The sequence below is a fragment of the Siniperca chuatsi genome, linkage group LG11, assembly GCF_020085105.1.
Source record: "Siniperca chuatsi isolate FFG_IHB_CAS linkage group LG11, ASM2008510v1, whole genome shotgun sequence".
NCBI lineage: Eukaryota > Metazoa > Chordata > Actinopteri > Centrarchiformes > Sinipercidae > Siniperca > Siniperca chuatsi.
Genome location: NC_058052.1, coordinates 7820748 through 8056723, shown reverse-complemented (window position 1 = coordinate 8056723; position 235976 = coordinate 7820748). Strand labels below are relative to the sequence as shown.

Genomic DNA, 235976 nt, shown 5'->3' with positions numbered 1-235976 from the left:
GACGCTCTCAAACATCAGTCACTGCAGGCTTTATTGACATTCATTTCTTCAGGGTAGTACAGCAGCTTCCCAGAGGGGCTTCTAAATCAACCTTAAGACCTAAGACTAGTGCTTTAACCCCTTGACTACCTCTCTCCAACTCCTCCCCTTCTCAAAGCTTGTCCTTTAGACATTTACTAATAAACAACAGGTCAGCACCTGCGACGGCAGGTGATTTATTTGACCCTGAACAGCCATGATGAGCGCACAGTGGGGAGGGTGGCGGGGTGGAGGTTAAGGAGGGGAAGATTCTCAGCAGAAAACCAGCTCCTCGGCCCTGGAGGCCTGGAAGTCGACGCCCCCACTGTAAAGCACTTACTGCTCACTTCGTTCTGCTTCTCATCTGACTGTTTTCTTTATTTCCCCAGTAAAAGACGGCAGAAACGTTCCCGTTTATCACCATGAGCTCATAAAAAGCCTGGAGGATAAAATAATCACTTGTACGGCGGGTGAGGGGGTGTTGAGGTATGTCCCCAGTGTGTGACATCACTGAGCCTGACCACATTGTCTGACCGGCTCCCAAGTATCTACACCCAGTCTCCTACCTGCCAAGCCAGTCACACAGGGCCACCATGTCGTGGACCAATGATAAAGGTTAAAGCATGTTTCCCCTGCATCTGTCCAATGGATTGAGCTGATCAGACAAGGTACAGTGCAGGATGTTGTCCAAGGACCTAACTAGAGCAGAATTATTGAGTAACAGGAAATTAAAAAATTCCTGCAATGCCGATCCACCACTCAAAGCAATTCTTTCGCAATCTGGCCTGCCCCCTCTCTGAACTCCAGCCATTGGGGGTTCATTTTTTTGTTGTCAAGCAAAGTCATAGTACCTTAGCTTTTTTCACAGTTATTGTTTTATGCATCATAACATCAGTACAATGTGTACTGGATTCCCATTACTACTTACAGAATCCCAGAGGAGCAACATTGAACCTGAGCAATAACACAGTTCCCAAAAGTTAATGAAAATGCAGGGAAGCTTAATGATTGCATTTACTGTGATTCTAGGTTGTCTGGTTCATCCATTTGGGGTATTTACTTAGTTCCTCTTGCCAAATGCAGATAGCGCTCCAGCTGTTAATTCCCTGCATAATACAAGGGATAAAGGCCTAAATGTTCCACTGTTCCAAATCTCCCCTGAATAATTAAACAGAAATTTTATTCAACATTTATGCCTCTTTGAGACTGATCCTTTTCCAGGAATTACAGGAAAAGGAACCAATATCTTACAAATCAGACCTTCATCTTACCATGTGGGCAGTTTCCTTTTGAGTCAGGAAAGTATCAATGTTACCAAAACCACATTGTTTCGTATAACAGCAATCACAGCAAACATGCAATAAAACATGAAATAAAATGCCTTGACTGTAACAGACATGTTCAATCAGTCATATATTTTAAGTATTCTTTTTACATCAACAAAATCAGACAGATTGAAAATTATTACACCAAGAAATGACCTCTGAATTAGGCTGTGTGCTTTTATGTGGGTGTTATTATGAATTATGTGAACACATTACATAACCACCTATAACTTAGAGCAGTCAGTGTCTGTAAAACTGTAAGCAGGTGTGAATGAAAACAGAAGTATCAAACTGTGACCGCAGGCTCACCCAAACCTTTGAGACTCAGTAACACTGACCTTAAACCCGCATGTAAAATATTAACGAACAGAGGAAAAATTACAGGTGCATTACTTTGGATTTCAACAGCATGTGGGAACAGTTAATGCAGCACCACTAATGTGGCCTAGCTGGCTACTCTCATTATCAGGATGGCTGAGGCAGGAGGGCTGGGGCGCAGGGTGATGGAGAACATCCAGGCCTATTTGTTCAAGACTTCAGCACACCTAAACGCTACATTAGGATTTGGTAAATTCACTTCCTGCTCTGAGGGAGCCACTCCTCCAAAGGGCAGTGCAGCTGGGATCACGCACATGCTCCATCAGTCCTCTGTTACCTCATTTTAACCCTAAACAGAGCAGGGTCAAAAAGTGTTAGCAAGTGATTCATTTGTTTTAACCATCTTGGAGCACCAGATGGGTGGGGTTTAGTCAACTGGCAAAATCCAGACAGTGTCACAAAGTGTTTAATTCACAGTTCTTTCCTGTAATAGTCAAAACATTTTGGTATTGTTAATGTTCCATCTCTCTGACCTCAAGACAAATGTCATCATAAAGGTCAGAAGATGAAACATTGACACTAGAATAGTCTACAATTATGCGTGTGCAGCAATAAATTTTTAATTTTAGAGGCAGCATTAACTTCTAGCACCACAACTAAGAAAGTCTTGGGAGTGTGCATGTTGTTTCCTCCCCTTCATTAATTGTATTGTTCTCTGTGGTGGACAATTTTGGAAACCTTTTACAGAATCCACTCTTGATGAAGTTTTTCACTTCTTTAAAACAGTATGTACAATTTCACACCATTTGCCTTGTGACAAGAAAATAAAGTATGGAAATAATTTGGAATCTACAAAAGACACTGATTTGGAGCTTAGTCATCGGTATGTCCACGTTGACGTATACACCTGCAATAACTGATTTTTTGCAGCAGATACAGAGCAACATTAGCATTTATGTGCAGTTGTGTTTTGGCACCTGATTGAATGTAAGTCCAATATTTACTCTTCTCATAGTTCTGTTTTAGTCTCTAACTAAATGCTCCACTATGTTGGCCAGCTAGTCGCTAACTGAGCTAGCGAGCTGAGATGAACTGCAGAGACAAGTAATAATTATCTGTGGGTTGACTATAAGCGACACCTGTCACATTACATGTAGTCATTTGACCCATTGTTAATGTAAAAATATTTATTAGGGCAGCTTTAAGCAACTGTGACTAGATGCAGCTCCTAAACATTTCCTTATCTGTCTTTTACAATTGTTCTTGTCTAACTGGTCATATCAGTCACGTTTAGGTAAGCAGAAAGTTAAATTAGCCTACTAGCAAGTCAAACTGTCCAGCAATCTGGGAGCACTCTGCCTGTATGACACCAAAAAGCATTTAGTATAGTGGTGTATACTTAATGCCTCATACACAGTATAGCTGTGTTTGGCTCTGTCATGTACATTACATCAACCTCAACCTAATTCTGTTCCATCCAAACAATCATTTGGATTAATTGTCAAAGAAAATCTCCCGTACAGAAACACGACAGTGAACTCCTGCCTGCCGTGTGTGTGTGTGTGTGTGTGTGTGTGTGTGTGTGTGTGTGTGTGTGTGTGTGTATTACAGCAGTAACACACGGTTATTTTTCTCTCTGTCACAAATGTGAGGACTTGAGTGGAGTGTGAGTTGTGTTTCAAAGGTGGTAAACCTGCTGAGGCTCTTTAATTTCCCCCCTCTTCACCGGCATGAGGGATGGTTCAAAGGGTGACTCTCTGACAGGGCATGTGATCGCTCCTCCGTCCTTTATCTGCCTCCCCACATTAGCACGTAAATGAGGCTGCACTCTGGGTTTTGGGAGCTGAAGCGTGCTCAGTGTAAACAGGAGTTGTACTGTTATCATTATTGGACAGATTTCTGACATCCTAACACCTCCGTTTCATTAACATTCAAAAGGGCTGGGATTTTGACACTGCCTCTGTTTATACAGATTTTTGAATACTTTGCAGTGGGGATTGTATACAAAATACTGTATACATAGTATCTCCACCATTGAGTGGAGTTACACTTCCATATTGGCAACCCAAGCATTGTGGTGGAAAAACAGATGATTGTCCCCTCTAATGCTGAATGTTTAAAATGTTTCTTTGCTGTATCATGACTTAAAAGGCTACAGTCAGACTCTAAAGGTGAATTTGAGGAAATTATCTCTAGAAAACTGAGCTTTTAGTGTAAGTTGGATCCAACATTGTATGTCTAATTAGCTACGGTGCGATATTTCAATGCGGCTTGCATACAGTATCGGTGTTGATGTGTATACTGGAGTGTGTTCTCAGGCCTGCAGTGGGGTGACTGCAGGGTCCTGAAACTCCATTGTGATTTGAGCAGAGCTTATCGCATGGGAGAGAACTGGCAGCCTCTTAAAAGGTATTATATGTGCTCTCGTTCTCCTTCCCTCTGTCTGACAGGAGCCCTTGGGATGAAAGGGAAAAGCAGTGGAAAAAGAGACATCAGTTCCCGACATGGGGAAGTCTTTGTTTCTATTCTCTCCATCCCAAGTCTCTCCAGGAATCCTAATTTCCACCATTCACCTACCTATCGGCAGATAAAAGCTGGTTGAAGGGGGGGATTTCCTCAATTGAGACAGCTTGTAACCAGTCTGCATAAGGAGGGAGTCACACAAAGCTCTGGAGTGAGAGGAGGCTGGAGCACAGATTTGAAATCGCTTTGAATTTGAACACACTGGTGAGCGAGTTGTTCTAAAGGACATTTTCGCTGAGGCTGATCTGAAACCTGGTTGGGAAACTCTGAGCTAAGAGTTTGGATAAGAACAGTGACATACGACATCTCCGCGAATCCCAAATATTTCCAAGAAATGAAGATGTTGACACTGCTTGTGAGAGACTGAGCGCGCCATAGCCTTGTTTCTCATTATGTTGGTTTCTTGAAACCACTCTTCTTAAGGCTGTTTTCTTTTTTAGGGGGAGGGTGCTTAGATGGTGATGTCCAAGTTCAGGGAATGCCAGGCTTGGCAGCTGACATCCTTAATACGGCTGCTTGGCATTAGAATGAGGGAGGGGAAAGTCCATGCCAGTCTCTGGGGAGTGGGAGGTGTTAACTTCTAATGGCTTTCTCTGCCATAGCCCTGACATCTGCAGAGCTCCCAGCAAAAAAGAGTGAGGCCTTTTTGAAAAATTAATGGAGCTGAATGCATCTCACAGCAAGGAGAGGGCTGGATTAATCAGCACATTAAGGGCTAGCTCCGGATTGGAAATAATTATTGGAGCTGACAAGGTGCAGAGGTGCCAGTGCCAGCTCCTTTCAGGAATGCATTTTAAAAAGCAGTTTAAAAAGCCTTCAGATGTTGGCATTATCTTGCGTGACCAAATTAGGAGCAAATGAGAAAAGTTTATCTGGCATTTTGGAGTATTGAAAGAGCTTAGGCTTTATAAATTATACAGTGTGTGTTTGTGTGTGCATCAGCGTGTGTGTGTGTGTGTGTGTGTGTGTGTGTGTGTGTGTGTGTGTGTGTGTGTGCGTGCGTGTTAGCAAAAAGGGTGCAGATGTGGTTTCTGCTAATGGGGGGAAGGGATGCAGGGAATGAGAATTATGGGTAAATCCTTTTTCACAAAAAAAAAAAAACACCATAGGTTTCAGATTAAAAGTGGGTGGTTTGTTTTTTTTCTAGAGGGACTGCACAAAACTTTAAGGGGGATTAATTTAAATGGGTGCTTGAAACTATCATACTGTTTGTGCAAATGAAAAGTGGATGTCTTAACACCCTGAAAGAGCCAGACGGTAAACTGATTACTGTTGACCACCCATGAAAAGCATGAAGAAGAGGGGGGGGAGAAATGATTTAATAAGCGCCATGTTTTTCTGCCTTTCAGAAATAATCCTCTATAATTTTTCCGTGGAAGTGATTGGGCATGCGTTACATTCATCATTAATATTCTCTACATTTCAGACATAATTTGCCAGATAATAGCTGCTTCCATCTGAACAGAATCAAGGTGATGCAAGCCAAGTCAAAGATAAGACCTATTTCTGTCAAAATGTTAACTATTGCAATTTTTTTCATTTTACATTTGTGCAAAATAAAGTCCCACAAATTACTTATAACTTATAATAACCTGCCATTTGTATATAAGAAATGGGGAGAAAATCTTACATACAAAATAATACATTTGTGCAGGATTTTCTCAGATTGGAAGGGATAGTTTTTTATTGGAAGACTGAACTATAAATATTGTGTAGTGAGCTAACACAAAACATTATTTTTTTTTGTCTGGAAATACTTCCTATAAAAGCCCCAGTGAAGTGGATGGCATTTAGCCATTCACACATTTTATACATTTTCATTTTTTAAACAATGTTACGAATGGTTTGTGATCTGAGCCTTTCTTTGGGCTATTCTGCATAAAATGAATATGGCATTAGCCCTGAAAGCAAACAGAATATGGCCAAATGGATTAACAGCAATAATGTTTATCATGGTGGAATGAAGACAACACCTTTGAAGAGAGGCGGTCCACAACATCAAAAGAAACTCCGTGAGGAATGCCAAATGTTTGGCTGACTGTTTGATCTTTAAAGCCCCTCGATCAGATATGTAACATTGGATAGAGATCTCCATTATTATTCTCTTTTAACTACAACGGCTCTCCAGGTAATGACAACACATGCAATAACAAAGTGGAGGGGCTGAGTGGCAGCAATCATCTTTACAATCTCTGTTCCACTACAATAAAAAAGTCACAAACTTCAGGCAGCAGTAGAAACTTTAACACTGTGAATGAGCGATTACTTCAGCCAACATCGATGTGATTCTGTTGTCTCGAATGTCGTCGCCGTCCTCGGCCATGTAATTACACAAAGCATGACTAAAGTCAAACCCCAGAAAATAGGTGGATTTGCAGATGTAATCAGGTTTGTGATATACCCAATTCAAGGGATACAAATTTGATTTTAACTGTTTCTAAGGGTGATGTATGGAAAAAGATATTACTGAAAAGGCACGTAAATTGAAAAAATAAATAGGAAAGAGATCATCTTAATTACCTTGAAATTAGACTCATATTCCATGGTGTAGATATCAGACATTGACATAGGTTAGAGATTTCAGTTATTTATCCACAAGTTGAGTTGGTGATTGCCATAGATTGCATATTACAGTTTGCATTTTCATATGGCGTATCAGTGAAATTGTGTTTGTTTCAAGATGTAGTGGATTATCCATCCAAAGGTGTGAAAAAATATACAACTGAATTGCTTAATATTGAAAACTAAATCACTTCCAACATAAATGTGTGTGTGTGTGTGTGTGTGTGTGTGTGTGTGTGTGTGTGTGTGTGTGTGTGAGTGAGTGTGTGTGCTTGTCTCCTGCCTCGTAGCCTGTGGGTGTAATGCTTAAGCTTTTACATTCGTGAAATCCAACAGGATATTTACCACCTGTAAATGCTTACATTTACGTGAAACTCTAATTTCCCAAATCCATGTGTGTATGATTGTATTTCTGAGACCTCACCTCGGCTCCATTGCCTCAGGGGCCGAGACTGGGGCAGGGCTGCTGTACTGTAACACTGAAACTACTGAAACTAAACCTCGGACTCACTACTTGTCTGTTTATTACGGTATTAAGGTTAAGAATCACAGTGGAAATGTCGAACTGCTTTTGTAAAGAAAGATCCTCCATGTACAGATAGTATATGTATAGGTGTTTCATCATGTCCAGAATAAGTCTAAAGTCAAATCAAATTCATCTCAGGCTTTAAATGGAGCTCTGATGCTTCCAGAAATGACTTATGCCTTAAGGAAATGACAAACTTCACAAAAAGTGGGCGTTTTTGGGAAGACATGTAGAGCTTGTCATTACTGCCTGTCCCACCTACTATTTCCCCCCTCTGTCTACAGAGCAACCCATCTCTTCCCCACGGCCACAGCCTCAGGCACGGCATTCTGGGTAGTGTTTGAACACACTTCTGTCTCTTCTGTTCAAAAGCTGTTTAGATCCCAGGAATATTTATGGATACCTTTTGATATCTTTGCATATTACACACATGCACGAGCACACACTCTTTGCTTTTTCTGCGTCATCCGCACTTAAAACAGAAGTCGATGGATTCATTTTTTGTAATGGATTAAAGAGCTATGAGAGCGCTGTGTCTCAAAGAGAAAAGGCTGTTCTTGGAAAAGCTTAATGTTTTTGCTGTGATGATCATTGTCATGTCGTTCCGTGAACAGAACAAATCAATCCCAGTCTCTATGTTCACACATCACCTGCTGAGTGGTTAGTCACCATCCACCACTAGGTAAAACCCCAGACTAAATAAATTATGTGTAACAGAAAAAATAACAAAATTGCAGACATTGTACAGTATCTATAAATATATTAAGTGTAGAAAATAGTTAAACCATTTTACTGATATTCAACTGCTTTTGCGCCATCTACATCTCAGTTTTCTCAGCTTTAATAATCCCTTTCTGACTCTGTCTCTCCTCACCCACATCTCCTCCTTTGTGATCAAAACATGCAGTAAATCTAATGTTTTGTTCATTCAATGCACATTTTTATGTAAGAATATATATATATACACACCAAAAAGGTTTATATGCATGCAAACTGTAAGAACAAATCAGTGTGATCCTCACAATAGCCTGCAATTAAACTTTTGTAAAGCTACCAAAAGAGATTTCATGAAGGTCAAGGGTCCTAGACTGGCACCATGGGTGCTGTGAGGGTGCTGATGGTACAGTATGGTGGTGGAGCAGAGCTGTGATAAAGGGCAGCTGCCTGCGATTTAATGAGGGAGCAGGGGATGTGGCCCCCCACCGCAACTCATCGCCACTTAATGGCACCACTAATCCCTGCAGAGACGGTGCTGTACACACAATTGGTCTGCCCTCCATGTGGCGAAATATCCCAGCAACACTGTCTCACACCCAGCATCACCAGTTAGCTGTTCACAATCACTATGAAATGGTGCCTCTTTCAAAAACATTGACAGAAGAAAGGATGAGCTGACTCTTACAGGTGATTCAGTCTTTTGAATGTTGTTTCTTGCTAAGACCACCACTTCATCCTGTTTATAACTGAAGACATGGCTTGCAGGTGTAAAGGACTAGAGGGTGTAAAGATGTGCCCATTATTTTTCACTGCAAGACTCTTGTATATGACTGCTGTTGGCCTCATGCTGTTAAACTGCAGGGCAATGAGCGCTCATACTTCCACGGTTATAGTGTTACAGGTTAAGACAGCTCCATCACTAACCTTTGGTCATGTTCAGATGCTCTTGACATTCTTTAAATCAATCTTTACTGGCCCTGAGCGTGACATGTGATGTATGAGCTGCTGGTTCACTTGTTTTTCACAACGCTATGCCACTATAAAGTGGATAGTCCCTGACCTGTTAGCTTTGCCAGGAATTCTGTCCTACATTTTCTCTTGCATCTATTCAACAAGAGCCTCAAGCCGTCGCTAACACCAGTGGTATGCATATACAGGCCTCCTTTAGTTCACTCATCAAGCACAATGATTTCGCTTTGTTTATATCTGCCACGAGCAATTCTCCATGTCTATAACAGAGTCTCATTAGAATAGCTGAGAGAAAGAACTAGAATTTCTGGTATTGCTCACCACACATACACACACACACACACACACATCACCCTCAAACTCTTAGTCCTCGCAGTTACAAAGCACAGACGAACATATGGACATTGATTTGCAATTGAAGTGAAATTCAAAAGCATGAAAATCCAAACCACACTCCACAAAAATATTCCACATATGAGTTTGGCGGTCTCGAGCAGAGGGAGCACTCGCAGCGTCACAGATCCTGGAAGGTAATGCGTTTAGCAGGAATGTCAAAGCAACCATGCTTCACTTGTAAAACATCTCAATATGTTAACATGAGTGCACGATTAGCATGACTCATTTAAAATATACTCATGTAGAACACAATCAATTTCATTCCCAACTGGGAGCTTGCCTTGTTTTCTGGAAGAGATACTTATTCCCCTTGTCTGGATAATAATTTACAGATTTGCTGTCTCGCAGAATACACTCATTCTTTGACTTAAGTTGATACTTAAGTCTCAGTGGGACTCTGCGGCAGTGGAAACAAAATCTTTATGATTCTTTGCTCCTCCATATGTTTTTGTTTATGAGCAGCTACCTCTGCCTGGGAATTCACCCCGTCATGTTGGGACACAGAGGGCATTTTCTTCATAGTTTAGAGGATATGCCCATACATGTAGTGCTGCCCACCTGCCCAAAACACACACACAAACACAAGCTCTCTGCCTATATAGATAGCACACACACTCGCATACACTATCCCTCCCTCAGCCTCGGATCCAGATGTGCTGTGCTCCCGGCGCAGTCTGAGCTGCCAGCTGAGGGGAGAGCATTACCCTGGCAAAGAGCAAAAAGGCCAGATGAAACAGACGGGGGGGGGGCGATTAATGCTCTTCTCCCATATTTACTGGGAACCTGCACTTGCCACATATACAACGTGACTGACCCATAATGCATTTACAAACTGGCTTGTTACTGACTTTAATAAAGACCAATGGCTGGATGCCATTCTAACACACCAAAATGTATCTTGCACATGCCCTAAGAAATGAGCGTTAACTTTGACAGAGTTATTGATTTAAACAACATGTTCATCCTCATTTTAAAGCTGATGAAATTCTGCGTTAAATCCTCGCAGCAGTAAATTATTGTTTATGATTCTTGTTTATGATGTCGTGGTTTGTGGAGACGGAGCTGACTGCTCTGGATCTCAGTGTTTTATGGTGCAAGAAAGAGGAGAGCTTTAATCATTCTGGCTTTATAAGTTAAACGAAAGCTCCTGATGGCACAGATGAATCTTATAGTGCATGAAAGGAAGACGCAGGGCCAAAGAGGGCAAACCTCAAGGGGTGGTGCTTCATATTTCTCTCCAAGAGGATTATGGGGGATTTCAGACACAGACACCTCTCGAAACCAAAAAGAGGCCATGGTGAATCAAATATGGAGTGGTGGAGAAAAAATTATATTTACTTAGTTTTTGTCTGGTATGTTACATTTGTGTTGTTGTGATAGTGTAATTTCCTCACAAAAAGGGCTAGAGTGTACAGAACTCATTATGACTTAATTCACAGCTGTTTCACAGACCGACATATGTCCTTACAATGATTTTTTCTCACCCAGAAAATATGCAATTTATTTGCATTTGGAAAAGATTTACGGGTGAAAAGACAAATCAATGTAATCTTTATCCCGTGGCGGTGAGTGCCTATGATGAGCCACCAGTGAAAACAGAAATGGAGTGAAGCTCTCGCTGCTATTGCCCCCATCATCCTTGACAAATGGAGCAGCATAGAAAGGCCTCTTTGAGTGAGTTGTAACTTTCGGCAGCCCCTCGCAGGTGTGAGTGATCTTTCATCCTCTCATCCCTCCTCCTCCTCCGCCTCGGCGTCCTATCTCTGGCCTCCATCAAAAGTGAACGTGCTGCCCCGGGTTCAGATTAACTCCACTCTGACAGACCAAAGGCCTCCCCTCCTCCTGCCCCTTTCCACCTCGACTCACACATCTCCTACAACAGGGGAAATTAGGGCTAGTTTAGCAGATCTTACAGCACCACTAAACACCGCCCTAGATCGCTCACTGATTGCCTGGCTCAATCTATTGTGTCCCCCCCACCACCTCCACTCCCCTTCGCTTATCTTTGCCTTGGGCCAAAAGCAGCTTCTCTACTCTGAACCCACCTCCCCTAACTTACACACACACAATCCTCCCTCCAGCATGGCCAGAGAAAATATATAACTAACTTATTGTGAACAGTCACTCAGCAGGGTCAATAGATAATATCAGTTCAGACTGTTGCCACAATGTTTGCTTTGTGGTTTTACAGAAAAACACACTCAAAGTTCATTTGTCTTTTAATTGTGGATGGTTTGCTGTGTTTAAGACGAACTGTATGAGCTCCTTTATAGGTTATTATCCAGGGTTCATCCCAGACTGGCTTTAGTGATAACAGATTTACCTGGACTGAGATCGCGCTGTAATAGGTGGTTACCTAACTCAGTGGTAGACAGTGGAAAATTAGTTATGGAGAATAGACAGAGCTATGGTTATTGCTTGAGGAAAACTGCTCCATTTTAAAATGAAATCTCACAAGACGTGTATCATTTAAAGACTTTTCTAAGTATTACTCTTGCAGCAATTATGGATGATCAACCTTTGTAGCAAAATACTTAAACGCTTGTGGTTGGATGAGACCTATCATTTGTCTCTCTTGTCAGTTTCCTGTTTTCCTGAGCAACTCCCCTGACCTGGCTGGCAGGCCCTCCTGCCCCGAAGAGCACTTTCCCTTTCCTCATTCTGCATTGGGCCGACAGGGAAGAAGGGGAGGAAGGAGGGGTGGAGGTGGTGGTGGTGGTTGGGGGGTGGTTGCTCAGGTCAGTGAGCTGCTTACCGGGTCTATCCAAACATAGGGGCTTGTTTTGCTAAAGCTGTGGAAAGAAGAAGTACCCTCTTAAATCAATGCTTTACTCAGAGCTGTGCACATGCAAGGTTGTTATGCGTGAAACCACAGGAGGCTGAGCTGGCACACAACCAGCAGCGTGCTCCTCTCCTTCGTACTCCCCTCACCATGAAGACGAAGAAAAAAGAAAATTCGCCTCTGTACACGGCCCAAACTTTTTCAACATCACAAGCTCTATTGCTGCATTTTTTTAAGCATAGCTGAAGTCTGAACAACAATTTCCCTACAATTGCTACGGTGCACTCAAATGCAACAGCATTTTCATTTAGGCCTTATGCAGCGTGTGTGCTCTTCCTATGACAAAAGAGAATTGCACTCTAAAATGCATCCAGCTGTGTGTACTTATCTTTTTCTCTTGACATATTTTCACCAAAAAGTCCAGCCCTGATCTAATCATGACGCTGCAGAGAGACCAGACTGAGCAGTGCACATGTATGTTTGTTGTGCACAGACTGGAGCGATTTGAGTTTTCACTCCGCTGTTCAGGTATCATATGATCTAAAGAGGAATGTAGAAATCAGCCAGATTTATTGTTCCCGTTTGACTGAGCATTTGCAAAGGCAAAGAGAGAAATATTTCTTCTAGCTTGAGGAGGCATTTAAGGCATCTTTGAAGTAGCTGTAAGACTTTTCAAGGCACTAAACTGCCTTGTTACAGAGAAGACCAGATGCATTGCACACTACAGAGGTGAATTGTCATTTAGATTGGATTTTTATGAGCGCCCAAAGGCACTTCTCTCAAACAGACTCAAAGTTCTTTGCTTTCATCGAGGTGGGGCGTCTTGAAGTCGTCCTGCCTGACACTGGAAAGAAAGAAATTCACATAATCTTATGTCTCTTCTGCAATTATAACACCTGTGCGAGGTATGTTTCCATACTGAAGTATCACAAGTGATAAATGAAGCGCAGTAAACTTCCCAGGTTATATGGGGCTTCTGACAAACACGGCCACTGGTAAAAGGCTCTTGTTGTGACTGTAAACAAAGGCACTAATTCACCATAATGGTTCTATGGGTCCAATGCTCTGGGAGATGCAATGGCCAGTCTCAGTAGCTTAATTATCTTTCTAATTTGTATTAGCACTGGCTATCCTCTCAGGGATAATTATGTATCTAGTGTGTGAGCGAGCTTAATGAGGTTAACTTAAGTCTTTACATGGAATAAGGGTTCGGTCACCTTATAGAGAGAAAAAAAAGCCCCACCGCTGCTGATTGCTGTGTTTTTCTCCTGTATAGATGTTGACCATAAAGTCTTGTAAATCCCACTGGAGAGCAGAGGTACAGTGAACGTATTCTCAGTGGTAACACAAAGCAGAGGAGACAGGAAGTTAGTTTGTGGTTCTGGCTGGTCAGTTTAATCGGCTCAGAGTAGCGCTCTACAATAGCTAAACCTTGTCCATGCTGACCTGTTATAGATAAAAATCAAAGAATGTTCCTATCAGATCAATATAACATTGCTATCATTCACCACATTTGCGCCTCCCCCCCATGACATTTTCAAGAAATCTCAGCACTTCTACCAGCCGTAAGTCACTGTGCACTGAAGTGAATCATGTTTAGCAGGTATTGATGAGGCTGATAAGAGCTCTAGCTAGCTTCTTGATATCATCTGAATTCTGAGTCCTGTGATCATGTGCCATTTCCCTTACAGTTCATACATGATATACTGCGCAAAACCAGCACAAAAGACTACATATTTTCTCTTATGACTGCTTGTAATCCACAGCGAAAGAACCCTCATTTATTTGCTGCACCCCTCCCATTTTTGCTTGCTCAGTACCTAGCTGTTTTTACTTGAGGTCAGGAAGGGAAACCATCTTATCTGTGACTGGGGGGATTTATTAGTGCGAAAAAGATAATTGCTATTCATAGGCCACTGGGGGCTGATTTACAACCACTAATATTTAGGATTCCTAGAGCCGTTTTTCAGCTTTTTTATCTCCAGCCCTGCCTGCAGCGCGGAGGGGAGAGAGGTCAGGTTGGACGATGAGGGATGGGCTGGGCAGAGCCTCCACTCAGAGCAATTTGGCTGAAGACTAATGTGTGAGGAAGTAGCCGACATGAAAAGGACTCGTCCACGTAGGTCTGCCTGGAGCTGACAAACACCTGTTCTATTTAACCTGTAATGAGTCTGCATCTCAGGTCTGTCTTGTCCATTTTTGTTTGCGGGAGATAGCCTAAGAAAACATGAAATTGCAATAAAAGGGAAACATTGTGGAGAACAATATTACTTTAAAATCTCTTCACTTAAATATATAGAAAAATATCTGAAATGACCACATCAAAAGCTATAAACTGAACATTACTAAAAGCCCTCCTTGTTCTCTATTTGCCCTCTGGCCCTTTTCTTACAAAAACCGGTTTGTGAATTTGCAGCAAAAACATGACTTGTCCTTGCAAAGGTCGTACCTTGGTTATGTTCATTGTATTACCTGAAACACAGGTAACATTTCTTTCTTTTTTTTTTTTTTTTTTTTTGTAGTTTGGGAAGGGTTTGTTGCAGGCGAAACAGGAAATGAAGAGTTTTGGGCCTGTCTGTCCACGCTGATCCTCCAGCTGACCGGGAGGCAGCAGAGGCTTCAGCGAGAGCGCTCAGATGTGAGGTCATGGGTTCAAAGCCCAGGTGTTGTGCCTTGCAGCAGGACACTTCCCAGTCTAAACAGTGTAAATGATTTTAGAGAATGTAGAGGTTAACCCGAGATCCACCTCTGAAGAGACTCTTTCTACTCTAATCTGTCAAAGACATCAGTTTGTAAACACACTAATCTGCTCCTATCTGTTGTGTGTGTGGTGATTCAGTGTCGTCACTTCAGGGGTAATAATGTGCTCTATATTAGTGTCTGAACGCACCAGCTGTAAGTTTTCGTGTGCCAGATCACTGCAAATCCAAATTGCCAAGTCAATCTCACCACTGTTCCTCCATGTTTTGGTGAACAAATTTGATTCTAGATAACTTTAGATAGGAGTTAAACAATTATCAAATTTAATTTTTGTTGTCCAAATGAAAAGAGCATATCAGTGGATGTAAGATGTGATATTACAGCAGAAGAAGAAAAAAACCTGTGCTGCCGGAGAATCCCAAGAACATGCGGCTACTTCCTTTTTGATTCCTATTTCATTGATTTAATTTCTCATCCTTAAGAGATGTCACTTTGTCTGAAAATGTATTCATCCTGCATATGCGACTCTTAATAACGCTAATCTTTTTGCCGGAGCAGAAATCTCATGGAGGGATAATCTGAGATAAATATAGTTAATTGAGGCCAGGTGAACTTTCTTTATCAGCAGCACAGTCAACCAATCTGAAGTAAATGTGATAATTAGAACGGAGATGTCTTCACCGAGAACAGAGCGTGGTCCTTTCCTGCAGCCATTTTCCTCAAATTATATCTGATTTCACAACACATCAGAAATCTATAGCAAATTAGCGGGGTAACAAGTGCAGTAGTGTTTCCCATAGACATATGTAAACATCATAATCTGGAAGCAATACGCAAGAAAGACATCTTCAACAGTTTTCCCTCTACTAGCATTTGTTTCTCATCTTAAATGACATTGCAAATCTTTAACATGAATTTTACAATATAGTAAGTGCACCAAACAAGATGTACCTTCTGTCTGAAAGAAAACAGATCTGAATCAAGTGAGAAACGAGACCTCCTCCTTCCCTTTCGTTTCCTGGTGAGGTATGAAAGGGTGCTCTCTTTGGCCATACATGCTGCCTGTGCTCCGCCTGACCACCATTAACACCCCTGAGAAACCATGTCCTAATTACTCATTCAGCCTGACAGAATCTCCTTAATTACAAACTTCATTAGCCTGCAGGACTTTGTTTTTCACCAGAAAAGGAGGGAGCAGGGGACGGCTCGGGCCAAGGTGCAGTGGGAGCGAGGGGTAGGGGCTTTAGCACCTTATTCCTCCATGCATTTCTTTTTTTTCCCTTCCTTTTTCTTTTTCAAGGGAGATGTTAAGACCTCAGTCAGAGATCTAATTAGATTCATGGTGAGAATCAGACACCTTTTAACTAGCCTCTGGAGTCCCCCTAAAAGGACAGCGAGATCCAGGGTAAGAGAGGCACAGAGAATTAAATGGACCTACTACTGCCTTTCATGTGTGAAGTGGTCTGATTTGCCATGTCCTCACCTCCAAATACAAAATAACCTGCAGCACTTACACACCCTGCTACCATTATACCTTGCTTATAAACACATAGGACTGCCTGTGGGGGGAGGGGAGGACAAAAGCTGCAACAAGACCATGTGCAGTGGCTTTGGCTCTTGCAGTAATTGGACTTGAAAAGACATATATTACCATTACCTCGTTTTTATATTCTACGCTCAGCGTTGCACCTGTTTCTTCTTACTGCTGTTTTATAGTTCAGAATCATTCATCTGAGAAAGCGATGCACACTAGCGCAAGATCGTCACACATCGCACGGCATCAGTCGCCTGCCAGTCATTTCTGTGGCTCACATGCATTTAGAGTTCATATGTTCACACTACATGCAATTATATGGTAGACAGCACTTTAAGCCAGTGAACATTACCACCAGTTAGAGTCAGGTGAAGCACAGAGCGCTTCTCAGTTGCTGCTAATGCATAATGGAGTGCTGCACAACCGTCGATGTTGGAGAGTTCCCAAGCATCGCTGGTCGAACTTCAAAGTCTCTCGTTGTATGAGGAGTGCGGCTGCTGCTGCTGCTGCTGGAGGAGTAATTATTTCACCTTAAGCTTACATAAACCCTCTGCAAGAAGTTATGCTTGTTATTAATTAGAAGGCGGCTCTCGGAAACTCCACTTGAGATCGCTAGACAATGTTAGCATCCCTCTCCTTCAATGGCTAAGCTGCAGCGTGGAGGAAGAACATTATGAGTGAATGAGAGTGAATGATTAGCAAGTATAATTTGGGTTAGTTTCTCTGTGGAGGTGTTGAGGTGTTCAGTGGCCCATAATAGATGTCACAACCTGAATTACTACTACCAATCATTTACACCGCCTGTCAAGCAATGCTCCAAACCCCACGTTTATGCTTAGAACAAATAACAGAATGCCTCTTCTTCTCTTTCTACATTGCTTAAACATGTCAGTGCTTAAATGTCAGACATATCAGCACTTTGTATTTTTCCCCTCTAACACATTTTGAACACATGGCTGCACTTTTTTTAAAGACAGGGAATTCAAGAACATCTGCTGCCAAATGAAAGAAGTAACAAACATAAAACTCTTACTTTTTCCAACCTCATGTTCTGTACATTACTTCTGTGTGTTTTATCCCTCGTCTCTGCTGGAGTTGCAGCCTTCAGTCCTCAGGCTCATGAGACAAAACCACTTCTTTAATTAGGTGTTTGTGCTGAACATACAATCAAAATGTTTGTAGCCACAACCCAGGACATCCAATTTCTTCTTTCATCCAAAACCCGCCGACAATTTTGTCGAACAGCATTTTTTCTCCAGGAAGAGCAGAGAATGCAGAGAAACCCACTGCCTAGCCACAAATAATATGCACACATACAAGAGACGCATACGCAGCCCCCACGGAAAATATTGTTTGTGAATATTAGTCATGTTAAAACCAACTTCAAGCGTCTGTTGTGTGTGTGTGTGTGTGTGTGTGTGTAGTATTATGACAGCACTGACCAGAGAATTGGCACGGCTTCGCATCGATGCCACAGATAAGTTCAGTGTTCTATGAAAAGCTAATAAGAGTTGGCGTAAGAGTTGGGTCAGCATTCATGCAGCTGTGGAGAGGATGAAACTTCATGACTTACCATAAGTGTCAAGAAATCCCGGCTTGTGTGTTATTAATGTTGTCTGTGGTAAATTACGCCTCGCAGAGAACTTTCTCTCAAGTTTATACTTTATCAAAACTGTTTAAAGCACTGGTCAATATTTTTAATTTGTACAAGTTATTTTTTTTAAATGTCTAGAAATAAAGGCTCATATGTATGCAGTTTGCATTCTAAACATTTTTCTGTTTCAATCTTTTTAAATTTTTTTCAGTATTAACATAGTGAATTATAAAATCCCATAATTTCTGTCAATACATAGATCAACACCAATAACATGTATTGAGATTTTTTTTACATTATCCCCAATCTTTTAGCTCCGTCATTGTTTGTTGTTATTGTTTCGCAAATTGAATTGATTTTTTGTTTAAGGAAAGTTAAAATGGTGAAATAGCACCACTTAATGGTTCATGTTGTTAGCAAGTGTTTTGTAACTGCGCAACAGTTTTAAGGTAATTTTATCTTATCATTGTTTGGGTTTTTGTATTGTTTGTGTATGGCACTCTTTTTTATGTTGAGTTTTGTGTATTTTAAAGGCCCATCTACGATACAATTATCTGTCAGTATAAATAAACATATATATAGTGTAACCGTATATGCATATATATATATACATATATACATATATATATATACACATACATACATACATACATACATATATATATATATATATATATATGCAGGCGGTGCATTGCAAAAGTTTAGTGCTGCTTTAAATTTGTTCAGTGTTAATATGGGACGTGCAAGCTGATGTCATGGTAAATTATACGAAAACATATATGTACTAAATCATTTTTAAAACAACATCTGATTAAAGATCAGTTTGCACTGCATAATTTAAACCAATACAAGTAAGTTTTCTGCAAAATCATGTGTATAACTTATCACAAGCACTCCAAGAACAAAATGATAAGAATATGTAAGGCTATAAGATAAATACTATTTGTTGGTGTGGGGTTTATTTTAGTTTCACTTAGTCAACGCCAATCTTTTTTTAGGCACTTAATGAAAAATCCAAAGATCTAAAATTACATTTTAAATATGTGTCACAGGCTCAGTTGACTCATCTTGAAAAAGAAAGGAAAAGCGATGCACCATCCACTATCCAAGCCACTGTCCAAAAAGTCCCCCACTAGTATTTTGGGCTGCCTCACTAAGCACTCAACTGCTGTCAGCCAACAGAAACTTGATAGTTCATGTTCTTTGGGGGCAGATCTTTCTCCCGTCCAGCTACCAAGAGGGGGAGACACAGACGAAGCTCAGACGGGTGCAAAACAGGGACAGAAGAACAGGTGCCCACAATTTCACCTGTCTGTTCAATAACCCACACACTAGCAGCTATTACATTTCCACTCTAATTGTAGCCACATTTACAGCACTTTCACAGAGATGAAACAGCAGAAGAGACGTGGACTAAGACTCCAGTTTTAGATGTGAACTAATTTCATTGGATGTGATCATATACTGACATGGAATGACACAAAACATGGACGGAGGAATTAGTAGCCTTCATGTGGGTTTAACAGAGCCAGACACAAGAGCAATGTAGCTTCAACAAGCTGTACTCCTACAACCCATTTAGCCTGCAGCAGGTAAAAACAAGAGCTTCCAAAATCTGTGGTATTATTTTCAAGTACCTGCTGGTTGCACCATGGCACCGGCCAGCAAGCAGACGGACCCATATCAGTGCTGATGATGTGGGAGGGGACTAGCAGGTCAAGAGACACAGAATAGTTCAGCAGGCACATGTGATATATTTAGTGAGGCCATTGTTTGTTTTATTTAGGGAGCGAATTGAGGATTTTCCAAACTGCAGGGCCCCTGAGGTATTTTATCAGGTGTACAGTCCGCCATATGTTACACATTAGTGCACTGAGGGGAATGCTGGTTGCAGATACAACCTATAAAATGTTTGGAGTGTGGAACTTCAGAGGACAGGGGGTCGACAATTGCTCTCTTCAGAGCTGGTGGATGTGTGGGAAACACTTATATGCAAATGAAACTGCATCGTATTACAGCCCAAATTCCCCCTATCATTAAAGAAAATAAACCTGAGAAATCTATTGGGTAGCAGTAGGTCATACGAATGCTAATGCATTGACAATTCATGTTTACTGTTGCAGCCAATCAAAATAATAAGAGGAAAGAAACAGCTAATAAAGGCCTTAAACTTTCTGCGACTTCCCAAACTGAGCTGTGCCTGTGTTACTGCTCGCAGCAGGCCGAGTTCAGGCAGATGCTGGAGGTGTCTGCAGATTGCGCAGGGCATTATGGGACCGTGGCCAAGAAGAAGCCTGACAGAAGGAGAAAGAGGCATCTGTGCAGGTGGAAAAAGTTTAGTGTTTCTGAATCGCAGCTCTCGATGAATATTTCATCGTGAAATGGCCATTTGACAGTTGTAGCTCTGCGACATCTCTTGGTCATATGTCGTCTGGGTGGTGACCTCAGTGAACATGGGCAACGGAGCACCAAAACCCACTGAGTGAAACTCTGCATGGGTCTGTCAGAGAAGCTTGTAATGTGGCTCTTGGCTCTGTTCATCTATTAACAATCACATGTCGGTGCCAGGCTCTTAGTGTGTGTGTGTGTATCTACAAGCTGTATCCCTGCTCTGAATTCATTAATAGTGATGGAGAAGGAAAAAAGGACATTTAGCAGGTTAATCAAGGCAGGGGCAACGAAATATATTGTATTGAAATGTAACTTTGCATATAACTGCCATCATTTGTCACTTTTTCATTAGAAACATGGTCTGAGTTTATTTTAGACAATATATTAACTGGAATCTATTGCCTAACCCAATTAAGTTAAGAGTTTAGGCTTTAACGTGAACGATGTATGCCATTGAACGCAGCAGGCCGACGTATGCTGCATTTAAGACCGCTGTGTGAGTCTCTCTGTGTGTAATGGTACATTTGAACGCCCCATCTCTTTCAAAATCTAAATTAGAAATGAATTTAAATCTGTAACAATAAAAAAAAAAAGAACATGTAATTAAAAGGATTTTCGCGTCTGCGCAGTTGTGTTCAGTGAACTAGTTAGTCAGTCCGAGCCAATAAGTGCTGACGGTACCCGATGGCTAATTGGAAATTGCTGCGTTTGGAAAACATAATCATCAGGGCACATCATGGCTGCAGACGCCCCTCCCTCGTTATTAATAATAAAAAAGAAACTGAATCCGAGGCTCCGATGTTTAATTTATTATTATGTAAGCTATTTGAAGGGTGATTGTATGGTAATTGCTCATTAGTCTTGTATATTTATCGTTGCACCTTATGTCGAGGCCAAGGGAATTGTGTAGGGTTCATTCTCTCGTTTCAAGGATCAATTTCAGAGGCAATTTGTGAAACAGGACAGATCAAGTTAGTCCTGACGTGGGTTTGTGGCAGGGCCGGCCTACAGGTGCCGCCTCAGAAGCATTTCGTTTACCCTGACGAGATGCTCTTTGAAATTAAAGGAGATCATTTAAAAAAATTAAAAAAATAACGGCCCGTCCAGAGCTCCCTCCACAGACAACATGTTGACAAACTATCCAGAGCCATCCTTTCAAAAGCCACTTCTCCCAACTGAAGAGATTCCAGCTCGATCAATTATTGACTTTCAGCACTAATACGAAGCCTGTCTCCCGCCTGTTCCCTCCCTCCGCCACTATTCACATTAGTGGTGTCAGCGGACGTAATTATACCTACTAATTGCAGATTAGAGGTTTTGGGTCAGTGGGGTCACTTGATAGGGCCGACTACTCTTTTCAATGACGGATAATCATTTCACGTTGCAGACTAAATGTTTAATACAGCGGGGCTTAGGTCCAGAATGTCCAGTCTGGCTCGGCCGTGAACATTTAAGGAATAATCAAACTGTTCGGGAGCTGTGATGATTCATGGAGAGTTTGGCCCCTGGACGGAGCGGAGCAGCTTAAGTTTAGATAAGCGGGTCACCAAAGGGCCCCACAGCTGGCCCTTAACACGCAGCACGAGCGTCTGCAAGAGGGATGTGATATGCGAGGGCCCACTTGACATCATAATACACACACACACTGTTTGAATTCTGCCCGAACCAATTATATTCGTGTGACCTTAGACTCACATTGCGCTTGATCGTCATTTAATAAATGCCAAGATCTGAAAATAAAGGCGCCTTGAATTTTCTAACACGCAAAAAAATGTATCTAAATATTGGCCAAGCTCTATGGTTTGCAACTTACATGCGCAATCAAATTTCCACCCCAATCATTTTGGATCATTTTGACCGAGACTGCAGACTGCTTTAGAGAAAAGCGCATATTTATTTCTAAAATGCCTAACGACAACTTTAATTATTATTTTTTTCTTATTAATTTTTTTTTTTGACGGGTGCCTTGAATATAAGGAGTCATTTGCAATTTCATTCAGCATCTTAGAATATAAAGACAGTCGACCAGGAGCTCTTCGTTTGGTAAATGTGGGTTTTAAATTGTGGAGCTTAACCTGCTTAATTCTCATGTCCGCAAAGATGAATGATTTCATTTCTTTCCATAAACAGAGCTACCGCTTAAATTAAAAAATAAAGAGAAAGAGAGAGAGAGAGAGAGAGAGATATTTCCAGGTTAAAATCAAACGCGTTTAAATTAGTCAGATTGTGCCAGGCTCTAATGAGAAGCCTGTCCTGTCTCCTGTGTGTCCATACAGGCGCACAGAGGGTGGGGGACTGCGCCAAATTTGTTTGCGGCGGATCAAGGCTCACCGCCTCCACTGCACTTTCTTTATCTTAATTCCAACTTGAAAAGATATAATTATCTAGTTTGAACAGGACTGCTATCAAATCCTTCTTTAGAGGCAGGGTAGGGAAAGGCTCGAGTGGATTGTGAAGCTCTGAGCCGCTCGGTGTTGCCCGAGATAGGAGTAATGAAGTTGTGGAGTCCGGAGATACAAAGGGCATTAACCTCATTAGCATGAAACCTTTTCTTCTAACTATTGTGGGACCCTTTCAGTCCTCTAATCCCCCCTATTTCAAAGCTGGGTTTGTAATAAAGCTTTTAGGGGTTTTTTTCAAAGCTAATGGTATTCTCTAAAGATTTTTATTGCTGTTATAATCTATGGGCCGATTAAGAATTCCCTATATGCCCCCCCCAACCCAACCCAACCCAAACCACAAAAACAGCTCTTTTTAGTTTATGAAACAATTAAACAAACACATGCACCTCGCACCAGAAAACACTGAAGTTGGGCTTGTTATGTATTCACGAGAAGAAGAAGAAAAAAAAAATCATAATCCAGTCTTCTTCTTTTTTTTTTTCTTTTTCTTTTCTTTTTTTTAAACAAACTGACTGTTCATTGTTTTGCTGTTGGTTTGTTTGTGTGTAAACAGGGAATCATTTCCTGCTGTAAATAGCATCTTTTTAGTTTAGCCTGCAGGCTCCTCAAGAAGTCCTGTAATGTTCCCGTTCAGTCCAAAGCAGCAGCTTGCAGCACGATGGAGCCCACAGGACAAGATTTTAAACAAAGATCCCATTTTGCGGCACATTGCAACCTTCCCTTATCGCGTCGTGAGGGGTAGTCAGATTGTACTAAATTATGTCCAACCAAGCCCCCTTGGATCCGTGGATTAAGAGATTAAAGTGGACCACTGGGCAATGCATCCCCTTTCCCCCTCATATTACTCGCATGATAATTGCCTAAACTGATTTGCACTTTCACAAAAGCTTGTAGGGACTCTTTGTAGCCGGAGCGGAGCAGACGCTGCAGCCCCTCAAAAATAAAACTAATGCCGTCTATGTCAGACTGAGAAACAAATGCAGGGCTGAGGACAACAAATGACAGGCTGCAGCGTTTCTCTCTGAAACTCCAGTGCCCCAACGCCACATCAGCAAACCTCACTGAACACTCCGTCCGAACGACTCTGATTGATGGCACAAAGCAACAATAAAGCTTCATTTAATCAGAGGCCTCCATTCGGCTGCTCTGTATAATCAAAAGCTTATACTTTTACTGCGCGCAACATATTGATAAAACTTTATTGACAAAATATTGACAATTACATACTTCTTGGAAGTATACTTTGTGTTAAAATTGTAGCAAACTTAACACAAACACAAAAATTATTTACATTCTGTAAAAGAGGGTTTAACAGAAACATTAACTTTTAGCATTTCTGTACATGGAATACGCTCAGTGCTTGAAGTTTGTGTTTTTTTTTTTCCTCTCAATTCTTGCATTTAGTCCTTCGTGGCAACTTTCACTGGAGGGTTAAGTCCTGACAGAAGGCTGCGTGGGGCCACAGCGACACATTGGTAAAGCTTTAGGTTAGAGGAATGTCCTGATACCTTTCCTTTACGGACTTCATCTGTGGTCTGATTCACTTTTTAGAAAGGTTTTTTTTTTTTTAAATCGAAATGAAATGTTTTGTTCTCTTTTCTTTAAAAAAAAAACACTATAACGCAGCACCGCTACTTCATATGTTTTCACAATCACTTTTACACGAGAATCATTAATTAAAGACTGCACACTTTGTAAAAAGGAAGAAGCACGACATCTCTCAGTTTGAAAAGTTAAAAACAAAATTGAAATTTTTTTTTTCTTGGTTTGAGAAAACTTGTCAAATTAAAACAACTACCAGGGGAGAAAAAAAAAAACTATACCATGCAATTCAAGTTTTACAAAAGCAGTTTGGTGTTTTGGTATCTTGAGTGGAAACGGTTGGGGTTTTTTTCTTTTGTTTTGTTTTTTAAAAAAAAACAAACAAAAAAAACCTTCTGAAGTGCAAACGTCCAATATGAATTGGAGAAAAAAAAATAGGTGGCGGTAGATGGGAGATTGTAGTGGTGGTGGTTGGTGCGTGGAAGGGTTCAGGTAGGTGGACTGAGACACTGTCAGTCACAGTTTCCTGGGTCATTTGGATTGACAGACCCACATGGTGACAGCAGTGCCACCAGTCGGGTTTCTCTCCCCCTCAGCTGCCGATCTCCGGAGATCTGAAATGTGACATTGGCTTTTAACCCTCTCACTGTCTCTACACGGCATCCTTTATCCATGTCCTCCTTCACTCAGACGCTTATATAGTCTTTTTTTTTTTTTTTTAATCGTCCGAAGTGACATCAATTTCCTCCGGGCTCGACTGTTTAGTCGCCAGTCTCCACCGGTTTATGTGATGCGATCCTTTCTTCTTCTGCTGAGACTCGGAGCCCTCCTCCTCTAACTTCTGCCGCTTGAACTTCGTCCTCCGGTTCTGAAACCACACTTTTACCTGGAGGGGGAAAACAAGAGAAAGACAACAGCAAACCTGGATCAGTGTCTGGTCCGCGATTGGTCAGTGCGTAAAAGCTGCCGTAAAAGGGACACACTGTTTGGATAGCAGGGCTCAATACAAGCAGGCAGCGGGGCAGTGGAAATAAAAAAGTAAACTGTGACCTGCAGTTGGTGATCATAGAGCAAACAACCGCCACAATAAACAAAGATCAATTATATTCCCAGGAAAGCATGAATCAATGTCCTTGATCAATGACACAATCATATAATTACAATTGTTACTCCAATATAGGCTATAATATTAATTTAACTCAGCCTATAAGTCAACTCTGTTTTCAAAATAAAACGATGCAAGTTGTCCATTACATCCCACAATATGCCCCTAAAATTAAAAATGGAAATAAAGTAAATGCAAAGAGCTGGAATAAACAGAAAGTGTGTTTTATTCAGAGGCTCCCAAACAGTTGATGTCTGGAAGAACTTTTGACGCTTCATCTAAAGTAGGTCAGAGCATTTTTTTCCCCTCCTAACTATGAATATTTCCAAGCCAACATGTGAATGTAAAAAGAAATAAAGGAATCACATACATGTCGCATATTTCACATATATTTCCATACTGCTCGACATCGACTCAGCTCTGTTAAACGGTGCCGTGGGGGAATTAACAACAATCTAAATCGATAAATTGGCTGTTCCTGCTGTTCTGCAGGACCTTTTAGCGCTTAAATGGCAACCGAGGTGCATTTAATAAGCCTTCAGTGGGCTAATTGAAGTAGGTGATGGTTCATTTCTCCCTTCAGTTCCTCCAAAAGGCCCCGCCGTTCAAAGGAGACACAGCGGACAAAAGACAGCGGCTGATGGGCTCAAACAGCATCTTAAATATGGCAGGGGGAATTCACTGAGCCCGCCTCGCTCTTTGTATCGCCTATCCCATAAAATGGTTAACTGGTTAATTTGCCCTCCATTTTGAAAGGCAACATTCTCCCCCCAAAACAAAGTAATTCAACCCTTCCTAAAATGAGGTTAGGCCTATACAATGACAGTGGATTTGATCCAACAGAAAGCCTCTGTCTTCGACTGACAGCATGCATTTATGGACGCTGGTGTGTAGAAACAATTTGGTAGCTGATTCATTAGAATGATTGTTTTGCTAACTATATGTCTCTTCTTTATTGTCTCGCGTTAACATACATTCATTTTTTTAGCGGCCTGATTTTAAAACGCTCCTAGATGCACGTGCCAGGAAAAAAACAAAGCTATCCCATATAGTCCACTACATCAGCCAGCACGTGAGAAATATCTCTTTAGAATAACAATAAAAAGAACTGTAAAGTGCAGGTAGGTCTGCCCTAATAGCCGGAACATAACACACACGCACACACACAAAGCAGCAGTAGCCTGTATACACTTCAAAATAAAATGAAATGTCCAGGTGAAAGAAAGACGGGATGTGAATTTTAATGTCGAGGAAAATATTGCGTTTCTTACCTGAGTTTCTGTGAGGCTAAGGCTGTGGGCGAGCTGCTTTCTTTCTGCTCCCACCACGTAATGGTTTTTCTCAAATGCGTGTTCGAGCCGCAGGAGTTGCGAAGGTGAAAAAGCTGTCCGGATTCTTTTGGGCTTTCTGGCCAGCGCGTTGTGCAAAAGGAAGCTCTCTGGACTCGTTTCATTACCTGGAAACGAGCAGAAAACGAGGGTCCGTCATCACCTTTTATTTTATTTTATTTTATTTTCTAAGACATGAACATTTCTATAACAAACAGCCTTCGCACTGCTATGAAACAATAGTCTACTGAGGGTAGACTGGACATTCAGCATGATAATAATGTCTGAGGAGAAGTCAATGAAAGAAGATCACTTATCGAAAATTTCATTTAAATGATTGCTTATTGTCGACTTTCTTTATCTAACATTTATGAGACAACCGCATGAAGGAAAGAAGGGAACAACACGAAGCAGAGATATAATCCCGGGCATAATTAAATTAGCTCAAAAACAGCCTTTGTAAACAAAATCACAGGTAAAATGGAAGCAGCATGACGACGTTTGAATAAACAGCTGCCAAACACCACTTTAGAAATTAATTTCAAAATAAATTCCTATAAAATATGATAATTTGGCTTTAATTTGTCAGAAAAAAACCAAATAATCACAAGTATAAATACCATAAAATGAGCAACCAAGAGCAAAAATAATAAACGATTTTTTTTAGAGTCTAAACATCCCGCAGGCCAAGTCATCTTAAAATTACAGTGATCCGAAATTTCACTAATGTCAGCCTTAGAAAATTAGCAATAGGCTAGTTAATAACCATCTAAATTGTTTTATTTTTTTTCTTTTAAAAACAAAAATGTATCTTTACATAAATGTATCGTCACATTTAAAATGTGAACGAAGTCTTAGCATAAACTGCAGAGCAGCGAGATGCATTAGTTTCGTTTTTACGCATGGACACAGATCACTATGCTATAGCCTATATAACCTGCAGCACCAACAGCGTACAAACATGTCAAAATTTCAAGTGCTCTTTTTCCCTGAACAGACGCTCCAAGCAGCAGACACCTACAGACGCCAAGGCGACAATTTTTTATTTTATTTTTTTCTCAAGATTTTTTTTGTCTTTCTTCTAAATGAAGAAATTCATTACTGGGTCATTTTTTTTGGAGCGAAATAATCCTTTAATTAAGTGGCTGTTTTGGCCTGAGAATTGGAGGTGATAGGCTTTAAACCTGCTACAGCTTCACAGATTTCTAATTCCATCTACATCCTGCTCTTTGTGGGATAGTGATGGAGAGAGAAAACCCACCAACCACTCTGCAGCCGCTCGGCACGTTTCGTGCGTAAAAAATGAGCCAAACCAAGCACTTTGATAACTTACCTTGAAATCTGTGACCCAAGTACCTATATCTGTGTAATAACCAGGGGTAGAACGTTGAGGGGTCCCTTTGCTGGCTGGCAAAAAGAGGGTGCGGACTGTGTGAGGATGAAAGCGGGTGAGCGGCCAGAGCGTGCGGCGGTGCCACAGGATGCACCGGGACGGCGGAGTTTTGCTGATGAGAGACCGCCTCGGCAAACACCAAGTCCGGGTTAGAGTAGACGCCCCTGCCGCCGGAGTGAAAGCCGTTGAGAAAGGGGTTCATCTGGCCGGAGTTTGCATAGCTGAGAGCCGCTGGCCTGATGGGCTCCTCGGAGCGGGACGCCGGTACAGGATTATCCTTCGCCACTAAAGATTCTATAGTAAAACACCTCTTGGGTGTAGGCTGAAACATGGTCTGATAGTCCAGATTCCCCAGTTTAAGTTAAAGTTGTCGTAGGCGCTCTCGCTTAAAAAATACTCCACACCCAAGAAAGGGGGAAAGTTTCTGCGCAGTAAATAAGTTGGGAAAAGGCGGCAGTGTCGAGAAAGCCAAAATAAAAAGTGCTCGGCTACTCCCAGACTAATCCATGGACGTGATCGTTTTCCTCGCCGGGTTCGTGCGGGCAGATTTGTTAGTTCATGAGCCTAATTAGCGCTGCAGTCCCATAAACAGCTTCCTCTGAAGGCTGTAATGGCATGGTGATTGGTCGCTGCCGCTGCTGCTCGCCTTAAGGTGGAGATGGGGAAGACGCTTAAAAAGTGCGTCAATGGGAAGCAGGGGCGCGGAGAGGCGGACTCGAACGCGCAACACGGAACGGATTCGTCCAGAGAGGAGCCCCCCACCCCCACCCCCACCCGCGCGCGCGCACACGCACACACGCTTATATCTCCAGGACATTTAACACACTCATCTGAACCAGTAGAAAAGCTCAAGGTGGCCTGCTTATTTGCATGTAAGGTCTACGGCAGGTTCAAACTGATTTTTTTAGGGTGGGTGTGTGTGTAAGTAGCCTCCTAGCGAGTGATTCTTTTTAATTATGCACAACAATGTTGCGCAAACATCAAATCAGCTCCATTAAAGTCCTATTTTCGATCATATTTAGCATGAGCCTAATTGGCTATCACCCGGCCTTCATTTATTTCTCAATTTTGTTCTTGTTTTTGCTTTTCTAACTGGGCTTATGTAGAGAAATTGTTCTTGCTTCGTCCCTGCTCGTTTCCATTTTTCTTCCGATTCTATGAGGATAAGTTTCCAGTTGTTCTGCTGGATGGGATGTCTGGGAGACACAAACAAGCTTTAGAGCTTTTTGTCAGCTATGCGGGACACTGCGTGAAGACTGACAGGAGTGTTCAAAAAAAAAAAAAAAAAATTCAATAACGCCTTCCCGCTGATGAGTAGCGGCGTGTCGGTGTTACTCAGCGCAAAGGCTCAGGTGTTACCTGTGACTGCAGGCTGTGGCCCCCTGCGTGAGTGCGCTGCAGCCAGGGCCGCGCACCGAGGGCCTTCAGGAAGACGTGATCCACACGAATAGCACGCGGAGTCACAGTCATGAGCCTGTCAGAAATGAACAGATGCAGCCCTGGAACTGAGCAATGCTGTATAGCGTTTTAAAAATAATTTTAATACATTTTTATTTCTATTTTTTTGTTTGTTTGCATGTTTTGTTTTGTTTTGATGGAAATGTTGGTGAGATCAGATGTTAGAAAATTGAACTTGCCTTTTAAGATAGAAAGAAAGGCTTGAATGGTAAAAAATATGTGTTGAATTCTTCTTCTTCTTATTATTATTGTTGTTGTTGTTGATGTCACCGCTAACTGCTGGTCTAGGCTGTATACTTATCACTCCCACACGAAGCGTATGGTCTGCCTGAGGTTTTATTTGTGCGGGTAGGTTAAGGGTCTCTGTGGAATAAAATACAAACTACAGAGCTGTCAGAACACCAACAGCTGCTCTGCCCATAACACGCCTGATTTGACATCTTAAAAATGTCTGAATCCAGATTACATTGTTATTATCAACACTTCAACACTTCTGGGGATGTTGTCGGACGGTGGAAGGAATACTTTGAGGATCTCCTCAATCCCGCTGTCACGTCTTCCGAAGAGGAAGCGGAGGCTGGGGACCCGGAGGCGGACTCATCCATCACCCTGGCCGAAGTCACTGAGGTTGTTGGCAAGCTCCTTGGTGGCAAGGCTTCGGGGGTGGATGAGATCCGTCCTGAGTATCTTAAGTCTCTGGATGTTGTGGGACTGTCTTGGCTGACACGTCTCTGCAACATCGCGTGGCGGTCTGGGACAGTGCCTCTGGACTGGCAGACCGGGGTGGTGGTCCCTCTGTATAAGAAGGGGACCGGAGGGTGTGTTCCAATCACAGAGGATCACACTTCTCAGCCTCCCGGTAAGGTCTATTCCAGGGTACTGGAGAGGAGAATTCGTCCGATAGTCGAACCTCGGATTCAGGAGGAGCAGAGTGGTTTTCGTCCCGGTCGTGGAACACTGGACCAGCTCTATACTCTCCATCGGGTGCTCGAGGGTTCATGGGAGTTTGCCCAACCAGTCCACATGTGCTTTGTGGATCTGGAGAAGGCATTCGACCGTGTGCCCCGGGCGCTTTGTGGGGAGTGCTCTGGGAGTATGGGGTCCGGGGCCCTTTGCTAAGGGCTGTCCGGTCCCTGTATAACCGGAGCAGGAGCTGTGTTCGCATTGCCGGCAGTAAGTCAGACCTGTTCCCGGTACATGTTGGACTCCGCCAGGGCTGCCCTTTGTCACCGGTTCTGTTCATAATTTATATGGACAGAATTTCTAGGCGCAGTCAGGGGCCGGAGGGTGTCCGGTTTGGGAACCACAGGATCTCATCTCTGCTGTTTGCAGATGATGTCGTTCTGATGGCTTCTTCAGGCCGGGACCTGCAGCATGCACTGGGACGGTTTGCAGCCGAGTGTGAAGCAGCTGGGATGAGAATCAGCTCTTCCAAATCTGAGGCCATGGTTCTTGACCGGAAAAAGATGGTTTGCTCTCTTCGCGTGGGTGGGGAGTCCTTGCCCCAAGTGGAGGAGTTTAAGTATCTTGGGGTCTTGTTCACGAGTGAGGGACGGATGGAGCGTGAGATTGACAGGCGGATCGGTGCAGCGTCTGCAGTGATGCGGGCGCTGTATCGGACCGTTGTGGTAAAGAAGGAGCTGAGTCGAAAGACAAAGCTCTCGATTTATCGGTCAATCCACGCTCCTGCCCTCACCTATGGTCATGAGCTTTGGGTAGTGACCGAAAGGACAAGATCGCGGATACAAGCGGCCGAAATGGGCTTCCTCCGCCGAGTGGCTGGGCGCTCCCTTAGAGATAGGGTGAGGAGCTCAGTCACACGGGGAGCTCGAGTAGAGCCGCTGCTCCTCCACGTCGAGAGGAGCCAGCTGAGGTGGCTAGGGCATCTGATCCGGATGCCTCCTGGACGCCTCCCTCGGGAGGTGTTCTGGGCATGTCCCACCGGGAGGCGGCCCCGGGGAAGACCCAGGACACGCTGGAGGGACTATGTCTCTCGGCTGGCCTGGGAACGCCTCGGGATCCCCCCGGAGGAGCTGGAGGAAGTGTCTGGGGCGAAGGAAGTCTGGGAGTCCCTGCTTAGACTGCTGCCCCCGCGACCCGGCCCCGGATAAGCGGAAGAAGATGGATGGATGGATGGATGGATTATCAACACTGTGTGGAATCATTGGGAGTTGGATGTTTTAGATTTTTTTATTTGAAGTCGCTTAGTCAGTTCATTAAGGTATAGCCTTTTACTTTGTAATATTACCTAAAACATATCTGTCAACGTCTTAACCATGAAACACATTATTATTATTATCATTATTGCCATCATTATTGTTATTATCATTATCATTATTATTATCATTATTATATTAGTAGGCCTACATCGTAGCTATAAATCGGGTCACCACAGCCAAATTCAAAGCCATTTGTTGTTACGGAACGAGCATATTTTTTTAAGGAAAAGTTCAACATGGTTGAGTTTTTGCATTTTTTTGTTAACAACTGTAACAGCATGTTAGTGGTTTTCTAACTGACTGCATGCTGACCGCCGCCTGCATGTTTATGTTTTCCTGAGTTTTAGACCGAGTTAACTGCAGATCATGGCCATGAACCAACACACCTCTTCTGCTTTCACACGGGGGAAGCGTGTCCATCCCCTCCACGGTGCTTTACCGACCTCTAGTGGTTACATAACGGTAGTGTGGTAAAATGGTACCGAAACGGGGGTCTGAAAGCAGACACAAAATGAAGAATAGTTTAGTTTCAACGGCGTTGCACTATGTGGAAGTTAGGGCAGTTAGAGCTGATACTCTAACTGCTGGGATCAAACATAGCTCTCTAAGCACCTTCGGTGTACACAGGCTACCAATACAGTTTCCCATCAAGGTGTGTTTCCACAGCTTAGTTTGTCAGAGTAACATGGACTAATATGGTTCCTGGAAGATTTCAGCAGAATCAACTATTCTGATATCTTAAGTCAAATCGTGGCCCTTAAAACAGAGAAGTGACTGATTATAATGTCTCAACACAGGTTTCATGTATCAGTTTTTTCTTCTCATATAATGTCTACTTTCTACTTAAGTTTGTACTTAATTTCTCTCATCTCAGCTGTATTACAGTGTATTATTTTTTGATTTGCACATCTCTTATTTCTTACTAGAAATAATTGTCTCGTTGCAGACTATTCTATTAGTACTTCTATTCCTGTGTGCATTGACGTGATAGTGAGCAGCTGTAACGAAAGAGTTTCTCCTCTGGGATCAATAAAGTATTTATTTTGATTCTAGAGGCAACATTCATAATTCTCTCACACATACAAAAAAAAAAAAAGATTTGAGGAAAGCCAGAAAAATTGTACAATTTTGTTTAGCTGAAAAATCATGCTCCGACCCCCAGCTTGGGAGCCACTGTCTTTAGTGAGTTAGTTTTGTACACCAGACTTAAACTGATAAGTGTGCTGCAATCTTTAATGGTGACATAGCATTTGAGACGAAATTAACAAGTTTGTGAGCAAACATTTTTATTAATAAAGGCTTTATCTGTACACATGCAACCTGGTTTGATACCGTAGATTGCAGCAAGATAGAACCACACACTGGATATCAAGCAAGACCAATTGAATACTCTAAGCATGCACATCAAAATGTAAATTCCACTAGTTCTTTAACTGGTTAAGAAGCATCTGCAACGTTAGATGAAGAGCAGAGATCACTGAAGCACATGACAAAGTCCTAGTCATTGCCAATAAAGGAGTTGTGGATCTGTGCCATAATATAACATCTATGCAAAGGTTAATTATTTCAAAGAGGCAGTTGGTGATACACTGAGTTTGATTTGATAGTTGGAGCAGGTACATTGGTTTTAGGTTTAGTCAGTTTCACTTCATGTAAGGTAATAACACTCCTAACCACTAGGGGCAGTCATGTTTACATTGGTGGTTTGCATGAGGCCTAAGTGCACACACAGTCATTGGTTGATGGTATTTTGGGTGGTGAGGAACCTCTGGTTCAAAACCGCTGGAAATCAAAATAAAGATGAAAGAGAAAAAATCCCCAGGAAAACTACGGTCTACAAATATTTAATTCAAAAGATTTAACGCACATGAGTATCAGAAGCTTGCAGCCGTTAATTCACAACTGTGGCTAACTGGCTGATAGGATACTGAATATTATTTCTTTGAAAACCAATTCATCATTAATTGAGCCAATTGGATGCAGAGGTTGTTGCTCAGCGGCGGACAGTGGTCCAGCCATCATCATCTGTCTCGTTCTTGGTGCGACGAGGGTTTTCTTTGTCAGTACGCCAAGCCTTTTCTCCATCTGCATCACGCTCCCTGTCCCTCTCTCTGGGACGGTCCCTGTCTGGCTCCTCCTGCTTATCATCGCCTCCACGACGCCATGTACCCCCTGAGGAAACAACGATGCTCATTATGTTCAAGCAGGAACATGTTGATTTTACAAGTAGAACTCTAGTTCAGAAGTTTATATATTTTGCCGACACCTGCTGTTGCAGTAATTAAGCAGGTAATCAGCGACCTCTGCTGGCAGAACACAGCACCATTATGTAGTGTACCCAACTGTTTTGTCAGAAGATGGTGGTTAATAGAATTCACACCCACTTCGAAGTAATTTTGTTCTATTTTCACTTTATCACACATTTTAATGTAAAACTGTAATATATCCCACGATTAACCACCGATACGCATGTAATTTTTATGTCATTGCTAAATCATACTCTGCTTACTATCATCAAGTTCTCTGGGAGGTCCCCTGTGTTCACGATCATCTCGGCGGTCTCTATCACGGCGGTCAACGCGGCGATCATCGCGGTCAGCGTCGTCTTTGCGAGACTCTCTCCAGCTGCTTGCTTCCTCTGTGCCTGCTCTCCTCCAGCCACTCTCCTCTCTGAATACAGTGACACAGATGAACATAACTGACAACTCAAAAAAGGTAACTGATATCCTTTGCATTTATTACAACAAAAATAAATCTACACTCTTGGCATAGGTCTATCAGGCCCACCTCTGTGGACGACGGTCTCTGAAGCTGTCGCGGGATCTTTCCTCTCTTTCAGCATCATCTCCGTCATCTTGGGCGTCACCACGGGGAGGACCCCAGCTCTCCTCTCGGGCTTTCTCCCTCTCACGCCAACCACCTGCAACAGAAGCATTTGCTCATCATCCTGCTAGAAATTGCATTCAAACACAGAGCTGCGGAGCAGTCTGAATAAACCACTCTTCATGTAGATTATAAGACAGCTTCTTTCACTTATTAGCAGCTAAATGGCTACAGGCTTACCAGGTCTGCCCAGGGGCTTCCAGGGTTTGGCGTCATCACCACCACGACGTGGCCCATCATCCATGCCTCTCCTTCCACCTCTGTCATCATCTCCTCCTCTTCTGGGGCCCCAGTCCTCATCAGCCCCACGCCTGGGACCTCTGGATTCATCCATGCCTCTGCGGGGACCTCTGTCCTCGTCAAAGCCACGCCTGGGTCCGCGGTCATCATCAAAGCCACGCCTCGGGCCACGGTCATCATCTCCACCCCTCCTTGGGCCGCGGTCATCATCAAAGCCTCTACGCGGACCACGGTCATCGTCCATCCCTCTGCGTGGAGGACGGTCATCATCACCGCCACGACGTGGGCCTCGATCATCATCAAAGCCCCGACGGGGTCCCCTGTCATCTCCGCCCCTGCGAAGACCTTCTCCTCGCCTGAAGGGGACCTCTCTCTCCTCTCTGTCATCATCACGGCCCTCCTGTCTCCAGTCCCTAGAGGGAGCACAGGTAATGTTAGAGCAGCCCCTCGTGGTTTAATGGGGTTAACAGTAAAAAAGTAGGATTAAGTTGAGTTACCAACATACCTGTCAGGCACAGAACGACGCCACTCTGAATCACCTCCATCAGTGCGCCTCCTCCATCCTCCCTCCTCCTTCTCCTTCTCCTTCTCGCCCCAATCCTGTATAAGCAAAACATATTGATCAAGACACATTGTGCCATTACATCAGGTTCCCTCAAAGGTCTGTAGAATTTGTCCCTACACGACACTGCAATGTAATATCAATTATGACCATAAATACGCTAAATGTTTTGGCCTGTAGTCCATTACTCTGCAATCGGTCTTTGAACTTCTGTGACAATATATTTGGGCTCCCTCCCATCACACCTTCATATTATATGTTATTAAATGTATCACAATATTTTATGACAAACTATTGTGATAAATTGTCTTGCATTATGTTACTGATAGATAGGCACCTTTAACTTAGTATAATAATATTTATACACAGGTGTGTCCTTAACTCTAAACATTTGAACTCTGTTCTGCTATTTCTTAACAGCCAACCACCATTTACATTTTTTTTCCAATTCTAGGCACCGCAACATCACAATTATCCTGGGTATTAATATAATATTGTATGAATTACCTTTAATTCCCACCCATTCATATTTGCATGACACTTGAACTGACTGTGAGACCCAATAAGTGTAGGCTCTGACCATAAGTTTAAAAAAATAAAAATAAAAAGCTAATTTGTACCTTGGCTTTCTCCTCCGGGGGGCCCCTTCTCTCCTCCTCACGACGACGTTCTCGCTCCTCGATCTCCTGCTGACGAGCACGCTGCTTCCGTTCCTGCTCCTCGAGCTTGCGCAGACGCTCCTGGTACTCCCTTTCCTCCTCCTCTCGCTGCTCTTGTTCCAGGCGTTCACGCTCCTCACGCTCTGAAACAAAAGCAGGAAATTAACATGAGGCGTGTTCAAACTACAGTAACTGACAGAATAAGAGCTACCATATTGTATTCTGAGAAAAACAAATCAGGTTGTGGCACACTTGGAGCAGCTGCCACGATTAGAAAAGTACCAAGGATTAAAGTGGAAAAAAATTTCCAGACTGAAACTTTGTCACATCCAATTTCACATGCCGTGCAAAAGTCACCCAGCCAAATGAAAATGTAGTGCCTCAACAACTCAGTTCCTCCCTGTAGTACTAATGTTCCTCAAAACAACCACTTTAACCCCTATAGCCAACATTTCCTCCATTTTCTTCCTGGTGATAACTGTCAGTTTTCTGTGGCATATCAAAAGGTCTGTGTGTCCCAATGCGCATGTGCAAATAGAAATGAATTACCTTTCTTGAGCTGCTCCTCGTGGATACGCTGTGCCTCTTCCTCTTTCTGACGGTAGTAGGCATTACGCCTGTCCTCTTTGCGCTGCTTCTTCCTTTCTTCCAGACGCTTCTTCCTCTCCTCCACTAAGCGCTCCTCGAAAGTTTTCAGTTTTTCCTTCAAAGACAGAATAGAGAAATTGAAACCACTGCTTCAGTCATACAGTTGTCTCATTATATTCTGCCACTCTGTCCCAGAAACAGTAAGAGCTGTGTGTGATCATTACCGCAGTACCAAAAGGGGGGCGCGCTTAAAGGCAGAATATGTAGGATTTTCCTGAAAAACAATGTATAGATTCATACAAAAATAATCCTTCTCAAATCATCACTTATGACCCAATAGAAGTGTGTGTCGGTGTCTGTATCTGCAGAGACGCTGCCCTCTGCCTGATTTTTCTTAGTTTCTTCTTAGTTTGCTGTGTTCGGGACATTTCAGGGCGTCACTTTGGTCAGTGGTGTGTAGCTCCCAGCCAATAACAGCACGCAGGCTGTGAGGTCAGGACTATAAAAACGTAGAGACCTCGCTGTCTCTGTTCTTTCTGTTTGACCGAGGGGCTGAGCTACACTCACGCAGTGCAGTCCTACAGTACAATGCACTTCACTGCAGAATTTTGACGTGTAAATATGGTAAAGTTAAGGCAACTAAAACCGCTAGGTTAAGGTTAGAGAAAGAATGTGGTTATGGTAAATAGTTAATATACTGTAAATGCTAATTGCCAGTCTGACATGATGTCATCTTACCTCATAAATGAAGCTACGGGCAGCGGTTATTTTGGACAAGAAGTTTTCTTTGTCCTCCATCATCCTGGACATGCGCTTCTTGTGCTCCAAAGCCTTCTCCCGTTCAACTTTCATGTTACTGATCTACAACAACAAAAAACAAGCAGATTCTTACATTCTAGATACATACATCAAGGAAATACACCCAGGTGAGAATGTAATTTTTTTTAAATTTTTATTTTATTATTATTATTTGTTTTATACATACCCTCTCCTCCTCCTGGAGCTCCCATAGTTCCATATCCTTGATACGCTGCTCCTCATAAGCTTTTTTGATAAGAGGAATCTCCTCGAGACGTTTTGCCCTCTCAAAGTAGTCAATCTGGAAACAAAGAAAAATGAGTGCCCAATTCACATCTATATATTCACATCTCATCTTTATGTGACTAATATTTTCACTGATGTATCACTCCGTTACCTTCTTCTCCTGGTTCTTCAGACGCTCCTGAAGTTCCTTCTTCTCCTTCTCCAACTGCTCCACCTGTTTGGCCATGATGAAGTCAGGATCCAGCTCCTCAAGGTCCTGTAAAACAGATTTGTTAATCGAACCTTTTACCTTTATACAATGGCCCATTTCTAAGTTCAAGTTCAACCTAATGAATGAAGTTGGTTATTATGGCTACCTCAATATCAATATCCTTGAATGCCTTGGCTCCAAGTTCAGTCTTCTTGATCTGCTCCAGTCGTTCACGGACTGTCTTCTTCTTGATCTGCTCATGCTCCTGCATGATGCGCTCCTTCTCCCTCTCTTTGGCCTCCTGGCGCAGACGCTCCTCCTCAGCCTTGCGAACCTTCTGCATCTCAGCTTCCCGCTGCTCCAGCTCCTCCTTCTCACGCTGAATGTTCAGGCTCTCCAGTCGCTCCTTGCGCTCTTCAATGGTCTGTCTACGAGCCAGGATACGCTGGTGATCTTTGCGGGCATTTTTCAGATAGGCAGCGATGGCCTGCTGGTTCTGCTCCTCACGCTCTTGCTGAGAAGGGACAAAAACATCAAAATGCAGTTTAGAGTTGAAGAATAAAGCAGAGTGTATCCTGCCAAAAGAGATTAATCATGGCTTAGACCTTAATATTGCATGAAGATGCCCGTACAGTATGTGTCTGCTAGTATTGTGTATGTAAAAGGCTAATGTTAGTCACTGATCAGGTGGCTCCGGTCACTGTGTGTCTATATATGAGAGCTCAGTAAGAGGGTGAACTCACCAGGATGGAGGCAGGCTTGATGATGTAGATGGCCTTGGCCAAAGAAGCAGACATGGCAGTCAGCTGGTTCCTTATCTGCTCTGAGGGCATGTTCTGCAGGAACGGACCAACAGGGGCGTCCTCTTTAGTCGAATAGTTCAGGTCAGAGCCAAAGCTCAGAGTTCGAGAGGAGTGGTCTATACGGACCTACAGGAGAAAAGGAAATGTTAGATAAGTTTTGTAAAACAGTACGATAAACAAACACTCTAAAGTCCTAACACGTGTCCTCATGACTGTAATAACATTTGTGATGGTTTATCAATAGTTTTAGCATCCAAAATGCACAATCTCTCCTGATCTTGACCTTACCTGCAGATCACAGTGCCGGGCAGCATCCACAATGGAGCGCTCTAGCTGGAAGGCGTCCACAAATGGAACCAGGGAGGCCAGACGGGTGAACTCAATGCTTTGATAGATCTGTGCAACCTAATATAATGGACACAGAATGAGAGAGAGATTTCTACCACTACAGTATAGATCTGATTTAGGAGAGCATTCCAGGGGAATGAAAAAGATCGTGGACAATTACCTGTTGAAGAAGCCTCAGGATGGTATTACTCTGCAGGTGAGGGACATACTGCTGCAGATCAGCCTCCTTCTCAGCCTGGTCTCTCACCCAGCTCAACACCTAGTGGGAGAGTAATTTTGTTACCATACTCTGGGATAAGAAATGACTAGCTATGATACATTTAATTAATTAAATTAATATAAACTGCAACTAAAAAGCTACACAGATGGATGGTATATTTTCCTTATTATCAAATTGGTTGCCGCCAGATTATTTACCTTGGTCACTCTTCCACTCAGCTTCAGAGGATGAAAGTCTACTTCAAGCCAGTTGTAAAGTTCTTTTACTTCAGGTACAACATACTGCAGCAAGTTAAATCTCACCTAGAATGCAAACATTAAAACATAAATTTGTCAAAACATCTTCAAGCAAATATTTATTACAGTTTTACAAGATCAGGTTAAAAGCTAGTTCTAACTAATTTTCCTTAAAAAGAACATGAGACTTCTCACAAAAGCAAACAATCAAAAGTTTTTTTTGTACTTAAAAAAAGTATTCAGGGGCACTGTTGAAACCTAAAACACTTAATAAAGCTCCTTTCTTATGCACATAATGTACCATGTCATTGATGAGACTCTGCCGGGTTGGTGGAGACTGCAGGCCCAGGAGGGTGGCCAGCCTGCGGTGTTTTTCCACAATGATGCCATCCATGTCCAGCAGCCGAGCAATGTCAGTGCGCTCGGGGGTGATGGGAATAGACAGTGTGGCCAGGAGGACTCTGGTGGACATCCTGAAGATCAGAAGTAAGCGTTATTAACCATTTGGTCTCTAACAGAGTAAAACGTGTGCACTTATTTACAGATAATGAATAAGATACCTCTGCATCTCATCTTGGGTCAGATTCTTACGCATCTCCCTTGAGAGGTGATAAAGTCTGTGGAGAGTGCAGGCGTGGAAGAGAGCATTTCCAGATTTCCAGAACACAGTAGACACCTTGTTGTAGTAGTTGGCCATAAGCTGGGGTTTGGGAGGCTTCTTGGAAAGAGCAAACAGGCCATGGATGTCCTCAACAGCTTTGAATGCTTCCTGGAAAAACAGAACAACACTACATCTGTAACAATATCGTCTTCATTTGTGTCACATATTTAATTACACTAAAGGACACTGGGAGGACATTAAAGAGCTACACAGGTGTTTAGTTCTTCTATAAGTCATACACTATATATTGTTCATTACTGTTGACTACTTTGTAAAGCATTTCTGAACATGTTTTATACATTTAAGTTTTTTGTAAGTACACTGAAACATGCATGCATGCTGATATGGTCCTTTGAGAGATGCAGTGTTAGGTGGACAGACCTGCCAGAGCTCCATGCTTATGGCGCTGTCCAGCTGCACCAGACGTGTCTCCAGGTGCATAGACTGGCTTTCAGGGTTGTTCAGGTTGATGGCAGTGCTCTGGTTGTGGTGGCGCTGGATCTGACCCAGATGCATACGCAGGTTGTCACACAGCTTGCGAAATTCTGCTTTACGAGTGTACTGAAGGCAGAACTTGAATGCTGCAGAAAAGATGACCAGATATTATTTACAGCATTTAGTATGTAACATTCAAAATGTCATTTAAGGCTGAATTTGTGTTTATGCGTATTTTTATTCTGTATGACATTACTTTAATGATGCTATACAATGGTATAAGCTGATCAAAATTAGGTAAAGACAAAAGTAGGGCTGTAACTAACAATTATTTTCATCATTGATTAATCTGCAGATCATTTTCACAATTAATCTAAAGTCTATAAAATGTCAAAAAATTGTGAAAAATGCTCATCACAATTTCCCAGAGCCCAAAGTGACGTCTTCAAATAGCTTCTTTTGTCCAACCAACAGTCCAAAGCCCAAAGACTCATCATTTACTATCATAAATGACAAAGAAAAGCAGCAAATTCTTACATTTAAGAAGCTGCAACCAGCAAATGTTTGACATTTTTGCTTGAAAAATGACTGAAACGATTCATCTATTATCAAAATAGTTAATAGCAATTAATTTTCTTTCGCCCGGCTAATCGATTAATCGACTAATCGTTGCAGCTCTAGATAAAAGTGTGTGTCACTACCTTGCTGGGCAATGTCATGGTACAGGCGCTCCACCTTGGAGTTGTTTCGCAGCAGGTCCAGGCACTGGCGGTAGGACTCCCACAGGAACTTCACCCAGGGAGTGAGCAGCAAGCGATCAGTACGATCCTGAGTGTCCTCTCCACTCACAGCGCTCAGGAGCACACTAAAATCACAACAAGCTCAATGTCAATAATCCATCTTAAATTTATCAAGCACATGCTAATTACCTTATTACCATCAGCATCAGTATACTATATAAACACAATCATCTAACTACATTAAGACATCAATTTCAATTCTGCATCAAGTTAAAGGAAACAACATATATGGAGACACTCTTTATGGATAAAAATGTTTTGCAGACATAATTTCTGCATCCAACATTTGAGCAACCTCACTTTTCAGGAGTCTGGATGTTGTCCAGATCCTCAATGTCCAGGACCATCTGCTGGGACTCCTCCTTGGCTGTCTCAGTCTTCTCCTCCGCCAGCTTCAGGTAAGCTCTAACAACATCCTCCAGAGATTTGATATTCACCTGAAAGCAGAGACAAACATTACACTTTGACTCCAAAAAGACTCTGGTGTAAACAACTACCTGATCTGTGCAAACATCACAGATTCCTCCTCACACACCTGCTGGCAGATGTTCTTGTACTGGTAGAGACCCTCCTTGGCCAGGTGGCTCTTGCGGAGATCCACGCAGAGCTCCAGGTACTTGAGCATGATGGGCTCGTGGATCTTCTGCCATGTTCGATGTTTCTTGCTCTTGATGACATCGTACAAAACATCCAAGGCTGGCTGCTTCTTGCCAACCTCGAGAAACTCTGTGTAAACACATCGAAAAATAGATTAATGTAAGCTCCTTCACAGGTCAATAGCAAAAGCATACAGACACCACAAAACCTTAGCATCTCGCACCAACCCCACAATACATTAAAATACCATGGTTAGTTAAAACTGCCTGACATTGTCAGGCCCATGATGCTTGGTGAACGTGACATTAGCATTAACGTTTCCTTAAAGCTGACGTTACAAGAGAAAACACAATTTGACAATAGCTGACAGGCATTGTCAATAACGTTACAAAGCTGTCACGAGTGTTAACGATTATCTAATAGGCGCCTAAGCTACATTTCTAAAACATCACTGATTTTGTATGAGTCAGTACCACAAAAATGGCCTAGCCGAATAGCTCAATACTAAGGGAGTTGTGAGAAAGCGATATGGCTCCCCCGCCATTCCAGCTAGTATTAGCAGTTAGCCCGGTTAACAACGCCGCAGCATTAGCAAAGAGGTAGCCGAAGGCTAAAGTCCGCTAACGTTAGCTAGTTAGCACGAATGTCTGACATCTGTGAATCATGAAGCTGTTATTTCTACTCACCGTTCGCTCGTTTGAGAGCATTCTCTGGCCTTTGAAAATACGCCGGCATGTTGGTGGCGTTCTAGTGAAACTCAAAATTGGCTGACTTGAGTAAATTTTGACAAATTTCACCAGTCCATCAACGCCACGCACTCACCCGCTACAACGGTGCTGGCTGAGAAAGGAAGAACCTCGTGAGCGGCCTAGCTAGGGTTGCCAGGTGCGTCATGCGTTAACCCACTATCACAGTGTGTAAGCCATCAGTAGACGGTGAAGTGAAAAACTGACAGCAAAGAAATTCAGTTCTGTCTCAACCATAAAATTACTTAAAAAAACATTGCAAAGGTTAATGTATCCGTATTTATGGTTTCAATGTAGTTATTTTTTATTTATGATAAAAGCTTGATATGAATATTTGTAAATTTGTTTGCTCATCACTTTTTTGTGGGTGATTCTGTATGTGTTTGTGCAAACATCTAAATTATCATTAATAAGCCTATATTACTTTGAAATATTTGATACAGATACAATGATTTTGGCACATCTTTTACGATACATAGTTGCACACTTTTATACCCAACAACAGCCACTAACAGCATCTGTATGAGTTAATATGTTGGAGAATCCTGAATTTGTTCTCTTGATCTATGTGCTTCCTGTATTTGACCTATTATTATTAATTGTGCTGCCACATACTATCTGTAACTCACTGATGTCACTGGGTGTCAATTAAAAAGTATCATATAAATAAAGTGTGTGGAATCTAAGATATTGAGAACTGTTCTGAATATCCCAATCCTATAGGATTTATTTTGAATAAATATTTGAATATATATTCCTACTGCAGCATTATAGAATGGATAACAGTGTCAAAAACCTACAAACGGGGGGTTTTCAACAAACATGGCAGCTTTGGGTGTATAAAGTTCCCGTATGTGCTCCCCTGATGGTGTGTTCAAGTAACCCTCGTAAAATGTCAATTACATCAAACTATGTATGCTTCATACTTAACTGCAATGTCAAAACAAAGCCCTACGGCTCCTAAAACAACATCCATCAAAACAAAGATTTGATTTATGTCGTTAAAATGGTTTCCTTGTTTTCAGTAGTCTTGACATCAAAGTTTGCCTAAAACATGCTTGCCTAAAAGAGTAAGCAATAATGTTTTATGCGCTAATTTGTAGGTCAGTCTTAACGCTAAAGTTCTGTTGTAGGTTGAAACAATTTTGTTCATGCTGGAGATGAAGAGAGGCTAACTAAATCATCCCCAAACCTTTCTGTGACAGCAAATCCACATTTGCACTCCAGTACTATGTACTGAATACTGCAATAACTCATCTACTGCACTGTTAACTATTTCCATAAATTGTACTACTTTATATTTATTGCGCTGCTGTTCTGCCCAGTCCAATTCATTATTGTACATATCCATCAGTATACTTCTGTTTATAGTAATGCCATCTGTATATAATGTCCATAGTACCACTAACGTAAAATATATGTAAAATATTTTCATAATACTGCTCTATCCTGCATTTATGCACATACTTTATATCCTGCACTTGCTTATTACACTTCTGGTTAGACCTAAACTGCATTTCGTTGCCTTGTACTTGTACATGTGTAATGACAATAAAGTTGAATCTAATCTAATCTAATCTAATCTAATCTCTCCACATATATCATACAAAATACTGTAGTTTACAATACAAAATATCATAGAAAACTATCAAAGGAAACCTGTGATGCAGGTTCTATTTTCAGGCTATTCTGCTGTCAAACATATTAAAATCACTTTGCTAATTTCAGTGAAGGGTTAATGTAGCTTAAATATGTGGAGAGGCATAAAGGAAAATGAACAAAAACATAATAAAATCAATATCAGTTTGGACTCAGTATCAGCAGATACTTGATATTAAAGGATCAGGTTAAAAAACATCATCAGGACATCCCTATGTTTGACTGAGCCTTACAACAGTCCAATGAGAAATGCATATTACTAAAAATATAGTTAGTTAAGGTATTTGTTCAAAATATAGCTATTTTACTATTTTACTGTAATCAGCGAACATGTATCAGCTGATTTTCAACGACTGCAAATTTGAGTGGTCCAATCAGAAGTGTAGGCAGCATTTCACAAGTTTTTAACGTCGTGTTTGTATATTTGTATAATTTCAGTAATCCTGAACACACCATTAGCGCTGAAGTAGCGTCAACTGTGATTGGTTGTCAGCTGCGCGTGTCTCCTCCCGCACAATCCTCCTGTCCCGGAAGAAGGAAGAGATTTCGCAAAGAGAGGAAAGTCTGTTGACAGCAGAATTCACACCCAGGCCACTGTCAAGTTTGAACACATTTACTGTCTTATTAAATCCGTCCAGCGTCGCATTCTGGTATTTGGACGTAGCAGGCGCTCTCAAGGTACTTCACGGTGCTACATTAGTGTCCACAGAGGAAGATGGTTGGTGGTTTCTCTCCAGTTAACTTGTGGTTCTGAACTATTTCAGGTATGGGATATGGCTGCGCCTGAAACGCAGTTTATGTTAAGCGTCGGATTGATCGGTAAGTTTTAGGTCACAGGTCGTTTCTTGTTTCTTGGGTGGTGTTCAAGCGAAGTCGGCCCCTCGGACTCACTGTACGTGCAGGGCAATCACATGATACCAGTGTGACCCAAAAGTGTCTCCTCAGCAGGGCTCAATGTCCCTCACTGGTTCATTGCTCCTGCATGTTAGGCAGTATACATTAATGAGCTGGTCATGGATGGGTTCCTAAATGCATCCAATAACACATGTGGTGGAGATTTGGTCCCAGGAAGCCCTATCTTAGGTTTTTAATGTCTGTCCATCATCTAATATGTTAAGATTCATATTTGATGTTCAATTGTGGTTTTATTTTTCATCGATCCAGAGAAAGATGTGAATGGAGACACGCTGTGGGTGTGGTGCTACCCCTCTGTGGGCTCAGACCTGAGGCAAGTCCTGCTCAACAAGTGCTGCCTGACCCAGGACGGCCGGGGTTTCAACACCTTTGTGTTTGGTCAGTTCTGTCGTACCTGGTACTACATCACCACAGTGGAGGTACAGGAACCCACAGCGCTAAACAAGGTACAGTGTCCAGAGACCCTGCTGTCACTAAAATCAATGAGAGTGCAGCGTTTCTATATTTTTATCTAATATTGGCATTGCGTTTTATTTTTGTCTCTACTTTCCCCCCCCCCCTTCAAGGTCACTCATTTTTCAATAGTTGTTACAGCAAAAGACTTCAACCCTGAGAAGTATGCTGCACTTAGTAGAATACTCTGCAGGTACAGCGTGCACAGTGCGTGTAGTTTGTACGCTTTTCTTTAAAGTGAGTGTGTCTTCATTTGAGTGGTATGTCTTTGTTTATTATCCAGGATGTACATCAAACATGGCAGTCCAGTGAAAATGATGGAGGCTTATGTCACCGTCCTCACCAAAGGAATTTGCCAGAGCGATGAGAACGGCTCATTTCTAATTAAGGACTATGATGTCCGGAAAGCGTACTTGGCTGGTTCGGTCAAAGGTGAGACACCACCGCCGCTAAGAGGGACATTAATTAGTATTTTGACAACGTTTGTAGCATTCCACTTTCATCTTGACACAGTATGTTCGTCATTATATTCACATGTTGTGCTATTGTGTGCCAGCGAGATATGTGTTTCTATGCTTGGGGTGCTATAGGAGTTAGTAGTAGTAGTAGGGTTGTAGAATAGGTGTTTTTATCACTTGTTTACAAGTGATATTGTCCATCTAATGTTACAGTAAAAGACAGCAGAAAAAAACACACCTGAAATTGATATTGGTACAGAAAAATTCACTTGAAAGCCACTCTAGATTCCGTCAGAGATGAAAGCGGGTCATCCAGTATACTTCCATGTTTGCGTTCTATCTCAGATGTGGTCTCTCAGTTTGGTATGGAGACTGTCATCCTGTATACCGCTCTCATGCTGAAGAAGAGGATCGTTGTCCATCACCCTCGGATTGAAGCGTTGTTGGAGTTTACAAGGTGCATTTAAGACTTCAGTTGAGAATATTTGCCTTGAAACTTTAATTATCACTTTGAGTGGAGAATCTTGTCATCTGTGGGTAACTCTGTACCTCCTTAGAGTTCTGCCGACTCTGACATGGCACAGAAAAGACTGGACCATCCTGCACCCGTATGTGCACCTGACTGATGTTGAACTAGAGGATCTCAAGAAATGCCCTGGTAAGGCTGCCTACAGATTTATTTACTCTAACAGTAAACCTTTATTCAGAGTCTCCTCCTCCATGGTTGGTGATCAGCCACCATCTGCACTGTGATCTCATGGTGGGGAAATGAATTATTTATGCACCAATGTGTTCGTTTTCTCCGCAGGATATATAGCAGGATTTGTAGATCCGGAAGTGAGCAACAGATCGGACTTGTTTGATGTGTATGTGAACCTCCCAGACAGTGTCATCACAGTATCCCAGAGTGCCAAAGGTACAGTATATTTAAATGAGAGAGCAGTACGTGTCTAAGAGCGCTTTGATTCCTGAGAGAGTAGGACAGCATTTCCCTCAGACTGAAGTTCAGTATCCCACCACAGAGGCCATGGCTATGGGGAAGTTACACAAGGACATTGGCCACCTTATTGTCCAGTCTGCTGAAGATGCTGAGAGGTCAGATAGTCAGGTCATTAAGGTGAGAATTCCCAAACGTGTCTGTATTCAATCCACAGTTGTAAGAAATGTAGTCTTGAATCTAACATGGCAACCGCACGTTAATTCACAGGATATTTCAGTCAAGACAAAAGAGATCCTTGCCAACTTGGTGGCCCTGGCTGACGAGTGCGAAGACTCTAAAATCACGTTGGAAGGTTTAAAGCAGCATCATTTCCCTCCGGCGACAGAGAACTTCCTCTTTCATTTGGCAGCTGCCGAGCAGCTCTTACGGATATAAACCTGTTTTCAGACACTGTACTGCAGGAAGACATTGTAGTTTTGTGTATGTTGGGATAATTACTGTTTTCTGAAAGGCTTGTGCACACTCTCACGGTTATCATCAGAGTGAGCACAAGGCACTTTCTCACAGTAACCTTCATGTGAGGTAGGACGTTTTTATCTTGCACTGTTGTGCTAATATGTGACATGACTCAATACCAATACCAGGATGTTTTACATCATAGAATTAAAGGATAAGTTTGGCAATATGTTTTTTTTTTTTTGTCAACAAATCCCACGAAAACACCAAAACCAACAATGAATTGATCCTGCTAGGTATTGTCTATGTATCCAGAGCCATATATTATTCCATTGTGAAAAAAATATTAAAAACACATCAGTGAGCTACACTGTTCCTTCATTACCATGAACATGGGCACTGTAGTTCACTTTGACTCAAATGTGTATTAATCCGCAGCTACAAATAGTCCCCACTGAATGCACTATTTACTCCCGTTTGAGTTACGTCTGTTAAAACGACAGAGCCTAGCTGTTTTAGGAAGTTACGTTGCCTTTTTTTTTTTTTTTTTAAATGAAACTATATATTTGTGACTGTTTATTTTTAAAGATTTACGTCTTCAGCAGGAACCAATGGGCTTGGAGCGGAGTGCCACAGACAGAGTAGGAAAGTCAGAAAGTATTTAAAGATGGACTAACGCACTGCTGATTTTGGTCTTTTCATGGGATTTGGTGTCAATAAGCTAGCTAATAATGTTAGCCTTATCCTTTAACATAAGCAGTTATGGACAACGAGGAGCTACAGTATTTGTCTGCAGTGTGAAATGGAGACAAATAAGCTGGTTCATATGAAAATGCCAATCCACAGTGCAAAGCTGCACTTACAAATGTTTAATGAGTTAGTTGGTAGAAACTGGAACAGACACATTGCACAACATGTTGGTTTATTTACATTTTTTTAAACAATGTCACATTTTGTATTTTACTAATGACTTTAGTGTTGCACACAACTGAAATACAAGCAGATTGTGTTGTATTATGAGGCTGTTTTATAAAAAGTAACTAACTGATTAAATGATTGGTGCTTCCATGTCCACATTGATTTATATTGCATCATGTGTGTCTTACTGTTCAGATTATATTTTTTTTAACTGATGTATAGTTAGCGCTGTTGTTTTACAGTTGAGTACATTTTCAACCACATTGCCACAAGGATGGTTTTGTGCCTCAACATATCAGATAAAACAGAGTGCAATACATAGAAATGCTCATGTAACTTTGAAAACTAAATGTATTTTCATGAATTGATGTAATATTTCCTATCTATAAATACACCTAATATTCCAAATAAATACATTTACTATCAAAAAGTAGCCTCTTGCTTGTTTTAATGTATTAAACTGTGTTTTACAACAAAATAGTTCACATGAAATCTGGGAGAAAAAGCTGCATTTCATCTTTGAGTGTGTTACATGCATGGTACGTTTTCAGCTGCATGATGTTAAAGAAGACATTTTTATTATGATGCTATCCAGTAATCTACTAAAACATCTCCTCAGAGTCCTCTATGGTAGTATAACTGTCCGTCGTCCGCCACAGCCTGCAGCTCCTCCTCGACGTTCTCCTTCCTTATCTGTAAAACGAGGTCAATGTCGGTCAGCGTTCATCACATGGAAAACATTACAGCACAGGAGGATCGTGAATCTTACCGTTCCCAGTTGTGGAAAGAGACTGAATGAGACGGGGATCATCAAGCCCAGAACAAACGCAACACTTATGTGCCGGAGAGGGGCGACCAGCAGAGAGTTCCTCTGGAAAAGTCTTTTTCTGTCAAGGAAAATCTATTTTGTAAAGCCTAACAAGTGCGATTTTGTCCAAGTAAATAGAACAAAACGTTTAAGTGGCTGACCTCTGTAAGAGCAAAACCAGGAGATTAGGAACAGCAGCGGTTGTACCAAACAGTACCGCTCTTGACAACGCAGTTTCCCTCACAGCCTGAACAAAAAGAAACAAGCATTTAACACTGCAAGTTTTCAATGAGAAGACTTATTTTTGTCCATTTGCTCCCCACCCCCACCTTTTCTCCAGCTGCTTTAGAGAGGCCGACAGGATTTCCACTGGAGTCAAACACTTGGATCCCAGTTTCTGACTCCTCACTTCTGATGGTAAACACATTGAAGAAGGCCAGAGCAGCTGGAGAGAGTTACACATGTTAGTTTAAAAAGTCCTACCTGTTATTACTGGACCCACGCCAGCTGACTTACTATTATACACATATATACACACACATATATATATATACACACATATATATACACACACACATATATATACACACACACATACATATACACACACACACACACATATACATATATATATATATATATATATACACACACATATATATATATATATAAAAAAGGAAAATTAGCAAATAATGTACCATTTTGTACCTATGTCTCCACTATCTGCCATGCAAAATAAAGTTTTCTGATTTCTGATACATTATTTATGCTACAGAAATAAAGAATTTACCTGACAGTGGGATTGGTAATATCGACCTAAAGAAAGTCTGGATTGGTGCGCTTCTTACACCAAGTCGGTTAATGAAAATTTGAGGAAGGGCCTGAATCATAAGACACAGGAAATTGAAAAAAATGTTTTAAGAAACAGCTTTTTTTTAAAAGTTTACTTAGATTACAGTCAACATAGATTATCTCGTTGTACACACCCCTGCACATGTTGCATAGGAAACTGTTCCAGCGATCAACAGAAGCTGCTTCAAAGACATCTTCTTACCCTGGTGGTGAGAGAAAAAGGCAGATAAAGTGATGACAGTAATTCATAACTCAATATCTGAATATACTATATATATATATATATATATATATATATATATATATATATATATATATATATATATAATTACCTGCTCTGATGAAGAATTTCTGTTTGCATAGTTGAACCCAGCACTGTAACTATGCAGCAAAAACTGAAAGAATACATTTTTTATCATTAATGCACACTGTGTTACAGCCACCTGTAATGCATTTTTTTAAATATAAATGATGAATATGCTTCAGTACCTGCCAAAACAGAGCAGGTTTGACACTGCTATGTGGCAAAAAGCTGGCAACCACCTGAAAAATGAAACAGTTGTTTTTCTAAAGTTCATTTCATAGCCACTATCAAGAACAAAGTGTCATTATATTATTATTATTATTTATTGGACAACACACGTACCAGAGGTGCTGATATCGGCAACAGTGCTAGACAGAAATGACAGAAGTGGGGACATCGGCATCTCTTTTACAAATTAATTGTTTTAGTGATACAATAGTAATAGTAATAATATACATTTTCTAATAATGATGGAAACTATTAAAAACGTGTAAAAGCCTGGTTTTGACTGTACCTGGAGGGCGGAAAACTAATGGAAGAGCAGCACCAGAATCAGCGTGGACAGACGACTGTAAACACAGAGCAGTCATCAAGACTTCTCACCAAAAGCAGCACATTATTAAACTCCTTCAAATCACAACATCTGGACACATTCAAAGATATAAACGCATTGGCAGAAATGAACTCTTAATTTAGCAAAGGTTCTGTTTGTACAAATGATTTGCAGTTTTGTGTTTCTTGCAAGACTCACAAGTGAGAGGGTCAGTGCTTGCCCATCCTAGAGGAGGAAACAGAACAAACACACAACACAAATAAATGTGCTGCACGTTCATAAATTTGACTGGCAGACCACTGTGCAGTTAAGATTCCTCAACATAATCTGACCGTTTCATTTAGTTTCTCTCCACTTCCAAGAAGAGAGTGGGCCTTCTGTATTTCAGCCTGAGGAGAGCAGTATCACTAGTTAAACATCACATATTTTCTACTCATCTCACAGTATGAGATCACTGTAGCGGCTGCTGCTTACATCAGAGGAAAGCAGGGAAGTTGGATCAAGGAGATTAACCCAGATCCGTAGTCGACTGAGGAAGGACTGAAAAAAGGAAAGGTACAGTTCAACACTTTAATAAAAATATCAGAGGAACCAAGATGTAACACAGTTTCACTGATGCTCTGCATGCTAAAACACTGTGCACAGTTACCTGCCCCTGGCTTTTCCAAAACAACAGATTAGGATCCATTAGAACAACGGATATATTTACTTCTCATAAATTAAAAAACGCACTATAAAACTTCTACAGTACACATTTTACCAGTGTGCATGTATCGTGCTTTGAGGTCAAGTTCTATTTAGAAACTACTTCCGCCTTCAACCACGTGCTCAGTTGTGGGCGGGTTTATGCTACATTCTGGGACATCGGAAATATTGGAGGTTATAATTACATCATTAACCTTGTGTTCAGTATATTGAGCAGAGGGCACAAGGGTAGTTTTCACAAAACGCTTGGACGTATAAATAACGCAAAAGTTCACACACAATAGTTTTTTGTTGCCTTTTTTAAGCAATTAACCACACATCTAAAAACGGACTTGAATGATTTTTGATAAATAATTCTTAGCATATTATTTTTCCATTGCTCGGAAAGCAGTGAATAAACTGCTATTTCCTAGGGCAGTAACGAACCTAAAGTAACACCTGTGGCGCTCACGAGGAGCACCTGGAGGCAGCACGATAGCTTCTTTTTTTTTGTTTTTAGGGCATCATTTGTACTAGTACCAGTCTTCCACCGCTGTTTTTGGTGCTCATGATTGAAAAATCTAATGAACAGCATACCATATATGTGAATATTTTATTTATTTATTCAGAGGACAAGTTTGCGTCGAGCACGTACGTAAACGACGTTTTAATCTGCTCAAACCGCCCTCCTCTGACATAATCCAAAATGGCAGCCACCATTGGAAGACTACTCAGGAGCTCTGTAAGTGCAACTTCGTACACCACAACATCTAGTTTGCTATCGACACTCTTTCGCCTTAGTCTGGTATTTATTAATCAGTAATTAACTAGTGTCGATAGCTGATATTGATGAATAATTCACCTCTGCACTAAGGCGCTGTCATGTCGTGTGTGTGTCGCACATTTGAAGCGGAGGACCAGCCGACACTGGTGACAGCCCTCTGGTCCGCGACCGCTGTTTTACACCACTATGCATCTCAAGAAATATTCAAATAATAGGCTATTCTTTCAAGTTATTTAGCAGAATAAGTAAGGGTTTCCTTCTAACAAAACAACAACAAAAAGTAGCTTTGTTTGGTAGGATACTCAGTAATATAGACCATATTAACGCATTGGGCTACTAACATGCCTGTTATATTCTATCAATGACCTTTAGCCTGTTTGTGATAGTCAAAAGTGATTAATCACCAATTCGTGATTTTATCGGCACTGTGTCACAGTAATGTTAAATTGTTACCATTCCATACAATGAGCTTTTTCACACACTGGACTTTGCGACATGTCATAGCAGGGGAAGCACAGGTGTGATTAAAGAATTAACGGTGTATCTGATCTGTTGAAGTGTTGCAGTGAGCCATGCCAGTTAGCAAAGACAGATACGCGTAATGTGTTTTTATGTTTTTGTCTTGATACTTCTGTGTTTTGTGTGACATGTTGGAAAACGAAAAAAAAAGCAAAACGAAAAAAAAAAACAAGTCTTATTTCTGTTTTTCCGTCTCTTATTTTGTTTTGTACTGGTTCTCTGCTGTGCGCATGCGCAATGTGCAACGCGCACTTACCTCGCGGAGCACGCAGATTCAAAGAAAAAGTTTGTAAAGCATTTTTGGAATTAAACATTAGGGTCAATTTTAAGGAATTTGATGATAGACGGACTGTAACCTGTTACGAACAGAGGAGTGACCAAGTACACATAAATAGCGTTTCCTAAAAAAAATAAATAATGTTTTTAAGCATGGGAGTTTAGACAGTTATGCTGTGATGCATTATGAATAGTGTACAGTAAGTGGAGACGTTAACGCGCTTGTTCCCCTAACTGACGCTGAGTCACACCGTACAGCGGCATCTAGTGGCCACGGTCGTCAAAGAAGCTTCATGAGTAATTGAATACCTGCATCATCATCCAGACATCACACACACACACAAAGGTAACATACAAGTAAAAGCTCTTCTCCCCCTCAAAAAATGTGATAATGTGTGATGAGCAACTTATTTAACATTGACGCTGAGGTTATCTCATTATCACTAAAATGCTTGGCTTTTTGTGGCGATACCCTGGGATATTTCTGGTCTAATAATGCCTATATAATTATTATGCAGGCTACAGGCCGTCTGTCAACACTGGTGAAGCGGATAGTAACGGTTAATATCTGCTATAAACACTAAATCTCAGAAAATATTAAAATATCTGATATTAACACTTAACACTTTAAGAGACAGAAATATTCACTTCTGAAAAAATCTCAAAAGCAGAATTTAGACTTGTTTTTTGGTTTGGGTTGTCTATTGAATTTGATGACCCACTTCAATATGAAAACACAGCTATGAGAGCCTTTTCTGCTATAACATGTCAAATGTGCACTGTGAAAAAGGTCTTTATGGTATGTGTGCAGCTTCCCTTAGTAGGCATATCTTTTTGTCATAAGGGAGACTGCAGGTTTTTTTAGGTGGAAGTGAACACAGCAGCAGCATAAAAGTATACAGTTATCAATACAGTTATCAATGTGGTAGGCCTTTTTCACAGACATTTTGACATGTTACAATAGGAAAATCACATGTGTAAATAATACAATTAATGATGGCTGAATTCTATTTAGCTTTCCTGGTTTCAGGGTCCTGGTATTGTGCATGCTTAGTGGGAACAGAGCCATGTTAATGTTTACACCGGTGTTTTTCCTACTAAGTCAAAAATGTCTCCTGTGAAAAAGGTCCATTCAAAACACAAAGTTAGCTAAATAATAAACTTAAAATGAAAATGTTTAAATGAAAGGAAATGTCAACACTTCATGAGCCTTAACCCGATTCATCACACTAACTAACCTAACTAACTAACCTGTCTAGACAAACTATTCAGATGAAAACACTCAACAGAAACTTCCACATCAGACCTGCAAGAAAGCATACTGTACAGGCTCAGGCACAGCTCACTTATTTTTAGTGTGCTTGTGTTTAGTCCTGTTAGTGACGGCAGTTAGTGTTGTCACAGCAGCTATTTTGCCCTTGGCAGCGTGAAAAGCACCTGCTGTGATATCACGGTTTGGGGTGAGGTCACAAGTGCTCCATGGCTGACTTTTAAACCCACACAGAGCAGTGCAGCATCAGTTCTATTCCTAATGTGATTATTTTTGGAATTACCCATTGATATCTCAACTAAGCATTTTCTTTAACAAGTGTAAAATAAAAAGATACTACTTTTCTTGCCTGAAGGGGGTGCACGGCGCCATGACAGAACTGCAGATGTAAAACTGCTTTGTTTGCGGCTCTGCACTAGGATCATAGTGACATCTTCCCCCAAGTAACTCCACAACTACATGTGCACATGAATTAATCGTATACATGACAAAAATTACTCCAAATTATAAGAAAAGTAGCTTTAAAAACTGAAAGGTCATGCATCTGCATTATTGAAATGTCGTGGATATCCTGTTGTATTTGAAATATGTTATGTTTCGAGTATATTCTTTAGGACAGTAGGAATGTATCTTTTTAAAAGTAGAAGGGAATTATTCATATTTCTGTATACAAATATTCAATATGTAAAATAGGATTTCTCAGTCTTAAAGCTGCAGCTCTTGAATGTCACTAATTTGTCGGCACAGGATATGGTCTTGTTCAGTCTGAACCTGAGAACCTGGTGGCATCAAATCTGATGATATCCTGTCTTTTACCTCATCCACCGCTTCTTTTGCAGCTCATAACACAATCTCACATCCATTAATGTTTCTTAACAAGCCCTGTCCAGCTCTTGAGCATCTCGCACATTAAGACCTTTGCTCACTAGACTGTGGGCAGCAGCAAAAGAAAGCCACGAAAAATAACAGGACATCTTATTTTGCCTTCATGGAGGACAAATGCAACAGTTTCAAACACAACAGATTAAAAATCATTTTATTTATATCTCTAAGCTTTATAACACAAACATAGCTAGTTTGAACTTTAAACATAAGTGCTGTCCAGCTGCTAACCAAAATAGGTTAGTATTTTTTCTGTGTATTTGTGGATTATTCATGTTGAATTGATGTCTATTTTTCTTTCTTTTTTTTTTTTTTTTAGGCAAGGGTTGCAGTAGGAGGGTTGAAAGTCACAGCAGCCTGTCAACATGGAGCATCTGGGGCTGCAAGAATCCTCACCGGTCCAGCACTTCAGAGAGCCTGTTTCTGTACCGGTATGTACAAAACCAAAGTCCCAGAATATACAGCCGATGGGCGTTTTTCTGTTTTTTTTTCTGACATTTTATAGACCAAGTGATTCATTAATTAATTGAGAAAATAATCGGCAGATCTGGATGGTTTTCTCAAAACTGTTTTAGTGTAAATGTTTCCTCAGCAGCATGTCCGGATAACCAGAAAATCAAGGTGAAATAGACTATTCATTGTTCCGTGGTGTGGTTATAAAAGCACATCCTCAGATTATAGCTGGGCAATAATATCATGACATGAAAAATGTGTTTTTTGTTTTTAATTGAAATGGATTACAATAAGGCAGCTGTATGCCCTATCATGTATAAAATGTCCAAACTGATGTTTAGGGCAATGAACTGATCAGAAAAAAGCTATTCACATGTACAAAATGTTCAGTAACTCATTTTGTAGTTGATGATATGATCATCATCATACAATTCCACTGAAAGTATCTTGCTTTTAATTACTGTACACTGGGTCAAGTTGTTAAAAAAAAAAAAAAGAATTTCAAATCGATTGCATGTCCCATTTGCCCGTTTCAGTATCACTGTAAATAGCTTCCATCAGTAAAGATTTCATTAAAATAAAACATGAGTTTACACTTGCACAAACAGGCATGGCATGTCATCTTCACTTTAGATGTAAAGTCAGATTGTATAGAGATGTCTGGAGTTTTCCGTATGATGTCCCTGTACTTCACACTGTAAGAGTTACCTTGGTTTAACAAAGCACATAGTATGAATGAATACATTCAGAATCAGAAATACTTTATCGATCCCCGAGGGGAAACGCTTTTGTTACAGCTGCTCACTGTCACGTCAGCGCACACAGGAATAGAAGTACAAAGCAAATCAAAATATAATACACTATAATACAGGTAAGATAAATTAAGTACAAAGTGGATATAAGTATAAAAGCTAAAATAAGTGTAAGTACAAAAGTGGATTTAGAGGTTGTTAAGTATGCACGGTATAATAATACAATGTAATAATATAAGTAATAGTGCAATAATGAGTACTGTCAAGTTAAGTTAAGTGTAGCTTATTAAGATGATAAAATTGTGTTTGACTCTTCTATATCAGGCACTTCCAGATGGGCCCCTGCTGTCACTCAGCCTGCTCCTGCTTTTAAGGCCACAGCTGTCCACAATGGGGAGTTCAAGGAGATGAGCCTCGCTGATTTCAAGGGCAAATACCTGGTCCTCTTCTTCTACCCACTGGATTTGTGAGTATTTGTGACATGCATGCAGAGATGAAGTGAATAACATGATGGCTTTCCCTACCTTTTGATTTTAATGTACTTTGAGGAATCTAAGATCTGACGACCGGTACAAATTTGATGGAGCTCAAGTCACACAGGCCCCACTCCTCTACCCCTCCCGTCGCTTTGCGTTTTGTGACTACTGAAAGAAAATAATTCAGACTCATCTCATCAGTCCTCTGCAGTTGTACTGTGGTAATTTTGTGATTGGGCCAGTAAACATTTTACTCACAGTGCCTTTTATTTCTCTCTGTGTTTGTCATATTGCAGCACCTTCGTGTGTCCAACGGAGATCATCTCATTCAGCGACAAGGCCAGTGAGTTCCACGACGTTAACTGTGAGGTGGTGGGTGTGTCTGTGGACTCTCACTTCACCCACCTGGCATGGATCAACACTCCACGCAAGGTACTCTCCCTCATTTAATCATTAACAGACACACATGGTGCAAGGTTCAACTTTTTTCATTCATCCTTTGATGTGTGCCATAAAGGTAAATGACTGACGTGCAAGTACTGTGTGTTGGTTGTGTTCACAACACTTTGTAATGCCGGAATAACCTGAAATGCATTATTATTAGCTGTATTAGCAGCAGTTATTGTGCCAGTGTTAATCAGGTATTATTTTATGGTGTTTTGTCAGACTGGAGGCTTGGGCAACATCCACATCCCCCTGCTGTCCGACCTCAACAAGCAGATCTCTAGAGACTATGGTGTGCTGCTGGAGGGTCCTGGCATTGCACTGAGGTAGGTTCATTAGGTGCTCTCTAGGAAGTATCTATTCACAGCTTCCATTACAGGACATGCAATGTCACTATTTGACCATTTAAAATATTAAAATGTAATTTCCAACACAATTTACAGGTATATCATTGTCTACATACTACGCACTCATTTGCACAGTGATGCAATGTTATTATAACTTGCTGGTAAAATATAGTGAAGAAACACAGAAAAGACAACCCAGTAGAAATGTGGGCAGGTGTGGTAAGAACCCTCAAGGACTCGTCACTTAACTGCTGTTATTGTTACTACCACCATTACTGCTGCTTTGATTTGGCATGTGGCTAACATCACTTCTTGCCACTACTTTTAATAGAGACCGTTAGACATTCTTGGTATTTGTCTTATATGGTGTCATAATGTTGATGCAGGACTGTTTGATTTCTTTTAAAGGACCATCTCCCAGGCTTTATTGAATTGTACTTTGCCAACTGCATCTGTGCGTCCAATGCAGATGTTCTCTAAGTAAAAGAGAAAGATGTTGCCAATATGTTACAAATGACTGTTACAGACAGCATTTGGTGAACTTACATTATCAGTGTAATAGTCATATACTCACACCCACAGCGTCAATACTCAAACTATAGAAGATCAAGCTGTACATCTGTCTACTATAATAGTAGGAGAGAGTGGACTTCGGAAGGATTTGGCCCAATCGAGAACACAATTGTGTTTTACTTTAATTTAGTCGTGTTGAATGTTTTGTAGAGAATCTCATAGCTGTTGTTTAGATGCTTGATCATTTATGTTATATTATTGTCCTTCAGGGGCCTGTTCATCATTGATCCAAACGGTGTGGTGAAGCACATGAGTGTGAACGACCTGCCGGTGGGCCGTTGTGTAGAAGAGACCCTTCGTTTGGTGAAGGCGTTCCAGTTTGTGGAGACCCACGGTGAGGTGTGTCCGGCCAGCTGGACCCCTGAGTCCCCAACGGTGAGTTCCATCAACCCGATACCGTGTGTACATGCTGCCCAAAAAGACTTTCCCAAACGCTATATCCTTTTCAATTAATTCAGTACTGAAAGTGAAGGGTTCCTGTTCATTTCTCTTGTAGTCTCAATATGTTGTCCCCTGTCCAATTATTTTAATTTTTTTTTTTTTTGTCAAATTTAGTTTGTCATGTTAATTATCTACTAGTGTGTGTTGTGCTTTAAAATGTGCATTAGGTACATCAGTCCTCTGTAAGACAACCCCAGTGTAGTTTTTAAAAGTTAATTTTGTGTAACGGTTTGCTTTTCAGATCAAACCAACCCCTGAAGGATCCAAGGAGTACTTTGAAAAAGTCAACTGAAGACGAAGTTCACAACTCTTACACCTAAAGCAGTGAATGGTATAAATCTAAAAATAAATGTACACTCTTAGTTTACAGTTTATAAGTTGTATTACTCAGACACAGCAGAATACACTAATAAATATATTCTCTATAAATGACAGCTCTGTTTGGATTCATGTGCCAGATTGCGGTGTAGTGGTCTATATTTTAAACAGAGGTTCAGGCTAACTGACCTGAAACTTCAGTTTTATTTATAGCTCTTATTTTCCCAACCGATTAACTGAATTTAACTCACCTTCCCCTCGACACAGAACAAACACTGAACTGTACTACTGTATGGTCCTGTGACTGTAACACACATCTACAGAACATTATGTATGAGCTTATCTAATAATTCAGTTCAAAAACATTTACCCTCAAAGTCAAAACCACACTTAATAACCCCTGTACATAAACATGTTTATTTTCTCTTTTTACAGCAAGTTAATATGCAGGTTCAGAATGTCTAATCAGACATTGGTACACAACATGAGGTGCCAAAATCAACTTCAGTGGGGAGAACTGGAAATTAGAAAAGGGGGGGAAAAAAAGGCATTGCCACTTCTCATACAAGTAGGGTACATACTGTATTTACACAAAATGGGAAATGTGTGTGTGGTTATGAAAACATCTAGTTTTAAGTGTACATAAACTTCACTTTGTACAGTATGTTTGCGGAAACAAAGCAATCACCTCATTCCTTCTGACATTCACAAATGATGTTTCAGGTTAGGCGACAGAAAGAACATGAGGGAAATGGCTTACCAGAAGATGTAGAGCCTTTTTAAAGCTTTAAATAATATGAAACCAAAATAAGAAGAGTGTCCATAAGCAGGCCTACTGGGCATCAAACTGTACCTTTTACATTTTGAGTCAGAGGAAAGAAAAAAACTGACAGCGCCGACTGAAGTGGAATTTGATGAGCAGATGGTTTGGTGAAAACTTCATGCAATTTCAGGCAAGATGTAACAGCGCCACCAACCCCATCCCAAGCACCAAACAGACAAAAAAAAAAACCAAAACAAAACCTTTTTTTGTTGTTGTTTTTAACTGATTCATTTAAAAAAAAAAAACATCCTGTAGTAAATCTGTACAACGAAAATACATTTGGGATCTACATCTAAAGGTACATTATTAAGGTTATATACACTTCCCCCCATCCATATATTATCTTTACAAGTAGACTTCATTCAAACCCAAACATTAAGAAAACCCCGACTAAACGAGGAAATGGGATCACATCAAACATCCATTTAAAAATCGGTTCTTACTGTACCTCAACCATTGATCAGTCCCTCTGTTCTCGTCTGTACAGTAAACTACAGCAGGACTAAAATCTCTCAACTGGATGGATTGCTACTGTAACAGGTAATTAATCGTCAAAATGGGGGAATGATTCTCGAGTGAGCCTTTTAGATCATCTTTTTGCAGTGGAAGTAAATCTGAACAAACTACTGTACTGTGTAATAACGATATTTCGAGTGACTTCAAGAATACAAAATAGAAATCAAGTCAGAACACGGGCACACACCCAACTCTCTATTATTCTGACACAATAGAACAAATGCTTTCAATATACTTAGGCCTCTTCACTGAAGAGAGCTACACTATTCCATCAATAAACATTTATGTTCTCTGGTCTCAGGTGGGACTGGGTTGGAAAAGAGAAGCCATGTCAGCCTTAAACACTTGCCCCAACGTTTGTTTGAAAGCAACTGATAAAAACAGAACCTTGTGTTTGATATCTCTTCCGCAGATTTGCTCTTGTACACTTTGAGTTGCGGCGTTGAAATTCATTCAGAAAATGGAAAAACTACATTGTACAAAGTGAGATTCTCACAATCTCTTTGCAAGAAAGAAAAGTAATAAAGAATGACTTGTGCCCGCCGTCTTACAGGATACACGTAGGCAAATCCATTAATATCCCTGTGTTGCTGCTTCGCTTCTTAGTCAATTTTCACATTTGTGTAAATCTTCCTCACAAAGGCACTTGTTCCCATGTATCCAACGGCACCTGCAAAACAAATGTGTTCTATGAGTTTCTTTCAGGTGCCCTGGCAACTGCAAGTATCACGCTCTACTCTCACTTTGCGGGTAAATCCATCACAGGAAAAGACGATTACTGGTGAAGGTATCCAATAAAAGTCAGAGCAAGGAAAAGCACTTCCTACGTCTACAAAATAACCAGTCAGACATCCAACAAACCCAGAAGGCACCATGTAGCAGCTAGTGCAGATTAGAGAGCTCCACAAAAGGTGCTTTAAGGTACGTGGGTGGCAGCCTTGGCTTATTACTCTTCAAGCTGAAGAATGAGTTTGGCTTGCAGTGGGGGAGGAAAAGTCTATTTAACTGCAATTGAAGCTGAAGAACTGATGTGCAGTCTGCCCTAAAAAGACCAGAAGAGATACCAGAAAAAGACAAGAACTACTTGGATGTTCAGATCCGTTCCCAAGTGGCACGTATGAGTGAACTCGTAGCATTCATTTGTATTTAGAATTTGTGGCAGGAGTCATGTACAGTCATCTCTGCCTTTCTATATTCTATAATTATTTTGGCATGGCAAAGACCCTGGGGTCCAGGGGAATATCCTACGCTTCACCCAGCAGTGCACCACCACCTGCTGTGTAATATTCTGTCGCGTCCCCTTTGACCACCTCCCATCTAAATCATGGACCGCTTTGTTTTAGCAAGATGTTTTTTTTAGCATCTAACTTCATGTCAAACCATTCCCTCTTTATCTCTGTCACAGTACGATGCTGCTCTGATGGCACCTGCGTTCATATTTTCTAATTGTTTTGGGTCCCCCGTGACCACTAACACTGCTGCATTTGTAATGTTTCCATATGTGTTCCCCTGGACCCCAGGGTCTTTGCCATGCCAAAATATTTCAATAAAATCTACCAAAAAAATAAGTAAACTGGTAAAACATGATGATGATAAAATGGTCCCAAGAGGAGGACTTCAAGCTCTGCAGTGTGAAGTTCTTCTTTTACTCTTTGGCAACATGTTTGTGAATGAAGCGTTGTTTATGCTTATGATCAAATCTCAATGAACGCACGCACCCCTATTCATGAACATGCAGCATTCATCGGGTTGAAACAAGCCACAAGTTTGTGCAGTTAAGAGGGTTTGGAGAGTCTGACTTGGAACACTTGTACAAGCAAACCTCACAAAAAAAAAAAAAAAGGATAAGAATACTCAAACGCCTTTGCATTGGGCCCAATCTTTAGGAAACCAAAGTATTCAAGAGCTCTGCCTCTTAGTCACACTGACTGACTGAATGTGAAAGATAGTTTGGCATTTTGTCACTAAAAAATCTAACTGACTGATGAAGTTGTGGCAGCATACTTACTCCAAGTCTGTGGTACTTTAACAGACGTTGCAAATAATGAGTTTTTGACTAAATCTGGAGTTTATAAAAGCCAAGCTCAGTGAATGTTATTTGCCAGAGTAATGAGTTTCTTTAGGTCGGGACAGATGGAGGACTCACCACACATGATTCCTAGGGCAGTGCTGAACACAGCCATGTAGCCAAAGTAGAAGGATGTCTGGAACAGCCCGTACATCCTGAAATACAACAGGATGAAACAACATAAGAAATGGATTTGACTACTGTTGTAGTTTTTATGTGGGTTAAATTAAGTCTAAAACTTACTTAGTTTTGAAGAAGTAGTAGTAAAAGGAGTACATGTAAACATAAACAGCAGTGGATGCGGCGGAGAGGAAGCTTGTCCATTGCCTGGAAAAGAGAATACAAGCAGAAAATAAAACAAAGAGAACAGTTAAGAGACTTAATCAGCAGCGTAGGCCACTTTTAGTTACTTTTTGACTCATTACTGACATTTGAATCATTAATAATTCTCTCAGCTCTTGATTAGGGACTGAGGCAGGTGAACATGAGGTTTACAGCAAACATGTTATAAAAAAAATGAAAATGTTCTGAAAGAGATTATTTTCTATGACATTGCTTTTATTGTTCGGAAAAAGTCAGTGTCAGACTGTGGCAAAACATGTCTACACTCACCATCTGTAGTCCTCAGCGTTGAGCAGGAAGTACGTACACACGATGGTGACACACACGGTCACGATGCACAGGATAACCAGGACCAGCATCATGAAGCCGTACACATAGTAGATTTTGTAGGCCCAAAAAGATGTGAAGATGAAGTACCTGAAGAGCGAGGACAGAAAACATGTCACCTGCTGCAAAGATCCTCTCACGGCATACAAACCCCTCAGTATTACAGCATAGACTTACATTTCAATGAAAATGGACCCGAATGGAAGGATTCCTCCGAGGCAGACGATGACAGCCGGCTCCATGAACCTGAGAGATCACAAGATTTAACATGTGAATACGACTATACATGGTGAGGTGTTCCCGTCAGATTCCCCCCCTCCAGGGCAAGGACACGTGACTTTGTGACTTTTATGACTGTGTTGTGAGAAGGGAAAAAAAGGAAAAGGTGGACCCAGGTTGGAAATTCAAGCAAAGTCTGACAGTGGCCTAAAGTCACATCTACCACATCCTGTTGGCAGCCGGCCACAGTGCCTGGCAGAAGGTTGTAAATGTTAATACACTAAAAGTTTATTGCGTTGCCATTTTTCATTACCCAAAGCAAAACCATTTTCTACTTCTGACCTGAAGTGTAACACTTGAACACAGGTCCTAAAACACTTAGAATTCATTTCATGCATTAAGAACAACTTCCTCACTGCCCACTGATCAGTCATTACACTTCCCTCCACAACCATAAATACACAGCATGCCATAATGTTTGAATGTACACCAGATGCTGCACAGTAGTACTGAGATGATTACTTAATCAATGCATGTGAAGTATTTTGATACATAAGATGTATCTAATTAATTTGAAAATCTTTGGGTTTCTGGGTTGTTGGTAAAACAAAATAAGTAATTTTAAGATGTTATATTTGGCTCTTGTTACTTGTGACAGGTATGTGTCATTTTTTGACATTTTATAAACAAAATTAATGAACCTTTTGTCAATTATTAGAATCAAAAGGATTACTTGATAATAGTAATTGTTTGCCCCAGTACTGTTCAAAATATGTGTTATGATCAATAGTATGTTTTAATTGTCATTTTCTTTACAGTGAGCATGTACGCATGTATGTAAATCGGCCCTGCCTGTGTCGGGCCACACCTACCATTTCTTCTCGGGGATCGGTCGCGGCACAGCGTTCACTCGGCAGGGAAAGTTTGGCTGGCCAGACAGATTCCTCCCCAAAATTGTTCCCACGAGGTTTAACGGCAGAATGACAAAGAAGCAGATACAGCAGACAGCGACCTGCAGGAGACAAAAATTATTAACATTCAATTGGGGGGCGGGGTCTGTGTTTCCAGCCAACGTCCAGGGTGTTTTCAGATTTATCTCAATTGTCCTTTGACTGTGTCCCAGGAATGTTCCGCTCAATGACTTTTAATAAACTGTTGAAATGATTTTAAGAGGTGCTGGTTCTCTTGATTCCCAGATTTTCATAATTAATGCTCATAGGAGGTACAAATGCCATGGACAATTAATGTTAATTAAATTAGAGGGATAACAAATGCATACAGGCTCATGGTTATGATCAGATGACCTTCAGGTCTGGCCAAAAAAAAAAAAAAAAAAAAACAACAAACAAAAAAAACAAAAACAAAAAAACTAACGCCCAGATTTTTTCCACATCTGTTGAAATAACAAGTTTGGCTGTGACATGGCTTTTTCCTGGTCTGATTTCAAGACGGTTATTTGACACTTATGATTGATCTCATGTTGTGCTGATAGACACAGAACAATACTTGAGTGTTGCGTTGAGCCAACAAACAGCTGTTTGTAATTAAGAAACTGAAGAGTTTCTGTGGAAAGCAGTCATGGGTTGTTGTTGTTTTTTTAATTAGTATTTTGGAAACTTTGGCACTAAATGCAGAAATAAACTCAGAGTTCAGGGAGCCAGCGTCATGTGGAATGTGTTTTATATTATGTGATCGGTTTTCAGTGTTCCTCAGATGAGCCAAAGGATCACTTCCTTGCCTGAACTATAGAAATGTATCTTCAAGGACACAGTATGAAATGCAGTTTAAATACTTGTCTATCAGCTCCATGACCGATTACTCCATATCATTATCACAGAGCAGCACAGCCACACAGATAAACTGAAGCTGTTGACTCAGAGGATGTTCTTCATAACTGTGGTTTTTAGGGAGGTGTTGCTGTGTCAAACCCACCATGGTGCCAAATGGGATGGCTCTGGAGGCGTGGTAGTAGATAGCAATGAAGTTGATGAAGAAGGCAGTCCCGCACACCATGGCTGGGATCAAAAAGGCTCCAATGAACATTTGCTTAATCCATCTTCTGCCTGTATTAGTCAGACAAATCAAACAGCATAATGTGAGAAATTTATAATAGCTTTCGAAAGGAAATATCAAGCCAATAGCCCAGGAAAGAGATTGAATGTGATGCATGGACATTTTTTTTTTTTTTAATTACCTCCTTGTTTTGCATACAAGCTTCCCCCAAAGTAGCCATTGACAGGGGAGGTGGCAGCATACACAAAAATGGCTGTGCTCAGCATGGATCCTCTCCTGCAGAGAAAAATGATGAGTGGAGCACTGAAGTCCACTTCTCCCTCAAGCTACATCAACACTCCTATGGTTTTATTTTAAATCACGTGTTTTGCTTTGTTTACACCTAGCGTCCACACTACTGTGGCGTTTTACAGCCCCGAAAATGGATCGATTGGAAATGCAGCTGGCCCTGTTTTTGTTTAAAAACTCCAGGGTTGCGTTCTAGTCTGGACGTACAAAAAAACTGAGGCATTTGGAAACGATGACGCAGACACCCACGTTCTGCTTCTTGAATGGGTCTTGTCAGTCACTACGTGTCCTTCCCTGATTCGTCGCGCCCCTATCACGTGTCCCTTTTCCGGAAGAAAACAAACAAAGACATCAGCCTCGACTACCAGCTGCTGATTCAACATGGATAACGAATTACAGGTGTTGCTGACCTTGTTGTATATGTGTTCCAAGCAAAGAAATCTCTGGTCTTACTTTTTGCCATTGCCGTTCTTCGTTTTCAGTATCTAATACAACTGAGCTTCCACCGGCAGAGTAGACAATCTACTTCCTGTTTACACCGTCCCGTGCATGCCCAGTGTATGTGAATATATGCATTTTCAAGCGTGTTAGTATAGATGGAGATTATTTCTGAAACGGGGCTGAAACGCTCGTCTGGATGGAGATCGTTTTTGTTTTAAAACGCTGTTTTGAAACGGTATCTGACTATAACCAGGCAATTAGCTGCCAATTACTCACTCTGTGTACAGATCCTCAACCATAGCGACGATTATGACGATGAAGGAGACGGAGAAGATCTGGCAGCCAGAGCCGATGAGCGAGGAGAAGATCAGTGGATGGCTTGACGGCCTAAACACATCGCCATGTACCTGCTTCCACCCGTATTCATCTCCCAGGTCTCTGTCCTGATGGCACACAGTGACAAAATGCAAAATGAGAAGGAATTTCAAAAGAATTCTTGCACACCATAAAGTCTTAGTGACAGGTGCGTAGGATCAAAAACTCGACTCGGAAAGAAAAAGAATCCTGCACACTGTCCATCACTTGATGGAAAGACAACAGTGATTCTTTGTTTTCTTTCAAAAATAAAAAAAAAAATAAGTAGGAAAAATGACTAATTGAAAGACAAACCTACTATTTGCTAAAACTCAAAGAAAACAATGATGACAAAACCTAAAAATGGAATCTCACTTACAATTCTACGTTCAGCAAATAACAATGTGCTCATGAGCAAACTGCTAAGTCAATAAAAACTTACCATGTCGTCCATTTCCTCCTCTTTGCTATATCTGGCGTAATCCTTTCTTAGTGTTCTCATCAGAATCATGGACACCAGACCCACCAAGAAAATGACCATCATGAAGGAGTTGAAGATGGAGAACCAGTGAATCTAAAAAAAGAATTAGTAAAAACAACAACTGTTTTAAGAAGCAACTGTTATAAAGATTATTACATCAAAACTGAATATATCAAATATTAAAAAAACCTCAATAAAACAAAATTAACAATGTAGTGGGGAAACGTTTTCAGTAACAAATTGCTGAATGCATTATACTCAGGATATTTCAAGGTATTTAAGTCACACAAACACTCATTTGTAAAATCCCTGCTCTCAGTGGCCTCAGCTTCACTGTACAAGTCAGGGCAGGAAACAACTTTTTCGCCCACTGGCTGTAGTAGATCAAAATTGAGACTCTTAAATCAGCCAAACTTCCTTTTAGAAAGAGCTCAGCTGGATTCCTGCCACAACTGCAGGTGGAGTTCAAGAGTCAGCCAAAAGTCGCCAGGTTGGTCAGTAACACTACCTACCATGGTACGAGGCTCAACTCGTACCTTCTAAAAGGTAATACACAAGTTTTAACAAGCCACTGGCATTCTTGGCTTGCATGATGAAGCACAGATCTCTGAAAACCAAACATATAATATTTAACTTACCCTGTGCTGAAAGAAGGATGGATCAAGGTACTTGTCGAATCTGTCTTCAAACTTCACATCTGACTTCTTCCACTTCACCTGTGATAATAAAGGTTTATTTACATTGTTATATTAACTGTAAATGAACATGTTTACATGACCCGAGCCCCATGAGATTACAAGACACATACTACAGACATAAAATAAGTAGTAGTAGTATATAAAAAGGACCACTAAGCAGGTCATTCAGTACTCACAGAATATGACATTGCGATTCTTGTGTTTGGCACGAGCCTGACTTTGCCTTCACTGGTCAGATTTACATCAACAATTCTGTTGCCATTGAAGCCGATCTCCAGTTTCTTGTACGTCCACAAGTAATGATCTTCTCCGTTTTCATCGGCCTCACCAACAATACCTTAAAAATTTTTTGACATGCACTGAATTAAAGATATGGTGCATACAGAAGTGGTCAAATGGACAGGCGTAAACACTGAGGCTATATAACATTAATTATCAAGGAGTGTAAGTGTCAAATAAAGGTCACTTGCTACACTGCTCATTAACTGTGTAACAGCATAATCTGTATTCATCCGTTACATTCAGTCTTTAGGCTTCAGCAGTTATCAAAGTTTGTCCCTGCTGGCCACCATAATAAAACTCTGATCAGTTTGATGCAAAACAATCACTCTTAATCACCTCCCAACTGGCTGCCTATTATTCTAGGTCAAAAAAACCCAACAACATATTTATCTTCCTGTTTCTCCACTGCATGGGTACATAACAAATTTAATGTTAATATAGAAATGTTATGTTATTCCCTTGTGGCAACATGTACTGTAGCAGATGTGAGGCCACTAAAAAAAGTTTCACTAATGAGAAAGTTTTCCATAATGCTCTAAATATGCATTTGCCTTTTGAGTGAGTATCACACTGTTTCTGATTGTAGCATTGGCAACAGGTATGGTTATATACTACTATGAAAAATGCACATTATTCTGGATAACAAATTAACTTTGGCAGGCAATGTTTTTTTCTAGTTTACCAACCTTAGGCAAGTGATCTAATTTAAGACAGTAGTGTGTTGCAAGTGTGTTGTGGTCAGAAAGTGATTAACTACAGATCTGCTGTTACTGAGCACCAGGCTTTCAGTGAATAACCCCAACCAAATGTCTCAGATCAGGGGATAAGTGCACTGGTTCCGTTACCACCCTGACATACCGGACATGATGTCAAAGTCAATATCTATTTATTGAGATTAAGGCATAATTATGTAACATACAGCATTGTCTGAATAAATACCAGTGCCCCACCCACTACCTACAACATCAACATACACAGTTATGTTTGAGCAACTGTAGGTGTGGCACCATTGTACAAACTGTGACCACGTAGGCGAGTGATAGCTGATTGCTTGTTAGAATGACAGCCTTAAGAAGAGTCTGTAGTGACAGTGATTAATTCTCATTAATATGCCTATTATCAGAGTAAAACAATGGAGCGCTTCATGGTCAAGGCTGGCGTCAAAAGCTCTTTTCCACATGTGAATGTACCAATATTGTAAGTTGTAGGGGTGTAATTTAATATATCAGTACATTTTCAATAGAGCAGAAACAAGGAGTGTTTTACAATGTGCATCACAATCACATTTTAAAGTAATTCTAACATTTCAGTTGACTGAAAGATAGCAGAGAAGAAAGCAGCTAATCAACCAGTGCTGCACTGCTCAACAGATTCTGAACAAAAATCATGGTGAATCGTTTGATTCACTGCACGTACTGACTTGAGTGACTTTTAGAAAGCCAACTGATACAAGGCTGTGTGTATTGTTACGCCCCGATTAGGTTGGCCTAGGATGAATGGACAGATCCAGCCTTGAATAAGAACTGGTTTAACTTCCCCAATATCAAGATAACCACACTGACACACAAGATGCCGGTGTCACTGCCAACCTTTGTAAGAGGCTAATGAGCTAATAAGCAAATAAGTAACTAATAACTGAGACAGAATGGAAGACACAGATAGACAGAGCCAGAAAATACTACAGTAATACTCCAAATCACAGGACAACTTACAACGCAGACATGTATGATTATCTGGCAATTTCGTAGGAGGTCTGTCAAGCCAAGAAGCAAGTTTAAAAAAAAAAAAAAAAGGAAATGATGTATCACTTACCCCAGATGGGGAGGTCGTCTATGTACATTTGGTACCAGTAGTGATTCTTTATTGCGTAGACAAAGGCATCCCTCTTGGCTTTGTCCAGGTCAATTTCACAGTATGTTGTCTGCATGACTTCATCTACAGGGATCATAAATACCACATTATTTTGTTAGATAGGAAAATGACGTGTGGAAAAGAATAGACCCAAATATTCAGAGACGAGTGACAAACTATTATTTCAATGCTCTCATCAGTTCATGTGTGCTCAACAGGTGAAAATTGGTGTGATAGTAGGATACCTTTGAACTTTATGTCTAGGCCGCTGAATTCAAGCTCCACTCCCTGCAGAGCCTCTCCGAGTGTTTCATGGTAATGACTGATGGTCTTCTTGGAACCCGCGCAGAAGGGCAAGGAGAAATACTTGTATGTCTCCTGTCGGTTGTGGTAAGGCCCCACTGTGTTCATCCATAAAACTACCTCCTCCTTATCTGTGTACTGCAAAGGAAAAACAATAACTCCTATTGTGAAGTCCAAAAATGCTACACCAGTTCTGGTTTCATATTGTAGGTATTTGATATTCTACATGAAAATGTCCGTGTGACTTCTACATAACTTTCAAAACATGTTCACCCTCACATTAGTAACAACACAGCTACAGGTACATTCGATTTAGACCCTGGTGTTTAAAAAATGACTTGTGATCATCAAATTTCCACTTAAACTGACGTGAAATGAGCTCTACTGCATTCAAATTCATGCAAACATATGAAAATGTATCACACTTATTGATGCGTCAGTGTAACATTAAACTTGGTGTACATTATCTACGTTTCTTAAAAAGAACTTAACTTCATTGCTATATCCGTTTCTACTAACTTAACAGCTTTTAACACATAAGACAGATGGAATATGTGAAGAAGACAATGTAATACACCATCAACTTGTTAAACAGTTGTAACTACGGTGTCTGGGTCTGACAAAACCGAAGAAGACAGAAGAAATACCGAGAGGCCCTGACGTTTAACCGGTGTTTCGGCATAATATAACGTTAACGTTGGCTGACAAAACAAACATCACGGTCATCACTTCGGGTAAATCGTGTTTGTGAGGATTGCCTTGAGCTTTACGCGTTCATTATGCAAGTAGTTTTGATTTTGCTGAAGAACTGATAGCTAGCCTAACTTGAGAGCAGTTTCCGCCGGTGCTCAAGGAAAGCTTGGTGAAAACCAGTGAGGAAGACGTGCTAACATGCTAGCAGGCAAACGTTAGCCATAAGCACTTAGGCCGATAAGTGGTGACAAGTTAACTAGCTAATTGAATGCCTATCTGTTTGATAGCTCACCAAGTATCGATAAATAACCCAACAGACCAAGCCATGCTCTCCGTCGTGTCTGTAATTCCGTTTTCTTGTATGCAGCTAGCCGTCGCAGCTACAGTTAGCAGGTTACACAGAGCACAAACGTCCATTATTTTCAAGGCTCCCTCTTTTCAATCGGCCTCTCAAAACGTTGTCTTACCGTGTGTTCATGTTCATCTGCGTCGATAGGTAATAAAGAGCCCACTATAGCGAGAAAAGCCGCCGCTGCCACCTTCCACCTGGAAGACCCCATTATTTTCGGAGAAAGTATGCAGAAAGATTGGGGATGTTAGCTTTGTAGGGCTATCCCACCTTCTTCCTGGTTGTATGACAGAGGCAATTTTTAGGGATGCTCTCTTACGCATATGGCGTAAGCGCTTCACGAGCGCTCATCGTACGCACCTCGGATTGGCTGACTCGAGTCACGTGGCTCACAGCCTCCAGTCACTGTGGAAAGTGATGGATCAAACGGTGAATATAGAAACTCTGTCGGCGCATCGTCCGCAACCTTCAGCCACGTCATCCGACTGCCAAGACTGGAGCTTCGCCTCACCTTTAACAGAGATGGTGTATGAAACATGATCCCCGCGCACAACAAACACGTCTATTCATCACTGTCTGATGAGGCCTCCTATAGGGCCTAAAGTTGTCTGTAGTATCTCACTTTTCCTGCATTGACATGTGCAATTGAAAGCATTCACAACAACCTCAACCTTATCTGTTGGAATTGCATTTTCATGCTTCTCTGAGGATAATGCGGATAACTTAGATTTATAAATCCAATTAATAGATGGATTATTGAGAACATAAAATATGTCTCTCTCCCATGGCCAGAAACCTATGACAGCTCCAGTTTGTAAGTCATTAATAAAGTTGGTTATACTTCTCTTATCAGAACCATAACTGCCAAGTATAATAAAAAGGGGCCATGCATTTTTTTTTTAGAAAATGCTCCATCTATAGCAGTAGTTCAAAGGTACTCCAATTTTATTTCTCTTTCAAGATACCACTCTGCAAATGTGGGACAATAGTGGTCAAACTTTGTCTTCAAAAGGAGACAGATCAAGCTTCCTTGACTATTTACACATGCTTGAGCTTTAAAAATGTCATTTCACATCTACAAAAATTGTGATATATAACTGAATTCGAAATTCTAATGAGATTTGAATTTATCAAAGAAAAAAATCAATTTGAGTGTACAGCATATCTGTACAAAAAGGAAGCTGGAAGGCCTTGTTGAAAGGTACATCCTGTTAGTCCGTTCATTGTTATTCATTTGTAGTGAGACAGTGCATAGTATGCGACACTATAATATTCTACTGCAATTTACAAGGGGGACTTGGTTCAATAAAAAATGTGAATTAAGAAAAACAGTATATTCAACATATAGTTGCTAATTAAGATGAAGTATGCATTAAAGTGTTCCTGACCAAGTGAGCAGATGATTTTTTTTATTCAAAAGAAAACAGCTTTGTGGATATTTTACAAAAATCAAATACGTTTTGAACACATTTTGAAGCACAAGGAAGTTACTCTTTAGTCACTATAGGTTCCCTTATAAATCTTTCTTGTACATTTTTTGGCTCATAGAAGAACCCTAGTGGTTGAACAGATTCTTCAAGGCAACTTTAAATGGTGCTACATGTACCTGAATTAATCTTTGCCAATTCACTGTGAATTTATGAGGTAAAGTGGTGTTACAGGAATTCTGCAAGGTGGGTATCTCCTACAGTTTTTCCAAATGAGACCAATACGTTATGTGTTTTCTTTTAACAAAAAGTGCAAGACAGACAGACAGAGCATTGAAGTGCTGGTTAACTCAGACACTAAACTGCAATGACATTTGACCTGTGATTCTTCAAACTTGCAGTATGCATTGCACCATATATTCTGTTTAAACTGAAAAAACTCAGAAATTTTTCTGTGTTTTTTTCTAAAACCACACTTGGGATAACGAGATCAGAGAACAGAAATTTCCCAGCTGTTCTCTGTGTATTATTCTGAAATGTCACTGACACCTAGACATCTTAAGCCTTGGATTACCAAACTCATTATTCAGTATTATAGATGAGCATTATCACCACACAATAATGCCCAGTAGAGGGCACCTACTGTAACAATGGGTCATCCAAACTGCATTTCCAATTGGAATTGTTATTTCTAGTTCTGATAAAGCAGAATAAATTACCCACAGACAGAAAAAACAAATCAGCACATAACACTTGAATCTTATCTCGAATAAGTTTAATATGTATTTGCCTGAACAGTTTTTGCATTCATTCTTAACACAATGAATGTTCAACATAAACATTTTGGATTCATAAGAATCAGAAAGTAAATCACATATGTATGCAACCGTTAAGACAAAATATTTGAATATAGTGTGTGATCAAATGAAATCAGTGCTCTGCGTCTGAAGTCCGGGAAGGTCTTTCCGCTTCAGTCGTCTTTCCAACATTACAACGACAGCACAAACTTCCTGCAGAGGAGACATGATGAGATATACATGTTGTAGAAAAGAAAAAACAGATTATTGAACAGACACAGATTTGCCAAGCCAGAATATAATAACCTTTAAGCATTATCAGTGCAATGTTTTCTCACTTTATGATGTCAGGCAGACGGGGGTCTCTATATAAGCCGTTGTGCAGATACCCCAGAGAACCATCAAATGACTCTAGTTTGACTCGCTCTGCATTCTGGGCACGCGCTGCTACCTCATACATCTGGGAGAGGAAAGCAAAGAAAGTTCAGTGTACCTAAAACAAAAGGTTATCCTGGAGAAGACACTTAATCTGTTACAGCTGTGAGGAAAATATTGTAGCTTTCTGTGCCAGTAATACCTGCTGAGCAATGTGAATGGGCACTAAGTGATCGTCTTCTGCATGAAGGAAAAGGATTGGGCTTTTCATTTTCTTCAAACTGCAGAAGAACAAAAACATATGAGTATATATTACATATTAAGTCATTACGTTTTACTGGTAATAACAATATTAATAGCTGATCAATGTTTGATATTATGCATCATTTCATATTTGACTGTTGTGTATAAGCAGCATGTTAGCATTTCAGAAAAACTTACTTTTCTTCAGTGGGAAAGACTATCTTGTTTTCTGCCCATGGATCCGGGAAAAAGTACCCAGAGCCCGGAAATTTCCAGTAATACTGAAAACAGAAAGAAAATAAAACATTGAAAGGTTATGCGTAATGCAGTAGCAGCCATATGAAATGAACAAACCAAGCATCAAAAGCGGTAAGTTAGATGAGTTTACCCAAGTAAAAGGATGATCTGTTATCTGCTGTCGAGCACTATTGAATGCGCCCTCCAGGATCACACCATCAAAAACTACACCTGAAGAGAAGAGGAAATGGTCGTCATATAGATGTTGGAATTATTTCCTCTCAGTTCTATTTGCCAAGATTCACTGGTAGCCAAACCTACCTTGCTCAGTCAGTTTTACAGCGGTGTTAGTGGCCACTCTGCACAGAGATATGAAGAGCAACAGCTTCAGTTTCTCCAGTTTGTGTATAGTTGGAGCTAACAGTTTCCTCCTATTCATTTATTCTAGCTGTGGGGTAATTCCAATCATTTCTGTCATGAATGTACCATGTATTTTACTGATGAGTCAGATTTGTTTGGTATAACTGTTGATTAAATTATTTACTATGGAAGCATAAAAAATAAGAAGTAGCTAATTACAACTTTTCAAATACCTTTAAGTGATTTTTTTTTTAAAGTACGCCACTTACAGTTACAGTTTCTACTATTTCTCCTGCTAGCATTTCTAAAAATATTTTTTTTTCCTGCTTTGCCTTGAATTTGTATCTTATTGCTAGACATGACTGTGTTGAATATGGTGAGATTTGTCTGCAGTTTGTATCAAGAGCAACACACTGTATTTTTGATTTTCTGTGTATATCTGCAACTGTCATCTTTCCAAACTGAACGTGACCTGCCTCAGTTTAACACTAAGGACCCTCTCCTTAACATGCTCCAATCACGAACTGCAGTGTCCAATTGTGTAACTAATCACTATTTTAGAGAACTCTTTTTCGCTGTAGTTCTGTGTTGAATTCAAAGTTTTTGGCCCTGCGCTGATTTCCTGTGGATACATGTTGTGTTGCTGTGTGTGGAGCTCTTCTCTTCATCTGTTCGGCCATCACTGCTCGTGCTAACTGCTATCGATTGCTGCTCTATTATATCAATTAGACATGAATAGCAAAAGTGTCATTAAGGTGTAAAAGTTGCAGGCAACTACTTCAAAGTTTAAAGTCTAATATCTTGAAAAAGAGGAGAATGCAATGCACATCCAACAACAGTTGATCTGAGTGATTTTTACTTGCACAAGAGTGTCTCTAAAATGCTGTTAATTGGGAGTCTTTCCTTACTGACCCAGTGCCCAGAGAGTGCCCCCAGATGACGACCAGGCTGTTTCCACTGCGTGCTTTGACCCAGTTGTACAAGTAGAGGGCATCAGTGGTCAGACCGGCTTCAGTCGGCTCCCCGGTGGAATCTCCGAACCCTGCCAGAGTTTCTCACATCAACTACTGCTCACTGACACATCACTGAGCTGCTCTTAACTGCCGCCAGGTGGCAGCCACTCAGAGGAAAATCTGCACTAGACGCTGACCTAAAGTTGAACTGTTGTCTTTTGACTGCCTTACAACAAACAACTCATCAAGCACAACTGATATTAAATCAATGTGAGAAGGTTGTGTCTTACAATCAATAAGAAGGCAAAGAAGCATAGAGACGGAAAATATGTTTAGAAGAAGAGTCATAAATCTTAATTTGCACCAACCTCTGTAGTCAGGCACCAGCACGTGGTAACCAAGTGCGCTCAATACCTGTTGACACATAACGCTTATTTGTCATCAGAAGGGCTATTGGTACTTTCAAACCTTTATTAGACCTCCAAAAGATTAATATGTTTATGTTGGTGATCACTCACTTTTGCCACTCCCACCCGATGAGTGGCTGCCCTGTTGGAATGATTCACAAACGACACAATAGATTGGTGTTTTCCAAAAGAAAAAAAACCCCAAATATATCTAGCTGTGTGGCACTTTTACTCTCTGCTTCTTCAGCAGCCAACTATAATACAAATGCATTATTTATCATACCTTGTGCCTGTGTTCCCATGAAGATATATGAAAACTGGTCTTCCATCACTTAAACTGTTCTGGTACCATGCCAAGTCCTTCCCCTGCGCTTCTTTCCATTGACTTTCAGGCACTGTGTGCCTTGAACAGTTCAAAACACGCGCTTAGAGACACAACTGATAATTGGATCATTAAAAAACAGTCTCAGCCTTTTTATAGCTACGCTAGAAAAGGAAGAAAATGTTGAACTTGACTTATACTCACCATACACCAAGGGAGATTCCTTCCTCTGATGTTAAGTACATGTTGATGGTGTGATTAAGGGAGAGATCAGCAGGTCGGCTGAGGTCAACAAAGAGTGGCACCCTGACTACAAACAGGAACAGAAAAGAGGAGGGCTCTTTTTTTGTGAGCAACGTGAGGATTTACAGTACTTCTAAGAGCCAGATAGGGAATTCACTTACTTCTGTGAGTGTAAACAAGGTGCTGGATTAATCCTGGGAGTATTCTCAGCGAGAAAGGCACCAAAATGAAGATAACAAAGAGGGCCAATAAGCCTCTTTTCAGCCACCATCGGGACCTGAGAACAGACAGCGATAAAACCAGTGTGACGACATCTAACCGTTATCTTACATATCTTATGTCAGTAAAGGCAGATGATCCTCTAGGGGCCCTTCATACGTCTCCAGGTGGTCTCCAAGTAACGCAAATATTTGTTGTATTGCCATTTTTATAACTAAGCCAAACTATAACAGACTACAACTGATGATTAGCTGTGTTAAGAGCACTGCATCACCATCTGTTAATTTAACAATAGTTGTTATTGATTATTGGTGATTTTCAAGCCCCTCTTCAGAGCCAGATCAGCTCACACTCCCTGATCAACACTTGTCCAGTCTGAACAAGTGTCTCCACACTAAATTACCACTATGGCAGCATTAGAAAAGTTTCACTCCCGCCTCTCATCTGACTTCAGCTGCAACTCTGCTTCATTTTAGCTGCAGAAGTTTTTGGATGACTCAGCAGTGGCGAGGTGCTAGAGGTGGAAATCATGAATCACTTTCATTCAGTTCAGTTCAAAGATTCGTATTCACTGACTATGTTGTTTGTTCACTTTTTTCCCTAAGTGAAGCAGTCGCATCACTGTTGAAATGCGCTTGAACGTGTGTACGTCAGTAACTGAACGCATCATCGTTCATACGCCCAATGTCTTCAGTAGTACGTTCAAGTCTGCCAGTCCAAGCTTTCACGTTCATTCAAGTACAAAAGTAGCCTATACAAGCACTGTTTATCAGGTTAATAGTTCAGCAGCCTATTATTTATGACATTTATCAGATTATGATTGTTTCTGTGGCTTTCACTGTCTGTTAACAAGGAAGTAACAAACTGTGAATCACTGCTGAGCTTGCAACGGTGCTCCACCGCTAAAAGCTACTAATTCGGTCTGTGACGGTGGTAATTCATTCACTTTGAAGATTTGTTGATAAAGATTTGTCAGTAAACGTAGTGATCACCTCTATGAGGTGCATAAAGTGAGGGGAGGGGAGGATGAGGGTGTGGTGGATGACTTTGTTGAGTGGTGCAAAAAGAACCACCTGCAGCTCCATGTAGGCAAAATTTAAAAAAAAAATACTGCTGCAACAGATATACACTTAGGCCCATTGGCAAGTACAGAGCTGCTCCGCACATGTCCAACCAGTCTGTGGTTGCAGCATTAATATGGACACATTAATATGGGAGAGAAGAACTGAATAATCTAATCAAGCAGGCAGGCTGTCATTGGAGTCAGTCTTGACTCCCTAGAGGCAACAGCAGAAAAGAGGATGCTATTCAGACTATTGCCAATTAATGGACAATACATCCCACCCCCTCCATTAACACTCTAATCAGCCAGAAGAGCCATTTTAGTTGAAGACTGATTTCTCCACACTGCTGGAGGGAAACATATAGGAGGTCATTCATTTCAGCAGGCATCAAACTGTCAGCTCATCTGTCCAGAGTTAACACTTTTACTTTACTATTCACTTCCAAATCTTTTCTGGAAGATGTCCAAAAGCTCACACCACATTTTTAATGAATGCACAACTGCAGTGTGATGTAACGCAACCTTTGTTTTACTGGACAACCGCTCTGCACAACAGGTGTCTGCTCACACCTGTAGTAGCCTAGTTTACCAAATAATTCATGCAACTTGTTATCTTTTAAGTTTGCAACCAGAACTCTGAATATGAAGATAATAAATCACGACTTCTACTAAAGTTTAGAGATATTCACAGTTTTTCAGAACATTTTCAAGCCTTCACAACAAATCACTTGACAACACTTCCAGGAACTGCATTACAGTCAGAACTTGTCTGTCCATTTAAGCATCCCTTCCACTTGTGGTGTTTACCTGTTTAATACATACACATGTCCTACATTTTTTATGTTTATTAATAACTATTTGATACACCCTTTGAGTTGTTTGATATATTTTGTTTCATATACTTACAGTGTTCTATCACTACTGTATCTTGCTATTGCTACATGAGCCATGCTCTTGCTCTGTTACTGTATATCGCCCTGCTACAACAGAAAAAGTATTTCTAACTAAATCAGTACACGTCTTGTCCCATGGGGGCGTCACCCATGTTGTCACCTGGTAAACGTCACTCTACTTACATGCTCGATTAATTTACAAACTTGAGCTTTTGACAGAAAAGCAATAATCAGCCATCTTCAAAAAAACTTAGTTCACATGACAACCTGAGCACCACTTTAGAACAACACTGATAACAGCAAACACCCCACATGTCCACAAGTGAGCTAACAAGTAAGCTAGTTAACTCACGGTGTCCCGTCCTTCCTCTGGACTCTGGCGGTCCTCTGGACTCCGCTGGCCGCAGAGGATGAATCCGCCTGTTTAACGAGCCTCCTCTTCATCATTTAACGTCAGTATTATTCAAGTACAACACACTTTGATATAAATTCACACCGGCCCGGTCAAACAGCTTTTCCGACCCTTGGTTAGTGGCAAACAAAAACTTTGATCACAGTAACTTAGCAGTTACAGTTTAATCGCGAGGAAGGGGAGGTGCCTGGGATTGTTAAGGTAGCACTGCTTTCCCTACTGTATGATATATTACAAAGCACGCGTTACACATGACGCCACCTTAAACACAGCACACGGTGTATTGCATACTGTTAACCACTATTTACTTCCCCTTTGTACTGGTCTGGCACTGAAAGTTATGTCGACACAAAAAGCAGACTTTTGCAATGCAATTAAAATAGGTGTTTAATTATACAAATGACCTTATAAAATTACAAATGGAAATATAGAGTCAATGCCTCGATTATGGTACTGTTGTAAGTATGCTGTTAGTGAAATACATTTATATTCAATTTATGTCAGACATTAAAAGTCCACAGGAAAAATAAAAAAAATAAAATACATATATAAAACAACAGAAGCAAAAAACATCACTGATTAAAAACAATTTCACAACAACAATCATCGTCAGAGTGCAAGAGGTAAAGGGTGACACAGTGAAGGAAAAAACAGAGTAAATGAGCCACTGAAGGGTTTGATGAGTATGAAAAAGATGTGAATCATATCCTATGGCCTATGAAAAGATCATATGAGGGAATATCTTTTGGACAAATGGTGTTCATCCCTCCAGAGTTCCAGCGACTTGGAGAATCCATGCCAAGGAGCCCTGAAGCTGTTCTGGAGGCTCACGGTAGTCCAACACCTTACTAATACACTTTATGTAGGCACTTCCTTTAATTCATCATCCATCTATATGTTAAGTTCAGCTTTTGTTTAGAATCCCCATTATTGGCATATGCAGAGTGTCTGGGAGGTTTTTCCATTACAGGGAACAATAAGTTTTAGATTTGTGGCAGCAGTATCAGTGGTGGTGTGTGTGGAATAAATAGAAATATAATCCTCCATGGGAATAAACAGAGGAAGAACTGTCTAGGAGGTTAACATGATCAACAATTATTGCATCAACATGACATGTTTTGGCTCAAATACCATAACACATTCAAATTATAATTTTTGCCTAATACTTCACATCTACTTTATAGCACACATTTTAAGAAGGTAAACATTGGGGAAAAATCTAAAAATCTTGTTCATTTTCCATCAAAACAGACATGGATAGAATCTCTGAATGCTCTGGTATGAAAAGGACATTTGAGAGGACAAAAGCCACCAGGGCTACACAGACGAAGAAAAGAAACTCTCTTAGGACGTGCAGTGGAGAAATGACCAAAGATGTAACCAGGATGGTGCAGATGACTCCTTCAAGAACTGTGTGGCTCAGGCTGTATGAGGGAACCAGCAGCGAGGACTCTGCCTGCTGTGAAGCCCTCTGGTAGCTGATGGGTCAGGTACACACCAAAAGTCACCTGAAAATGTATAAAATAACAGGCAGAGTGATTTATCTGTTCATGCATATGCACTTCCCCCGCCCACCACTGCCACTACACACACACACACACACACACACACACACACACACACACATAGTATTTACATGAACAAGCAGTGATTGTTTTTGACTGACCTTCCCAGTGCGGTAGGCCGACAGAGACATTAGCGGCTCTTTTGTCTTGGTCCCAGTGTCCTGGTCCACTCCAACCATGTGGCACCTTCCACACAGACCTGCGACCTTTGGGTTAATCACACAGGGAGCATGTTCATTTTTGAGAAATCAAATTCAATGCTTTTGAAGATTTCATCATTTATCTCAAAGTGTCAGCTCACCATGAATTGAGTGTTGCCAATAATCAAGTGTGACCAATTATCTTCCTCAAATGGTTCTACTCCAGCGATGACTAAATTGGCTCGGAAGCGGCTAATGACATTCTGTGTGTCAAGGAGCTGATCGGCCTCAGAGACATCCTGCCTGAGAAAGGGAACGTGGAAATTGCATGTTATTCTGCCACGCTACGTAAATGATCCACTGTAATGTAAATGCATGGGCGTCGACACATCCTGATGATTTTCACTAGAGAATCGTGTATTTTGAATAACACATCATATGTTCAAACCTGCTGCTCATTAGTTTCTGAATGAGCTCCACACTAGCACGGTTGATCATGAGATACTGAGCTTCATTCACCAGGGAGAGGGACGTGGAGGTGGCACCTAGAAGGGGAAAGACTTTTTATTACCCCAGAGATTTATTCTGATCTCTGGTTTGAGCAGCTTGCATCCTCAAAGAGCCTGAAAATTGAGGTTCTACTGTAAAACGGGGGGGGGATTTGGAAATATTGATAAAAATGTGCACTCACAATTCAACATACATGAATCAAGGATGGGTGACATCTTCTATCACTGTGTATGTAATTTTATACAGCAGTACCAATCTCAATTTATAAGTCAACAATAAGTTCTTGAAATGCTCTGAAAATGTAAATTCAATCTACAATTCAATGACAACTGGGCAAACTCCATCTGCTGAGAAAGATAGTGTGAAACGATCAAAAGCTGCAAAATGGACCTTGTGATGGGATTGTTTTGTTAAATATTAATATATATTATGATACAGTAATTAAATTTAGAAATTCAGTGTTTGTTTATAGATAAAATAGCCAGATGGGAAATGGCTCATCCAGTGAATGAAGGACCTCAAAAACTAAGATAATTTATCATATTAATGCAATAGACCTGTGAACTCAATAATGCCATAAAGCAGTGCTGCTCATAGCTGCAAAATTGCCAGCTGAAGCCTAATACAGTTCTAGATATAAAAGGAGCGCTCTAACAATTTTACACATGAGGGTCAGTTACTTGTCATGAGGAGTACTACTCAGACTGTGAAAACAGTTGTATAATGTCTTCTGTGGCTCTGGAGGGAGCTTTGGAAAGGTTAAGACAGTAACCTTGATGATGTCCTAAGGGTTATCTCAGCTTGGGATTTAGAGACTACAGATTTGAACAGAAAGCCTGTGTTACAAACTAGTGATGAGGAATTTGAAAGACGTGGCTATTTAGCAGCCAGGGAAGAGCTAACGAAAGAAACACTGTCGAGTTGCATTATGGGAAGTGTCGGCTCCAGTGTTTTTGGAGCTTGACTCAAACTAGGGACTAAAAATCCCCAAATATCCTGACTTTTAGTCCCTGATATGAGTCAAGACTGATGGAGGACCAATAGCTACCTAGTTATAAGCGGTTTAACAAAATCTCTGACGTTTTACAAATCCCTATTGTCTGATGATATATGTATCAGTGCCTTTTTTTGTCAGCGTACCCCCACAGCCCTATCAGATGAACTCAAGAACCCTTCATCGACACCACTGTCATGTTCCAAATATGTTCATGTAATGATATAAAAGTGAATATTGTTACAATATTTTTTCAGTCAGTTTGGTCAAGTCTGCATTCCTGCTACTAACACTTTCAGTGGCAGAAGCTAGCTATTTTAATTACTAGTATGTATCCATTACTTTTAGCTATTTCAAGCATTTATCTATTGCCGTAAGCTATTTCAACCATTTAGCCATTAGGTTAAGCTAACTGTTTCAACTTCTCTGCTCTCTTGCTAACAGTTTCAATGCACTCTTAATCACAATAGCTGGAGTTCAGGTGTTGTAGCTGATCCTATGTGAGGACATTGTTTTAATCAAATTGTAATTTCTGTTTTGTTTTGTTTTTAATTAGTTGAGTTACTCACAAGCTTTCTACCTACCTGGGGTACGGGTATATTGTATTGCCCAACTTCAGCCTGAATTTCACATTTTCTTTTACGAAGTAAACTGATGCTTTTAAACAGAGTTTGCAACTTGCAAAAGCAGAAAAAGATGAAATTTCAAGGTCACAGCCACAACAATCAGGGAGTATCTGCAGGAAACATGACCTTGCATTGCTCATGTACAGTATGACAGATAAATCCAGGGTAAACAAATGAGAGCTGGGGAGACCAGGTGAATATACTTATATAAGAACCTGCACTAGGCCTCTTCTTCATGTCTCGGGTAAAATCAGGACTTTGTCTTATCAGGCGGCATGGCTGTCCAAGGAAGTCTGAAAGCCATGATGCAGCCTCATCCCCACAGTCGACAGTCTCCACCCTGAGGGAAGGAGGAGGATTATGTTCTTGAGCCCCGAGGGAAATCTACAGAGTTTGATGCTGCTTACTATTCGGTGTGACATCTACTCCAAGAATCACTGGATGAATAGCTTTTTTTAACTTGTGACTCGTCATGCTGGTATCTGAGGAGATTAATATCATCTCTTGCTCTTTGTTTGCTGCCATTAAAAAATTGTACATAACAGGAATTGAGAGCAGGAGGCCCTACAATGCCATCCACTGTAGAAAGGTAGCGTCAAGAACAATGGAGTGAGAGAATGCATTGATATGAGTGAAAAATATGGAACAAATGATATGTGTCACAGCATTTCCTGCAGCTGCTGCATTCAGATGTTTTAACATTGCCAGCTTACCTGTCACCACAAACTTTACTCTGACACACCCGATAGCTAGTGTGCGTTTGAGTGTTGTTTTCCAGGGGAACCGAAATGGTATCCATCCCTGCAGGGCAACAGAAAAAAATATTAATCTTCTAACAAAGAGAATCTATGGCAGAAAATCTGACTGATTGAAATTTCTCTTGGTTAAGCAGTGTGTTTATTTTCAATGACTGTCTGACCTGATGCCTGCAGGAGCAATTTGTTTGAGGGAAAGTGGACTTGTGGGCGAATGAGGCATAAACGCGTCTCTCTCTTCTGACTCAGGCACACGCCGTTTCCATTCACCACCATCCAGCCTCTGTCATACAGTAAACCCAGCGGTCCCACTGGCCAGTCGTGGACCTGCATGAAGAAGAGCACAGTCAAATCAAAACAGAGGAAAGAAATAGGAGAGACAGAGACAGACAAAAGTGAAAGAAAGAAATGTTTGGGTTATCCTCAAACCTCGTATGCTCCACATGATTTGATGGGATATATGTAGATGTTGGTCAGAGTATAAGCCTCCCTGTGGCTGTTTGAATCTCTGTGTCCAAACCCCCTCAGTGATACTTCTGTAGGCTTCTCCTTCTCATCTACTTTGTGTATTTTTCCATTAGTGATTTTGATTGGAGGATCTTCATTTAAGCCCTGGGATGCTGCTGTAGCTGCTTTTAGCTTCTCTAGTCTCACTTGGTCCACTGTGACTGGTTTCTGTACGAAGCACTCAGCAACAAAGTTCAGGAACTTTTGACAGTCTTCAAATGTTGACATGTAGCCAAAGGACACGCGAACAGATCCGGTCGGCTGGCCGTCCACCAGGTCGATGCTGTCCCCGCAGACGTGGCCGGCCTTGAAGAGAAAAAGACAATGTTTTATTCTACCTACACATGACCTTAACAGACTTTGATATTTTTCCTATGCCTTGATCTCTTACCTGCAGGTTTCTCCTCATCTGCTGATTGGTGATCCCGAGGAATGACTGACAGGCCCCGGTGTTGCAGAAGCAACCTGTGCGCACATGGATATTGAACAGACAGGCCATTCTGTCCACCTGAGGGCAAAAGAGGAATTCTTACAATATTCACCAGCACTTGCCTACACATAAACATGCAGTAATTAAACTGTTATACTCATATTTATTGAATGCACCTGAGAATATCCAATTATCTGTCCATGAGAATCCATGAGGTTGAAGTTTAGGATTGCTCCCTGTGTGCTTGGACTCTCAAACTGGCCTTCGGTGTATATCTGAGCCACTGGTCGCCCGTTGCCATGGCAAAGACTTGACAGCAGCATGTAAGTGTAGCGTGCCAAGCCAAATGTGTGCTGTTGGATGTTGTGCATGCCCCCTGAAGGAAAAACGAGATAAAGACAGGGGCACTGTTGATGTTAACCTGAAGTAGATTATCATTATGAACAACTTGCATATGCATTATGTTTATGTTTTATGTTTTTCTATGAATCAACATGCTCTGTTACACTACCTGTGATCCTGTAAAGAGCTTCAAAACTGTGATTTACAGCAATGATGTCCAAGAAAGAGACAGTCCCATCTTCAAATCTTTATCAGGGAGAAAGAAAACATTGCAGAATAAGGATGCAGGAGCTATAGAACTGTGAGCTTTCAGAGAATATCTAGCATTTGGCAGGCTTGTACAGTACTTTACCTGTCAGAAATGTTTGCCGCATGCACATAATAATCTTCGCCAGAAAGGTAAGCTGCTGCTGTGCCTCCTCCAAAATAAGTCTTTTTTAGTTTACCTGCTGTGTCGTTACGGACAAGAAGGGCCCCCAGACCTGTAGGGAAGCCAAACATCTTGTAGAAGGAGATGGGAATGAAATCAGCAGGGCAGTCCTGTAGGTTTAGAGGGGAACAGCTGACATGAGAGGCTGCATCGAGCAGCACAAACCAGTGGCCTTGGTGGTCACATGCTGGGTACAGGCGTCTCGCCTGGATGCCTTTCACATGGCTAAGGGGATACTTCCTTCCAGAGAAGTTGCTCTGTGCTGGGTAGCAGAAGAGATGCGGCGTTTGGCAAATAACATCTTCACCTTGAGCCTCATCCTTTGCCCTGTTTTCCACTTCCTGCGGGGAGACAGGCAGGGTAACTACCCCTCGGCCAGAAGTCACTCCTCTTATGCCAACTACAGAGGTATGGCTGTCAGTGAGGTAGCAGAAGTGACTCCCTGCTTCGCTCTCAGTCGGTGGCCTCCAGGGAAAGCTCTCAGCCACTAATTTGAGAGCGGCTGTACATCCAGAAGTGAAAATCACAGAGTACTCCTCAGGGGTGGCGTTAAAATGCTGCAATACCCTGTAAGAAAATGTTCTTTTTTTACTCAAAGTACCATTCAGAGTCAGCATCACATGGACCCATCATAAAGGCTTCTGAGGGCATGAATAGCCTTTACCTGTATCTGACCCTCTCCACTGTGTCATGTGTCAATCTGCTGCTGGGGTTATGGCTGTGAGGGTTTCCTATTGGGACATTTAACAACACTTAAATGCTTTTGAATTGTATGACAAAATAAGAAACAAATAAACTCGTAAAAATAACACTTGATAGGATTTTGACGTGTCTTCTCTCACCGTACACATTCCTTGAAATGTCCTGGCAGTAGTCCCTGACCAGAGACTCGGGGTACAGAGTAGCTGCTGCGTGATCCAGATATGTTATTCCTGTTAACGATAAACGAGCAGCCATGTAAGCGCTCAGCTAACAGCGAAGACTAGCCTGCCACTGCTACTCATGACTGAACACAACCATTACCTTTAGTCCGTGTGAACTCCTTCTCAATCACGTCTTGTAAGTTTCCCTCGTACCCGTAGTGACTCCAGACCTGCTTAAAAGTTTCAAAAGTGCATAGTTTTTGGAACTCCATCTCTCGCTCACATTTCAACATACACTTTAACTACTAACTACTTTGATACTCTGACATTTTTCAGGGTTTCCGTGCGCAGTGCGGAGCTTTTGAAGTCCTCGAGACTATTTACTGGTAGGACGGTTTCATAACCCTGTATACTCATAACATATGAGAAGTCACAAGTCTCTAACTCCAGCAAAGTTGAGTTTTTGTTGAAGGGAAAACGAGCTGGGAAACCACCAGACATATATTGGTCAATAAATAATCGAAACTCAGTTGTAATAACTGCGTTGCAATCATGTGACAAGCTAGCTTTTGACTATCTCCGCCCCCCCAACAACGTTTTAGCTAAATTCCGGTAATAGTTTTGAACATTTTACTAACGTTACAACAGCTAACATGGCAAAAGAAGACGTATGAAGAAGGGCAAAGTTCAAAATGTCAGTAAGATGACCGGTTACTTAACATATATCTAGTGAAAGTGACTACTTTCTCATACAAAAATCTTGATGTATGGCCCTATATTGTAAATAACCATATATATGAAAAACGAACTATGCGGTGACAGACATATGTTTTGATAAATGTTTTTTAACAACTATAACTATGTGTAACAGAAATGTTTGTTTTGTACAATAATATTTCTATCTATATAGTTGTAATATACGTGAATATATACTGTGCAATATATACCATTTCAGCATAAAAACGTGTGTGACATACAGCATGTTGTGATATTAAGTAATGAAAATATGACTATGCATCACTTTAGGTATGCACAATATGAATAGGGATAATGAAGAATCATACGCAATATTCAATTTTGCAATATGTTTGTTGTCTAATGTGTAATATCTTTTCTATTACACAGAGGTAAAGGATGTTGAATAATTTAAACCAAAAAGTAAGCTATAAACATAATCTTATATATTTAATACAAAATGTAAAGACAATATCAACCATACATACACATAGAAGAAATTTCATATTTTCCATATACCATATTTTGGGATATTTTTCTTCTACAGGAAACGTCATATATGTGGCGTATGCATGCACACATATTGATGAGAGACATACATTGACACATACATCATTTTCATATGGTGATATATCAGATTTTTGGGTGGGTTAGGCTGAAAAGTTTTATTATAGCTAAGCACAAATGGTAATGAAAGAACCATGTATTTATCCTTTAGCCATGTATTCAAGGTACCCCTTCCCCCTCATTCTTTTCAGGGTATTCCCTCCAAAAATGTAAACTCTACACTGCTTACAATAACTGTAACTAATTATACCAACAATATACTTTTCAACTTTTATTGATCTTCATCGTTTAACCCCTACTCCTATCCAAAACCCAAGTCACAAACCTGAAAAAGTAAAAAAATAAATAAAGAAAGAATGGCAAATACTCTTATTTAAAGAATTACCTTCATTGTTCAGTTCTCATTTGATTCTTTTAATCATGGATCAACATGGAAGTTGTATTGAAATCTTGAGAAGTCAATGTTATGTGACCTGCTTTCTTCAAATGTCTGACAAACATTAAAGTTAAGCACAGATATTGATGAAAGAACTACATGCATATTATATTTATCCTTTATAGCCATTTATTCATGGTAGAAGGATTGCAACTATAACCCCTTCCTCATTTTCCCCCCAAGAAATTTGAAATCTCCACTGCTTTTAGTAACTGTAACAGATTACACGAGCACATCTCAGTAATCACTTCACAATAATCCCATTACATATACTACCTGACTCTTATCCTCATTGACACACACATGGTATCTGTAGGAGTAAATGAGTTAAACGCTGTTGAACTTCAAAGTCTTATTACAAAAATATTTATTAGTTCACATTATTCCAGTGTAATGATTACTTTATGTCTGCAGAGTGTTATTAAAGTTAAGGACAGATAATGATGAAAGAACCATGTCTATATTATTTCTTATCCTTTAGCCATTCTTTCAGTTAAGGTAAAATTGGTACAACTATGACCCCCTTTCCTTTCATTTTTCAGGCTATTCCTAATTTGAAATCTACCCTGCTTTCAGTAACTGTAACTGATTACACCAACAAGTCTCAGTAATCGCTTCACAGTCATCCCATTACGTATAATCCCCGACTCTTTAATCTCATTGACACACAAGGTACATGAAGGAGAGGAAATTAGTCACAAGTGATTGGCATGAAATGCCTGATCATCTCATGGTCTCTGAAAGGATAGAAATAACTGTCACATACTTTGTCAGACGCCATGCCCTTGACAGCTTTGAAAGCTTTGTTGTGGTTCTGATTCTGTTTGCAGTGTAGAAACAAAAAGCCACACTGTTGTTCAAGTTTTATTAAACTTTTCTGGACTTTTATTGACCTTCATTCCTTAGCCCCTAATCCTAACCTGCCCTAGTCCTAACTCTGACAAAGTTTCTTTAAAAGTGAGGAATGGCAAAATACCTTAAACTTTAAATCTCCATCCTTGTGTTCTCGTAAGGACATTCAATCCTTTTAATCATATAAATACAACTTGGAAGTTGTATTGAAATCCTAGTTGAGAAGTGACTGTAATGGGGCCTGCTTAGATGTCTGATAGACGACCATGAGGCTCACACCAGCCATCATTGTCCCCGTGCAACGCAGTGAATAGTAATTAAATATGCCATTTATGCTTCACTGATTCACTTCCTTCACAATTTTGAAGCTCAGCTGAATACATTTTTCTGTGCTGAGGGGCTGTATTGTATCCAGTATGGCCTCATTACAAGGGCAGAAGGGCTTGGTGTGGGGGAGGGCAGAGGCAGTGAGGGGGGAGAAGCACCCCATGAAGACATTGTACTTAACATCACTAAATACCTCATACGCCACATTGTCCTTCCCAGCCCTCAATTAGTTGGGTTCCTTGTACAAAGCACCGGTTTCATACAGGGAGATTTATTTTTAGAGAAAGTCCGGCCCTATGTAGGCAGGAAGCTCTCTGAAAATCTAATGAAGAACACAGCAGTCATGCAGAGTTGTTAGTCTCAGAGCAACATTGGTTAACAAAGCTTCTCTTCAGTGTCTCTATTTGTGTTTTTGATGACTGCAAAAGGCTAACCCTTTTTATTGTGGTGGCTGTAACTGTAGCCTGCTCTTTCTGTGCTGGACGGTGTCCAGCCAAAGAACCTCCTTGCCCTGCCCTCAGGCCTCTTCGGCTTGTGGATCCCCGTGCGGAGGAACGCCTCTTTGGTGGCTGTGACAGGGAGAATTAGGCAAGAGATGCGGGTTCACTTGCCCTGCATAGGGGCTTATCTTGGGCTAAGCTGAGGGACTAATAGCAAAGCCAGCCTCCGCTCCAGCCGGTCTGAGGGCACAGAGAACCATCTGTCCACTCTGTGGATAACTGACAACAAAGGGGGCAAACATTGAACACGGACTACAAACTAAAAGGCCGTTTATTTAGGAGATACCAGAAATAAAGAAGAGGAGCAGGTATTTTGTATATAAGGTCAGTACTTTATACTAATCATTCTTGTTGCATTACAGGCCCCTTACTGAGCCATAACTGCAAGGGTCAGACTGTTCCCAGCTCAGTTTCTGCTGGTAACAATGTTACAGACTACAGTAATGTTGAGGTTTAGCCAGACAGAAAGTTGAAGTTTAACTTTTAATTCAGCCTTCCTTTTTGGTTTTTAAAGAGAGCAAGAGAATGTATGTCTTTGTTTTAATGCACTACTCCTGACTCCCATAAGGTTGAGTTAATTTGAGCCGGTTGTTTTTCTGTAATCTGCTGTGTTGTAAATACATTTTGTTGCACTCTTAACTTCAGAGATAGTTTGGCCTACAATGAATTATCACATTAGGGAGGAATGCCATGCTGTATGGCCCCATGCTTATAGTCTGATATGTGGTGGTTATAAATAGAATGTTACTTTAGAATATCAAGAAGTGATTAGTGATGGCTTAGTAGAAATCTTTCATTTTGATAAAGATAAATAATTTAACAAAATGTATGGAACATTGTATGAATTATTGTCTATTTAGGGGCTTTGTTCCTAAACTGGGGCATTATTTATTTGCGTTAGTCTTGTAAAATACAATAATCGTTCCATCACAATTTTCAGAATATTAAAATTGCTTTGTTTTAGCCTCAAATTTGGAATATATCTTCTAATGAGACCCTTCAAGCAATCCACTTAGGCATTGTTCTCCATTTCCTTCAAGGATTAATGCCCTGTTTTTATTATTGTCTGAAGCACATTTCTGCCTCTCAGTGCTCTGGGAGCTGGGTTCCTGTAGATTATCTGTTTTATCATGTATACTCTGTGGGTGCTGTTGTGCACCAGTGTTTTGTTCAGAAGTCTTGAGTGGGTGCTGATGTGCGAGAGGTGACAGAAATGGGTCAAAAGGGTCTTAGCATTAACTAAACAAATCCCGGCCTATAGGATTAGACAGAGATGTTGCTGTTTATTTGATGTGTTCACTGTAACTTTATAATGATACACATAGGGGAGAATAGTCTCGTTACCAGTAAAACACCCTCCACTTATTCATGATATCATTTGGATTAAGTCCTTTAGCTCAGTCTGGTATTATCAACACTGGAATGTGCCAGAACAATATCTTATTGTAAACTTGTCTCAGCTCCAGGAAAACCATGTTTTGTTTGCTTGTTATCACACTGATATTGACACATTTCACCCGATAACTACTGACAGTTGTGCTATCATCAGTGTTAGCATGCTTCACTCAGACCCACACTCATTTTGGTCTTTTTTTAGGTGTGGAATGGCAGCAGACAGTTCTGTATTTATTGGTTTGTGTGAGTATCTAAGCAGCCACCCGGCTGGTTAGCTTAGCTTAGCATAAAGACTGGAAACGGGGAAACAGATAGCCTGGCTCTGTCGTAAGGTAACCAAATCCATGTACCAGCTAAAGTTCATGAATTAACACGTTATATCTCGTTTGTTTAATAAGCACAGGGGAAAAAAAGACAATTTGGGTTCAGGGTTTTATGTGTCAGACTATATCTTGGCTGGGAGCAGTAACTTCCTGGAGTCTCCGCTGGTTGCTTGGCAGCTGGTCAGAGCCACGGAATAGTCCGGCATATAACCCACAACGTGTTTTTAACACTTTGGGTTTTGTACCAAAGTTTTTGGGTGAAGTTTCACACGTGACAACTTACTCAGTTGGTCCAAAATCCAAGCAGTCCCTTGTTAAATTACCTTTTTTCATGTAGATTGTATTATTTATTAGTAACAAATTCTTCATCTGAGGCAATGTTCTCATAACCATGATGATCTAATAAGCAAGGTGACCTTGGTCCTTTATAAACTTAAAGTCTTCTCTCTCTTGTGTCTTATGGTGCAATAAGCTGCCCTTCCTGCACTGCATCGAGACATTCTTTATTTGCTCTGCAAATACAACAAATTGGATACGTGGCCACAACAGGGCTGACATTGTGTGGTGTCAGTGTGATATTAAGAGACAGTCACACACACATCACTTGATCCTCCACAGCACAAGTGGCTTCCTTTGTATCTTATCTTATCCGAGGGAGTCACACAACTTGTATTTAGCCGGAACTAAAGACACGGCCCCATGTGAAGATTGCACCTAGTGATAGGCTTATCTTCCCCCGCTCACAACTACACGATCAGAAGACAAACAACAATGGTCCACAATTCTTCAGAGACCATCAGTCCCCTGATAAATTCAAAAAAAGGGAATTTGGCTCCTTTTAGCAGCATAAAAATGACTGTTCCAACTTTGGAGCATTTTCCGATTATTTTACATTCCCCTTAGTTAAGATAATGATCCATAACATTTTCAAATAGAGATCTGTTTTATCTCTACTGCTGACTGATTTAACAATGATGATGCAGCTTACACCCAGTTCATGAAAGCTTTTACATTTGCTGTGTCTGGTAGCTCTTTCCCAGGAAAATCTTTTTGAGCACAGGAAATTATACATTTCACATTTCCTGCAGCGGCAGCAGTTTGACTGTAATAAATAGAAGAAGAACAGGGCAGTTAGCATGAGCAGTGATGGCAACCACAATAGCTTAACAGACAAAGAAAAGGTTGGAAATTAAAATGAAGTACAATACTCTCCACACAGTTTGACTTTGTAATAGAATTTGATAAAGAAAATTAGGATCTTTATTTTAACACATAATCTACTGAACAACCTGAAATATTAGAGCTCTTGTTATACACAGGAACTATGTATAACTGTCAAGAACTGAACAATTTCTTTCTTTTTGCAGAGTGTTGTCTTTAAAGCTCGGAAAACACAGAATGTCTGACAAGGAAGAAATGGCTTCAGATGGGAGTCTGAATGTCACACTGACGCTGAGGCTGCTGATGCATGGAAAGGTAATAGGCAGATACAGAAATAGTTAAATATACCATGTCATTGCTGTTAAAATGATTACATCCTGCTCTAAATGTGAAAGCTGTTAAGAGAAAATCTTGTGTGTTGCCATTTTTCATTCACAGGAAGTTGGCAGCATAATTGGGAAGGTACATTTATTTTACAATCCATCCGCATTTATTGATTCGTACTGCTTTCTGATTGTCTTGTTTTCTTCTCTTTATAAAATGAATCAAACCTTCTGTTTTATATTTTCCTACATGATTCCAGAAAGGAGAAACAGTAAAGAAAATGAGGGAGGAGGTGAGCAAGCACTTTGACATTTGTAAATGTATGTGTTCTGGCAGATCAATTACAACAAATTAAGGCTGGACTAATTGTGGATGTGTGTTTCCAGAGTGGTGCTCGTATCAACATATCAGAGGGATCATCTCCAGAGAGGATAGTTACAATCACAGGACCCACAGAGGGCATCTTCAGAGCTTTTTCCATGATTGCACAGAAGTTTGAGGAGGTAAAGTAAAACAAATATGCAACAAACTCCACTGCAACTTTGCACATATCAATGTCAAGAAAATTCAATTGGTTTTACACAAGAATTTAATAAAGATTCTTTAAAGATTTTGTCTGAAGTCTGAAGCACTCCGAATGCACCTTTTCCTTAGTGCAAAACAAAGAGACTTATCAAATAAAGCTGTAGTTCTTACATTCGGTGCTGAAAAACCCCCCAACATATTTTTGAATTCTCCCTCAGGATATTACTGCAGCAATGACAAACAGCAACGTGACAAGCAAGCCACCTGTGACACTTCGCCTGGTTTTCCCAGGAAGCCAGTGTGGCTCACTGATTGGCAAAGGAGGCTCAAAGATCAAGGAGATCAGAGAGGTAGGAGTCCTTTTCTTTTTTATTCTCTATCAGAAAGTTATTTTTCTGCACCTATACGGGGACAGAAAACCTCTTCCCTACTGCTCGGACACCTCAACACTGCAAAATATGCATTTTTGTTGGTTGCTGCTCATGAAAATCCCACTGATTATGCATGTAAAGATCGGAAGAGGCTGAATACTCATTCTGAATGGACAATATTTGTGTACACCTCTTCAAATACTGGAGCACACATTGCTATTTGGCTTGCAGCTGCTCCCTGCATGTCAAAATGTGTTTGGGGTAATTTGCGGGTGCTTGAAACAGCGTTTCAATTTAGGTGATGGTGAGCTCTTTTCAGCAATAAATAGCCTTTGTTTCTTCTGTTGTCTGGCGATGTTAAGACCACAGGCGCTCAGGTTCAGGTGGCAGGAGACATGCTGCCGGACTCTACAGAGAGGGCTGTCACAATCTCCGGCACTCCACAGGCCATCACTCAGTGTGTAAGACACATCTGCTCTGTCATGCTGGAGGTAAGCACTGTCAGACAGCAGATGATCTTCACTTTCAACAGCTCTATTTAGGCGTCAAGTATGTCACATTTGTTTAGGATGTGGTAAAAGGTATTCAGTAGCACATTCAGGGCATTTTCAGTCTCAGCGACATTTTACTCCTGCAAGGCTAAAGCTTTGTGTTCAGGTTGTAGTGGTTGGTCATCCTCATGAGATGTGCAACAATAATGGCTCTATTTGCTATTTTCTGATAATGATTTATATCAGTAGTTCCAAACCTTTTTTGTCTGACATACCCCCAAAGCCCTGTCAGAGGAATTTAAGTGCCCCTTCATTGACACCAACCGTTATGTTGAAAATATGTTCTTATGAATGGATTATAAGCTGAAAGTTATTTAACAGTATTAATTATATACATGTAGACATTGTTACAATAATGTTTTATAGCAAACTATTTCAACTGTTTTTTCATTACTTTTAGCTAAGTACTTCAAAACGGTTATCCGTTACTTAATAGCAAACTATTTCAACTTCTCTGTTCGCTTGCTAACTAGGCTGTTTAATTTCTTCCTTAACATATATTCCTTTAATCAAATCATAATTACTATTTTTTTTAGTTGAGCTAGTTGAGTTAGTTGATCTCTCCACATACCCCCTATAACTGCAGAAGTACCCCTAGATGGGAATCACTGATGTATACTATTTTATCACTTTTTTATAATTATTTATACAAGCTTGAAAATCTAGGTAAAATGGATTCCTGTAAATAAGAAGAATGAGTTTAGATTTAAGTTTAACATTCACTTGACCTCTTTGTATTGTCAAAAACTCTAATCAATTCCCTATTTTCAGGTCTGTTCACAGTTGTATCATAGGTTTCTTTGGTCCAAGGTTTCATGTAACTTTCCCAACCGCTGAATGGGGTATCAAAAGTTTCAGCAAGGGATATAAAATGCATCAGGGCCAGTAAGAGTGCTTTTCTCAATTGTAGCAGTGTATACATTTTTCTCATTTGTTGGTTTGCATGACTGTGTCTCCAGTCTCCACCAAAAGGAGCGACTATTCCCTACCGCCCCAAGGCCATACCTGCTGGAGCCCATGCAGTATTAGCACCACAACACTCTGCACAAGTAAGTAGCCATATGAGAGTTATTTAGTTGTGATTTTAGCCACTTTGTGAAAAACATAACAATTGAATAGGCTTTTTATTTTGTGGAGTCTCAGAGTCACACTGATCATTAAGCATATTTTCACCACTAGAGGGACATATCTGTGTAATTATATAGCAATAAGCTCTTCATAGTGTAATGCTGTCAGCAGTAAGATGAGGTAATGATCACATTAGAAAGTATTCTGCCAAGCTGTATTGTGTCAGAGATGTGAATAACAGCCATTTACATTAATGATTCCCCTGCAGTGTGAAACCTGAAAGATGTCGTGACTAACCTCATGCCTTTCATGAACTGGCTAGTTGCTGTCCTGAATTTGGCACGGCCTGTTCTGACCTATCAGACATCTGTTTATGTTATTGGATTTCTGGCCATGGTCAAAGAGGGGGAAAAACAGCAGATGACATTTAGATGAAATTCCATCAAATCTATACACATTAGAGGAGGACGGGAATGGATTTTCAGAAATGCACTCACTGCACCGAGTTTACTCTTCAGTGACATGTTAGAAGATGTCTGCCCCTCCCAGTTATATAACCGCATCTCTTCTCGTATTCCTTCCAGGCCTTTGCAATTCCAGGGCAGTATGCTTTTGCGCATCAAGATGTAAGTATGTGCCTTTGAATGACTGACATCCGCCCTAATGACCTACTCCTGCCCACTCCTTCCAAGCCACCACTACGCCCTATGTGTACCCTACTCTGCAAAGATGAAACTTCAGTAACCTTGATCTGTTGACATTACTAACACTAACACACAGTAGCAGCATGCATTGATTGAAATGAAAGTGAAAATCTTAAAAGTTTGCGATCAGTTATAGCTTTGTAGCCAGAGATGTGACTGTATTTTCAGATGACTGCCATGAGAAGCCAGCATGCTTTCTGAAGGAAATGAATCTCTTCACACTGACACCATCTGTGATGTTTGTGAACTTCAGATTGGCTCTGTATTGTAGTTGTCAGCTCCTCTGAAATAATCCAGTTTGATTGGTTAGCTCTAACTTCCTTCCTACCCTGCAGTTGACCAAGCTTCACCAGTTGGCTATGCAGCATATCCCCCTCCCTTCCCTTGGGCAGAGCAACCCTACCTTCCCTGGTACGTACCCACGGCTCCCCGGGGAAGTCCATCTATCCCTCTGTCTTCATTCCTCTTCGAATCACATCATCAAAACACCCCTGTCACTTTCAGGGAGGATCAAGGTTGCCTCCATTCTCTCAGAGTTTACAGACTCTCTCAAAGGGTTTTTGTAGAAGCCGGCTTTACAGAGATATACATAACAAAAATGACCTGTTAGGTTTTTCATTGGTATTTGCATCTATTTGTACCAGAAAATAAGATGAAGACAAAAGAATCGTGAATAGAATAGTGATGTTTTAAGGTTAAGCCACCAAACTAGTTTATTATCAACAATCTTGAAAGTTAGTCACTGAAATATTTATAAACCAAAATAGTATGTGACAGACAGAAGCAGACTGAATGAAATACAAAAGAAAAACTGCAGAGTTCTCTGAGAGGGAAATGTGAAAAATGACAGAAATATTTACAGTTTAGTAAATATTTAACCATTTCTCACTATTTCTCATATCCTCCCAAAATTTTAGCTCCATTTGCCCAATTTCCTTCTCCAAAAACAAATCCTAATCTCTCGACCCCGTCCTCCACCTCTGCAACATTTCTCCTCCAAATCTAACATTGTCTTGGCCAGATCATCCCTGACCTCAACTACCCCACATACTCATACACTCTGCAACAACTAACTGAGGACAAAACATCTGATTGTATAGGCAGGACTGTTGTGATAGAACTTAGAAACATACTCATTTGAATGCAAATGTATCTTATCTTATTGTAGCAATGTAAAATATGTGCATAGAATGTGTCCTGAATATGAATATACAGTATATGTGTGTATCTAGAAAGATTTTCTTGCCATATGCCATTTTCATGATCCTAATTTAGCAGTGTAGCAGTGATAAACTAGACAAAGTAGGGCAACTTGTCATGCTATGAAAGTGGAAGCCATTAGTGCCATACTGTTGTTAGCATTCCTTGTCCTACTTTGCAGGATTGGATGCATCTGCCCCCACAAGTTCACAAGAGCTGGCAATATCTAATGATGTAAGTGCCACATTGTTTGAGTTCTACCAACACTAAAACTTGCACAGTTAATCCTCAAGCTACTTACTTCATTAACACTTTCGAGGACAGCTTTAATGAGGACTTTTTGGACACAAGTGTTTCAGCTTCCTAGCTGCAGAGAGTAATTTATCGTTTGTCTTCTTTTTTGGCTAACCTCAACATAAATTATTGCATAAATACGCCGCAATCATCACTGTAGTTGTATTAGCTTGTTGAAGCTTGAATCTTACAAAAAAAAGACAAAAGTATCAGCGGACCAACATTAGAAGACTGTTATGGCTCCATAGCAGTCTATTAGCTACGTTTGTTTTCATCTATCATCAGAATCATAAATCATCTCAGAATTACATGTGATAATTGGCTAGGAAAATAGATTTCTTAGATAAAATGTGTTTTATATTTTTATTGAATTACACATAGTACAACCTAATCTTTGTCACTGATTTAGGGATCGAATAGTTTGACGTTTTGTTCACATTCTTATGGAGAGTTAGATGAGAAGATCGATACCACTCTCATGGTTGAACTGTAAATTTGAAGCTACCACCAGCCGGTTAGCTTAGCATAAAGATTGGCTCTTCTCATCTAAGTCTTGGCAAGAAAGCAAATAAGCGTATCTCCCAAAATGTCAAACTATTCCTTTAAGAGAATACAGTAGCAAACCCTGTTCTCTACTGCCTACATTCGCAGTATCGTCAGCTCACATTTCAATTACAGTAAGGTGTGTTAGTAATATGGGTACAATGCACGGAAAAGTTTTGTGCTGTTACAATAACACAGCTGGAAATGTGTTTCTCTTCTGTAGAAAACAAACACAAGACAGTGGTGCTGCTATCACCATGGCAGTTGCTTCCAAATGCTGTTTTGAAATCTAATTCCTGAAAAGCATGGAAACACGAGCTGTTTTGCTATTTACATGTTTCCACTCTTTCCCCCTGCTAGTTTATTGGCTGCATAATTGGAAGACAAGGCAGCAAGATCAATGAGATTCGCCAGGTCTCTGGAGCTCACATCAAAATTGCCAGTGCTACTGATGGCTCAGCCATGCGCCAAGTCACGATCACAGGCTCGCCGGCCAGCATCAGCGTGGCCCAGTACCTCATCAGCGCCAGGTAAGACATTACACAGGGCGGCCACGTCCAGCAGCGCTTCACATCGCAGCCTGATGATAACACAGCCAAACACCATGCTATTGTATGAGGGCAGAGTTATTGTGCTCAGGGTGAGGTTGGATTTGTTCCAGCTCACTGCTCTGTTCTCTTGACTGCATTAAAATCTTTATTGTCTCTGCTTTTTAACACATTTCTTCTTTGATTCGTATGTTTTCTCTTCTCTCTCACCTCCCTTCTCCTTTGTCTCACCCATTCTACCCCTTTTCATTTTTCACCATCTCCTCTTAACCCTTCACCATCTCAACTCCCCCTCCAAACGTCATGACCTGCAGTTTAGAGATGGCTAAGTACACCATGCAGGCCGCTTCCTCTGCGACCCCCGTTGACCTCAACATGAGCTTCTCTCAGTCTGCTCCCACTGCCTCCTCTGCTGCTACCTCTATGGCCGTCCTAGCGGCCACCACCCCAACCCCCACCAGCATTAACGTCCACTCTCCCTCCACCTTACAGACCATCCAAAACCCACAGTACGCCATCCCCATTTCCAGCCTGCTTGGCATGAAAAGTCTCCCTCTTCTGGCTGTCCACCCAGCAGCCGCTTCCAGCCTAACACAGGGTTTATCCCCTTACACCGCAAAAATGCCAAACTCCGGTGTCAAAAAATCCGAGCGGCAGAAGTTTGCTCCTTATTGATGTCTGTTTTACGCCAGTCAGTGTAGCTGACTGGTAAGGCATTATTAAATGATGAGAAATTATTTAAAATTGGGCATATAGTTTTCAAAATAGCTTACACCACTGTGTGTAAGTTTTGCTAGCGTAGCTTGTTTTCCATAAATCAGGAGAATAAAAGGATGGTAGTATCAAAACATGTCCTCAGTAATTAAAACAGGCAGCAGAGGTGCATATCAACTCAGTATTATCTTAAGGACATGCATAACAATTAATGTGGGTAACTCAGGCTTGTATTAGTATAAAAATATGTTTCAGATGGATTCATGTTACAGAGCTTTATATGAAGACTTACTCCAGGAGAGGTATTTTCCATGATGCAAATACTGACTTAGTTTTCTATTTGTGTAAGTAGTTTACAATCAGTTTTTGTTAGATAATGCAAACTAGTATCATAAGACGTGGTGCTTTGTTGGCAGCAGGCTGTTAAAATGTTTGTCTTGTACAACAGAAGTCAGTGTGTATTTTTTTTAACAACGATTGCTCCACCGTTCTGTCAACTTAACCTTTCCATCACTATAGGCTTTCATCAGTGCTAACAGGCTTGGGTGTTCTGTAGTAGCGTTGCACTGTAGCAGTTCTGATGGGATTATCCGAAAGCCACATTGGATTCTAGTGGATTTCACTCTACACTGTAATCCTGTAGAGCAGGACTGGCCTAACTAACTCATTTATTCTTTCTGTACGCTAGCTTGTTTCTTGTTTATTCTCCAACCTAAATGAGTGGAATGCTTCAACTTTCAGCGTCTGAAATGGACCAGAGCAATTATTGTAATAAATGTTTTATGCATGTGTTTCTGGTGGTGGGTCTACCCCCAAACAATGCAGATTTGTAATACTTGTTGATGAAACGACTTTGAAATAAATGGGACTTTTTATGAATACAGATTGGTTATTTTGTTATAATTCTGTTGGTGTATAAAATCTTTTATATTTTTGTTGATTATTCTGGCCCCTAAATCCAAACATCTACACTGAGGATTTATGCATTGTTTACTCTTAAGTGGCTTTGCACTTTAATTGTAAATCAGAACAACATTTACACTCAGCTGGAATTGCAGTTAATAAATCAGAGAGCACTGAAGCTGTTTTGTTCAAAATATCATGTCTCAAAGAAAAATTGAGTTTGTATACATGCAGTGGATAAGGGATTTGAGTGCCTGTTGGGATATGATGTGATATTTGTCTAATTTCCACATTTTACTGATGCAAATCATTGACATATAAGTGAATTTATAAATAAACTGATATATCTATTGATATTTATTCACACTGCTATTACTGCTCTGCAATGTCCACCATCTAATAATCTGGTTAATCTGTACACGCAACTTGACAGTACTCATTATTGCACTATTACTTATTACTTATATTATTACATTGTATTACATACTTATCAACCTCTAAATCCACTTTGACACTTACACTTATTTTAGCTTTTATACTTATATCCACTTTGAACTTAATTTATCTTACCTGTATTATAGTGTATTATATTTTGATTTGCTTAGTACTTCTATTCCTGTGTGCATTGACGCGATAGTGCTGCTGCAGCAAAAGAGTTTCCCCTCGGGGATCAATAAAGTATTTCTGATTCTGATTCTGATAAGGTTATATTTCTCCTGTTTTTGTCTGATCTGTATAACACCTAGAATAGTCTGACTCATAGCAAACAGATACTTTTCTCCATCTTCTGATATTTTTCTCCAAAGAGGAAATGCGCCTCCACAGCCTGCACATGTAAAACATTAAACAGCAGTGATACTGACATAAAGAAAACAACAGAGAGCAGTAACAGTGGCCATTAGCAGTTTGCAATGTACATACATTTAGATATTTTGGGAGGTATACAAAGACAACACTGCACAAACAAGTCCATGGTATTATGGATGTAGTTTGTTGATGGCAGAGTGCACAAAGCTCCTGCCCAAACAAACTTTTCCACCTGCACTCTCCTGAAAAACAGAAGCAAACTTGGACTAACCTCACAGTAAATATTCAACACATGTGGTGGCAAAATTCTCACGGGTCCCCCGAAAAGAACAACTTAACCTCCAGTTGTCCACTCAAGCATACTGCTAATGGGCAGGTAGGGTAGAGTGTAGTCAGTCCTTGTTGCTCTGTGTCTCGCTCTGTCCCTCTTTACCCTTGCCCCTCTGTGAATCAACACCCCCCCCCCCCTTTTTTTAAATTTAATTTAGTTTTATTTAGTGTAAAAACCAGGAGGTGGGCACTTCTGTTCAGCCTGATTGTGGAATATGGGTAGCGAGCCATGTGGGCCATTTCCAAAGCAGGGCTCGAAATGCTGAAGTGGAGATAATCAATAGTTAATGGGGGCAGAAATGTAATGACAGTGAAGGATGGCATTTGAACCTCGGGGAAGGTGTAGCAGCAAAGAACAGTGCTGCATGTATGCTGATGTGTGCCCAGGGCAGTTATGAGTTCACAGCCAGCTTCTAATGCTATATTAATGATTTCCTTTTTCAACCTGACACAGGCAGAAGTGAGGGGCCCATTTTTGGAGCTTACTGCCATCATGCAGTTTTAAAAAAGCAATTTAGAGGTAAATAACTAAATATATAATTTTTTTAGGTGCATAACCACTTGAAGGTTTGTGGCAAATTGGTAGGCAGGGCTGTCACTCAATCCCTGATGAAAAATTACTGCAATACTCTAAACATATTCCTTTAGGGACAGTCTAGCATATCTGTGGTGCCTAAATGCATTTTTTACTTTGTCTATGGTATTCCTTCAGTGGTTTTCCACTGCTTAGGTACGTTTTGTTATCATAAAGCACAATACTTTATGATACTTTCTATACTACATGCTGCAAATATAGAGCATTTTAATCTGCTATAACACTTTTATAATATTCCTCAGATTTATGTATGTGCTAGTCAGTAGTGACTGTTATGGTTAACTTGCTGTGGTTTATGGTTTTGCAAATCTCCTGAGGTATTACTATGATCTTCTTACAGGAACATGTTTTTGTGACATAGTGAAATGTTTTGGAGACCTGGAGACGTTACATTGTGTTTTTTTTTTCATCTACTGCATTCATCTAATGTTCTTCCAGTATTTGTAGGCTTATGTTTCTTTAATAGCAGTGAAATTCTTAAGTAGCTTATTTAAGTAAAAGTAACAATACCACAATGTAGATATAGCCCACTCCATTACAAAATCAAAGTCCTGAATTCAAAATTTTACTAGTAAGCAAAACTTACATATAAGTATAAAAGAACCTTCTTCAAGCATGCATTCAAAGTGTCTGTCAGAGTCATAATTTATTCTTACTGATGCATTAACTTATAATGTTGCATCTGGCTGAGGTGGAGCTCATTCTACTATTATTTTATTACCACTGGGGGGTTTCATATATTGTTTAACAGTGCGTCATATTTTCTTTTCTCAAGTTTTTATCTCATTATCTCAACAACTAAATTGTGTACAGACATTCAAAGTCCCCACAGGATACATTTTAATGATTTTGGTGATCCCCTTACCATTTGTCTAGGGCCGTGATCAGGCCATAATTTTCATATGTGACTAAATACTTGCAAAACTCATGACATTTCCATCAGCCTCAGCTGTGCTTTGCGCTTAGTGCTAATTAGCAAATGTTAGCATGCTAACAGGCTAAAGTAAGAAGGTGAACCATGTTAGCATGGTGTTGTTAGCTTGTAGCTCAAAGCACAGCTGTGAAGAGCAGCCTCAGAGAGCTGCTAGCATGGCTATAGACTCTTTCTTCATCTTTATCTGCAAAGTAACTAGTAGGCCAGCTGTCAGATAAATGTAGCAAAGTAATAACTGCAATATTTCCCTTATTGGAGTAGAATGTGGCCGAAAAATCAAAAAATAAAGTAAAGTGCCTAACTGTAAAGGCTAGTAGCTACATGAGTATGCACAAGCTTAATTTCTACCACTGCATTTTTTCACGAGTACTTTTTTAAAGATGATTCCAGTATTTTTAGATTAAATATATTTAAAATGAACTACTATATGCCAGCAAAATAATACACAGATAAAAGTCTCCAGCATTTCTTGCTATGGTCCTGCATGGGATATATATTATTCAGGTATTACTGTACTGTGTGAATTGTGTGCATTTTTAATGCCCTCCTTGTAGGCCTATAATGTGTTAGTCTTTCTCATTCGGCAACAAATTACCCGGTGACCAAACAGTGTCACGGAAACGGCTTCCTAATTCGAGATAATTAAGTCAAGTCGTTAATCACAGCAGTATGTGAACCTCATGAACCGACCTGTGAAACGTCTGTTGGGCTCATTAATTGACTGCCTGTTGTTCCTGACTCATTTTAAACTGCGCCATCTAGTGGCCGCTCGGCTGAACGTGATGTCTGAACACCCCACCACCACCCCCCACCCCACCACCACCACCACCAGCACCTTTATTAAATTATTTATTTTTTGTCACCGTGAGAAATAAAGTGCCAGTGTAGAGCAGGGACAGCAGTAACTGCGCGGCGCTTGCAGCGGCGGATCGCCGGAGACGGAGCGCCTTCACTCACTGTGGCGATTAAAGTTGAGCGCGACACGCTGATGACCTGCGAGCATCCTCCGGGGAAACTGTGCATTTGACTGGCTTAACGAGCGTCAGTTTCCATCGCTTCACCACTGATCATTTGTTGCTGTCGTGGCTCCGCTGTCCAGCAGTCCGAAGGCTGTGTTTCAACCCAGCGGCGCAGACGGATACGGACAGACTCCGAGGATCACAGGTGAATTATATCAGTGCTGCTGTGTGGGGATGCAGCTTTTTAATTTATGCATGTTAGTCTAAGAGCCACGCTTAGATGCTCAGGTTCCACATCAACTTAGTTTACTGGGAATGAACTGCCCGGTGTTGCAATTGGTGTTTGTGTGCATTTTATGAAGATTTTTACTCTCTCGGGGTTACAGTCAAGCCACATTGCCTGCCTGGAAATTAAATAGCATCTATCACAAAAGGCTTTATATGCACATGAGCTTGATGGGGAACTCTTGTTCAAACCAGCGGAAAAGGCTGTCGCACCTGTAGAGGCTACATAGCTATCAGTGTAAGTGAACTGTGTTGGTGTTTTGTTGGAAATAGTACTGAGGCCGTTCTAAGAAACATCAGAAGGATTTCAGTGGCTGCACAAAGACTCTGCCTGCTGACACACTCCAGGATGCAACATCCAGTCAACACAGCCTAGAGTAGGCAGCAGAAACCCATAATGCAATGGAGTCATCATTTAATAAATTCATAGTGTCCAGCAAAGTAGGTGGTGGAAATGTCGTGAAAATCTATGCTTTCCTGAAAATATAGCTGCTTGTTTTTTTTGTTTTTTTTGCTGTTATGAACACTGAACTGCGATTTATTCACGTTTTTATTTAAATGTCACTACATCTCTGGGTGTGACACAGAAGAAAGTCAAAAATGCTGCTTCATCATCGTCATCATCTGAGTAATATATAAAAAAAATCACGCTGATTTACACTCTTCTGCTTAATACATTTCCTGCTTCAGACTTTTCCTGGCAGGCTTTGTCTATGAGCAAATTCTCACCTTGTTCCACTGCACATAATCTTAAGATAATATGACAGTTTTGCAAGGGCCGTTGGTTTTGCATTGCATGTTTAGGCAAACTTTCTTTTGATTTGGGTCACTCGGTAAGATTTACAGTCAGAGGATAAAATTCAATTAGGCAGCCCTGCAGCAATCTGTACTCACTGGCAGATGGCTTAATACTCTTGGATCCTGCCTTAGTGTCCCTTATTGCTCTAATTGGATTTCATCATTTCACACTGTTTATCTGTATAAAAATGAGTTTTAAAACGTGGCATCATTAATTCAATACTTTCTCAGCCCTGTCAGATCCAAGCCCACTAGCCACCACTGTCTAAACATTTCACATCTCGTCCCCCGTGATCTGCTTTGTCATAAATTGAAGTAGACCTCAAAGTAAATTGTTGCGTTCCCCATGTGCCATCGATGGCATGTTGGGACGTTGGAACAGTGTAAGTAGGAGAATCTGTAATGTGCAATAAATGAAGTGCACACATTGGCGAGGGCATATTGTCTGTCTGAGTTAATTCTAGCCCTGAGGAGATGGTTTTCCTCTCAATGACATCCAGTTTGATTTTACAGAGGGACATCGCAGGAGTTTTATTCTCCAAGACAATGTGAATGTGATGTTTGCTTGTTTTAGAGGTTCATTGTCAGACTTACACTGTGTACAATACCGGCCTTAAACACAAATCAAAACAAGAAAGGATGCTGTGAGCCTCATCACTGCTATATCACTTTCTCTGTTGCTATCGTTTTCTGTCACCATGAAGTTTTTTTCAGGCAGATCAGATTTGCATTTTTGCAAATATTCTTTTAAATACTGCTCACATTTATTAAGACCAAATGGTAATTAGACATAAACAAACAGACAAAAACATCTTAGCTAGTGTGTGGAAAATTCCTGGAGATGAGAGCGCTGCCTCAGTGCATTTGGCCCTATTTATAGCATTATTGTGTTTGTGAAACAGCTGTCAACCTCCCTGGAAGAATCCTTTCTGAGTGACATCAAAGAAGAAAGCAAGAGGCAGGTCAACCTTAACACAACTTAACCGCCACGCTTTGTGTTATCGAAAGCCTTGCCAATTCAATCTATATGAACAATAATATCAGTCAAGGTAGAGCTAATATTCCACTCCGAGCTCAGGTTGTTGTGTCAACACTTATGGGCCTTATTCGCCCTGCTGAGTAATGAAAATGACAATAATTTATGAGTCATAAATCAATGCGATGGTGAGCATCATTGAACCGTGAACTAACAGCCAGGTTGAATCCCTGCTTGATTAATCATTGTTGCTGCACCTCAGTTGTCAGACCGGCTATGTTCAATAGCCTGAGATGTAAACAGAACTTTGGCCTTTGACAGAGGGATTTATATCTACAGTGACAATAATGACTGAAGCTGCTCCTGGTGGCAAACACTGAGGCTAATACTGAGTTCATTCTCTCTAGTGCAGGAAGCCACTGCAACATTTAAATGTCAGTGGAAAGTGGAAACATCGTCAGTCCTCAAAAGTAATAGCACAGGGCATGGCAGCATTTAAATTTGCAATGTTAATAGGGGAGCAGAATAACAAAATGCAACTTTATTATTGTAAAATTAGCCATTTACATCAGATAATGATAATTTTCTGCTGCTGCATTGGAATTCCAAGGCAACATCTACTCTATATGCATTAATTGCTGTTAACTGTGTGCTGAAAATTAAGCTGTAGAGCTTTCTGAAGCCAGAATTGGAATATTTGAGGAAAAGGGAAGCATATTTTGAATGTATGGCAAAGTCAGGTCCTATTTTTATGAGGGTCTGGCCACTATGAGTCTTTGATAGCTGATGTGATTACCTCTATACACTGGAACTGGATTTTGTGTCAGCATTCAGTTTCTGCAGTAATTTTGACCTCATTTATACAAAAAAAAATCTATTTAGTGATTTCCCCAGAAATATGAATCTCCATTGAAACCCAGACTGATAAGTTTTTTGGGGGGATTGCTGCTTTTGAAGACAGAGTACAAATACGCAGTGGTAAAAAAATAAGCATGAAATTTAATTGCAGGTTTTACATACTGCTTATGTAGTTACAGACCAGAGTGCCCTACATTATATCTGAAATGACAGCATTGCCTAGCAAAGGTCTGGTATTTGCAGCATTAACCAATGTGTTTTGTTGTGGCTTTACTTCCTTGTTGTTTGGGGAGTACTTTTTTCCATTCAAATGTTTTTTCTTCTGACCTTATTAAAATCTAATATATAGAAAAGTATTGAAGTGGGAACTCTTCCCTTTGCCACAAACATGATGAAAGTGACAATGTAAGGAAAAGATCATAAAGAATTACACCAAAATAATGTTTTACATGGGCTATGCATGAACAAATGTATATTCCTTTCTTTGCCAAAAATCATTCATATACAAAGAAATATACAGTATGTTATCCTAGATAGTTTTTAAGACATTACAAGAGACATTACTTGTGTTTGGGGTCTAACTCCCTTAGTTAGACCTCTTATGAACAAACGATATAAAAAGTTCTGTCAACTCCAGTCCAGAAGTATAAAGCAGATAATATTTATTTAATCATGTGTTACAGCGTGAGTCTCTGAGACCCCAAACAGAAATAATGTGTCATTTTCTGTAGCAGACTTTTGGGAACATGTTATCAGTTCAAATTCAATTCTCATAGAATTTGGAAAGGTCTTGTGATCTTAAGTATGTTTTTTGGGCTGTTAAAGACCTGGAGACCCCAAACAGGAGGGACTGTGTGTACTCTGTTACTCTGAAATTCTAAATCTAGTTTATTTATTACTCGCTGACAGATTGCTGTCCTCAGTGATTCTGAGTTCTAATGATGCAATATTGTATTTCCTGATAATCGGCTTTCTCTGCTGGTGAGTTTCCAGCGGAGGCCTTCCTGCTGTTCGACCTGTCAGGCCTGAGGTTTGAACTGACAACTTTCACATCCCTGGTCTGAGTGCTGACTGACTGGAGCTGGCAGGCTCAAAGGTGGAGGATTAGAAACTCAGTTCATTTAAACTCTTGTACCATTCTGTCATTAAACTTTTATAATATGAGCAGAGATGTTTTACTGATATGTATATTTATGACTATATTTACTCCCGGGGTGTGTAGTTTGTTTGCCAGTTTGCACACACACACTACATCACTTCTCACAGCTTCTGCTTGCATCATTATTTATTAATCAAAAATCAATTAAAGAAACAACATTAGATTACAATTTAGCACAACAGCAAGGCTAAGTGGAGGTCTTGGTTTTATTGGAGTTATTATCATGCATGTTTAACCACGGGAGGCTTTCTGCCTGGTTCCCAAAACAGTTTTGAACCAACCCATTACAGTGCAATACAAACTGCATGTTGTCACATTTTAAAATTTACAAGAATTTGACTGAATTTTTGAATTGTTCTAATATATATTTCTTTTTTAATTGACCATTTTTGGCTTTTGGCTTGCTGTTTTAGCACTTTATGTCACTTGGTAATTGCTTGGACCACTTCAGTATTTGGAACCATGCAGAGTCCTGTCAGTTGCCGAACAGATGTGGAAACAGGGAAACCACATGGCCACATAGCTCTGTGCGGTTAAAAAAGATCACTGTTCTTCAAGACAAAAATATACAGCTAATTTTCCAGCGTTAATAACTGTTTGTTTTCCAAATATAATTATTTGGAGCTGACAAGTGTTAATTGGCGAGTTGTTTTTCCACTTCCAGAGCTGATTTTTTGCTCTGAAGTGGGTGTTCAAATGTGTCAGAAGTGCGAATGAATTCAGTGATGTTGGCTTATATAAACCCTGGTATGCTGCTGAATGATGACTGCAACCAGTAGTTAGTATAAGGCTTTACTGAGCATGGCCGTTTCAGGTCACACACCTGTGCAGAGTTTACGAGTCTGACTGTGGCATCACTTTGACTCTAGCAATGTTGGTAAAAGCAGCGATTTGCTACATCAGGTTCTGATCCTAAAAGAGACTTAACAGAACCATGGTTGCAGTTTATCACACATTATGCGTTCATTACACTCAAATTAATACTTATAATTTGTCTGTATAATAGTCCACAAGCTTCTACCCTATGTTGCAGAGATGTGTAGATACTGGATTGTATCTTCATACCAGTTCATAGTTGTGTTTTTTCCCCCAGCCAGAATATCTTTGCAAGTATTCAAGATAGAGCAGTGAAGCAAAAATGTGAATTCTCTGCAGGGCTGTGGGGCAAAGATAAATCCATGACCTTTCACCAAATGGCTTATATGCAATACTATAAATGTAAGAAAGTTTGCCATCACTTGAACCTGTGGAAAAAGTATCAACAAAGGCATCTTTAAAATGTTTAACAGTAGATACTATAGCAAAAAAGAACATATGTATGTTTCAATCCATCCTGTAAAATTCCATGACATTTGGCACACATTATGCTGTGTGGCTGAGAATGAATTAGACATTTAGAAAAGATGACATCTGTATTAAAGATGGCATTAGGATGTAATGAATGTAGCAAACAATATAATTTGCAGATCCAGAGAATCTTTATAAGGTTGTAAAGATGGGCTGAAAAAATATTAAAGGTTACGACTGCCTTTATTCTATATTTGTCTTATTGTCAACAAATGTCATGAAAAGACACAGTCTCTCAGTACTTTTTGATTTCTCTTCACTGTGTGGCACTCAGCCCCGAGCCCAGTCATTCCTGCTGAAGACGTAAAACCTTTAAAAATGGTCACAAATATAATAATAATGTAATAATAATGCGTTGTGTTGTGTTAGGTGGAGGGATAATGGAAGGGAGGCTTGAGTCTATTTGTGTGCTCATTGTCTGGATAGGAACAGAATATATGTACTGATCAGTACTACGGTTGGTTCACCACAGTCGGCTCAGAAAGACCCAGCACACAATAAAAGATCAACAAGTTAATTTAGCCAGCTAATGGCTAGCTAGCTTGTTTGCCGAGTGCACTATTTCATGTTGTATGTCCAAATTAGCTCTGCAAAATGCATTACATCCTTTGTAGTAGCATTTCAACAACGCTAACATGTTCACACAGGGGACCTTTTGACATGAATTTGCTACATTTGTGCTAAGCGCTGAGCTAAACAATCTACCTACCTGGTCATTAACTGGCAAAGTTACACACAGCCAACTGCGGCTTTTACATACAGAGGGAGGGAGTCCGTGAGCCACTAGACGGCACTACTGAATATAGCCTATGGCAAGTGGAATAACACACTGTATATGTGGAATTGACTCAAAATAAACTACAATGCTTGTGTTCATCGTAGTGAAGGAACATGTCAGCCAGTTTTTGAACAACAGTGGAGCTCTGTGGCACAGAGGAATATGCTAAATTAGACTTTGGATACACTTACACTTGTTAGTAGGATCAGTTTGTTGCTGGTTTTGGTCTTTTCATGTGATTTGTTGACAGTAAGAATAATAAAGATCTATCGCCAGCCTTTCCTTTAAGATACTGCGGTGCTTGGGCTAGTTTGTGCCCAGTTGACAACCAGCCTGAGGGCCACCCAGTGCTCAGTCCTGACGGAGAGCACGGCAGCAGCTGTATCAGTGTGACAGCTAGTAACAGCTGTTAAGGTGGAGAGATGAGGCTGAGAAAAGCCAAATGAGGTCCTTTTACTAATGAGACTTGGGCTCATCTCTCTCTCTCTCTCTCTCTCTCTCTCTCTCTCTCTCTCTCTCTCTCTCTCTCTCTCTCTGTCTCTCTCAGCTGCAGCAGCGTTATCGGTATGCACCTCGTTCTGCTTCCTCTCAATTCCACAGCAGCTCCAAGGATTCTGCCTCAAACATAGCAATTCAGCTAAAACAACGCTCAAATACCACTGGCGTGCCAGCAGTCACTTTCAGCCTTTTTCCCTCACAATGGATCAGAATTCATGAATATCAAAATGCATGACTTAAAACATATAGAGAGACTTCAGCTTCATAGTTGGAGTTGGATAGAATTAATGGCTGGCATTATCTCTGCTCTTTCTATGTATTACCACATACCTGAACGTATTTGCCTACGGCTTATTTAATGCTTAGTTTCTCTTCTCCTTATCGCTCTGTTAGAAATTAGCTGTGTTCAATGAGGTTGACAAATTAATCAATATGGTGAACTATTGTTAAACAAGCGCAGACAGGACTTTACAGTTAATTGTTGAGTCAGTCAATATGGAGTAATCTCACCTTTCAAAATAAGCTATAAATGTCAACATGAATACAGCCTGTTAAGTGGAGCTCGACGATGACGCTGAACATTTGGTGAGGAAATGAATGGAAGTAGGCCACCGAACGCAGCAAAGCATCATAGCAGGCATTTGAATTTCAAGACGCCGCAGTAAATCAAGTTGAGCAAGAGACAAAAAACAAAACATTGACTACAGCTTTTCAAAAATGTGCAGTCTCTGCAATTGATCCTGGGATTTCACTCGACTTGAGCTGTTGTGTATTGACTCCTCGCATTGCTGAAAACTGTAAAGAAAGTGAGGTGCTTTTACATTTGATTAAAACAAAACAATGAGATATTTAGTGGGCTCCTTTTAGAGAAAGTTTTGCAAAAGCTGGAGCAGATCTGGCTTTATTTTGAAATTGATATGGCTACTTCTGTCAGCTATAGTAAATTCATCTTTCCAGATTGGAATTATGTTCTATTTTCAAATCAATTTCTCCTTTTGTACAGTTGACTGTGAATCATTCAAAAAAAAAAAAAGAAGAAGCAGACATTGATCCCAATTCTTTGTTCCATAAGAGGGGCAGAAGTTTAAGAGTGTTTGATTCAGGTCCTTCTTTGGCCATTTTCTTCTTACTCTGTCACTGCTGGGGCCGATTGATGCAGGGAAGTGTTACAGTATGAAGCGCTATCGATTTCCTAACACGGCCCTATGAATACTGCCTGTCCTGATGATCCAATTCACTGATCCTACAGGCTTGCATCACACTCAGCAGGATGCTTGACATGATGGAGCAGTACTCTGAAATCGCCTGAATTTCTTGCACTGTTCTAGAGGCTGAATGAGACAAACCCCACACCTGGGATAAAAAGTGACAAAATACTGAGCACATAACCCCAGTTTAATTTTCTCTTTCCAGATGGACTGGCTCACACCTGAGATGTGAAGTGTGTTATGTGAGCCAAGGTGTTTTCCCACCTCGCTGGTGGTGGGGAGAGATGCTGCACTCCGTTGCCATGACAGCAGAAGTTCTCTTTGTTTTTGGGTTCCTGATGAGCGGCGCTCAGTGTAATCCTATAGCGACCTTACCAGTGAGCCGAGAACGTCTGGAAAGGGTTTTGACCCAAGCCAGGGAGGACAAACATCAGGACAAGCAGACCCCCGAGGAGCCGCTGGGATATGGGGTTCAGCAGCGGCCGGAGGAAATCAATGTCTTGGGCCCCAACAGGACTGCCGTGAGCCGTGCCAGGCCAAACCTCAGCTCCCAGACACAAGAATCTAAGAGTGGGAAGCCCCAGGAGCCGTGGAGCGAACAGGACAGCCTGAACCAAATAGACGAGGGCCCCACCAGTGACGTCACCCTCTCCTTGGACGCCATCGACGAGTACGCCTACCCAGACTACAGGGGGAAAGGCTGCATGGATGAGAGCGGCTTTGTGTTTGCCATCGGGGAGCAGTTCACCCCGGGCCCTTCAACATGCCCTTGCCTCTGCACAGACGAGGGCCCTCTGTGCACCAAGCCAGAATGTCCCAAGGTTCACCCTCGCTGCATTAAAGTGGACACTAGCCAATGCTGCCCGCAGTGCAAGGAGAAAAAGAACTACTGTGAGTTTCGGGGCAAGATCTATGCCTCTCTAGAAGAGTTTAAGGTGAGCCCATTAACTGTATTCACTCATTTTTGACATGCTCAGACAAAGAAGTGCTGACAGAACACTCCTTGCTGTTCAATGGAGTTTATCACAGGCTCTACACAGGAACTAGTTACCTTGCCTCGCAGCATGTAAGCGAGCAGGCAGGCAGATTTATAATGGCAAAGGTCAGCACTTGTCTTTTTTCTCACACAACGCCTGAATATTACCAGAGGCTGAATTTAGCAATGCAGCTTCAGCAGAGTGTTTCTATATTCGGTTTGTTGATACACATGATAGAATTACAGTTATAGTAATGTTACAACCCTGCAGAGCATGCTGTTGCATGTAGGTGTTTGTGAAGAGACACAGACATACACCAGAGAGATCTTCTGACACTTCTTTGAAAGGCTCAGGATTGCACCACAATCTTGGGGTTACGTCTCTTATGCGAGGTTACGTTTACCAGCTCCTAATACTTCTCTTTATTTTGGCGAGTGTCTCAGCGGGAGGTTAAGGCTAATATGGGATTTTCTTCCACTAACTCACGGTGTTACAGACAGCTCTGTGTCAAGTCTCTGCTGACAGAATCTACAGAAAGCTCTCATAAGCACCGTATGTCAGCCCTTTTGCTGTGTGGTGTGGAGGGGGGTGCTTTGAAACTAAGCAACAGGCAGGTTTTTATGCTTGATTGCTAAGTTCTGGGGCATTGTACTAAGTGCTGCCTCACTCCATTTTTCACAGTGGAGTGTCATGCGGAGGCACAAGCCTCTGCAATCTACAGCAATGCTGGTAGAATTAACCTTTGCGTTCTTGTTGAGACTAAAGGTGTATGGCTTTATACAAGCAGCTGCTAAATGAAGCCTTTCACAGTGAGTGCAGGAGCTGGTTCTAATTCAAACTATACACTTTATCAGTCCCAGCCTTTGTCCCACATTTGTTTTATTTCGAGAGGAACGCTTGGATAACCAAGTCATTTCTAATGTTTCTGTTCACGCACCAAGAAAATTTGAAGCATCTTTCTTTTGTTTCCCATTCCTATTGATTTCCCCATATCCCCTGACTGGATGGTGAAGTTCAATTCTCGACGCGGCTCTCCTTAAAATGAGGCATTCATTGGCAATGAAGTTGAGAAGGATGGGACTTCCCTATAGATGTAGCTTTATGACATTGAATGCACACTGTCTTAAACAAGCCAGACAGGCAGGCAGGAGTATTTTTGTGTGTGTGCATGTGTGTGTGTTTGAGAGACAGAGATAGCTGCAGAGAGACAGAACAGAGGAAAAAGGATGAGACATTGAGACAAACAAAAAGAGCCAGAGACACAAAAAGTGAGAAATTAATTAAGAGGAGAAGACTCGTGTGTATGTGTGTCTGTGTGTGAACTGTTTTTAAGGGTGTTAATTACTGTTTTGTCTCTGCTATGCAGGTGTCTCCATGTGAGAAGTGCCGATGTGAGCCAAGTGGGGAGGTGTTGTGCTCTGTGGCAGCCTGCCCTCAGACTGAGTGTGTGGACCCGGAGTACGAGCCGGATCAGTGCTGTCCCATCTGCAAGAGTGGTGAGTGGAGACGATTTCCTTCAACAACACTGTGGTGAACACTTTATTCCAGTACAACCAGTCTCCTAGTGGTGGCTGCTGGGTAACTCCACTAGAGCAGCCTAGTGTCATATGTTTTTGCTCAAGGGCACCTCAACCGGAATTACTAGGGCAAGGTAGCACAACGCTCATTCTGCTGACACAAAGCACGCAGCATGCTGCACTGCAGTGTTTGCAGTCTCTTGCCATATCAAATTGCATAGTTGAAGTACTGAGCTCTATGTCAATGAAGTCACACCAAAAATGTGGTTAATCAGTTCTGAGTTGTGGCCTGTTTCTGAGTAAAACATTTGCTCGTGTGTCATTTTCAATCTTAATTTAATATAATTACTTAGTGTATCTAATGTAGGCTGCGGCATATGTTCCAAATCTGTCGCTGCTGTCTGGTCCAGAGATTTGAGGTCCGCTTGCAGTTTTCGCTGCTCGGGGTTGTAAGTTTATGATCCTGTTGGTTTGAGAGCTTTGGCCCGTCTGAGAAGAAGGAATTCTGCAGCTCAGAGTCGATTATCTGAAGTTGTTTCGGATGATTCCAGACAGCATGTCCTAGATTATGTCCCCTTGTTTTCTTGGTGTGACTCTAATGCAACATGGCAATGTCAGCAACATTGCTTCCTTCAGCAAAAAGAATGATGACTTGCGATATGTATCTCTGACTTGGAATCTTAAAGTGGCGCGGGCTGTCTGCTATAAACAAGAGCAAGCAATCTGCATGAAGAAAAAATCCCTTTGATAAAAACAAAATACCCAATACGTTCCACATAAAAATGCTTCGTCTGTATGAGTCACTTATTAGACGATAGTACTGCTAATACCATTTTTGAGTAAAACTGCAAGCAAGGTATTTTGGTTTTCAAGCTGTGTGTTGAAACATTGAGCATTTACACATTAAACGATAAATACAAGAGAACTAGAAATAACAGTGTGCAAGTGAAATTACAAAAACACCTGTCTTGCCTAGAGGTTTATCCTCAAAAGAGACATGCAAAAAAACGTATCAAGAAGTTAATTTAACTGGATGAAATAAACTAAATGTCCACAAAACGCCTTATTCAGCATATGACTACCACCTACTTAGTTCATTATAAATGCATACAGAATATCATATTAGGATAATTTATTTATCATTTCAGACTCATAGAACATTATAGACATAACATTTGCATGTAATGAATGTTCGTGACAGTCAAATTAAAAGCCTGTCTCACAACCTCCAAAGATAACGAGTTGAAAACATTGGTAGTCATGGAGCGTTACTCATTCTATTAATATTTGCCTGCTGTAATCTTGGGGAATACATGTTGGTCCTTTGTTCCCATTTTTTTTGTGTGCTGTTAACCTACTTTTTATATATGCACATATTGATCATGCTGAGAGTGCTTTGTGCAAAGTTTGGGCAGTGCTCCATATTTTCCCCAGTGAAATGCCCAGTGGATTTGCTGGGTTGCAGTCGCAGGCACATCAGTCTAGGAGACAGATGTAGATACAGCACAGTATGTGCAGAGATGTGACAGACTGAAGAGAGCGTGCATCTGTTTTCAAAAGTCCCAGCAAATCCACGGGCTCATTCAGCCGATAAGGATTTTCAGTTCTAAGATGGCATCAGTCCCTATTACCATAAGATTACCACACATTACCATTCAATAAACAGAACTCACAATGTCTAAGACGCCAAGTTACCTAACCACAACTAACACTGTCACAGTTTGAATTAGAAATACTTGGATTACTTTAGTCCTTTGGGATTCTGTGGTTAAAGGGGCACTACAGATTTTACACATTAAGAGCAGCTTACTCAGCATGAGGAGTACTACTCAGCCTGGGAAATAAATAAATAATGGTTGTTGATGTCTTCTGTGCCTCTGGACGGAGCTTTCCGAAACCTGTGCTATAAACTGGGGATGTGTAGTTTAAAATATGTGGGCTTTCACCAGGCAGAGTGTTTAACACAGTTGTGAAGTGGGAGTAGCTGCTGGTTCTGGAAGTATTGTAACCAGTGTAAATTCCCATTTCAAACTGTTCTTTTAATTATATCCTCAATGTTCCTCAACATAGAAACGCAGGAGAATAATTTAACAGTGCTATAGGTTTATGTTATGGCCATCAGTTTGAAGTATTTTGTCTTTGTTTCTGAGAAATTATGTTTGGCATGGCGGACGGCTCTATATACTACAATACCCATGAGCTTTGGCCAACGTTGCTGTGGTGAAAAGGCCAGGCAGAGGCGTGAATCAGAGCGACACTGCATGGGGCCATAGTTGCTGAATTAATTCAAAATTGGCCACAAATCTAATTGTATTGTCAGTTTTCTTAACAGCGTAATCTTTAGCTTTCTTTTTCTTTTTTTTCCCCCTTTTCAAATTTTATTCTTTATTCTTTAGCTTTCTTGTCCTTGGGAGTTGTAGCTGAATTCTTACACAGGTTGTATCTTTGATTTTCTATCAAAGAACCAGATATTTCTAACATAGTCTGTTCTCTTTTGATGATTCAACCAGGAGCGTGTCATGTCCATCCAAGCCACCTGTCAGTCACCAAACATTGCTTTTTTTTCCGCAGAACCAGGAGTGCCCGAAATAGCTCCTCTCAATTTGCAACTCAAAGACACTATTGAGTTGCTTTATGGGAATTGTAGGCTGCAGTGTTTTTAGAGCTTGAACGATATGGGGACTAACTGTCAGGATTTCTTGGCCTCTGCTGCTTCGAGTTTGGCCATTTTAGACCCCCAAATTTATGGAAGGGAAATGCTAAATCGCTGGAGTGCCCCTTTAACCTGGTCATATTATTTTCTATCACACATACACCCGTATAACACTTTGCTAAAATTAGAATTCTGTTCCTCTTCATGCAACCTCTGTCAGCTCGGTCCCACACTCTTTTAGAGTAATCTACAGGAGCACAATGGCATTTATGAAGATGCAGAAATAGCCTTTGGCAGCATTTACGCCTCATTTGTGCAGCAGTCAGGCTACAGTGTTTTTAAAGCTGCAGCAGGTGAGATTTTTATGCTAAAAATAAATATATTCTTAAGTTTGTGCCAATCATTTAGACTTCCTTTCTCATTTATATGCCTCCTGCTGATTTTCACACATATTCAGGATAGCTGTGAATATCAGAGCTCAAACTGTTAATTAAGCAGAGTTAAGTATCTGTATCAGTATGTGCTTAACAACCTCTTATTGGACAGAGAATATTTCTGGCTCTGATTTGATGAACGGAGCTGGTGGGGTTGTCGCCGTGTAAACAGGGGGTGTAAACACTCTCTGCAATCACTGAACATCTTTGTGAGTGTCAGACTCTGCACACTGCCGGTCACCTTCCACCTCCTGGAGAAAATGGAGGTCTCTGTCAGGGAATAATCCATCAAAAACATGCCGCTTTGAAGACTTAATTGTCACACGCTTTCATTTGCATTTGCAGTTCATTTCACGCTAGACATGACACCAGAAAGTAAACATAATAAACATGTTAAAAAATGAACTACCTAGGGGATAACTTGTTAAAATAATTGGACGATACATTAATCGGACGTAAACAGAAGTAAATGAGACATCACTCTAAATGACACCACTGATCTTCCTTCAGCTCGTATCAATATCAAAACGATTATACATCGAATTTCACTTTGTCTTTTATTCATGATGCTTCTTTGCCAGGTATTACAGACGCCGTGATTTAAATGATGAGGATCATTGATTGTCAGCTCCCATCTCGCCACTGTTGATCATGCAGCGCTCAATACCAGACAGCGCCGCAGTGGTAGTTCCGTGATGAAATACTGATGATGTGAAAAAAGGTTACTGGAGGTCGTCAGAGAGTTCCCGCTCAGGTGGTGTTGTTTGTCTCGTCTACAGATGTTGTTTGAAACGTAGACAGATGTGAAGACCTCCCAGGAACTCTGATGCATTCGAAGCATCACATCAAAGCTCAGCTCATTAATAGGAAAGAATTAAATCCTCAACCAGATGTGTAATGCCACCAAAAAGGAAAGAAAACTAGACTCGAAGAGTTTGAGTGTGCATGTAAAAGTATAAAAAGCACAGACAAGGAGAGAAAATGGAACAAATGAGGTGAAAGATTGAAACATCAGGTCTGTAAAGCGATTCTCATGGTTTCTCATTCAACAAGTCATCTCTGCTGTCTTTTACCCTAATTTCCAAGCTAACAGCCCTTCTCCTCTTTACCATTTCCCTCACTATTGATATAAATCACAATGAAGTATTTCAATGTTTGATAAGTTCATCAAATATGCACAGGCATTATCTTGGCCTTTTCAGGCATGCAAAATCAAAGCTTATGGCAGAGCACCCTGTCTCAGATGTGTTATTCAGCCTGTATGCGAGGAGACACTTGGGGAAGAGCCAGGGGAGGAAGATGAAAGTGAGAGGTATCGCTAACATCCACCGCAGACAGTTGTTCATGAATATCAAAGAACAGCTGTGAATGGAGGCAGGTTCTCATCATTTTTTACTCATTATCTCAAAGTACTGGAACACATTGCAATTAAATGGTTTCATACCCTCTAAAGTTTGTGACTATCATTCACTCGCCGCCATAAAGTTTAATTAAACAATATTGATTTTTGCAAAGAACATCTAGTCAATACAAGTCAAAGAGGGAAAACATGTTCCCTATACTTTAGTAATTTTTTCCTGCTTGAAGTGTTTTTTTTAATTTTTTCACAACATATAGGTGTAAAAGACATGGAAGTGTTGGTTGTAAATTCTAAGCCAAGTGTTTTCTCTCTTGCAGCATCTGCTTTTGACGAATGCTTAGGGGGAAAAAAATCAGTGCAGCAGAAGCCTCTCTCCTCGGCACCTCGGCCGTGGCTCCCTCCCTTGTCCTTTGCTCTTGCAGGGTATCGCCTTGGCAACGCATGAGGAAACAAGTGGTGCTCTTCAAGACTCAGACATTAGGGTCAACACTAATCTGGGGGGGATGTGATAAACAGTCTGAACCCGAGCCAAAATCACTTCAAATAGAGCAACACGAGACATGGTAGCCTGGTTGCCAAAGGGATAGAGACTCATTTAAATTAAGAGAGGCATGATTCATAGAGAGCTTTTTAAGATGTGTGTGTGTGTTTTTAAAAGAATACTGAAAACACACGAGTGAAAGGGTAGTTGTTTATATGGATGTGTAATCGTGTGGCATGTCCATTTGAAGCCGCCTCCATCTCATCCTGACAACACAGACAAGGAATAGCGTAGCAAACAGAGCTGGTCAATAAATGCAAAAATGAATGCTCCTTTGTAATTGAGTGTTCCCATAGTGACTGTTGCTACGCCTGTCAAGTGTTCCGGTCTCACATGGCAAATATGTAGTTTACAGTAGTAACGGTGGAAAATTAACAGTAAACTTTGACGTATCTTCGATGTCACACAGAAGTTAACAAAAATTTGTTATCATTTCGCTGGCAAACCTGGCCTCGCCCAACCCAGCATGGAGATCTGATGATCTGCATATTTGATTTGGCTTCCTGACGCAACCCTCCCCAGTTATCCGGGCTTCAGACCGGCAATTAGGAATGCTGGGGTTCAGTGTCTTGCCCAAGGACACTTCGACATGTGGAAAGAAAGAGGTGGGGCTCGCCAACCCTGTGATCAATAGCCGACCTGCTGAGCCACAGCTGTCTCTATGTAGCTAGCTAGCGTTAACATAATGCTGAAGCTGTTGGATGAACAATCCGTCTCCAGCTGACTTTCTAATGTTTCCAGGTGATTAATTTTAAACCTGTAAATGAGTCTTAGATATGCACATGATGGGTACATACATGATATAATACTAAAAAACTGAGGCTAAAGCCGCATGTCCCAAGTGAAAAGTCTGCATCCTCTCCAGCTGATGATCCATAGAAAACATGAAGATAAAGGTGCAGCGTTATTCGTGTACCATACGGGCTAGTTAGCCCTAGTGTTATAGTACAGTATTACAAATACAAAATGTAATAAAAATGTTATTTGTTCTAAGATTATGCTTCAATGTTCAAACAGTATGCTTTACTTTTACTTTAACATGTGGAGAAATCCAAAGCTTGACAGGCCTGTTGTGCCTGCTAAGCTATGATTGGACAATTGCTGTTTTGGGGGCAGGGTTTAGTGAACACTTAATTAACAGTAAAATTATTGTTTCTTTTTAAAATATTGAGTTACTTCAGTAAACAACAAACATAATGATGACCAGTAATGAATTCAGAATGAGGTTTCTGGTGTTACATATTACACAATGACTGTTGGCCATGATGTAATCAGGAATAATAAGTAAAGTGTACACTGATTGCATTTTATATATAGCCTACTGGAAAGGGAAAGTAGGACATTTTGCATCATCTAATAAAGTCAGGTTCGAATTATGTTGTTCCCCATTTTTCACCTTTTGGTTTAATTCTTTCATCACACAGCAGTATTTTATTATCTATAGGCCATTTTCCATTACTGGACTTCAGAGTTATGATTACAATAGAGAGATGTCACTATAATGAAGGTAATGGTAAGTCACATTATGTCTTAATGCTGGGTCACTGAGTGGTCTGCTGCTTTTAGGTGTGATTTTCTATATTTTCCTCTGAATAAAAGTCAGTGTTAATGTGACTTCCAAATACATTTTTTACAATACAAAAATGGAGAGTAACAAAGCTAAACAAAAAGATCTTCTAGATTGACATCAAAGCTGTTTTTGAGGTTTGAGTAAATGAAGGTCTCCCCGTAAAGTCTGTCACCTGGACACCGCTGTGATGGCTGGCGAGGGTTTGTGGCTCTGTTTCTGTGAAGGACATCGATCGTGACAGTCGTTCTACTTGTGTGCAGCTGGGTTGTTCAGCCACAAAGATTATCAGTGGGCACAGTAGCTGGAGACAACATATGCAAACAAACATTCACATGAGGTGGCACTTCCATAAAACTCACTGTCAGCAGCTTTAATGCGAAGCTCATATTTATAAGTCGGAATCCATTTCATGCAGCATCATAGAAAGAAATAATTCATATTGTTGTTAAATCATAGTCTCTCCTTGCAAAGTTTTCCCACTTACTGTCTTTACAAAGCAAGGTCATTTTTATGCTGTATTTATAATGCAAATGTACTCAAGAAATGCATTAAGATGAGTGATTTCTGCTTTTCTTCTCTTTCCATTACCTTATAATAGAGTGCTGTAGGTTTTTAACATTTCAGAATTAAGGGGTGTGATGAGCAGGATGTGTCCTCGTTTCCCTGTCCATTATCTGGTGCTGCTACCGAGCCAAAAGCCACAGGTGCTAATGGCTATCTTTTTCACACGCTGCTCATGCCAACTTCTAACATGCTGTAGTGACAGTTTGGGTCCAACTGTTCATGCACATGCACAGTCCATTTGTCTCTTCCTCTTCGGGTGTCGTTGAAAAGCTCTTGTGAAGCCTGATGTGCCCATAAAAATCTCTTTCTGCCACAGAGAGTGAGAGATAGAGAAAGAAAGGGAGGGATGGAGAGACGGGGGATATGTTATATTAATGAAGTAATGACAAAAAGGTGGGTGTTATATGAATGACAGAATAATAGGGTGCGAGCAATGAGTAAGCTACAGCGGTGCTGAGTCCATGCATTAATTAACACAAATGAATGTCATGCAACTGTGAATGACTGGCTGACAGGCTGTGGTTTAATCCCAGCTCCAGGAGGAAGTACTTTTGGTTTATTTTGTAAAGTGCATGATTATTTTTCGCACTTTTCTCTCTTAGGATATCCTTGACATATGCATCTTTTATTCGAGACACTGTGTTCTAAATGCTGCTAATGATGATGAATCAGTAGCGACAGCAGACTGGGCCACAGGATGAGTTGTTATTCAGGCAGGGTGTGTGCGTGTTCATCTGAAGACTTATAAATGTGTTAGGGTTGACATTTTGACAGGCCTCGGCAAACTGTTCACATTGATTGATGTGCCAGCACGCTCCTCCTGGGTGCTGACGTCCAATGAAATGCGATGGCTGCAGCTGAAAGACTCCCCATTTATCAGCATCTTAATTATACAACAGAGTGGCTCAAGACCTTGTTAGTCTAAGGGAAATAGCCAAATAGCCATTGTTATGCTATACCTGATGTTGTGGAAGCAATTCCCATAGTGTTTATATTTTGCCGTGCGGCTTGAGAGATAATGGGTGATTTATGTGCACTTTTTTCGAGCCACTGGTTGAGGACAGAGGCACTTTTCAGTAGACAAAAGCCTTCCCATCACACCTAGTACTAAAGAAGGTACTGCTGTAGGTGATACAAGAAGGGCATTTATTTTTGGTATTGTGGGCTTGGCAAGTGGATTTTTTTGTAGCCTACACACAATGTTGGTAGATAGAAGGCAGCACCAAAATAGGGCTCAGTTCTTAACAAATACTGCCTTCAACATCAAAATTTCCATTAGTGAGATCCAATTTCCTGCAAAATAATAAAAAAAGAACAGTCCCTTGGGGTGCACTTCAGAACTATATTAAAGCACTGCGTAACAGTGCTTAATTTGGTTTTTATGCACAATTCCAACCTTGAAGTTACATATGGAGAAAGGCCGCCTTCAGCATTTATGCTTTACTTGTGGCGTAGCCAGTGTGAAACAAAATACCACTGAATATCTCTCATGTGCACATCTAAAAGTGAATCAAATTTGTGGAACCCCCCCTCCCAAAAAAAAAAAACTTGTGTTAAATGTCTCAATCCCAGAACAAGACAGTGGAAAAGATAACTGTTTGAATCTGGTCCTAAATAACTTAATCACTGTCATCCCAGGATGCATCTCTTTCCTGGTGAAAATGCTCCTCTGCATCAACCATAAGTGGTCACTCAGTGGTCTGAAGAGCATGTTAATGATGGCCAATGGAAAAGCTATTATGATAAGATACAAACACAATTGATGATTCATGGCAGATTGGGGGGTAGGGGGGGTCAGAGGCACTCCAGTGAAAACTCATATTCATTATGTTAAATGTGATAAGCATTGGTTTCATTCTGAATTAAATCCTATCAGAAATGGCCATTGACACCAGCAGAAGCGTGTTCATAAATCTTGATGCTTGTATCCATGTTTTTTTCTGTGCCTCTTATAACACTATTTTGGGAAACAATCAATGAAAGCCCAGATGTGAGAGCCCATTTTCCACTGAGAGAAATGAAATGAAGGGCAGCGCATTTGGTCTCCTGTGTTCATTCTCTTCTTTGACTGACTGCATTCAAGTTTGCTGGGATATCAAAAAACTATCTTAAAGAAACCAGATACCAGATGACTACGTAACTGCACTGAACTCGATATGGAAATTTGGTCATTGCAACAGACATGGCATCTAAAAGTAGCAGTCAAACAATAACTTAAGACCTGTCCTGCTTTCGAACTAGCTTGTGTCCCACTGGCCTTCGTTCCACAATGTATTTTCGTATAGAGGGTTTTCTTTCATCAGACTTTGTGGAAAGCTGAAATATGTGGCTGGGTAATTCTGCTCATGTTCTCGTGCCTATATATGCTCATATATCTAAATTAATATCTGTCCTAGCTATAAAGATTTGAGCACTTCCTCAAAGCATTGACCTAGCCTACTTCAGCTTGAGTCCTATACTTACTAAAATAGCAACATATTTATAACATTTATATGTTTTTTGGAAACACCAATAAAAGAAACTACAAAATGCAACGTGTAACGACGGCTACAAGAACTGTAGCCTTAATGGGGTTCTGTGTAATGACAGTAGCCAGAGCCAAATAACCCTAGTTGCTGAGCACTGAGAACTGAGATATGGTAATTCTAGACCGCACAAGTCAGTAGAAAAGGGCACTAATCCTTTTAACATTAGCTTGTGTCCTCAGTTGGCACCCAGCTACCTGTAATTAGCAAGAAAAACTCGTTATCAGTAATGTCACTTACACAGCAATCCCCAATGCTGACGATAGCTAATGTTAGCCACCATAAGCTAATGGTCATACCAGACCAAGTAGTAGCAAAAACCCAACAAGTGTATAATTGGTCTATAGGGTGTGTTTTATTATTTATGGACTCAACTTTTTGTTTTTAAGAGAAAGAAAGTGTTTTTTCAAGTGTTACATAGCCTCAGTTTATCTCAACTAGCTAGCTGCCTCCAATCTGTGCGTTGACATTTGTTCATATATTTTAGGACTCAATATGTTGGTTGTGGCACACGTCATGAAGTGCACATAAAGGAAAAAGTGTCCCCCAGCATCTAGTGAGCAATATGTTGGGGTCAACTCATTGATTCGCAGCCTACTTATCCTGATATTTAATGTCACTTACCTAATTTATCAACAAAAGGCCAAGCAAGATTTTCTATTAACAGAACTTCAGAATTTGTTTGTTGTATTTCATAATTCACCTGCGTCCAGACAGACAAGTGTGTTCCCACTCATTCTCCTCTTAAAATAACAGGTTAAAGAGATTTTTCAAAGGGGTTTATGTTCTCAGCAATGTTTTTTTCCCTAGGTCAAATGCTCAATGTATGTTTCCCTGGGTCAATATGTTGAAATCAGCCACCTACAGCTTATAGCCAACTGATGTTATACTCCTTGAAACCCATGCCCTCAAGTTTGCAGGCAAGACAGTGTTCTTGACTTTAGACATTGATATCTCCACAGTAGCTGAACGGATTGTTACCATTCAAACTGCATTTGAAACGTCCATCTCCTTTCGTTCTTTTTCAATTTGAACTGTGAAGATGCCCTTACCAATCTCTTACCCTTGGGAACATAGGACCCTGGCCTAGAGATGAGCAACTGTGAATTCATGGAATTTCAAAGTGATTGGGAGCAGCACAAAGGATTGTGACTTTGAATAGTGTGCACAGTCCTTAAACTGCATTTTTACACATTGAACAGTGTCCTTGGTGGGTCTAGTAGCAGAAAAATAATACAGACTCTGGATGCGACCTCAATGACCCAGGTATTTTTTCTACACCAACACAAGGATGATTTTTCTGGTCTCTGCATCTGTACGCAACAATTCGAACAATAAAACATTAACTGACCTATCATCCACTTTCTGTTCATTTAGTTTGACCAGAGCACAGTTCCCAAAGCTTATTAAATCACAGGAGCAAAGCAAATCATCTATTTTCTGTGTTCAGAGTCTGACCTCGATAATGTGACATGGTGCTGACAACACAAAAGAAACTTATTAAAAATGTATAAAGCCAATTTGAAATTCCATTTATTTTGAAACATAGTATAAGGCCTATTTTCTCTTTTGCTCTACTTTCCCTGTTTTTCTCGTACCACCTATAGGGCCAAATTGCTACGCAGACACAGCAGTGATACCGGCCGGCCGAGAGGTGAAGATCGATCAGTGTACAATCTGCTACTGCACATACGAGGAAGGCACATGGCAGATTGAGCGTCAGGCCACCTGCAGTAAGAACGAGTGCCAGCGGAGCTAGAGACTGGCACAGCAAGAGGGGACACTGGCACGCAACACCAGCGCCAACCCGCATGTAAACTCTCAGCCTTTCACCCAGTCTACCGGACTTCAGGGTCGGACAGCAGCCCTCAAGCATTTCAGCATTTATAGTCACTCCTGTATTACTGGAAAAAAAAAATGCTTTTATGAAAGTTTATAATCCACACACAGAATATCTATTTATCTATGTATTAAATTATTTATGAACATACACAAATATAGGAGTCGTTAATGCTGAACTAGTGGGAAAATATTTTTTTAGCCTCTGTATTTTATTAAGCAATGTATTGGACCAGAGGTCAATAAAACAACAGAATGTATAGAACACACACAGCTGTCTTTGGAGGTGAAAACCTCAATGTCTCGACATGTGGTGTCATCCGAACAATCCTGACACCTGTCCCTCTACCACCAAAGTGCAGACTAGACTATGTTCAATCCATTTAAGAATAATGGGTAAAGATTTGCTGTGTAGGACGATTAATTGAAGAATTAAAAACAACAACAAGAAAACAGAAGGAAATTCAAGAGGACTTGACTGTTTCCTGATTTCTTTAAATTTTTTTGGATGTTAAAATGTGTATTGATTTGAAAGTGCTTTTTTGTATTTCTCTTGGTACCGTGTGTTCATGTTTCAAATAAATGCCAATCTGTGCTCTGTAAATGTTCAAATGGTACTTTTTAGCTGTAGGTCTTCATGTCGAGTCTTTGCTGAAAGGATTTTGTCATTTACAAACTTCCTGTTGAACAAAATGTTCACAATTTCACTTTAACAAATGATACTGAGATGGAATGATCAACCCAATTTCTTCACAGGTAACCTTTGAATGTGACAAACTTGAACAAATCCACGCTTTAGATGTCGACATTCTTCTGTTTTTGAGTACCAGGATGAGAACTGTTTGTGTGAAAGCTGCAGGTAAATATTTAATGAGTTGTTATGTTATTTAGTAATGCTGTGGTTTCATTTTCAATAGCTATAAGCATCACAATATAAACAAGAGAGGTTGGAAACAAGAATACAGACTCTCCACAGTTGCCTCTGGATTTTCAACTTAATAAAGGCCAGACTGGACACTCCAATGTCATTGATCCCAATTTGCTTCCAAAATTAGGAAACTGAAAGGTCCTTTGACTTGCAGCATATTTTTTTCTTGTCTTCATCTTCAGTTTGAGGATGAGGAGTAATGAATGCATGTATCTGGCAGAGCCATTGACCAATAGATCAAAACGATGATTAATAATTTAAGTCCAGGTTATGAGCACTGAAGGGCAGGCTGTGACAAATGGATGCCGATGTTGTGTTTCTGTTTTTTCCTGTTATCTTTTGCATTTGCAGTGCGGCACTCTCTGTGTCACCCTTTGCGATGTGCTGGCCACACCACAGAACTCTTTGATCAAGAGGTTGCCAGACAACGATGTTGCATCTCCAGCAGTGAGACGTGCCTGTCAGCCAGCCGGCAGGATTGAGTTAAATAAGCCTAAATGCATGTACATGCTACGTGCCAGGCTTCTCTCAGAGCAGCAGGAGTTCGGTGGAACAGATCTATTAAGGTTTTCTGGCCAGCCTTAACTCCTCTGTTTCCATGACTGTAAGGGTCCTCTCAAACCAAACTCATCCATTCAAGGAAAACAAGACCTGTGCTTGTGCATACAAGTGGTAAATGATTGTGGGATTTTTCTTTCCTATCCACCAATCCTCCCTTATAATATGAAGAGCTCATGTTTATGTGCCTTGCCCCCCCCCCCAAGATTTATAATACTTCCTATGTCTAATTTCCCAAGCAGCTTTCCTGCTGTGTATCAGCCAGTGAAGTAATGACTGACCAGGGATGTTATCAGTCACCCATATCTGATATGTCCAGGTCATTAACATCCACAATTGGCTTTAGATCAGTTCATATTCCTGCAGTTCTGTGTATGATAGAATAGAAGAAAGTCATGATTAAGACTGCCTATAAAGCCTACTCATCAGAAACGAGTCTGGGTCTTTTACTTTGAAATAAAATTCCCAGAGTAATACGCATCTAAACTCCTTCAAAGACAGGCCATTAATTGGACACATCTGCTGGAGAGACCCATAAGAGATTAGCCCGGTCTCCCCAATGCTGTAACTAAGTAATTAGGCTTCTGCCCTGTTCTGGACAATGCACACCACTGCACTGAGAGGAGATGTGTTCATATTACAGTAGGTGATGAAATTCATTATTCATTTATAGCAATCGGCCAGCTCTGTAATTTGAAATTAAAGCATCATAAGTTTTGAGAAACCCACAGCTCTGGTCAACAAAAGAAAGTTGAAAGCTTCATCAGCATGCGGTTTCACAACAAGACTTTTAGTAAAATATAAAGGCATTAAATCAGATGTCCTCCAGAAATACTGGCTCTTGATAAAGGATTGTGAAATACACTCAAATATCAAATGACACAACTGAGCTCCTGCTTATTCTACACCTGGTTTATGATTTTAAGCTTGAAGAAAAAAATCCTGTAGTGTAGTAATTTACACTGTGTAAAATAAGTTAAGAGATAATGTTTAATCTTTGTAAAATGCCATTAACTCTTAAACGCTTACCTTGTCATATTCCTTCATTTTGTTCAGTTAAACCTTGAACTATTTCTTTTTAGCCATGCTCGTTGCATGGCTCTATGAATGGCAATGTCGGCCAGCAAATACCAGTTTGATATAGCCTCTCGTATGCTGAGCAATTTGGTGATGTTTGCTAGGTTAACAGCAAATTAAAAATAAAAGAAACTTACTGCAGTTAGCTGTACTATTAAATGTCCCCTTTGCTGGTTGTGCTCAAAGTTATATACGTCCGTTATATACTGTTATACGCTAAACTAAGGGATATACATGATGACTGTCTATCAAAAAAAAAAAAAGATTTATCTGGGTCGTTTGACTTCAAGTCCTTTATAGAATCTGGATTTTTCAAAACCATTTGAAACTAATCTTTTAAGTTAAAAGGAAACTTTTTGTGGGTTCCTGTTCAGGATGTTAACAGTATCTACAATTCAACCTGTGTGCTGACACCTCCTTTGAGACAGGTGGGAGCTTAAGAATGGTAAGTGAAACGAATTTTAAGTCAAAATAAACGTTTTGCATTTTTGTATTGTGGCAAGCTGCTTAAATTACAATTACAATTATGTGTTTTCACAGGGATGCCAGAATCCACCTCCAGCCAGTGCCACACCTTAATGTCCACCACCACCTGTGAGAAATGGTACGTCATGGGGATTACAAGGGCCCATACTCACCTTTCTTCACCTACTGGCTGCACTGAGGAGAAAGCATCAGTCTGAGTTACTGTGTCAAAATTAGCTCTATGGTCATTGTTGAGGCCATGTTTGTAAGTATTTTTGAATGGGATTGTATTACACTGTATGTTGTTATTTTGACCACAAGCAAATACTGTACATTAAAATCCAGCCCAATACAACAACTGCAGTCTAAGTGCAACACATATTGGACAGATGTTAATCTCTCCAACCACCTCTCTCTCTCTCTCTCTCTCTCTCTCTCTCTCTCTCTCTCTCTCTCGCTCTCTCTCTCTCGCTAATTTGTCAAGGTTGGACATGCACCACTACAGACGGTCTACCATCAGCTTCAGGTGGGAATGCAATATATATGTTATATATATATTTAACACATAACAAAATATATGTTACTTCTCCTTGAGTTTGCTGGGTTTACTAATATCATTTTTTAAGTTTAAGTTATTTTTTATGTCTAAAATCTGTTGAAAGCAAAAGTTTTCTGTTGAGAACAACCACATGTTGTACAAATGTATAGATTAAGGAAATGTCATGAAAAAGTCTGGTTTCTTGTAGTTAGTAATTAGTGTAACATTGTTTCAATATATCAATATCAACTAAAATTCAAACCCATGCAGCTTTTAGATACTGAGTGAATCAGTGTTGATTCAGTGTCAGTCACGATTGAAAGTCTGACGCTTATTCAACATTAAACATAAGGAGCGCTTTCAATTTGGTTTCAATGTCAGGCATCAATGTAGATTCAGTACTTTTGCCTGACAATATTTCACTGTTGAATCAATCATATTTTGCTGTCTGGGAAGTAATGTTAATACTGAACTAAATTCTGAGATTCACCATATATTTTCCCATGAAGCTTCAGGCTGCAAGATTGTCTTACATTTGAATGACAAAGTATTCAGAAAATGACTAATAACTGAGATGATAACTGACCCCCACGGCTGATGTATTTTTATCAATATATAGCATTTTGCATTTCTGACACAGTACTCCCTTTTTGACATGTTTGATAAGTTTCTCAGCCAATCATTTATTGAAAGCTATGTAATTAGTTTACTGCACACGCTTGAGGGAGATGCTGAGATGAATATTTCCAAGTTCTCCAAAAGCTGGTTGATAAAGTCCTTTAATGCACTAAGTGAAATTTGCAAAGCCTTATTGAGTCTTTTGAAATGATAATAAGTCCCATCTTATTGTTTTATGAAATTATTCACATTGCATTGCAAAATATAAAAACAGGAGTGAGTTCATGAACATGTGAAGACTTAATATGAATGTTTTTGCAGCTCGGTTTGTCTTTAAAGTTCAGAATAAAGATGCCATTCGATTGAAGCTTTAGATCAAACCACTTCAGTGCCAACTTCAATCTAAAGTTTTGAAAGCACAGATTTACTTTCAGATGGCCCTATCTGTCTGCAATCTTATGAAATGCATTAAAAGCTTTGTGAGACAATGATTTGACAGTGGTGAAAATGTTCCATGAGCCCATAAGAAAGGAAAATAAGCAAGGGGTCAAAGTGCAGTTTACCTGCCTGCATCTATAGCGGGTGTTAGGGAACTTTGATAAATATCTCCAGAAAGCAGCTCATGCTGCTATGTCATGTAACGCTGCTACAAGAAGAATCCACTAATGCTGTAATAATCTACCTTCATGGACTTGTCACTTATTAGAAGTGAATAATTATGTAGGGTTTTGTTTTTTGTGTTGCACATTTATCTTCAAACAGGAAGAGCTAGATGATAGCTGAAGGTTATGAATATTTAATGCCACATTTGCAGCGTTTATTTCAATTTCTGAGGGAGCGCTGACTTTTTAACCGGAATCACTTTAAATAAAAGAAGGCTTGTTATCTGTAAGTGCATTTAGGCTTTCTGCTTAATATGGGACTGTTATCAACAGTGCGGTTCATTAGTAGATTTCCTATTCTTCTTACAGAGAGCCAGGCCCTTTGAATTTCTGCTGTGAGAATACAGAGTAAATTCCAGCTCTCTGTTTCTCTGATGGTGACTTTATTCCTCCAAATTCCACTGATCTGAACATTAATTTTACTGGACAGCTGCTAAATGGTGGTAAAATGCTTTGAGGATTATATTTGCACCTTCTGAAATGATTTCCAAGCACATCACCTCAAATCCATTAAATCCAACTTTGAATCTCTTGACAGTTCTGCGAGTCATCCTTGGAGCCACATGTAACATTCCTATGTGATTACGACGCTCCTTGATCAATCTGAGTGAATCACTTCACGATTGAGCGCCTGAGTCTCCAGAGTTTTGGGCCTGAAATTGTCCTTTATAGATTTGGTATTATGACCAGCACTCCTCCTCTGCCATTAGCCAGACATTCACATTTTCAATTTCACCTCTCTGCCTTGTCTTGCCTCCAGATGAGAGTGACACTCACCATTGCAGTGTTCCCATTCATACATCTGTGGAGCAAATCTCACACAGTGACAGATATGCTTCCATTAACTATGAAGGTCTTAGAAAGACAGAACATGGGAAGCAAACGCATAACTTGGTTTTGTATTAGCGTTGAGAAGTAATCTAAACTTGGGAGACAGCAATTCACCTTTTTTCGCTAAATGACATAGTTTGGATAGGTGACTGCAGGTTCAATCTGGCCCTATCCATCACAGGTAGTTACAGGCCAGGTAGGTGAGTGACAAGGCACAGAACATCTAGGAGGATAGCGTTTCAGCATTTCATCCACAACAGGCAGCTTACGCCAATGTGACCTGCTTGCTGAACACTTTTAAAAGGGGGTTCAATTCAGCAGAGCACTGCTGAGCCGCGCACATCTGCATAAGTTGCTGTCAGACTGGAGATAGTATTGTGGATTGTTGGGTCATCATAAAGGGAACAGCTTTTGTGTCAGCCCTGTGGAATACTAAGTGTTTGTATTTGCAACACAACATTCATCCTGGGGCATTCTTTTTTTAGTTTCTGTGGCCCTTGTATGGCAATTCATCATCCATGTCTTGATACATAATGTGAGAGTGCCCAGTGAATGTATTAGCCACTGGCTCACATGCTGCTGTAGATTCCCTTGGGATGTTTTTTTTTTGTATGAAAACTATAAGGATGTCAGACCTCAATGCAAACTACCCTGCAGAATTTGTTTTTTTGCCCTCCCAAAGAACATAAAAAGCACTACCTGGCAGAGAGGAAATGAAGGTTCAGACTGTGGGCGACCACTCTGTGGCTTCTTTACTATGCTTAAGCTTCAAAAGCAGGTAATTTCACTTTGGTCAGAGGGAATGGAAACAGCCTAGGTGGGCAGTGTGGTGGAGGTTTAATAATGGAAACCGAGGTCTCAAGGGACAAGTCCATATTTCTGAGCAACAGAGAAAGTCCATTACCCTCAGTGTTTCTTTGCTTAATGCAGCGTCTTATTTGTAATTTAAAATCAGAGGTGTGTTGTGCACAGATCAAAAGCACACATGTGGAATGGTGACCTGTATGCCACCTTTAGACACCTTGAGACAGAGCCAAAAATATCTACCTAAAAGTATAAACAATCTAAAACAGTGGTTCCCAACCTTTTTTGTATGACGTATGAGCTCAAGTACCCCCTCATCGACACTACCCTTAATGATTTTAAAGTGGATGTTAACTAACACTACATAATAGTGGATATAACTATATACTTTTCATACAATTGAATTGTCTATTTTTAGGTAACTATTTCTATCTTCTAACTAACCATTACTCCCTGCAAACTATTTCTTTGGCAAAAGTGTTCCAGCTGGCTCAGGATGGAGGTGTGTACTGTGCAGTCAGCCTATCAGCAATCATACCTGCTAGCTTACAGGTTCCTGAGACAATGAATTTACTGAAGATCAGCATCACACCATTTTGTAATCCTGATTGGGATCCCCCTAAACACAAATTTGTGAATGTTTTTTTTTTAAAAATCAAATCATAATTTCTATTTTTCTGAATTAGTTGAGCTACTCCACAATCTTTTCCACATACACTGGAAACTGAAGACGTAGGCTTCCTCTGGTTGGGAATCACTGATCTAAAACACCAGCTGGGCAGTAGTGTCATCTGAGTATTTTTCTGTTTATGTGTTGATTATGTGTATTCATGCAAGTTAAACGGTTTAAAAATAGCTGATTGAAAATAGTTACAAATATGCCTAACCTTTGTCATTTGCATAATTGCTTGCTTGTTGATTATTTTTGAACAGTACTCGTGTTCATTTGCCTTTATCTTTTATCATTTATCGTTATGTCTCCCTTTCATATTTAATAGGCGTCCATTTCTGGAAGCTCATGGGTGTGCTTCCTTGTAAACTAATTAATTACTGTAATGATGTGAGACCTGAATAGGTGACTCACAGTACAGTGAGAGTTTTTTTCCCCCACCAGTTATTTCCTGTGCGGCCCCTGTCTTCTGCAAGGAGGACAGGCACTGTTATCCCAACTTACTCATGATTTACAGCTGCTTGTATAGCTGCTGTAGTCAACATATTCATCACTGAAAGTGACATTGCATTTTGCTGACTCTCCCCTGGGGAATGTTAACATTAAACATCATGCTATGCAGCATCATGATAGCCCAGAGGGTGCTTTGCGGAGGAAGAGTGTGTATGAAAACTTCCATATTAAAAGCATTATAAAGAGCAGATTTTTCACTCCCACCACCCTCATGAAAAATGTACAGCGGCATATTCATTACTTCATTGAGCTAACTGAGTGTGACAAGCGGAGAGCTGCAGCAACCGAGGGCAGGGAAGCAGCACTACAATAAAGCCTTTGGCCACTCTCTGAGGACATGGCTACCCCCGCTGCTCATGGGAGCTTCATCTCTGCACTCTGTTTGGATTTTTCCAAATGGTCGAGGGTGCTGCACACATCATGAGAGTTCACTTCAGCCAATTTGCCCCCTAATCTAATGCATGTATGGTCATCGGCCGGTAATCAATTCGTTGCCTTTACAGTGTGATGAGTATGATCCATGAGCTATGACTTAGGGCCCTTATGCTATAAATGTGGTCATGCATTTTCATCAGGTCACAAGACATACGGCAGTAATCCCAGAAGTGGATGCATTAAGCATCAGACATGGATGGGGCTCTTTGTCTAAACTGTATTGCATGAAGGAGAGTAATAATCACATAGGTGCAAGGCTATCAGAAAACAGCGCCAATTAAAAAAGGTATTGCCTTTGCACATTTGCTTGGAGTAAGTGTCCAGGTGTAGATATAGCCCTACAGGTATCTGCAGGTGTCTAATGCATCACAGCTTTATATAGAAAAAACATGAACAATTGCAAACATAAATATCTGTCAGTCATCTGTTCCTATTTATCTGTTTAATTTCTTGAAGCGCTGATTCCCTAGCACAGTTTGTGATGAAGGATGCTGTCTGTCTATATTTTGGAGCGTCCTCTCTTGGATGATCCATTCCCTGCGCCCGGTAGCCATATCTCCTCCCGGCCGTGCCTGTCTGATCCCGAGGTGTCATCCTGGGTCACCCTCAGCCCTGATGTCTGATTAACAAAAATAATGCCCTGCCCAGAGCAGCATCAGCCCATATTGTCTTCAGCCATAACACTACAATTGTGACTTTGCTCTGATGACCCTCTGCAGCAGCAGCAGCAACAACAACAATGCCTCTTAATCCAGAGAAACAGTTTCCCTCAGAAGAATGCAGCCTGTGCAAATTAATGGCTGCTGCGCATTGGGCCTGGCACCATGGGCGAAATGTGAGATTTTAATAATTTCTGAGACTGTGGAGGAGTCTAGAGAATGGCAGACAAGCTGACTAATAACACAGGATTCAGTAACAAGGGCTGCTCCGATGGTAATGACTCCTCACTCCAGAAATATCTGATTCCCTGCGAAAAATACAGTCATCTCAGGCTGAGGTTGGTATTTAAATTCCTGCAACAACAGAAAACCCTTGAAATAATTGGGACACAAAGCATTGGGGGATTACAGTATGGTGTATGGAGGAATTTCTGATGTGGAAATAATTAACAACTTCCAAATGCAATAAATCGTGGACATCTGGACCTATATAACCTCATTCATCAGAAACGTATGAATATACAATCAGCACAGCTCTCATGAGACCTAAGACTGATGCAACAAATTGTATGTTTTTTAATAGGAGAGCGATTTCAGAAGGAGCCCACGTAAGATCTCACAAGTGTCATTTGTGCTCTCCTTTTGTGGAGGAACATTGTGTGGGAGTCGGGCATATTCACCACTCAGTTATCAGAATAACTCTAATTAGGCTATTTTTAACACATCCTTTTCAACAGCTCTTGGGTGTTTACATTCGCTAATGACAGTCTGAGTAAAAATCATCTATCAGCAAGCATCACCATCATCACCACTGACACATTAACATGGATCCTCTCCCAAGGAAAATGCCACCTAGCCAGGGTGCTATTAATTATATAAAGCATGTATATGTAGTTTCAGTATGTGTGCCTATCTATATATATATATATATATTTATGTGGCATATTATTTGCACATTACATTTCAGACAACCCAAGCAAACTAATTAATAGGCACTGAGGCACATAGTATTTGGTGTTTTTTTGCTCCAGTGAATATGAGACAGCTCTTTCAAGCCAGCGCATTCACCATTTTACACCCTTTGTAAAAACACTTTTTACATCCATGTGATTTACATAATTTTCATTTAGTTTACTGTCAACTTTAAAAACACAGCTTAAATTTGAAGATTCTCTGTCAACTAACACAACTACTGGTTGAGAAAATACCTTGTTTAGGCTGCATGCACAAAGAAAAATCATTTTAATATTTCTTCGGGGACTTTTAGTGTGTCGGAGGTATTCAGTACTGGGTTTATGGTCACCTTGTTGTACTATAATGGTATTTTTAATATCATAATGGATCATCATAATACTACTACTGGGACTTTTGCTGTGATATTTGTGGACTGTCATTTTATTTATAAGGGACAGGGCAGCATGCACAGGCCTGTCTTTAGTGTCACCATCTGACAATACAGGCTCTATTTCTCCATCTAGTGGTCACTTGGAGGAAAAGCAGACAGCTACTATCTTCTATAGAGAGGATTTTTTTTTTTTTTTTAAAGAAAATAAACAATTCCTAACCCACACATCACATCACAAGAAGTAATGTAGCATTATCTTGGGAGGGTCAGTTCACTAAACCCTGAGGCAGGGCCAAGTCTTCTCATTATTATTTGCCACCAAAACACATTTGTGTGGAGTAATTTTCCAGGGACAATAGCTGCCCCTGACGACTGACAAAACATGTTTATTTGGTCAGTGTGATAAATTAGTAGTTGTAGGTTGCCAAAATATTGCAGCTCAGAGAAAACATTATTGCTTTTGAATGCTCCCCTGAGCTGAATTATTGGTGTGTGGCATCCAAAATAGATACCAGGGGATGTTTATTATATCTCCATTATTTATTCTATATTATGTTCTCCCTTATTAGAACAAATATAGAATAAATGTTCACACACAAATGTTGTGCTAAGGTATGTGGAGCTACACACCTCCACAGCCATGTTGCCTCTCTGCATGTCAGTAATTTGATCCGAGCAGCTAACAAAGACAGTCTCTGGGCAACCATCGCTCACTGCATCATTATGCCTGACAGCAGATCTATGACCTGCTCTGTCACCCACACACACACACACATAGACACATTCTGTGAGTTTCTCCCCTGGCAATAATGACTGCAGTTTTGGATCCCTTCAAGCCGTTCTCTGCAGAGCTGCATGTCATCAGACGGCTGAACTCCAGTCTGTACGGGGCTGGTGGTAGAAATGGACTGGAAGCTGGACGTGCAAACTCTCCTTTTGCTAGATTTCTACCCCCTGCTGAGCACGTCACCCTGGCTCCTTTACGAGATGACGTTCCCCTGCTGGATCCTTGCTGCGGTCAGCTGAGTGCCGGAGCGGAGGTGGACCTGGGGGTCAAAGGTCGACAGAAATTTATAGATTTCCATCATGTGGCCTCTGCTCTGTGGGTCCCTCCAGGTTTCAGAGAGAGACCACAAACAGCCCCAAACCCCTCTGGTATCTGTGAAGACCTGAGCGAAGACAAGGCCTGGAACTCCAGGAGGATCCCTGATGCAGTTCTGAGAGCAAGACTCCATGGTAAAATAACAGGAGATAATATTTACATATCAGATGCTGTGTAGGTCAGAGTTATGAAGTGGGACAGTGTATCTATTGTAGTCAAAGCTGGCTTATCTACAGGGCAAATGCCCCAGGGACCCAAATACTCAGGGGCACAAAATAAACTGAAACTAAACTTTCCTTTGTCTTATGATAGTAAATTGAATATCTTTGAGATTTGGACAAAATGAGCAGTCTGAATAGGTCACCCTCGGCTCTCGGAAGGCGTTTTTCACTATTTTTGAACATTTTATAGACCAAACGATTAATCGATTAATCAAGAAAGTTATTGTCTCAATCAATCAGTTTGACCCAAGGGCAATTTTTTGTGCAGCAGTGAAACACAAAAGACAAGATAAAAACACAAAGCACATGAACACATCATATACAAAATAGAAAATGTTCAAAAAGTAGCTCAACACCAAGCTGAAAAGCAGTACTCCACTACCCACTCAGGTTGAAAGTTTCAAGTCTGTTAAGTGTGCTCAGAAATTTGCTCGGTTGCACTTTAATCACACACATCACATCAACACCGTCTCAGCATTGTGAGAGGTTAAACCACTGGAGGTCAGCAAAAACAAAGAGGTGTTAAGTTACCCTTAAAAATTTAAAACAAAATAAGTTGAATTAAAGGTAAAAATATATAATCTATAAATATTAGATACGGTTAGCAGAATATAGGTGCTGTATTTTGTTTTGCTGCAAATTGTGTCACATATTGAACATAGGCTAGCTGTAAGCTGGTGATTAGCTAGTACTGCTAGCCATGAGAATCAGCATTTTCTGTTTCTAAAAGTTGTTAGTATGGTGTCATGGTGTCAGTATAATGTATATTTGTTTTATTCGATTTCTGTTAGCCTTTCGCGCTTTTATTGCAGTTTTACAGAAATGTCCAAGAAAGGTTTGGCCTTGTGTTTATTGGAGGATTTCACACTGTTAGCTAACTGTCTAGCTTTGATAAGGACAACTCATTGCAAGGACAGAATATTTACTATTTCAGTTGATACTGAGCTTACACGTTGCATACATTTCTATGTAGTCAAATTATCACAAACAAACTGAAACACAACAAACCTGGGCCAGTAGAAACAGAGTAGAACAGGATTGCTAGTTGGTATCTGTGTCTCTAGGGAAAATACTGTATTATTAAGCTATCATTTGCAGTCTGCTGTGCGCTCTGTATCTCATGGGTACTTAAAGGCAACAGGATTCAGATACAATTCACAGAGTGGGAAGACTGTGGGGATCAATAGAGGCACGTGGCTGAGTTTTGCCCCAGGGCCAATCTGGCCTTGAGAGCAGTTGCTACTGTGCATACTTATAGTTTGCCAGCCTCCCAGAGACTTTATTGTTGTTGTGTAATCCTAAGGTTCAACCCATCCTGTTAAAGTTCAACCACACTCACTGAAGACCTCAACTAAAGCAACTTCGCACAGCAGCTTCCCTGATAAACACACTGGACCTCAGGTGGGTGATGACTGAATTGGCTTTCCTACTGAATTTATGTACTGTAGTATTCATATTCCCAACTGATTTTTGCTCTCATTTTCCTTAATTTTTCCTGTTTAACTCTCTGCGCACATAAACACTCATTAATTTATACATTCAATCTACTGCAGTGCAGACACCGCAAACATTTGGTTGAGTAAATGCTGGCTTGGATACTAGACAAATGAGTTATTATTACATATCATCACTGGTGAAGTAATCGCTTCACTATCATAACAAAAACACATTAAATATGAAAGAGTAATCCATAAACACATACCTCTGTTTGGGTCTCACCACACATTAACCCACTCTTATGTGGGCAGGTGCTCACTTTGAGAACATAATCATGGTTTATTATTTAGTTTGAGAGTCTGCTAATTGAAGTAATCATGATTACCTTGACGTAGATTTTTATGGTTTAGGAGAAGCTTTACAGTACTCAGCTGTAGTGAAGAGTTTAAAGTGTTGTCTAGTGAATGGAGGCTTGATTGATGCCTGTATTTAAGCAGTTTGAGACGTGGGAGGAAAGTGGTGAACACAATACTACTTGTTAATGCCTAAAAACATCAAATTGTCTGACTGACTCATACCAGAGTATATCTAGATTTTTGTCTTTACTTTTGTTTTGCATTAGTCTTTTAGACAACATCCTGGCATTTTGTGTTTTTAGGCACGCTAGCAGCGTAGCTCAAGGGATGGTATTGTTAGCCAGTTGGTCAGTCAGTCAGAAATTGGATGGATTGCCATGAAATTTGGTGCAGACATTCATGGTTCCCTGAGAATCAATCCTAATGACTTTAATGATCTCTTGATTCATTGTTCAATGTTGTGGTTTTTTAGGGAAATGTCTCAACAACTGGATTGCCATGAAACTTGGTACTGTAATGGCAAGAACAAACGGACTCTCTGATATAATAACATACAGATGTTATTAGAATTGTTTGGCGTCAATACTTCATTTGTGTATGGTTGTTTGGTGTGCGAGATGAGAACAGTACACTGATAATGATGACATAGAAATACAAAACATCCTAGCGACAGTTATGTCCAGACTTCAGGGACACTCTTCTCTCCGGGTTGCGGAGCCTGACCCTGAAGACTGGATAAATAACTGATGCTCTTTTTCCTCTGTACTCATTCAGAGCAGATTATACTGATGTATGTTTTTGCTGCTGTGAGTCCGTCTGCAGATGCTTGAAGTAAACCAACAGAAAGACAAGTGATTGCCTTGAGTGTTTCTTTATTCCGAAGAAATTGCCACTACAGTACACATTCATGGCCCCTCAGGATGAATTGTAATAACTTTGGTGATCCCTTCACTTTTCATCCAGTGCCATCATCAGGCCAAAAATGGACTTTGTCCAATACTTTGGTCTATGCAAAACTAATGTTAGCATGCTAACACGCTAAACTAAGATGGTGAACATGGTAAACGCATACCTGATAAACATCAGCATGTTAGCATTGTCACTATGAGTATGTTAGCATGCTGATGTTAGCATTTAGTTCAAAGCATTTAGTTCACCAGACTGGTGTCAGATCTGGAGTCATTACAGACTTACAAGTATCAGAGGTCATTTTTAAGATCATTGGGCATGATGCTGTTCATATTAAAAACTAATGGTCTTCTGAGAATAAACATTCAAAAACATAATCTTTATGTTGAATAATAATAAAGTATTTATATAAGACAAAGAGAGAAAGAAAAAGAAAGGAAAACAGAAAAATATCAACACTAATTACTGACCAAGAATTAATGACCATTTAGCATCTTGCATCCTAATATCCTATTTGTTTTTTGGCAGTTGCTGCCTGGTTTTCAAATGGACACAAAATAAAACCACTGATAATTTTATAAAACTATGAATATTGTTTTTTAAGGATGGCTTCCCTTCTGATCTGAGACAGTGGACAGACAAATCACCAGCAGTTCAACGCTTCAGATACACTTCTGCAACCCAGAGGTCAGAAGACAGTGACCTTTAATTGTCTCTTTTCAATAATAATAAAGCTAAACAAGCTCACCTCCCACACAATTCATTATCTACAGTTCACACACTATGTCATTTTGCTTTGAGGGTTATTGAGAGTGAATAGGTTTGATTTTGTGCTCCAGTGATGTCATCAGGGAACAGCGTGTCCTCTTGTTGTGTTAATTGCTGCTCAAAGAAATCATGTAGATGGACTGTAGCCTTGCTTAAAACCTCGGGGAAGAATTAGCTCCCCAGTTAATAAGCTCTCTAATATACTTTGTGCAGTGAAGGGGGCTGTTTAAGAATTCAAATTAGACCTGATAACTTTTGGGAATCAAGTTAATCAATTACACTCAAGGCACTTGGTACTGATGTTTTATGGCCTCAATTTCCTGTTTCTGTGCAGGAGTTATGAGGAAGTTGGTTGGGATACAAAGTTACCCCAGCGCTTGAAGGCACCAGAAACAACCCTGGAGAAAATGGTGGACCCAGTGAGTGAGCGGCCCTCGTCGACGCGCTACAGTAGTCGACCTCAGCTGTGGCAGGTGAGCCATGGAGAACAAACAGTGTCAAGGCTGGAGCTCAGTGGTTTTCCTTTTCTCCAGCTGTGGTCTCCTAGAGGTTTACACTCTAGGAGGAAATTGGAATTTTTAATAGCTGATTACTCTGGAAAGAGGAGCAAATATAACATGGCTGAAACAAGAGTAGAACTGCTGTGCTGAAGTAATTACGCAGTGGTGGTTTTCAAGGAAGTCATTTAATATCCTGGGTTACCTGAATGTAATTACTGCAAAAATAAAAAACAGTTTTCCTGCTAACCTACACAGAGAAGTGTGTTTGTTTTATATTTGGTGTTAGTGAAGGGGATAAATGTGTCAGATGTAATTTTTCTACATTACTTTCTCTCATTTCATACATGTCTACCTGTGTGTGTGTGTGTGTGTTTATGTAGTCAAGTGAGGGTGTATAGGGTTATAAGAACTGAGTTTCTTAACAAATGTGACAAATGTGATCAATTCTGCTAAAAGATCTGTTGTTACTTGTACTTTCCAAGTCTATTGGGGCTGAGTGGAACAGACAGCAGTTTCGATCGAGGAATGATGCCAAGAAACCCATATCATTGTAAGTTCCAAACAACCAGTGACTTCCGTCTTAAGAGCAGTTACTTTAATGATGATCACCAGCTTTAAGGCAACATCTCTTTCTCCAGCTGCAGTGGATGTCTGAGGTCAGGTCAAATCCCTCTGTACACGTGAGTACTTCATGTCCGAGAGGTCACCACAAATGTCTTACATATATGTTAGTATGAGTTCATGAATCCAATTCCCATTCATATTTTATTAGAGCTGTGCTCTCATGTATTTGCAGTGGGACGATCGGCTCTGAGAACATGGATAACATTGACAACATGGATGAAGACTTCCACCCACTGACCCTGAAGAGAAGCATCGTGCCACCGTACGTGCCTACAGCGCGGTAAGACACACCTTTATCCCACACACACACATTCACTGTGGATCTCTAGAGCTCTATTTGTTCAGCATGATATGTATATATATATATTTTTTTTTTATCACACTTTGGGTTACTAAAGCAGATTCTGAAACAGCTGTTACCTTTGAAATTCCTCTCACATGGTGATACTCAGCCTCCTGTAACATTTTCTGATAAATAATGTGTAAACCTCTGATTTGTGCCAGCCGAACCACCATCCCTGGATATACAGGCAAGGCTGTCTATGCTTACTCTGCTGCTGATGCTGCAGTCTCTGTGCCAGCTGTCTCCAGCCCTGCACACTCCTCTGGGTGAGTCTTCAAAGTAACTTTTGAAGCCACTTAGGCAGCAAAATAAACCATTACCTGACGTTGGTCACTCAGTAGGCCTATCGTTAAAGTGTGTGTGATCAGTCATTGCTAGCAATTGTTTAATAAATCTGTCATCTTCCTTAGTTTTTTTAATTTTTCTGTTCTCTTAATATTCTCTTGTATCCACTGTTGCACACTGAGCTTCTCCCACCACTACGCATATCCACAATACACATTATTTTTATATGGGTATTAGACACAGGACAAGAACTATCATGAATGTCCACTGGAGGGCGTTCTAATTCATTTCTCTGACATCATGCCTCAGGTTATTATTCTGACTTCAACATACAGATGTGTTATTATTATTTTACTTATTTTACTGCTATTTAAATTAAACACAACTTAAATTAAACACAACTCAAAGTAATCAACATTAATACCAAGACTACAGTGGGTTACACTTGTAACGAATAATTTAAAATGTTTGATAAATCTTTCAGCCAGTATTTATTTTAACAGGCATATTAATTATTATTATTTAGGCAGGTGTCTGATGTCAGACCAGCAGGTTTTGAATCCTACTACTTTGAATCTTGACCGAACAATGCACAGGCAACTCCTCACAGAGATTTACCATGAGATCATTCATTCACAATTTATCCTCTCCAAGAAAAACACCTTTAAGCCTAAATCATTTGTGCCAAATTCCGGTCTAACCAAAGCCACAAGTAACAAAACAAATTCTGTCATACGGTCATATAGAAAATTACATGGAATCTGTTTATTTAAAGAGAAATAAAACAGTATAAAATGAGAGATTAGTCATGCCTACGGTGCTGATGAAGATGAATACAGTGCCAAACAATTACAATAATTACATAAAAATAATGAATTTATCCCTTTTTTGTAATGTTTTTTTTAAATTTATTTTGTATTTTATTTGGAATTGTATTTTAGCTTTTCTTTCTTTCTTTTTTGTTTATATATGTGAGTTTGAGTGGCATCACTTTAAGCTTTAGGTATTTGCATCAGCGAAATGTGTATCTTATTCTTTTGGATGAGTGGGCTGGTGACATACAAGTTAATGGCCAGTTGGTAAAGACTACAGTAATTGGAAATGTTAAGACAGAGATTAAAAAACAATGGATGTCATTCCTGAAGATAGACAGGAAGGAAATTGGAAATCTTGGATAACTTGGGAGAAAAAGACGGTTAATTTGAGGGTTCAAAATAACACTCTTCCATAGAGGAGATTTTCTGATTGTCTTACATGGCATCAAAAGCAACAAAAAATATTTCATTTCAGAAAATTTAGCGTCTTAAAAAAGTGTTTAACAGTCAGCGTAACTGCAACAATGTCAGTTTACATGAATGAAAATGGTAAGTACTACAACACAGCTCACTGTGTAGAACAAACATCCCTCCCTTCTTGGAGTGCTGGCTGTCTGTTAAGGAGGTGTAAACCTGTTTCCTAGTTGGGCCCCAGTTGAGCGAACTTTACCGGCTTTTGGAGCAGGCATCTCCAGATGGCTGAATCCAGAGCAGCTCGTGGTAATCGTGGTTTTTCACAACCTAAATCCATTTTCCTGGTGCCCGACACCCCCTGAGATCTGTTTCCTCTGCTGATTAGGCTGGCCTCCCATATTTTTTCCCCAAAACAGAAAAAAAGACAAGCACTTGGATTGATTAACTGTCTGCTGCAACGGTCAGACGTCCTCAGGATTTTTGCTTGCCAAAGCTCACTCATTACACAAGTAATACCTATGGGTATTTTTTAAGTATCAGTCTATAGCAGTCTTAGACTGTTTAACTCAGTCTAGTTGATGTTTCACTATGAAGATTACTGTTGGGTTCTGAGATTTTTACTTGACCCAAAATAATTTAGAATTTACTCACTCAAAATATTTTCACAGGACAATCAAAGAATCAGGGAGTCCTACTTTTGGCCATGCAGCGCCCCTGTCCCGAATGGCAACCACCATGACCCCCTGCAACCCCTTCCTGAGACCTGCGCTTCCTGTCTTACACACAAACACACGAGGAGACATTAGAAAAAGCAGATGAGAAAGTTTTGAAGGTGTCAGCTTCCTCTTTATGCCATCCAATCTGTTTATATGAATATGTCTATAATGATGTGATGTCAGTGACTGATTCGCAGTGAGTTGGAGAATAATGAGATGCCCATTATCATAATTTCCCTGATTTAGATGAGTGGTTTTCTAACTCTGGGTAGTGAGCTCTTGCATTGTCCTCTTGCTTTCTCACTGACTCACTGTGTGTGTGTGTGTGTGTGTGTGTGTGTGTGTGTGTATTTCAGCCCACACACTCTGTTTTTCTGTCATGAAGGGCAAAGAAAGGGACCAAACATAGAAAATATTTAGGAAAGTAAGGATTTTCTGCACTAATGTTTCATATTTAACTGTATAAAAAACTATGGCAGGTACAATAGATCCATTATGACTAACATAACCCATGCTAATTTGCTCAGGAAGTACATATTAAATACAATCTGCAGTCTACACTGCACACATAATTTAGAGGTGTTCGTTTTCTGTATATGTGACTGTAATGCAAATCAACATTATTATGAAGTGTCTGCCAGCTATAGCTTTATGTTTGTGGTTTGTGCAGCTTCACGCTTTGACAGGAAATAGGGATGAGCTGGTTTTCCTGTTTCTCTATCTATATCTATATTTTGTTTAGATTTACATTTCACAAGGATTTTTTTTTCTTGAACACACAGTTGATTTTGTAAAGAGTTAAGGTTGTGTGATCACTAATGCATCACAATTCTAATCCACATCTCAATTACATTATCTCCCATTTATTGTCATTAAAGGGGCACTTCAATGATTTTAAGTATTGCACTTCCATAAAGTCATTCGGCCCGAATTAAATGATTGGCTGGCCTGCCTGCCTACCTGCGCGCACTCTGCCCGAGCACTCATTGCGCATGAAACTGTGTTTTGGGGGAATGGCTTTGGAGGGAGGCCTGAAGGAAGGGGGTGGGATTTGTTTAGCTGGATACTTTCAAAATGTAGCTGTGTCTCGATAAATTCTCCAACGTTACCTACCCTAGCTTTTAAGAGCTGTGTTGGGCAAGTTACTTGAAAAATGTAATTAATTGCTCATTACATATTACTCATTGAAAAAGTAATTACATTACTTTGCTAGTTACTCAATAGCAAAAGTAATTTGTCACATTACTTGTTACTTTACTTTAGTTTACTCACAGCTGCGTAAAAATGTGACTTTAAACAACTCCAAAATCCCCTACACCTACACGTCACACATTCTGTAGTTACCGTGTAGAAATAGAAAACGAAAACCTACGTTTTAGAGGTCTTAGCTGACCATCAACAGCTAGCTTAGCCCAAGTGACAGCATGCAGCAGCACTGCAGTAGTCCTGTCCGTGAGGCCACGGGGTTCACACATCTCCAACTCTGACCAAACCCAGGTGACTCCCAAATGTAATCTAATGGGTAATGTTATCAAGCCAGCTAAGAACACACATTTAAATACAACTCTGGAGTTACCAGGAACATTTCTCCTCTTTTGAAAGACGCTAACTGCCTCCCCACACCTCTAGCCACTTTGCCAAGCTAACATGTCCCGGACCAGGCTAGTCTCGCCCCTGAATACAGAGAGCAACCCTCCATCAAGACAGTGCACAAGTCGACTCCCAAATTATCAAAGTAACGGAGCATTACTGGGTTTAGTACCCGTAATTTAATAACTGAATTTCAAATTGCAAGCTCTTATACTACTCTTTACGGGAAAAAGTGATCACATTACTGTTACGCGTTGCTAAATAATGCGTTACTGTGCAACACTGGTGACAAATAAACTGAATGTGTAAAAGATTTGGAATTCCCCCTTTAACAGAGTTATTAATCATACCAACATACACTGTAGATTTGTTAAGACTGATCCTTTCCTTTACATTGTAGTGAATCCAGTAAATCTAGAGAGCGCACTCTTCCTTTTGGCTTGATATCAGCTAACAGCTCTGTTGGTGATTGACATCTTGTAACCATCAATTAATGTGCCAGACAATCTTGACTTTAAGCCTAATTTTAGAAAGCCAACATTCCATATTAACCACATTATTACGTGATGGAGGGACCAGACCTAGCTACTATTAACTAAAGCATTTTCAAAGTAATTAGTGACCATTATTTCACCTGTTTAGGACGTTCAGAGATGTTTTAGACACTTAATAATATAGTTCGACATTTTGGAAGATACGCTTATTTGCTTGTTTGCTGAGAAGTAGATGAGACAATTGACACCACTCTCGAATGTGTATGCTAAATATGAAGCTACAGTTAGCTTAGCTTAGCATTAAGACTGGAAACGGGCAAACAGCAAACCTGGCTCTGTCTAAAGGTAACAAAATCTGCCTAGCAGCCCCTCTAAAGCAAAAAAAAATTGCATTTGTGACGTCCTGTACCCGGATAGCTGTTTCCCCATATAAGAAAGTCTCATCTAACTCTGAGCAAAAAAGTGAATGAGTGTATTTCCCAAAATATTGAACTGTCTAAAAAATGGTATTGTACCCAAGTTTGTATGTTTGCTGTTGTTTTTAAAACCAATAAAACTGCTTAAACCTCTCATAGCAATCATAATGAATGTAAGTAATGAATCAATGTAATCATAATAACACCCCCCCCCCTTCTCCTCAGATTTTCCAGCCTGTGGTCTGAATCTCATCAGTGGCTCCTTTTCAAAACAGGCGCACAAACATCATGATTGATTCAGCCACTATCCTCCAGGATCTCTCAATGCCTGCCTGAGCTGAAGATTAATTTCCTTTTCCTCATCTTAATTTTTACTCATCGCCTCTCCATAAAAAGGCTAAATGTCAAGCATGCCTGACTCCTTCTAGTGACACGTCTATTCCAGCAGATAATTACCATAAGGAAATAGATGCTTTAGTGTGCAGAGGGGAATTTAATTTACTCTGACATCCTCACAGCATAATGCATTCCTAAAGAAAGAGTTTTTCAGTTTGCAATTGACTTTTTAGATAAATTGGACTATTTAATGTGATTATCAGTCTTGAACGTCTTTGACTTATTAAGGTGTTGAAACCAATTAAGGGTTACATGCTGCTCATGCTTCCAAATGTGAAACAGTGAATACTGCTTAAAGATCCATGAAATAAGAACCAGCCAGAGCCTATTGTTCGCCAGTCGACCGGCTACATTGCCTGATGATGTTTTGAGACTTGCCAGGTAATGATATTAATTACAGCAACACGGCTTGCTTCAGGTTGTGGATTAACCCGAAGGAGCGGAGGGTTATGTTTAGTTTGATTTGCAGCCGTGGATTACAGCCCGTACAAATATCCTAGTATAATCTTAAATGCTGCAGAATTAACTAATCTTATAAATTGTATGCATTTCCACGTGACCAATTACAATTTACACGTTTTGTAGAAGTCAGATGTTAGGATGATGATCCGCATCTCAGTCAGCGTTGAGCAACTTCTTTAAAACCTTGGCTTTATCATTGTCCTTACAGTATTTTGCCTCTCAGGCCTACAGTGAGTGAAGCTGCTGTGTCACTGGGACGGGACAGTATCTCTGGGTCATGGAAGACCACAGTCATGATTGGACACCTCTGCGCTCGCTGATAGCGCCGAGTCACATTTCAGTCCCAGCATTCCGTCCGTGTGGCCTCAGGAGTCGCTCATCCTGCAGCTACTTCAGACTGCGTGCGTCCAAATGCTGCAGCTTCCGACCTTAGAGACAAAAAGCAGCGCCGGCCGTGAGGCTTTGAGGAAGTCAGCGAGCGTTGCTGCAATCCGTATTAAGGCCATGAAGACACAGCAGGCCACAGTGCTCCTGCCCAAAGTTCCTCCTTTTGCAACCAACTGCCTGAATGTTGTGCTTCTTAGGAGATAACGGCAGCCTCCCACGAAAGGTGACTCAGCAATCCAGCACACAGCCTCTTCTGAGATAAGAGCGCCCTGCGGGGCCGGAGGACAGTGGGATACTGGGAAAAACTGTCACGAGCAGAGAACACAGTGGAAGGTAAATTCACAGACAATAAGCACCACTTATTCTGGGGAATTGAGTATAAACTCCTGTAACTTAATCAGCTGTGAATGTGTATAGGGGAGGAGAAAAAAAACTTTGAGTAAATCAGTAATTTGAAATACAGTAATTACAGCAAAGATCCACTCCACCAGATATTCGCATGAGACAGTGACAGGACATAAGTGAAAATGAGAGGCGAGTTATTTTAGCCAAACCAGAGGTGTAGTTCATTATTTATTAAGCATTTCCATCAATATTAATCCACAATTTAAATGTATTTTGATTATTTCAGACTCTACATAGGCACCCATCACTCTGTGACTTTAACTACACGACTGGACTGGCAGTATAAGAAAATTGGAAAGAAGTTATTAAACATTTTAAAAGGGTCCGTATAGAGATACGTGGCCGCTGCTGTGCTGAAGTTCAGTGCACTGTCCATATGTTCATACTATCAGCATGAATGATGGCAGAAGGGAGGGAGATGATTGCACCCTACCCAGATATACGTGCTGTAGACAGTGTGGTGACGGTTTACTAATTTACATTCTAAGTTGTGTGTCTCAGTTTCAAGTCACTTCCAAGCTATTTTGAATTCAGATGATTGCCTTTGGAGCAAAATTTCTACTGTTAAAGTTAGGAAGAGTCTCATAGAACTCATACAGATGGAAGCATCTGAAACTAAAATATCTCTGATGGGTTTGGACTCAGAGCCAGTGGCATGGTGTTGGTTTGTAGACTCCTGCAAACAAAACCTTGAAAGGGAAACCCACATTTCAGTGAATATAATGCATATCTGCATGATGATCTTCTGCAGGACTGAGTCAGTAATTCAGCGAGGATGCACTCAGTGTACATGCATCTTAAAACAGAAAGTAAAGTGTCAAATGTTGAAAAAAGGAAACAGTTTGCTCAGGTTCAGACATAATCCGGATTCTGGACATTTGCTGATGTGATGAGGTGGGACAAGAGGCTTTGACACTAAGGGGACAATCACTGTAGAGAAAGAGCAAAGTCAAATGGATGAAACATTAAAGAGAAAAAAAAACTCATTATATGGGGAAAGAAAACAGTTGTGTTAATTTCATGGACTGCTTCAGCGTACCAGAACAGGTGACAGAAGGGGAGCTGTCCAATATGCAAGTAAGAACCCCGGCTTCCTCAGTGAGAATGAAATAAATAAACAATGAATGGTCCACTCTCCTCGCGCGCCTCATCCCATCTCATGCATGGCTGCCAGTAATGGTCTACTGGGTGTCAGCTTTTATTGGCACGGCACAAAGCAAGTGCCAAGGGCTCGGTGGCTCGACTCCCCGCTGCAGACTCGGCCTGTGGATAAAAGCAAGCAAAATGCCCCAGTCGAGCTCAGAGACATAGTCATGTTGGGCTGGAACGAGGAAGTGCAGTGGAGAGGGGAGGGACTCAGGGCGCAGCTCCATGGGGCCGCCGCGGCGCTGCGACCTTCTGCACATGGAGCCGGGGAGAGTTGGAAGAACTTCATACTGCAAACTCAAGGAATAGCAGGTAAAGTGACTTCCACCGCGATTTTCAGCTCGACACGAATCTCAAAGCCTAGGTCAAGACCTCTAAATTGTGCTCGCTTCTACTCAAGATTTTTAGGAGACATTTGCACCCGACAGGAAAAGACTCCTTATAGTTTCGGTGCAGGTGCGCCGCAGCATCAGATCCCGTTTGGTGCGCGTTATTCTCTGCTGGTACAGGACATGTAACGGATTAATAAACCAGAGTACCTTTTAAAGAAAAATATATCCATTTTCCCGCGTCATTTGTCACTAAATAGCCAGCAATTTAATGGAAATAGTGGAATGTTCCCTATTTTCCACGTGTCTTTTTCTTTTGGGAACATAAGGATAAATTATTTCATAATCACCTAGATTTATATAAAAATACTAATCTGATTTCTAAGATTTCCTACTAATTATCAGCGCATTTCGTTATCATTTTAAACTGTTTGATACGTTTTTACACTCCTGTTATAGCACCTGTTGCGACAGATGTGCGCACTCAGTAAACTTCCCTCTGTATCTGAAGTTTTATAAAATATTAAAATACACATTTTCAGGGGGAAAAAACCTTTTGATTAAGGCGCAAATGTGTCGGGGCCAAACACTAAACCGTAGGCTGTGAAAATATTTTAGCGCTGCTTAAACAGGAAATCAGTACGCACACAAGAACGCTGTATCTAATGTTTCATATAAGTTAATAATCGATAAATCTGATAACTTCGCATACCGTTAAGCTTTGTATTCACCTGTTCGAACCACAGTCTCAGTTAGTTGTTAAACGTCTGTGTGAAGGGAAGAACAAAAACACATATGTAGGCAGGACTGATGAAACTTTTTATACTGCTGACACTGAGGTGGAAAGTTGGTCATCAACGCCCAGACCAAAAAACAGAAAGATTCGCTCTCAAACTGTTGAGGAAATAAAGTGTTTCATCTTTTTAACACGTTGCAAAACCTAAAGTTTCCGGTTGTAGAAGTTGAGCCTCTGCAAAAAATATTTTATGCCCCATAGGCTTTTGATCAAATTAAGAATTAATTCAGCCATTCATAATTGCATCTCTCAGGTCGTTTTGTTGCCATTAGTCTGTTCTAATCTTAAACCGTGAGAGAGCATCTTCATTTTATGCAATCTTTAATTGTTTTTAGCAAGTATCAATGCATTTGAAGTTTACTTTCCAGTAATATGTTATTTCTCTATGAGTTTGGAACATTTAAGGGACGTTAATAATTCTGTAAATACACTTAAATCAGACCAAAACGCAAATATTCAACAGAAACTGACACTTGGCAAAAGCAGTAGAAAAATAAGCTTGATTTCAGTTGTTAGATCTGTTTAAAACTTGGAAAGGGACCCCAATACCTGCACAAATAGGACTTTTTCATAGCTCGGTTGGAAAGAGAAGTGCTGAAAGTGCTGCAAATCTGTCTGCAGATACATCATCTTTCTTGTCAGTAGAAACAGAAGAAGGGGGTTGCAGAGGAAGGCAGACAGTTATTAAAATGATTGTACTGTCTGAATAGCAGAGTAGTGAAGTGTGTCAGATGCAAATGAAGGAAACTTCTCCTCAGCGCACCTTTACTCTCCCCTCACCCCCTCGATAGGCTCCCAGAACACATCCGCTAACACTATCTACCCACTTACACCCATACATTTCATGAATTACTGATGAGAATCTCCATGTGCATATGAACAAAGGTGACCATGCACCATATTGCTTGGCAGTGTAGGATAATCTCTTCTCCTAATGGTAAGATAAGAAGGTGCCCACAGCTTCATTACTTCTCATCAAGCCCACAAGTGTGAACATTTTTAATTCAGATATTTTCATTAATCATCAGTAAGTCTGCTTAGTGGCTGTCTAAAGTGGAAACTTTTAGCAGAGTGTGTGAGTCTAAATAATTTGAATTGTGATTCATATTGTTTGTGCATGTATTCAGAGTGAGGTTAACATTAATGTGCGATGAAACTGGATTTATATAGTGATGATAGTTTTTAAATAGTGATGTATTTAAATGCTATAACATGTTTTATTGCAGCCAAAAAAATCGAATTATCATTAGCAGAAACATTAAAAAATATTTAACACGAGCCTCCTTGGCCTTAAATCACACTTTTATTTTGTTTTTTAATGTTAAATCATTCCATTAAAGGTAGATTTAAAAAAAATCAAATTATGCCATACTGTTGGAATATTATATAAAAAATATTTTTATGAATTTTAATGACATGAAACTTAATTTAATTCAAACTGAAACACTCAAGAAATGTCTTTTTTGGTGACGTCTATTTTGACGAGTGTTGCTTCATGTATTCCAGAATTTACTGTTAATTTTAAATGTGTGTTATGTATCTTGATTATACATACACACCAGTGTCTAAGCTTCCTCCTGGGTATCCAAACTTTGCTGGTGTGGTCCTCAGTATCTGTTAACGGTTTCGTTGTTTCTCATCTCCACCCTGCTCCCTGGTGTAGCTTTTGCACCTCACTATGAGCAGACGCCTCTAACCCCCACCCCCCAACACACCGCCACCATCCACCAAACACACACACATACATAGGAGGAGGACCGAGAATTCTGTCAACCCACAAGCCTCTTCCTGCCTCTCCTCACTTGACGTACTCAGACCAAAACTTTTCCAGCCCCCCCCTGCGCTATGTGTCAGAAGTCTTTTCTGTGACTTCTATTTCACTGGCTGAAAGATTCCACCTGCCCCCATTTCACACACACACACACACACACACACACACACACACACACACACACACACACACACACCCTTGTTACAACCAGGACATGAGCAATAAGGGGAAATAATAATGCTATTTCAGAATTTCAGTTATGGTTTGATAAAATAAATGAGAAAAAAGTTCAGATTATGGTTAGTTGTATGAAAACGTTTTAATTGCACAGCACCTGCTCTTATCAAAAGTACGTTTTCAAAGTAGGACTATAAACTTTGGCAAAGGAAAGTTAAGGCACAGTATGTAAAAATTGCAGCACAACTAAAATCAGTATGGGAAAAGTTTTTAAAATAGTAACAACAAACATGTTGAAAATAAAAACAGCATGAAAATAGTGTCACTTTGTGCTCAAACAAAATAACTACTTCCTGAATATTCTAATTGCACCTTACTTTCCACATGCCTATGCAAGTGGGTTGTGGCTGAATGTAGGAACTCTCTTTTTTATTTCTGTCACCAACACATCCGTGTTTCCCCTCGCACCATCTGCCCAGAAAAAAAGGGCACATGAGAATATACCCCCCTCTGCCCCCGACCTCCAAACTCCAGATGCTGAAGAACGGCGCTGCAGAGTCGTCGCTGCAGAGTCGTCGCTCAGCAGAGTAACACGCAATACCCCGTGTTGTGCCGAACAAATCATCTGCACCAGTGACCTTTGCCCCCTCCTCCCTCCCGCCCCCTCCTCCTCTCACACTTGCATCCTGGGCGTCTTTAGCTCCTGACTTGACTCCGCAGAATACTGTGCGTTGCGACAGAGTGGCCCGGTCGCTTCCCACTATTTGTTCCAAATGTGTGGAGCCATCTGTCAGTAAAACAGGAAGGCCTAGGTTCCCCTTCTCCCTTGGGCTCATTTCGCTATTTTCGGGAGCTTCACTTCTCCCTGAGTGGCTGCTTGGACTGGGCAGCGGCCCCACGAAGGGCTTCTTGAAGTGGCGGAGCTGGGGCTGAGGCTGTCGGGCCCATCTGCTGCAGGCTTGAGGGCCATCCATTATTAATGGGGCCACGAGCACTGGTGACTCCTCAGATATTCAGCCCTGGCCGGAGGATCACTTCTAAAACATAAATAAAGAGAACTTCTCTGTCCCTCGGCCTGCTTTTCTGTCTCCTTTTCTCTGCACCTTCCTGTTGCTTTCGCTCTTCTGACTTCTTGCCCTTTCATTGCTATTTACTTCTCTGCCTCTATAGCTATCTCGCTGCTTTTCTGTCTTCTTCTCGCTCTTACTCTCCCTCTCTTTGTTTCTCATTGTGGCTTGCATGCGTCTGTGCTCAGGCTGCGGGCTCAGCGATGCATGCTCAGTAAATTAGAGAGAACATGAGCGCCGATCAGCTGGCCACGACAAACACCCGCATCCTCGTGACCTGGGGCCAGTTAATTTTCTGCTTAATTTTGCGGCAGTCAGTTTGCATTTTTGGATGATTACGTGGCAGGAAATTAACAATAAATAACAAATGTGGTCTGAAAGCCCATTCCCAGCAGCCCCGCGCAACCAGCGGGCCCCATCACCCGGAGCCAAGCCACTCTCCCAGCTCAGTCTCTCTGTCAGACTTGTAATGAAAATGTCTGTAATTCTTTGTAATGTAATGTGGGGGACAGTGGTGTGTCTGCAGCTGTGACAAGAGTGATCTCGCTGAGGTGACAAAGTCACGCAGAGAAGTCCGCCCTTTACTCCACTCTAGCTTTTTATAATGTTGTTTCTTCAGCCAGCACTTGATTAAACTTACACACATCTACATCTCTATCTCTCTCCCATTAGAGTACTTGCACCGCATGGAGACAGAGGAGGCCCAGGAAATGGCCCAGATGCCAGGTAAAAGACTACCTACTGCATGATTGAGCCGTAGAGTGCAAAAGGTAGATACAATAGGCTCACAAACAGGCTCTTACACCACCCAGAGGTAATTTTGCTTCTCCTGAATGAGACGCGTCGAGTGGTTGCGTTGTGAGTGATGGGTGTTTGTTGGTGTGTGTCTCCCCAGGCAGGGAGAGCCCCCCTGCCAACGATGCGTCAGAGGAGGCAGAGGAGCCCATGGCCGTTCCTGAGGACCTGTCAGCCAGCTCCACCCACCAGCAGAACAACAGAGGGGACAAAGGTACGAGGCAACATCTCACCAAACGCACCCACAGCCAGTCAGAACATCACTGATGCTTGTGTAAATTAAGAATAAATGAATCTAAGTGTGTGATTGCTACGTTAAGTTGAGTGTATCCCATGAAGCAGCAATCAAAATGAGTCAAAACCACTGCAGTGCCTTTCCCAACAGTAATGTATTCATTCCCAAAGTATCCAAATCAGAGTAAAACGGTTAAATGAAAGTAATGTCAGTATCAAAAGCACAACATATATATATAAAAAGCATTAAAATGTTTTCATAACTTAATCCCATGCACATCCTGGGAGATGTTTGCCATTCCAAATCCCTTGGAAAAATTCATTTAAAGCTGCAAAGAGACACATTTAGGTCATTGGCAGAAAAGGTACAACCCCCCTCCCCCAAAAAAAACCTTTGATCCATGGCATGTCATTAATAAGCAGAATCTTAAGGAATAGCTAATGTGGCCTTGATTTGAGTTTGTGAACATCAAGCCAGGGAATATCATGGTGAAAATAAGGATGAAGCGTGCTAGGGGGATTCACATCGGTGGTGTATATTCAAGTCTCCTAACATGGGTGGTTTGTGAAAAAAACAGGAAATGTTCAAGGTGGAATCATTATCGGTCTTTAATAGCTCATTGGTTTTACATGACATCAAACATAACATAAATCAGACATAATATAGAGTTTTTATAGGATAAATGATTCGTAGGATATAATTATTTAGCTTATTATTAGAGTTTATTCATGACATTTATAGCTTGTTAACACTTCCAAGCACATTAATGAATGCACTCAGATGAGATGAATCCACATGAGGGCCATTGTTATTTATTGATTTAATTTATTAAATCTTTACCAGTCACAAATATAGGAGATATAGGAGATACAGTTATAAAGAATCAGACAAGTTTGAGGACATTTTTCAGACAGTTAAAGATGCGAAATGTGCAAAAGAGGTGCAATTCAGGAACACGAAAATGTTGGTTATGTATTTTGTTTTCAGCATTACTTCATGGCAAAAACCAAGCATGACAGCTGACCATCCTATCAGTGTTTTTCCACTTATCCAGATAACGGCAAAGATTAGCGGCACACAGTCAAAAATAAAAAGTGAGAGGAAACTGAAATAGGATGTGTAAGAGTTTCCTAAGAAGAACTTGCCATCAGACAGTTTCAACACTCCTGGAGATAAAGGGTTCAGGAACAGGGCCAAGCTCAGAAAGATCAGCGGATGACTACACCACATAGGTCACACACCTGCACACACACACTTACGCTTACTCACAAAGGCTCCCTGTTTGACTTACCAACTGTTGAGCTGTAAGGTGCCTAGCTCAACACAGGCAGGAGTCATGGAACACTTGTGAACAAGTGCCGTGATGGCAACAAAACAATTAAAACATGTTAAATTGAGTTAGGGAGCGTTTGTAGAGCCACGTTTTATACGACATGTGTACAAAAAAATGGGAAATAGTCAGAAAGTAGGTGATTTAAACGTTTGACTTTCATCGGTGGCATGTAAAGAGAGTAAAGAGGGCGCAGCTGGTGGCTTGGATGTATGACTTTATGTACTCTGTGTGAGTTTCTGTTCATTCCCTGTACAGTATGATCACTTCGCATGTGTCTATATAGGGACAGAGAGAAAGAGCCTAAAGAGAGAAAGAAGGGAAGTGCAAGTATCTGGTACATACTATGCATCGCTGCCTCTGTGATAAAAGCCAGAATGAGTTATAATTATCACCCAGGATCATGTGCTGCTCAGTTCTCTGTAATGAAAAAAGGCAAAAAGCAAGGGGACTATATGTGGGACATGGAACCTCAAAGTATCGAAAGCTCAAAACCTCAAAACCCAGGTTGTTTCCTGTTGCAAATAAGTCTTTGCAGCCTGGGATCGTCATTGTTGCTGCGGATTCACAATGCTGCAATTCGCACATATATGACTCTAAGCATAAGGGAGGTTTATAGGTCTAAGTGAACCCTATTTTGTCGTCCATATTATTCCGGCACATTGTTTTTTAAATTGTCACAGAAATTCAAACAAAATTAATTTTATTGTCTTCTGTGGCTTAAACTGAAAATAAGCATGGAGACGTATTTAGTTAAAGTTACAAGCCGGTAAGATGACCTTCTCAACATCCAAGCGAAATTATTTCTCTTTCACTTTCAGTGATTCAGACGGAGCCATTGTTATTTCAGAGACATGAGACTAAGCGGGAGACTGAGCTGTCTAGTTCCCGAAAATATGGAGGCGAGTTTTTTTTGTGTGTGAAGGGGGAAAGCAGGCAGTTTTTGGTGTTCCTGCAAGTTGTGTTGAGTGTGTTACTGGCGTGGTTTAACACATGTGGTTCCACTATCTTGCACACAGGGTTATTTTCAGGCAGTGAGAGCAGCACAAGTCAGTAACAGGAACCTCCAGCAGGCTCCCTGTGTTTCCACGCTGCAGAACTAACGCACTTGCTAAGTTGCTTCCTATCTGCTATCGACCTCTGTTAATATAGATTATTGATTATTTCTTCTTTTTATGCCAAAAATGCTTCTTTTACACTAATGCAATAGCTTTGTCACTTCACTCAGTATTCAGTAGTCATTGTTTCATTCTCTGCTACTGTATGTGTTACCCCTTTATCTGTAAGCGGAGGATTAGATCCACATCAGGTTATAACCATTTTATTGCGACCTGTGTTGTTTGCCTACAATGTGATCTGACACTTGCTTCCCAAAACATGCAAATCAGGATGTGTGACCATGACAAACATGTTATAAAGTAAAAGGCCTTCTTCCTACTCCCAATTCAGTCACAACTTCCCCATATCCATGAGAAGTGCGGCAGCCCAGCGTTCATGGTTCCCTTCTGTCTGCTTTAGCCGACTGATAACCTGAGAGCAGATAAGCAAAAATGTTTTTTAGAGCATTGTTCCAGCAATTCTGAAAAAAAGTGAGAATATACAAAATGCCTTATGTACAGTACACAGTATACATTTAAATTGAAGTGTTATTCCTGGATCAGTGGCTACATTTCCATATGCAGAAAAATGCCTCTTTTGCCAATACTGAGCAAGGCAATAGTCTAATTGAAATTTTACAACTCCCCATTGACATTAGAAAAGTACTTCAGTCAACCTCTGATTATCAGGAATTGGAGGTTTTGTGGCTAAAACCATAAATTAAATTAGGAGGGTTGAAGTGGTGTAGCCACTTATTGAGTTTGCTTTCAAGCTCTGTGATATGCAAATGGAACAAACTTGATCACTTGCCCCAAAAAATCCCAGCTTATTTTTTTGTCATCATCAAAGTACTTATGCCTGACTGAAAAACCTTGGTGGTTAAGTGAGAAAGTCACATGTTTTGCAACACGTGCATCGTAAAGTCTCCAAAAAAGATGATTTAAATGATAATTCTCTTTAACCCTCGAAAACACAGTGAGTAGGACAGCTGCACCACTTGACTGCACTTCACAAAATGTAACAGAAGGTTTAAACAAGTCAGTGATTCCTTAACGTAATGGATAAATGGTTAAAATAGTTAGCTTAAAGAAATGGATAAACAGTTGAAATAGTTAGCTTAAAGGTATAATATGTAACTTTTCCGCATTAAAATGTCTAAAAACGACTAGACCTATGTTATATATTTTATTGAGTTGTGTATTTACATTATCCCAAATGTTTTCAACAATTTTCAAACCCACAGAAATCCATACATTTAATCAAGGTAACGGTGTGTTTCATTTGGGCGCCTGTCAATGGCGTCATGCGTCAGCATCTGCCAGAATCTGTCATAAAGGGACTTTTTATCCGGTTTACATACACTTTTTAGATCTTGGTCATTTTTAACTATATATTTTAATGGCATGAAGGATTTTAGTCAGAGGTCTGGATCTTAAGTTATCAGAGAAACAAGCTGAGCAAACGTTAGCGCCAGCTTGGCTCGCAGCCCCTCCGGGACGTCCTGTGTCTGCCGAACAACGTCGGAAAAACACTGATTTTTTACGCGAAAATGCTTTATTCAGTGTTTTTTAACCACTTTTAATCACCTGGTCCATTTGTTTTGGAGAGGAGGAGACCTTTGCGGATAATTCGGCTCCTGGTAAAACACTCCTGCACGATGAACAACAAAGGAATCCCAGCCGGGAGAAGCTGACTGCATTGACGACAGTGGTGGTGAAGATAACAATTGTTATCTTCACGACATCATCAAACTACGTCTTTTGTTATTGTTTTGATGTGAAAGACCCCTAGCAGCAGAAATGATAAACTGTGCATTTAAAGTAATGGATAAATGGTTAGAATAGTTATATAAAATTAATGGATAAATGGTTAAGACAGTTAGCTGAAAGTAATGAATAAACGGTTGAAACTCCTAAGTGAAACTAAAAGCATAATGGCAAAAATAGTGTCAGATGTTTTCAAATAATTTCAATTTTATTTATATAGCGCCAATTCATAACAGAAGACCGTACTCTTTATAATATTATTTACAGAGACCCAACAAGGTCTGTGTTAACATATACTTACATGCATCGTTATCCTCCGTTGCATTGTAATTACATTTTGGATGCACATGTGGTATGTTTAGTAACTAATTCATACACAGTTCTGTACCATAACTCATCATCAGCTTTTGCACTTTAATAGAATTTAAGCACCATTTTGTTTTTAGAAACAGTGAAGCCTTTCCTTTCCTTTGCGTGCACGGCTGGTGTCTCTCTTATCACATCTGCTCAGCAAAAAGACAAGACGGGTTTCTCCAAAACATTTTAACAGTCGAACAGATGAGCAGATTGTTTGTCATGCAACAGCAAATTTAAAATAAATGCTGTGTGGAGATGGACGATCAGATTATGTGACTGATCGGGAAAGCGATCATAAACATCTCATGATCCTACACTGTTAGTTCTCAAATTTCGCTCCACCTCCTGCTCTCTTTGGGAAACATTCTGTATGTTCCCTTGGTGACTTTCGGTGAAAACAGGACTCCTGCAAAAAAAAAAAGTTGTTTCAGTGTTTCAGTTACAGGCTGTTTTACAATTCCTTTCCCGTGCTTCCCTTTCTGTCACTTCTCCATAATTCTTGGTATTTCAGTTAGACAGGCCCTCTTTCTGAAGCTTCCCCTTTTCCATAGATTCCTATATTTCATGATTTCCACTTCTTCCTCTTCAGTTGTACAAACAGAGGTAGAGGCATGGGGAAATCAGGCTGTCACTGTGACATGCAAACCACAGGCTGGTAGCTGTGGGACTTGCATGATCTGTCAGTTCTCTTAAATGTTTCTAAACTTCTCTGGTGGGAAAAGAAGGAGCTGGTAGTTCAACACAGAGGACACTTCCCTTTTCTGATCACTTTGGGAAGACCAGACATCAAATAGAGACTTTCTAATTGTTCCACAAGTAAGAGCTGTGTTTATCAAACATGCAGCATTTACAGTACTTTCTGTACTCTAAAAAGCTTGCAATCTTAGGAATTAGACTGATTAAGACCCCTCTAAATGGCGAAAAGGCCAAATGTGAGTGTGTTTTCTGTGTTCCTGTGTGTGTTCATCGTACTCTGTTGTTCTGACAGACACCGCTGTCGTCCCTAGTTTCACACTGCTTCCTGTGTCTCTGTTTCCTGTTTATCTTGCTGTCATTTTTTTTCACCAAAGTGTGATGGTGTGAGATGATCTGTGTGTTTCTTCATCTCATCGCTGACATCCTCAAATAGTAGACATGATATCCACCTGTCTATCCTTATGCAATATACCATGCTGCTTTGAAAACAAAAAGCAGTAGAGTCTACAGTTTAAACGAGTGGGCCGTGGGTTGATCTTGTCTGATGTTTGTTGACTTTTCTGAGACTGAATTCACGAAAATGCCTGAAAATCAAGGGAAGTTTTTGAAGTTTTAATGCAGCATCCCGGTAAACATGAAAATGTTGTTGTGCACTAAAGCAGGTTTGTCATTTTGATGCCATTGTTCCCCTAGTTATATTATAGTGCAGTTGCAGTGCATACATACTACCTGAGGACAGGGGAATGAACAGAACCATATTGACTACAATAACATACTGAAGGAATCCAAATAAAGCCAGGCCATATTAAAGTTCTGTTTAATGGATGTGGGAGACCCAGTTTAAGTTCTTCAACATAGTCTTTATAAAATGAGTATGTCATTTATTTGAACAAGTAACTAAAATAATGTAACACATACTATGATGTTTATCATAAAATTGTGCTGGTGAGATAAGAAAAACAAGTTTATCAAAGCATCTCACAAAATAAAAGGCCAAACAATAAGACAAAGACGAATTTAACAATGACAACTGGTCAGGTAAATTATGAAATAAGTATAAAATTAACCATTAAATTAAAGAGATTAAGAACAACACTAAATAAAAATAATAACAGAATAAAACAGTTTTTACTCAGAATGAAGAAAAGTCACACCAAACAAAATGAAAAAGAGGCTCATCTATAAGGTAAAATTAATTCAGTTTTAGAAATGATCAGCTAGGTAAAATGACCAAACTATTAGACTTTCATTCATTCAGTGAGGACAGTCAAATAGGTTCACAAAATCGTTTCACTTTCCTATTATGAAGCCTTTCAGACCAGAACAAAGGCAACTTTAAGGCTACGTCACAATGTTACAATAAGCAGCTCTACCTATTCTCATATCATAGTATTAATATCACACTGATAAATTGCCCATCTTTAGCATATAACATCATGAAAGAACCATGCTCGTATTCTAAACCGTGGCCCCCCCTTGCCCTCTTTTCCAGCCTGTAACATTAAAGTTGAGGCTCGCAGTGATGAGGAGAATGGGCTGGCCTGTGACATGAATGGCGTGGAGGAGGAGGAGTGCGCGGAAGACTTGCGCGTGATCGATGCCTCGGGGGCCAAGGTGAACGGCTCACAGCCGAGCCTCGAAGCCAAGGCCTTCTCCTCGGCCGGCGGTATCCGGCTGCCCAACGGGAAGCTCAAGTGCGATATCTGTGGGATAGTTTGCATTGGCCCCAATGTGTTGATGGTGCACAAGCGAAGCCACACTGGTAAGCCAACTGCAATACTTCTTGCCCTTCCTTTGCACCCATGTTCACTGTTAGTATGAGAGGATGGATGAGGGGTAGAAAGGAATCTGCTGTGGCTCCCCTCCATGTTTAGAGCATTTCTTTACTTTAAATGGCAAAAATGAAAGTCTCAGAGTAGTTGTCTCCTTCTATTTTTTGGCATTAACACAAGCAGCATCACAGTGTATGTACTGTAGCTTTGTGTCTTCTTTGCCTATACACAAACATTACTGATAGAGTCTTAGAAACAAACTTTAGAGCCTGTTCTTATGTTTGCAGTCGCCCTTCATACTCAGTAGTGGTTGTAATGGCATCCTTGCGTTTGGCTGCATGCATGTAGACCTTCCTATCGTGCGTGAAATAGGCTTTGAGCATACCATTAGCATTCATTATTGTTCATCTAAATGACTCTGAATTACCACATACAAGTAACAAGCAAACAGTAACTGATCAAATTATTGTGCGATAAAGTAGCAGAGACGAACTTGGTCCGAAAAAACATGCCCTCAGTTGAGAAACAGGATATCTGCTGCAATTAAATGGAATCTCTATGAAGTGACAATTATCTGGCTATTAAAAGTTTTTCAAATTTCAAAATTGATATTCTATTGTAATGAAGCCAAACCAGTGGTGGGGAACATTTTTGAAAAAGGCACTTAACTGTCAAGCTTTAGAAACTAATGAAACTCAAAATGGAAGAAAGGAACACTAGACTAATGTAAATGCAAAAGAAAGTACAATAAAAGATATAATGAAGTGCCTCCTATTTAAATAGAAAATATTCTGTGGTGAGTCTTTGCTCCTGAAATGCATTTTTAATGAATTTCCTTTTTTATATATTTTTGCTGCTTCAGTGGTGACTCTTATTTTATGGGGGGCCTTTGAAAAAAAAAAAAGCCATATTAAAACGTTCTCACAGAATGCCACAACACTCGGAGAGGCTGGATATTGGTTTATTCCAGAAGCGCTGATCAGGAAGACTGGCTCTCAACACAAAGTGTTTCCTTCGCTTTATTCAAATGAGGCTGAATTTGCATTGTGATGTGCCGCTCTTATTTTAGAGACGAAGAAGAGGAAAAAATGAGATTTTCAGATCAAATTGACCTAGGCAATGGTGCATTACGGAACTGGCAGGCTGAGTCTGAAAGGCTCTTGTTCGATCAGAGCGCCAGAAGTCGGTGGGGCAGGGGGAGCATGGAGAGATGGAGTGTCACTCTGCTGCAAACCCTCCCACAGGCTGCTAGGCTGCTGGATCGCTCTCTGCCCCGGAGACGCTCCATCATCCGGCTTGTTCTGGCGCTCGGGATGCTTGTAGTGTAGTGACCCCGCATTCCCACAGCAGCAACACGCTTTTTCATCCACATAGAAAAGACAAAGACTTTGTGCTTTTATTGTTGTCAGTGGAGGGATCAAACATAATGAGATTAGGGAGAGTAGGGCAATCAAGAAAAACATTAAAAATCATGAACTGCTTGGTAGGGTACATAAAAAACATATAATTGGGTTTCAGTGAAACATACAAGTTATTCTTTTTTATGTTCTTTTTCTGTGTGTTTTGTCAGCCTCTTTACAGTAATGTGCGTCTGTTGTGTTCTTGTCCTCAGGAGAACGCCCTTTCCAGTGCAGCCAGTGCGGTGCCTCTTTCACCCAGAAGGGCAACCTGCTGCGTCACATCAAGCTCCATTCAGGGGAGAAACCCTTCAAGTGTCACCTGTGCAGCTACGCCTGTCGCAGGAGGGACGCCCTCACCGGCCATTTACGCACCCACTCGGGTGAGTTTGCAAAGCTCAAACACACGAAAACTGCTGCACTCATGGTAATTCTAGGGCCACTGTGTAGAAGCCTTTACAGCATGCATGACATGTAAGGGGAAGTTGACAGGGTGTAGATATGGTGTCACTTTTTTGCAAGTGCTTTGCAGAAGTATGTGTTAATGAAATGCTGGGTGTAAACAATACACTCACAAAGCCTGCTCTGAATAGTTTTAACAGTGAAGGGATAACCTGCAAAATGATTTTTGCACACCAGTGTCAATTTAAATCAGTTTGCACGTTTAACTGCCTTAACTAACAACTCACTCTGTGAGTGACAAAAATTAAAGCGAGCATTATGATCACCGTGATGGGTTACCCATCAGAAGCACTTTACAAGTTGATATGCATAGACACTGAAATGAATTAAATGAAAAGCAAAGGCTGCGTGGATGGTAGAGCATTGCAATCAAAAAGCTTACGAACTAGGGTGGCCTATGCTTAAAGGATAAGACTGGAATCATTTAATATTCTTTTTACTGTCATCAAATCCCATGAAAAGCTTAAAACCAACAATGTGTTACTCCATCTGTCAGGACTTTCCTACTATGTTTGTGACACTCAGCTCCAAGCTTATTTATTTCTCCTGAAGGCATTAAAAAGTCACAAATATATAATTTCATTAAAAAAAAGGCTGAACAGTTTCCTAAATCAGCAGGGCACTGTAGTGTTTTTGTAGTTATTCAAACTGGAGTAAATCGTGCATTTGTTGGGGACTACTTTTAGCCGTGGATTAATACACATTTGGTGCATTAGTAAATATTTATAGCAGCAGGACTTTAGGATTGACTATATACCAAAAATAATAAGAATTTTCTATAGTTTTTGGTCTCAGTAGAGGCCATAATTTTAGAAATACTGAGGTCATGAGGCCAGGTCCTCCCAGGGCTCCCTCCTCCCCCTCCAAAAGTTCTGACCAGACAACATAAGATATATTTTTTTACTATTTGTATTTTCACTATTTTAGTTATTCAACTGTTCATTTATATTTTCAATAGATTATATTCAGCAACTCTGGGTCTATTATTGTTTAGTTTAAAAGCCTTTTCTACAAGGCCAGGAATAAGCTTCTGGTGGGGAAATAGTCAATCCCTTATTTCATTTTTTTTTTCTGGCATAAAAGTAGTTAAATGTAAATCAAGCCTATACAGGAATCAGCTTATAAAATACCCTCCATGAATAACTTATTATTTGTAAAATGTAAACTCCTCCAAGTTGATCCCGAATTCCCCCCAAAAAATACAGAGGACACGACCTCAGTGACCTCAGCAGAAGTCCCAACCATGCTCATGCCACACCAAGAAATGTAAAGTGATCTACTTGTGAAGTTTTTGCACTGGACTTTCCAAAGATCCCCCTGTCGATCAAACAGTGCAGGCATTACTGCCAGGCCTTTTCCTTTAGCATTTTAATATCAGCTATCACATAAAATATTGCACTGCTCTGTTCACTGACATAATGTTGTTGCTTTTTTTATTTTTTTTTTTGCAGTTGGAAAACCCCACAAGTGTGCTTACTGTGGGCGGAGTTACAAGCAGCGCAGCTCTCTCGAGGAGCACAAGGAGCGGTGTCACAACTACCTCCAGTGCATGGGGCTGCAGAGCAGCATCTACACAGGTTGGTGCCTCATGAGAACGCGCACTTCACTTTTACCCAAATCTGATGACCTACTTTACCCAGAGTGCAGGACCCGCTATGCATGCAACAGCAGTTTACCATGCTGATAATGTCGCTGTTACTAAATGCTCCAACAGGTCAGGTTAAATTACTGTCATTTCCATTTCAGTGTAGGTTCATGCAGAAGTTATTTAGCTATTCAAAATAACTGCAGGGCTAATTAAGTCCATTTAATCATGTTGTCAGTATAAAGTTCTGTATTTGTCCATATGTACTCAGCAGTCATAAACTGAATGGACACACTATAACATTCTTGAGATACTTAATGCGCAGGGTGCTGTAAACCTCTCCACTGAATCCTAGAAACACATCTACACCTCATCTGTGAGCATGAACAAATACTATATTTATAAACCAAGTGCTTCATATGTGTCAGAATAGTCCGCTCTGTGCTCTGTGAGAAAAATACCATCAGACTAGAACTTACCATCATGTGTTATCAGGCGCCAGTTCATCACTTTAAACAGGACAAACTCAAATTACTCTCAAATAACTCTGAAATCTACTTTTCTGTCTTGCTTTCCAGTAGTAAAGGAAGAAAGCAACCAGAATGAGCAGAGGGAAGACTTAAGCCAGACGGGATCTGACAGAGCCTTGGTGCTAGACAGACTAGCTAATAATGTAGCTAAACGTAAGAGCACTATGCCACAGAAGTTTGTGGGTAAGGGCTAAAATCTGCTTCCTTTGTGTAAATACAATGTCGCTGTATGTACTGTTGCTGAAATATAAGTGTAACTGCTGCACCTATGAAGGCTGCATAGGTGAAGCTGCAATGTGTTTTGTGTTAATTAGTTTAGAATTTTTCTTGGCTCTGCAGAATGCACGCAGTGTAACAGAAAAGAGTCTATTTTTGCAATTAAGCCTGATCAGGAATTTAATTTGTTTAGTTGCTGTTAGACTATGTTTCAATATTTAGTGTTAGTGTTTAACCCTGTATATTAATTTTACATTAAGATGATGATAATCTTCATAACAAAAGAGGGAGAAAATCTAATATTAAGAGGCTGAGGGAAATGCTAGTATCAGACTAGAACTACCAATAAGCAGACCACGAGATCAGAAAAAACAATAACAGTGGGTCATTTTCAAACTCAGCTAGAGAGGAACAGGCTCAGTATTAAGATGGTGAAATCACAGGACGTAGGTGAAAGTTCAAGTGTGTCAGTAAAGTATAACCTTCACATTGCTCTTCTGTCTCTCTCTGGCCCCTCAGGTGACAAACGGCTGTCAGACCTCTCCTACGACGGAGGAGCAGGTGAGCTGATTCAGCCCAACGTCATCGACCAGGCCATCAACAGCGCCATCAGCTACCTGGGGGCAGAGTCGCTCCGGCCTCTGGTCCAGACCTCCCCGGCCTCCTCTACCGATGTGGGCCTCGGCTCCATGTACCCCCTTCACAAGCAAGCTCCCGAGGGCCACACGGGGACGGGCCACAGCCTGTCAGCCAAAGACAGTGCAGCTGAGAACCTGCTGCTGCTCTCCAACTCCAAGTCTGCCTCCAGCGAGAAGGACGGCTCGCCCAGCCACAGCGGCCAGGACTCCACAGACACCGAGAGCAACAATGAGGATCGTCCAGGCGGGACGGCCCCCGGCCTCATCTACCTGACCAACCACATCACCTCGGGGGTGAGGAACGGCGTGCTCCCTCTGGTGAAGGAGGAGCAGCAGAGGCAGTACGAGGCCATCCGGGCCAGCATGGAGATGGCCTCCGAGGGCTTCAAGGTGGTGACGGCAGACGGGGAGCAGGTGAGGGCGTACCGGTGCGAACACTGCCGCGTTCTCTTCCTGGACCACGTCATGTACACCATTCACATGGGCTGCCATGGCTTCAGAGACCCCTTCGAGTGCAACCTCTGCGGTCACCGGAGTCAAGACCGATATGAGTTCTCCTCTCACATAACGCGAGGGGAGCATCGTTACTGAGCCCCCGTCGACCAGAGAACAACACACACTTTCACACAAACAAACCATCTGGAAAACATGCCATACACACTCATTGGCATGCACCTGAAATAAATGCATAGAAATACAAAATGTAAAATACACTGTCTGAAAGTTGTGTTTTTTATACAAAGTATGCATGTTTGTTGAACACAGATAAATGTATATTAAAAAAACATTTATTTTCATTTCAAATACCATGCTGAAAAGGTTCATGTAATGTTCAGTGAAGACAACACAACACAGCTGTTACTGTGCCACATCCTACATAGGTTTTAAATCATGTATTTACAGTGTACAGCATTTCCAATGTTTCTTTTCTTTTGGAAAACCAGGCGGCAACTTTTTTCTAGATTTTCACATTATATTTACAAATCTTTGTACTGAAGCATCTGGAATGTCAATAAAAGATTCTATTATGCAGTTGTTTTCAGTGCAGGAAAACCCATTTTACTATTGGTATTAAATACAATCAGTAGAAACTTAACAATCAATGTAGATAACCCCACATTTCCTTCCAAAGTTTCAACATGTTCCTGTATTTGTAACAACCTACATATTATTTATATCACATTTACACACGCCTTTCTGTTTTTGTATTTATTACGGTGATCGATGTTTGTCTGTAGAGTAGTTAATAAAAGCTGCATCTCTTTCTGTCTAATTGTACTATATGTGTTTGAGGTAAAAACATGACTGCTGCTGGAAGCTGTTTTCAGTTGGATCGGAAGAAAATGTTTTCCTGGCCTTTTCTTTTATACCTGATGGCAAAGAATTGTTTCACTCACAAAATGAAAATGAGCCATTTGAGGTTTGAAGAAGCTTTATGCTTGCAAAATATCAATAAAGGATATTTTATATATGCTCAAAAAGTGGGGAAGTGGGTTTTTTTTCCCAGTGAATGAGTATAGCAATAAGGAGAAAACAGAATTTATTCTTGAAGATATAGTTTTATGAATAGAGACCTGTAACTACTAGGGATCATCTTTATATTTATATTTATTTATTCATATGGATATTTTATGGCAAATGCATATGTTTTTTATAGGATAGTATTTCTTTACTGCACTATATTAAGCATGTGTCAAAGAATGTGGAATTGTCTATATTAAATTGTTAAATAGTCAAAACTATTAAAAAGTCTACCATAAATTAGGTCCAGCTCAGGAAAATGATTCCCGGAGTTAATGCAAAGTTTCTTTGCCTTCCTAAGAAATATGGAGATTTCATTTCACACTCTCGAACCTTCTGAAATAATTAAGTTTAGATGTCATTCAAGATGCTGCTCACTGCTGCCTGTCAAGGAAGAGCCAAAAAAAGAGTGAATGACTGGCATTTGAGAACAAATTAGAAGAACACTGCACACACTGAAACAGCATTTACAGTGAGAGGTGAATAAATAAACACTTCTTCACATGCTGTACAATTACCATGTGTGGCTGCAAAGTATAGTCTCGATTTAGCAAAAAAGCTAACTTCCTTCAAATATTGATCTTTACTTCAGTGTTTTTGTAGTTATAAACCATAACGTCTATAATTTCCAGCTAAAAGCATTGTCTCGTATTATCTTATAATTCACAAGGATGCCAAACAGACAGAGAATACAAGGCTAACACATCACAGTGGCATTTGTCTGCTCAGAGACCTTGTGTTAAAATTGTGACATCAAGGGAGTACTGGTAGCATAAGCAGCACACACAAAAGGGTGGTTATGAGTGTGGAGACCCTCCATTCACACACACACACACCAGCATGTTGACATGTGCTGTGTCCAGGACCTGAAGAGTCCCGCTGGTCTTCAGAGGAGCGGCAGCAGAAGAGAGCAGGGACAGAGAGGATCAGGCACTGGAGCAGAAGGCAGGGGCCGGGGCTCAGAGGGCTAGGCCTGTCTGGAGGCTCAGCCGAGGCCGACAGAGGAGCTCGGCGGCATTGTGCGGCAACAGCCTCGTCCAGATGGCTGCTGTGTGATTTAGCAGAAACGGGAAGCAGCTGTGGCCAGCGCTGAGCCCCCCCTCCCCACGCTTGACTGGGACCCAACAGGGGAGGGAGGGCATTTGCATGAGAGGGATAATCTGGCCAACCAACTCTGGCCCTGCCAGAATCCCAAATCTCACTTCCCCTTTCAGCCAGCTGACTGAAATACTCCTTTAAGAATCAAATTTAACCACTTCCAATTGTGCTGTTAACAGGATCCAACAAGCCGTTAGTACTTTACATGACTGTGTCCCATTAATGGACAGCCATAACAGAATAGTCGCTGGAAAACTTGAATTTGGTCACTGTTTCAACTAGTGTTTCTCAACATGAGGGGCCGACTGCACAATTAAATGCACAATTGATTGCCTCTCTTGGCTTTTCTTCACATGATTGGATATCTATTTGGGAATGCAAGTTGATCGTTGTAAAAACCAACTAACTAACTATAAAGCTGTTCTGTATACTTGAATTTGTGCATCAAGTATAGGGTCTTGTACTTACTTACAATTTTGAGGTACTTGTACTTTACTTGAGTATTTCTATGACTACTTTATACTCCACTGCATTTCAGAGAGAAATACTGTACCACTACATTTATTTAACATCTATAGTTACTTGTTACTTTTCAGATTAAGATTTTACATTAAATACATTGGATTGTTTTATAAAAGATTAAAGATTAAACCAGTGGTTTCCAACCTGTCTGGCTTGTGACAACTTACAAAAAAGCAGTGTCTACTTGGGGCCCCTTGTCACGTTTCAGATGTCTATGAGTGGTTAGCAGGTCCACCAAAGAAACATTTCTCCTCTAAACTTCTCAAATGGTCGCATTTGAACATTTTGAGGCCAAAAGAGTAAAATTATCCATATTTAACAAAAAAATAAGAGATAAGAAAGATTAGAGAAAAGTCCAAAAAATGAATATAAATGTGTGTAACAAAACTTTTTTTCCTTCTTTCCTACCCCATTAATTATGTCACAACCCCTCAGATTTATCTTGTTACAACACTTACACTTACAACACAGCCAAACAAATTCATGTTGTTTTAATAATAACTGCAAATCCAATCTGATTTCATGCTGCACAAGGCTCGAGTAGTTAAAAAAAAAAGATTACACTGGATTACATGCTGCATTGTTTCCTATGAATCCCTCGTGCGTGTGAAGGCAATCTGAATCCAGTTTGGAAATGGCGGACCCCGCCACCAACAATGAAAACTACGATTTAGAGAAGTAATTACAGAATGTAAATGCATTGGATTGCTATTGCTGAAAAAATGCCGACCATAAATAATATAAAAAAACAGATTTGATTTCATTAAAATCTTAACGGTTTATTGGTGAAAAAGTAAATGTTTTGAGTGCTTCTTCCACCACTGTCTATACCTGATCTCCAGGTTACTTAAATACCCCAAGTCGCAGGTGATGCATTTCAATTTCAAATGTCAGTATTCCAAATTTAAATAACAAGTATATAGGCAGTAAAGTTACATTAATTATTTAGTGTCATAAATAAATGTACTGTGTAATGTGTATGTTTGTGACCACACAACCCCAGATGTGACCACTGCTGCACAGCCACCTTCAAATTGAGTTACAAACTTATACCATATGGCACGGTTTTCAGTCCATACTCTATGGATCCCACCGGCACCGGAGGAATTCTGTGCATATGTCCCGGTCCAGCTGTGAGGAGTCCCTGTGTTCGGTGATGCCCGGGGGGGTGTTGTGTGACTACTTTCGCTGCTGGCTAATTCAACAAAGTTTCAATACAGTGGCCAACCACATGCGTCTGAAATATTTATCAGGGACTTGACAAAAAGATGAAAAATAAATGAAAGTCTTTTTTCATGGTCTTCCAGATTTTCAGATTGTTTCATTAAATTTACATGAGAATTTCATTTCATGTGTGCACAATCTATAATGGTCCTCTGCAATAGCACAGTGTATGTATGACCAGTGAGGCATTCAACTCAAAGAACATCAACAAGAATCTCTGTTGACCAGAACTACCAGTTGGCGATGAATTAACCACGTTTCCGCTGTGTGGAGGAGAGTGGCCATCTTATTTATTAATACTGATAGCTGAGAAATTAACTGGACACATTTTTTGAAATATATTCATCTACACCAGCCATGAACCCTGTGGATCAGGATCAGAGCTAAAATTAAAATTATGGAGCTCATGCTTATTGTCTAATAAAAGGGATGCATTGCAGTACAGTACAGGAAGGGAGGAAAAGCAAATGTAAAGTTTTCAGAGTTTTTTATACGAGACCCTGGATACTCTCTGTGTTGCCTAACTTCTTCAGCACATCCAGCCTCAGGAATATTTCAGGACAAGACTTAAGGCAAAATGTTATAGAGATGTACAAATAAAGTTCTCAACAAAGTGATCACACTGCCCTCTGTGGATTAGATGGGGAGGAGGATCAAGTGGGGAAATGCCACAATGTACTGGAGATAACTATTGATTTGTTTCAATTCTCAGACATAAACAAACATGTAGATCAGGGCAAAATTTCATTTTATTAGGAAAACATACAATTCTGGCAATGCAATTAATTGAAACAAACTAAAGCAATGAGAAAATGTTCTGTCTTGATATACTGTATATGATATAGGTGAGAATATCTCTGGGAATGAATACTAAATATGCTGGATGTCCATCCTCAAGTATTACAAAAATGATGCTAACTGCTATAAAGGAATTTAAAACAAGCTCAATGCTTCATCTGGAACACAGTTCATGTACCCAACATGGTGCCTAATGCTTACACAAAACCACAAAGCAAAGGTAAAATTATTATCTAAACAGAAGAGTCTGGCCATTACAAGCTCCTGAAAATAATTTTAATGCATTACATTAAACAATTTTCAGAGCAATTTCTCCAAACAGAAAAGTCTTTCATTCTCTCACCACGAAGATTACTGTGAATACAAATAACTATAATTATAACAAGTATATGGCTGCATTTTCAAAAACTATGTTAACACACCATTCACTTCAGCTGATATGTTTATATTTTAGTTTCAAGTGTAGTTACAACAGCCTGTGAGTAAAGAGTAATATTAATGGATCGGAAAACATCAGGTTGGTTGTAAAGAGATTAACTGTTTAATTAAATGACCCGTTGGGCACTCAGGGGGTGGACAAAATAACAGAAACACCTGCTCAGTGTAATGCAATCTAACACACATCTCTGCATTTAGAAAATTATCTTTGTGAAGCTTATAATCTTTCAGGCTTTTTGATGAGACTGTCACAGAGTTGTTGATCCAATTGTAAGGCAATAGTGTAAGGTGCTCCTGCTATTTTGTCCACCCACTCTATGTGCCTTGTGTGCAACAAAGGAAATATTTAAGATCTATAGATTTATCCAGAGCTGAAGTGTTTATCTCAACTCAGTTCAAAATAACATCCTAACATAACTTTAACAGAGGTAGAGGATAATCAGGATGAGGAGCCAAGTTTAACGTCCACATCCAAAAGTCTTATTCCACTCTTCATACAGCTCCAAGTCTTTTGATGAGACACTGGGTCGCACTGTCTTCAGAGCCTCCTGGAAGTCACTGTAGAGGATTGGTCGCACCTGATCTGCAGTGATAGAGGCGATGTCACTGAGCTGGATGCTGCGGATGGGCCCCAGAGCTGCTTCTCTACATAGCTGAGTCATATCAGCCCCCGAAAAGCCCTTGGTGGCTGTTACCACGCTCTCCAGCTCTTGCTCTATCAGCTGGTTCTTCTCTTGGGCCATGAGGTTAGTCACTATCTGCCATCGGGCGGTTGCCTCAGGCAGGGGGATGTATAACCTTTTTGCCAGGCGTCGTCGGGCAGCCTCGTCTATCTCTTGAGGTCGGTTGGTGGCGCCCACCACCAGGATGCGGTCCTCGGCTGCTGTGGCTGCCCCGTCCAGCTGAACCAAGAACTCTGTCTTTATCCTACGGGACGAATCGTGCTCCCCGTCTGTCCGCTGGGACAACAGTGAGTCAATTTCATCAATGAAAATGACAGCAGGCTGGTGGCAGCGGGCAATGGCAAACAGGGCTCGCACCATTTTCTCTCCTTCACCCACCCACTTGGATGTGAGCGATGAAGCACTGATGCTAAAGAAGGTGGCACCTGACTGGCAAGCTATGCATTTTCCTATCAGAGTTTTTCCGGTCCCTGGGGGTCCAAACAACAGGATGCCTTTGGGTGGACCACGGAGGCCAGTAAAGATGTCAGGTCGCAGCATGGGCCAAACCACAATCTCCTTTATGGTGGTCTTGGCAAACTCCAGGCCTGCTATGTCATCCCAGGCAACAGGAGGCCCGTGGTCCATGATCTCACTCATGATCAGCTCGATTATCTTTGGCTCAAAGTTTTTCAGACGTTCATCCAGGATCTGAGGTTCCTGATTGGAATTACTGCTCGCCCCACCTTCTTCCTCCTCCTGTCGTGGAATAGGTGACACAAATTTAGAAAATGCACCTCGAGGTCTGTTAGCACCCAGAGATTTCTTCACAGTTGCTGCCACCCCAGTGGTCTGACCTCTTTGTGTCTGATGGGAATGTTTTTTCTGTTGATCAACAACAAACTGCTCGCGAGCCGTTTTAAAGTTGCTTCCAGCTCGCGGGTCAGTGCCTGCTTGATTTCCATGTTGCCCCCTGCCACCATCCCCTCCATCTGGGTTGTAAAAATTCTTCCGCTTAGAAGGGTTGGAGGTGGGGAAGAAAGAGGACTGATAGTTTTGTGTGCCCCCTGCTGGGCCAGGGTTTCCCTGTGGAAGAACTGAAGGAGGATGACTAAACACAGACTGTGGTCGGGCTGGAGGTCGGGAGAATGAGTATGGATTACCGGAGATCCCCTCAGAGCCTCTTGGCCTCTCTGATGTAATATTAGTAACAGGATTACTGGCAGTGTTGTTCACCTCTGTTTTAGGCTGTGGTGGTCCTACAGGTTTGAACAATGCAGCCTCTGACCTGACTGCAGTAAAGGGAGCAGACAGGGAGCTGCCTCTGCTCTCTAGCCCTACAGATATGTTAACATCTCCTGGTGCCACCAGGGAGCCTCCTCCCCCAGTCCCAGCCTGAATCATCTTCTGCACGCAGGGCAACTCCAGCACACTCTCCATGGTCAGAGACGATTCCCATTTGTCACTGTAGTTCCTCTGACTGCGGGCCAGATGCAGTGCGCTCTCTGCATAGTTGTTAAGCCCTGTGCGGGGGTCATCCGAGTCCAGCACTGCGGCGTAGCGTTCCGAGTAGGTACTGAGCAGGCTGGCCATGCCGGCCTGAGAGAGCTGGGAGCTTGCCCATGCATACTGAATGGAGAGGATGTGGGCCCGGTAGGCATCGGCCTTCTGTTCAGGTGTACAGTTGCCAGATAAAATGTCAAAGGACCTCCTCTGCCATTCGTCCAGGTGTGCGCCACTCATGCCTGGCCTGCTCCAGTCTGGCGAAGGAGAGGAGACAAAAGTTATTAAAAAAACATGACCTCAGTAAAAGCCAAGGCACACATCACCCCTGACCCATACACACAAAAAAGTAACACATCTCATTACATTGCATTCTGCGATATGTATGGGCATATGTAGTAGTTTGTATTGCACTTTGATAAAGTCCAGGGACTAAAAAGAACAGATTAAAAAAGCATGGTTAAAATTGAAGCAGCAGAGGCTGAGGTATCCTGACATTAAGTCAATAGTATTGGTCAAGCTGCAAAAAGGCTAGATTACACTCATTAGCATCCCAACTCAATAGCATCTCTTCGTTAAAACCCTCTCCTCAATTTTTAAAGCACGCTTTGTTAGTCTCCATGCCCCAGCTGAGATAACCTCTAAACATAAAGGGTTATTTTCTCAGTCTTGGCAAAGCTGGGAACAGTATACAACTGTTTTCACGACATTAGTAGTACTAACCATGAGAATGACTATGTGTAATATTGGTGGAACGCCCCTTTAACTATATACAACTAGGCTAAATACCATAAAATCATATAATTTGATGGATATGTAGCTGTACTAGAGGGTAGTTCACTGGCAAAGCTGCTGCAGTGTCCTTTAACTTTAGATTAGTTATCATCCATTCAACTGACAGAGAAATCTAGCTTAGCCTCCATGACATGCAGCTATAAACAGTCTATGGACAGGACATAATTGCATTAGCTAAGTGTTCACTGAAAATATCTCGCACCACACAACAGGCCACAACACTGACGATGAGGGACGTTACTTACTATTAAGGATATCTTCTTATGATATTATGCCAAAAATAAATAGTTGCTACACTACAAACACAAGTTTTACAACGTTAACCAGTTGAAAGCTATTATACTTTAACTAGACGTGTAGTCGTTCCCGCCACCTGATTCTTCTTCAACAGTACGACTTCCTGCTACGTTCCAATTCGTTCTTCGAAGACCTAAATTAGTCTTTGAGCATCGCTTTCACCTAATGTAGGAACCCAGCGAAAACACACCTAATTTTATCTTTATTCAGTTGACAAAACGTCGACTTAATATGAAAATGTGTGAACAATACAGAGCTAAATTGAAACAAATAACTTATTTGAAAATATCGGAACGGGACCCATAACTTGTCACGACTAGGAAGTGCTCCATTTATCCTCCAGGTTCGCCCAGAGACTAGTCACTATCTGTTAATGTGTTATTATGCCGCTCTATCAATTTCCATGAGAGCTAAAGCGTCTTGATGATTGATAATTAATTAGAAACTACGAGGTAGTCTTACCCAGAGTGAGAAACTTTTTCTTGAGTTTTAAAACTCAGACTATGGCTTCTACGATAGACTGCTTAAGGGTCCTAGCTGCTAATTTGTGCAGAGGTCTACAACGCCATCTTGTGGCCACAACACGTTAAACAAATGCAATGATACATGTCGCTTTGTATTCTGGGAAATGTAGTGCCACCGTTGTTGAACTTCAAGTGGGGCACTGGATTCCGACATACATTATTTTTAAAGAAATCATACTTGTACACAAATTGCATTCCAAGTTATGTCCATGTACTTTCATTATGTATAAGAAATGTTAAATGTCAACTACTCTTGATATCAGTGTACGCGTAAACTACACTAACCACAACCGTGGAGCTTTTTGTTTATGCTGTCGACAGTGGATGACAGCGGCTGCAGAGCTTCAGAGAATACGACGCCGTTGGGAAAATAGGATGCGTTTGTGATATTGTGTAGCTAACTAGCTAGTTAGTTAATATTTCGCACTATTCTGTCTAAAGTCTTTGTCTTTGTGGAGTGTTACCGGAAAAGTTTCCCTGATAGCTGTTCACAGTGGCCGCAGTCCGTTAGCTAACGTTATAGCTAAACCGGAGACGGGATGTAAATTAATCCAGACGGGACCAGCCCTAGGAGCCGGTAGCAGCAGTCAGTCACACCCTTGTCTGGGATTTCTGAAGGAACCCTCTGAGCAACATTAAATTGCTATCCTTCGCATGTTATGGTGTTTTATATAAATAAATGTTAGCCTCATACTTCTGAATTGGAGTTTTAGAGCAATAGTGTGAGTTAACTGGGAAGTGTGGACTGGATATGACTGACTCATCATTATGGCACGGACAGAGGAGATAACCCTGAACAGTCTGACTGCTGCAGTGCCAACCAGATAGCCTCATAACTTGCTTGAAAGCTAAGTTTCAATCGTTTCTATTATATACTTCCCATCGTAGTCAACGTGGCATTATGAATTCCCCGATATACACATTTGTCACCCGTGACGACAACAGCACTGTTTATGCAGAAGTTTCCAAAATCCTCCTCTCAACTGGACAATGGAAGAGGCTGAAAAAAGACAATCCGAGATTCAACTTAATGCTTGGTGAACGGAACAGACTGCCCTTTGGGCGTCTAGGTAAATTATGCTTTTTCTTATTTCATATCATGCCGACAGCAGACAGAAAAGTCTGTTTGCTGTACACCCACTCAGGATGAGACAGCTGCTGTGACTGCAGGGCTGCTTGCTCCAGCATGCTGTGGAAAAATTGTCTCTCATTTAAATGTGCAGTCAAGGCTCTGAGTGTACACGTGGGTATTTTAATGCATTTTAAAATGTCCCCACTTGGAATTTGTAGGTCATGAACCAGGACTGGTGCAACTGGTGAATTACTACAGAGGAGCAGACAAGCTTTGCAGAAAGGCGTCCTTGGTCAAGTGTGTATCTGTCTTTTTAAATGAAAAATTGTTTGTCTTTCCATCATTGATGCTACTTACGTACTTTTATGTAAATAAATTATTCAAATGGGGTTACATTAGCTGACCGTTTCCCTTCTTTACCATTAGGCTTATAAAGACCAGCCCAGAGCTGTCCGACTCCTGTAACTGGTTCCCAGAATCCTACATCATCTATCCTACTAACCTCAACACTCCTGTTGCTCCAGCTACGAATGGCATTAGCCATCTGAAGAACAATCCCAAGACGGATGAGCGGGAAGTTTTCTTGGCCTCCTATCACTCTAAAAAAGAAAGTGGGGAAGGCTCAGTTTGGATAGCTAAGTCCTCTGCTGGAGCTAAAGGTAAAATCTGTTACCCACGTTTCAAAGATACAAGTAAGCCTTAGTCAGTCATTGTCCCTTCAGTGTCTTATTAAATTATATTAATTTGAATCAGAGATTACATACTCTTTCTGGGCTATTTTGAAAACTTTTGCTCGGCTAAAGACAACCATTTTCCCTTGATAACTCCCCTTTCATGTGAACAATTGCTTGTATTCTTCACAGTTTTAAATTGAGGATTTGGTAGATGGCATCAGTGGCAGCTTAACATATTTGTTTTTATTGCAACAGGTGCTGGTATTTTGATATCCCATGATGCTAATCAGCTGCTGGAGTATATTGATAATCAGGGACAGGTTCATGTTATTCAGAAGTACCTGGAGAAACCTTTGCTTCTGGAGCCGGGACATCGGAAGTTTGACATCAGGCAAGTCTTTTATGTTTGACACAAACCTACAGAGAATGTGCTAGTCTGTCTTGACTTTGTAACTGAGGCTCATGTGGGGGTATGCTATGCTATTGCTAGGAGCTGGGTGTTAGTGGACCATCAATACAACATCTATTTATACCGGGAGGGTGTGCTGCGGACTTCCTCAGAGCCCTACAACAGCTCTGACCTACAGAACATGACCAGCCACCTGACCAACCACTGCATCCAGAAGGAGCACTCCCAGAACTACGGACGATATGAGGAAGGGAACGAGATGTTCTTTGATGAGTTCAGGCTGTACCTGCTGAACACTCACAGTGTCACCCTGGAGACCACCATATTACCTCAGATCAAGCAGATCATAAAGTAGGTCCTTCTTGTTTTTGTTGCAGTTTATATTTTTGGATCTCGTCTAATAGATAGCTTAGCTTTCACATATCACATTGAAAGCTGAAATACATAATGTTTTAGTTTTTTTTTAAATTCATATATCAATCTTATACTGTGTCCCACCCCAAACACAAACACTAGCATATTTGTGTGGTTGGAGACATTCTCCAAATTGAGTTGTCAAGTCAAAGCTGTCCTAGTTGACAGTGTAAGTAAACAACGTATTCTTGTCAAGTTATTTGGTTGGTCAACAACATTTTACTCTTCTAGATCGTTGGATGCAAACGAGAGCTGAGATGAGACAATGTGAAAGCCACTGGTTTCAGCTTGTAAATAAGGGAGATCTTTACTGCTCCATAGCATCAAATCATATTATCTTTGAGAAACTTTGATAGGATTGTTGAATAAAAACACAATATCATTAGTTTTCCAGGTGCTTTGGCTTTCAAAGTCACCCTTTAGGCACATACAGGCATTTTAAGCTGTGCTAACGGCACGATGTCGGCCTGTCTGTTAGTCCACCACTTTGTACAGACATTCATGGTCCCCACAGGATGAAATCTACAAAATTTGGTGATCCCCTGACCTTTCCTCTACCACCACCATAAGGTTGAGATTTGTGGTTCAGGGTTAAATATCTTGACTATCAGATGTATTGCCATGAAAGATATTCAAGGTCTGTAGTGGATAAATTCTAATGACTTTAGTGACCGCTTATTTCCTCTAGCGCCATCATCAGGTCAAAATTTCATTTTGTCCATTACTTGGATTTATGACCAAATACCTGCAAAATCAATAACATTCCCATCAGCCTCATCTGTACTTTGTTTGTTTTGAGTGCTAATTAGCAAAAGTTAGCATGTTAACATGCTAAACTAACAGGAGATAATGGTAAACATCATACCTGCTAAACATAAACATGCTAGCATTGTCATTGTGATAATGTGAGCATTGAACTCACGTACAGTCTCACAGAGCCACTAGCATGACTGTAGACTCTTAGTCTTGTTAACTGCAATATGAGTGAGAATAAAGCTATTCACGTCTGACATCTGACTTGTGTTTTGAAATATTTCTGCCACTAAAGAAAAGACAGAACAGCAAATCACAGAGCAGTATTATTTCATATATAGTATTTAGTCTTAGTGATGTATTACCTCTTAGTTAGACATGTAATTCGCATATCCTCTCTAATTAGCTCCCTTATGTGTTACTACTGTGAAAATGTGACTTTGATGTCTATCAAATACCAGCTACCATCACTTAAAGGAAAAAGGTGTGACCTGGGCAGGAGGCATTTTTATTGTGCATTTCCTTTTCAAATCGCAGAAGAGGTCTGTGAAGATCAGTGACTACTTAATGCTTGAAATGTTCCTAATGAATTGTATCACGTGTTTGCACATGGCATGAGGTTGATTAGATGTTCGTTATTAACAGCCACATGATTGGAAATGATTTTGCTGTCTGGTTTCACAGGAGCTGTCTGACATGTATTGAGCCGGCAATCAGCACCAAACACCTGTCCTACCAGAGCTTCCAGCTCTTTGGATTTGATTTCATGGTGGACGAGAGCTTCAAAGTGTGGCTTATTGAGATCAATGGAGCTCCAGCCTGTGCACAGTCAGTAACATTCAGCTGATCAATCAAGTTAAAAATCTGTCTTTCTTAGCATCCCTTTCAATTTCACTTTTCTTTTACCACTTTTTTCCCCATCTAGAAATCTTACAACCTTGTACTGTACTGTGTCTCATATTCACATCTATTCCTCTAGTCTACATTTAGATTTACTTTTTGGCTTCTGTTTACAATATGGGGAAAACAAGCTTTGAATCTATTTCCCTGATTATTTAAAAATATCAACATTTAATAATGTTGGAATATTTGTTTGTTGTTTTTCTTCCATAGAGGGTCAGAGTCACAAATAGAAATGGTTTGAAACATTACCATTGTTTTAAAGCTAAACATTTTGTTCCTCCATGAATTTTTATTTTGGAAACTTTTGACTCTTCTGTGTCAAGTTTTTTTAATGCAAAACTGTCATGTGAATTCATTTCATATGCTATTATATGATATTAAATCAGTCACAACTAGCTGTGGGTTGTGAGTGTGTCCTATAGACTTTATTTAAACTCATTAAGTCAGTAACACAAATGTGAAGGCAAGTTGACACTTCTATTATGCTTTCCCCCACCAGGAAACTATATCCTGAGCTATGTCAAGGTATTGTGGATGTGGCCATTTCCAGTGTCTTCACCCTGAACAGTAGCGGTGACTCTTCATCTGCTTCCTCTTCACCTTATTCCTCCTCCCCATCCTCCATGTTCAACACCAACTCCTGCTCCTCTCCCAAACTGAGAGCGCCTCTTCACGTGGGCCCTTTCACTCGACTGTAAGCACACAAATATTCCCCTCGTCTCCTCCATACTAGAAGCTTCTACATGCTCTGTCCTCACTCCTAAACTCTACCTGAGAAGTAGCACAGGCCAGCGAGCCGAGCCTTTAATTATACCTTGCCTGACGCACCTGGAGGGAATCTTTCTTTTTATGGAAATCACTGAACTGCAGAAATGAGCTCTGCTCTCCTGATTATGCATATTATGAATGTGAGGATGGTTATGAACTGATCAACAAACTTTGTGGGAGTTTCTGAATGAGGACAGACGCCCTTCCATCTCAGTTCCAACACCAGTTTCTCCCCGAGCAGATTAATGGAGGTCTGAAGGATGCAGAGACGCTGAACTGAGACTGTAGTGCCTTACATTTCCAGCCACTCTCCCTTAAAAATATTGCCAGTTAGCTTGCTCTGTTACTGTGACTTGTACTTGTTCTATAAGCCTTTGCACTGTTGCTCAATAAAGTCAATGCGGTCATGATCAGTCCACAATAATTAGCATATAACAGATCTTAATGATGAATTTGTGTAATTTTGAATGCTATTTTTCTCATCAGACACGTTTCTCATTTATTGTTTTTTATTGCCAAACGAATGTGTCTGATGAGCCAAACATTCAAGATGTCAAGGTTTTCCTTGATAATCAACATTCCTCTTAACTCAACCGTGTGGACACAACATATTATTTACATTCAGGGCAGCTGGATGGCATAGGTGAACAGGGAGACCGTCCCTCATCTGGTAAACCCAGGTTTAAGGCCATCCCAACAAGTTCTGCTGAAGTGTCTCTGACCTCTGACCTCTGTATGGCAGAGAGGAAAGAGAAAAGAGAACTCTCATACGGGGATCAATAAAGTATTAGCCTACATTATTCTGTTCTAAACAAAGTCTTTACAAAATAGTCCAGCGAGAAAAACTTTGATGTTTATTTGTCATTTAAAGAGAGCATGTTTGTGTGAAAGCATGTAGTGGTATGCATCCTCATGCAAGCTGCCTCAGCACATTTTGCCCCAGTTTGTAAAGAGCTGCCCTAATGTCTGTGTTTTATTTCTGATGGGTGAAAAGCTAGACTGTCAGTGTAAAGTGTTGTGGATTATGTTTTTGAACTGTGTAGAGTAGATTGTACAGAGTGTGTTAGTGGTTATTAAAAGCATTTAAAGACCCCATGAAATGAAACTGACTTAACACAATAAACGTTTACATATAAGATAACTTAGCTGATGGAGACCAAAAACCCTACTTCATACTTCTTACAATTGTCTTGTAAAACACATTGTGTCTGATGTGTTATTACCAGCGGCTGCAAGGAAGTCACACTATACAGACACAGGTCTTCGTCTCATCACTGACTGTTATTCAGTTACTACTAGTGTTTGATCATGTCACCGTCTGACACATTCTACCCTCTTGTTTTTGTGTTGCATTTCATGAATGACTGATTTTTTTGTTTCATGGGGTCCTTAAAATACTTCAGTTTTTCACTTTTCTTTTGACAAAATCTCGTGAATAGATGAGACCTTAGAGGTGTAATTGTTCAAGATTTGTGTTAAATATATTTTATGTTACTGTTTGAACTGTTTGTTAGAAAGGAATGTTTAGTTTTTCCTTAGACATGAAACTTTAAATTAGCTAAAAATTGTGATGACTGCACTTTGGATAGTTGTTTCAACTGTTGTGTTTCCAGGGGCTCATTTTAAACACAGAATAAGTCATTATAGGAGTTTTAGTAGGTATGTCTCTCATAATGTTATAATCCCTGCTGTTCCTCTCTTTTAACCTCAGTTCAATGTGAGGCTTTACTTCCCATGGTGTGAGTAACATAAGTTAAGGGACACCATCAGAGCATTTATTTATGCTTTTAATTGCTGTGTATTTGTGTTTACAAGATGACTCTGGGAAATGAAGAATATGCTGAAGGTCAGACAGAAGGAATAGTTACAGAGCTAATTACACACACAAAATTCAATCATTTTCTTTTAAAGACACAGGATTATAAACATGAATCCTAGTAACTAAGAACAATGTGGTGAATCAATTTCTGTGCTGTATTACATAGCCCTGCTGTAGCTGAAATGATGTTTGAAAGTTTGGAAAGATATTGAAGTAAGTAGAAAATGGATATTTATGTCATGATTGTGTTGGCAAATGGATTACAAGTGTTTGCTGATTTGTGAAGTATCAAAAGCAAACTATCAGTATTTGTTTTTATTAAATTTGTAGGGAAATGTCTTTCCTTCAAAGGGAAGGGTGCCTTAGAGGGAATTGCATATTGATAAAAAGAAGCAATGGACCTCCAGCATTTAAACGCACCTTCATTTGTTTGTTTGAGGAAAATTCACTTTGATACATTCATTATTACACCTGTTTTCAATTCAATTATGTAATTTCCTCTTATTTAGAGTTTCTTTGCACATCTGACTCCATTTATCATGTTTTTCTCACGTGTTTCATATTTTTCCTGGATTTCTTCATCTTTACCAAAGATAAAATTCATGCTGTATTTTCAGTGTCACATACTGTTTTGTAGTTGCTATAATCTGGACATTATCACATCAACTGGCCAACATGATCCAAAAGCAGGTATCATATTCAGAGGGATGTCTGTGCTGTGTTTTTGTTAGGTGATGTTTTATCCAAAATCTTGCATGGACATTTGTCTTTATCAGAAACAATATTACTAGAATAAAAAATATTACTATTACCAAGCTTCTGTCAAGTGTACATTTATGCCTTACATGGTCCATTTGATTTCCTCCTGCTTCCAGACTTTATGCTTAGCTCAGCTAAACATAGCCCAGACCAACTCTGTACTGGACATAGAGATAAAAGTGATATCCATCTTCTCATATGACTGAATAAGATGTAAACAAGTTTCCCTAAATGATGGACTGCTAACAAGACATTAAACAAGACAAGAGAAATCTAGTATGCACTGAGAGACCAGAAAAAATGCTCTGCTCCGTATGTGCTTGAATGGTTATGATTATTGACAAGTTGGTACTTAGCATTAACAAATTAGAGACTAACCACCATTGCAGACCATTTTTCTTGCACAAGGATTTAATGAAGGAACAAAACCTACAAAATTATAAATGTTTGTTGTGTATTTCTTAAACTGCTGTATTGTCCAACTTGAATTAATATTATACTAGAGGTAGGCTATAGGCCTATAGTATACTATTATATAAAATATAATGAATATACTAACATTATGTAATTAATATACTAATAATATACTGACATTAAACTATTATATTAACATTATACTTCTTATTTAATTATATAATATTATACTAATACACAAATTTACACTAGCTACTCATCCAGGTTGTGGATAGTGCATCTGCAGTGGACAGATGTAGTTTTAGCCAGAGCCAGGATGCCAGTGCCATTGTGCCAATATGGGCTCCTTTTAGCTAGCCTACTCCTAAGAGCAACACGTTCCCCTTGTTCGATTTTACATCTATTTTTCCAAAGTTCATTTTCATCCAGGCTGTGATTGGTCGGTTCACAAAAAGTGACACTGACGAGCGCATCGACTTTATGAAAAGTTGAACATGTTTCAACAAAAGGCACCCGATATAGCTAAATAGCTAGCCAAACCCAAACCCTGCTTATCTTATCCCTATATTGACTACTGTCTTACGGCTTTAGCTGCAAAACTGGTGAGCTGGTGCATAATTAGAGTGGGCCGACAATGCATCGTTCTTGTTTTTGATAAAAGCAATCGTTAAACACCTTTGCTTTGTACCGTTACATCATTTATTGTTGGCTAAAATCAACACTGTTTGTCTTAATACATAAGTTAGTATCATGGGTCACGTTAGCTGGTTAAGTAATTTGCCAGGCTAGCCAAATAACATATCCACTCAGATAGTATTTTGCTAGCGATAACGTTAGCAAGCAAGCAAACTAAGATTAGCCAGCCATCTATGGAATGCCATTTTATTCAATAATAAATAAAAACATAAAATAAATAAATATGGCTATGAAATACATAAATTAATGTAAATATAAATATATAAATATAGTTCAATACATAAATAAATAGGTTTTTATTTTAAAAAGGACATTTTTCAGAGGACTAATTTTATTTATTTCAGGGACTTTTATTTCGTATTTCCACATTTATTTATTTCATGCAGGGGTGAAAGTAGATTGAAGTTCTTGCCAGTACTACTACCCCAACCTTCATCGCTTCATACTGTTCTCCTCCCGCCCCCAGCTTCATGCTTCATGCTTCATTTAACGCCTGTATGGTGTAGAAAGAAATTAGAAACACCTGACATCATGCATAGCAAATTATTTATTTAAATGGTGTAAGTGCTACAGAATAATTTGTGAATGTTGACAAAACTTTCAAAATCATAACAATTTGTTTTGTTTTAAATTAGAAGAAAATTACAACTAAATTATTTTTAAAAAGCAGCGCTTGCTCCTCCCTCATTACCACCACTAAGTGCCTTTGAGCAAGGCCCTTAACCCCAACCGAGCAGTGGAGCTGCTCAGTGGCCAGCAGATCAGACTGTGGTTGTAGGCTACTGGGCAGCTTCCAGGGTGTTCCTGCAAAAGAGAGCACTGCTCTTCCCCGAATAAATAAAGGTTAAAAAAGTAATCATAGACAACAGTTGAACTGTTGCACAGGCGTGGCCGGTGCAAATGACATCAATAAAGAGTGTGATTTGGCCATGTAAACGAAAGTACGGGAACAATAAATCATACGCACCCTTCCAAGCACTGTGTGTGTTGCTTAGTACACCATTATTACATAAAGAAATGTGGCATTATGAAATAAAAGTCCAATGAAAATAAATAAAAGTAGTCCTTTGAAACACATCCTTGTTTGAATAAAAACCTATTTATTTATTTATTGAACTATACTGACTTATCTATTATTATCTTATCTATTTATTTCATAGGCATATTTATGTATTTATTTACTTAATTAATATTGACTAAAATGGCATTCCATAGCCAGCTACAACCCAGCCACGCTGCATGTATCCGGCCACCCTGCAACGCCAGCAGACAAAGTAACCTGCAAACGGAAAGCCAACTAATTTACCAACCAGATCGGCCCCGGGAGTCTGGATGAATTAGCTGACGTTGTCCACCCAAGACAGTATTTTGCTACGTTAGTAGGAGGCAATTCGTATGCGTTAGCAAGCAAGCTAACGTTAGCCTCCTAAATCCACAGTATCACAATATATTTCACATGCTTTGCAGTAATTTTAGCTTTGATTTGACTTTGTGTTTGACTCTGTTGGCCTTTCTCAATCTGCATTCTTGTCTTGTCTGTGTTCTTGTGTCAGTTAAAATTCCCAAAAGTGTTCTTGACACGGCCATTTACCAAGGACGCATCAGTTGGTAACTTGTATGAACTTGACAGCACAAATATCCCAGCATTCCTTTCGGTATTGAAGCGAGGAGCTGAAAGCAGCAGAGAAAGAGGCCAACAACAGAAAGTTTTTTTTAAACAATTTTTGTATGCTATTTCTGAGAATGTTTGAGGCGAGAAATCAACTGTAGATTTCAAATATTGGCAGTTGGCAGAAAATTGATGTTGAATTGAAAATTTGCTCCAACGTTTTCAGAGTTGAGGAGCTCCACAAGCGGAAAAACTGACCCGAGTCCTTCACATAGAAATCAGTCCACAGGCTGTTATAGGCAACCGAGAAAGTCGGGGAAGGTTTCATTTTTTAAGTGTAGTTACAACCCATTCACACATTGGCAATAAAAAGTGAATATTACATGTCAAAAACTACATACAGTACCTTTAATTCTTAATTCTTCTTTTAATCAAATGTGAACCACAAACAATAGCCTTTACCGTTTTCCCCCCTTTTCATTAGTTTGCTTTAAAATAATACTGGATTACAGTGAATGGAAGAGGTAATGTTGATTTACATTTGTGATAAATTTTCATTCAACAGTAGGTCGGACCAGTAATGTTATGATCTATACATTCAGGTGATGCAGAGAAGACGTATTGCTTGAGTATACTTTTAAAAAGTCTGCTGGTAACAGCATACTTAATTATTTAATTTTAGTTCATTTAGTATTTCGAAGACACCCAAGACTTAAAACCTATTAGAGGTAGATTTTCCATCACAGTGAGTATTTAGTATTTATTTGCCTATATTTTTTCCCCGCAGTTATATTATTTGTTAGCATCGCAGCTTAGGGAATTACATTATAAGTACTCATGTAGTCGAGAGCAACTGTTTAAAAAAGATGTTAAAGGACTGGTGCATTTCATAACATCTTAGATTTTTTTTATGTGAACAATTTCCTGTTATCTTTTCCTCCCACAGTCCAAAGACATGTAGGTTAGGTTAATTTGTGAGTCAGGGAATTCTTTTTTTAAATGTAGTATATGTTTAATATAGTATATGTCCTCCCGAAGGATAAGACGGTATAAAAAATGGATGGATAGATGGGTTAGGTTAAATGGCACCATCTGGTGTAAAATTGAAATGCTTACATTTTGTCCAAATGAGGGTTGCAGCATCAGGTAACCCAAAATAAAAATGTATTGTAATAGATGGAGCTTCAATGATTTGAATGTGATTGATTATCAACTAATTATGTATCTTCCGTATAGGTGCATTCAGATGTGTATGTATAGTACATGATGCTTTTATAGGCAAGACAATTGTATTTATGTTGCACATTTTATTACAGGTAAACTCAGCGTGCTTAACATTAAAGTGCATACAGCACCAAGTGATGACAACCTGTGACTGACAATTGGGGAAATACTGCATTCAGAAATAATCTACTTGTTCTTCAGGTCAGCATTTTAATTTGTTTAATATTTTGGTTTATAGCCTCAGCTATACTTTGTGTTTAGTAATAACTAGCAAATGCTAGCATGTTAACACACTAAATTAAAATGGTGAACATGATAAACATCATACCTGCTAAACATCAGCACTTATGAGCATGTTACATAAACGTAGTTTGAACTTTAAGGTTGGGGGTTCACAAAAAATAAGGAAATGTAATGTGTACATCAAATGCTTCGGGTTTATACAAAAATTAATAATCAGGATACCAGCAGATACATTTTCATATCCAGATTAATAAGCTATCATAGGTATAAAAAACCAAAATGTTGTCTGGTTGGTTTCTTAACAAGGTTGATATTATTCCAAAGTGCATGTCAAGTTTGTTACAGTCCAGTTTTGTTTTTAGTAAAAGTAATATGAGCACTTCAGAGTTTAGTCAGGTTGATAACCTTTTAAGAAAACAAAGGTAAAATGTACACAAATGCCATTACTTTCAAACAAAGACATCCTCTCTTTAAATTAAACATTTTCTTTTTAACTGTACCTATTTCCTTGAAATATATTTTTTACATTATATTCATAGCACGCATGCTCGCACACATACACGCAAGCATGCACATGTACAAACACACGCACTAGAGGGTGGATACCCGAGCCTGATGCTGGGTTCGGACAAAAATTCGGAAATTATATTTGGGTTTGGATCAGGTTCGGTCACCTCGGCTGGGATAGCATACTTGAAATATCTATAACTGCTGTTGTGTACGTAGTACATAACATAGTGTGTTAACTATATACTATATATTTTAAACAATGCCTTTTGAGGGTAATTTGCAAGGTGCACTGCCCACAAGTGTAATCAGGGTAAACAGGTAAGCTGTAACCATGGTAACAATAATTGCGTGACAGGGTAATACAAATTTAGTGCTCCAGCTTACATTAACTGCATCGGGCTCTGGTCCGGTTCAGACATAAAAAACAGAATGCCTATCGGGTTTGGGTTCACTATTCTCTCAGACTCGGGGTCACACACAACTTTAACGTGGACATTATTACATTAAACATATGCAAGTGGTATTAGGATGTTGATCAAATATAATAATTCATTTAATATGTAAGAATGTGAAGCAATTTACATGTATTAATTACTTTGTACTGCCAATGTGTGAACGGATTGTAATGTAACTTAAGGGTTATATTGATAATATTTTTACGTAGATTTTTTTTTAAACATCCACAGAGCTTTTAGAAAGATGATAGTATCACATTTCCAAAAAAAAAAGAAAATTCTGATTGTGAATTAATCGTTGACGGGTCCAAAATGAATGTTTTTTTTTATCTCTGTGTGAGATGTCTAATGTTTGATTCCTGCTTCTAACAAGGCTTGTGAGCCAATAGTATAACGACGTTGGTATCACGTAGTATAGCTGCCAGGTAGTGTGGAAAAAACAGACACCAACGTTAGCTCATATTAGCTATCTTAGCTTAATCGTCTGAACAACATTAACCCATGAAATTACAGTTCTGCATATTTAAACAACAACAACCAACAGTCATAGTCCTTAAAACCTTAACTAATGTGTTGTCATCGGTTAGATAAAAATAACTGAGGACATACATTAGCATTAGTGACGATTTGGTCCAGTTACCTAACATTATAGTTCCCTCAAACAACTTAACGTTATAACGAAGATGTGTATCAGAGGGGATTTAGAAGTGGGCCAGGGTCTGACATAACCGATGGCTCGGGGCCAGTACGAGTTTATGCAGGGCAATTTGATTGACCAGTCACTGGTCCAGACTGGTCCGCTTATGAAACGTCGGCCGCTCTTCTTTAAGAACGGAGTGGACGTGGGATCCCAATATATTAATGTCATGTCGAAGGGAAATTAAATTTCAGAACTACAACTACAAATCTGCTCATTATAGTGTTTAGAGGGCGTCATCTCATATAGCAGTCTAACGTTAGCCCTATTATGAGACACTTTGCTCAGGTACTTGTGGCTAGCTAGCCATGTAACCAGCTGCGTTGAACTCAACAACAATGGTACTCACGTTAGTATAAAAATCTGAAAATACTGACATGATCATACAGTCGTCCTTTCTCCCTGTAGCCATTGCTGCTGTGTGGCGCTCAGCTGTTTTTTTATAATCTGCTATGAGATTTGTTTTCAGCAAGAATGTAAGGTCAACACTACGCTAACACTACCGCTAGCTAACGTCAACTTTTACTGTAGCGGTCTGTCTAATGTGGAGCGCTGTGGGAAAAAGGGTTACCTAGCCATGTCCTGATATTACCATAGAAAACGTAACATGAAACACCACTGCAGAAGTCTGTGTTTCTGGCATTGGCTGCTTTGTGGTGTTGGTTGCTTTGCAAACGGCTAGTCAGTATCATGGAGCCAACAGTTAAAATAAAATATAGGAACATTACAGATAGTAATGTTATTCTAAATATGATTTTTTATTTTCCAGCATTCAGTGTTCATTTCAGCATTCAGTCTAGCGTATGTCGCGTCACTGTTTTGGCCGATGCTCGGGATGATGCTCACTCAAGCTTTTGGGGTGCGGCGCGTGAGCGACATGATGCTGACTGCAGTTCAGCAAATGGCCACTGGTGTCATTAATAACAACGGTTTTCTTAAAGTTACACATAGAACCTTTAAATAATTAAACAACTTCACGACCAAAGTGTTAAAAACAAAACCCTGTTATGATCAAAAAAGTAATGGAGTTGTGATTTTTTGCTCAAGATGGCCGCTGCTCTACATGTGGTGAATAACAGGAGAGCACATGCATGCATGAGATTAAGAAATTGTATATATTGTTGAAATAAAGATAATTTTCACAATAGTTTCACAAGTAATAGTTTTCTGTCTTTATTTCATGTGACAGGGTTGAATCATTGAGCATGACGAACACAATATAAAAATATAAAACTGAGGGGTATAAAAGAAAGGGGTAAATTGCCTGTTTCTGCCCCATGTTGTTCAGAAGACTTCTATGATGTCACTTCCTGTTGCTCATGTCACATAAGGATCAGTTCATTATTTTTATGGGGAGGGGAATGATTCGTGTAATACGGTTGAAGGGTTACTGAAGTACGAACTAAATATGATTTTAATAAATAATCATCAGATAGATGTTTATGTGAATGGCAAAATGCATGGACTTTTTCTAATTTCATTAGTCATATCCCAAGTACACTTTTATGGAAGGCCATGAGGGACATGACAAAATAGGTGGTGTCATCTGAAAAAACAAGATAATTTTGATATAAAGATAAAATTGATGTGTTTTTTTGGTTTGTTTTTACACTTTATTAAAGGGGACACTTCAATTGATACATTTTTTTGAAAAATTGATAAAAAGCTTTTCAAAAATGGCCCAATAGATAAAATACACTTAATAAAGGTCAGAGGGACTCAAATCGTACTGGTTTCGTGGACTTACTAAACTGCCGAATCGGAATTTAAGTGTCATATGCGGATTCGGATTACATCAGAGCCGAGACGCAATTCTGACTTCTGGGATGGAAGCAGCGGGCCAGTATCATCAGTTGTGCGCCCCCACACAGCAACAGTGGATGCTGTGGCGATTGTTAGCGTCATCTAGCACAACAACAGACAGACAATTCTTGCAGTGGTGAGTTTGAGCTACTCTTAACTGCTGGAGTTCGATGGAGGGACCATCAATAAATTACTGGTTAAATGACACAAAATCAATGTTTTAAATACCTTTGTGCTGACTTATCCATATTAATGAAAATTATAAAAGAATTATACTAATTGGTCTCATGTGAGACCCATTTTGATTGCTAATTTGTAATTATTTTACATGAATATTTTAATAGAAATTAATGGAAGTTTTTTGAATAGCTTCCATGTGACTCAATGACTAAATCAATAACAAAGTATTACTTCACCGTACATGACACCTCTTTTCTTAAGTCAGAAAAGTCATTTCTGCAGATCAGCCCATATAGTTAGCCACATTATAATAAAATGTAGTGCATATGCATGCACGCTTGTATTCATTTCATGAACATAGTATTCAAGTTTTATCAGAATCAGAATCAGAATCAGAAATACTTTATTGATCCCCGTAGGGAAACTCTTTGTTCCAGTAGCTCTTCTTTACGTCAGTGCACACAGGAGAAAACGATAATTTAAACTATAAACAGGTCCGAAATAAATTAAGTAACATGTTGGTATAAGTATAAGATAAACTAAGTGTCGAGTACCAAGTGGGTTTACTGGTAGATGGTGAAGTACAGTATAAATACAATGTCACTAATTATGTAATAAATAATAGTAAAAGCGGAGGTGCATGTACTGTCGAGAGTAATTGAGGTATATCCGTAACAGTAATAAGAAAAACTAACAAGGGAAAACTAATATTGCACTTGAGTAGTAAACAGAATATTGCACAATTATTATTAAGATGTAATGCTCAATGTCCAGTTTAGTGACCTAGGGTCAAACAGACTAATCCTTAGAGGAGGAGTTAAATAGTTTGATGGCCACAGGCAGGAATGACTTCCTGTGGCGCTCTGTGGTGCTCTTTGGTGGGATGAGTCTTCCACTGAAGGTGCTCCTTTGTTTAGCCAGCACGTCATGGAGCGGGTGGGAGACACTGTCCAAGATGGCGTGTAGTTTGGCCAGCATCCTCCTCTCTGACACCACCGCCAGAGAGTCCAGCTCCACCCCACAATGTTACTGGCCTTACGGATCAGTTTGTTCAGTCTGTTTGCGTCCGCTACCTTTAACCTGCTGCCCCAGCATGCAACAGCATACAGGATAGCACTGGCCACCACAGACTCATAGAACATCTTCAGCATTGTCCGGCAGATGTTGAAGGACCTCAGCCTCCTCAGAAAATAGAGGCGGCTCTGGCCCTTCCTGTAAACAGCCTGAGTGTTCCTGGTCCAGTCCAGTTTATTATCCAAGTGTACTCCCAGGTACTTGTAGTCCTCCACAATGTCCACACTGACCCCCTGGATGGAAACCGGGGTCGCCGGTGCCTTGGTCCTCCGTAGATCCACAATCAGCTCCTTTGACTTTGTTGCATTGAGCTGCAGATGGTTCTGCTCACACCATGAAACAAAGTTACCCACCACAGCCCTGTACTCCGTCTCATCACCACCGCTGACACATCCCACCACAGCAGAGTCATCAGAAAACTTCTGAAGGTGGCAGGACTCTGTGTGGTAGCTGAAGTCTGTGGTGTAGATGGTGAAGAGGAAGGGAGAGAGGACAGTCCCTGAGGGGCCCCAGTGTTGCTGACCACGCTGTCTGACACACAGTGCTGCAGCCGCACATGCTGTGGTCTGCCAGTCAGGTAGTCCACAATCCAGGACACAAGGGGGCGTCCACCTGCATCGCTGCCAGCTTCTCTCCCAGCAGGGCAGGCCGGATGGTGTTAAAAGCACTGGAGAAGTCAAAAAACATGATCCTCACCGTGCTTGCCGGCCTGTCCAGGTGGGTGTGGATGCGGTTAAGCAGGTAGATGATGGCGTCCTCAACTCCCAGTCGGGGCTGGTAGGCGAACTGAAGGGGATCCAGGAGGGGTCTGACCATGGGCGCAGCTGTTCCAGCACTAGTCTCTCCAGGGTCTTCATTATGTGGGAGGTCAGTGCCACCGGTCTGTAGTCCTTGGAGCCACTGGGACGTGGCGTCTTCGGCACAGGAACGAGGCAAGATGTCTTCCACAGAATGGGGACCCTTTGAAGACTCAGGCTCAGGTTAAAGACGTGTTGAAGGACTCCACAAAGCTGGGGGGCACAGGCTTTTAGCACCCCGGGGCTAACGCCATCGGGGCCTGCAGCCTTGTTCGAGTGGAGCCTCATCAGCTGTCCTCTCACCTGGTCAGCAGTCAGGCACACAGCAGAAGTTACAGGTGGGGGAGGGGGGGAGTCGTCGGTCTGGAGAGGGCCGTTAGCCTGATGGGGAGGGGAGCAGAGTACTCAGAGGAGATTGAGGGCCGACAGCAGCTGAGTTAGAGGGGATGAGCAGGAGCCGGTGTGTCGAATCTGTTAAAGAACAGATTCAGTTCGTTGGCCCTGTCCAAGCTGCCTTCAACTCCTCTGCTGCCAGTCGGTCTGAAGCCAGTGATGGTCTTCATGCCGCTCCAGACCTCCCTCATGTTGTTCTGCTGGAGTTTCCGCTCCAGCTTCCTCCTGTCAGTCTTATCAGTAAAATGTACTCGAAGCATCAAAGGAAAGAGATCTCATTGCACATAAGATAACTTTGACAGGGACTTTATGTACATTGGATGTTTATGTGAAAGCAACATTATACAACTGAGGTTGTGAGTTCAACTACTTTCCAAAAGCTGGTTAATTTCATCTACAGGAATTGTTGATCATATTTTATATGTTTTAAAAATTGATGTATCATGTGCAAAGTAACTAAGCTGTCAGGTAAGTGCAGTGGAGTACAAAGTAACAAATACTCAACTACCCCAAAAGTGTATAGTTCTTGAGTCAATGTGCTTATTTCTTTCCACCTCAAAGCATAACACATTACATATCCTAAAGTAGTATTTAGCTTGTCACGATTCATTTTATGGTAAATCAACCTGCCATCACTGAAATAAAAACAAAGCCTCAAGTCCTTGTGTTGTCAACCTTTTATTTATTGGGGGGGAGAAGAGATGATGGGAATGTATTGACAGCTATGAATGCTTCCATTTCCTGGATGACTTGACCATCTTTGAAGCTTGTAGCAGTCCCAACTCCCAAATTGAAGCACCTGTGAAAGGACAGGGTTAATTTCTTTCCACCTTGGACTTCAGTGTTACTCATCCTAAAGAACAAGTCTTATAGCCTGTAAGTAAACTCCAAAGCCTCTTTACACGGTCCCAATAAATACCAACCTGGTCCCTTCTTTGTGTCTGAATGTTATCCAGCCTGGGCTGCCACAGTCTGACCTGACAAGATAGAAATAGTGATTTCAAGAGTGTTTGGCATCACCAATTTCTTCAACAGAAACTCCAACTGTCTGAGTGTCTCAGTGCGCTGCGAGTAGACATCAGTTAAGATCAGTTGAACCAAATAACTGCATCATCATTGACCAAACTCGTTGACACAAGTAATACGGGATAAAAGCCTCATTTGGATGGTCTTGATTCATCAAGAAGGTTGGATAAATTCAATATTACGTGTTTATCTTTGATTTTGGCCCAGTACAGTCCCAGATCCACTTTTTTGGCACACTCATGACTCCTCCCACAATTAAGTCCTGTCCAGACAGCCTTTTGAAATCAAAGATTGTCTAAGACCAATGGTGACAGCGATCACATGATTTAAACCCAGACCTCATTGCTGAGCCACATGCTGCACATCCTAATGGGGCTTTACTTCTGGAGAAGTTGGTACTTACAGCTGTGGAACGGTCACCCAATCTCCTTTCTGTCAATGTGTGGACAAGCTACAAGACAAATTTACATCATGAATACCACAGCATGCCAAAACAAGGACAGGTTCAGGGACCACACCAGTGTTCTTTGGCTGTTTTAGCCTATTTACTGCACTCACTTCAAGCTTTGAAAAACTGCTGGTAAAAGTACTTTTAAGAAACAAAGAAACAGTCCCTATGAAAATTGTCCAATAATGTCCCAGATAACTGGGTGATTAGTTCTTCAAAGTAGTTTACCAATGCTTCAAAAACCTTAATTCACCTCCATTGTACTGAGGTGGCAGCAGAAATAAGCTGTACTTCTTATAACCAGAGTACATTATATCTAACTTGTCTGCAGGTCTGATTATACTAGGGTAAGTTAAAAAGAAAAGAAAAAAGTTTTTGTAATTTAGTAGAGACACCTGTGAGTTAGGTAATCCAATGAATAATATGTCTGCCTATTCTATAAAAATTACACTTAAGTGTATGGAGCACCAACTTTAAGCCCATCGGTCCATATTTGTGTCACCGCAGAATAATAACAGTCAGACATGTAATGATTAACCAACTAAAGCAAGTTTCAGGTGTCTCCAAATTGATTTTCATGGTGATGTGGAATTTATTTAAAAAGAAAAGCTGGTTGGAGATAGTAAAAACTACACAGCATGCTTTGAACAATGTCTACCTGTAATATAATGTCTACATGACTTGCAGTAAATGGGTTAAAACATACCATATCACTGGTGTGATTATGTGGTCAGTGCACTGTGAAAACAACTTCATGATTTTCTCAGAGACTCTAGTCTATGAAATCATCATTCCACATAACAGTATTACAGAACAGAGGCTTTGAGATGCCAGACTTACCTAGAAGAGCAGTCTCCATCTACTCTCCCTATACACCTGGTGAGTACAGAGAAAACAGTATTAGAACCAGTTCTACTCTTTGCAGCTTGTATTGAGAATCAGTAATATGCATGCTCAGTGCACTGTGAAAGAGCTTCATGGCATAATCAGAGACTCTAGTCTTGTGAATCATCATAGTAGCATATTGGTTTTCACAGAATATCACTCTGTGGCATCACATCCTGACACTCACCATCAGCTCATGGCTGCAGACTCATGGTAGGAATACAGTACTCAGCCTGTTTTGAAACTGTGTTCCTTCAGTGCTCTGAGAAGCCTGGAGGTGGCCGCTGCATCCATCTTTAGTGTGATCCTGAAACAGTAAAGTGGGTCATTTTCCTTTACAGTTCATTTTTGTATGTTGTTATAAATATTTAATGTGTGTTTGTTCTGTTTAAGTCTCATGAACACACAGGAAGATCACAGTCACTGTAATCAATACTTTGATTGCACGCAGATGTTCACAACTGTAGCTACCAACCACACACATTTCACATGTATTTAAAAGCCAGCCAATTGTATTTCAACACCATTCAGGCCATCATGAAGTCTGAAGATCTAATTTAGAGAATTTTCAAAAGGTAAACAAATAAAAAAGGAGGTGGTCAGTTCAAGTAGTTCTGTACAGTGTCAGCATGCTTTTATTTGTTTTGGGATTAACACAAAATTAGTGTAAAAACTTGCATTTATATATTGATATAATTGTATTTACTTCTGTTTATATCAATATTATAAACGAATGTGTTATGGTACCCCCTGGTCAAAGAACCACTCACCTTATTCATCCATCTGGAAACTTGGTTCTCCAGGAGTTCCTTAGACAACCAGTCTTCGACTTGGCAGACTCAACGAGGAGACTCATGCTACAGTCTGTGGGGAGAGCACCGAGCTCACTGGTTAAAGTCAGGTTCTTTTCCCTCCATTACAGTGGCCTTATCGCCATACCACGTGCGGAGCATGGAAGAACCACCGCGGACGCTGCTGCTCGTCCATTCAGTCCAATGACTACTACATAAGGCTAAAACACCCTTTAGGAAGCCACCCAAAAGCCATTTACTACATCCAACTGCGCAGAGAGCCGCCAACCAGAGGCTGAACAGCAGTCCGCCCATGGCTTATATACGCGGGTCCTTCACAACACAGTGTGCTTTTGGTGTCCTGAATATTGCCTGTTTCTGACGTTCACCGAAATTGATAGGCTACAACAAATTATACAGCAAATAGGCTACCATGAATCAAATGTACATTTTAAGAAAGGGAAAGTTCAGGAACATCTTTAATACATGATGGCCATTAATGTATAATTACTATGGATGTATGTTTTTCCTTTAAGGGCACTTAGGTTGGATTGATTTGAACAAATAATAAAGTAAACGACGTGTCATTTGAATTCATAAAATGTTCATTTAAGTGAATTTCTTATCAATTTTAGTACAATTTCATATTAATAGAATTAAATTGTCGAAAGGGAATACAAATAACACTTACAGATTCGTGCCAACTACTAAAATTAACGTTAAAGCTATCTTTGACTGTTGGTGAATATTGTGAACTTAACTGTACCTGTTATTGACTTACCCGAAAGAGTAAGAAGTAAGAAATTAGTGAACAGTGGTTTGTGGATGTTAGTATATAATACAGAAGAAGCTTTAGGAACATTGTACAAATACTGATCAGCCTTCAACACTGCAGCTGCAAGTCTTTTTGTCAGTCACGCTGAGCGTGCTCTGATGACGTCACGTTTGTAAAACCCCAAAACCTCTGTGAATGAAGAGCTCTGTCGCCGGGTGCGGTGGCGCGCGCCTGTAATCCAAGCTACCGGGAGGCTGAGGCTGGCGGATCGTTTGAGCTCAGGAGCTCTGAGCTGCAGCGGACTATGCCGATCGGGTGTCCGCACTAAGTTCGGTATCGATATGGTGCTCCTAGGGGAGCCCGGGACCACCAGGTCGTCTAAGGAGGGGTGCACCGGCCCAGGTCGGAAACGGAGCAGGTCAAAGCCCCCGTGCCGCTCAGTAGTGGGATCGCGCCTGTGAATAGACGCTGTAGTGCAGCCTGAGTAATACAGCGGGACCCAGTCTTTTTACACTCCTACTGCTGTTCAGCCCACCGCTGTGACGACACACACGCTCAACAACTGTGTCTTTACACCTTACCACTGCTTCATCGCTGCTGCTTTATTTTCTTGTTGCCCTGAAAACCTTCACAAACCACTTGCGTTTGTTTGTCCTACAGCGCCTCCACCTGGAGGAGAGCAGCAATGACCATCAATCACAGCAGGCAATGCAGCGCCACAGATACAGGAAGCTCACAGGGGTTTCTTTCACTGGTTGAATTAAGTTGACCGGGAGAAGAAATTCCTCCAGGAATGATAATCAGACACACAGAACATCAGGACTGCAAACATTTAACACTGTCTCTCTGTCTTTTTTCTGTCCAGTAAAATAATTCATCATGTTAGGTATGCATGATGACCTGATGAAATGTCACCAACACAAGGATAGATGTAGGCAGAATGCTCCATTTCTCTCAGATAAATACAATTTAGCTCCTTATATTGTATCATGCCCATGCAGTCATGGTCACCTCCACCTCCTGACCTCTCTGCATGTTTATGTACCTACTTCCCATCAAGTACCGAGCACACAGCAGAATATACATGGTAGCTTCATTGTTTTCCCTCACACCCACTCAGAGCTGAGCAATGTAGAAATATGGATAAAATATATTTTGCCATGTATAATATATATATTATTATATAATATATTAAAAAATATAGCCCAGGTTCTTAAGCAAAATGGCGTTAAAATGTTTCAAATTTAAGGCAAAGTTTTGGTCCATTTTCCACCGTACAAAAGATAAACAAGTGAACAATTTAATGGAAAAAATAACAAGAAATATTTTAATTAAAAGTATAATAATCCAAAGTCATTATTTGACTCCAAAGTTAGATCAGTTTAAATGATGAATACCGAGGAAAAACATAATATTTATAACAATGTTTAAACTGTACAACCACACCAACAGATGGAAAGCCATTGTAAAAACGAAAAGGTATAATATAATATAATTCTTACACCTTTTCTCCTCTGTCCTGCTGTGTTCAATGTTGTAAATATAGTGTTATCTGTAGAGAAACGTAGAAATATCTATGGAAAAATGCATTCAGATTCAGATACAATTATTATTATTTTTCTTATTATTTAATATTTTGCAATAAACAGAAGGAAAGGAGGGTTGAGGATTTTTGAGGATGAGGGAAATTTAAAAGAAGTTATTGCCCAAAAGTTACATACAATGTCTCAGAAGGCTACAGGCCCTCTGAGACATTGTATGTCCAGCCCACGCTCTCTAAGAAGACAAGGAAAACTCCCCAAAAGGGAAGAAACCTTGGGGGAGGCAATTCAAAGAGAGATCCCCTCTCCACAGATGGCTGGAAGAGCAATAAGAGATGGAAAATAGGGATGGGGTAGCGGGAGCTAGGGATAGGTGGTGGGAGTTGGGGGTTAGCCTGTAGGATGAATTCTCCTCCACTTCACTTGAATAACTGGAGGAATCTTCTCCTCAGAGAGGGTCTTTTAGGCTTTTTGTCGATCTTTTTCATCTGCTGTTCTAGGTCGACAATCTTGTCCGTCATCCCATCCCATCTTGTCTTCTGAGCTTTCTCCTCCTCCTGCAGGGTGTGGTGGATGTCGCTGAGGGACTGGAGGAGACGGGACCGCTCCTCCTGCCACTGCAGCTGTTGACTCTCCAGCTCTCTCTGTGTCAGGGTCAGCGCAGCCGTCAGTCTGTTGTTTTCCTCTGTTTGCTGGGCCAGGCACACGTCCAGTTCTTTCCGGCTCTCCTTTTGCCTCTGAAGGTGTTTCTCCATCTGCTGCAGCTTCTGGAGAGCCTCAGCTTCAGTGGTCTTCGTCGCTAAAAGCTGAAGCTCCAGGTCCATGATCTTGTTCACCCTCTTCAGCATAATGTCATCATGGAGAGCGTTGTTTCTTTGGAGCGTTTCCTTTAACTGCTCCATCTCAGCTGCTAAAGCTCCATTCTCCTTCTTGAGCTTGGTGGTCTGCTCTGTCTTTCTGTTTCTGAGCTGCTGAAGCTCGAGCTCAGAGACGTAAATTCTGGCCTCCTGGGGGGAAGCCTCTACCCCATCACAGGCCTTGGCCGGCGTTTCTTGTAACTGCTCCAGCAGAGCTGCTAAAGCCTCGTTTGCCCTCTCGAGCTCGGTGGTCTGCTCCGTCTCTCTACTCCTGAGCTGCTGTGGCTCGAGCTCAGGAACGTGAATCGTGGCATGCTGGGGGAAAGCCTCAACCCCATCACAAGCCTTGACCCTGTCTGCCTGCTGTGGTTTGGCAGGTGCACACTGAGGGGTGTGGTGGCGTGGTGCTGTGCAAAGCTGTTGGACAGGACCCCTTTTAAAATTATTGGCTTTAACCTGGGTGCGGTAGGGTGGTGGAGGTGTCCAAAGCTTTTTCTGTTGGACAGGACCCCTTTTAAAATCAGTGGTTTTAACCCGGGTGTGGTAGGGTGGTGGAGGTGTCCAAAGCTTTTTCTGTTGGACAGGGCCCCTTTTAAAAGCAGTGTCCTTAACCTCAACTGAATGTTCTCTCAGAGGGGTACGGTAGGGTGGTGGTGGTGTCCAAAGCTTTTTCCTCTGGACAGGGCCCCTTGTCAATTCAGTCTGCTGTGTAGCACCTGAAGGTGTACCCGCTTGTTGTGGTACACCCTCAGGTGTAGCAGCCTGCTGTGGAGCATCTTCTGGTGTAGCAGCCTGCTGTGGAGCACCTGTGGGTGCAGCAGCCTGCTGTGGAGCATCTTCTGGTGTAGCAGCCTGCTGTGGAGCACCTGTGGGTGTAGCAGCCTGCTGTGGAGCACCTTCTGGTGCAGCAGCCTTCTGTGGAGCACCTCTGGGTGTAGCAGCCTGCTGTGGAACATCTTCTGGTGCAGCAGCCTGCTGTGGAGCATCTTCTGGTGCAGCAGCCTGCTGTGGAGCACCTGTGGGTGTAGCAGCCTGCTGTGGAGCACCTTCTGGTGCAGCAGCCTTCTGTGGAGCACCTGTGGGTGTAGCAGCCTGCTGTGGAACATCTTCGGGTGCAGCAGCCTGCTGTGGAGCATCCTCAGGTTGCCTTTGGAGGATGCAAAATTTGGGCACTGTCTCCGACTGTGTGCAGTTTAGGTCCCCTTTCCCTGCCTGGCCCTTTTTGCTGACACCCTGACGGGTTGGGGCCTTGACAGACTGCTGATGTTTAGCAGTCTCTGGAGGGTTAACCTGTGCAGACATAGCTGCCTCGTTCTGCCTGCGGAGAGTGGAAATCCTTTTATTCCAGGAACCAAAGGTGATTGATACCTCCTCTGCTGGCTGGATAAAGTTTTCCTTCACTTTGTTCTTGCCTTTTTTTCTTTGTTTGTCTTTGGTTTTCTCCATCGTGAAAACTTGACGCTTTCTGTTTGCTGTCGATCTCTGTGTCTTTGTATTTGTGACTGGTCTGACAGTTTGTGGGAGTCTTGTAGACTGAAGATTCTAGAATGTGTCTCTGATGATGTATCATGGGAAATAGAATGGAATGTTTCTCTTTTATGTTTTTTTATGTATTTTTAAATGTTTACCATGGCAACCATGTGTTTCAATATGCTCTGAGAATCATGTAATAGAGTCTGTGTTCAGAATCACATACTAACGTACTATTCATACTAGGTATGACATCAAAATGAGTATGAGAACTGGATACCGGACCCCAAAATGGTGCCTATTCATTCCAATGAAAATTGCTCACCTGGCGCATATGCCAACGTTTTCTAGGTTATGCGACCCAGTATGTGCAGTAGTATTTCTCCTGCTGGCCCCGCCCACGAGTTCCCACTCGGCCCATAGTCTTTACATTGTGATGATGATGACTCGAGGAACGTTTTACAAATATAAAGCCTCCATGCATCACAAATTACATAATAGAAAGAGTCATAATTGACCTTGTTTGCAGTTTGTGGTGTCCTGTCAACAGTTTTACAGTCGTCTCTTTTATAATGGTGGCCTATGGGGAAAATGCCTTTTGGGCCGCAGGGGGATTTTTCCTTGTGATACCGCGAGTGGCCACTGGAAAAAATTGGCTGCAAGGCTGAGCGGCGGCGCCATATCCAGTTCTTATCATATGTCCATGGCCGTGAGCTTACTGCACATTCTCAACCACCCCAAAATGCATTGTGTCTCTTCAGCTTGTCCAATAGCGGACTGCGAGGCAGATGGTTCTAGCACCACACTAGTTTTTGAAAATGTGCTCCAACATTTTCGGAGCTGAGAAGCTCCACAAGCGCCTGCGTGGGTAACTAGCTAGCCAGCCGGCCAGTCACGCTCACAGACCCCTCTTGCCCCACAGCCACACAGACCACTGCAGCCAATGTGTTCAGTGATAACTAGCAAATTTTATGCTAACACACTAAATTAAGATGGTGAACATGGTAAACATGTGCATTAGCTCAAAGCACCGCTGTGCCTGAGTACAGCCCCACAGAGCTGCTAGCACAGCTTATCTCATTCAGTTTTATCGAAACTTTCAGGATTTCATTGTTATAGCATATAGGTTCAGGTGCCAAAAATTCCTGTTTTTTTTGGGAGTAGTACTTTTAGATGGTTTACAAAATGTTACAGTGGAGTTTGCAATGCTGACCTCAGGCTGCTAACTTGTGTAGCCTAAATATATACTGGATGACTCTAGGACCAATATTAGGTCAAGATGTGGACGTTTCTTATAATGTTTAACAACGTTAAGACAAAGTTATGTTGTCGACTTCCCAACAAGTTTATAAAAAGACCAAAATAAAGAGAGAGAGGGAGTATGACCAAACAGTCTATGGTATGACCAAGTCTGTACTTTAATAAGTACATGTTCTACAATTAAAAAGCATATTTTATTTCTCCATCTGCTGCAGCTTCTGGAGAGCCTCAGTGTTATGTAGGAGGTTCAAAAGGATATGTAGACTATCATCATGGGCATCTGATCAGAATGCTTGAAATAAAGCCAGGAAACTTCATTCAGCTGAACAAAATGTATATTCTCTATAAACTCAAAGTAATCGCATTCAGGAGCTTAAAGGGAGGACAAACACACATGGGCTGTTGAAACAGAACAAATACAAGAGTAAACTTAACACAATATAACTCAAGTTAGAGTCACATGTCAATCTTAAGGTAATAATAATTAATTAAGATTCTCAGTCAAACTAACATTGACATAGAATAGGAAATAAAGAGTAAATAAATGCCTCTTACCAGAACTACCAGTCTTTAAATAAGGAGTGATCAGGTCTACTCAGTCAGGTAAATGAGGGAAGGAAAGGAAGTGAGGTAAAGGAAGTGATGTAGGTGAAGAAAGGAAAAGACCAAAATATAAGAATATAGGGATCTTTACTACACTCAGCTTCAGTGGTCTTCTACTCTAAAAGCTGAAGCTCCAGGTCCATTATCTTGCTTACCCTCTTCAGCATAACCTCATCATGGAGAGTGTTGTTTCTTTGGAGCGTTTCCTTTAACTGCTCCATCTCAGCTTTAGCAGCTGAGTTGGGGAAAGCCTCAACCCCATCACAAGCCTTGACCCTGTCTGCCTGCTGTGGTTTGGCAGGTGCACACTGAGGGGTGCGGTGGCGTGGTGCTGTGCAAAGCTGTTGGACAGGACCCCTTTTAAAATGATTGGCTTTAACCTCACCTGAAGGTGCTTTCAAAAGGGTACGGTACGGTGGTGGTGGTGGTGTCCAAAGCTTTTTCCTCTGGACAGGGCCTCTTGTCAGTTCAGTCTGCTGTGGAGCACCTGAAGGTGCACCTGTTTGTTGTGGTACACCCTCAGGTGTAGCAGCCTGCTGTGGAGCATCTTTGGGTTGCCTTTGGAGGATGCAATAGTTGGGCACTGTCTCCGACTGTGTGCAGTTTAGGTCCCCTTTCCCTGCCTGGCCCTTTTTGCTGACACCCTGACGGGTTGGGGCCTTGACAGACTGCTGAGGTTTAGCAGTCTCTGGAGGGTTAACCTGTGCACTTTTATATAAAATGTCAATGTGTGAGAGAAAAAGTCCTGAGTCTAGTTGTGTCCATTGATCCAACGGATACAGAATCAGCTATGTATCTAATGTCCCGCTTGTACTGTGACCCAGTGAGCACTTCTGGAAACTCTGCGGCAGACCGCTGATCCTTCAAGACGTTTCGGCTCCCATCCGGAAGTCATTCTCAATTGTGAATGACTTCCGGATGGGAGCCGAAACGTCTTGATTCTGAAAACAGTGTCCAGATGACTACGACTGAAACCTTTTCTAAGATAGAACACTCCTGGACGAATGAGGGACTACACCGTCTTGTTCTGTCTCAATATAAATGGTTTTGATTCTACGTGTGCTTTTTGTAAAATATATTAATAAACATTAGTCCATTTGTTTTGGGACTACACTTACAGTAACATGTTTTGGAGTGACATGATGAACTTTCTTCAAAGAAAAACATATCCGACTTTTGATTTAAAAGATGAATGTTTTGGTTCGATTTCATACCAGAAACATTTCAAACCAAAAGCCCAATTGACAAAACTGAGTCAACTCTTTGCTGTCTCTTGTAGAAATCACCTAAGTGGTACATGTTTTTGAAGTTTAAGATAAATGCACACATGATTTTTAAGTGATTAGAGATTTCTACTGATCAATGTTAACTTCTAAGTATCGTACCATATGATCTTAGTAGCAAACACAAAAGTGTGAACCAAATGTGTGTAATTAGATTTAAAATGTCACATCTGCATCAGCCAGGGTTGTTGATTATTTGAAGAGGTTATTTCATACCAACCCTGTCCAAAGAAGGCATTTTTTACAAGTATTTTCAGTAATGTAGCCTGCAGTAGGCAGGCGAACCACAGTCAACTTAAGCAATAAAGAGATCACAGAAACAAAACAAAAATCATAACTGTAATTACAATTTCCAAGAAATTAGATATTTTTTTAAGCAATTGCTTGGAAAAAGACTTCTAATTTTGAGAAAACAGAATTTTGATAACTAAGCCGTTATCACAAGAAAACACTTTCTTTCTATTCTGAGATAATGAGATAGCTTATCTCACTTGTGAACTTGAGACGAAAGGAGACAAATATGATTCCAAACTATTTCAAACCATTTTCTCTGTGGTAAATACAGAAGTGGATTTTTAGAGAAATGAAAATACTGCACCAAACAACAGACAGACAAAGTTAGTAACTAGCAAGGGAACATAGTGGAGCATTCAGCAGCTAAAGAGCCAGATATTTTTCTTACGAGATGTTAGAGAGCAAAACAGAAGTCAAAGGAGAGTGAATATTGGACTTACATTTACCAGGTGACCAGAGTACTTCAGATGAATGCTAATGTTGTCTGTTTGCTAACAAGTTTGCCAAATTGATAATATTTTTATATAGACAAATATTACAAATAACAAAAAAAAAACAAAAAACATCCACAGAGCTTTTAGAAAGGTGCGGAATAAAAGTATCACTTTTCCTAAAAAAAAATTATGATTGTGAATTAATCATTTTAGAAATTTTGACGGGTCCAAAATGAATGTTTTGTTTATCTCTGTGTGAGATGTCTGTTTGGTTCCTGCTTCTAACAAGGCTTGTGAGCCAATAGTATAACGATGTTGGTATCACGTAGTATAGCTGCCAGTTAGTGTGGAAAAAACGGACACTGACATTAGCACATATTAGCTATCTTAGCTTAAACATCCGAACAACAATAACTTTGATGAGGTACTTGTGGCTAGCTAGCCATGTAGCCAGCTGCATTGAGCTCAACAACTATGGTACTCACATTAATATAAAAATCTGAAAATACTGACATGGTCATACAGTTGTCCTGTCTTGCTGTAGCCATTGCTGCTGTGTGGCGCTAAGCTGTTTTTTACAATCTGCTGTGAGATTTGTTTTCAGCAAGAATGTAAGGTCAACACAACGCTAACACTACCGCTAGCTAACGTTAACTTTTACTGTAGCTGTCTGTCTCATGTCATGTCATGTGCTATAGCTAAGGTATAGCTATATGTTGCAAAATTACTTTACCACATAAGATTCATCACTTGATATGACTGAGTCTCACTCCACTCGGCCATGAAATATGCAGGTTGTGCAATGAACTGGCAACCACTGGAATGGAATGGAAGGGGGGGGGAAGTGCGTCATCTCGTGGCTGGATGTTATCAATGTTATCGATAGCACCTTTAAGTGAGGTATTAGGCCATAGAGTGTAGAGATTTCTACTGTTCCGATCAATGTATTCATTTCTAAGTTAACATCTCCCATCATGTATGATTGTATAAGCAAGCAAAAGTAAGTGTCAACCAAATGTGTGTAATTACATTTACTGTAGGTTCACATCTGCCTCAGTTCGTTTTAAAGGTCAGAGAGAGGATTGTGGATTATCTGACAAATTGAAGAGTATTAACTAATACACTACCACAAGTCCGAAGAAGAAATGTGCTTTTATACATTAATATGTGTATTTAACGGCCTTAAGGTGGGTCCTGCTTTATTACCTGATCTTGGCCCTGTTCCTGAAGAAGGCTCCTGTGTCAAAATTCTAAGACCATCATTTCATTTTTGTGCTGATAATATATGCCAGATAATATTCCTGCACCAAAAATCTGTAGACACTGCACAGAGTGTGTGAGGATCAGGGTTTAATAGGGGCCCAGTGACATAGCTTTGAGGGGCGTTGGCAGGTTAATCTGAACCTTTTATGGGGAAATTTTAGGGGACAACAAACTCCATGTCTAATAGGTCTACACAATCATGAAAAGTAATGTCATTTTCTAGGGGAAAGTAGAATTTTTTGCAGGAAATTGTGGAATGAAATTCACATTATCCAGGGTTGTTTGTTGCTTTTACTGTACTTGTGAAGCCTCGTTCCACCTAAAACCTCTTCCAGACAAGTTCCACCAGCTCTACCGGCTCTAACAGCTGAAGAACCTGTTCTATCTGCAACCTCTGTCAACCACTACAGCCTCTGCCAGCAACGTACAGCCAAAGCCTCCACCTGGAGATTGGCACCGATAGCTGCGACCCAAACCTCCACCTACAGCCTCTGCCACCTAGACCGTTTTCCAGCCAGCTACAGATCCAACCTCTGCTTCCAACCTGGAGTAGCCCTCTACGGTTCCAGCAACTTCCTACAGCCTCTGCCAGCGACCTGCAGTTTGCCACCTCCACCGGCAGATTGTGGCAGACAGCTACAGGACTAAGGAGCTACTTGCCTCCAGTCTCTGCCATCAACTGTAGCCCCAACCTCCACCTACATCCTCCACTAGCCAGGCGAAGAGCCCCTCTCCACGTGCAACTTCTGCCACCCTCCACTAGCCTTTCTTAACCAGCTCCAGATCTAGCCTCTGCCTCCACCCTACAGTTGCCATCTCCTTCCACTGTCAGTGCCTGCACCCACAGCCTCCACCTGTAGATTCTGTCAGAGATATGCAGCCTCAGCCTTTACATTCACCAGCCTCCAACAGCAAGCTGAGTTCCCAGCTTTCACCCTGCAGCTTGAGGCAGCCAGCTGCAGTCCCACCCTCCACCTGTGGTCTTTGGTAGCCACCCTTTGCTTCTGCCTGCAAACTTCAGATGCCAGCTGCAGCTCCACTCTTGGCCTCCAGCCTTCAGGTGCAGGTGATGATGTAGCTTCAGTTTTTGTTACACAACCTCATGCAAAGTGCAGCTGCAGATGTATCAGTATTTTTCAGCTTTTCAGAAAAACAGATGAAAGAAATCATCTATGGGAAACCCCACTAAATATAAACTGAATAGTAATCTCATCAGCACATGTCAAATAATGGGAAAGTATCCTCTTGGAACAATATCAAGAATTTGAAACTGTAATGTGGCAGAGATGACACATGATGGAATAAAAAGCCTTCTAGAGAACCGGACATTGCAGGAGATAACTGACACCACAAGATGGCAGTAGTCCAACAACATAGATGCGGTCTGCCACAGAAGCGAAGAAGAAGAAGACTTCCTGTTCCAGAGGGATGTACCTCCTGTGTCACCATGCACATGTGGTAAACAAGCATATGTATCCCTGGGAGCGGAAGCATGGACTTTTCAGAAAAGTGGAATAATTTGCCCAAAGGTCCGAGTCTGAAGAATCTGACGGAGGGAGGATTTGGCGTCCTGAAGGAGGCTCAACATGCTGCTGTTCAGGGTTTGACAAAAGCTCACATCGAGTCGTTTGACCAGGCTGTCACCGACGGACTCAATCGCGTTGTGCAGGTCAGTCTCACTTTGAACTTTGTCTCACACATTACTGTTTTAAGATATACTAAAACCACGTGTCAGTTGAGCATCTTATGAAGCTGAAAAACGTTTAATAAATCGAAACTACAGCGGCTTGTCTTCAAAGTTAACGTCAGCTGAAATGACACCCAGCTAAGTCCAGTAAATGTTAGCTTTTTGTACAAAGTTTCTCACTGTTTTGTGGTGTGACATGTCTTTCTCAGTCCATCCCGCCCTTGGAGTTCACATTCAGAAATGACAGGGTCAGCCTTGTGTTTGTCGAAGCCATCATCTACAACCCAGTGGTCGCCAAAGGGAGCATCTGCAGTGAAATGAAGGTGTTTCCAGCAGAGTGCAGGGGAAGAAGATGTTCATACAAAGGAAAGCTAGTGGTAAGTCTGAGATGTGTGCAACAAGGAAGTGCCACACTAAAGGACTGGCCAATAAAGGATCTAAACTGTGTATGTGTGTGTGTGTGAGGCGTGATAACACTTTGGTCAGTTCTATAATTGGTTATGTTTTGCATCATCTCAGGCAGATGTCAGCTGGTCAGTCAACGGAGTTCCCAAAGGCATAATCAAGCAGTCCCTGGGTCAGCTGCCAATCATGGTAAAGTCCAAGCTGTGTAACCTGCATGGCATGTCCCCCAAAGAGCTTGTTGAACACCATGAAGAAGCAGAGGTAAGACACACATTTTAAAGATTTGCAAGATGAACAGAAATTCATTACATGCATCCTTATTAATGAATAAAGTACAAACTCCCTCTTTAACATTAACAGGAAATGGGAGGTTATTTCATTGTGAATGGAATTGAGAAAGTTATCCGTATGCTGATAATGCCAAGGAGGAACTATCCTATTGCCATGTCAAGACCTAAGTGGAAGAGCAGGGGCCAGGGATACACTCAGTATGGTAAATATAACCTTTTAGATAATGTGCAAAAACACAGTGTAAGTGGCAGTGTAATAATAGTTTAGGCTCTACAATTAAAGCTGTAGATCTTTCAAAAATGGAATTCATCATCTTTTTCTTCTCCCAGGTATTTCTATGCGTTGCGTGAAGGAAGAGCACACAGCCATCAACATGAACCTACATTACCTGGAAAATGGGACTGTGATGCTGAACTTCATCTACCAGAAAGAGCTCTTCTTCCTCCCACTAGGCTTTGCACTCAAGGTAGTAATCAGGGTTAATCTATTTTGGAAATGAACAATTCTGCAGCATTCATTATTATGTGAAACGAGAGATGAGATGGAAATAGAACAGAATATCTTAGAAAAATATAATAAAACACGAGGTATAAGTTCCTTTGGTGCCGTATGATCTGTTATTACAGCTCATTTTCTCTGTGTTATCCTCCAGGCCCTGGTGGACTTCACAGACTTCCAGATCTACCAGGAGCTGATCAAGGGCAGAGAGGACAATTCCTTCTACAAGAGCTGTGCATCGGAGATGCTGCGCATTGTCATGGAGGAGGGCTGCACCACCCGTAGCAAAGTGCTTAATTACCTCGGAGAGCGCTTCAGGGTTAAGTTGAACCTTCCTGAGTGGTACACAAATGAGCAGTGTGCCAACTTCCTGCTAGAGTAAGTTTTTAATGACAGAAACAACACAGTTTATTTTATTTTTTTTTTGATACATCTATTAAAATGAGTTGTGCTCTGTTTTGACCAGGGAGTGCATCTGTATCCACCTGAAGTCAGACGTGGAGAAGTTCTACCTGCTGTGTCTGATGACCAGGAAGCTTTTCACGTTTGCCAAGCAGGAGTGCATGGAGGAAAACCCCGACAGCATTATGTGTCAGGAAGTGCTCACTCCTGGTCAGCTCTACCTCATGTTTCTGAAGGTAAGGTCATGAAATCATTTGAATGAGTACTGAGTGATGTATGTCCTTTATTGGCCTCTGGTGATGAAAGGAAGGAACTGCAGTGTCTACACACCATTGTGTTCAAAACTGAGTGTTAACAGTAAGACTTTAAAGCCAGAAATATTAGCACTTGGCAAAGTAAACAGTAAATCATTGGCACTGATCAGCAGTTTTACCAAATCTCTATAGAAATATAAGTTGGTTTTTTTTACCGTGTTAGAATGTATCAAGAAGTAAGCATGCTGCCTTTTTTACTGAGAATTTAAATCTCAGTGGAAATACTTGTATATTAAATTAAGACAACACATTCCTGTTCAAACATCTGAAAATTACTGGTAGTACACCAAAGGAAACCTTTATTTTTTCTTAGAAATCTTGAGCTATGGATTTAACCCCTACAATATCCTCAACAGGAGAGACTGGCTGCCTGGTTGGCGTCTGTGAAGATGTCCTTTGACAAGAGAGGCAGCAGACTGAGTGGAGCATGTAGCCCTGAAAACATGATCAAGATATTCAACATGTGCGCTGACCTGACCAAACCCTTTGAATACCTGCTGGCCACTGGGAACCTCAGCTCCCGAACAGGTATGGTCATATGAGTTGAGAATGAGTGCATGGTACGGTGTAAAAATGTAGTTCATCGATTAAATAAATCTTGTTTTCCCCTCTGTCCACAGGTTTTGGCATGCTGCAGAACACAGGTCTGTGTGTGGTAGCTGACAAGCTCAACTTCATCCGCTACTTGTCCCACTTCCGCTGTGTCCACAGAGGAGCAGCATTCGCCAAGATGAGGACCACTTCTGTTCGTAAGCTGCTGCCGGAGTCCTGGGGCTTCCTGTGTCCCGTCCACACTCCAGATGGAGAGCCTTGTGGACTCATGAACCACATGACGGCCAGCTGTGAGATTGTGGCACCATCCTTGCCCACCATATCCCTGCCTGCTCTGCTCTGTTCCCTTGGTGAGTGATCACTTCAATCAACAATTCTACAAATACATTATGGATAAAACGGGATTTCTGTGCTTAAACTTTTTTCTGACACACATTTTAAAGTTCATGTCAGTGGGCTGAATTGCATAGTACAAGATGTTTTTTGTCACTGGTGCCTAAGGTGTTACTGCAGTGGACGGATCTCCTGGCCAAGCCTTTTCAGACTGCTACCCTGTGGTACTTGATGGGGCTGTCGTAGGCTGGGTGGAGAGTGAATTAGCCCAAGTTGTGGTTGACTCATTGCGCAGGTTCAAGGTATGTCAATTGTATTAGATACAAAACCGGCTGTACTTTGCACATTATTTGTGCAGAAAACTGATATTTCAAACAAATACCTTCAGGTGCTGAATGAGAAGAAGATCCCTCCCTGGACTGAGATAGTTCTGGTTCCAAAAACAGGCAAGGCCAGCATGTACCCAGGCCTGTTCGTCTTCACAACACCCTGTCGTATGGTGCGGCCCGTACGTAACTTAGCTCTTGGCAAGCAAGAGCTGATTGGCACCTTTGAACAAGTACGTGTAAACTAGGATTTAAAAGATTCTGTGGTAGTTGTATCAGCCCAATACCTGAACTGTAAAGGTGGATTTGTTTTGCATATTGGTTGCTTTTATGTAATCATCTTTTCCTATCTTGCTCCAGCTTTACATCAATGTGGGCATCTTGGAGGATGAGATCAAGCCAGGCGTGACCACACACCAGGAGCTCTTCCCTCACAGTATGCTCAGCGTGGTGGCTAATTTCATCCCCTACTCGGACCACAACCAGAGTCCTAGGAACATGTACCAGTGTCAGATGAGTAAGTCTGAGACCACTGGATGGTGTACAGGCTGATTAGATTCAAATATTGCAATCCTTTCATTGCCATTTTGAGCTGCTGTGAAGCATTTGCCTTGTAGAGTCATGAAGTGGCTCTATCAGATACTAAACCTGCACTCTCTGCAGGTAAACAGACTATGGGTTTCCCCCTGCACTCATTCATGGATCGCTCAGATAACAAGCTGTACCGGCTCCAGACCCCTCAGAGCCCGCTGGTCAGGCCTTACATGTACGACCACTACAACCTGGACAACTACCCCAGCGGCACCAACGCCATCGTGGCTGTCATATCCTACACAGGCTATGACATGGAAGATGCCATGGTGAGTAAAACACAATAGTTACTGTAATTTGCTCCCTGGTAGAGTGAAATCCTGACACACTTTGATCTTATTAGATTGTGAACAAGTCATCCTGGGAGAGAGGCTTAGCCCATGGAAGTATCTACAAGACTGAGCTGGTGGACCTGGCAGACAAGGTGAGGGGAGAAGACAGCGTGGTGTTTGGGACCAAGCCAGGTGACCCTAAATTAAATGGAAAACTGGATGCTGATGGACTACCACACATTGGATCAACACTTCAGTATGGAGACCCCTTCTACAGCTATATCAACCTCAACACTGGCCAGACCTTCGTCATCTTCTACAAGTAAGTGTCTACATTTGTGCAGTAATGTTATTTTCAATCAAATCATGAAATAATGATTCTACTTCCACAATTATCTACATACATAAAAAACAAATTATTCAATGCTAATTACAACCAGTAATGTGTTATCTCCCTATTTTCTCCTAGGAGCCAAGAGCCCTGTGTTGTCGACAATATAAAGATCTGCAGCAACGACACTGGCTCAGGCCGGTTTAAACGTGTCTGCATCACTGTACGAGTGCCACGAAACCCCACCATTGGTGACAAGTTTGCCAGTCGCCACGGTCAGAAGGGCATCCTGAGCCGCCTGTGGCCGGCCGAGGACATGCCCTTCACAGAGAGCGGCATGAGTCCCGATATCCTGTTCAACCCCCACGGCTTCCCCTCCCGCATGACCATCGGGATGCTGATTGAAAGCATGGCCGGCAAGTCCGGCGCCCTGCACGGCCTGAGCCACGACGCCACACCCTTCACCTTCTCGGAAGAGAGCTCTGCGCTGGAATATTTTGGTGAAATGCTTCGGGCTGGTGGCTACAACTACTACGGCACGGAGCGGCTATATAGTGGACTGAGCGGTCAGGAGCTAGAGGCCGACATCTTCATCGGAGTCGTCTACTACCAGCGGCTACGTCACATGGTCTCCGACAAGTTTCAGGTGAGGACCACAGGAGCGCGAGACAAGGTGACGAACCAGCCAGTGGGAGGGAGGAACATCCAGGGAGGCATCCGTTTTGGGGAGATGGAGCGAGACGCCCTGCTGGCCCACGGCTCGTCATTCCTGCTTCACGATCGCCTCTTCAACTGCTCGGACCGTTCAGTGGCTCAGGTGTGTGTTGACTGTGGCAGCCTGCTCTCCCCTCTGTTAGAGAAACCACCACCCTACTGGTCGGCCATGCGCCACCGTAAGACTGTCTGCGCTCTGTGTGGCAAAAGTGACTCTATTGACTCAGTGTCTGTTCCTTATGTCTTCCGCTACTTTGTAGCCGAGCTGGCAGCAATGAACATCAAAGTCAAATTAGATGTTAAATGAATTTTGCAGGACGGCCAGTAAAGATGCATGCCTTAAATGTGACAGCAAAAGAAAGTGTTTTATGAAACTGCTCTGTGTTGTATGAAAATATCCTGTGAAGCTGCTAGAAATAACCATGCTAAAGAAAACAAACAAACTGTAAAGCCATGATGTGTCAGAATAGCCAGGTGCTTGAGAAGTTTATCTCCTTTTGTAAAAAGTGTTTTTATTAGCTAAGACTGAAAAAATAACCAAGTAGCAGCATATGATGGAATGAATGTGTTGACATCTGTTGAGGTGTGTAAAAATAACCCAAATAACTCATTCTGAGTGCTGAATAAAAACAAAGTGCTGTACCACAGCACCAAGAATTCAGATCCTTTACTCAAGTTAAAGTACTGACTCCGTACTCCATTGCAAATAAAAGTCTTACTTTTAAATTCTAAACAAAAATATTATCAGCAAAATGTATTTGAATAAAGTAAAAGTACTCATTCTGCAGGAAAGTGGCCCCTGCAACTGATAATACATTATTAAATTGTTGATGCATCAAGGCATAAGTAGCGTTTTAGTGTTGCAGCTGGGAGGTCGTGAAGATAGTTTTAACTTATGTTGTATGTTTCAAAAAGTTGGGAACTGCTGGTTTACTATTTAAAAATCTATTGTATTTGATAAGAATATCATTTTTAAGGTAAAGTCTGAATCTGAAGAGTAACTACAGTATAGCTGTCAGATGAATGTAGTGGAGTATAAGTATAGTGCAGAAAATGGAAACATTCAAAATATACATATTTACACTGTGTGAATACATAGTGATAACTGAGTACCCACACTTGGCCTGATCAAACTTTACTATGGACTCCACGTAGTTTGAAAATGACAACATGTTAGTGTGTAAAATTTCTAGCAGAATGCATAAAAAAAAGTACCCTCATGAAATTCATCTTTTAACATATCCATAATTAAAAATTCCCACCAAATCTCACTTGAAGTGACAGTCCTCCTCATTCACTTGTTTCACATACGGTTGCAATCACCAGTTGTCCTCATTTCAGTTGTGCCAGAATATCTGGCAGGTCCAGCACAGTAGGGATAGTGTAGTCTGGTTTCACTGAAGCATCTGGCACAGCGCCTCCTGCACTGCTGATCCAAACTGTAGCCCGTACTCCGGCATCAAAGCCCCCCTGAATATCTGTGTCCAGAGAGTCTCCCACCATGACACAGTCCTGGGCCTCCACCTCCAGCATGTTGAAACACAAAGTGAAGATGGAGAGGAATGGTTTCTGCTCTGCATGTTCTCCCCCAATCACGATGGCATCGAAGAACTCCTCACATCTGACTGCATCCACTTTCTCTCTCTGGGTCTGAGCTTCCCCGTTGGTCAGCAGCAGCAGCTTGTATCTGCTGCGGAGCTGTTTCAGGAGGTTGCATATTTCAGGGGACAGACTGAGAACCTCCAGGCGACTATTTTTCCACAGGTAGTAGCACTGAGCTGCCAGAGAGGGTTTGGAACAACCGCCCACAGCCTCCTGGATGCTGTCCTCCCAGTGACCCACACGGACCTCGTCAATGGATCTGCCAGCTGAGGGGTCAAAACTCTCATGGAAAAGCTTCTGCTTGAACTTGTCACAAATGCTGCTGACAGTCACGTCATCAAGGGCCAGTGTGGTCTTCAAAAGCTCACTGGTCTGTAAGATTCAAGCACAACAGACAACCTCATAAAATTAAAACATGAATATCTAATTCAGCAATAAACCATAAGAGCTCAACGTCGAGATTGTTTCAGAGGGTTATGCTTAAGTGCAATACAACAGTCAGTGGTAGGAGAAGCACGGTCGTAGGCACAGCTGAGGACTTATTTTGGTGGATGTGGGGGTTTTAGCAACCTGTTACTATGTGTAAATATAAATCTTAAATATAAATTCCACTATGTCAGATCTTGTTAAAGACAACGGGCACATATTTAATTAAAGAATAAAATTAACAATGTATACACATCAGCATATACACATAGTTTCTTCATATCTATGCCTGCATGTTTTGCAATAAAAAAACAGGACATTTACTCACTTTTTTTTAGACGTGTCTTAAAAAATATATATATATACATATATATATATATATATATATATATATATATATATATATATATAACCAGAAGGCTGCTGGTTAGTCATTTTTCTAACCAAACCAGGCAAAAAGTACTTTTCATATACAGTATATAAACCTCATCCAAGATGCATGACCTCCTCTGAAATCCTGACTACAGCCCTGAGGAGAGCTATTCAGATCTCCCACTAAAAGTAGCAATACCACAATCTAAAAACTCCACTACAAGTAAAAGTCCAACATTAATAATTTTACTCAAGTCATACTGTGTAAGTATTATCAACAAAATATAATTAAAGTATCAAAAGTAAAAATTCATTACGCAGGATGGCTCTTTTCAGGTTGTTATATTATAATACAGTAGTATATTATTGGATTGGAGCAGCATTTTAATGTTTAATATTAATATTTGTCAGTGGGAAGCAAATTCAGCTACTTTACTATTGGGTAAAAAAAAAAACAATGGGTGTCAAATAAAAGTAGTGTAATAAAAGTTTCAACATTTCCCTCTGAACTGTTAGGGAGGTAAAGCAGGGATCGTAAGTGGCATCAAAAGGAAACACTTAAAGGCCGTGCACACACAGGCGCTTTTATTTATCCTGGCTGACTGCACCTTTGTTCATGTTGAAGTTGGGCAGAGCTCTGATGGGAATTATACGAGCTCACGTACTAAAATGAATCATAAAGGTGTGAGTTGCCCTGCCCTAACAGGTGCAAACAAAACTAATAAGAGAGTGAGTGAGGTGGATCGGCCTTATTCACACGTGACGTTTTGACATGTCACGGTATGAAAAGCACAGGTGTAAATAATAAAACCTATAGTGACTGAATTCCATTTAGCTGCTTCAGTTTCAGGGTCCTGGTGTTGTGCATGCTGGACCACTGTCACGGCTGCAGTGGTATTTCAATCCTAGACTAAAGTAGCAATACAACAATGTTAGAAGTTATATCAACAAAATGTACTTAAAGTATGAGAAGTAAAAGTACTTACTATGCAGATACTGTTATGTATTATTATATATCATATTATTGGATTATTATAACTGATGCATAACATGTAAGAATAATTTTAATGCTGTAGCTGGTGGAGGTGGGTATAATTTTAATGATCTTATATACTGTTGAGCAGTTTAATCTGTAACAATGCATATTTTATGCACTGATCATATGTTTGTATGTAAAATGTTAATTTGCAAAGTAACTATAGCTATCAGATAAATGCAGTGGAGTAAAACAATATTTGGCTCGAAATGTAGAAAAGTAGATGAATAAAGTAGCAGAAAATGGAAATTCTCAAGTAAATTACAAATACCTCAAATACAATCCTTGAGTAATTGTACTTCACGTCACTTTCCATCACTGCATGACTGGGGCACTTGAATAAAATGAAGCCATCATTAATTAGTTAATTAATTAGTAATACCTGTGCTTTTCCTGCTATCACAAATCATCAAACGTCTGCTATGTCAATCAATCACAGTGTGTAACCGCCCACACAGTACTGGGAGGAGGTGTTGATGGACCGTGTGGGCTTTAAGTACAAGTACCTCAAAAAAAGTAGCGAAATACAGTACTTGAGTGAATGTACTTAAGTTACTTTCCACCACTGGCAACAGTAACACACCATTATAAAAACCAAGAAAGTCTTAAGTAAGAGCGTATAAATGGACGCCAGTGAAATTATATTTTCAGGCGAAATAAAATGTTTTTAAATTAGCTAGCTGAACTGGATTTATTTTACCTCCCAGCACCTATGAACGCGACTCAGCCAATCAGAACTGAAACTGCCGGCTGTAACCAATCCGTTCAAAACACCCAATTTAGCTCAATTATCGCTTAACATAGCCATTAAAACAACCTGAATTAAATAGACTACATGACATTTACTGTCACCAGTAGTCCACACCCTTTTAATTTAGTTCATTTAACACTTGGGCTACGTTAGGCTGACGTTACAAATATGGAAGTGAACCTTAAATGCTAGCTACATGAGGAGTATCCACACTTTATCACCTTTAGCATCGCCACTCCACCTGCCCGACTTGTTTCAATGAGCGTGTTGTCCAGGTCAAACAATACTGCTTTAACACGTTTACCGTCCATTATCAGAGCACACTGTTAATACACGTTTACACCAAAATACTCGTCGTCGTTTAATTGCGGAAGTGCTGCCGGCTGAATTGCACGATAGGAGTTGTAGTTGTGAAACATGTTCCAGTACTTGCAGGTTTCATCCGCTAGAGGACGCCAATGAATAAAAATAGAGTTTGCAGCAGTTCACAAGATTCTCAATGAGCTCTCCACACTGACCTAGCACTGATCTCAGCTGCTCCAATTATAATAAATCATTAAAATGCATTTGATTTAAACCTTTTGTGTGTCATTTAAATGAAATGTGGGCATGCTGCAGAATCTTACAAAAAACTACAAATGAATTAGTAAAGGATACTACAGATGTCCAAATGTTACTGTTTTAAAATACAAAACCTCGCCAAATTCTAAGGTTACTGAAGAGTCACTAGAGCACATGTTATTGATTGATTATATAGGCCATATCATATAATGAGTGATTGTAAATTTATTTAGATTTTAGATTATTGTATTGTACTTTTACAGAGGACTACAGGCACATGACACACTGTGACTAAGCAATTATTTATTTAGCAGAAATGGACAAAATGGAGCATTTTGCCTTATTTGACTCTTTATTATTATTACACTGTGTTTCAGACACCACACACCATTTTCCACTGTAGACAAGTTTTCCATTTGGTGGTGACTGAACTGTGGCCAGAGCCTGCTTAAATAGTATGACACTGCAAAATAATTCTTAGAGAGGTGATCATATCAAAATGTGAGGGAAACAATCAGTGTCATCACTTGTCTAATTAAAAGCCCTACGTGACTCTTGACCATGAATATTGCCAATTTAAACACATATTCCGTGACACACACTCAAAACATACCTCAATTCTTATGCAACCTGTCCTTTAGCTCGCTTTCTCATCTGGCAATGGGCCAGAGGTTCACACGCAACAGTGTGCAGGCCTGTTGCTCTCTCAAACTCAATCAGAAATCACAACAATCCTTTCTCACATTACCTGAGAGTATTATGATTGCAGCTCAGGTGCTTGTGTCTTTAAGAGAAACCTGACCTAATTATTTCAATTACCTTGGACAAAAAAATGCCAAAGATAAACTATAAATCACGAAATGGTGTGAGAGGACTAACCTGCTATTATCTATCAGAACAAACAGCACCTGCCGCTTGCATGCGAAGGAGGAATATGTTTGTTTAAATGATAGACATGCAGCAAATCAGCTGCAATCAGAACCATTTCTTTTTATTACCCTTAACCTTAAAAAGAGAAGAGAAACATAAACAGTGGATGCGTGAAGAGCGAACTTACAAGTGTGAAGATGGAATTTCCCCTCTCATGTGGAGGAATAAAAAGAAGCAAATGACTTCCCTAACAGGCTGTGTGTGACTCTAAGTGGAGGCATCTGAAGGACCGGTGAGGTCTGGTGTCTTTGTCTGCACGACACCATTCCTCTTTTATCTGTGTGGGTGGCTGTGGCTGCACATAGTCACACGCAATCTCTTCGCTGGGCACGAATCCCCCGCAAAGGCCAATTATTAAGGGTGTTATTCCACCAAACACCTGATAGCCTCTCCAGGGCAGGAAGATAACATTTGAGTATTTGATCTGCCCTGTTTTTCCTTCAGTTAAAAGACTTCACCGATTATGTTCGTGTGACCTTCCCTTGGTTCTTTATAACTGGGGCTTTCATCTGGGCCAGCGGGGTTTCTGATCTGAGGGTGCCTCTGTGGGTGTGTATATGTTTATATAGGTCTGCTCCTCTTTCATGACAAATTCTGGGTCAGGCCTGGATAGGACTATGGTAAGCCAGAGGGACAGGTGAGTCTTTAGGCTTGTTACCTGGGATTCAAAGGATTTAAGCTCTTTTAGATTTCTGCTCCTGGATTTTACTAAATGGCAGGTCATTTAAAGAGAAGCCCTCAGTTTTATTAGCATGTCCTGAGCTCATGACACCCCACATATCTCACACAGATACAGCTCATCGGTGCCACTCTTGACCGGGTGACACCAAATCCATTATCTACAATAATTAAGCAAAATATTGAACATTCTTCAGATCTGAAAGATTTGGATCAAATATGGTTACAATGCTGCTGCGATAGAAAGGAAAGCGATAACTGGAACTCAGCTGTCCCTTCTTTGTCAAGGTGCTCCCATCAAGCCTTGCATCTGAGACAAACACACACATAGATGTGAGATTTTATCGGGGCCAGGGGAATGTATGAAGTACAGTCTAAATGGAGAAACTCTGGTGTGTCTAATGATACTTGTCATGGTAACAAGGGGAGTCTGGCAACCTGCACGTACACACAAACAAAAACAACATGATCTGGGGCAGGATGGTGCCTCTTCAGGTGGTTATGCAACGCTCCATGATCAAGGAGCGATATGCTTTTCTGCAAAGTTTATGCAAACTGTGTGTTAGGCAGCAGCAGCAGCATCCTGTCTATAGATTTCAGTATCATTGTCAAATTGTCAATCAGTCATTTTGCATCTGCTTTTGTGCTGCAGTTGTGTCAATGGTGGCTACTCTTTGAGTCTGAAAAAAATGTACATCAACATAAATTGGCCATTTTTTTAGTGGGCTTTTGTGCACAAATATTATATATTTTGCATCATTCAAAGTGGGGCTGCGCTGAGTGTTCCTTATGAAAAGACAGGACCTCCCATAGTTGTCTGGCAGGTTGCCAGGGCTTCCAGTAGCCCCCGTCTGCTGATACACCTGAGTTCTCCTGACCGGCCACTGAACCAGCGCAGCAGCAGGGAGGGAGACAAACTATGTGTGGTCACTGGAGTATAGCCCTGAGAGCCTGGACCATGGAAGATCATTCAGTCCCAATCCAGTCCTGGCTAGGACACAGCAAAATCAATAAGCAGAGGGGAATGTGTGTGAACTTGTACTGCTCATACTATGGGTACAAAAATCTTTTCACACAGATGCATTTTGGGGTCCCGTCTCTAATTTGGAGATGAAAATTTTAGGGTTAAGACTTGGTTTTTGGTTAAGGTTGAGGTTGGAGTTAAAATTAGTGTGGCATCAGTCTTCTACACAAGTTCATTTGCACATGGTGAGTGTGAACACCACTGCAAATTAATCATTTAATTTGTCAAATTCAGGCAAGGGACATTTATTGCATGTCATCCCCCTGCTCTCTCTATCCACATGTTTCCTGTCAAGCTCTACTGCCTCAATAAAGGCAAAATCCCCCAAACAATAATCATAAAAAAGGTCAAAACCAAAGCAGCAGCAGCTGAAATATCCTGACTTTTAGTCTCTAGTATGGGTGAAGCTCCAAAAACACTGGATCCTACAATTTCCATAATGCAACACAACAGCATCTTTCATTGGACCCTTCCTGCCCCCTAAATACCCACTTCTTTCAAACCCAAGACCTCCAGTTTGTAACACAGGCTTTCTGCTGAACAGCCCACAGGCTGAGCAGTAAAACCACTGGAGTGGCCTCCACTGGACATAAAGCTTAGTGTGAGAGATAAATGAAAATACACACATGAACCTAAACAAAGAGGGAGAACAATACACCATCAAATGTGTCAATAAGACAGAAGCTGAATATGTTTGAGGTACAGACTTGCAGAGAACCTCTCTCAGTTTTCAACACTATAGAATATGCGTCTTGGCGATTTAAAAAAAAGTCAGATAAAAAAGTAAAAATGAAATGAATTTGTTTCATTCATTTTTTAATCTAGTTACTTAATTTCCCATGTCATACTATATCAGAAATACTTTATTGATCCCTGAGGGGAAACTCTTTAAATAGCCTTTAATAGCCTAAATATGCTATTTCTACAAAGTAAAAGGGATGGCTATTTCTATAAAATTTAAATAGTTGTGTACACATTGTGTAATTTATTGCCATTCATTGTTAAATGGAAATTCTAAAAAAAAATGAAATAAATAATAAAGATGAGAAAAATCACAGATTTCTGAAGAATCACACCCCTCTGCTTCACTTGAAACAAAACTGCTGTTGACTCCCGACACTCCTGAATGATTACTCCCTTCATTGTAACTACAGTGTCTGCTTTAGCGGGAAATAAATCACATAAAGACATCAGGATGTGAAAACGCACTCCATGACTCTAATTTCTGTCGCAACATCCTTAACAGTTCTTTGGCACTCCTCTGTTGGCATGTCACTGACACTAATTATAATGTCACATTTTTACAAGAGAGGTGGTGTGATCTGACAGAAATGTCTGTTAAAGATACAATAAATTATTATATAAAATACTGCATCAATGACAATGATTTTGCTTGTATAGCTTAAAAAGCACTATTGTCTGTTAAAGTGAGTTTTAAAAGCCAGGAATCTCAACACATTTATCAACTTTTTGCCCGTTTTCTATTTATTGCTTGATGATACATTTTGGATACAGTTTGGGAGGAGTGGAAGTGGAAGGAATCAGAGATAATACGTTTTGTAAAGTTCATAAAGAAACTAGGAGAATCAGCGAAACACACGGATTGAACAGACTGTTTGAGGATGACTTTCTTTTCGAGCTGACTCACGATGAGATATGAGTAGCCCGGAGTAAATCAATATGAGTGTATGTATGCGTGTGTGATGAAGCTCTGCTAAACCAGAGGAGTTATACTACACATTCTGCATCACGTCACTGTATCCCAAAGGTGCAATTTTCAGGCTGACTGGACGAGGACAAGATGGGACAGGCTGAGACAGGTGACTGGACAAGGTGTATCAGAGGCTTTGATGCTTCTCTCTGACACACGCAAGGCAAACCACAACACAGACACAACTTGCTGTTACCAATACTGTAGACTGTGAAAAGCAATGTAATCAGGTTTTTGAGATTCAGCATGGTTAAATTGACACCTATAGGTACACTTAAAGGAAAGGTATTGGGTCTTGTTTTATAGTTTTGATCAATACAAATAATGGCTGAAACTACAAAAATACTGTAAAAGACCTGCGTTGTTGTAGCACACAGTGAGTTCACTTGAGGCTGAAAGAAAAGGTACTGAATTTTAATTCAATACCAGAAACACAGTCAACTTTGTGGAAAACAAGTGTCATCTGAATTTTGTAAACAAATCTGCAGCTACTTCCCTGTTTGATTTTGAAACTCTGACATCATAGGTTTGTACACAACATTTGCCTTGGAAAAACCCTAGAGGGACATTTAAAGTGGAGAAGTTTCAACCAATTGACAACATCAAGTGTCAGATGATTACTCATAAAAAGTTAGAGCATATCTGTCCTCAAAAAAAAACTCACAAAATGTCTCAGATTACAGAATCATGACCAGTGGCTCCCAACCTCGGGGTCGGCACCCCCAAAGGGGTCGCAAGACAAATCTGAGGGGTCACTAGATGATTAATGGGATAGGATGCAACCGGAAATATGTTCATCCATACAAAATTCTGTTTCTTTTTTCAGGCTTTCTGTAATTAGTGCTAATTTTGTGTGAAGTACTGGATAGTTTAACCCCTTCAGGCCTCTAAAATTTGGTAATGCTTTATTTTATGGGACTATTATTTCTTAATAATTTCTTACAAGTTTCCTGAAAAGAATTTTGTAATTTGGGATTGATTACAAGGAAAACAGAGACCATGCTCTGAGGCTGTTATTTTAGTTAGCTCAGTAGTTTTGTTGAGTTTAAAAAAAGATTTCCAGAGGAACCTTCTCCATTTCAAGCCAAGTAAATATTTATTCATATTTCATTATATAAATATATGTTATTATTGCAAACATAATTTTTCACATGTTGAATTGTTACTAATTGCTACTTTTTGTATGTTCAGCTGATTTGCTGACTAAAAGAATTTAGGTGTTGTGCTAGCTAAGCGATCAAAGGTATAGTTTGACATTTTGGGAAATACGCTTATTCACTTTATTGCAGAGAGTTGAGATAAGAAGATCAACACCACTCCACCAGCAGCCCAAAAACTTACCTTAGCATAAAGACTGGTAACCGGGGGAAACAGCTACAGAAACAAATCCTTCCTACCAGCACCTCTTAAGCTCACAAATTAAAACATTATATCTTGTTTGTGAGAGATCTTGACAATGTGCCGGACGGTTTCTTGGCCATGCGTCGCAACTTCCTGGACCAGTTGTGACTGCAAAGTTGCCAGGCAGTCAGCGGAGGCTCCAGGAACACCCCGTAACACCCCAATGTGTTGTTTTCATACTTCTTTTTTTTACCTCTGGACCAAGCCAGGCTAGCTGTTTCCCCCTATGTCCAGTCTTTATGCTAAGCTAAGCTAACCAGCTGCTGGCTGTAGCTGCATATTTACCATACATGTGATGCGGTGTGGTATCGATCTTCTCATCTAAATGTCAAACTTCTTAGAATTGTAATTAATTAATTGGAAGTGTACCAATTGAAAAATGTCTCTATTTTACTTATAATTAGTGCCACATTCTATGGTTCTTTACAGGAAACTTCGTATGAAAGTAACTTATTGGGAATTTATGGAGTATTACCAAAAGAAATATTTCAGATTTAACAATCTGAGAAGGGAAAAATCACTTGCTTAATACATACAATTCTATTAAACCTGTGACAATGGGTGTTCTAAGGGGACACAAGCCAAAAGGGTTTTGAACCACTGGTCTAGATGGCCACATGAATAGCTGCAATACACTGATACATCACTTTTTCTTCTCTTGCACCTTACTTTCCTTGTTTATACCCTGCCATCTGCCCTTGGTTTACACTGAATATTTCTGCAGGGTTCTGCTCAAGGATGAGAAAACAAACCAATCAAGTCCCCCTTTCCTTGCATTCCCTGATTGGATCATGATGTGCGATGCAGACATGCAGGGAGTGGAGAGAACAGATGGTAGCTGCTTGACTCTGACTGCACCGGGTGCTGACACTTTCCATTTGAAGGTTTTTTTCCTTCATCAGGGAGGAGTGTTGATGACATGACATGTCCAGTGTCAATTGCAGAGCTTTAAAAGAGGCTTCCAGATGGAGGGTCTGGTGTTGACGTGGAGGAGACGTGACTTCATATGGATTCTGTGTGTCATTCTGCCCGTCCTTGTATATGGGTTCAGTGTGAGATCATTACCTCCAACATATGACTTTGGCATAAATGTCAAGAAGAAGAAAACTTCTTAGTATGAACGAGTACTTCACAGCAGAAATTTAAAGGAACAGTCAGTGATCTGTTCCTGTTAATGCCCATTTTGCTTCTCAGTATCTTCTCTCTGTATACATTTAACAAACTGAAGTGAAGAAAAATACCCTATGTCTGCTTACTGTTATGACCCACATTTAGTTACATAAATCTTTGCAGGTACAGAAGGTGATACAGATGTGTAGTAGTTCCCATGCTGACACACTTCCTGTATCTAATGAACAGCTCAGTTTCTGTTCATGGTGCTAGATATTTGTGACATAATGTGGTACATGCTACTATTCTCACAACTGGCAATATTCTCCTCCAAAAACAGATTAATGGATCAATAGAAAGAGCATTTAATGACAGATGCACATGTTTCTTGTATTGGAGGGAGATGTAAACCCATAAGGATGAATCTTCCCCGCACTTCTATTAATGAAATTGAACTAAATTTGTGAGATAATAATAAGCTTTACGACTTTACGGTTTATTGGACAAATCGTAGTTGTAATGAATAATGAGACACAAATTAAATTCTCAAGCAGAAGACCGATACAATGTAATTCAATGAAGATAAAAGCGCCATATTATTAGTTGTTTATATCAGACTGATATAAGCTGTGAGATTGATTCATGAAAATCCAATCTCTGTTTTTAAAATATTCATTTGCCTTTGTTTTGTTTCATGATGTTTACATTTTGGGTTCATAGATGTGTATACAAACTACATAATGGCACACATTACTAATATGATGGTTGTGGTAATTTGGAGTGCTTTGCATGGAGTCGTGTTTCTCATGCATCCTTTGCCTCAGGGAGTTGGAAAAGTCTGCAAAGATTTCTTCTTTTAGCAGTGACTTATGTCATTACATAATTGGATCAAGAGGATTTTGTTTCCACGGCAATGGAAGCAAGCATGCTCCAAACTATACTAACCAGTTCCCATTAACACACCACTGCAAACACTGCATAGTATAGAGTGAGAATGTATGAATGACATCAAATTTAGATCTACAGCGCATAAAGGGAAGACAAGTAAACATTTTAAGGATACTTTTACGTCTAATGACTCAGTGGAAATAATCAAAGAGGTTCGGCAGTGCCGGTGAATTACATTCCACACTGAACATACGGGGGGTCTTTTTTCTGGGCTCTTTCATAAAGTAGGATCCAAGATGCTGATAAGGGCTGGTGACAGACGGCCCCCAGGGAGACTGATAGCCGGACTCGTCTTTTATCTCACCTGGCTGAGGGGAACGGGACCTCTGACCTGGCCCGCAGAGGCTCAAGGGAACCTTTGTTATCAGCATGGCATGGCAGCACCAATGGACAAAAAGGAGACCTCCTCTTCTCATCAGTAACCTGTGCTCTGAGGACAGGTTCACCTGTGTCTCTGTAGAGTCTGTCCATGATGTGGGTAGAGGTGCAGTTTTTATCTGCTGTTACATGGCTGTGGTAGATCAGATGATCAGCCCTGCTATGGCTCACTGAGCTTGCACATCACAAGATGGTAACAATAATAAACTATTACAGAAGGTAGTCCTTGAAGCAGAGTGCGCAACAAGTCTTATAGGAATGCATAAAGTAGTGGGGGATGATAAAAATAGGACATAATAGAAATAAAATAAAAAGATTAGATATGACAGGGTGGCAAACTCAAAAAACACTGTAGATGTCAAGTCTAGTGTGTTTCAAAGAAATTTAATTAATTAATTAATTAAAAGATTGCAGAAAATTGCATTACTATGGAAGCAAATAAGGATCATTAATATTTTAAGCTTGTGAAATGATGTTGACTAATGATTTCACAGCCAGCCCGGTGTTGTATAGCACCTTTTGTGTGCATGTGAAAAAAACGTTTTCTCACAAATTCAAGTTTGTGAATGTGTAATAAAAACAAGTTTTGCAGCTGTAGAAATAGATTGTGTATGTGTAATTAAAATTTGTGCAGGAATATTTTCAACAGAGAGGTTTCACAAAGTCTGAGAGATGGGCACACAAATTTCCTACATGCGTATGTGACACTGAAGTTACAAGCTACGAGTTACAAGCACGAATTATGACCCTGTTTTTACACCTGAGCTGACTAGCCAATCAGCAAGTTGCCCATTGAACCATCCAATCAGACGATGTCAAACTGTCCAGTCAGGAGGCAAAAGGTTTTAGAACATTCTGGTTACTGACCGCTATGTTAGCTTTGCCAGACGGCCAGCCCGCTCACAGACCCCGCTGAGAGCTTTTGCTTTGGCGTCACATTATCTTAGTTCCAGTAGATGCAACAAGCGGGAACAATAATGTGAGCTCGCCTGCGGTCGCGCCAGTTTGGGGAGCTTCTCTCAGCTGTTTCGCTGTGGGAAAGAGACTTGAATCACTGTCAAAACACCCCACAAGACAACAAGGCAGATAACCACTGGTTAATTTTATTAATTTTATAACGTGACATTTATGTTGTGATATTTAAACCATCCATCAACAGGGAAATAAAAGCCGCTTGTCTATGAGACTGGTTACTTGACAGAGCTCCAGCCGGCTCACCAGCGTGGCGGAACAGGCCAGCACTGGCGCCGGCAGGTACCGGGTCCAGGCCCGGGTTTACTTCCGGGGTATGAGGCCCACTGAATATGCACAGTAGTGTTTCGACCCATAGACTTTACCTTGTGATGACGTCACAGATTTTTTTTAATCACTTTTCTCGGCTTGAGGAAAGTTTTACAAATATAAAACCTCCATGGATCAAAAATTCACAATAGAAAGAGTCATAATTGACCTTGTTTACAGTTTTAGGTGTCCTGTCAACAGACGTCTCTTTTATAATGGTGGCCTATGGGGAAAATACATTTTGGGCCACAGGGGAATTTTTCACTGCAATACCGTGAGTGGCCTCCGGAAAAAATTGGGAGCAAGGCTGATCGCCATATCCAGGTCTTATTATACATCCATGGTTCAGCCAGACCTTTCCCCAGCGCTGGCACAACGCTGAAATGAAGTGTGGAGATAGGTCTGGCTATGCAAGACTAGCCCGGGAGTGATGTCAGGACTTAATATGTTCTGTGTACAGTTTCTTCCTCTGCTCACAAGTGGTAAAGAAATATCAGTTATTACTGCTTTAAATAAAAGCAAGTTTAGTGTGTAATAAAAGTAAGTAGGTAAAATTAACCTAGTCGTTAGCTAATGTTAGCATAGCTCGCTAACTGTGACATTTTATCATCCCTGACAGGTGATAGCACAAGCACCTCCGCTTTCTTTTTTGAGTTTAGAAAATTCTGTACAAAACATTTTCTTTTCATGTGACCTAGTTTAGTCTAATTATGAAATAGGTGTATAAGAACAAGAAATCAACCTGTGGAGTAACACACTGCCATTCAGCCAGCATCGACATTAGCAATGACTGGGATTTCTGACAATTCCTGCCTGTGTTGGTGTGAGTGGTGTAACCTCAGGGTACATAAAGTACATGTTGAAAATGATTTTAGGACTTCATTTTCCATGACTAAGGAATAGTGAGTAAGCTGGTAATGATGTGTTGGGACTTGGGTTTGTACAGGCTGGTATGGTGTGCTAGTAAGCTAATGATGACCCAGACTATGGTTACATTCCTGGAATGATGTTAGTGACTCAAACTTGCTTGCAGGGGGAACAGCGTGCTTGTAGCACAGATAATTGTTGGGTCTTATTGCCTAATCCTGCCACTGGATTATCTTTCTCATGACATTGTGCCTGTGTGTTATACAGTAAATATGTATGTTGTATCAGGTTGAGTCACCATGGCTTTCTTGCATTATTACACCTGCAGTCTTATGAATGTCCTCAACAAACCACAGGTGATCTCTTTTAGTCAAAATGACCTAGGCAGCAGGTTTCTTTGGCAGCTAATAAGACTTAGCATCTTTTATCTTTAAATGCCTCTGATTAGGTTGATTAGGTCACACTGTATCTCCTGTTGTATATTGCAGCCTTCTTTCTGGTCAAATACAGCCTTTTACTAATACCAGTGTTGATACACCCATGGATACGGATGAACACACACATTCCCTTGGTGCTTTTGACTTCAACAGAATTGGAAATTATATAAAAAGTCATTTAGAAGGTAGGGTAAAAGGTTTTTTTCCCCTCCCCCTAAATCCAAAACCAGGAAGCTGTAAATGGTTTGATAAAAAGAGACAGACAAAATGGCACCACATTGTTGTTTACTGTACCTGGCCTGACGGTTATTTTCCAACCAAACATCAAAGCGACAAAACTGAGCCAACTGTGCAAACACAATGGCAGCCACCAGCGAACACATAAGTGTTAAAAATAGAAATGTGGCAATATCACGTACTGCACAGGTAGACAATCACTTTTTAGGAAATATGTCAACTGCTGCATGGGGGTGGATATGCAGACCGTGACACACATTGATTTTTTATTTTACCACCATTACCCAGGAGCTTTCTTTTTCTTTCACACCAGGTTCCAGTTGAGATGCATTGCTTTATTTCCAAGGGTGGGACAGAGATTGCTTTAATACACCTAAATGCTTGTAAAAACATACAATCCATGGTGATGACATTGTTGTATGAAGGTAGAGGCACGTTATGCTTAAGTGAGCTCTACTCGAACCTATTGGTTAACAAGATAATTGAGTTTTGCAATAAAATAATGTCCTGTACATATTGAGTATTGATGTAAAATTAACTTCATTGTGCTTTTTGATGAATTCTGCATATATGACCTTTGACTTTATTGCATGTTCTATGTTTTCTTATGTGGTCTTATGTGTTATATTTTTACCTGTGGTGGAGGAAGGAAAGTAGTAGATGTTGACAATCAATTAGCAACGAGTAAACATATGAAAACAAAGGTCTGTCACTAAGTTCTGTGTTAAATTCAGCACACACATGTCAACGCCAAGAAGGACTGGCAGGGCTTACACAACACAATGAGAAGCTGTCAATGCCACAATCAGCAGTCTGGTAATTACACTTATTTCAGTTGTACTATACTGTAGGAGGAGGCCTGGCTCAAGTATCACTGAAAAGGCCTTGATTAAAGAAATTACACTTAAGTGGCGGCTCTCAATGAAGCACAGATTGGAAATTAAATGAGGCTGGTGGTTAACTTATGGTTAACAGTGATGTAAACCCAGCAGAGAAATAAAAGAAGTCAACAAATATTTTCCCCATGAAAACTAGTAACAGCAGGTTCTGTCTCCCAGGGGCATCGACTTTTGAAGTCAAGCTACTAGAAACAGCAAAATTAAACAAAAACTACATTTTTGGGAATAATCATTAATGACACACAAGGCATTATCATGTCAGCCCAGTATCCATAGTAATTCCGTTCATATTGGACGGTTCTGCATCGCTCAATGGTGGATGGGTGTGTGGCTTCCTTTCAAGAAACCAGAGCTCTCGTCTTGTCACAGGCCTACAATTAGTGTTTGCCTAGTTATTTATTGAGTTTTGCCACTTTTGTGTATGTGTAGTCTGTTGTCTTTCCACGTGGTAGAGAGGAAGTTCTTCATATACTGCATGTTTGCACTTAAATTTGCCTCATATTGTCATTCAGTTTCTTGTCATTTCACTATTGTTATATTGTTCTGTCTACTCTGCACATGGAAGATAGATTCCTTTTCTGTTGCTCTTCCTTTTTTATTATTAAAGTGTTTTTTCTCATCCTGTTATCGAGGGTCCCTTGTGACTTTAAGCTGTATAAATAAAATTGATTTGACTTTTCATCGACTGTAAGAACGTTGTCATCGTATGTAATTTGGGGTTTTGAAAAATCTGCAAATATTGATGCTATTGTCTGGTGAGTGTCATTTCAAACCTTGTTTCATTCATTGTCTACTGTACATTCACTTTGATATATGATGCTGCTTTGACTCATTGAAACATGCTCTCAGTAAGCATTCAGCTCATTTTTCTGTTGTACTGTCACCCCTCCAGCTCTGTCCCACCGAGTTGAGCTCTTCTAAGGCTTTCAGCAAACTCTTGGTATCCACGCAAGCTCACCGTTTATCTGATGTAAAAGACTCTAATAGCTACTTCTGAGAGATTCTTCATTAGATATTGCACTGCGCTGCAAATCCTCCCCTCCCTCGCTCGTTTTTTTCGTGAGAAGACGGTGCAACAGAGAGTTGTCAGGGCAGAGCCACCACACGTGATGGTTGCGCTGCAACAATAACTCGTCGACAGCTCATCTTACCTCTGAACACCCTCATCTTCTCCCATCTACTGAGCAGCCAAGGCCAAGTCCTTCTATTCATAAATCATACATAGTCTATGAATGGTTGGAAAACAGTCAGCTCATAGTATTGACAAAAAATCAATGCAACATAAATGCATTTTAATTGCTGATCTTTAAAAATATTCAACCCAAAAATCTACACACTCGCAGAGGACATTTCTGAGGCATTTGAATGTGTTTGAGGCTGCAGAGCAAATCTCCCAGCAGGTGTGTTTGCATGCATACATGTGTGCCTGCAGGAGTCTGAAGATTACAGAGCATCGCGTGCTTCTGCTGCTACAACCTTGTCTATCCAGTTTGGTGTGTTCCATTCAGCCTGACACACACACACACACACACACACACACACACACACACACACACACACACACACACACACACACACACACACACACACACTCCATTGCCTGGTTACAAACAGGAATGCAAACTGCAAAGAATGTTGATGCAAAAAAAAAAAAGACACTCAGACACACAGGGCAGGACACAGAGACTTTTATGAATGGAAAAAGCCTTTCTCACATACCATTCATAAATCCATCTGAATGTACATGCATCATGTGTGCCTGAACAAACTGAGTCTGGGCTGCCTGCAGAGAGGGAATAATACAATAAACTGCAATGTTGTGAGTTAAAAGGACTTAATGTTGCTCTTATAGCCACTTCCATCTCTCAAGCTAAAACATGTACATAGCTCACACAGACAATAAGCTTTAGTCGCAATAGTTGTTTTTTCCTCCTGGAAAAGTTGAAATGCTCGCAAATGCTCTTGCCAGTTGAATCTGTGTCCTGTCCATGGCAGCCAATCCAAACATAGAGAGGAAGCGTATGTTCCTCCAACTTGTAAACGTTATCTGAGGCTGTCAGTGCACATCAAAGCCCTGCTGAGACAGAAGTAATCCAGAGTGACAGGCCAGCCTCTCACCTCTCTGCCAGAGTACCAAAGCCATGACAGCACTTCTTTTTCTTTCAATCTTAAGTCAGAGAAACAAAACAATCCCACACGATCCTGGCAGCAGTGCTTTGTACACCTTGTTAGCGCCTTGGCAACCAGGGCGCCTGGCGTTAACACTGGGAGTGGACACGTAACGTGGCAGCATGGGAAAGCTGCAGATGACTGCAAAAAGATGGAGTGTGGTTTGTGAACGTCAGCTCAACTGATCATAGTGTGCATCATACTGTAAATGGAGGGTTGCCAGTCCTGTTTGAAGGCCTCAGTGGAACTAGAATAGATGAAAGTTCTTAGTGGATGGACCATGATGCATCAGGGCCATGAGATCCAAAAGCGAGCAGTTAGAGGTCCTTCTGTCAATCCAGACAAGAGGGAGGGACTCAGTCTAACCAAATGGAGACCCACCAACGCTAGGATCTAATTAGAGTTCAGTCTGAGTTATTAGAGCATGTCTGTCTTTGTGCCATTGACTGTTAGACACACCCAAACAGTGGCAGAGGACAGGCACCTACATATGTTTGACCTCAATTAGACCTGTCAACATTTGTATCGTAGGTCATGCACATGCATTTTTTTAAATTAGCCCAAGATGTAAAAATGGTTTTTGAGAGGAAAGGATGCTTTTTTGGGAGAAATTGTGTCTTAAGTCCTGGAAATACAGAATTCAGTTTGTATTCAAATTCCAAGTGCCATCATACAGGAATTGATCATCAAAATTCGAATGGGACATTTTTCTTTCTGAAAAAGTAACAGTTACAAAACAGAAAAAGTGGAAGACGGTATTTGTACAGTTAATTCAGAACATTTGGTTAAAGCAGTATTAATAAAAAAATGTTGGCCACTTTGGGGCAGCAGAACAAACACAACATTGATTACCATGTAAAGTACCATTGTTCTTGCTAACGCATTACTGTAATTTGATTTCTTTTTTAGTAACGGAGTAATTTAACGCATTATAATTTTGAAAATAGTAATTAGAGTATAGTTACAGGCCCAGGTCAATTTGCGTTACAGCTGCGTTATATCGTTGCCGACAGAATTCAGCGTTTTATCATCTAGATTGTAAAAAGAAAAATAGCTTTTAGCATCAGGCGTCATCCCTGTCTGTTGCCCACGCAACGTCATTTACCTGAGACCTACTGACTGGTAAGCGCCTGAGTGGTGATTACTATCAAAACAATCTAATGGAGAGCGAAATGTTTGCGTTCTGTAGCTGGAAATACAGTCATTATTTTGAGTTTATTTCGGTCAAAGGCAAGAACATTATTGTGCATTGTGAACTATGCGGGGGAAAACCACATCTAATTTATTAAAACACCTGAAAGGTGCAGCACAGCACGGTAAAACTTATCAAGAAAGCACCGAGTGATGAGACCAATGCATCAACTTCTACTGTCGAGTCCGGTGCCAGTGGATGTCCTTCTCCAGCTAAACAACAGAAGTTGGATTTCTCCTGTCCAACATCAACCATAAGAGGAGACGAACTGAACAAACTCGTCGCTAGGTTTATCGTGGATGATATGCTACCTATTTCCACTGTGGACTCACCTTCCTTTCACCGCATCATTGAGAAAATACCCACACACTCATAAGCGGGCCAAAAAGGTTATTCTGTTGGGTTTTTTTTGGGTGGGGGCGAGTAACGTAACTAGTAATGTAACTAATTGCTTTTGAAAAAAACTAATCAGAAAAGAAACTTGATTACTTTCATTTCCAGATTAACTTGCACAACGCTGTACAGTATACATCCAGCAGACACAGAGCAATGTTAGCATTCATTTGGCGTCATGTTTCTGGCCACCTGAAAAGTCCAATATTCACTCTCCTTTTAGCTCTCTGGCGTTCTCCGCCAGCTTGTGAGAAAAATGTCTAGCTGTTTAGCTGCTAAATGGGGTTTTATCAAAGCTTCTTCATTAAAAACAGCTGCCTGCTGCTGCTGAAAACAAAGCTGATGAGAGCGTGAGAGTGAAACAGGCCGTAAAACCAAAACAATGTCCTGAAAGGTCCTAAAACAGTTCGTAGGATTGAGGGGATCTGCAAAGTCAGGTTATTATTCTTTGCAGGTTCGTCACTACAAGCGACTTTTTTCACATTACATGTAATCATTTGATCAGTTGTTATTTTAAAAATGTTTGTGCTGCTTTAATGTTTAAATCATGGAAATTTCTCTTTTTCATTTCATATTAAAGAAACCTCAAAGTGCAGAAAGACTTTGTAAGGCGACCATTGTTGCACCACACCACTACCTTTGACAAAATGGTTCACTGCTCACTCTCCCATGTCCCCCAAATCCTTCCCCGCTTTTCAGATTGATTGTCCAAGTGTGCCCGGACCCCCTTCATCTGCAACATGTTGAGGAGCTGTGACATTCTGACAATGTTGTGGCAACATGATGAGGACGTCACGCTTGAGAGCTCTGTCGCCACTGTCTCACAGTCAGTTTGGAGTCTTTTTTTTTTGTGTGTGTGAGACCGTTTCCTCCCACCACAACAGGGGACCGCCACACTTTATGGGTTATTTATTTAGCAGGGGTCCCTTTGATGTATAGGGGCCAAATCACCACTATTCTATTATCACATTAACTCCCACTTTAGCTCTGCTTTAATGCAAATATGCCAAATCAAATTGGATTTTGAAGGACTGAAGCTTGAATTATTAATATATTATTATTTGTTTCTCAGTCGCCAGGTTTTACCACCAAGTACTAAAAAAAGAGCTAGTGATTATATTTCCCTACTCATTAGAGAAAGTGTGTCATCCTAAGTAAACATGCATCTTTTTGCATGACGTCCGTGATAAAAAATAAGGACATTTTATAGACACAGTTGCTTCACACTGATCTTTTGGACTAAAGCCTGATCATACAGCACACCCCCAGTCTAACCAGTGATAGTGATGAATCTTATCCTGAGGTGTGAAGAACTGAAAGAGACTTTAGGATTTCTAGAAGGAAGCAGCTTGTTGCTAAATTTAATACGATCATAAGAGTTTTTACACTTGAATGGAAGATACTTTGAGTTCTAACTTTAAATTTGATCTAATATATTCAATTCATATTTAATGATGAATTTAAAGTGAATGATTTTTGTCAAAAAGGCATAGATTGAATTAATTAAATTAAAGCATGTACTGTCTGTTTAATAATTTGTGATCAAATTAAGCAAATTAAAACAGAACAGGGGGTTGGTTTTTAACTCAGATGATAAGGTATGTTTTTCTGTGTTGCTCTTTCTGTATTCCTCCACCCTTCCTTCTCTCAATAGAATCAGATCCGCTGGGACTTTATTTCTGTGAGGGGTTTTTAGGGGGGGAAGGGGATGTGGGTGGAGAGGAAGTAGTTTGTTTCCACTTCAGGTTATAGCAACATATTACACGATGATATATATTTATCTTTGTGGTTTGTTTTTTTAGTACAAAGGCCCACCCATCTCTCTCCTTCACTCTACTCAATTGACCATCATTTCTAAAAATAATTTTGATTTTTTTTTTGACTATCTACAGTACAGACTGTATTTTACA

At 40.6% G+C, this 235976-nt stretch overlaps 17 protein-coding genes, 2 long non-coding RNA genes and 1 other non-coding gene across 37 annotated transcripts; 8 read left to right on the top strand and 12 right to left on the bottom strand.

Annotated features, from left to right (window-relative positions):
• Positions 1–23942: 23942 nt before the first annotated feature.
• emx2 (empty spiracles homeobox 2) lies at positions 23943–28817 on the bottom strand. The gene is made up of 3 exons (XM_044215273.1): positions 28066–28817; positions 26676–26860; positions 23943–25185 (listed from the first exon to the last, which is right to left on the bottom strand). The coding sequence occupies exons 1-3, from the start codon at positions 28454–28456 to the stop codon at positions 25018–25020; spliced, it is 744 nt and encodes a 247-aa protein (XP_044071208.1). The 5' UTR covers positions 28457–28817; the 3' UTR covers positions 23943–25017.
• A 4254-nt stretch (positions 28818–33071) lies between these two features.
• eif3s10 (eukaryotic translation initiation factor 3, subunit 10 (theta)) lies at positions 33072–42941 on the bottom strand. Its single transcript, XM_044215272.1, has 22 exons — positions 42755–42941; positions 42007–42197; positions 41772–41908; positions 41373–41536; positions 40618–40817; positions 40136–40344; positions 39877–40048; positions 39537–39641; positions 39280–39378; positions 39060–39176; positions 38712–38897; positions 38135–38482; positions 37930–38034; positions 37720–37833; positions 37473–37595; positions 36696–36849; positions 36108–36289; positions 35431–35525; positions 34866–35338; positions 34590–34722; positions 34312–34472; positions 33072–33974 (listed from the first exon to the last, which is right to left on the bottom strand). The coding sequence occupies exons 1-22, from the start codon at positions 42801–42803 to the stop codon at positions 33796–33798; spliced, it is 3696 nt and encodes a 1231-aa protein (XP_044071207.1). The 5' UTR covers positions 42804–42941; the 3' UTR covers positions 33072–33795.
• A 2019-nt stretch (positions 42942–44960) lies between these two features.
• dennd10 (DENN domain containing 10) lies at positions 44961–49043 on the top strand. 2 transcript variants are annotated; one of them, XM_044215268.1, is made up of 10 exons: positions 44961–45151; positions 45238–45292; positions 45638–45834; positions 45955–46034; positions 46125–46273; positions 46645–46756; positions 46857–46957; positions 47108–47215; positions 47322–47416; positions 47507–49043. In XM_044215268.1, the coding sequence occupies exons 2-10, from the start codon at positions 45247–45249 to the stop codon at positions 47672–47674; spliced, it is 1056 nt and encodes a 351-aa protein (XP_044071203.1). In that variant the 5' UTR covers positions 44961–45151; positions 45238–45246; the 3' UTR covers positions 47675–49043. The 2 variants fall into 2 exon arrangements, with proteins under 2 accessions (XP_044071203.1, XP_044071204.1); XM_044215269.1 differs by lacking the exons at positions 44961–45151; positions 45238–45292; positions 45955–46034 and having other exon boundaries at positions 45696–45834.
• On the bottom strand, positions 48599–51970 carry sfxn4 (sideroflexin 4). The gene is made up of 14 exons (XM_044215270.1): positions 51780–51970; positions 51605–51670; positions 51463–51519; positions 51329–51355; positions 51092–51146; positions 50920–50945; positions 50763–50816; positions 50606–50668; positions 50408–50476; positions 50212–50302; positions 49751–49866; positions 49583–49668; positions 49383–49500; positions 48599–49306 (listed from the first exon to the last, which is right to left on the bottom strand). The coding sequence occupies exons 1-14, from the start codon at positions 51816–51818 to the stop codon at positions 49229–49231; spliced, it is 945 nt and encodes a 314-aa protein (XP_044071205.1). The 5' UTR covers positions 51819–51970; the 3' UTR covers positions 48599–49228.
• Positions 51971–52309: 339 nt separating this feature from the next.
• On the top strand, positions 52310–59465 carry prdx3 (peroxiredoxin 3). The gene is made up of 7 exons (XM_044215271.1): positions 52310–52556; positions 55865–55976; positions 57075–57216; positions 57523–57658; positions 57893–57996; positions 58800–58965; positions 59273–59465. Exons 1-7 carry the CDS (start codon positions 52521–52523, stop codon positions 59321–59323), a joined length of 747 nt encoding a protein of 248 aa, XP_044071206.1. The 5' UTR covers positions 52310–52520; the 3' UTR covers positions 59324–59465.
• A 282-nt stretch (positions 59466–59747) lies between these two features.
• Positions 59748–71882, bottom strand: tm9sf3 (transmembrane 9 superfamily member 3). The gene is made up of 15 exons (XM_044215267.1): positions 71516–71882; positions 70298–70493; positions 70014–70136; positions 68096–68256; positions 67860–67937; positions 67183–67314; positions 66663–66829; positions 65839–65933; positions 65577–65707; positions 64517–64656; positions 63603–63671; positions 63369–63515; positions 63000–63083; positions 62835–62911; positions 59748–61358 (listed from the first exon to the last, which is right to left on the bottom strand). Exons 1-15 carry the CDS (start codon positions 71606–71608, stop codon positions 61291–61293), a joined length of 1761 nt encoding a protein of 586 aa, XP_044071202.1. The 5' UTR covers positions 71609–71882; the 3' UTR covers positions 59748–61290.
• Positions 71883–73582: 1700 nt separating this feature from the next.
• Positions 73583–79532, bottom strand: si:ch211-117n7.7 (Monoacylglycerol lipase ABHD12-like). Its single transcript, XM_044215266.1, has 13 exons — positions 79289–79532; positions 76923–77038; positions 76723–76828; positions 76480–76599; positions 76308–76338; positions 76158–76203; positions 75749–75878; positions 74798–74835; positions 74628–74707; positions 74438–74520; positions 74199–74277; positions 73960–74081; positions 73583–73834 (listed from the first exon to the last, which is right to left on the bottom strand). The coding sequence occupies exons 1-13, from the start codon at positions 79381–79383 to the stop codon at positions 73813–73815; spliced, it is 1068 nt and encodes a 355-aa protein (XP_044071201.1). The 5' UTR covers positions 79384–79532; the 3' UTR covers positions 73583–73812.
• A 185-nt stretch (positions 79533–79717) lies between these two features.
• On the bottom strand, positions 79718–87088 carry mocos (molybdenum cofactor sulfurase). Its single transcript, XM_044215262.1, has 15 exons — positions 86671–87088; positions 86490–86579; positions 86312–86378; positions 85570–86214; positions 85387–85463; positions 85052–85251; positions 84837–84953; positions 84368–84751; positions 84103–84265; positions 83897–83984; positions 83399–83523; positions 81502–81598; positions 81215–81356; positions 81015–81119; positions 79718–80856 (listed from the first exon to the last, which is right to left on the bottom strand). Exons 1-15 carry the CDS (start codon positions 86801–86803, stop codon positions 80752–80754), a joined length of 2538 nt encoding a protein of 845 aa, XP_044071197.1. The 5' UTR covers positions 86804–87088; the 3' UTR covers positions 79718–80751.
• A 2532-nt stretch (positions 87089–89620) lies between these two features.
• Positions 89621–100531, top strand: zgc:110045 (uncharacterized protein LOC664755 homolog). Of its 2 annotated transcripts, none has more exons than XM_044215265.1 (13): positions 89621–90251; positions 93013–93121; positions 93245–93268; positions 93390–93422; positions 93517–93633; positions 93874–94005; positions 94389–94517; positions 95537–95626; positions 96230–96271; positions 96685–96760; positions 97731–97783; positions 98747–98916; positions 99427–99609. In XM_044215265.1, the coding sequence occupies exons 2-13, from the start codon at positions 93044–93046 to the stop codon at positions 99476–99478; spliced, it is 996 nt and encodes a 331-aa protein (XP_044071200.1). In that variant the 5' UTR covers positions 89621–90251; positions 93013–93043; the 3' UTR covers positions 99479–99609. The 2 variants fall into 2 exon arrangements, with proteins under 2 accessions (XP_044071200.1, XP_044071199.1); XM_044215264.1 differs by having other exon boundaries at positions 89629–90251; positions 99249–100531.
• A 3536-nt stretch (positions 100532–104067) lies between these two features.
• Positions 104068–127086, top strand: vwc2 (von Willebrand factor C domain containing 2). Its single transcript, XM_044215261.1, has 4 exons — positions 104068–104381; positions 112289–113018; positions 114427–114556; positions 125832–127086. The coding sequence occupies exons 2-4, from the start codon at positions 112368–112370 to the stop codon at positions 125981–125983; spliced, it is 933 nt and encodes a 310-aa protein (XP_044071196.1). The 5' UTR covers positions 104068–104381; positions 112289–112367; the 3' UTR covers positions 125984–127086.
• A 9800-nt stretch (positions 127087–136886) lies between these two features.
• LOC122884829 (spermatogenesis-associated protein 48) lies at positions 136887–147495 on the top strand. Of its 2 annotated transcripts, XM_044215260.1 has the most exons (10): positions 136887–137402; positions 138793–138890; positions 140796–140878; positions 141294–141432; positions 141942–142009; positions 142098–142139; positions 142256–142363; positions 142588–142692; positions 144609–144772; positions 147382–147495. In XM_044215260.1, the coding sequence occupies exons 1-9, from the start codon at positions 136976–136978 to the stop codon at positions 144757–144759; spliced, it is 1221 nt and encodes a 406-aa protein (XP_044071195.1). In that variant the 5' UTR covers positions 136887–136975; the 3' UTR covers positions 144760–144772; positions 147382–147495. The 2 variants fall into 2 exon arrangements, with proteins under 2 accessions (XP_044071195.1, XP_044071194.1); XM_044215259.1 differs by lacking the exon at positions 147382–147495 and having other exon boundaries at positions 136888–137402; positions 144609–147310.
• A 148-nt stretch (positions 147496–147643) lies between these two features.
• ikzf1 (IKAROS family zinc finger 1 (Ikaros)) lies at positions 147644–168450 on the top strand. Of its 11 annotated transcripts, none has more exons than XM_044215255.1 (8): positions 147644–148734; positions 154765–154818; positions 154988–155101; positions 161862–162131; positions 163754–163921; positions 165452–165577; positions 166164–166298; positions 166851–168450. In XM_044215255.1, exons 2-8 carry the CDS (start codon positions 154779–154781, stop codon positions 167558–167560), a joined length of 1563 nt encoding a protein of 520 aa, XP_044071190.1. In that variant the 5' UTR covers positions 147644–148734; positions 154765–154778; the 3' UTR covers positions 167561–168450. The 11 variants fall into 11 exon arrangements, with proteins under 11 accessions (XP_044071190.1, XP_044071186.1, XP_044071185.1 ...); XM_044215251.1 differs by lacking the exon at positions 147644–148734 and adding an exon at positions 149928–150264 and having other exon boundaries at positions 166167–166268; XM_044215250.1 differs by lacking the exon at positions 147644–148734 and adding an exon at positions 149928–150264 and having other exon boundaries at positions 166164–166268.
• Positions 149934–154749, bottom strand: LOC122884831. Of its 2 annotated transcripts, none has more exons than XR_006379986.1 (3): positions 152637–154749; positions 151627–151711; positions 149934–150069 (listed from the first exon to the last, which is right to left on the bottom strand). It is a non-coding gene; the product is annotated as an uncharacterized LOC122884831 (long non-coding RNA). The 2 variants fall into 2 exon arrangements; XR_006379985.1 differs by having other exon boundaries at positions 151627–151707.
• A 3615-nt stretch (positions 168451–172065) lies between the features above and the next one.
• On the bottom strand, positions 172066–176405 carry fignl1 (fidgetin-like 1). 3 transcript variants are annotated; one of them, XM_044215246.1, is made up of 2 exons: positions 176290–176405; positions 172066–174992 (listed from the first exon to the last, which is right to left on the bottom strand). In XM_044215246.1, exon 2 carries the CDS (start codon positions 174973–174975, stop codon positions 173029–173031), a length of 1947 nt encoding a protein of 648 aa, XP_044071181.1. In that variant the 5' UTR covers positions 174976–174992; positions 176290–176405; the 3' UTR covers positions 172066–173028. The 3 variants fall into 3 exon arrangements, with proteins under 3 accessions (XP_044071181.1, XP_044071180.1, XP_044071179.1); XM_044215245.1 differs by lacking the exon at positions 176290–176405 and adding an exon at positions 175874–176001; XM_044215244.1 differs by lacking the exon at positions 176290–176405 and adding an exon at positions 175776–175956.
• A 244-nt stretch (positions 176406–176649) lies between these two features.
• On the top strand, positions 176650–183978 carry ttl (tubulin tyrosine ligase). The gene is made up of 7 exons (XM_044215247.1): positions 176650–177421; positions 177642–177720; positions 177850–178082; positions 178353–178488; positions 178588–178857; positions 180358–180501; positions 181076–183978. Exons 1-7 carry the CDS (start codon positions 177253–177255, stop codon positions 181272–181274), a joined length of 1230 nt encoding a protein of 409 aa, XP_044071182.1. The 5' UTR covers positions 176650–177252; the 3' UTR covers positions 181275–183978.
• Positions 183979–194682: 10704 nt separating this feature from the next.
• LOC122884825 lies at positions 194683–197487 on the bottom strand. Its single transcript, XR_006379984.1, has 6 exons — positions 197147–197487; positions 196564–196683; positions 196332–196367; positions 195447–195494; positions 194941–194994; positions 194683–194816 (listed from the first exon to the last, which is right to left on the bottom strand). It is a non-coding gene; the product is annotated as an uncharacterized LOC122884825 (long non-coding RNA).
• On the bottom strand, positions 196219–196287 carry LOC122884979. The gene has a single exon (XR_006380029.1). It is a non-coding gene; the product is annotated as a small nucleolar RNA SNORD52 (small nucleolar RNA).
• Positions 197488–199390: 1903 nt separating the features above from the next.
• LOC122884824 lies at positions 199391–203616 on the bottom strand. Its single transcript, XM_044215243.1, has 2 exons — positions 201373–203616; positions 199391–201042 (listed from the first exon to the last, which is right to left on the bottom strand). Exons 1-2 carry the CDS (start codon positions 201784–201786, stop codon positions 199903–199905), a joined length of 1554 nt encoding a protein of 517 aa, XP_044071178.1. The 5' UTR covers positions 201787–203616; the 3' UTR covers positions 199391–199902.
• A 4702-nt stretch (positions 203617–208318) lies between these two features.
• On the top strand, positions 208319–214324 carry polr1b (RNA polymerase I subunit B). The gene is made up of 15 exons (XM_044215240.1): positions 208319–208616; positions 208844–209011; positions 209154–209300; positions 209400–209532; positions 209660–209796; positions 209983–210206; positions 210295–210466; positions 210901–211072; positions 211165–211446; positions 211598–211731; positions 211818–211988; positions 212116–212272; positions 212419–212615; positions 212690–212940; positions 213088–214324. The coding sequence occupies exons 1-15, from the start codon at positions 208440–208442 to the stop codon at positions 213968–213970; spliced, it is 3405 nt and encodes a 1134-aa protein (XP_044071175.1). The 5' UTR covers positions 208319–208439; the 3' UTR covers positions 213971–214324.
• Positions 214325–214995: 671 nt separating this feature from the next.
• LOC122884823 (N-acetylneuraminic acid phosphatase) lies at positions 214996–218274 on the bottom strand. 2 transcript variants are annotated; one of them, XM_044215241.1, is made up of 3 exons: positions 218072–218274; positions 217371–217433; positions 214996–215637 (listed from the first exon to the last, which is right to left on the bottom strand). In XM_044215241.1, the coding sequence occupies exons 1-3, from the start codon at positions 218159–218161 to the stop codon at positions 214996–214998; spliced, it is 795 nt and encodes a 264-aa protein (XP_044071176.1). In that variant the 5' UTR covers positions 218162–218274. The 2 variants fall into 2 exon arrangements, with proteins under 2 accessions (XP_044071176.1, XP_044071177.1); XM_044215242.1 differs by lacking the exon at positions 217371–217433 and having other exon boundaries at positions 218072–218269.
• Between the last annotated feature and the right edge of the window lie 17702 nt (positions 218275–235976).

Bases quoted from the DNA above. Each gene is read 5' to 3' on its own strand.
- emx2 (XM_044215273.1), bottom strand. From the start codon at position 28,456: ATGTTTCAGCCTACACCCAAGAGGTGTTTTACTATAGAATCTTTAGTG. The intron at 26,861-28,065 runs GTAAGTTATCAA...GCTCGTTTCCAG, and splicing joins CTTGGGTCACAGATTTCAAG to GTAATGAAACGAGTCCAGAG. The intron at 25,186-26,675 runs GTAAGAAACGCA...TTCCCCCTCCAG, and splicing joins TTAGCCTCACAGAAACTCAG to GTAAAAGTGTGGTTTCAGAA.
- eif3s10 (XM_044215272.1), bottom strand. From the start codon at position 42,803: ATGCCGGCGTATTTTCAAAGGCCAGAGAATGCTCTCAAACGAGCGAAC. The intron at 37,834-37,929 runs GTAACGGAGTGA...CTTTGTTTCCAG, and splicing joins TGAAGAACCAGGAGAAGAAG to ATTGACTACTTTGAGAGGGC. The intron at 37,596-37,719 runs GTATGTATAAAA...TTGTTGTTGTAG, and splicing joins AGCTCCAGGAGGAGGAGAGG to ATCAGTAACATGAAAGTTGA.
- dennd10 (XM_044215268.1), top strand. From the start codon at position 45,247: ATGGCTGCGCCTGAAACGCAGTTTATGTTAAGCGTCGGATTGATCG. The intron at 45,835-45,954 runs GTACAGTGTCCA...CCCCCCTTCAAG, and splicing joins AACCCACAGCGCTAAACAAG to GTCACTCATTTTTCAATAGT. The intron at 46,274-46,644 runs GTGAGACACCAC...GTTCTATCTCAG, and splicing joins CTTGGCTGGTTCGGTCAAAG to ATGTGGTCTCTCAGTTTGGT.
- sfxn4 (XM_044215270.1), bottom strand. From the start codon at position 51,818: ATGGATCCTAATCTGTTGTTTTGGAAAAGCCAGGGGCAG. The intron at 51,520-51,604 runs GTAAGCAGCAGC...TGCTCTCCTCAG, and splicing joins CTTCCCTGCTTTCCTCTGAT to GCTGAAATACAGAAGGCCCA. The intron at 50,669-50,762 runs GTACTGAAGCAT...GTATTCTTTCAG, and splicing joins AACCTGCTCTGTTTTGGCAG to TTTTTGCTGCATAGTTACAG.
- prdx3 (XM_044215271.1), top strand. From the start codon at position 52,521: ATGGCAGCCACCATTGGAAGACTACTCAGGAGCTCT. The intron at 55,977-57,074 runs GTATGTACAAAA...CTTCTATATCAG, and splicing joins GAGAGCCTGTTTCTGTACCG to GCACTTCCAGATGGGCCCCT. The intron at 57,217-57,522 runs GTGAGTATTTGT...GTCATATTGCAG, and splicing joins TTCTTCTACCCACTGGATTT to CACCTTCGTGTGTCCAACGG.
- tm9sf3 (XM_044215267.1), bottom strand. From the start codon at position 71,608: ATGGGGTCTTCCAGGTGGAAGGTGGCAGCGGCGGCTTTTCTCGCTATA. The intron at 67,938-68,095 runs GTGAGTACTGAA...TTATTATCACAG, and splicing joins GAATCGCAATGTCATATTCT to GTGAAGTGGAAGAAGTCAGA. The intron at 63,672-64,516 runs GTAGGTGTGGCC...GTGATCTCTCAG, and splicing joins CCGATCCCCGAGAAGAAATG to GTTCATGGAGCCGGCTGTCA.
- si:ch211-117n7.7 (XM_044215266.1), bottom strand. From the start codon at position 79,383: ATGATGAAGAGGAGGCTCGTTAAACAGGCGGATTCATCCTCTGCGGCC. The intron at 76,829-76,922 runs GTAAGTGAATTC...TCCTGTTTGTAG, and splicing joins CCTTGTTTACACTCACAGAA to TCAGGGTGCCACTCTTTGTT. The intron at 74,278-74,437 runs GTAAGTTTTTCT...GTTCTTCTGCAG, and splicing joins GTCTTTCCCACTGAAGAAAA to TTTGAAGAAAATGAAAAGCC.
- mocos (XM_044215262.1), bottom strand. From the start codon at position 86,803: ATGTTGAAATGTGAGCGAGAGATGGAGTTCCAAAAACTATGCACTTTT. The intron at 84,752-84,836 runs GTAAGAGATCAA...TTTCTCTTCAAG, and splicing joins AGATGAGGAGAAACCTGCAG to GCCGGCCACGTCTGCGGGGA. The intron at 83,985-84,102 runs GTCAGACAGTCA...GTTGCCCTGCAG, and splicing joins ATTGCTCCTGCAGGCATCAG to GGATGGATACCATTTCGGTT.
- zgc:110045 (XM_044215264.1), top strand. From the start codon at position 93,044: ATGTCTGACAAGGAAGAAATGGCTTCAGATGGGAGTCTGAATGTCACA. The intron at 93,634-93,873 runs GTAAAGTAAAAC...ATTCTCCCTCAG, and splicing joins TTGCACAGAAGTTTGAGGAG to GATATTACTGCAGCAATGAC. The intron at 96,272-96,684 runs GTAAGTATGTGC...CCTACCCTGCAG, and splicing joins ATGCTTTTGCGCATCAAGAT to TTGACCAAGCTTCACCAGTT.
- vwc2 (XM_044215261.1), top strand. From the start codon at position 112,368: ATGCTGCACTCCGTTGCCATGACAGCAGAAGTTCTCTTTGTTTTTGGG. The intron at 113,019-114,426 runs GTGAGCCCATTA...TCTGCTATGCAG, and splicing joins CCTCTCTAGAAGAGTTTAAG to GTGTCTCCATGTGAGAAGTG. The intron at 114,557-125,831 runs GTGAGTGGAGAC...TACCACCTATAG, and splicing joins CTGTCCCATCTGCAAGAGTG to GGCCAAATTGCTACGCAGAC.
- LOC122884829 (XM_044215260.1), top strand. From the start codon at position 136,976: ATGACTGCAGTTTTGGATCCCTTCAAGCCGTTCTCTGCAGAGCTGCAT. The intron at 141,433-141,941 runs GTGAGCCATGGA...GTACTTTCCAAG, and splicing joins GTCGACCTCAGCTGTGGCAG to TCTATTGGGGCTGAGTGGAA. The intron at 142,693-144,608 runs GTGAGTCTTCAA...ATATTTTCACAG, and splicing joins AGCCCTGCACACTCCTCTGG to GACAATCAAAGAATCAGGGA.
- ikzf1 (XM_044215248.1), top strand. From the start codon at position 149,931: ATGGTCCACTCTCCTCGCGCGCCTCATCCCATCTCATGCATGGCTGCC. The intron at 150,265-154,764 runs GTAAAGTGACTT...CTCTCCCATTAG, and splicing joins GCAAACTCAAGGAATAGCAG to AGTACTTGCACCGCATGGAG. The intron at 163,922-165,451 runs GTGAGTTTGCAA...TTTTTTTTGCAG, and splicing joins CCATTTACGCACCCACTCGG to TTGGAAAACCCCACAAGTGT.
- fignl1 (XM_044215246.1), bottom strand. From the start codon at position 174,975: ATGAGTGGCGCACACCTGGACGAATGGCAGAGGAGGTCCTTTGACATT.
- ttl (XM_044215247.1), top strand. From the start codon at position 177,253: ATGAATTCCCCGATATACACATTTGTCACCCGTGACGACAACAGCACT. The intron at 178,083-178,352 runs GTAAAATCTGTT...TTATTGCAACAG, and splicing joins GTCCTCTGCTGGAGCTAAAG to GTGCTGGTATTTTGATATCC. The intron at 178,858-180,357 runs GTAGGTCCTTCT...CTGGTTTCACAG, and splicing joins CAGATCAAGCAGATCATAAA to GAGCTGTCTGACATGTATTG.
- LOC122884824 (XM_044215243.1), bottom strand. From the start codon at position 201,786: ATGGAGAAAACCAAAGACAAACAAAGAAAAAAAGGCAAGAACAAAGTG. The intron at 201,043-201,372 runs GCTGCTACACCC...GCTACACAGCAG, and splicing joins CAGAAGGTGCTCCACAGCAG to ACTGAATTGACAAGGGGCCC.
- polr1b (XM_044215240.1), top strand. From the start codon at position 208,440: ATGGACTTTTCAGAAAAGTGGAATAATTTGCCCAAAGGTCCGAGTCTG. The intron at 211,732-211,817 runs GTATGTCAATTG...AAATACCTTCAG, and splicing joins ACTCATTGCGCAGGTTCAAG to GTGCTGAATGAGAAGAAGAT. The intron at 212,616-212,689 runs GTGAGTAAAACA...TGATCTTATTAG, and splicing joins ATGACATGGAAGATGCCATG to ATTGTGAACAAGTCATCCTG.
- LOC122884823 (XM_044215241.1), bottom strand. From the start codon at position 218,161: ATGGACGGTAAACGTGTTAAAGCAGTATTGTTTGACCTGGACAACACG. The intron at 217,434-218,071 runs GTGATAAAGTGT...ATTTTATTCAAG, and splicing joins GTGGAGTGGCGATGCTAAAG to TGCCCCAGTCATGCAGTGAT. The intron at 215,638-217,370 runs GTATTTGTAATT...TGAATCTTACAG, and splicing joins ACTCAAGGATTGTATTTGAG to ACCAGTGAGCTTTTGAAGAC.